This window comes from Rhamphochromis longiceps, linkage group LG2 (genome assembly GCF_057381845.1).
Source record: "Rhamphochromis longiceps isolate RC_006_pf linkage group LG2, R_longiceps_female_GT1.1, whole genome shotgun sequence".
Taxonomy (NCBI): Eukaryota; Metazoa; Chordata; class Actinopteri; order Cichliformes; family Cichlidae; genus Rhamphochromis; species Rhamphochromis longiceps.
Genome location: NC_140558.1, coordinates 38584036 through 38847344, shown reverse-complemented (window position 1 = coordinate 38847344; position 263309 = coordinate 38584036). Strand labels below are relative to the sequence as shown.

The following is a 263309-nucleotide window of genomic DNA, read 5'->3' as shown; positions in this document are numbered from 1 at the left end:
CAAAGCTGAAAAGCTAAAAAGCTCAGACTCCTTATATGTACAGAGAGAGTTTAGTAAGCCAGCAGAGAAAAAGGCAAAAGTTCAAGGTCTCAAACCTCGTGCTTGGACTTTTCAAGCATCAAGAAATTCAACATTTCATGAATAACAAAGAACCAGACAACCAGCCTGACCCACGTCAGGTTTTGTCGGGTGGAAGTGCCCTCCTTATTCTACAGTAGAACAATTGAATCCTGAGCAGACGCACCTGCAACGACCAATCAACACCCCTACATCCTTTTGCGTGACATTAATTGCATTTTGATGACAGTAAAAGCACTGAGAGGCACATCTATGACTCATATCATGGGTTTAGATGTGTTTGTAAGGACAAAAATGGCTCTGTCTGTCATCCAAATCTCAACTGGTTTAGTCTTTTTTGTAGGCAAAATTTAGAATTAGCGCTTGCAGATACAGAGCTGAAACTTAGGAAACAAAGTAGATTGCCACCCAGTTTTGTTGAGCTCTTGTGAAAGGGGACATAAAGGTTGCCAGGTAGGCCAAACAGAACCTGGCAACCCCGTCACACGGCACCAGTCAAACTGAAACCGAATAGTCATTTACACAGACTCTTGAATTCTCCACAACCTGAGCCACTCCATCCTAAACATGGCTTCATTTGCCTAATACTGATTATTTACACAATATAATAACACTTAAATATATGTAGAAATGCATTTTCATATAGAAACCAACAGCCAAAATTGTATACTACAAAAATAGTTGAAATGCATTTTGTCATATGTAGCAGCTAGTTTGACAGGATATTTAGATGGTGGTTAGTTGGAAAGAAGTGGAACTGATGATGAAGCACACAGAAGAATGAATCACAAAGCGGGAACTAAAGCTCAAGTTAAAACCGGATCATTGAAAGCCTGATTCCTAGTTTCAGTTTAGTAACAAACACCATGTCAAGAAGCTCAGAAGCAGCTAAAAATAAACTACTGGATTTCACCTCTGTCTTGTGACAGTCTGTTACAGGTATGGTTATTCAAACAGTTGGAGGAGTCGCCACAAATGACACTAAAACCGGACCCAGCTAGGACTCTTGTAAAGTACAATATTAGTAAACTTGTATTCTATATACAAATGCAAAAAAAAAGAAAAAAAAGGAAAACCTAAACCAACCGTGAGCTTCAAACAAGTGCAAAAAGTTTACTGAACATGTGGATCTACACATGGTTCGCCTTCAAATGCAACTGCTGTGCTGCTGAAGCCCTCTAGTGGCCAAAGAAGGAAAGGGGGGGAAAAAATCAAGGAGGGGGATGAAATGGCAAAAGCCCAGTCAAGTAATGTATTAACACAGCCAATCCCGAGGTTAGCAGGGACTGCTAACCTGTGCATGCAAGAAAAAAAAATTTGTTTTAAAAAATTAGAAAGGAGGGGAAAAAAATTGTAAGGCCATGTTGCTGCAAAAAGTAGACTGTCAAGTAAATTTAGATCAGTCACATGGAGAACCTGTGATGCCACCTCCACCAAACCCCAACAAAACAGAACGTATAACAATTTCTTCCATTAATTAAGAATAATTCACAAAATCTATTGTGCATGTGTCCTGGAATATTCTCACAAGAAGAAAAAAAGACTAAACATTTGATAACAATAATTACAATATCAAAGAAGCCAAAATTAATAAATTATAACAACGCACCCCTGACAAAAGCAAACACTTTAAAAAAAAAAAAATCATCAAAACTGAACAAAATTGAGAAAAAAAAAAAAATCTGGAGAACTAAAAACCACAAGAGGAAGAGGAAAAAGACCCAGGGTAAGCATGTGGAAAGAACAGACAGCATTTCCCTGAAGCACAATTATTAATATATACTTTCAATACATAGTTTCCTCATCATGTAGGGTGCAAACGTAGCACTTGGGTGGTCTTTCCACTTCACCTTGTGCTCCTCCCTCTGGAAAAGGAGGAGAAAGGGGAGAAAGCTGCTTGGAATTGACAGAATTTTTAAGGAGGTCAACTGGACAGGAACTTTAGGAGTGCAGCAATAAGAGGCTTCTCAGCGACGCCGCAGACGTCAAATCTCTGGAGGGACATAAAACACGAGAGTTCTTGTCAGTTGTTAAGTTAGACAATGGCAGCATCGGAGTCATCAGCGACTGACAGCTCACCTGGCAGGGCTTCTATGGGTTGACTGGAGGAATGCAGCGTGCTGATGGGGGTTTCATTGTCTTCAAAGGCTACTCTGGTTCCATCTGAGCTCCCGTCACAATTGATCAAGACATTGTTACAGTCCCCCGCCTCAAGGAGGGGTCGAGACTTGGAGTGGCCGTTAAGATCAATGAGCTCCTCAAAGCTCCATTGGTTGGATTTTCCATTGACTGTGGAGACCAACTTGGTAGAGTCTTGCTCATTCGTGAACTCAGAACCCTCGACAAGGCGACCCTCAGGTACTGGACTGAAGAAGGGGAACCAAGGGAGAGTAAGAGATTATTATAGGTGTTTGTATTTTAATAGAAATACATCTGAACTAAAATCTGATTCTTAAGAGAGAAAAAAGATCTGAAATGTAATGTATTTTATGTATTTCTCTGTAAAATGTTAGAAGCCAAACTGTAAAATATGAGATGGGAGTCTTTGGCTTCACTAACATACCAAAACAGTTTAATAATGTGAGAAAATCTTGTCCCACCTCTGACATGTTAGCTAACTTGTAATACCGAGGTATTTTGTGAGGAAGAAAAGTGCCAACTATTTGAGGCAGTTTTAGATGACTAAACGTAACTCAGTTTGTGGGTTTTGTTGGTTTCTCTACAGTTGTACCTTTCTGCCTGAGTCTCATCTGTGCTTGTGCCATTGTTATTCTCCTTGTCTGTCTCTGATGTCTCGTCTGTGTGGCCCAGAGGCTCTTCTCGCTCTGTTGCAGGCTCACCGGAGGACAGACAGCTCTCATCTTTGTCAATCTCTGTTACTGTATTAGGGCGACAATGAAAACACAGATTAGATATGTCACAAGTCGCATAGAAATATATGTAATTTTACTCAAGCAATATGTAAGTACATTGAAAGTAAGAAGATACATTCGCAGTTACAGACAAATAATGAAAGCTGCTCAGCATATTTAGATTCTTAGCTGAAAAAGACTGGAGAACTCTTACTTTTAGTTTCATAGTTTATCTGGTCCATTTCCTCATCTTCATTCTCCTGTGTGCATTTATCATCATCTCTCTACACAGGAGACAAATGTTAACAGACCTTGATTGTGAAGGAATTTTCCAAAAATCACAAATACGACCAAATGGGTTGACTGAATGTGAGCTCACCTTTAAATCATTTTGGTCCCCTTTTCTAGTTCTCTTCATTATTTCTTCAATTCTCTGTAACAGAAAGAAGTTAGGTTAGAAATTAATTTCTAGTAATTACTTTGCCAATGTGATCTGGACTCTTGGGTAAAGGAGAGACTGATGGTTAAAAAACTGACTCTCGATGTAACTTCTTGTCAAAACAAAATTATTTAATGACACGTCGATGAATCAAGGCCCAAAACAAAAATTTAAAAAGTTGATGCACCCATCATACCTTCTTCCTCTCCATACGCTCCTGTTGGTTCTGCTGCATAATGCGGTCTCTCTCCTGACGAACTCTTTCTGCCTCCTCCTGGGCTTTGGCCTCGGCCTCCTCGCGTTCCCTTTGGAGCTCAGCCTGCCTTTGTGCTTCCTCCTCTGCCAGCCTAATCCGTTCCTCCTCTGCTAGGCGAGCCTCTTCCTCTTCCCTAAGTTTTCTCTCCTCTGCAAGCTGCTTTTCCTCCTCCAGACGTTTCAATCGAGCCTCTTCTGCTAATCGTGCCTCTTCTTCTTTTCTCAACCTAAGATAGTCAAAAATGGCACCTCTTAATTTAACGTATCCTGACAAATGAAAATTATTCGTATTCATTACCAGTATGCCTCAGCCTGTTTCATTAGCTAAAACAATGCAAATCGCACATGTGGCTATAAAATACAAGCAGCTCCAAACTACTGTTGTTATTAAACAACTTTGTTGTCAATGGTATTACGCTGTGGTCATAAATGAGGTTACTCTGTCATATATAGACAAACAACACACAATAAAAACAATAATTTATGATGATAACTTGTGGAACAAACAAGAACACAGTTCCAGCAGCTCAAATAACCTTACCTCTCCTCTTCCTCCTTCTGTAGCCTAAGCTTCTCCTCTCTCTCTTTCTGCTCTCGCATCAGTCTACGGTTTTCTGCCAGGATCTTGGCAGCCTCAGCAGCAGAGTTGGTGCCTGACGTAGCCTTTGAGTCTGACAGGTGGAAAAGACAAATGCGGAGGTTGAGGACTTTCTGTCAGCTACTTTGTCAATGCTGTACGGGCCTGATTTACCTCAACTTTAACCTTTCTTCTCAAATCAAGCTCTGGCAGCACATCATCCCTACCATCACCGACCTTCATCAGCACATGGTAAAGTCCCATCCCCTCATCAGGTATACTTTTGCCCTCAAGTATCAGACCATGTCCATTATCATACCCCTGATTCATACTGGATGCCTTTTGAGGCCTGGACTACACTCTTGAATACTCTCTCAGCGAGGATTCGCACTGCTACTTCTATTGTGACTTCCAGACAGTCCTGAAAACCAGCAGCTCACAAAGCTCACAAAGAATTTGTCATCACAGAAAAGACAGAAGCAGAACAGTGAAGAAAGTGTCTTGATAAAGTTCAACTTGAATCCCAGAGTATCCCTTTGCTTTGAGTGAAGTACTCTCCTCAGGAATTCATACATGAGGTTAGACAACAAAGGTTAACACATCAAGCCATTTATCCATTTATGTTTTGGGTGTATTGGGTGTGTTAAGCCATAGTAAGCAATGTGACAAATCTATCAGCTGGACTGTTGAATAAACCCATCCTTCCATTTTCTTAACTGCTCATAAAACAGCCATTGGGGAGCCTATCTCAGCAGACACAGGGTAAACGCCGTTCATACACTCCTAAAAATAAATGTGCAACCTAAACTGGACCATGCTTTTAGAGCTTTTAACACACAGTGGATATCTGGTTGCATGTAAATCCATATGAAAACGATTTTCCCTGCCAGGAGGTGGCAGAAGAAACAGCAAATCCAAATGTCTAAAGCATGCGACTCCAGGTGATAAACGCTACCTTTTCTGCTTCACCGAGATTTATTGCAATATGTAAACACAATCCCAATAATGGTGTGTCTACTAAAATAAAATGACATGTTATAAAACCATGTTCAGTGATTGTGATTCCCTTGTGCTTAAAGCACAAATTCTGTTTGCAGTTTCCTCTGAATGCAGTCAATGAAGCATGTGCCAATAACTACGTGCAGGACAAACAGTCTTTTTGCAGAAGCAACATTTTTGAAAAAAAGGGATATGTCATTATGACCTGGAGGTAATCACCTGGAACTAGACGTGCTGCAGTACATTAGCCGAAAACACTTTAACTTAGTGACTTAAGACTTAGCTTGGTTTACAAAGATATCATCTTGTCCTGCTTTACTGGCTGAAATGAAATGTATGTCTGAATACAGTGAACAAACATCCTGGTTTGCAGGATAATGAACAGTCTTGGCAAATACTGCTACCGACTGCCAGGTGACAATAGCTGTTAAGTCACAGTACATAAAGCAATCTTTCTCTGTTAACTGCTCACCATCTTTGTCTTTGGTCTTGCTGGAATCAGAGGACTGTTGAGCCACAGCTTGAACAGGACATAGATCTTTGGACTTGGAGTTCCTCTTTCGTAAGGTTGGTGGTCCTGCTGGAGCGAGAGGCTTCTGGATGGGTGGGGGTTTGGTTGATGCAGGCTGAGGAGACGGTGGGCGTTGTTTCATTGCGCCTGGAGAGGCTGGGCGCATCTTAGGGCTTTGCCTGCAGAAGAAATTGTGTGTGCCATCTTATTTTCTGACTTAAAACCAAATGAAAATGCATGTGTTTCATAACAAATCCTGTGCAGGAGTCTTACTTGGGTGCTGAAGGCGAAGGAGTCCTCTTTGGACCTGGACTGGGGGCAGGCGATGGCGAACGGTGCCGACCTGGAGTGGATGGGGAGGCAGGACGTTGCCCCACAGGTGATGTTAACTTCTTATCTTTCTGTAATTTCACAAAAAAAAAGGACACAAGTGGAGACAGTATTAATGAAACCACTCTCAAATAGGGTTATTCCAAGAACGTAAAACCAATTCCCACAAAATCCTTTGTGTATTATGAAATATTTATAGAACATATTGAAAAACAAAGCACTTTAGTGATGAATTTAACTGATTCCCCCCCAAAAAAGCTTTTACTTTGTAACAAACTCCTCACCGTATTCTTTCACTACAAATCTTTGTAGATTACTTTTGCTGCAGGTCTTGAAAATTAACTTTAAAACAATTACTTGTTTGTATTGAGATGTAATACAAATAGAAGTCTTTGAATTCCAATTATCCACATTATCCATTCAGTACATCTTAAGGAGAGATGATAACATGATGGTGAGAAAAGTCAGAGGCTTCTGACATTGGGTCCCACGGTCTGGGTGGGGTCTGCTTTGCATGGCCTGATTTGTCCATAATCGGGCCACTATGAATCCCTTTGTTTCATACTATGACAATGAAGCCCTTCACAACCACAGCGAAGGCGGAAGAAAGCCAGGTTGAGAAAGAACCAGGCACGGCAGACCAACAAGTGAGACCATACAGATAAGACCCTCAAGCATCAGCAGTATGAAATTTTGCCCATGTTTAAATGAGTGACCAGCAAAGTCCAAAGAGCAGCTGCATGAGTAACATTTCCCTATGGTTAGCATCCTGCAGAAGTACTTTGACAGGCAAATGTAGCAGGATATATGCATATACAGTGACATGAAAAAGCATTTTTTGCATATTTGTCTTACTTAAATGTTTTAGATCAAACAAATTCTAATACTAGACAGAGATCACTGGTTAGTTATCCAAACCTAACTGGCTCTATGTGGAAAAAGTAACCCACCCTCCTTTAAATGATGAGATGACTGTAATTAATCACATTTATGGAAACCTGAGTTTATTTTCTCTAACTACACCCAGGCATGCTTAATGTCAGAGCTGCTGAACCAAGAAATCATTTAAATAGAAACTGTCTAACAAAATAAAGTGGGCTAATAAATTTCGAAAAGCAACACACAGTGCTGCGATCTAAGGAAACAGCCGAGAAAGAAAGTTATTGACAACTATCAGTCTGGAAAGGGTTGCAAAGTCATTTCTAAGGCTTTGGGACTCCGGTGAACCACAGCAAGAGCCATTATCCACAAATAAAGAAACCTCTACACCTTCCCAAGAGTGTGCGACCTATCACAAATACTCCAAATGTGCATTGACGACTCACTAATACATCAGGAAGGGGGCAATTTATTTCCCATGCCACTCTGTTTGTTGCACAAATTTTAATGTAGGAAAGTTTTCATTTTCTGTCAACTCCCTGCAGCTTCTGGATACAACATGAACAAATATGAACACCAAGCACAGCACAGACTACATAAAACCTACCACCACCACAGTAGAACAAACACTGACACTGCACACACAAATATCACACAGATTTATTAGTACACTAAACACACAGTCACTGTAGATAGCACTACTTGCTGTGCTCCCTCTTGCTACAATGCTACTAAAAAAAAGTAAGCTACTGAAACTTTTTCTGTCCATGATTTCCAAACAAAATTTAACAACTTTCCCACAGAAATAAAACCATAGCTTTGCTACACATGTTTTTTTTAATTATGTAATATAATCAAAACTCCATTAAATTATTTCAAGCACATCTTCTATGAGCAGAATAACATACTCTGTCGTTCTTATAGTCACAACCAAATGCGTAACCTAAATGTGTCTATGATCACTCGGAAATTTCGATATGGATTAGGAGATGCCAGCTAAAGCCCTACATCCAGGTTACTCCATCAGCAAATCCAAAGTGATACTAAACAAATTGAACATTATTTTTCAGTTTTCTGACATGAGAACATTTTTAAAATTGAGATCAACGATTAAAAGCTAAGTTCAGTTATTAAAACGAAGGTGTTCATACCATCGAAGGGTCCAGGGCTCCATCGGCTGACACAGATGTGGTCATGCTGCTCTTCTGTCGGTCGCTGCTGCGGCTGCGCACTGGACCACGGGGTGGGTGCAATGGGCTGGCAGAGGCTGAGCGAGGACACAGGTGACACTCTGGTAAAGGACACAGTCATCGCAGGACCATGGGAGCACAACCAATGGGAGGAGTGATAAGCGACCAAATTGGGCAGCAAAGCAGCAAAAAGCAAAAGGAGTGAATGATTAAGAAAAGAGGGGGAATACAGAGGTAAGGTTGGGGAAAGAAGGAATGAGGAAGGGAGAATGATGGATGGAAGAAATGAAAGGTTTTTGTAAGGAGAGAGAGCACAAAAAAAACAAAGCGACTTGTTAGATATAGCTCATTACGCAGGGAATAGCTTAATTTCTGAAACTCCGGACGGGCTGGAAATTACTGGAGACACATAACAAGCAGGGAGCAACAATGTGGCGAAAAACCCAAACACCCTGCAGCTTCTGGATACAACATGAACAAATCTAAACACCGGGCACCATAAGCACAGCACAACACACATTATGTAAAACCTACCACCACCAAAGTAGAACACACACTGACACTGCACACACACAAAAATCACACAGATTTATTAGTACGTTAAACACATAGTGAATGTAAATAGCACTGCTTGCTGTGTTCGAGTACAGTAACTAGAGTATGAGTAATGAGTAATATGTCTTTCTTTTGTCATGCTGTAACTGTTCCTAATCAGAGAGAGACCGACCTTTCAAGTTTCAGGACAGGACTGAGAAATAACTATAACACTGTAATGGCAAAGGCTCTAACACACTGTCTTTAGCAATTAGGTTTAGTCTAGCCTGCAGTTAGAAGAGGAAATGGTGCTGTGCACTAGCTTGCTGTGTCAGATTGAGGGATTAACCATCATAATCCCAAGACCCAAAGAACTCTCCCTGCCACAGCCTGTTCACTAAATTCATTCAGAGTTTATACTGCGCCGCAGCAATGACTATGAAACCTACCCTGTAATGAGCTGCTGCTAATGTGGATGAGTCATGCTTCTACTGGGGCTATACTTAGCAGAGGATCTATACCTTCTAACAGGTTTGTAATGGCCACTCAATACTCAATAAACGCCACAGCCTAAAACCAACACTAGAAATGCAGCTGCAGCTTTGAAGTGCTTTACAGTACACTCCCCTTCCTACCTATAAAAACACACAGTCAACCAGGGAAAAAGAGGTATTCATTACTGTGGTTGTATGTTAATCATTGCAGGCTGTCAACCACTATAGAGCAATTGATCATTACCACCACAGCAAAAAACTTATTCACATTAAGGCATGTCAGTCATCGAGGGCGACATAAAAACCCACACAGGATGCTTTAAAGCATCCACAATATCAACACATTATGCCTCACTATGAGAACTCATGGAAAGGCACAACAGACCTACTTTGATGTAACAAGAACCAATAGGTAAGCAGCTTAGAGTAAATCTCCTAGTGTGGACCCTGAAGCTACTCTGAGGCAGAGAAATGCTCCTGACCAAGACTGCCCTGCACAGCCCAGCTCAGCACACAACAACTGATTGTATCAGATTTGGAAATGCATGTAAACTAAACGTGTGTGTGAGTATGTCAGTTTATTTGTTAGAATGTAAATACACTTTCTCATGCTATTTATTATAATTAATTACTGTGCACACGTTAACATTTGATCACTACAACTGCAGTCAAAACTCTGAAGCGACCAATCACTTTGAAAAGTCCAAAAGTGCATCTGGGCAGTGGAATGAAATTATCTAGTTAACTGATAATGGGAATACCTAGGTTGACTTTTTACTGATGAAACGAGAGGGTAACCAGGTCTGTCCCTGGCCAACTTTCCTCTCTTTCAGGGTCTCCTAAGCGGAGGTTACCTGGGGCATCTGTTCCTTCAGCGGACAGGGCGGCAGCGCTCTTGCTCCTAGCTAGTGAGGCCTGGGTGGGTGTGAGCAGGCGACTAAGGACCCCTCCATCCACAGTAGTGGCCAGTGGCCTGCGAGCTACACGTCCGAAAAAAACAGATCACCGGAAAAAAGCAAGAGAATGTAAAGGCCAAGATAGAAAGAGTGGATGAGAATGGGGAATAAAAGTAAAGAAACAAAGTTCACCATGTGATTTAACAAGAGAATCAACATACAGAACCAAAGGTAATGGCTCTCGTCTTAGATAGGTTCCTTATAAACTGTCTTTATACTTTCATAAATATAGAGTTAAAGAAGGATACTCAATAAAAGACAGTACATAAGGTGACCGTGGAAAAGTACTGAGACTGATAAAAGAGTTTGCCTGGTAGGTGATTAGTGAAAAGCTCATCAAAGTAATGGTTCCTTAGGATTTGCTGAAGGGAAAAACAAATTATGAAATGACTTTAAAGCAATCAGAAGAATAATACTGGGTAAGAAGAAGAGAAGAATAAACAAAAGAACAGTGACCATGTCTATTACAGTGCTACATCTAATGCTGTGCAATGTTCTCTATTGTGGAAAGAGAAAAAACGGTCCAAATTATTCCTGCAAAGAAAGAGGATGACTACAGCCCTTCTAAAAGCACACTAGCTAAGACACTAAGAAAATTCCCCATTAAGGCTGCTGCTGATACTTTAAAAAAAAAAAAAAAAAATGCAACTGAGAAATATTTGGAGCTTATAATAGGTTGTTTCTGCTACATGTACCTAAATGTTAGCTCTTCAAAAGGAGATTCTAGATTCTCACTTCCTTTTATAGCCCCTTCCTGAGGAGACATGTGTTGTTGACAGACCTGATTTTTGTTAATCATTTAGTGGCTGCCCGTTGAGGCTGGCGACATGACTTCCTGCCGTTTCCTACTCTATATCCAGGTCATAATTTCTGTAGTTATTTTTGTAATAAGGGTAGAATTATGAAAAAAAACCTATTTAAACTCAAAAATGCTGATTCAGTATGGAAGACAGCTTATGTGTTGTGCTACTGCTCAGATTAAACACAGAACATACATGAATAGAGGACAAGAGCGTTTTTCTTTAGTTTCATACATACAAAGAGACTGGTTTGGCTACGGAACAAATAAAAGCACTGGTTGTTAATAGCAACACACAGAGTACAGTGATTTGCTTAGGTCATTTGTGTGCTCTGTGGCTGCTATGTTGGGATGGCACGGACACACACCGCAATGAAGCACGAGTGACTTAAATCCACCTATGACGTCATGTCGGAGGGAGAAAACAATCAACACTTTGTGACAACAAAACAATACACAGTGTTAGTCCAAGCAGAGCACACAACAGACACTTCCTTAGTGAACACTTGAAAAAATGAAAAGATAAAAAAATAAAATACAAAGGGGGTTAAAACAAGATTCACTTCCAGTGAGAAATGTGACGTAGAGCAGCATCAGCTAGGTCAAGACAGCAAAAAGGTTAAAGGACTGATGGAACAAGCATAACATTCCCAGAAAATCAAAGACAACTGGCAGTGTAGAGAAAACTGCATCTGACATGGGTGTAAATGAGCATTTAGGTAAATGAGAACATGAATGGAAAAAAAGGCCATATGCAGCAAGAAGATCCAGCATAAAAAAAAAAAACCTTGAACTTCATAAGTCTGAAAGGAGATAAATGAGATTTATTATCCCTAAAAGCTCTTAGCAGCAGTCAGCGTTGTTAAGGATTTAAAAATACAAGAGGATTCAGAATGATGAAGTAGCATCAGAGCCACATGCTTATTATTTAAAGAAAGATGCATGAGTGTTGCATGCTGATTGTTCATGCTAGCCACCTTGATCATCCGTTGTCCCCTTATCAGGCTTTGCAGGGGTCTGTGCTCTGCCCAGACTTACTCGCGTAAGGGAGGAACTTCTCTTCTTCACAGAACGGCCTGGGAACATGAGAGTGGAGTTATAGCCAAGCAGGCACTGGGGGAGTCAACAAGGAAACCCTTAAGAAAGTCTACAAGTCATGTGCACTTTGTTTTGCTTTATGTGAGTCACCGGGTTAAGGCTGACAGCAGCTGATGCCCCAGTTTAAGAGATGAAGCCTTGATACAAAGACGAGCTTCAACTTTTCCATCTGATCACACTAGCTCATTCTCCCTAAATCAGAGCTGACTATTGTAATACTACTTTTAGCCTCTTTAAGTGTTTCAACAAAATAACAAGCAATAAGCAAATCTTCAGTGTGCGTGTCATGCATAAGACACAGCTGAGTATTTAATAAATAATGCATTATTTCGACAAATTGTGTATTTAACACAATATTGGTTATTAAAGTATCATGCGAGATGAAGAGGGGATCTTTTGCACCTGTCTGTTCCACCTGAAGCTTTTTGTCGTCTTCCTTACTGGCCTGATCAGCATTGGCATTGCTAGGTAACCGGTTACAAGATGAACTCCTTGGCTTAACACCTGAGGGACAATGATGAAATAACCCAAAGGTGAAATAACGAGACTAGCTTGTAACTGGTACACAACATTTTGGAATTAATTCATATATTGTATTCAGAGTGGTGGCATAATTTATTATGAAACAAGCTGAGAAGTAAAGAGAAACCAGTTACGCTGAAAAGGAAAATAAAAATGACACTGTCAGCCTGAAGAGGCTGTGAAGAGATGTGATTCACCCATCTGCATTGATTGTTTCCTGTAGAAATCAAATACCCGTTTCATGATTTTTTTTTGTACACTTCTACTATATTCTATGTGAATCAAAACAGGATTGAGTATATTGTAACAGAAGAGTGACAGCTCTCTATAATACAAGAGAATATTCATGAACATCATCGTTTGGTGCTCAGCAGCCCTTAAAACTATTTACTGATTAATGAATCCGAAGAGATGCAGTGAATGTATGCAGAAGAACTGGGCAGTATCTGGAATCAGGAATGAGAAACAGATTAAAGCAGTTTTACCAATCCCTCTCTGCATCAGTGAGTCTGTTAAACCCTGGATATGAAAAAGGAGAGGGGTCAGAGTTCATTCAGTTTGTTCCATTTCAGAAATGGTACAATACCTGAAAAAGCTCATTCATAAATATTCTCACACACACACACAAAAACAAAACACTTTTGTTGGTTAAGTTGCAGCACTGGGTAGGATGGAAGCAGGGAGGAAGGAGGGGAGGGAGGGAGGCGAGGAGACTTACGTTTGTCAGGTGATTTGAGGAGGGTGGCAGATGAGGAGGATAGGCGTTTGCTCATGCCAGCCTCAGGCGGCTGTTTCAGGTTTGTGGTGGATGTGGAGCGCTTGTCCACTAAGAGGGAGGAGGAAAGACAGACAAGGGAGGCGGGATTTAAACCGGAGGCAAAAGGGAGGGAATTTAGGTTTACAAAAGGGAGTAAAATGATCTGCTGTATTTCAATACCTCCAACAGGCAAAGGGCTATAAGTTAATACACCTGAAATAAAAGGACACAAACTATATTTGTCTTTGGGGATGAATTTTCCTATTAACTTAATTGATCATGCTATCGTGCTACTAACAAAATGGGCATTCAGCAACACACCGAATCGACAACAGTACATGCCATAAGCATAAATATCAAAACACAGCCACTGTGATTTGAGAATCAGGCATTGCTGTTAGTTAGTAAACAAAAAATGTTTATGTTGAATCCCTCCAAGAGCAGAGCATAAACATATTGTCTGTGCCAGATACAATAGTGCTTTCTTGGAATACCATTCAAAGAGAAATTATTGCAAAGTCACCCATGTGATCTTGAAATGCACAACAATAGGAATGAGCAATTACAGCCAGAATTCAGGAATAAAATGGCTTTTACATTTAAAATCCTTAAATATTAAAAACGATTTGCATTCATGTCCTTACTTCAGGCTAGAGCTGGGCGATAGAACGATAACGATATGTATCGCGATATAACTTTTACTCGATAGAGAAATTAAGCTATCGCGATAGACCTCGCCGCTCTTGTCCTCTTAAAAAAAAAAAAAAAAAAAAAAAAAAAGGTCAGCCAATCCAAATTCAGTAGCGCAGAGCCGAACCAATCACAGCCGCAGCGTCACGTCGCGTGACTTGTTACATACAGCACAAGTGCCAAGCCGCACGTGTGTTTGTTTGGGAAGCAGCCAGCACGTAATGGAGGAAATGAGTGTGCCGACTAGAAAAATCAACCGAGCGTGACCGAAGAGAAAACAGATGATGGTTCCAATGCCGGAGAGATTGTCGAACGGAAGAGCCATAGAAGTTCCGTAGGGTGAAGGTATTTCGGCTATTTCAAGTCTGACAAAAAATAGAGTAGCCTCACTGTAAATGTGCCGAAAGCAAGTCTGGAAATACAATAAACTGGTGCATGCGTCACACTGTGCGCCACGTTATTGTTTCAGTGAAATGAATTTCTACAAGACTGTTACTGTTAATTCTACTCTCTGCAGTGTTTAAATGCTTACATATACACACAGTTACTGTCCCTCCACACATACGACTCTGTTCTGCTTCTATGCCCCAGCTTTGTTTACTTTTTCCCACCGAGGCTTCTAGACTTCTGATTGGCCAACATTTCTGCACGGTTAGGAATCTAGCGCCACCTGCTGCTTTGGCATGTTCATAGCAGCGTTTTCCTTCATTTCTGCCTTTATGTGTGTACAGGATTTTTTTTTAAAACGAAAACAGAAAATCTCCGTTTTCAAAAATACGTGTGGACGTAGCCTCAGTCTCTGACTGGAAGCGCTAATTCGTCATTCGGCTTTTGTCAGACTAAAGTAACTGTTAAAACTGTTTGAAAAGCTCAGCAAGGAGAGATTGAGAATTTCCTTTTAGTTCTCAGTTTATTTGATATTGACAAAAGTTAGTCAGTTTTGTCTGTTCTTCTGTAAAACAAACTAAGATTTATTTTTAGAATTAATATTTTGTTTCTAAGTGGAATTGACAATTTAGTCTGTTTCGTTTGTTCTATTTTGAAACTTAAACGCTTTAGCGGCTGCCTTTTGTGTAGTTTGCAATATTTGCCTTTATTTATCTGAAAAAGTCTCATGTTCCTTAAGTACATCTACCCTGTTGAACTTATTATGGGAAATAAATATTTAAATAAAAACAAGCTGCTGATTATTTCACATTTTACTTGTGAGCAACGGCACATTTAAATCTTACAAATATAGTTATTTGGCTTATATCGTGATAGATATCGTTATCGCCTGAAATGAAAAAAACATATCGTGATATGAAAAAATCTCATATCGCCCAGCTCTACTTCAGGCCTGTGGGTTTTTTTTAAAAATATAGATATTCTAGTTCTTATGATTATAAGCTGTGTCCTTAAGGCAGCTTCAGAGCATTAAGGATAGGTTGACTGCCTTTGCAAAAAATGTATTGGGTATATAAAAATTTGTTGATTAGTTACAATGTCAAAAACAACAATGGAAAAAGTGACCAGTAACCAAACCTATAGCTCAAAGGCTCTAAAGAAAAAAATATTAGTAAAATAACAAACAAAAAACTGCATGAGGTTGGTGGAAACAAAGGTGTTGGGAGGAAGCATTGCCAGTGCATTTGGAGAGCCAGTGACTACCCATGCTGTGAAGCTACACCAGTGAATTAAATATTAACAAACAAAACCTTGATGACTCCTTGGTGGCTTTTCTGGTGAGGGAGAGGAGATAACTATAGTTACTGGAGATGAGGCACTGGCATCAGAATCTCCTGTGGGAAAAGACAGCTCTCAGGAAAGAGCGATAAAACATATGACATCATGACATATCCTTCAAATAAGTGAAAGAGATGAAGGTTAGAAATGGCTGATAGTCATCATCCTTCACTTGACACCCACTGTTCAGATTATCATCTGAACACCAGACTATCATCACATACACCGGACTGGTTTGATTTTCTGGCGGACACGGTAAAATGAGGGCTGAGAGGCTGTCTGAGAGGGCTTTGATCAGACAACAAGCAAGAATGCTGTGATGTGGGTAAACTAACTGCCTACGACTCAACTGGTTTTATCTGTTGTTTGCATTAGCTGCTGGAAAAAAAATAAATAAATAAAACTGCAATGAACAGCTTTCAGATTTAGGCCAAATTTCATCCCAGCTGTGGTGTAGCACACAATACACTGTGAACTATCAAGGACGAACTAAAGTACCTGTTCGTCCATCTGAGTCTGTGGACAGTCCTCCCCAAGACCATCTTTTCTGCCTCTGCTCGACTTGCTGACTACGCTCCAACGTCCGCCTCATCACTGCCTCATAGTGCTCCTGAGGAGGGAAAAAATGCAAGTCATTTGCAGCTGACTAACATTTGAGCCTAAAACAAAACAAACAGAAGATGATCTGTAGCTTTCATAACTGTATTACAATTCATGGGCAACTGCGCGGTGATGGTCCTTTAAAAATATGAAGAAAAACAGTGTAAGCTGTGTTCTTATGTAAATTAGATTCTTTTAGTCACAAATGTCAGCTGAGCAGCAGTGAGCGCTGCTGAGTAGATCACATTACTCTGCTTCCACCCGTGTTGAAGCTACCTTTTCTTCTTCCTGTTTCTGCTTCCTCTTCTGCTCCACAGCCAATCTTTTCTGCTCCTCCTTCCTTCGCTGTTCCTCAACCTTTTTCTGACGCTCTTCCATCTGACGCTCCACTTGCAGCTTGGCCTTGCGCTCCCGCTCCATGATCTGAGATTCTCGTAAAGCTGGCAATATGAGCATGCAGTACAAAGAAATCACTCGTCAGTATGTTGTTGTTTTTTTGTTTGTTTGTTTTTTGTAGCTTGCCTCCACCAGTGTGTGAATGCGAGTGAATGAATAGTGGCATTGTAAAGCGCTTTGGGTGCCTTGAAAAGCGCTATATAAATCCAATCCATTATTATTATTATTATTTGTACTGAATTAACATATTAGTAAGACCAAACTAAGTAAATGAAAGATTTCTATTGGTGGGTTGCAGCTAACAGCTATATCCAATTGTTAGGTATTTTTGTTTAAAATGAATAAAACCATTGCTCATTTAATAAACTCAATATCAGATTATTTGAGTATTTACTATAGTTCTTTGGCTAAAATATCTTAATCCCAAAACTGGGGTTATCCTCTTACCCTGTTGTCTCTCTGCCTCCTCACGTCTCTCTTTTGCCACCCGCAGTCTGTCGTCTGTTCTAAGTGTGGCACCGTCAAGTACTGCAGGCACACGTGCATATGTGGTTTATAGGTAAAGCATGTGCATGAATACTTACACATATAACTTGATGGTGGATTACAATGCAGCATAGCGTAACAAAGGCTTTGTATCAGGCAGGCAGATGTGTGCATGTGACTCATTAATGAGCTTTGTCAACTGTTACGGTAATAAGGTGATGACTAAGATTTACCTGCATTAAGCCACACTGAGAGGATGGCAGAAAAGCATTGGGAGTTGCATCTAATGTTTCAGATTATGGACGACAATAACCTCACGAGAGGGTAATATCTGTAATAACCAGTTTGATTCTGTGTCAAGATGTAGTGTCATTTACCTGGCCTGCACCCCTGAGGTTTAGCTGGTGTGTTATTTGTAGGTCCTGGGCTGTTTCCCGCCAAGCTGCGCCTTTCCTCGGCTTGTGCCTGTGCAGCTGCAGCTGAATGAGAGAACAAACAAGTCCTTTTACACAGCTTGTTCAAGGCAGGAATAATGTGCCACTATTTTGCCTATTCTGCATAAAGTGTATGCAAGGCAGAAAGAGGTAGCAATGCAACACTGTTGCGCTTTTAAAGCCAACAGTAGACACAGTAACAGCACCAATCTGATGTCTGCATAAAAGGTAGACTCACAATGTCGTGCTATACTTCCACCATCTCTGATTCCACATTGAGAATTGTGGGAGAATTATGCTGGTGTGGTGAGATTTGGACCGAATAAGTGCATCGTTCACTACCATTTTAAAGATGGCCTTTTACAAAAGGGAGTGGCCACTTTTAATCTGTCAATTCCAGTTTGGATCATGGATATAAAAACTCCAGATTCAGAAATTCAAATGATTTGATTTGTATCAATTAGGGCTGCCACGATTAGTCGACTAGTCACGATTACATCGACTATCAAAATCGTCGACGACTAATTTAATAGTTGACGCGTTGTTTGAAGCTTTGTAAGATCATAAAAGACGCAGGAATAAGTAGTAGGATTTAACAGTGTAATAACGGACTGAAACAGAAGATGGCAGCACTGCATGTACAAGGATGCCAGCTGCTGTTAAACCCCAAAGAAGAAGAAGCTCTGTCCCAGAATTCATAGCGCAGCCCAGCTCAGTTTCCAACAATGGCGGCAGCTGGTTAGTTTTAATATTACTCTTATTATTCTTTCTGGGTCACAAAATAAACTTTTAACATATTTTCAGGCGAGAATGTAGCTGTGTAAACCTCAAATATCTGCTCAGTTTATCAAGACACCACATACTTTCAAAAGCGCGCCGACGTTTTCGGAGATGTCTGTTACCCACTAGCTCAATAGCTAGCTGGGGGCAAAGTCACTAGAGCCGTGAGAACACCGGACTCCCGGCAAATCGTTTTCAAACCCACCGCCGTCTTTCGCTACTCAGGTTAAATATATATAAGTCACTTAGATAACTTCAAAATGTCATTATTTGGCTTTTTTTAGTATTTTATTTGTTCCTGAGTAAATCGGTTTGGCTGAGATTAAAGTTATAGTTTTTGCACAGCTGAATAAACATCAAGAAGACAACTGGTTATCAGAAGTGTGAGATGCTCGAGAATATACTCCGGTGTCCTGTTATATTTTAGATAGCAAGGAGTTTATTAAACTTCACCGAAACAATCTGCAAATTTCATTAAAATGTAATAAACTATCATCTTGTCTTTATGTTTAGTTAGCACATACCTTAAACACTTAAAGCTGTAAGCTAATGATAGTTATATAAGAGCAGATGCTGCCGGTGCAATAAGCTGTACGTTTTACTCCAATGGATGATGATCTGATTAGTCGACTAATCGCAAAAATAATCGGTGACTAGTCGACTATCAAAATAATCGTTTGTGGCAGCCCAGTATCAATTAAAAGACAGTGTGATGAGGGACCAAAAGACTAATGTTATACAAATTGTATTTGTTTCCACGACACACACAAAGAAAACAAACAAACAAAAAAAAACCCACACTTGTATTCCTAATCACTTATCCAGCAACAGGAAACTCTGGACATGTCAGCAGTACCTTGCAGGGAATACGGCTTCCACTGGTAAACATCCAAATGTTTGTTAAATACCAGTTACGTTTTGGCTAAGATTTGGCACTTATCTCTCAAAAGATGTTCAAATAACAGAACAGTTTTTGGTTGCTTTGTCTTAGTCTGTTCGGAGGTCTATTTTAGATAGCAAAGGGTCCTTGGCCAAGACACTGATCTAAAAGTTGAGCTTGATGGCATGCAAGCACCTTACAAGGGGGCAATACTAAGGCCCAAAGCACAGCAAGTACAGTCTGTTTAAACCATTAGTTCAAACCAAAACAATTTGAATAAGTTGTTTTTTGTTCTGTTTTGTTTGCTTTCCATATGAATGGTAAATCTGGAGAGATCTAATAGATCTGAAGCTATACAACAATCCAGTTATTCAACCATGTTTGTGGTCAGCTGTGTAGTTATTCATACAGTGCTTTCTGTGACAAGCTTCAATGATAAAGTAGAATAAAGCCCTTGTTAGCTTCCTGGTATACAGCATGTGCGCCCACAGGTGTACAAAATTTCATAAGTATAAAAATATCCAGAAAACATAAAACCAACTGATGACTAATTTCCACATGTACCCAAAAACACAATCATTGCTTTAACAGTTGATGTGCGTGCAGTCTGTCCTATAAAAAGTCTAACTCCAAGAGAAGATCAGCTCTCCCATCAAACTATCGCAGGGTCAATAGTCCTTTCTTCAGCCAAAACTATTCATAAAAAATAAAAAAAAAGTATGGTTAAAGGACAGAAAGTCAGGAAGGAAGCACATGAAGGACATGATCAAGCTTTATGAGCTGTGGTATCAGTTACCAGTTTCTTCCCTTCTTGTTGGCATTATATAAATGCTGACAAAGAGCAAAATGATAGTCCTGTGACTGTGAAAGCATCTCACCGTCTCCATTGCAACTAAGCAATCCTATTGTTAATCTTAAAAATATATATTTTCTATTATGAAAACAACTTTTCATATGCTTTTTAAAAAAGATCCAGAAAAGACTCTCTCTCCAGGTTTTAACACAAGCAATTTATCTCATATGACTAATGTCATAATAAAGTTAAAATGCTGGAGATATTAGGAAAGCTCTGGAGATTTCTTGTTGCAAAGGAGCTCCTTAAGTACTAACAAACTGGGACCTTATAAAAATGATTGTCCAAGTGGTGCAATAGGATAAATAGAGCCAATAATTGTTTAAGGAAGCAACACTGTTGTCGCACAAAGGTATTCTAAGTGACTGAAGAAAAAATGTTCTTGATCTTGTTAGACTGCTCATGCGAAAAGCATAGTACTTTTTCTTTGAATTAAAAAAACAAAAAACAAAAAAACAATGATACCATCAAGCAAATCCAGTATTTATTTTCCCATGTTAACATGAATCATGTGTCCTTATTCTAAATCTATTTTCATTTAGTTGGTGGATAAAGCAAGATGCTGGTCTTTACCGTCTTCTATGTATTACAAATAGTAATTTAAAAGCACAATTTTTCAATTATTAACTGCCGGCTGCTACCCAGATGAATGCATGGGTTAAGGAACCCATTGTCAAGTTTAATGCTACTCAGATTGCTTCACACTCAAAACCTCCATGACTGAATCACTGGGATGTTTGTAAACAGCTGTTACAAGATGCACTGCCTGTCCTACACAGAGCTTTGCAAACCTACGTCTACATGCTGTAGCTATCATGTGGCGTACTGTCAAAATACTTGGAACAACCGGTAATGTGGGCTACTCTCAGTTGTCTTTGTGCTGTTGTTGGCCCTGTTGTTTAACCCTATGCTGCTGAGAAGACAGAAGTCATAAGATACAATGAACTATTTGGTACTGATACTGAAGTAAAACTGGTTGTTAAAAAAGAATGAAAACTGTCCCCTGCATGCATTATCTGTGCTGTCCATGTGTTCTTTTTTATCTTTGATGTGTTTTTGCTTTTCTTCCTCTTTGTGATCAACTCAGCTATTATTCTCTTTCCAGTTTTAGACAACTTTTGAACCAATCAGTATTTGAGCTATGCAAAGCATCATCATGACAGGCCACGCACCAGCACCTCAAACAGTCTATGCTCACTGAATTCTCACAACCCTCATAATCCCACATTATTTGCCACCAGGGTAACATATACTATAGACAGCTTTAAAAGAAGCAGCCCCAGAGAGATTGAATTTAAGAAAACAAAGCTTTTCACCAGGTTGCTATGAGCAAACCACTCACCCACCATAGACACTGAATGGTTTTCCGAGTGTAGCATGTTCTCCTTGTATAGAAATCAACTCTACAAGTATTACCTTACTCTGTAAGGCAGAGAAGACAATGGACCCTTCTTACACAATGCAACAGTGCCAAATTTAGCAGTAAGAACTGTTGACTTACTAGAAATTGTTTACCCCAGTGAAGCAAAGGAAATTAGACCTGTCAGGTTAACTATTCATGCACCAATTATCCAAACGGCAACCTCAATGCTCTCCAGTCAGAGACGTTTATGAAGGGTCGAAGTGTACAGCTGGATGTTTACAAGTCACTTCACTTTTGTACTCAGACTCTCCTCTTCATTCCATTTGGAGAAATCAATAAATGACGAAAGATTTGACTGCACTTTAAACAGTTTTGCTGTCACACAACACGTAGCAGATTACTCGTAAATAGACAGAGGATTCATAAATTACTTATCAGTCACTATTTTTTTGTCATTAGGCAACAAATACTTGGCAATCATACAATTCCACAAGGAATACAGTAATAGAAAATCTTTATTAAAGTTATAGGAGTTTACATTATATGTTTGGTTACTAGTGTCTAAAATATGGATGACTGGACACTGATGAAACCTCTATAACTCTACAATCAACATATTTTTCCCTATTAGAGTGAAAAATCAGAAAAAAACAATGGGGTACACCGTCACAAGATAAGATAGATATTAAGTTACAGACAGCAAGGACAGGTGAAGTGCTTCTCATTCATGCTTATGCCTGTATCAAGGATCGTACTGACTCAGAAATTAGATGAGTCATAGCTACAACAAAGAGAAACAAACCAAGCCTGAAGACTCACTCAGGACTCAGTGTCAAATCATATCAAATTTGTAATTTGCAATTTAAAGTGTTTTTATTAACAGTTAATGAAATGGTGGTGATATAACAAACTGCAGCAGAATAAGGATACGTTTATAAAGCGGGTGATGAAATGCTATATTTATATAAAATAATGTAAACAATTTAGCTGCTAATCCAAGCATGAAGTTTGACCTTGGTCATTCTGTAGTAGGTTTCATACTTCAAGATTGTAATTTCAGGAAACTGTACTGTCTGCAAAGAGGGAAGTATGACAGAAAGTGCAAACTGAGGAGGCAGCAGCTGTTAAGCTTAAAAAAAAAAAAAAAAAAAAAAAAAAAGAAGTCTACTAGTGTGCAGCATAATCACCTGTAAAATAAATTTTTACTGGGTTTTTGGCTTCCACAGTCACAGTAGTAGTGACTGTAGTTTTAAGGAATAAGCAAAATATATATAAATACATCCAAGCAAGAGATGCATCTTGGAATAAAATGAGACAAATCTCTGCTATCAGACACATTCATGTGTTGATTAAAGTGCTTTCATGAGATTGCGAGAAGAGACACTGTTTTCCCAACAGACCTCAAGAGAGCCAGGTGTGCTCATAGAAATGAAAAGAGCCAATCAGAGGCACTCACTCATCCCTCCATCACTATGGAGATTTGCACACATTAACATACATCATCCCTGCTACACCACGATTCAGCAAAACCTTAAAGACATGAGACGGAGCATGTTTTTTTTCCTCGCTCAGAATGTGAGGCAGTAAAAGCAGTCGCCCCGTGACGAGTCTGCATTGGGTTACAGAAATATTTGCATGATATTTCTGAACCCATCTAAATGGATGGCACATAAATCCTACATAACCAAGTAAGCTACTGGACTCATCTTTAGCATTCATTGTCAAAGTATAACTATCATCATTATTATCATTATTATTATCATCATTCTTATAATTGTAATACATGAGTATTGATGGCAATCAACAAACATGTAAACAACTTGATTAAAATATTTTTGGAGTCCTTCTTGTAAGTTTAAACTTTTCTAACAGTCACCGGGGAAGCATTTTAAACATATCGAATCTTGTGAGCCAGGGTTTAGAAGCTCATTTAGTCATAGATTCACTTACTTTAATGCAAAGTATATATATATATATATATATTTTATACACAATCCTCTTTACACTATCTGAAATGCTTTGTTGTAACTCTTTGAACTTTCAAATCTCCTTGCAATTTGAGAGTTCAAATGTTGATAATGTATCAGTGTTTTCTGGGATGACCATTATCAGGCCAAAACCAGAAGAATGCTGATGAGCTGTCTCAAACGGCACATGCAAGAGATAAAAGCTGTGGATGACTGCTTGTTCAAACTCTGTTTGATAGATTATATATTTTCAGAGTGATGTTTTCCTCAATTGTTTGGAGAGGAATTGATAACTGCAGATGTTCTGAGCAAGAATCACCGGTAGCTGAAAATGTGGGACAAAAAAACAAAACAAAACAAAAAAAACAACCAACAAGCAAAAAAACTGCAGATAATATTCAATCTCCAAAAACAGCAATCATAAAGTCTAAAGTTGTGAATTTTAGCTGGTAATTAATCTAACGCTTAACACTTAGGGGGTGGGGGGATAGAGCCTATCCCAGCTGTCAGAAGCAGGATATGCCCTGGATAGATCACCAATCTGTTGCCGGGTTAACACAGACAACCACTCACACTCACACCAGTTAACCGATCCCTATGCATGTCTTTAGGCTGTGGGAGAACATGCAAACTCCACACAGAAAGACAACATGCTGGCTTCAAACCTTGCTGTAACATAACACTACCAGCCACCACTCCACTGCACTGCCTACTCTGTAACATATTACAAACATTTAATATAAATCTGCACTTCTGTTGTGATGCTGAATCTCTAGCATTAGAAAGAGCAGATATACTTGTCGACTGAATATGATTTGCCTTCTTCTGATGGATTATTGTGGCATCAGTAAAGACCACCAGGGGGGCTGATAATGACCCAGCTCTGCAGCCCAAACAAAACATGAAACAGGAAACAGGCCAGTCAGCCTTGTATCATAACAGTCAGAGGCAAATGCTAGTTCTCTTAACAACAAGAATACTCATAAGACGTTTTTACAACTTCCATCACATATTAGTATAGTGGACACACAAGAGTCAGATCAGTGGATCAGGGTTTTCTTTCCATGGTTCCTTTCAAACTGCACTCTTTATTGTGCCCTGCAGCATGGTGCAACTAAATAGCTTGCTGCACAGGAAGTGCCTACGTTGCTAAATATAAGGGTGGATTAACATTTGATATTGACTACATGGCCTTGTAATTCCAATTGATCACTATCAGATGCAAATATGCAGGCAAACATGAACCTGAACCACTGATTACTTTATTTTTTTCAATTAATTTTATTTTTTCACAAATTCAGAAAATTATCATATTTGACTGAAAGGTTACCAATAGGGCTGAACGATTATGGAAAATAATCTAATTGCGATTTTTTGCCCCAATATTGCGATTGCGATGCGATATGCGATTATTTTTTAAGGTCTTTGTCTTCTGTATTATTAAACAAAGACAAGCAATACATCATATAGTATGGCCAATACTATATTACATTAATTTTAAACTGTTCTTTCCTGGAAGACAGACCTCTGTTATGATGACATGAGGTGATGCATGAATTGATGACTGACATTTTTATTTAACTTCTTCAATCACAACAGTATATTTGAACATACACAATAGTTTATTTTTAGCTTACAAACATCTGAGCATAAAGTGCTGACAAGGAACCCTGGTGTAAACATTAAAATGAAAGTCAGTACAATGTGCAGATTGCAGAAATATACATAAAAAAAATCAGTGGCTTTACCACACTCAGTTTTTCGACATCTGTGAACTACTAGACAGTCATTCAATTAAAAAATAATATTAAATAAATAAAACTAATAAATAAAAAATACACACATCTTACTGATCTCTGCAGTCAGTAACATTACACATAAAGTGCAAACATAATAGCAATTGTATAAACACACACACAAACACGCCTTTAAAGTTTAAAGGCGTGAAATTGGACGGTCTAGCCTTCTGATTAGCTAATCAGAAGGCTAGTTCTGATTAGCGTCACCGCTGTCTTGGTGGAGTTTAATAAACTCGGCCGTCTGCTTCTTGCTATCTAAAATATAACCAGACACTGGTGTAAATTCTCGACTGTCTCATACTTCTGTTTAATAAGTTTTCTGTTTGACGTTTAGTCAGCTGTGTGAAAACCAAGGAGGAACCCACCCGGGGGATTAATAAAGTTTTATTTTATCTAATCTAATAACTTTAATCTCAGCCAAACCGATTTACTCACGAACAAACAAAACACTGAAAAAAGCCCAACAATAACATTTTTAGGTTGTCTAAGTGACTTATATATTACGTTTAACCCGAGCAGCGAAACTCCGCGGTGATCTGAAAATGATGTGCCGGGAGTTGTGCCGTTCTCGGCCGCATCAGTAATCCTCGAGCTCCCGGCTAGCTGTCGAGCTGGTGGGTAGCAGACGCCTCTGAAAACGTCGAAGCACTTTTGCAAATATGGGATATCTTGATAAACCGAGCAGATATTTGATGTTTACACAACTACTTTCTCGCCTGAAAATATGTTAAAAGTTTATTTTGTGACCCAGAAAGATTAGTATGAGTAATTTTAAAACTTAGTAGCGGCCGCCATTGCTGGAAACTGGAGTTTGGCTGGGCCGCGCTATGAATTCTGGGATATGGTAGTAATTTGGACAGCCTTATAATCGCAGTATAATCGCAGCCTTTGCAGTTAGAAAATTGCACTTGATCATGTCGCGATATTATCGCAAATGCGATATATCGTTCAGCCCTAGTTACCAACACAATGAGCCAACCAACACAAAATTTCAGGATGGATGACACAGCTGATAGATGCCTAAGAAACACGCACGCACAAACACACTAAATCTTCTATGGGATTACCAAGACCTACTCATGTAAAGGTAAGCCCAGGCTATTTGTAGTACCAGCAGGATGATGATGACAACTTTCCAAGAGAGTCTCCTGCTCTAAGTGGACCATTTTGTCTTGCACAGAAAAAATAAACATCAACAAATGTAATCATTCTCACATCCACTATTTTTAATAATTATATACTGCTCATATCCTATAGTGTTGTGTTATTTTTCAGTCCTATAGGGTTAAGCTAAAAAAAAAAAAAAAAAAAGCAGAAAATATAAATATATACATTCTCTAGATTTCTAATTAAACCCCAAGAAGTACAGCCAAGTCGACCACACTTTAAACTATACAGTTTAGAAGACTTATTGAACCAAAACATTCTTGGTGCCAAGAGTGTGGAACTAATCTTCATGACTATTTGAGGAGTGACTATCCACATCCGCACCATTGATGTGCAGACATTGAAAGCAAAGAGCATGTGTTAGCTTTTTGAAGTCTATACATTTTGTTATTTTTCCTCCTTTGATAAGCAAAAATATGTTTATTATTAGATAAATTAATCCATGACTTTTTGTAATTTTTCTGTGGTGGAAGAGCCAAAATCCCTGAATATCTGACATTTACTTGTTGTGTAACATCTCTTGAACCCATTATTCATGCGTTTGGTCTTTGTTGCTGTGTGTAGGTCGAGAACCATGTTGAAATAAGCTCTGACATGTTGCCCAAAGACACAAAAACTTTCCATTCAAAGACTTTCAAGAGGGGACAATTTGGAAATTTGTCCGTAAGCTATCCCAGCTCACCAAAGCTGGTAGAGAATCTGTCTTTGTGGAGATGGAAATATTAGTGTTAGATAACATAAAATGAAGTACCAACGATATATAAACATACAAACTAACGCCTCATGAACTAAACTACCCTGGGGTTAGTCTAAGGTTAGTTATAGTCTACACAAATTAGCATGTTTTGCTATTCAAATCATTTGGTACGTGCATACATGAGTGTGGAAAATGTAACACATCCTCTCAATCATTTTAAGAGGTAAAAATCAAAAGATGGGGCACTTCTGCTACACAACCAGAGTTAAGTGTACAAATCCAAGAAGCTACACATCAAAATTGAGGGTGGTAAAAAAAAAAAAAAAAAAAAAAAAAAAAAAAAAAAAATTGAGGGTGGTTCATTTCCTCCTTTGGTTAAATCTAACCCAGTTCAGAAATACTTCTCATGCTTTTAATTCTGCTGCAGCATGTGTTAAGCCAGGATCCGGACAACCTTGCAGTGTTACTTGCAGCAGTGTGATCTCGCTTCATAATAGCAGGGTACTTTTCTCCTTTCTCACATTCTTGTGGAAATGACCATGTACATGAGCTAGATTCCTAGCATTATTTTATTATTGTCAGTCCTCCACTTTGACTGAAAGCTGAAGGACTTTTGCTGAAGACATGTTTTAACTCCTCATAAAGCCTAGGACACAAACGCATACCTCTAAACTTGGTAGAAATATTCATTAAAAGAAAAAAAAAAAACAACCAAAAAAACCCACCACAGAACTGAGGGCCAGACTGAAAACACTGAATGGAAAAATGAAAGAAAACAGGAAGAAGAACGGCACTAGAATGTGATCCATTTGTTGCCAGGAGTAAAACATGCCTACACCCAATCTGGGTATGTAGAAAATCCATTTTTACGCTAAAACAGTTTGGTTTTTTTTAAACAGGAAAAAAAAAAGGCTTGACTGCTCAGCCAGCCATAACAAACCATGCACTGATACAGGCAGATACAAACACAGTAAACATCCACGTCCAAATCTGGATGGCCCCACTGATAGACTTCAGCTTGTACATAGTGCAATCTCCAAAAGGCCAATGTGCATTTTGCTTAACAGAACAGTGGGCGACACATGGCTGCTGGTCCAACCAAAACTATAGTATCAGTGCATCTAAGCATTTAAGGAAAAACAGCTACACAGTCCTGAGAGAGCTCAGGGCTCAGCGTTTGACAGTGCAGCTTTATCTGAAATTCAGGTCAGACATTGTTATAGTTGCCCTCCCTGGAGCGCTAAGGGGGTTATGCCATATGTCAGCAAATAAGCATGAATGTGGGACAATGAATGTGGGAGAGGGAAGAGATCACTTAACATAAGATAAGATGAGTTTCAAGCAGGAAGCTACAAAACTGCTGATACACTATGAACCGCCTGATCCACGGGTGGAGAAAATAAATTGCCTGCTGGTTTCTGTACTGGGCATCAAATCAGCTCGCCGCTATTAGAAAATGCATGACCCGATCAGAAAAAGCTTCCTGACAAAGATCAACAGAAGACCACGTTTGACAGGATTCTCGGAGCGAAGAGCAACGACATCCAAACCAGTACTATTTTTACCAGTTACACAGAAGCTAGCTTAGTTTACAAAGAATTTAGAGGACGCCTATCTACTCCGATAAACTCACATAAAACCACTTTCCTGTACAACGTTATTAATTTGCGTGAAAGGTGACAATGCAGAAGTAGTGGCATATCAACCGGGTCTCAGGCTGCAAGACGTATAGTTGCAGCTTTAGCTGAACGTTAACTGCACGCATTTAACTTACAGCGAGTTAGAACAGTCCATTTGCTTCCCTTAAAAGTTATCAGCACAACCATCAGCCAACAAAATCAACCAAACGTGTAACTTTTAATGTGGGAAGAAGTTGCAGATATTTTCCGCGTCCATACTCGGCTCATAACCGGGCAGCGAGCTAACGTTACTAGCTAGAAAAGCTGACCGCTCAAACAACCCGGTCAGAGGCGGCAGTTGACTGCAAATGTTAGAAAGTGAGTGCAACACCTTAAGACACAAGCGGTTCACAAATAGACACAACTGCCAACATATTTCTTACCCATTTGGGCTCTCAAGCCCTTGAGAGTCGAAGCACCCTCCGCCATTTCTATGAAGTTTTCCTTCTGTCTGTTTTTTTTTTTTCTAAAGCAAAGGCGCGTAACCCAGCGCAGCCTGTAGGACTCGGACACCACGGGGACGTGGACATCAAAGATAGGGCGAACAAATCAGGATATCTCACTTTGAACAGAGTCGTAACAAAAAGTGACTTCCGATGTAGTCAGCGATATGCAAGTATCTTTACCACTCTACGTTATTCTACCTACAAGATAATGAATCTAGTCCTGTTGTCCACTTTGAATATCGTTATGGACCCTATAATATATTTGTTTTAACTCCAACTGCCCTCTTGGCCAAAAAAACCAAACTTTTTTTTTTAATGTCAATGAAACATTTTAGTGTCAGTGAGACGTTTTACCTGGATAAATGAAGGATATATAAAACTCACTTTGGCAAAAAAACTGATTACAGGTTCTACCCTGAGACAGGATTGTTGCTTGTGGTTCAGAATAACTTGATATAATTCATGACAGATAGTTTGGACATATCTTTCATAGATTATAGGCCAACACCTCATTTACAACCGTTTAAATACATACTCTAATGAATAATATCAAGTCAGTTTGAGTCAGAAACAACATTTCTGTTGCAAGATAAAAGCTGAAGTATACAGGTAAAAAGTCGCATTGAAGATAAAAAGGTATTTTTTAAGACAAATCCAGAGGACATCAGAGACTGCAACACATATAACATCACAGTTCTATCCACATCATTGAAATGGGGCAAACTGTTTACCAAACAAAGCTATTAGACGTATAAAGATAATTTAAAAAAAAACAGAGAGAGAAACATCGGAAATCACTTGTTGGCACAACAGAACCAACAAAAGAAGAAGGGACACGATATTAAAAATGCTCTGGTAAGGACAACCAATGAGATTGGACGGTAACTTTATAACGTTGATGGTTTTAGAGTTTATTTTAAAAAATAATATTTAGTGCCTCATCTTTTCACCAGACGATCGTGGTGTGGAGGCGGGGGCTGTGGGGCGCCAATACTTATAGATTACGTTTCCAATTACAGATGCGAGGACGTCACCTAGCGTTCGTATGGGTACTTGCTGCATGCTGATAAATGTAAAGTTTATCCACAAGAGCTGGTGAGAATTCCAAGGTATTCAGGTATTAGGTTTTAGAGGCAATAACTAAAATAGCGACCAATTGAATGAAAGAGAAAAAGTCCCCGTTAAGCATAGTTTGTTAATGATGTAGAATATTTTATCCAGATTTTGGAGTTTCTTGTTGTTTTCAGATTAGAAAAAAAAGACTTCAAACTTGACTGAAGTTGTGTTTACCATTTGCTTTTGAGATGGATTTGGAGAGTAGTGATGGAAAAGATTGAATACTCACCCAAACTAATGCTCCGAAGACTCTGAAGATCTAGAGATCTGGGAAGCTGGTAAGTTGGCAAACTTCTCCCAGTGAGCGAATAACACAATTTCTCAGGGCTCTCAGTTCTTTCACTTACCGTGAACACTGCATCCTCTGTCCTGGTCTGTCTCACATGCTTTAGCCAGAGGGCTGCTCATCATTTTACATGGTAAACAGGAAATAACACTGCACGTAGGGTGCCTTTGCAGTGACCTGGATATCTAACACTCAACTGAGAAATAAATACTTTTCTCACTGCGTTGTTACAGTACATGATCTATTAAATATATATATTCGACTGAAGACGAGAACCTCAGAAAAGTCGGTAATCTGGTATGATTTTATTCCCATTAATACATCAATGCATCATTTCACTCAAAAAATGTTCCTTTAATTAAATGTCATGCTTTTATGTCTCAATGGTAGGTGTTAGATTGACTGAATGATCTGGTGAGAGTCCTGCAAAAAAGAGCAGAAAGTCTCTACAACACTTGCCACCCTCTGGATCTTTAAGACATTATTGTTTTACCACAGCTCTGTGTATCCTCTTGACAACTTCAGAATTAGGCAAGAGTGCAGCAGCCTGGGCCAACTGGGGCAGCAATGTGTAGGTGGAGGTCCGCAGGTACTGAAAAAGTTCCTGGAAGCCTTGGATATGAGGGATGATCTGCGGTGGAACACCCAAAGACTGTGCCAATCTCCTTAGAGCTTTGATGTTGTCAGCAGAGTCAAGCAGGATAGACAAGTCCTGAACTGAGTCGTAGTCGAGCATCTCAATCCTCTGTCCTGCACAACATCAGCACAGTACAAGTAAAATCAGTGGCGTACCATACTGAACTCATCCTGTTAGAAAACTTTAAAAACTTTTTAAAAAGGACCCTTTTTCAAATACATATATACATCCCCCTCTTGACCCTGCAGCAGTCTTTAGCCTTCAAGCTCAGGTCCTGAGACCTGGGAGCTTGAGTGTCCTGTGCAGTATCTTTGCTGTTCCTAGGACTGTGTTCTTCTGGACAGAGATCTCAGTTGTTGTTCCCTGGATGTGCTAAAGCCACTTGCCTTGCTTGGGAGTCACTGCAACAAGTGCTCCGATTACCACTGGGGCCATTGTTGCCATCACCCTCCACATCTTCTCTGGATTGTCTCAGGGGTATCTTTACACAGCCTTCATCTGGAGTCTTGCCTGGTGTGATAGACCCTAGCCTTTTTGGATGTTTTGCTGAGAGCTTGTTCCTGTGCTGCCATGATTAGTGTCTCTATGCTGTCTTTCAGTCCAGCTTTGTCCAGTTACTGATACGATTTCTGGATGTCAGCCACTTCCTCTATCTGCCGGTGGTACGTACAGTGCAGGGCCCTGTCTTTCCACTATGGTTCTTCTCCTTTCTCTTCTGATTTCTCAGGTTTCTGCTGCCTGAGGTATTCACTAAGTATCCTGTTCGTTGTGGCCATCTTCCTGATGGACTCATGGATGTTTGTTGTCTGATCCTGGACAGTGGTTCTGACACTCACCAGTCCTCAGCAGCCTTCCTTTTGCTTAGAGACAATCCAGTACATAACAGCAGGGTGCAAGATGCTAACAGGCATGGCATTCATGGAACGCCATAACCAAGTGGCTGGCATAGTATACAGAAACATCTGTGCCGAGTATGGCCTTTAAGTCCCGAGGTCAAAATGGGACACACACCCTTGGGTGGTCACGAATGTCCAAGCTAAGATCCTGTGGGACTTCCAGATATAGATGGAGAAACTGGTGATGGCTAACTGTCCAGACACAGTAATGGTGGACAAACAGAGGAAGATGTCCACAGTAATAGATGTAGCTATACTGAATGATAGCAATATCAGGAAGAAGGAACACGAGAGGTTTAAAAAACCCTAAGAGCTGAGAGAAGAATTCAAGAAGATGTGGGGGGTGAAGTGGTAATCGGAGCACTCAGTGCAGTAACTGCTCCAGCAGATCCCAGGAACAACAGGGAATTAAAAAATAAACAAATAAAATAAAATATATAAAATATATATATGCAGCTGTAATGGCTGGTTTGGGACGTACATACCTTCAGCGATCTCCCATATGTCCTGCAATTGTCGTTCCATCTGATAGTGACATAATAAAAGCGACAGAGTAGAAAAGAAGTAATGTGATAGTCACCCAATTTATACATGTGTGAAATACATTGACATATAACTCTGTTTTATTACTGAAATGTTTTGAATGAATAAAAAAGGAGCATCAATCTTTGTTGTCATTATCAAGTAAGAAAAAAAATAAAGTGTTAGCCAGATGTTTGTGTTTTTCTGTTTTACATCATTATAAATTCAATCATTTGGATTGTGAGATTCTGAGTCAATATACTGAATTCAATCAAACTTTAATCTCAAAGTGATTAACTGACAGTGTCAGTCTTGATTACTGTATGTGTCATTATACTGTGTTTCTCTTGCATATATCATGCAGTGGTATTATACATACACAAAGCTGTGATTCTCTGTTAATGGGTCCTGATCTGCTCATTAACCTGCTATCATTACTATTTGGAATATTTTATTTTAAAGGCATTTTTTTTTTTAATCTTCTGGGAAATTGTTTGCAGTATCTTAGGCTTTGGTTCCAGAAAAGAAAAAAAGTCATTTCTGGTAAGTAATTTTCTGTGTCTTGTTCTTTATTTCTTGGAAGAAGAAAGAAGTCCCCGTGGCATAAATCTCAGTAAATCAGGAAACAAAACCAAAGTTTTCTTCATGGTTAGATAACACTTTGACTATCAAAAAACTAAACTAAACTAAACTAAACTAAACTAAAAAAAATGATTTTGTACATGAAATATACATAAAATATATAGTATATAACTTCCTACATTTCAAGTTCCTATAGTTTGGCATTGCTAAAGGTGGACTCTAGGTGTGATAGTGATGTAGCTATAGGTATAAACTGTACCTCCTGTGTGATGAGGCTTTGTTGTTCCTGTGTAATACTGTCTGTATTCTGACTGGAAGGCTTGATGTTGGTGGTGACATTAATCACAATAGAAGTAGGATGCACCCAATTCTCATGGCTCACGGAGTACAGACCTCTAGGTTTATAATAAACAATGACAACAATGATTATATCTGGACTGATACAGATAAATGAAAGGCATGGATGTTATAATATTCACAAAGCACCTTGTTGGATTTTCAGCTGAAACTATCTGTGAGGGCGCCTCTTCTGGCTGTGCTGCTCTGTCTGTATGGGTGAACAAAGGTGTGTGCTGAAGGTCGGCAGCAGATAATATTCCTTCAGGCTTGGAAGCGTATACAGGAACTTGCTCTAAAAATTGCAACAAGTGCATATGATCCCATGTTAGTTGAGTAAACAAGAGATAGGTGGGAGAAGTAGCAGAAACCCGAAACATGATCTGGCTTACTGAATTTTTCAGCAGTCAGGTGTAAACCCCAAAGAAGCAAAGCAAGAAGGAAAATCAAGGAAGCTGTTGCTGAAACAATCAGGACCACTGAAAACGTTTCTTCTTTGACTCCTTAGGGGGAAAAAAGGCAGTCAGGTAAAAGTGACTACAAGACTAATAAAAAAGTTATTCATGATATGAAGTAACTCACTCTTCTCTTCTGGGTCTCTGAAATGTTCTTTAGGTGAGTTGGTGGTGCTCTCTGTAAAAGAACCACAGATAACCTTTCCTTAACCATATCTCTGAACAATCACCACTCAACAAAACTGTTAACATATACTGCTATGCTGTCTGTTTCGGGACCTTACCTGCTTTAAAACCTTTCGATGTCAATAGCAAACACTCTGTATGGATTGTGTCATGACTATAACAAGGTAAGCACAGCAGCTCCACTTCCCCAGTCATGCTCCTGAGTTCATAATACCTGCACAAACAACCCAATGATATGCTTAACACAATATCTAATTTGACTTATGTTTATTTTGATACTGTGCGAATAATTCACCCCGGGAGGCAGTGTCCACACAGGCTGTCACTGGTAGGTGAGCATGCCGTCTCCTCAAGGCGGTTCAGCAGGCTGCACTGGGTGCATGTTCTGCAGGGAGTCACACCTGTTTCTGTACTGAACTTTCTTTCTTCACATGGAATACAGACGCCTTCCCCACCATCTCCAAAACCACAGTCCTGAAAATCACATGTGTTATAGACCTGGAGTGAAGTAGCACATCTAGAAAACAAGCAGTAGCTTAAACAGGAGTGTGTGTGCTACCTCTGAGAGCTCTTCTCCAGGCACACATGCAGGGCATGCAACACAAGTGCCGTTAGGGTGTAAGAACTCTGTCTGATCACAGATGGGCTCAGACTGCACGAGCCCACAGCAAACCTGAAGAAACACACATTTAAAATTGTGAGTAGTGAAAGAGCTTAGAGGCTTTACAAAAGTAACGGCATACTGTTAAAATACAGAAGGAAAATGTGAAGAAGTTAATATGTACTGTAAGCATTTTGCACTTGTTTTTCTATAAAACCTAGCACTTTCAGGACTAAATGACTCCACAGGTCCAGATGTCCCAATAAGCAAAAGAAATGGTCTTGAGAAACAAGTCTCCTTGTTTCTGGAGGACTTTTGGCAATAAGTGCTTTTCACTCATTTTGAGTCCAGCCCTTGTAGGATTTTGAGATTTTTTATAGGTTCATGGCTCCTTTTGGTTTTGATCATTGTTTCTCTTGAAACAATACAACAAAAGTCGTATTGTTTATATTTTTGTTGTTGCCAGTGAGTATCTTCTGTATCTGTTTGTATTTTGTCACATCCTATATCCAAGGTTTGGGTTGGGTCTCTTAAGCAGTATTTAGTCAATTCCCTTTTGTGTTTCCTCTCCTAGTCTAATCTGTTTTGTCCCTCAGTGTCTCATGTGTCAAGTATTAGTATTTTTGCACCAACCAGATGATTGCCAAAGAGCTGTTAATCAAAAACTTTGCAAATTTGAGGGACAGGACAAATGGAGGGCAAAAACAAAGAAGAAATGACAGGCCTTAAGAAAAACTACCTATAGAAACAATGTGGGATAATCTTGACAGAGAATGGAATAAAGATCAAGTACAATAAAAAGAGCTTCAAGCAGCCTGGAGAAGTATTCTTAAAGTCTACTAAAAGGGAATTACAAGAAAGCTTGAGAGTTCAGACTGTGCTGAAGAATAAAGCCAGTCATACAAAATATTGACTTTTAACCTCATTAGAATTCTATAAATTCGTTTCTTATCACAGAATATAGAAGGAGGATTAAAGTGTTAAAGTTGAGAAACCTCTTAAAGGAAAAATATCAGACTTACCAAGAGCAGAACAGCATAGAAACAAGCCTCAACCAGGCAAATGTCCATGATCTTCTCTGTTAAGCACCTTCCTGATACACAAAAATCTCAGCCATAAGAAGTATATGGTTTTCTGACTGTTAGAATCTAAAGTGCATAACTTACAATATAAGGACAATGTCACATGGTGATTTAAAAAACAGTCAACAATTATAAGATATAAAAACTTACTTCAAGTGATCAGTAAGGTTCAGGCTATATATCTCTGGTAGAATAATCACTTATTTAAAGATGGTATAAGCAAGGCTGTGGTCTGTCTCTCAGTAAGTTTCCCCTCAGCTCAGCATAGGATATGTTTGGAAAAGATGTTTGGGAATCCCCGTCATTTTACATCACTCGTGACGCAGGAGAGCTTCCAAACCTGACCAGTGAATAGAAGCCCCTCACCTGAACACCTGACGTCACATCTTGCCTTCTTAAATTCCCTCTGGGGAACCCACTTGGCTTGTCTGGAGGGTAAGAGGAGGGAGGGGAATTAAAATGAATGAATAAGACCTTTGTTAAGAGACATTTAAAAGAAAGGTATTGTTTTTGTTTGAAAGAGTTTCCAGGCTGGAATGAAATCTTGAATATTACTACCGCACCCATCGTGCAGAAGGTAAGACTTAGGTTGTGAATTATGCAAGGATTACTAATAAGTCATATCAAACTATGTAATAGTGATACAGTTTTTGACCACTTGGTGGCAGTATGAACACACACGCACACGCAATGCCATCAATTTAAAGTCCATTCTTGTTCAAGCAGTTTCACCGGCATGGCAGGATATTATGGAATAAAAAAAAATATGATCATTCATGGAAAAAAAGACAATATTGACATATACAGATTATTTAAATTGTTTAGGCTTAAAGGAAAGCTGTACTGTGAACTTCACGTGTGTCTGCCTGAGCACGTGTCACACAGAAAAGCTAATTAGGTTTGTTTGAAGAGTTATCACTAGAAGAGAATTGTAAAGTACACGTACAATAACATCAAACACGCATTTATGCACAGGCACACAGATACACACACGAACATACTCACATAATTAACCTGGAAATATTCTGGTTGTACAAGAAATTAAAAATGACAACAATATGTTTTGTGTCTATAAAACAAATCTCCTGCGTTAGAAACACAGTCTCCGTATCCATCAGAACAGTTCACAGAAATATTCACTCACATGTGGAAATCAGTTTATGAAGGAACCCTTAAAATAAAAGTATTATGTATTTAGACAGAAGGAATCTCCTCAGCACGTTCACACAAAACAAGAATGTTAAATGAAAACTGTTCCTGACTTTCTTTTTGACCTCTGAGTTTTGTCAGCATATCACTTAAACTCGGTGCTCATATCGAACAAAAGGGAAATAAATGTGCTTAGAAAAAACACTTATTTTGCACACGTTTCATGTGGGCATGGGTTTTAAATTGCTTTGTTTGGTAGTCATGTTTATTGCCTGCGATTAATGAGTAACTCGGCGAAATACGGGGAATTGGGTGTGGAGGTCTAATGGAGTCAAAAGTGACGTTGCCCAGCAGTCTGAGGGCTCTGCTTGCTTAAAACTAGTTCATCTTTAGGTTTCAACCACGTCAAGGAGCCCATGGTAAGTTTTCCGTCACACATGTATGTTTATTGGTAGGATTTGTTTTGTTTATTTTGGGAGGTTTTTTTTTTAAAGGTGAATGAATGAATGTTACTGTCGCCCTTCAGCAGATGACCACTTGACTCGCACAGAAACCGTTTTCGTCTGCTGCCATGAACTCAATCAAAAGTCTGTCTTCTCTGGCCATCTGTTTCTGTATATTTATGTCAGCTTGTCCTCTGGGTTCAAGTAAGAGAAAAAAAATATTCAAAATATTGTATATTGTGTCATAAAATAATATGTGTATAAACAAAATAATTAAAAAATGTATTTCGTCTTTTGGGAAAGTTGATATTTAAACTTAAATAAAAATGAACTGTGAGTGATTAGGGGGGGGGGGGGGGGGATTTAATTTACTATATATCTTCTGTATTCTGTCTTTTTATATTTTTTTTCCATCTCTGTAATTTCTTCCCATGTTTTAATCTCAGCAGCCTTTGCTAGTACCAGCCTGTGGGGTAAGAAGCTGGTGTTTCAAGTCCAACCGTGTTTGTGGCAGTTACACTCGGGGGTTCCGGTACCAGCCCTCAGGGAGCTCAGTGTGTGCATGAGTTTACGTCGCACCATTTCAGCAGACTGGACAGGTTTTGAATACAAAGCTCCAGGAAACAGAGAGACGGAGCTGGGTCTTGGAGGCAAAAATGGAAAACTATTCGTAAAGTTGTTCGGACATGAGTGGCAATATGAAAATAATCTTACAGTGAATGAGTGGCACTCTGTCTGTCTTACCTGGTCGGGGCAAGCTCAGCGACTAAGGATCTCCATCAACAGTACCTTTCTGATTGAAATATGTCTAACAACAAGCCAGCAACTGTCCAAAAACGGCACTCTCACTCTTGGTGTGTCTCATTATGTAAACGCAAATGGTGAAATCCAACCGGAGACTGGCACTAACTTGGTAGGTGAGATAGCTCTGTTTCGGATGTGGGCCAGAGAATGGAGCCTTGAAGAACTGAAAAACCTGAACTGTACAGATGGGGATTTGGTGAGCTGGGACCTAAAGCAGTGGACCTATAGCTGCCCCCCTGAGCCCAGCATCAACCTACACTGTGGTAAATACATTATGGGCTTTTATTTTTGCATTTCACAGTCATCTAGTTTGGACTATGCACAGTTTTCTAGCTAACAGGGAACTTCCCAGCAACATAAGCAAGCCTAAAATTCATATTCTGAAATATATTCTTATGAAACATGACTCACAAGTTTAAAGATAATGTTTTCTCAGTGTAACTTTCTTAAGATATTTTCAGTCTTCAGATGATAAAATATTTTTTGGGAAACTTTCCTCTGTGTGTTTTACATTATTTCATATGCAGCACTTTGAGCTGTTGTGTTGTGGAGATTTTGGAGCAAGACATTATGGGAAAATATATCAGTCTGCCCATCTGTAAACTCTTAGAGTGGTGTTCAGATAGCCTTGATGATGCATTCATGGTCCTCAGTCGGTTTTGGTGTCTTAGGCTGAAATGTCAAAGATGGCATTTATTTATTCTGGGACTTTTCACCTTACAAGATAAAAATTCCAGTTTTTCACCTGCTGGCCTGTTAAAGATTAGTCTCTGTGGAGTTTGTTTGTTTTCCTAAGCCTGCATGGGTTCTTTCCAGGTGCTCTGGCTTCCTCCCACATTCCAAAGACATGCATGTTGGGTTAATTTTAAAATGGCTATTGGTGAATGTGAGCTCAAATCTTTGTCCGTCGCTCTATGTTAGAGTTGTGATAGCATCGTGTGCAGGATGTACCTCCGCTCTCACTCAAAATCTGCTGGGCTAGGCTGGGTCCTTATAGCAAATATGAAAATGGGTGGATGATATTCCAAATGTTGGATATTTTAAATAAAGTTTAGTAAACAGAAAATTATCCACAAGGCATTGTGAGATTGCTCATGACAAAGTTAATAACAGTTTGAACTTATTAAAAATGTTTTTTCCTAAGATTCTGATATTGTTGAAATGTTTTGATAAGTCTTAAACTAACTTACATAACACTACATTAAAATTATGTATTATTTAAATGAGAGGGGGGATAATATTGCAGTTAGTAAACTATTTAAGATAATAACAGTTCATTTGTTCTTCTTTCTATATTTTTTTAGCATGGTCATTCTACACAGTCAAAATGGAGACGTGCATATTTAACACGTTAAACCCGGGAAATCTTTTGTTGTCACTGGAGGAAATCTCTAAAATCTGGGTAAGAAAAACTTGCCTGAATGCAAATACCCAGATTTGTCTATCACAGTAATTGACTGTCTCTGTCCTCTTTTACCAGTTGGAAAGCATTTTCCACAAAAACACATCTATCCATAGCATCTTAGTGTCATCCCCTTGGTAAGATGTTTTTTCAAAGCTAATCTTTCTCTCAGTACACCTAAAAACGCAGAACGCAAAACTACTAAATAAATAAATGACATACAAGTATCTCAAATTTGTGTTTGAGCATGGCCCTTTAGTTTAATAATAGAAATGCTTTCATTCTAAATGTTTGCTAATTATAACAGCTGTTCTTGACTCTCCTGTCTCTAATTTCTGTTCTCTCTGTTCCCATCCAGCAGTAGCTGCCCCATAGTTAATGATTCTGCTACTCTAGACAAAGACCAGGTACAATTTGATTTTCAGTGGAAAGAATCAGTAATGTTCTTCAAAAATAAACTAATTAATGAATAAATGAAAGTCTTTATTTTTCTAAGGAAGCAATCGTCCTACACAAACCCTGATATCTGTCATGAGACAAATAAGCAAATGAAACCACATAACTTTCCACTAAAGTTCTGAAAAATTTCTGTTATTTTCAGGAATTGGAACTGTTAATAAACACAATCTGTGACAGCTGGTAAGATTTAATAAAAACCTCGAAAAAACAAGAGAGAATCACAAATTACACGGCTGCAAACAAGCTCATGTATTTTGGATTTATTTCTAGCTTCAGCTGTGAAGTGCACATACATGTGAATCCTCCTGCTGATGTTGAAGTGGTTCAGACAGAGATTACAGCATTGCTTAGTTTGCGCTCCCCTTTAAACTTCCTTAATCTGTCAGTTCAGGGCAACGACATTGTTGTACTTCCTGTAGGTGAGTATACTCTGCATAGTTCGCTCACACACACATGCATGTAAAATAACCTTCTTTTGTACTTTAGTGCACTACTGGATTAGCCTAAAATATAATAATGTATGAACTTTCCACGTGTTTATATTTCACACCCACAGGCATAATTAGAACCAGTGCACATTCCTGCAATTCTAAATACATCTAATTGTACTTAAAGCTTTCTTTCTTTTTCCTTTCAGAGCAATTCTCCAATTCGACAGAACCTGCACCAACTGTCAGCTCCGGTATCGATACACCTGCCTGTAAAAATCTAACAATTAGAAGTGCATTGTCTAAATCGATTGCAGGAAATATGTTTTGTCATGTGAAGCAAAGTCTGCAAGACATTCCCCACAAGCTTTGTTATAAACATGTCACTTAAATTTGCAGAGACAACGCCAACTCTCAGTCCATCAGTTCATCCAACGACCAGAGAGCCTTTGCATGTCAATGACACTGCTGGTCAGTTCACTGCACGACTCACATAAATCACATTTATGAATTCGATTTGTTTCTTCAGTAAACAGGTTCAACTGTTTACTTTGTTATATCACAAAATGTCCATTCAAATAAATCACTGAATGAAATCAGATGATGGGCGATCTGCACAAGGACCCTGTTAAACAATAAAATGTTCACATCAATGTTCATGTAGATTCCCACAGATTAAATTCCTTTCTTTCAACAAAGTATTGAGAGAGTTTAAGAGGTGTTTTTTTAAAGTTTAGTTTCACAAGTAATCATAATAGTTACAGTTTTTCAAACACATTGTAGAATTAACTGTTTAACTGTTTTCCCTCCTGCTGTAGAACCAGATCAATTCTTTAGAGTTGATTTGTTCTTAAATATGACTGGAAACCCTTTGGATCCAAAGGATATCATTGAGAAATGGGTAAAACACTAATATAATTGCACTTGAAAGATACTTAGAAAAAAAAGCAAAACAGTTTAAACAAATTTCTTTTGTTTTTGGCAAAAGGTGAAAAAGCAGCTAGAGGTGAATAACACGATGAGTGTACTGAATCTTGACATAAAAGAGAATGCTGTCAGGTGGGTGGCAATAGAACTTCATTTTTATTGCACATTTTAGACCCTTTTAACATGTTTGCCATACAAATATGTCTGTCTAATATTTTATAGAAACATGGAGCATTATTTCAATTTAATGGTGAGTACGCGCTCAACTATAGAAGCAAGAGAGGGCCTATAAAGTAAAGTGGTGTATAATCCATTTTAATATTAGACAAGAACGACTCCATTTACGTTTAGCTGTCTCTGTTTCTTTCTTTAGATTTCTCAGGACCAACCAAAACAGTAAGTGACAATGAATATGGAAGAAAGAGATATATTTATGTCTGGTTTTCTGTAATACTGTAATTCAACTTCATTTATATTCAAATTCAGAAATACTTGTTAAAATCGGTGTCTCTAACTACTAACTGCATATTTCATTATCAGATATTACTGTGCCTTCCATGTTCAGGAATGCAACAAAAACACTGTGGCAGAAATTGAAATCCTAATTCAAGCTGCCTTGGTGTCAAAGTATCAAAATCACTCCATTATTATCCAAACTGTGGAAGTGATGATCAGACATATAGGTGAGCTATATTTCTGGTACAAACAAAAACCTAGGTAAGTTATGGAAGACTAACAGTATTTTTTTTTTCAGTGCCAAAAAACTGTTCAGAAGACACTAGCTTCACAATCTATGGAAAATACATATGGCCTGAAACATTTCCACAAAGAATCCAAGTAATGGGATGCATCACGCCAACATCAGAGAGAGCTTTCAGACTCTGGTAAGACATCATCATATTCCTAATCGGCAGATTTAATATTTGACCAGAGGCAATGACGCTTTAATAGCACTGTTTATCAGACTGTTAGACTGCTTTATTGCTATATAAGAGATTATTACACAATATCCCCCATATAATAACAAAGTAGGCTAATATTTGTTTATCAATGAGACAAGCTTTAGACAAGCTATGAAACATCAATTTATCTTGATAATGAAATATGGGGAAAAATAGGGTGTTATTTCTATTTTCTTTTAACTCGTTAAGATCTCTGTGATCTTTGTCAGAACTGCACACAGACAGTTCAGCAAGATGAGGAAAGCTTCTCATATAATGCCCTGTTCCAGCTACTCCACCCACACCATGTGCAATTCTGACCCCACAGACGTAAAACTGACGGATCCCTGCCAGCCCACAGCTCAATCTGAAAAAAAAAAATCAATTTCCTTTAAGTTGATTATTAGTGTAATGACAAACCTCAGTTTTTTATGCTTCAATGATTGCATTATCACGACACGGAAATGACTGTGTAATAGGGGTAATCAATTTTATGATCTCTTAGTGAAACATTAAGATTACGCTAACGTTTATTAAAATCATTATTGGCCCAGGACAGGGTTGTTTTTTCTTCTTCTTTCTTTTTTCTTCCAGAAGCCAAGATATAGATACAGTGCGACTTTGTGCAACAACTTCAATTAGATCAGACCATAAAGATGTTTGATGTTCTCTTTTTATTATTTCCTCCTCCCTTCAATTCTCTGGTCTGTTTAGTAAGTTAGACATTGAAACTGACACGACCAGATGGGCTGATCCTAACATGAAGAACTGCCACCAACATCTATCAATATCGGACCTTAACAATATCACTGTCACTCCTGGTAAGAGGATCGACGTGCAGTCTGTTTTTATTCCCATTTCTTCACAACTTCAACACAAGCCAAAAAACCCTCTGGTGTTAATGATTTCCAGGTAATGCGGCTGAGGTTGTGGTGGTGATTCAGGACCTTGTAGTTATTCAGTTAGGCAATAGCTCGGAGCTCTCGCCTTCTCACCTGGAATCTGTGGTGGAAAAGCTCAGTGAAGTAGTCGATGAAAGCATCGTTAACTCTGCGGTTGGATCCAACATCGTCACTATTGTTTCTGATATTCTGCTTTCCAACACTGATGTTACTCCGGTTTCAAACACGTAAGGAAAAATGAAAGTGTGACTCCTGCCCAAGTTTGATGAGCTGTGCATTTCTGAATCCAGTTCTTATTTACATGCTAATCTACATTTTTTTCTTCCTTGCAAAAAGTTTCCTCAATCTGACAGACAGGATGGCGGATAATATGATATTCCAAGGTGAATCTGCTAATTTAACCGCTCCCCCACTGGGATTTTCCATGATCAATGTGGATCCAGAGGAATTCAGTGGTCTCACCTTTGGTGCATCAATTGTTTCACCAACTAAGAGCCCTGAGGTGAGAGGTTGGAAATGCTCTAATGAAGAGGGAAGTGAATTTGACATATTAGAAATTTCCCTTAATTACAGAAGTTATAAAATATGTTAAAGTAAATGAAGTGCTATATTTGTATTAACTCAATGCGAAAAACAAAAACAGTTTCCACCTGACTGCTTATAGGATAGATTTAGTTGCAATAATGCCCTTGAAAACACAGGTGATTGTTCTGGCAAACAGATATTGTGGCCTCAAGCAGTCATGGCAGATTGGGTTTTAACAGGAAAAGCTCCATGATCCATACAGGCAGTTTTAAAGCAGTGTGCAGCAATGTGACCCTGTTTTATTTTTCTTTCTCAGATGTTTGTCGACCAGGGCTTTGTGAATAAACCACATCCCACAGCAAATGCAACAATCTCTTTGCCTTCTGCACTCAATGATTTTTTCCCTACTGGAGGGAGAAATACAACTCGTGTTCAGTTTCAGTTTTATGGAACACACGAGCTTTTTCAGGTACTGTATTCTTCCCGTGCTATTTGTTACATTGTTTGTTAATTGTTGTTCTTGTTATTCTTTCTTCCTCAAAAATCTACAGTTTATTAGGTGTAATATTTACAACTTCGACTTTGGAAAGGTTGCTTTGTTTTTGAAATCTCTATAAATCCATAAAGCTGGAGCGAGGAGAAAATAAACCTAGCGTTGCATAAAAACACATAACACAACCACTCACAACTGTAACTAACTAGAGAAAATCAAAAAAAATATATCTGGCTTACTGTAATAGGGTAAATTTGAGGTTTCACAGGGATATTAAGTGCCACATAACTTCTTGGCTGGATGCAGTGACCCCCTGTGGTGCCAGACAACCATTTTTTTCTTTACCATCACATAAGAGAGATAGCTAGATTCTGCTATCTTTGGATAGGGTCAGATTAGTTATTTCCCTTTTACACTTTTCATACTAACTTTATCCACGGGTTCTCGACTTGATGTTTACCCTACAAACACATTATCAGTTTAATCTACAGTATAGCTTATTTTGCAGGCTTAGCTTGATTCTACAGAACACTACCCCCCCCCCCCCCCCCCCCCCCTCCCACACACACACAAGTGGGAAGTGCAATCGGATGCAGTTTTACTGGTGCATGGTGGACCTGCATGGCTCTGTCATCCTGGGTAAAACTGGCATGATCTGGTTGGAACTGGAATCAAAATAACAGCAGTTCCTTTTACTGGACAGCAGGAAGGTGTTAAGTTGTGAAACCAGTTGAGTTCATACACATATTGTTAGAGTAAACCAGTTGAAAGCACATGATCTCAGTGGCAGAACTCTACATATTTCTATATTTACAAATTAAATTAAGAATTTAGTACATCTTCAATGGCCTTTACAAAACCATGGCCCCACTGTTGTTGCTTACTACGATTCATTAATCTGGTTGTTGATGTGCTGGCCATTTTATTTTAAATAGGACCTGGACATAAACAATGCGCAGAGCAACTGGACGTTGAACTCATATGTAGTATCTGCCAGCATCAATGACAGCAAAATCATGAACCTGGAAGATCGAGTAGTGGTGACCTTCAGTCATCAAATTCCTACAAAGGTGACAAACAAGTGCTGTTCAGTTTGTGAGTGATATGAAAGTGTATGGGACTCTAATATCATTCTACTTCTCGATATTTACAGCCACGGGACAAAGTACAATGCATGTTTTGGGATTTTTATAAGAATGGTGAGTCAAAAATTCTTTATTATTGGATTTAGTTGATTGACTGTAACTCCAAACCCCTAAATTTGATAAAGCTTTCAAAACTTTTGAAGCTGTGCATCTGTTGATAAAAAGATTTGTGTTTGTGTGCATGTGTGGGTGAATCTTTGCTGGTGTGTGTGTGTCAGGTGGGCGGGGTGGTTGGAACAGCAGCGGCTGTGAAACCGAGAGTATTTCTCCATATCAGACCAGTTGTCTCTGTGATCACCTCACACATTTTGCTGTGCTCCTGGTGAGTCATTGGTCTGTTTTTTGTTTTATAGATTTAACTAGAAAACAAACTCCTACAGGCGCCAACATACTGTGTGCAATCTGGTCAGTGCTGGCTGCATGGGTATTTTTCTGCCAGCAATGTGAGATAGTGGTATTAAAGTCACCATGTGTAAAAATAAAGTTGTTGTCATATTATTAGTTTTCCAATAGCTGTGAGAGGTAAAGCCCTGCTCTCCGTGCCTGTGTCTTCTTGATGCCACTGTAGGCGATGCCAGCGTTTAGGTTTTGTACTTTTTGTGTTTCAGAATGTCGAAAGAACTCCTTTCAGTAAGGTTAATGAACAGATTCTGACAGTGGTATCATATATTGGATGTGGTATATCCTCCATCTTTCTGGGCCTCACTCTACTCACCTACCTTATTTTTGAGTAAGTCACTGATACTGATGCTACAACTACTGACTTTGCATTGAAATAGATTTGAGCATATGAAAAGTCTATGGCCACCTACATTTGTGGTCAGAAGTTTCCATACACTGATCGTGGGCACAGATTTCATGGTATTTTGGGCCTTCTAATTATTTCTTTGAAGTGCTTTTTTTTCCAGGGTGAAATGATTGTACAGCGTACATCTTTGATGACTTTACAAAACAACACCAATGTGAGTGATTCTGAAGGTTCTACAATGTCAAATTCAAGACATATCAGCTTCTTGTTATTGATCATGATTGGCTGGTAGTTCTTAAACTTGTGGTGTACAGTCATTCCAAAGAAATCATTAAAAGCCCAGAAGTTACCCAAATTAACATAACAGTCGTGCTCATAATGAGTGTATGGAAATGTCTGTATATACTGAAATCATGTAGATAAGAAAATCTGTAGTACACAGTGATAATTTTGGAGTGACTTTTAAAGCATCAGTCTGCACTGTGGTCTCATTATCCATTTATTTACCACAGGAAGCTGCGACAAGATTACCCATCTAAGATACTCATCAACCTGTCATCTGCACTGCAGGGGCTGAGCATGCTCTTCCTTCTAAACACTTGGCTCTCATCTTTCTCCAATTATGCTCTTTGTATTGCTACTGCTGCAACGCTCCACTATTTCATGTTGGCCTCCTTCACGTGGATGGGCCTGGAAGCTGTGCACATGTATCTCGCATTGGTCAAAGTCTTCAACACATATATCCCCTCTTATATCCTCAAGTTCTGTATTATAGGATGGGGTAAGGAAACATTTCTATGTGCCCCTTTCTGTAGAAACAAAATTGCTCTGCCAGGTGGCTTTAACTGACACATTGGGTACATTAATGGATCGTGATTCTAATCTTAAATTAGATCAAAATAATAAAATGTGTTTATTGTGAAAGGAGTTACAGTTGTTGGAATTGTAGAGGACATATTAAAATAATTGGGATGGACAAACAGAATAAAGTTGAATTGTTTTCTCACAGGTATTCCTGCAGTAATAGTGAGCCTGGTGCTGGTCATAGATAAAGATGCCTACGGCAGTCTTGCTGATGAAGAAATTGAAATGGTCCTTGATTCCACTGAAGCATTGTAAATACTGCAGTTCCGCAATATTACTGATATGAATACTGGATTAGAAATGTAATTAGTCTAATAAACAAATCAAGAGAGTGCTAATTTGCACTGGTTAGTTTGTATGGATGAATGCAAAATATAAAAATAATGACGCTGCTGTGTCCAATTTATTATGTGCGTTTGAGTTGATGAACTAGTCGTCTCACAGTAGAAGCTTGGCTAAGTTAATGGCATTGATGGGATTGCTATAGCTCACTGTTTAAATTGCATTTTGACTTATCTAATTCTCCCTCTCTTCCTACAGCTGTTGGATACAGAATGACATTGTCTTCTTTGTGACAGTGGTGGCATTTATTGGTCTGACCTTGTTGTGCAACATGTCTGTCTTCATCATGGTTCTGATCCAAATTAAACGGATTGGGGCAAATAAGCTTGCCGCAAACAGCCAGGGCTCTGTGCTGGACTTGAAGGCGGTTGCCAGTCTCACGGTTCTGTTAGGCCTCACGTGGTCAATTGGCTTTTTTTCATTTGGGCCTGCCAGAGTAGTCCTGGTGTACCTGTTCGTTTTCCTCAACAGTTTGCAGGGTAAGACTGAGTTGTAGTTGCTATTAACTTGATACTAGCTGCACAAGTGTAACTAATTTCCATTGCTTCTGTAAGCATTTTTCCTAAATTCCAGTGATTTTATAATTTTGTTAGGGTTTTCTCATCTCACAAAGATTTTTCTTTTTAGAATTAGTACAAGTGTTAAGAAATCCTTAAGAGTGTTGTCAAGGCTAAGAGAAAAAGATGAACTAAAACACAAATTTATATCATTTTTAATGTCAAACTGAGTGCAATTGAACGTCACTGTTATTCTTCTTTTGTTTTGTTTTTTTCATCAAGGCTTCTTTGTGTTTTTGTTCCACTGCCTGATGAAGGAAAATGTGAGGAAACAGTGGAGAATCCACCTGTGCTGTGGACGTTTTAGACTCCGTGAATACTCAGGTAGCAGTTCATTTTGACATATAACAACACTGCAGCATAATAGCCACATGGTTGATAGGAAGCATTTTCAAGATGCAGTTTTTTGTATTTCTTGCCTTCCGTGTTCAGACTGGAGCCGCTCTGTGACAGTCGGTGACCGATGCAAAAAGAAGAATCTCGTTAACTCGGATTCGGTCACTTCTGGCAGCTCCCAGTAGGTTTCTGGCTCCTCAGCAGCAGCAGCAGTAAACCAACACCAGGGGGCATGAGTGGACATCTGGATGAATTCTTCAAAGTTTTCCGTTGTTGAATTACAAACAGAAAGCAAAAGGTTCAAAGACAAACTCCCCAGTGCAACTAATGTGCAGGGAAAGCTGAAATATGTCTCAGCTTCACGGAGAAAATGGGTCCAAAGCCATCACTTAAACTCGGTCATGAAAATTAAGCACTGCTTTGATGCAGAAAGTAAAAATCCATTAGAAATCAGTAAACGTGTAAAAGCCGTACAATTCATTTTAAAGGTTAAAATGATTCATTTTCACATCCATGCATTGTAGTGCTGTTTAAGAAATCTTTCTTTGTAACAAAGCAAAATGTAATGTTCTGCACACTCGATTATTATCCATTTAAATGTCATGCAAATATTGGAGCGTAAAAGTCGTTTTTAAGGTTAATTTCAATAGGATTGTAATGTAATAGGGATTTAGCTGACTTCTTAGAGTATATTTTCTGATATCCTATACAGGATTTGTCACGGCTTACCACTGTATAATGACAGTTTAGCTCTGTGCATGCAAGACGAGATTTAACCTATGACGTAATTTTATTCTTTAACTAAAATGAAATAAAACTGAGCACGTCTCCTTGTTTAAATAAATAGAAATGGCTATGATTTAGTTTAGCTTGTACACAGATTGTGTACATAGTTTAAACATTGCGTTCTGATGATAGTCTTGTGTTTCTCTGACAGTCGAAAATGCAGCACGAACTAAACTTACACAGATTTTGCTTTTATTTTTAGAGGGCAGAGAGCTCCATCTAAGTGATCTATGAAATTCACTGGTATGATTTGAAAAATGAATTAAAGTTAGATTTTTCTGCTGCCTGATGTGTTAACTGGGAAACCTAAAGCTCAGGTCACTTACAAGCTACAGTTAAACTCAAAACCCTTTTTGAAACTTGGACTGCATAATGTTTTAATAGCTTGTCGTTCAGGTTCTGAGGAAACCTGCTCGATAGCATTCTGTTCATAGCTCTGTGTGTTCATGAGTGCTCACACGCCCACCCAGGCTACCACATCCAGTAACTTTAGAGGCTCTGCGAGGGGAACGTTTTGTCTTAAGCAGAAAAGAAAAAGACCAAACGCCTGGCGTTGGTTCTTGGAATCAAATAGACAAAAGCCAAACGACATTTTTTTTTTTCCAATTGCTGCTCATCATTACTTTGATCAACCAGTCAATGCTAGGTTGCAGTCCTTGCTCACCTTTGGTCATCATCAGGTCAGGTAAGAGAAAGAAGTTACTAAAAATATAAGTGAAACGTTTTTATTAGTTCAGTCTTCTTACATGGAAGTTATTCTTCCTGTTCTCACAACAGGTTGAATGAGGTTTTTATACTGTATGTTTATCTCAATCTTTGATACTTTTAAGCTACACTGACTGACTTTTTTTTTTAACAACCCATATGCATTATTAAGCATTTCAGCCCCCTGATTTTGACATTTTTGATTGCACATGCTTAGTTTATATATTTCTTACTACCAAGTATCATATCAAGTGATATGTGTTTTTGTTTTAATTTTTATTATTATTATTGTCATTCAGTGCATTGATTTTGTTTTGGTGCATTACTTGTTATCATTTATGAACCCTAAATTTTAAATTTAGGTGTCCTTTACAATCTTGCTATTTGTGTTGAATGTTTTTACATGTTAATCATCATCACAGCAGTGCGTGGTGTGAGTCATAGGGCAGCAGGAGGACCTTTTGGCCTTTTTATTTCTGTAATCTTAATATTAAATAAGCGTGCTTGTGGTTTAAAAAAAATGAGCAGATAGGATGTAATATATCTGTCAGTGTTAAGTATATAATGTACGTGAATGTAATAAAATAAATAAAGTGAAAATAGGTTTTTAAGCTTTACAATGATACTAACATATATAAGCTTTTTCATTCTCTAAACGCTCATAAGGTTTTGAGTTCCTTTTGTTTGTAAATAAATCAAAATTATGTATTATCTGTTCACCAGTCACAGCTGACCCATGGAGAGCAGAACAGACAGTCCGATCGCTGTTAGCGTGGAGCAGCACTCCAACTTCGTCATCCTGACATACTTCCAGGGGGACATTAACAGCATGGTGGATGCTCACTTCAACCGTGCTCTCAAGAAAGATTACAGTGCTAAGGAATCAGCAATAAAGACAAAGAAACACTCTAAAACTATTAAACTGGGTGAGAGTATAAACTTAACACTACATGGCCTCACTCTAACAGCAGAGTCAGCCAGTTTTATCTTCATTCTTTGACTGTCTGTCTTTGTCCCTACAGAGGACACAGCAAGCGCTTGTCAGGGCATTGCTATTGACTCCTACTCAATGTCACAGGTCTCCCCTGCATCACGTCTGCTGACCATCACCACTCCAAACAATACTTCTAGCTCCTGGTCTACATTCCCTACCAGGGCAGGAGAGGGCCCAGGGTTGTCATCAATTGCATACTCCCTGTCCCCAGATGGGTTAAGTCTCACTGGTCAGCAGTATGCCTCATCCCTCCTCAATCTACTGCACAGCGACCGGGGTGAAATGGGACCAGTTGCCTCCAGTTCCAAGCCCGAGCTCCTTCCCAGCTGGACAATACCTCAAGGGTTTAGAGAGTCTGTGGACCCTGCTATAGGCTTTGAACCTGGTAATTCTGCAGCTGTAATACAGAATGTTTACAAAAGCTTCCACACAGGAAAATGATAGAAATCCTTCTTGGATAGAGAATTGTCTTAGAATAAGGTTAAAAAAAATCCCTAAGAGGTTCAAAAAAAAAATATAAGGAAGTATAAAAGTAAATTCAGAGAAAGACAGGTTGCAATAATAATTAGTTAGAGTAGCCAATTAAAAACTTAAAAATTACTGCACTCACAGGAGCAATTAAATACTTTGAATTGACATACTTAATGTTTTCTGATTAGAGGATTTAAGATTTTCACTTATTTAAGATGATTGTAATGGCTGTAAACTGTCTTCTGTGGTTCAGAAGGAGATTTCAAGTCTCTTTATGATCAGTGCAGTTTTGTGGCATCTTTGCATTATTTTCATGATCTATTCCAAATTGCACTGTTCCATTCTTTTTTAACAGGTTCCAGTATTTTGGATTTTGGCATGTATTCAGGAATATAAGTAAAAATACTTCATTTCACTAGTTTCCCCCAGTCCCTCAACTTAAAATGTAAAGCTTACATGCTTGAATGGCATTTGGGCTATTTTATAACCGAGAAAAAAGCGACAGCCAAAACAAAACAAGAAAAATGAAGTTAACACATTAAATCAGTATCATTAGTATTCTTAAATTATCTCTGATACAGTTGAATTCACAGGAAAGGAAGCATGCTTTATATTCCCATAACAGAACACCTGATCCACATTTAATATGAATTATTTATTAAGAAGGTGACTACTGTGGAGGTCTGCAGATGTGCCAGAGATTATTATAGAGGTTATTATACTACAAAAGTCTAATTGTTTTTGGAGTTTTTTAAACCCCAAAAAGCTGACACTTAATATTATAGCTTCCTTACTTGTAGCACTTAAGAGTTTTGTGCACTTTATTATAAAAATTGCTTCTCTGTTAAAAATAAAACACATATAAATTTATCACATTATATATTGCAGCAACATTTTACTGAACATGCACATCCTTTAGAACTAAGCATTTGTCCTCCGTTTTTCAGGACGGCATCTGGAAAAGAAGGACTTGCACTGGTACTGAAGGGAAAACAGCTTCATCTACTCTGTGAACCTGTGGCTCTGTAAAGCTACCTGTCTTTCTGTAGCCGTTTGTACTTGTTCGACGGGCCTGCAAGGCTCATCTGAGAACGAACTGAGAGGAAAAAGCTGTGCGAAATGACCTCAGTGCCTTAGCATGTAGTAACTGGAATAATCTTTCTAAAAAAGAACAGTCTCTGACAAACTGGTTCTTCAAGTCCGTCATTCCAGAGCACTGTATGTGCTGCTGCTCTGTTTGTGGTGGAGTTGAATGAAGGCTTTCTCTTTCATTTGTTTGCGGGCATACTTCAGTAAATAGGCCAGTATTAAGAATGAACATGTTGTAAATGTAAGATTTTGACATAACTTCTAATTAATCAATTAAAGTTTGTTTGGATTGGACCTTTAGTTGAAATGAAAATATTTTATGTACATAGGAACAGACGAATGAAGGATAATGTACTGTAATAATTACATATTTTCTGTAATACTGTCAAGGTAAGGTGTCTGATGGTGTAACAAGAAATCAGATTTACACAGTAGACAAATAAAACTCTCAGATATCATCCAATGTTAAACAGACATAATATTTTCATTCTGGTTTGAAAAATAACGATCATGCAACAGATAATCGTGTAAAATGAACAATGCTGACACCTTTTGGCATGTTTTATGGCTTTTGCAAGAGCATTTACCCAAATAATGAACTTAAACTTTGATTCTTTAAAGAACATTTGTTATTATATTTGTGTTGTTTTACTTAAATATAAGTTGTATGACTTTTAATTACAACTACTACAGCTACTTGTACTTTAATAAATGATGTGAATATTTCTTCAACTGCTGCTTCTGATTTACTTAAACATTAGTTCATATCACAAAAAGTATTATCCATCCATCCCCTTTATCCTTATGAGGGCTGTGGGGGGACTGGAGCCTATCCCAGCTGTCTCGGTGCGAGAGGCAGGGTGCACCCTGCACAGGTCACCAGTCTGTCGCAGGGCTAACACATAGACACAGACAACCATTCGCACTCACACCTATGGGCAATTTACAGTTTCCAGTTAACCTGTCCCCACTAACTGCATGTCTTTGGACTGTGGGAGGAAGCCAGAGTACCCAGAGATAACCCACACACACACAGGGTCACATGCAAACTCCACAGAAAAGACCCCGGCCTGATGGTGGAATTGAACTCAGGACCTTCTTGCTGTGAGGCAACAGTGCTAACCCCACGAGAAGTGCCACGAATATCAAAAATGAAACCAAAAGCATGGCTCAATAAATAAATGTAAAGACTTTTACTCAGAAAAACCAGGCAAATAAATTACAAACAGAAAAAATAAAAACATTTAGAGCAGGTCATGGCAAGACCTTTTTTTTTAGCATTTACAGATGGATGGAAATGTAAAATGAGGCCAAAGGCAAAAATATATCACCAGTGGGGTGCTATGTGTATGTTCCTCGAGGAAGGTGCATGTTTCTTTAGGGTCCCCAGTAGCCTGTCTGCCTAAAATTCAAAGTATAGTATACATATCTACATATAGTTCCAGGTATGCAGGCCAAGATTTTTGATTTTCTTAGATTTTTCTTTAATGTTTTAGAAATTATACATTTTTACATAAATTCCTTTTATTTATCAGTTTAGTGCAAGAACACCTCAGGTATGAAAAAATAACTGTGAGTGGAGAGCAGGGAAACTTATTTGAGCAGAAAAGGCCTGCAGGTCGGAGTGGCATGGTCTGACAAAACCAGAAGGAATGAAAGAAGGTCAGAAACCATTTACAGTCATTGTGCTTCTTAATAAATAAATAAGTGAGACAACAAAGGTTTCATTTCATACTGCCTTACATACAGTGAAAAGTCATTATGGATACCACAGAGATTTCATTATTAATAACAATGACATGAATAATTGTCATCCAAAGTTAAACCCACATTCAATACAAACGTAAATCTGCTGCTATTTTATTACTGAAGAGAGATCCACTCCTGTGTGAAGTCTGCAGAATAAGCGCCGAATTAGAGCTAAATCAGACTGCCTTTCACAATTCACTGTGTTCTTGAAATCATGTATCAGCAGAAAGTGTCAAAAAGAGATGAGTTTCACATTAATCTTCACAGCAGGGTAGTATGGCAGGAATCATCACATTTATAATAATGACATCTTTTTGTCACGGTGCACTGGAGTAGGATGGATGAGGATGTTTTAGTTTCTTACTTATTTTGTCATCCTATTGTGCGAATTTTGACTTTAAAAAAAGAACTTTTATATGCGTCATGTGTCATTTTCTGAGAGCTTTAATTTGACTTTTGACCATTTTCAGCGATAAGTTCAGCATTACTGCTGCCGTTTTACATCCGTTTCCATATAGACTAACTATGTTTCTTTGAAAACACTGTTATTTATATGCAGCACATGATAACTCTGAGTGGAATATGTTTAGTGTCAGCTCACCAACTGGTTTTTCTAATAGAGATGACAGTATATTTAACTGTTGACATTTTTCATGGTCACAGATGGAGGACGAGCTGTCTCCACATTATGAGGCTGGTCTAATGATGATGCTGAGTTATTATTAGTTTCTTTCCATCTGCTACTTCAATACAGCATGAATGGGTTACCAAATGGGCCTTCTGGGCACTGTTCCAACAGGCACAACCAGGTGCAGGTATTGGAGGATGAGGTAACTTTCAGGTGTCTGTACTCAGAGGTCTAACATCTTATAATTAAAGCTACTGGCCAACACCTTTATGTGACATTTAACATTCATAGAGCAGGAACATGTTGCAGCTATCACTAGAAAATAAGCACATAATAAACTTGTTTACGGCGGTTGAGCTGTAAAAGCAGCCTTACGGGGGTCTGTAGGCGAGCAAACCTGCCTGCTTATGGAAATTGATAGAATCACATTGGGTGGAAGCAAAGAATACTGTGTGAGCAGAACCAGCCGGTATCACAACTTCCACGCATACTACTTTCAGCTCCAGGCAAAGTTTGTAAACCACATAGTAAGTATAAAGTATTGCATAATGACGACTTTTTTATTTTCACACTGTGTAACACCATTATAATGCTAAGCTTCTGTCAGTTGATTTCGATGTGTTCACTATACAGTTTTTTTTTCTAAATTTCAATATGCAAATGAAATTGATTTTTGACTGCATGAAATTAAAAATGTTTGGATAAATCCCATCTAAGCTACCACAAGGTGCAGTTAACTCTAAATGTACTTGTCTCTCTATAAAACAGCTTCCAGACCTGTTAATTGGCTGTGCATTGAGAGATACAACACACATTTGAGATGTGATATACTCATATGGAGTTACCTTAAATATAGTGGGTAATATGTAACATTTAAGAAATCAGGTTAGATTACTGACAGTTATAAAGAACTTAAGGTTTTATAAGCTTTAGATTTATATAAGATTTATATTTGTTTTGCAATATAAAACAGATGGGAAAATGTTCTACTGTAAAGATGTTGTTTGCTCACAATGCAGTATGGGGTATTTAAAGAACATATAGTTCATGTGAAAATTAAAAATATTGGTCTCCAACACTGACAAAATTCTGCAGTGTTTCAAGTCAATTACAGTGAAGTGTGCAAAGAGAATTCTTAAATGCTCACTTTCTTTTAAGACTGACAGTCTCTTAAAAACAAGAAGCAGGTGTGAAAAGAACTATAGAGGTTCAGATTGGAAGGGCTTCTTGTTAACAATTTAAGGATCTTTCTGGTATCTTTAAAAACACTGCAGAAAGAAGATTGGCAGCAGGTGTGAAGGGGGAAGAGCAGACAATTTGCGCCTCACCAGGGGGTCGGCATGGATTCAGAAACCATGCAGGCTTGAAACCGTAATCCTCCTTTTTCTCTTGTGTCGAGCATAATCAGGCCAATCTAAGGCCTATGTTTGGGGGCCGGTGTTGGTAAGGCAATTGGCTCTGAAGTGATTACTGCCCACTGAGCTTTCGACAAGCCCGTGATGCTGATTGCAGAGTTGCAGAGAAGAGGGGCATAAGGAGTTTATGGTTGCTGCATGTGAGCTAATGGAACCAGTGACCTGCAGCATTTGAGATTTACCCTGCGTGATGGTGGCTGAATGATATGTATCAGTCAGATGTCAGTTGTGATTTCACTTAGGTGTGCTGTTTTTTTTTAACACTTGCAGCTCTCTTCTCAGCATGTAAACATGCACACTGTCACACACACACACACCAGGCAGCATCAGATAAAAATGTTAATCATTGTATTTAACGCATTATTTTAATGTGTTTTGTCTGTTTATTAAAAAACACAGCGTGATTTTAAAATGCATGTTTATATTCAGGATGATCAGAGAATATACACTTCTACCTGTAAACCCACTGTTCAAACTAGTCCAGTGCATTATTGCACATTTTGGTATCGATCCAATACCGGGTAAATACATCGCCAGTATTGTCGATACTAATAATAATACCGATACTTTTATCTTATAAAGGCAACTTATGTAGGGGAGAGTGGTGTGTCATGACTTCCGAGATTAATCATCAATTTTCAAATTCTTAACAGTTTAATGATGACTAAATCACTGTTAACACAACAAAACAACCCTTTTCGTGTATTTTGAAACTGGGGTTTTTCGAGACCTTGAATGGAAATGTGGCTGTCTCTACAGGATCATTGGATCATTTCTGTTGTTTAAATTTATACAGGGTATAATTAAAATAACCTTACAAGGAACAAACGACTCATAAGAAAGAGGGACCGGAGAAACGGACCTGCACGAAGGCCAAGTATTGCATAAATAAGGATGATTTTGAACTGTGAATCCAGCAGAGCTTGTTTTGTGTAACCTAATAATATGTGTAGCTAGAAAGAAGCACAGGAGGTTTTCTTTAAAAACCATATACTGATGTTTTTGCACATTTCAGACCCCAGAACATATATAGATAGAATGACATACCAGATGTTTTGTATTGTTTTAAGTTTATTTCTGTACTTAGGTACCGGCTTTTGCTCGTTACCAGTTATTTCCTCTATAGAAATTATACACGAAGGTTCGTTATGTGCTTCTGAATCTCTCTGAACTGTTAAAAACAGCAAGATGGAGACAGATAACTCTCAGATCTCTTACTTACTCTTGGCACACTTTAACGCAACACAAGTTCCTTGTTCGGACCCCATGTGACTTCCCTAACCAATCAGAAGGCAGGAAATCCTAGCCTGAGGGAAATGAGGGAAAATCAACTTGGTAGATTCAATACACAATTATTAGTGTTTTGAAAGTGCACAAGTAAAAGTACAAACATTAAATAAGTAAACATATGAATGAAATGTAAATATAATTTGCTTTGTAAACATCATTAACACATTTGTTTATCAATTGAAATATACATTTATTTCTACACTTTACAGAAATATATGTTTTTAGTCATGTGATGCTTTTGAAAGCATTAAAACCATTAGCAACAGATTGCAACAAAAGACCTTTAAAAGCACACTTTTAAAAGAAAAATTATATAGTTTCAGGTCGATAGTAAATTCAAAGGATACTGTGAGGCACGGGATTACAGAGAGTCGGTGAGAGCATTTGACATCGATTAATGGAATTTAAATGGGGTGCGCTAGGATGGTCAGAAGGTATTATTGAACTGGTAAAGGAAGGTGCAAAAAGAAAATGCTGAACAAGTGTGAAACTTTCTTTGTGGCGACTTTCTGTGTGCCCTACAGTTTGCAGAAGTCTGGCACAGGAAGCAACAATGAATACGAAACGCACAGCTTAGCAAAATCGTGCAACAAAGTCTGGTTTCCTGGAGCGGAACGCCAAAGCAATTTATTCCAAGCTGTCCATAAAATTAGAACGTTATTTTGGACAATCATTTATATCCGCCATGAAAAACGATCAAACCCAATGGAAATTACGCGAGTCTGAATCACGTTTCACAAGCTCAGCACAGCGTCCTAAAAGGCATTGTGATTGCGACTGGGGAGCTGTAACTTTGGGTGATTTATTCCATTTAAACAGGCAATGTTAACCAAAAGGGCTGATTATATTAAACTAGGGAGACTCTTAGAAAGAAAGAAAAAACAACAACAACAAACAGTCTGTGTGGCAGAGGGAGAGAATGGGGGTAGTTGCATATATTGGAGTGCAAGAATTGCACGTCTTGGGTCTCTTCACACTCTCATACTTGTGTTACACCAGCTCCCACTGCGCGTAAAGCTGCGGTCCACCGGGACTTTGTTATCTTGTGTGTGTCCAGCTGTTCGTCAGCCTTTATCTCCGGTGTCACTGCCATGGTCGTGTACGTACACGACTGGAATTTCAGTACCACTGACAGCTCCCTCTCCAGCTCCAGCATCAATACAGACAAAGCGCTTTGGGGCTCCACGGTGCCCCACAGCCCCGGTGGGCTGAGCCGGACCGGCCATACGGTGGTGGCAGTATGCCTCGGCTTTATTTTAGTGGCAGGAATCCTCAGCAACTTTCTCATTCTGCTCATTTTCGCAAAGTTTCGGTCCCTCTGGACGCCCATCAATCTCATCCTGTTGAACATCAGCCTAAGTGACATTCTCGTGTGCGTTTTCGGGACACCGTTCAGTTTTGCTGCCAGCCTGCACGGGAGGTGGCTAATTGGAGAGTACGGCTGTAAGTGGTATGGATTTGCCAATTCCCTCTTTGGTGAGTAACTGCATGAGGAGTAGTATTTTTCCCTGTTTACCCTTTAAACTCAAATAATTATGACCGCGGTGTCTCGTTTCAGAAGTAGTGGGAGAGCAGAGTAAATGATGTCATTTATTCTAGAAACATAAAAATGTAATAAACTTAAATTAGAAGCACTTCAAACCTCTGAGTTTTAAGGCTTTCAAACGAAATTAATAATTACAGGGGGAAACAGATCTTTGTTAATTAGCTTGACTTTAATTAAGTTAAAGAACTCTATAGGAAAATACAGGAACACCTGTGTCTTAAGAAATACTTTTCCCCCTTTGCTGCTGGGGTTGCATTTACTTTCTCCTTTTTAAGTATAATATAAAATATATAATCTTTTATACAGCTGCTTTACATAAAGCCAATAACCTACTTTTCTCCACAATTATGGACAGTACCATCATTATAGACTCTACAACATGCAAAATGTGGCTTTATGAAGGGATCGTAAAAGCTTTAACCAGCCTGAGGTGCTGCAAGGGCAAGTGGCCTCTGATGATTAAATCTAAAGTACTCTTTTCATTTCTCCACTCCTGCTTCAACAGGGATTGTGTCCCTTGTGTCCTTGTCTCTTCTATCGTATGAGCGCTACACCACCGTTCTCCATTCCTCTCAGGTTGATGTCTCAGACTTCAGAAAGGCCTGGCTGTTTGTTGGAGGCTCTTGGTTCTACTCTCTCTTTTGGACATTGCCTCCCCTCCTCGGTTGGAGCAGCTATGGACCAGAGGGTCCTGGTACCACTTGCTCCGTCCAGTGGCACCTCCGCTCACCCTCCAGCATCTTGTATGTGTTGTGTCTCTTCATCTTCTGTCTGCTGCTGCCCCTTCTGCTCATGCTATATTCTTATGGAAGAATCCTGATGGCCATTAGGAGGGTGAGTTCAGAGATACATGAAGAGTTTCACCACATCTTTTGGGACGATCACACAAGACAAAGAGAAAACCATGCAACCACGTACAGTGCTACCATGTCATTTTTAGTTGTTTATTTATGTGTAAGTAAATCATAAGTCATCTGTATATTCATCAGAATTTTATGATTTATAATAGTAAGATAACGAATCCGAAAGCAGATGGCAGAACAGAGTTCAAATTACATTCATCGAAATTTACACGAGTGTGAAATCTGCTTTTGCTTATGTCTACCACATTTTGTCTATTTTTTCACAGTAACTACCCTGAAGGACTAAGATCTTGAATACTGGAATTCTTGTGACATAAGGTCGGATTTTAGAGGTTAACAAGAGGCTGAGTTCTATTAAAATTTGATCATGAGTTTTTGAGGTAATTCCAAGGAAAATCAAGTTGGATAAGCTAGCAATTCATCAATGAGGAGAAAGAAGGGACCATGTATAAGGGGCAAGTGTTGGGTTGAATCTGTCTTTGTCTTTACTGTCTTAAGGACAGTAAAACCAAGCCCAGTTTATAGCGACCCATGCCTTTAGGTCACCGTATCACCATCTTTGTTATGGATACATATAGATAAATAACTGGTAATTAAGAGTTTCTTGTTAGTGTTGGGTTCTTCCCACTCCTTGCTTGTACTGCTTCTATCACCAAATGCTCTAGAAGGTTTTTGTAGATCATGGTACCAACTTGTTGCTATTGGATACCTGTCATTATATAAGCACTTCCGTTTTTTAAGCTTGATGCACCCAAGAGGCTGAGCAGAAAGCGGCTTTGCAGACTTGATCACTGTAGCAGCGAACTGGGGCTCAGCTGCATCAACTCAGAGCCCAACCATCAGCTATTTTTAGAGAGTTGGCAATCTGTCTGAGGAACCGTCTCCTGGCTTCTCAAAACTTGAACCAACAGATCAGAAAGAGAAGCGCCATATGCATCAGCACTGTCGGTGTGGGTCAAACCTGTGTCTTTTCTATATTCTTAACTAACAGCATCCCATTTAAAGAGCGAGAAGTCATGTTGCATCAACATATTTTATGTTGTAGTTCAGTCCCAAAGGAATGGAATTCAATTCATTTTTTTATATACAGAGACCAAGTTCATAACAATAGTTTCCTTATATATCAAGGTAAACAGAGTCATAGTGTCGGCATTAGAGGAAAAAACAACAACAATCTTCTGAGTATGAGCAAGCAAAAGTGACAAAGAAGAACTCAGGGTGAGATGATCATCTATTCCCACTGCATGAGAGGTAAGGGAAAGGAGAAGATAAAAGAGAAGCACATAGAGATACAAAGACAAATCAAACTGTGGCAGGCAGTAGGGAAAACCATTTCACCATCATAATCAGCAGGTAGCTCGATTTAGGAGAGAGAACGGAGAATAGAAGGTCAGTCATGCAGAAGTGACCACAGTTATTACATGAGGGAGGTTTGTTCAGACAGAGCAGTGAGGGCCATGATCTAATCCTATATAGCAAGAGGTGTAATTGAGTGTATGAGAGATAAGCAGTAATTTGACAGATGGGGTAGATTTTCTTCTCTGTGAGGCCTCTTTCACAAGCCAGACATGCTCATTTATTCATAAATCACCATGACAAGCATCACGGTGGTAATTACATACGGAGGTGGGCACATGAAATCAATACTGACCGGTGAGATGCTGCTGTAACCACTTGCTTTATGATTTATCTGAAAAACAAAACAAAACAAAAACAAATGTGATGAAACGTATCTGGGCATGTAATGTGGTCATACTGCTTCTGACCAAGATCTAAAAACATGGCATCTGTTTTTAGCCCCTTCTGATTATCACACATCGGACATATTCTGCTGATCCAGCAGTCATTCATAACAGGTTGTCATTATACCTAGAATCTGATTGATTTAGGATTTTTAAGACTAATACCTATACTGATATTTGGACATGTAACAATTTGGTATTCCAAAATTTCAGTCTTTTTTTTCTCTTTCAGACATACACAACACAAACAGGTTCCTCTAACATTTGCTGTATGTATTTATTTGCTCATTTATGCTTTGTCCACTATAGTGTTTGTGGCATTTTACACACACGTGCCAACAAGGAAGTTACAGAGCGCCCTGAGGTGGACAAACCATGCAACGTTAACACGCATAATGTGGTCAAAGCATCTCATAAAAAATATATTAAAAAGTTAAAAAATCATAGAAATTATAAATTTATATATTTATGATATCTCCCAAAACTATCTGTTGGGCTTCAACTATAGCTAAGGGTTAAATTGATACTATTTTTGAACAAATCAAACACATATAATTAATATTATATTATGATATTATGGGGATCATGGGATCCTCACTGATCCTCTTGAAGTCTGACCAATATACTGGAAACAAAGTATCCTTGATATCTTTTCATATGCATACTATTTTCTGAGTGTATTCATTTTGTTTTTATGAAATATCCTTTAAAATTGATATTTTAATTTTTGTGAGCAATACAACCATCACTTACAGCTCACTAACTTGCTGTGCGCTTTAAACTTCACTTCGCTGCTTTTAAGAAGTGGAGCTGGTTCAAGTAACGGTTCTTGTTGACTTGTTATTAATGTTTATATTATACCGTATATTTGGATTTTAAAAAAACACTTTCAGTGAAGATTTATTCTTCACTTGAGTAGGAAATCACCTGTGTACTGTCAACTCTTCATAATACCACATGAGGGCACCAAAGACACAGATTTTTAAATGCTACATACTGCAGCGCAAAGTGTGGATTTTAGTAATCAGTTGATAGATAGCTTATGTAAGCAAATTATTCACACAAAATAAAATGTGTTGGGACTGAAATAAAAGAGCATATGCAAGAGGCACGAAAAGCCTATTAGTGGACCTGAAAAAGCCTAAGATTCTTAGAGACACAAGCAAAACACATGAATTTTCTGGTGTCTTTACATCTATACCTCTTATTCTCCTTCTCTCTCACATCTCCAGGTGGGAAAGATCAATCTTCTGGCAGCTCAGCGCAGAGAACGCCACATTTCGCTGATGGTTTTCTCTATGGTGTCCTGCTACATGCTGTGCTGGATGCCCTATGGCATCGTGGCACTGATGGCCACCTTTGGTGGGTCGGGGCAGGTGACTCCCATCACTAGTGTGATTCCTTCCATCCTGGCCAAGTTCAGCACTGTTGTCAACCCTGTTATCTATGTTTTCTTCAACAAACAGGTGAGAGTGAGGACATAACTGATAGACTGATAGGACTGCTGAGAAATGTCTGTATTTCAAATATCACTGCATACAATATACTAAAAGTATCTTGTCTAGACCAGTTTGTTATAAAAATGGAGTGGCATTGTGTCACTGACAGAGTTGAACACAATAGTTTTAACTGCAGCTCAGTTTCTGCAGCACCCAAGATGATATATGTTTTCAGTGTTTCTAATGAGACTCCTGAAGAGAATCTTTTTAAGATATTAAATTCAGAACCATTAATTGAAAAGCATTTTCGTTACTACTTTTTTATTTCAATGCCATGATTCTGATTATCCCATAATAGATAACATAGATAATACAGGGGTGTCATTTATTGTAAAGTAGGTCGATCCTTTGTCAAACTGATTATATGACGATGTTGCACGAACTTACACAATACTTCATTTTAGGGTCTAGTTTTCAAGGGTTAAATGTAAACCGTGGTTAAATGTATCCTAAATATAATGAACTGAACTTTCCAGGGAGATTTACCAGTGTTAAACTGAGCGCTCGACATGTCCTTTGATCTGCAAATCACTACTTATTGCGACTGACCATTCTATTCCATTCTCCACTATACTTTTGCACAGTTTTATAGATGTGTTTTGGCCTTCATGAAGTGCAAAGGAGAACCTGAGATTGTACAAGGAGAAGAGCACCGAACTCCGAGGACACAGTTGTCAGAATATTTCCATGTCCATAGGAAAGCTTCCCTCAGCTCCCCACAAGTCCAGATCCCCAGCGGCCCCAGAAACACTGTGCTCTGCAGCCGACATGTAGTTTATGTTCACTACACTCCATAAAAAAGTTGTTTTTTTCAAATGACTGACTGAGAGTATTAAAATACCTTGTTGATATTAGAAGTCAGAGGAGAATGGTCAGACTGCTTTAAGGTGATAGGAAGGTACCAGTAACCATCATTACAACAAAAGAAAGTAGAAGAGCATCTGTAAATGCACAGCACATTGGACCTTACAGCAGATTGACTTCAGCAGTAGAAGATCACACAAGGTGCCACTGCTGTCATCTAAGAAGAGGAAACTAAGGCTACAGAACTGTACAACAGAAGATTGGAAAAATCTTGTCATCTGGTCTGATGAGTCTCGATTTCTGCTGCGACATTCAGTTGACGGAGTCATAATTTAGCAAAAACAGCAAACACATGGATCAATCCTGTGCTGGTGAAATAGTGATGTGGGAGATATTTTCTTGGCGTAATTCGGGATCAGCTGAGCAGGCTGCGCCTCAAATAACTGAAGCACTTCGATAGTAAAAGGAGGTCTAACCTGGTCCTAGCAGTGTATATGAGTGCATGAGTGAATGAATGTCTTTAAAATTTTACACAAAATAAAATCATATTCCAATTTTCTTCAGTTTTTCCTCCGGACCGTTGACACACAAAAAACATGTGAAGACTCTGTACTGACATCATTTTAAAGTTAAAAATATTTTTTGAACCACTAGAGGAGGCAGTGGGCCGTTGTAAAGGATTTCTAAAACATTGAACACATTTCTTGTTTAGACAGCTGCATAAAAATAATCGTAACACTTTGTAGATGGTATATTACTGTATATTATTATTATTATTATTTTAAGTTTTTTTTTTAAATTGCAGTCTTTTTATGAAATAAAGATCCAGCTTTTATCAAGAAACACTTGTACTGCGCACACTGGCAAATTTAACCTCCCCCTGATATTATTCACATTTATATGAGTCCAAAATGGAAAATAATTAGTGTGTATAAAACTGTGATAAAAGTCCCTGGGTAACTTTAACTCATATTAGGCTTTTAATCACGATCATTTATTGTAGTTGGTGTAAAAACTCTTTATTGTATATTTCCAGCCACTTGTTTTGGAGATGAAACATTCACTGTCTAATAGCGACTTACACAGGGACACGCTGCACTGTGCTGTATGCAGAACTCTGTAAGCAACTGTATGAACCCCACATTAAACAGTTTTCACTTTAGCTTAACCAACATGTGTGGGCTAAAAAAAAAAAAAAAAAAAAGAGTCAATGGTTGGTCTCATTCCAGACAAATCCGCTACCACAACTAAGCACATTTCACTTATCCTGCGGTCGTTAACAGTGTTGTATATCTAAATGGACACGCCATGGTGTGAACTGTAGCCAGTAAACTCTCAACAGATTAGACTAAGTTTGAGTTTGGTCTGTGCATTCAGTTCGTCAACATGAATTAAAGTTAGGTTGAAGTTAAAAATTAACCAAAATTAACCACGATGATCCTGTGGTTACACAGCTAACTTTAATCTTTACTCCGGTGAACAATAGCACTAGTCTTTTGAGGGAATAGCTCAGTATACATAATGCCTTAGATATAGTGTTACGTTTGTCTGCTTCTGACATTTAGGCTGACCAGATAATTTCCAGATATAGTCTGCGAGAAAGATGTGAAAATAAATGGTGTGAAAATACTACTGAACTCTTAATATAGATCTTTGTGTCTCTGTGTGACTATGTGTGTGTGCCATGTGATATACAAGTACTTTAAAATACCTTTTAATGTTATAACAGCTTATATACAAAATTGAAACAGTTTATGGGGATTTGGTTTTGTGGGCCAAAAAAGTGAAAGTAGTGCCAGCTAAGTGCACAGGTTCACATAACAATCACATTACAATGTGCAGCATTATAGACATGCTATAGCTGACACAAAGGAAAATGCAGTGAGGGTTTTTTTTTTTTAAACCAACATGCACACCACATGTATTCACCAAGTGACATTGCAAAGACATCTGCATGTCAAAGTACTGAGACCTTCCAGGAAGTAGTCAGACATAAACTCAGATGCTTGAGAGAGGAGCAGTTCAAAAGCGCATGGGATGTCACGGACGTCAGGCCTCTGCAGCTGTCACCGCTCCGCTCTATCATGATCAACACTTACCAGACCAGCCTGGCTCCACCACCGGTGCCTCCACGCAGCAGGTCCCAGCCGGTCCTCATCCCAGCTTCACTTCCATCGCAGGGCCACAACAAGGTTCTCGTCCGGTTCTTGGTTGGCGTAGTGGCGCTGCATTTATTGCTTTCACTTGCAGGATTCTTCTACCTGTACTACCATGAACATATGGTAAATCATTTTTTTTCTCATTCACTTTGGACCCATTGTATAAAACTGACAGCTTAAACAAAACCAAAATTAACAGTTAAACTCAAAATTCTGTTTTCTTCTTATTACATTTTAACATGACTATATACTAAAATAATTCAGCTTTATTTTAAAACAGGGAAGTTAAGTATGCAGAATTGGTTAGATCTTTTGGTTCACACATTTTTTATGCTGTGTGTAGTTTTACCTGGCTAATTTGACTGCATTTAAAAGATAGGAAATGCTGGCGAGGTGTGCTTATGAAAACCTCCCTTCAGTAAGTTCTTTTACCCATTTCTGATGTTCTACTTTTTTCTTCCCTACAGGAAAAACATTTCTCAGCAGAAGATAGAGGTATATTCAGTTCAATCAATAAATTTTATATATTAAATAGAAAATAAAAAGATGTAATGGCATTAATTTCTTTAAAAATTTGTTCTCTCTTTTTCTAAGATGGATTGCCCTCATCTCAAAAGCAGGAAATGGACAAACAGGACACCTTCTATAAAGCCTTAGCACGCATGGCAGTTAAGCGAGCTGAAGGAAAGAAAACACGTAAGAATATTACCCATTTTTTTCTTTCAAATAAAAAAATGCAGTGACAAGTTATCAAAAATCTATTAATGAGTGTTTAATTAAACTTCTTTATCTCTCCAGCGGGTTGTCTTCAGTGGGACACGATGCACTCTGTTCTTAGAGGCATCAACTATTATGAACAGATTTGGCTGACTATTCCAGAGACTGGTTTTTACTACGTCTACTCCAGAGTGACCTTCTCCAAGGGCGATTCTACGATCCCACTAGCCAGCAAGGTCAAGCTGAGGAAGAACGAGGCAGATGAAAGTGAGGATGTAATGAAGGCCTACTGCTACCTGGAGAGCACAAAGAATCCTCACATGTGCACAGCCGCTCAGGGAGATCTGATCCTACTGGAGAAAGGAAACCAACTGAGTCTCTGGGTACAAGACCTCTCACTGGTGGACTATGAAGAAGGCGCAACAAGCTTTGGGATATACAAACTATAAGACTCATACATGGACACATGAATAGAAAAAAGCTGAAGAATGGGATCTCGTGGATTTATCTACAAAAACACTTTTGAATTGGCTGGCTCAAACATCTTCGTGGATTAGTTTGGATTTGAGAGACATAATTTATTACACCAGATATTTTTTTTTAGTTATTTTTGTTTTTGTATTGATTAGTAAAATGTTGTATTTATTGATGTAAATAGATTGTGAAATGAAACTAATATTTAATCTGAAACATTTATACTCTTCTCAGTTTTTCTTGCATCAACCTCACATCAGGAACGAGTTACATTTAAAGGACACGCACACATTACACTGAAACATCCAGACTAATGAACCACAGGCTTAGTGGTTTAAAGATGAAGGTGCCGAGGTTCTACGTGTATGAGTTACATTATCCCACCATGAGGTATATTTTCAAAACATTTTAAGTGGTCATAAGGAAACACCTTCGGGAATAAGTCCTAAAAACTGAATTTCCTTAATGTAATGATGGTTACTTTAACAGGTGTAAAAACACCAAGATTCATCACCAGTAAAACCCCTGATGCTTATCATGTTCTAGGTTAGTGTGCACCACTATGGTTTTCAATTTCTAGGACACAAACAAACCACAAAGAGAAGCTGCAGTTTCTCACATCGCCAAATGGGACCACTTAAGGTACAGGCTACCCACCAATTTCAGTGGTAAGAGAGGAAGCAAAGGACCGGTGGTTTAAGCAGAATTTCCAGTCTGCTGCATATTTATCATTTAAATTACCCCCCATGCAGCCAGTAGTTATTTTGATAAATGGGGTATGAACCTTCAGACTCTCAAAACATGCGGTGTACAATTCAAAAATCCAAAGTTCCCCACTTCAGTTTGAAATACAGTAATTCTTAAGGAAAACCATTAAATATAAAATACAGTTCAGACCATCCAAAGACCATTTAGCTTTTAGAGTTCAAACCTGAAGACTATTGCTCTCCAGTTCCGGGTGATTTTACTCTAACCTGTCTGGTGACTACGTTTTTTTTTTTGTTTGTTTGGTTTTTTCAACTGTAACCTGTCTAGTGTAAGTTCTTTTTTTAATACTGTAAATGATGAGTAATATAAAATTCTACCAAACACCCTCAACACCTTAGACATAACAAAACCTACCACATTGTCACTGTCACAGTGGAGTACAAGAGCATGGAAAGTGTGAATCTCTATGGAGGTGTACAAAGTTGCAGAGGAGGTACATTCTTAGAGAATGTCATCTATTCTAGTCACTCATTCCATCCTGTTTCTCACTACCGCATCTGAGCAACATGCACACTCCTGAACCACACACATGATGAACACAGCATGGAAAAGCCTCTCTCTGTGGATTTCCAGTGTGAATGAAGGAACGCTGTTCGTGCCGTTAGTAGAAATCTTAAGGAGTTTTCCGTTACTCACTTGGATAAATCAATACCAAATGCTGAGCTCCACGTATTATATTAAAGTTTTAATAAAAGAATGATCATTCCAAACATAAAGTACAGGGTATCTAGAAAAAAAAAAGCATTACAATACTTGCAACAACAATAATTGCATAGAACAGTCTTTCAAAAACAAAAACACACAGTGGTCTGGAGAAAAGATTTCAGATAAACGGGTTAAAAATTGGATTTCAACCCCTTTCCACCAGTAAGTACTCACTGAGACTATTGGGAATTTGAAACTACAGTATGCGGTGCTTATGAGAGCAGTTTTTACAGAAAGAGCGGTAATGTTACTCTCAGCAGCGAACGTGACGAGACGGACTCACACATCTGTACAGGAAGCAGCAGTAATGCCGGATAAAATCTAGATGCTATCAGTGTCCCAATTCAAATAATACAGGTCAGCTTCAGCACCTGAGCAGGCATGACCCCGCAGCCATGCTCAAGCTAGACAGTGACCCTGTTACTGATGTACCAGTGCTGCCCTGTATCATACACAGTGCTTCAGTCTCTGTAAAGAGGCGCACGAGATCTATGCGAACAGCACTTCACATACAGTAATACGATAGGATACATTTTCATTTTTAATAAGTTTAAATTTGATCACCATCAAGAGACTTCATTAAATAAAGGAAAATGAAATATAATGAATACTTAACTTGAACTTTTTTTGGTCAATAAATTGTATTTTTTTATTGCAATTTCTGCAACTTGGGCCCACCATGCTGGGACCAACCCAGAGGGTCAGTTAGTAAAGCAGTCACTTATTGCATTTCAGAAGCATCTACTGCCTCTCTGCAGTGCAGTAAGATAAGGAAACAGTGTTGACGGTGCACACGCTAAAACCACATAAGGAAATGTACCGTTGAGAGTCCTCAAGAGGCTGTTTTCTTTTTAGACACACTAAGAGCTTGAGCCATTTATTACAGCACACCACCCATGATATTTCACTATGCAATATTTAGTTTATTCACCCCTTCAGGAGGCACTTAAAAAAACCCAAAAAAAAAACCAACAAATAGCTGAGCTTTACTCTACACCGACAAATCGTCTCCATTTCCTCTCTCCATCAGCTCAACAGGAACCCACAAGGATACCATAGAAGCTGCAAAACAAAAACATCTAAATTCTCAAGGCGTGCTCTTTTACGAAAGTAATCTTTCCTCCTATGTGATACAAAAAAAAAATTTATTTTCCATCAGCTTAAAGCCGGGGGATTTTTTTTTCCTGCCTGTACATATCAGTGTAGTTTATTCAAAGACAGACATAAAGGCAGCAGAACAATATCTAAAAAGCCAACACCACAATGAAATGCTTGGGTGAACAATAAATAGCTATGCAATTTATATGTTAAAAGGATTCTTGGATATATTTCAGTACGAAGAGTAAGGGTAACATCTTTGTTATTATTTGTGTACTCTTGTATAATAAAAGATACATAGTAAGATCTTTTCTATTTTAATATGCAGCTGCATCCCTGATAGCTTTGGACTATATATCTGAATTTCTCGATTATCACATTTGTGATGCAGAATTCACACTGATACATGTACATTCATGCAGTTTTTAAATAAACGATGACGGGCTCCGTTTTAAAACTAAGATTACGAAGATGAGCTAACCTGATTGTTTGCCTAAAAAGCAGCCTGGAAATGTGTAATGCGAATGTCTAGAATAATACACACACAAAAAACAAATCACACATACAAAAGAGAGATTCTCCCCCCCCCCCCCAAAAAAAACAAAAAAAAAAACAAAACTATTTTCCCCATAGGGACCCTTACGCCAAATAAAATACAACAATGACAAAGTGAAAAGAATAAAATCAGTCCCCGTGATAACAGAGGTGCATGCAAGAGAACACCCATTAAAATTAATGGCTTCACACTCCTTTTCCATTTCCAAATGAAGCAAAAGAAATGGTGGCAAACTCTCTCTGTCCTTGTCTGAAATTCTTCCATTTGCTGGGGAGTGTTCACAGTGCCAGTCACCAAGGGGGGGGGGGGGATTGCTTGTTTCATCTTGGTTCAGCTGAGCTGCTTCAGAAAGACGCACGTGTACAGTCTCGTCTAGGTCAGGAAGAAAGAAATCGAGCTCCAGAACCCCTGAGAGCAAGTCCAAGTCCTGCTCTGTGTGATTGAAATGTGATAACACAACATAGATACACAAATACACACTCGTGCACGCACGTGCACACACACACACACACACACGTCTGACGCTTTCTGCCCCCCCGCAAGCGTTGTTGCAGAAATGTTGACACATACATGCACAGCCACAAACGAATGCTGATGATTGGATGGTTGTGCTCAGTGGGCGCCGTCATCCCAGCCACAATCGTTCTTCTGCTTAGCCAGTTTACGTACAAGTCTCTCAAGCTCCTTGCGAGACTTCTGCTCCTCCTCCAGAAACTGCTTCATCCACTTATTCTCCTGCCACACATTGTGTAAAATAACAAAGTTAAGATATATCAGAGCCTTTCAAGCATGCGTTTCACAATTTTTGAGGACATTTCAATTCAGTTCACTTCTTACTCACTGCCAAACACCACACCAAAACACCAAACCTTTCAATATTTTATTGAGGATATACGTCTAAATAGCGAGCAGTCAATTTTTGAACATGAGAGTCTCCTTCGTGCTTGAGTGTTTGCACTCATTTCTTTCATCTCGTCTGCTCTCGGTTTCACCATGTATGCGTAAAAGCCCCACCTCCCCACACATGGAGCAGAACTTCAGTTGGAAAAAACGAAATGATTTCATTACCAGAATTAAACGCTGAAAGTGACTGATTATATATGTCCAAATGACCAAACAAACTCAATCTGATACACAAAAGAGAAAAGCAATCAGGAAAGGAAACAGAGTGACTGCTTCCCCTAGACAACCTACATTCTTGCATTAGTGATCTCCAATCTCACTCACCTTTTTAAGCTCATGAACCTCATCCTTTAAAGCGTACACGGCATCAACCAGACTCCTGAAAAAAAGGGTAGTATAGTGTTTGTGTCATACTTCAAGATATGATATGCACGCTTTAAACACCCTCTCCATCTCAAAGAAAGCTAATTATTTTGCACTTCAAACACATATCTATGTACATCTATACCCACACATATACGGTTGATAGACAGCATCTCAACAGGTTAAATGGGATTAACATCAAAACTCTGAATCTATCTGCAAAAAAAAGTACATCTGAATACACATAAAAAGAGTACTAAGTAATACTATTCTTACTTTTCCTCAATAACCGTCTGCCCGTTGCTCTTCATTTCCTCCACAATGATCTTCTCTTCCTCTGGCAGGAGCACCTGAGGAACACACTCTTTCCGTACCGCTGTATAAACACACACACACACACACACAAAATAATGATAAAGCTAAAATCATTAGAGCATAACTCTAAAAAGGCACTACAGACGCAACTCATCCACATCATTCTGCAAATACACACCCGTGGTGCTCTGATGCAGGCTGGCTCCCGTGCAATATGCCTCAATTACCCTCAGAATCTGAGCATCCTCCTCTAGAGCAACTGTACCTGTAAAAACCAGAGATTGCCATTATTACACAGCACTCTGCTGAAATGAATGCAAATGACATTAGAGGTGTAAGGTAAGAGGTTTGTTCTGTGTGTGCTCTTCTTCATTGTTCATTTTAAGATAAAGCAGCGCTGCAGAAGCCCCAAGTCTGCTCTAGTGATTTCTAAACCATATATGTTACATTATTTCTGAGCAACATCATTAAAAGAACATAACTTCTTGTTTAAAAGCTTGTTTTGAGCAATGCTTTACACCTCCCATTCCCTAATATAAAGCAAGACACTTACTTCTTCTCATGTGAATGTCATCATCAGAGGTCTTGCGCTCTTTCCTCCTATTTCCTGGCAAGAACCTCATAGGCCGTGGGCTCTTGCTGGTATCCTGGAGGTGGTCGACAATAAACTAAGTACATCTCTGTACACAAAATCCCTCCTCCTACACACACAGAGCAACACACTTCTGAAAGCCAGTGGTCCAAACCAACCAGAATGCAAGCTTAAAGGGATGTGCATCCCATGTGAATAAACATCAGTAAACACACATACACCACACACAGCAGCAAGCATGTAATGATGACCAAGACCAAATTAGCCAGTGATCTGTGTTAATATGTACCTTGCCTACCAGAGTTTTACAAAAAAAAAAAAAAATACTATGACTTATTTCATCACCTTTTTTTTAAATCTACATCTTTACCCACATCCCACTGCAGCAAAGGCAGAAGAAAAATACTTTCAATATAAAAGCTTTATCTGTGGTCTGCATCAATTAGAAAACCATGAGAAAGGATCTTATCTAAATGATTTAAACCATGTGGTTTTATGAGCTGCTGACTTTGGGGTCAAAATGATGGTTTCACTAAACACATGAAAAGTTGCGCTTTGATGACTAATTAACGTGTTAAAAACGATTCCTAAGTCACGGTGAGGGTGATGTACTTGTACCATTACATACAGGTGCTGCAAAATGACTTGAGAATATCTTATGATGTCATTTGCCCCGTGTCCTTGGCTGGAACTGAAAAGTTGGTCGAACACGCAACTGGAAACAGTTGATTCATGGGACATCCCTAAACTTCGCTGAAACGATTTTCTCATAAGAATCAGGAGGACGGAGTGACTCCTGATTGTCACCACCTGTCTTTTGAAACCACTGAAGAGGCCACAGGACTTACAATAATGCAGGTGCACGGTGTAAAGGTTGTTTCCCTATATTGGTTTTGTGTGCGGGGAAGTCATTTCCCAAAGTTGAAGGAAAGGTAGATTCAGGTGCTGTTCCATTAGCAACTCGGCAATTACTCAAGCGCAGAATGACCTCACACGTAAAAGGTTATGAAGTATATGTATAAGAAGCTATTTTGGCTAACGTGTTAAACAACTGCTTGATCTGACTGACTAAGCTGAGCTTTTCCGCTCATTTAGAAGTTGGTGTTTAAACTTGTGCACCTGTCTGGATCAAAAACAAAAAAACACTATATCATTATGCATGAAGAACATAGTTTCCTTCCACCAGGTTTTCCATTAAATGAAATTGAACTTCAATGAAGTGGGATGTCATCTAAGCCATAAAAGCATACTTAGTCTGCTGATAATTTAAATGTGGAAACATATTCATGGCTGAATGACTGTAGAACTCAATATGCTCTGTGCCTACAAGTCCAAAAATAGCTTCCCTAGTACAATTTTCTTCTATTGCTCTTTCAGAGAAGGATTTCAAAAGATAGCTGATGCCGTACATGACGACTAGAAGACAAATAGCAGGTTTGCGGCACCACAGAAACAGGAAACTAACAGATGATAGCAAGAGAGGGGTGATGCAGAGAGAGCAATGACATGCTAGCTCAACACTGGAGATAACACACACACACACACACACACACACACACACACACACACACACACACACACACACACACACACACACACACACACAGGCAACCCCATCCCACCTTTCTGAGCCCACATCCTCCCACACACAGAGAATAGAAACACAGTAGTGAGGTCTAACCTTACCTTCATGATATAAGACATCCTCTACAGAAGGCAGAATGGAGAAAGAGAGAAAGGGGAAAATGTGCATGAAAAATACAATGAGAGGAGGATGCGCTAGTGAGAGTTAACGATGAACATTTTTTAAAAACCCGTCTGCCATTCACCTATTCTTCGTCTGTGCAGAATAGGGTGATTTTGGTTTCGTATAAAGAGAGACGTATAAAGAAAAGAGAAAACTGACAGAAAGCCAGCAATGCATTCAGGACATGTGCATGCAATCTCTATAAGATAAATAGACCCAGATGGCTGCAAGCATGCTGCTTGCTCCCGTCTTCAAGTTTGTTGTCAAGAAGGCATAAACACATATTTAAAATACAAGCTATTAAACAAGACACATGTTAGTTTGCAGATATCACATGTGATACACTGATATCTATTCAACACATTACCAGAGTCAAGTCTAACTGAAACTTTTAAAACTGCTGACTTGATACTTTTGTGAAAAGCGTACACCACCCACATAAGACCACACCGTAAACATCACATCGCTCATAGACAAGTAGCTCATAACCACTGATGCAGTCATCATTCTTAAATGCCAGGCACCCTTGGTGACCTTGCTGCCATTACTGGAAAATATTTCCTCAGAACAACACCTTGACTGCCCATATTTCAGGAACAATTTCAGTAGTTTCAATTTTGTTCCCCTTCTTGCAACTAAAGCTGAAATGATGCTCGCTGCTTGCCTTTGAAAGGCCACTTTAGCTAACTCACACCCTGCACTGTTAATGTCACAGCCATTACCACATTTTCAGAGCCTGTGACCACATACCTTTAAGCTGTACGCTCCAAACCATATTTTGTTGCGCTGATGAACAGCATTAATGTGAGTTACTGCATAGCAATACCACAGTTCCTTCGATTAATGGTGTCAGTCTATAACCACTAAATGATTATTTAGAACAACATATTACCAAAATATAAGTTCACTATGTCTCACAAAAAGTAGTATTCAGATAAGACCGATCAACTACTTTATCCAATTGCAATAATCTTAGTAGGAGTCTCAATTCAGAAGAGAGTCCCACATCTCTTCTGGTCCATCAATTTTAAATTAATAATAAAAAAAATTAAAAAAAACAGAGCTAAATTCCCAAATAACAGATGTGTATATGTTAACTAGTTGAATGAGAACAAAGAAGCAGCTGTTTGGAACACTTTAGTATTGCAACACCTCAGTACTTCCTGTGTCCGGTGACATTTTCTGGCATCGTTGTATTTTTACTCAGTTGTATATAGCATTCGTATTCTATTTTTATCTTATTGTATATTTTTATTCTATTTTATTCTACTGTATATAGTATATTATTTTATTCTATTCTGTACAGCTGTGTACTGTATTTATTCTTATTGTATTCTAATTTTTGCGTCATAACTTTTGCACTGTCCACTTCCTGCTGTGACAAAACAAATTTCCCACGTGTGGGACTAATAAAGGTTATCTTATCTTATCTTATTTGAGCCATAATTAGTGCTGACACTAGAGTGGAGGACAGGATGCTTTGATTTAACCCATATGATGCTTTACTAGTAAAATAATAAATAAATGAATGAATCTATAACTCTAAGTCAAGATAATACTCTATGTCTTTTAAAACTAACTGAAGTGAACCCAGTGCCTCCAAAAACAGCATCCGGTGAAGTGCACAGTAAAGCGAGGATTTCACACATGTTTGTAATCTCAAACAATTTTCTCCGTCCTATTAATTGTAGGAATTTTTCATAAAATGAAAGTTAACTTACAAACATGGACCATAACTCATACACGCACACCTCTACTTTGTGCTTCAATTTTAGTTTGTACATCTGAAAAATGTAACATACCAGACAAAAATGGAGACTACTGAGCTCTCTCGTGTGTATAAGCCGAATGTTTATATTTAGTTTATTTAAAGTTCGTGTGCTTTATTTGTTTTTTAATATTTATTACGTGTCTAGTTTTTATGGCTCGAATTTCATTAGCATTTAGTGCGTGATGTAATGGAAGGCTTAAGCTAAAACACATCACTGTAAGACTTGACAAGTTACCAACAAACACGGATACAGCGGTGGGCAAGCAGAGGAAGGGGACTTCTGCTATTGGTACAGTTTTCTGGCAATGTATCGAATGACTGATACTAAGAGACTGGTGTGGGCTTGTTTGTGCAACTTTCTACCTCTTTGTAGCCCAGAGCAGCTGAAGGTTTGAGGGGAGGTGCGGGCCGCAGACAGCTGAGAGACCAGGGCTTGCTAATCTTTGGTGGTTCCAGGGGGCCACGACTGACGCTGCTGAAGCTGCCCTGGTGATGTGGGTGAGTGGTGGCGCTGATCATGCTCACTGGTTTACCATCTGCGTTCTGCATTGAACCAGACAAAAGGAAGCAAAGCAAATACTTGAGAATTACTGTGCATGTGTGGTGAAACATGAGTCTGCCGTTTGTCACTTTTTGGTTTTCACACCTGGGAACTGTGTAGGATTCACTTTTGGTACTGTTTTGAATTTATGTATACGTGTGTCTGTCTCTGTCCTAACCTTTGAAATGGTGCTGGCAGGGCTTCCGCCTTTGGTAAAAGGTTGAAGGTGCTCTAGCCATTCCTGTAACTCCTGGGCACTGCTGCAGAACACTGTAATGCGTTCAATCATGCTTCCTGCAGCAAATAAGACAACACGCAATAAATGAAGAGCTGCTTTCCATCACAGGTGTTACATACAGCGTTTACATAGACTCATGATGGGCATGAATGTCCTCAGAACAATGAGAAAGGTTAAGTGACTCAGTGAAGCTCTAAGGAGAACTGCTGATTTACAAAGTCGCCAAGGTCGGGAGAAAGACCCAGACTGTCAGTCTCAGGTGGGGTCTTCAGGAACAGCCCAGGAACCACCAATGCTCAGGCCTGCCATGAACAGGGAACTCTTTATATCGCCATGGACTGAAAGGGTGCCAACCTAGAAAAGAAACCGCTGCCTGGAAAAACCGACGTTTTTTCTGGGCAGCGACTACAATTTCCACTGCTACCCACATGAACAAGCCAAATGTCTTCTGGATCAAAGTTTTATGGTATGATGGGAAAACGATTGCATTATTCGGCCACAATGATAAGAGGTATGTACCAACTGTAGTTACCAACTGTCAAGCATGGTGGTGGTAGCATCAAGGTGCACTGAGAAACTTGGTAAAGGACATTTAACCAAATATTAGTAGGGGTGTATGTATATTTTTGCCCCTGTTCGGATTGGAGAAAATCTAAAATAAATTAAAAATTGTACAATTGTTCTTTCTTTTAAAGTAATTAAAGGTTTATGCTAAATAATCATTCCACCCAGGATAAAGAACAATTCACAGAAATCATCTAATGCCCCAAATTACCATGACATTCACGTCCATGATGAGTGTATGTAAACTTCTGACCACAACTGTACGATTCATGAGACCAACGTATGTCACAGCCAGAGCAGTACCACCCATACTTTATATTTTAGCAATAATCAAAGCATGTTTTGAAAAACCTTATGGTTCTAATATTGGAAGTCAAGCCACTGAAAATATGAGGTTTCACATTTACAAACAATCACATTTATAACATTTCACATCGTTATACAGAAAACAGCTTTCTTTAAAAAAGAAAAAGAAAAAGAAGAGTGGAATAATGGATGGATGGATGCATTCCAGCTTTGGATGTATGGCTTTTTTTTTTTAAAGGAGGCCAGACTGACTTCACCATTGGGCTAATTTTTTGTCACACGGACAAAAACCCTGCTTTGTACAAACACAATGAACTAATGAAAGCATGAATACTTTACAGAGGAAAAGTGTTTTCCTGAATCACTTCAAATGTTAAATGTTAAACAATTCAATGAATTGGTTGGTCAAATAGTTTATTATTATGTAAGAACAATATCACTGTCCTCTCAAATCTTTTTTTTCTCTTTATTTTTGTCCTAAAATTTGAGATTTCAAAACAGGATAAGTGGAAGGAAATGGAGGGATGGCTGGTTGGATTTTAGATGCAAACCTGTGATGTCAAAGGCAAAGTGGGAAATGTCTCCTTCTTCCGCGTGCCTCGTTACTGTGGTACCTGTTAGAGGCAGTCTTCCCTGAATGGAGGAAAACCAAAGAGAGAGGAACACTCAAGTGTAAACAAACTAAAAGATGCAGTACTGTGTATGTCGTGACCAGAAAAAAAAAAAAAGGTTAATCAAGGAAAATCAGGACTGGATAACATTAGGGACAACTGACGTTTAATGAAACACATATGTAACATGTATATATAAAGAAAATTTTGAAACTGAGCAACTTCAAATCTTTCTTCAATTTATTTTAAGATAGTATCTACTTCATGCTTTAGACAGTGTTTCCACAACTGATGGAATAGAATGAAAAAGGAAAACCGTGCATATTTAGGATTTATATTTAATACTCTATTTATTTATTGCATAGGCTGCTGTTTGCAGCTGACTGAATACATTAAGTTTGACTAAACACTAAATCAGCCACAAATTTGTGCGCGTTTTCAAAGCGTTTCTCTAGATGGGAGGTAAACGACATACCTGATAAATAAAGCCACTCATCCGGGGACTGGCAGACAGCATTACTAACACATTCGGGAAAAGCATAAGGTAACGCTCCTCTTTTTCCTAAAAGAGAGACACAGTAATTATTTTTGCAAACCTATTGTGAAGGTTGGAAAATGCATTTTCAACAACAACATTGATCGGTTATGTTTTTTTTGGTGTTCTTTTTCTTGAGTTATTCAAGGTAAACCAAAGTGATTCATTGCACTTCTTTGCAAGAAGCAAGCCGTTTCAGGTTTCCCTCCTAATGTGACAAAAAAAAGTGAGCATATTTTAGCTCTGGTTGCAGCAGGCCAGTTTGGGAAAACACTTGCTTGTTATATGAATGGAAATTCAAATGAGCTATGAAACAAATATGGTAATTGTTATGCTGGTTGGAAAGCGGTTGGCAGTGATTAAAAAAAAAAAAAAAAGAAGGGGGGGGTGAATCCAAATGTGTATCTTGGGCTTTCTTCCAACCACGGACTACGAATCGACCCCTACACAGAAACCACACATGAAAGAGGAGACGGCTTTTGGGTCTGCCTATGGCCTACTTAGGTTTCAGTTCTCATACTTGAGGGGGGTAATAATTTAGCAACAAAGGGGAACAGATTTCCGCACCTACAGTTCCTGAAAACTAGAAACTTAGTTTGTTTTAAAGATTGCTACACTGCTGGATCTCAACAGGAAAAGAGAAAAATGTACTACAGATAAATTATCTTTTAATTAACAACAACTATTTGTTGTTATGAGAGAGCTGTAAAGGAGCCAGGCAGCTTAATTAATTAACTGATATGATTTTTCTTAAATGCCACAACCAAACCTCTGATTGTACACATATTCTAAACTGACAAAAGGATATTTTGTATTTAGTATTATTGCAGCAGTTCCACTATAGTTTGGCTGAATGAGCTTTTTCTCATTTAGGAAAACCTCATATCTCTCACCTCACTGCAGCCATTTCTCACATGGACCAGGGACGTGTAGGCCACTTGACCAAGACTCTTCATGCTTTCTCCCTCCCAGCCCCGCACAGGTTCTGACAAGATCTGCAGCTCCAGGTTCTTGCGCTTCCGCAGATCCTGGCACTGTGTCTTAAGCACACAAGATTACAAAACTATGCAACATGCTGGTGAAAATAAATCTGATATTTTTCTGGACCCTTTTTTCTTGCCTTTTATTACTACTGAGTAACAAGCAACAGGATAATCTCTCCCCCCTGTGGATATGGCTTTGAAAATGTAACCATTGCCATGTACGCAAAAGGCATAAAAACTAGCATGCAACATAAAGTAGTACATTTTTCAGGTGCTGTGCAGGGGTTCTCCCTCTTCAAGCAGAAAAAAGTGACAATGCAACATTATCACTTTCCACTGCACGTCAATCAAAAATTAGGGTTTTTTTTGTTTGTTTTTTTAAAGAGCACTGTAAATTAGCATAGCATTTCTAAAGTACCAGAGATCCTAACCACACTCAAAACACACAAAGAAACGTCAGACTTGCAAATTACAACGGAGAGTGATAAGTGATGCCTTTTTTTGTTTCCCCAGTTTCCTGTGTAGAAGAAACGAGTGAGTCACTTTATCTGCTCTTATGAGGAAGTCAAAGCAATACCGGGGAATTTGTGTCTCAGGGTGGCGTTCGCTCAGGTATAGTGCGGTTGCTCGTTTCTAATCCAGCTCTTTTAAGATGGCATTTCAGTTCCCACCCACCTTAGGAACAATACGATCACTCAACTTAAAGCAGAAAAAAAGGATCACTGCATTGTTTCTGGTTTTTTCCCCCCTATCAGAGCTCTGTTTGATTATGAGGAATTGTGCTAAACTACACTGTTGAATGAAATGAAAACATGTAAACACGAAATTGAAAGCGTGATAACATTATTTACCAAGAGCGTCATTTCCACCATTAACTAGTTCCTTATTAGCGTGCGTATTAGCAGCACAATGGCTTTTATGCATCACCATTTTCTACAACTAGTAACCATTTTCCCTCAGTTACCATCCAAGTCCTGTTTAATAACAATATGTAAGGATAATAAGCTTTACTTTGTATAAGCCTCATTACAGAAGATTGCACTGTAACATAAGCAGTCACTCCCTATTATCTGCAGCTGATCTGTTTTTGTTCAAAAGAAACCACAAGTGTTAGTTTCCAAATAACTGTATCGAGCTTTTTTAACTCAGAATACAGTTTTCATTATTTTATAAAACTGCCTACTCTTTACACCAAGATCCGACGCTGAAGCACACAGCTACTGAAATGACTTCACCAATTATTCAGCTATTCTTAGTAAATGGATTACGCCTTGAAAAAACTGCAGATTTATGCATTTGTCATTAACTGCCTTAGCGAAACCTAAATTGGCGAATAACGTGCAGGCAAGACCTCACTATAATTACTACTGCTGGGCACTATTAACACTAGCACACTTAAGCAGTGGTCCCAACCCCTGGGCCACAGACTGGTAACGGTCCGTGAGTCGTTTGGTACCAGGTTGAGGCTCGGGTGTTAAATTTATGGTTTTCAGGGTTTTTTATCGTTTTTATCGTTAACTTGGTTTTCCTGGGTCTTTTCCCGTGTGTTATGAATAAAATAATTTTTTGCTACCGGTACTGGTTTTATTTTGTTGTATTTATCCGCGACACCTTAAAGGCCGGTCCGTGAAAATATTGTCAGACATAAACCGGTCCGTGGCGCAAAAAAGGTTGGGGACCGCCACACTAAAGGATTAATGAGTGCTTTATAATGACTAAAAAGGTTGAAAATGTACTCATAAATCCTACAGTACATTAATTTCACTAAAACATACTATGATTGACTTAAATAGTTGATGTGCAATGTATGTGCAATGTGCTGTTAAATGTTAAGTATTGATGTATTGATGACAATTAATTACTATTCAAGATTATTATTCTGGGAAAAAATGACATTTTAATAAATATAATCCATATTATTAATTTTATGCAAAATGTATTTTTTTGGATAGTAAGGGTGGTAAGGTAGCACGGTCCTGTAAGGAGGAAATCCAGGAGCTTCAAAGTCTGTCATGACATTATCCAGGCTTCCTCTGCAAGTTCACTTCGATCCTTCTGACTTACCAAAAGGCTCCTAAACGCCGCTGTTGCCTTTACAATGTCAGTGTAGTCAGGGTGGGCTTCCTGCGGTGCAAATGAACATTACAGGTTTAAACATAACAGTCTTTATCCTAAAGGAATACAAGAGCACATACAGGTATACTGTGCAACACAAAGGGAATTCAAAGACTGAAAAAAATCATTTAATGCAAGTTGTTTAATTTATGAAAATACATAGTGTAACTTTAATGGTAGTTTAGCTTCTGTAAGTAAAGCAAGTGAATAAAACAGTAAAAAAATATTGTATTTATACTTGTATATAATTTCAGTATGCTTTTTATATGTCTATGCTCCCTCCTTTACCTCCACATGTCTCTCTAGCTCCTGTAGCAGGGTAGGGTATTTTTCAAGCCTCATGAAGGGCTTACTGAGGCTGGTGGTCAGGGTCATGACTCCTCCAGTACTTGCTCCATGACTCTCCATGAACTTCTCAAGTTCCTCACTAAGAAAACACACACACACAATTTATAGGCAATATTTTATTTGGGGGGGGGGGAGTGTGTCCAGGGATGAAGTACGGGGGGGGGGGGGGAACGAAAAATCAAAGATTACGGGTAACAAGAAAAATCACAAGTTTTTGAGTCTAGATTGCATGCAAGCTGTAAGCCAGGTATTTATAAATTATTATATAAACCTTCATTTTTACTATATAATAAATTGTAAGATAGGCTTTAAAATTATAACATAACCATGTATTTCTTGCTGTGCTGAACTGCAAAACGTAGGAGTGAAATTTTGTATTTTTAATAACACAACGTTACCATATACAACACACATTAACCACATTATCAAAAGCTCTCACTTTCATAGAACTGTCCCACCAGTAAAATGAAACAAAGTGTGCAGAAAAGCTCAAAGAATTAGTCATTTTAACACAAATACATCCATGTTTCATTAAAGTGACAAATGACTCGACAGAGTTCAGAAATCTACACTAAACAGTGGAAACACTGCTGAGAAACAATAGGAGTATCCTCATAAAACAACACCATGTGATAAGCTTTGAGTATATTAATTGTCACGCTATTCGGTTGTTAACGAGATCAGCAACTCGATTGGAAATGCAAACGACAACCTCGGACAACAGCACCTCTTCCTGTTTCCTTAAATAGAGAAATAAAGAAATAAATATAAATAAAAGTTAAGCTATATTTTTGCCTGGTAACAGGTTTCTATATGCTACAATTTTTTGAGCTGTGGTAGTCATCATATATTTAGATTTTTTTTTTTAAATGTAATATTTGTATTATGTTCATGTTTTGTGATGGTATATTGATGAAATCAAAAGTAACAACATATTACCGCACACTGCCCTTTATTTGTTACAGCAAAGCGAGCCGATCGCACTGCAGAAAAACAGTAACCCAAGTGTATCACATTTGTGGTGCATGTGAGATTTTCACATGCACCATCTTTGATGGTCAAATATTTCACAGACAGTGCAAATCAGGTCAACATTGGTTTGGTGCAAATCTACGTCGTTAGCTGCAACATGATCGCTTCAAACGTGGTTTGAAGAGATCGTCATTCATGAGTTTCCACGATCCAAAACATAAATCTGCAGCAGCACTAACTGGTACAAAAGGGTAAATGAGAATGTGACAAAAAAGGCTCCTGCAACTGAAATGCAAATGTGCTTACTGTGAAAAGCGCTCTGTGCGCCTGTCCCCATAACCACAACGCTATACACAGTATCCTGTCAACAGTTGACTTCCTGTGTGTAATTCAACTTAATCTTCAGCTCGCAGTGCAGAAATAGACTAGACGCCTTAACATTACCCAAGGCGGTACTGTTTAAACTGCATCATGGAACTTTCATTATTATTACTATACACATAAGAGAAGCCCTTACTCAATAAGAATAATGAATTTTAGTAGCAACTGAACTCCCAGAAACATCAGGAGACAACACGCACGTTTGACACAAACACTTCTTTACCTTTACTGACACCTTGTGGCTCAAAGTAAAACAGCATGAGATCATTAAAATGGTGCGCAGTGCCCCCAGAAATTAAACATAAACAAACCACATATTATTTTCTCCCATATCATATTAACCCATATGGAAAAAAAGAGGTGAAGGAGCTTTACTGTATCAAACTTCAACTTTAGAGTGCACTTCAAAGGTCAGTTTAAGACAGCACAGCATTCATATCCAAACAATGACAGATTATATTAAACCTAGGATATTCCCTTCTTTGACTGCAAAAACTACATAATTTGCTGGGCCTTGGAGATGTCAAACTATGCAGTACTTAAAGAAAAAAGGCAAAAGAAATAAAAACAACTGTCACCTGCAGAAATTTGTTTAGTTTTCCCCAGGAAAGTATTTCATTCAGCTTTAGGTCAACTTTTGGCTTTTTAAAAGGGGTTTCATGGGATATATTATTGTCTAAGGAATGCCACTAACATTTATTAAAAATGCAAAACAATGTTTAGCTAAAATAATCAAAATTCAATCATTGGAGAGGATTGGTTACAAATCTTCACCACTGGTTTCTTTTCGCTTTGAAATTAAAAGGCGAGACTTCTCTCTGGCATGTCTCTACATGGCTGACTCTGGTGTTTTGTGTGCAGGGGGGCTGACCTGTGGTCGGTGAGGATGCAGACAGCTGAAGGGTGGCTGGAACAGTAAGCCAGGTACAAAGCCTTGATCTGACACATTAGGTTTAGATAGCAGGCCGCCACTCGCTGCTGTCCCTCTGGGACCCTGCAAAGTCAGAGAAACAGAGCCAAAGTCAGAGAGGTGAAAAGAGCGGGGGGGAAAGCAGGATCGTTGTTAAAGAAAAGAAAGACACAGAAACAAAAGATGGCACAATAAATAAAATAAAAGAAGCAAGCATCTGTTTTTTCCCTAATTTTGTTTAATTTTAGCGATAGCTCTCCAGGCTTTCAGAAATTATGTCAAAGTGTTTCTTTGGACACTGGCTGTTTTTTCACTCAGAGGCAACTAACTCAAGGACTGAACCAGCATCGTCTCTACGACACAGACAGGTTGCTAAATAACAAGTTAAAATGCTATTTTATCGACTAGCAGCCTGTCGCAAGCACACTTCACTTGTTCTAGTTTCTTGCTGAATCTATGAAAAATACCAAAGATGATGGAGTTGATACACATAAAATAGCATTTTTACAACAACAGGGCAATACCCAAAGAGCTACAGTATTAGCTGAAAACTTGGTATATCTCAGCATAGTGTACAGTGTGTCCTTATGAAATTAGAGGAAACTGTACTTTTGAATGACAAAAGTGTTTAAAAAAACAAACAAACAAAAACAAAAAAAACCACACACAAACATCTACAGAACATGAACTGAATCTGAAAACCATGTCCTTAAGAAACGGGAAAAAATCCGACAAAGACCTGACAACATCTGGGAGATACACCTGGACCTTCAGTTGAGAAGAGTGGCTATCAAGAAGCAATTTTTAAGAAAGGGAAACGAGCAGAAAAGTCTGAGGTATACCAAATTCCACAAGAACTGAACTGAAAATCAGTGACAACAGGTCTGAAGGAATCCAAATTTGAAATTTTTGGTTGAAATTGTCCTTATTTACAAAGGAAAGACACAACAGTGAGTGTCCAGAGCCATATGTAAATCATGGCGGACGCTCGGCCATGGTTTAGCTTCATTCCTTGAGCATTACCCCAAATGCATCGCCAGCTGTCATCTTTTCTGTCCTCTTTATAGAGCAACATCCAAAGAAGAGCCTCGAATCTCCTCCAAGAAGCCTGGAGAACTATTCCTAAAGACTACTTTCCACATTTCAGTGTATCACCACCTCTATCTTCCGTTTTCGCAGTAAATTATAAACAAATTAGAGGTGGTTTAAGTCTGTAAATATAAGATTAAAGCATTAAGCCCAACTTATTTCATTAGAAATATTTCAGAGGTGTTTGGACTGCACAATCTATGCGGCTCTAAAACTTCTTCACCACCAGTGCATAAACAAATCAAAAGGAATTTTTCAAATATGTGTGTGCAATAAGTAGCTGTGACCCATTTCAAACACTTTATCAGCTCAGTTTCAAGATGATATTTGTACCAGAAAGAAATAAATAGGAAGAGATGTCTTGGAGGAAGGAAGTGATTGCAAAAATATTATCAAGTATGTTTGTGCAGCGTAAGGAATGAGATGAAACTTTTAACTAGTAATGTTTTACAGATGTGTTTCGCTATGTTTTACAGAGCAATCACAGGAGTAGGGTCCATTGTGGTCCAAATGTTGCTCTTTACTAAGAGTGGTGTAAAAGTAGTTAAATGTAACCAATGAAAGACTTTTTCACACATCTGCATCCAGAATTACTTACTTAGTACATTCCTCCAAAGCCAAACAAAGTCCCTGCTGGAAGCTATTGATATCCTCCAGATTTCCACACAAGGTGGCACTGTCTGCACTGCTGAGCCTAAACACAGAAGTTATTTTAGAATTCACTGCAATTTCGACAAATTCAAAAATACTGGCACACATGTAAACATTTCTCACATTAAGCACAGTTGTAATACAGTGGGGCAAAAAAGTATTTAGTCAGCCACCGATTGTGAAAGTTCCCCCACTTAAAATGATGACAGAGGTCAGTAATTTGCACCAGAGGTACACTTCAACAGTGAGAGACAGAATGTGAAAAAAAAAATCCATGAATCCACATGGTAGGATTTGTAAAGAATTTATTCGTAAATTAGGGTGGAAAATAAGTATTTGGTCACCTCAAACAAGGAAAATCTCTGGCTCTCACAGACCTGTAACGTCTTCTGTAAGAAGCTTTTCTGTCCCCCACTCGTTACCTGTATGAATGGCACCTGTTTGAACTCATCATCTGTATAAAAGACACCTGTCCACAGCCTCAAACAGTCAGACTCCAAACTCCGCCATGGCCAAGACCAAAGAGCTTTCGAAGGACACCAGGAAAAGTATTGTAGACCTGCACCAGACTGGGAAGAGTGAATCTACAATAGGCAAGCAGCTTGGTGTGAAAAATCAACTGTGGGAGCAATCATCAGAAAATGGAAGACATACAAGACCACTGATAATCTCCCTCGATCTGGGGCTCCACACAAGATCTCATCCCGTGGGGTCAAAATGATCATGAGAACGGTGAGCAAAGATCCCAGAACCACACGGGGGGACCTGGTGAATGACCTGCAGAGAGCTGGGACCAAAGTAACAAAGGTCACCATCAGTAACACACTACAACGGCAGGGAATCAAATCCCGCAGTGCCAGACGTGTTCCGCTGCTGAAGCCAGTGCATGTCCAGGCCCGTCTGAAGTTTGCCAGAGAGCACATGGATGATACAGCAGAGGATTGGGAGAATGTCATGTGGTCAGATGAAACCAAAGTAGAACTTTTTGGTATAAACTCAACTCGTCGTGTTTGGAGGAAGAAGAATACTGAGTTGCATCCCAAGAACACCATACCTACTGTGAAGCATGGGGGTGGAAACATCATGCTATGGGGCTGTTTTTCTGCCAAGGGGACAGGACGACTGATCCGTGTTAAGGACAGAATGAATGGGGCCATGTATCGTGAGATTTTGAGCCAAAACCTCCTTCCATCAGTGAGAACTTTGAAGATGAAACGAGGCTGGGTCTTCCAACATGACAATGATCCAAAACACACCGCCCGGGCAACAAAGGAGTGGCTCCGTAAGAAGCATTTGAAAGTCCTGGAGTGGCCTAGCCAGTATCCAGACCTCAACCCCATAGAAAATCTGTGGCGGGAGTTGAAAGTCCGTGTTGCTCGGCGACAGCCCCAAAACATCACTGCTCTCGAGAAGATCTGCATGGAGGAATGGGCCAAAATACCAGCTACTGTGTGTGCAAACCTGGTAAAGACCTATAGTAAACGTTTGACCTCTGTTATTGCCAACAAAGGTTATGTTACAAAGTATTGAGTTGTATTTTTGTTATTGACCAAATACTTATTTTCCACCCTGATTCACGAATAAATTCTTTACAAATCCTACCATGTGGATTCATGGATTTTTTTTTTCACATTCTGTCTCTCACAGTTGAAGTGTACCTCTGGTGCAAATTACTGACCTCTGTCATCATTTTAAGTGGGGGAACTTGCACAATTGGTGGCTGACTAAATACTTTTTTGCCCCACTGTAAATGCATGCAGCTTTTTATCCTATCATGATCCTGTCACATCTGCTGTTTTATTGCCCTTACTTGTCACTGGATTGCAGGGGTCGTAGGTAACAGTTCAACACTGTTTGTAATTCTTTGAGAAACTCTCGCTCGTGTTCTAAGATGTCCTGTACCACCTGGAGAAGCAGCACAGTGAGCAGAATATTTAACATCTCACACACACACACAAACGAAATCAATGACACAAATATTAAAAAACTAAACAAACTAAAACCTAAAGAAAGTCTGACTGGCAGTATTCAAAAAAACGCACAAAGTTGAAGCTGAATCCCATAACCTTCCAGATCTTAATTTATTCTGGTGAAGTAAATCACTTTCGATCAATGATTAACATCCGTCAGCACCAAGAAAATGTACATTCTGACTTTAACTCCATTAAACATCTAAGATACAACATTTACCATTCCCAAATATTAAGATAAGCTCTGCATAAAATACCTTTTAACCAAAGTCTTACAAAGAAAACGAACTCATTGTCCTGCATAGCTCCTACTTACCACACTGTAGTAGTTCTTAGTCAGCTGAGTTCCTTTAGGTGACAATGGTTTTTCTATAGAGAGAAAAGCAATAAGGATTTTTAAGCTTCATAGAATTACTTGATTATAACCATCAAAAAAGATATTAAATGCATTTATATATTTTGAGGGGAAGAAGGGGGAAATAATTATATATGTCCTATTAAAAAAAAGAAGTTGCCATTAAATACTTAAATACATAAACTACAACCTCTTTGTCTAACTTCCAAGACAGATTTTTCCCCCTCGTATTTCCATATTTATTCTAAGATGTATAGTATAGTATAGTATTTATTTTATTGTCATTGTCAAGAACAATGAAATTGCGTTTGGGGCTTCCATACAACCCAAAAAAAGAAGAAAATAATAAATACCCCTTAAAACCCAAGTGTACATATTTAACCCAGTGTGACTCCAATGCAATAAGACAATCCTTAGCAATAATGTTCGTAGAAATTCAGACAAAGACCTGAGAAACATGACAAAATACAACAATGCAACCCATTCAATATTATTGTACTGTGAGATATGATATCAGATATGATAGTTATCTATTTAAGAAAGGGGGGGGGGGGGGGGGGGGCAGGAGGGGGAAGAGAATAAAGATATGATGCACCAATGCAGACCAGTTGCAAATCATATCAAATACTTTGTGGTATATATTGTCAGCTTTTGTGTAACTGCGCTATTCTATCACAGTGTTTCTGAAAAAAGAAAAATAACAATGCCAATACAATACCATCAGGACACTTTCAGATATGCCAAATATGGTCATAATCTCAACTTCTCTTCCTGCACTATAGTGCTGAATGGCCAGAAAAGTGCGTTTGCAGAAGAATATGGTGAAACGGTTGATCTTTTGGATATAACATTTCATTTCTCGTTATTATTTTAGCACAAGATATTTGTGTAAAATGTTCTGATAGTTAACATATGAATCAATTTATCTTGAGTCTAAGTAAATGTTAAGGCTAACTTTGAAAGAAAAAAAAAAAAAGTTTAGCAGAATGGGATGACTGGCAACGAAAAAGAAGGTGACAGCTGTCTACAGCAAGGAAGTGTAACACAGCACTAAATGCAAATTACAGAAACCAAGAAAAATTTCATTTTTGCATTTTGTCCCAAAATAACAAACTCATAACACCATTATACGGCTACATCTCTGGAAAAAGTAATTTCACGGTCCAGACAGAGCAGCGAAACTCACCACAGGGTTTGATCTCCCGGACGTAGTTACTTGGAAACCAGCCCGTTTTGCCGTTGAGCGTGCCCTCCCACCATCCTCCCTCCTCCTGGCGTGTCACAAGGATCACTTCACCTTTAGTGAATGACAGCTCATCCTCATTGTTCTGCTTGAAGTTGAAGCGAGCCTTTACCATCAGCTGCCCACCTCCACCGTTCTCAGACATTTCCTGTTGAGAAAGGTCGTCACAGCCCGAAAGCAAGACATCCAAATGCATCAGCAGGTTTCGATTATACGTTTCAGGTACCTGACAAATGGCTGGTTTGTTTTCAAACAATTCAGTTGTTATTTCAAAATTTGTCTTAAAAAATTTAATCAAGAAATCTACGGCTCTAATTTTATATTTCTGCGTTTTGTGATTATTGTTAAAATTGTACCATTAGCAGCCAAGGACCCAGCCACACAGCCACAGAATGAATCAAGTACATCTGCCAATACAATGATTCATCTACACTTCATGGTAGGCATTAATAAAAATATACACTCTGACTAAACTCATACGCCGATGTAGCGATGTTGCTTGCAGTTAGTTTAAACCAGTTACAAGCCTTCAAATACCTTTATGAGTGTGCCTGTCCCCACACCCCTCCTCTGCGACTGACTGGTCAAGATGCGCTTGATACATAACACGCTTGCTGACTGTGACTGTGTCTGGCAGGAGGTTATTTCGCCAGGAGGTAATAGTACAATCCAACCACAAATGTGGGCAGAGAAATGGACAATGAGAATACTACTAATACTTTTTAAAGTAACCACCTAACTAAATAATGCAAAACAAACGGACAATTAGCTACATGTAAAGTAAATGTATAATGAAATTTCCACACCATCTTTATTTTCTCGCTTTATGTAATTATTTCTTTAGTATGATGGGTGCAGTCATCTGTGCTAAACATCCACTATATGAGCTGCAAACAATATATTTGTATAAATAACAAAAAAAAAAAGTGAGACTGTACCACTAATTTGGATTGTCTCCGCAGAGAGCCTTTGGATTTGGCAGAAGACAGCGTGTGTGAAGACGCCTGACTAGGAGAGGGGGTACCGGACTGAGGACATCTCTCAGCAGCACAATCTACAAGCACACACACAGGAAATACAAAGCCTCATACGTCAGTTACCTTTATGTTTAAAATTATGACTCTCTCGTGCACACAGTTCATGCAGGTACACATACTTCCATGGGCTGTCAGCCTGATGATAATTCAAGAGCGTGGCCCATCGCTTTGTGCAGCCCCAGGACATTGAACGCACACGGTCCACAAATTTAGAGTTTCTCACAGAATAATGTGATTTAGCCAAAACTGACACACTGTTCCAAAAAAAGATCAAGCAGCTGAAAAATCACAAAGCAACTTAAAAAAAACCAAAAACAAATGTACGTATATCCAAGTGGGCATTCAGTCCAGCAAATATGTCTGCTTGAAGAGAAAATCAAGCTCAAGTTTATGTTGCTGACACCGAACCCCTCTAGGCTGTCATCGCTGAGCCACTGCAGCAGAGGAACTGTGATTTAGGGTCAGTAGCTGCCAGTTGTCCCACAGCATGACTGCAGCTCTAGAAATGGGCTGACCGAGGTATCAATTTTGTTGTCAGTATTGACTTGAAAAGTGACACATGGTGGTACTGCAAACCTCTTCTAAGCTAACAAGCAGAAACACTTACTGAAGACTGCCTATCAAATGCCAACTGGATGCTAGCCAAATCCACCATCTAATCCTTTAGGAAAAAAATCAGAGAAGAATGGAAAATAAAGTGAGGGGACTATTTAGCCTTTGTAACCTCAAATTCAGATCAAATAAAGAGTTCAGCTTTGAGGCTATAAAACTGGCGAGCGCTTAAGTGCACTTTCACTAGCAGGAAGAAAATGTGACGCTTTTTACGTAAACTGCATAACATCTTTTGAAGGGAAAAGGCTACCGATTCACTATTATTTTCCATATGCAAATATGTCCGGGTGCCACACACTAAAGCCTAAGAAATATGAGGAAAATGGCACTGAAGGCAGTGGCAGGTGGGGCTCATGGAGTCTGCATGCCACTCGTCACACACAGAGAAGCCTAACAAGCCCGTCTGTCAGCTAAGCTCTGTGGCTGCCACTGTTACTTCAATATGCATACAATATTCAAAGCAGTTAATCTAAACAAACACAAACTCTGGGCGCAGGAACACAAACGACAGGAGCTGACCTCAGAAGAGGACATAAAGCAATAATACAGAGGACCACTTGTATTCAATATCAACTAAATAATCAACTTCAAGTCAAGCTCAAATACAAGGATGGAAGAACAGCTGCTGGGCATTGCTAGCCTGTAAAACATTTGCATATCAATTACATCTGAGCACTGAGAGACGCTTCTGTTCCACATTTTACACAGTGGCATGCATCCTGCTTTTGTTTAAGTGCATTCAAGACTCTGGTCGTCCAAAAAGAAACTCCTTGAAAGTGTTAATATTCCACCAAAGGAAGGTAGGGGTTGGGGATGGTCACGAGAAATGAACAAAGCATCTGATTTTTCCAGGTGAACAATAATGTGATCAAGGCCAAAAGCCTAAAAGAGTCAGCCACACAAAAAAAGTTGTTCTTGACACAACAAGTACTGCTCAAGCTTCAACCTGTTCAGCATGTATGATCTTTTCTGCACCGCGGAAGTAGGTGAAGTTGGGCCAGGAGCCTCTGCTCTATTCCTAAAATATTCTGTAATTCTGAGACACCGGCATCGCTTCATCACTGGGAACAACGATGATGTCCAAGTAACATCTGCCTTAGGTGGTTATAATCCCCACATGACCACTTTTTGAACCTAATGTCAACTATGAAATCAAGGATCGCCTCAAAATTTGTATTTTTTTGCCAAAAGATACTTTGCAACAACTGATGTAAAATTACCTCGTCTGAAAGTATCAGAAAATAAATGATTTCAGAAAACCTTCATATCCTTAAACCACCTTGTTTTTGCAACATTCATGACTGCGTGGAACAGCGTTCTCGATGGACCACAGTGAAGCCACAATGAGTCCAAAACTTAACGGTAAAAAAAATGCATTTACATCACAGGGCAGCAAATTAGCAGCACAATGTACTGACTTTGTTCATGAACTAACTGACAAAATAATCGAGCTAGTGCAGGCTGAATGCCTCTGTCCTGAACAATCATCAAACTGTAGCTGAGAATAAGGTTGAGGGTCTTTGGGGACTGGAAAAAGCTGAATAGGACACAACATGTCCTCAAGCTGTTGGCGCTGAGAAGTAAAGGGAACGACTTAAGTAGAAAAACATCTTTGTAACACAATGGAGAAAAGAAAGTGGCTTTCTCGAGTGAACAATTTTTTCATCACTATGTATGTATGTATGTCCTCAAACCACTATGCTGAATAACTTGATATAACAAATTACAGACAGCAAATTCACATCAATTCACAGAGAACAAAATCAAATAAGCCAAATGAAGTTGAAGGAAATGGCCCAAAACTTGATGATGGTGCAGTTGTGTTAACTGTATTTAAGTGTATCAGTTCAGACGCATTACTATAAAAACAAAACAAAACAAAAAAAGACTGGACATTAACACATGCATGTTCTCAATGATATGTGTAACAAAGCATACAGAGGTGGCAGACTTGTTCTAAAAGTTGCTGACTGAATAATTCTAAGGTTCTCCGACAGCTGTTAGCCGGATACTGAAGCGAGATTGTTATTAACTCGTCAGTCGCCCCAAACAGGGACTCTTGAGTAAAGTAATTAGCCCCAAATTGCTGTAGGAATGCTGCAATGCGCACTACTTTGTGCTGTGTCCTTACTGAAGAAATGCATTTGAGGAAGGGATGCATGTGTGTCTGAAAGCAACACTACAGTACTCAGTTACATAAGAAAACAGAAAAAAAGAGAGCAGGGTGTTTTTTGGGGGGGTGTATTAGGCCAAGGATTCACATGAGTAAATATGGCACACAGCGTGACACAAACACAAACTGTCACGCCAGCTGCCCACCTATACTACAACCAATCATGATATCGAAGGGCTCCGTGGATACAACTGGTAAATTAAGGCAGAAGAACACCAGTCTCATCAGGACACATATACAAGACATGACATCTTACCGGACTACTTTTCACATAAAGCTACACGTGCTTTCGCTTCATTATCTCAGCTCCATTATTATAGGAATTATTTAAATCAAGTGACAATAGAGTGTACCGAAAAAGCATCCAATTCTTTCTTTTCATAACATTAGAAGAATTTATGTAGACTAATGGCCCTTTTCTGCTGTCAGTGAGGATGAAACATTAACAATCTCCAACATTCAAGATCAGAAAGAAGGTAAATTCTTACCTTGTGTTGCAAAGTTGACTGCCAGCAAAGTATTTAGGACCTTGCCAAAATTGTCACCAGTGTATAACCACTCTGGTTCAAACACCTGGATGGAAAATTTCAAAAGGTCAAAATTAGATCTTTTCTTCCCCTTCCCCCTCTGATTAAATAGATCTGAGTAGGAATGCTTTTTTAGTGCATACATCCACAGCTAGAGAGACAGAGACACTCACTCCAGGTTATTGCACAAACAATGGAAAGAGACACACATAATGAAATGCACACAGGGATTTGAATAAGCCTCTAACAAGACAGACAAAAACTGACATGTTGAGTATGACCCATATTCTGTGTCTTAGCGGTTTGTAATAAAACAGGCAGCGTTGCAGGCACACACAGATGCTCACTCGCACACTGCTGCTCGGTCAGTCTCAGGCAGCTATCTTCTTTCCTCCAGTGGATAAGGTTTCACATTTTAAATAAAACATCTTAAATATAGTGTTTGAGTAGTATAACCTGCATCATGAGTCGTGTACAACATCTTTAAGTGTGATCATTACATCGCTTAATGTGGGACGAGCCTTAGGGTCGATGTAACTAAATACTTTACAAATACTGGCTTTACATCACCAAAAGCAAAACAAACCGTTGGTCATCACGATAACTGTTGCCAGCATTCACAAAAGTTTTGGCAGGGGTCAGTAGTTTCAGTGAAAATGTATTTATGAGCGTAAAAATCAGAGCAAATAAATCTTCACGTAGAGTTAATAACACAGAACAAATATTGGAGAGCCCCAACAGTAATTGATGCTTCCTCTTTCTGCATCTCGGAGCAGAAGTGAAAGCAGAATTACTGCTTTCTCCAGTCACAGGACAAACAGGCATTATCAGCTATAGCAAAAAGGGATGAAAAGTCCTCTTAACATGATCACATCACTGACCAAAGGATGGGCGAGGTTTGCCATAATGCCACACAGACATCCCCTGGCTGCTACATTTAATAGCGCCTCTCCAAAAACTTCTGCCCATGAGCTACTGGCTGGCTGCAAAAGGTCTAATTATGGGCTAGGGCACAGTTGGTGGATAAAAGCAAAGGGGACCTCCCAGACATAACAAGCCAGCTGGGCAGACCTACTGAACCACTTGACTTTGCAGTCAGCCAGCCTTGCTGACTCAATTGGCCATTTTAAAGAAACCAAGCGTTGTAATTCAATACCAAAAAATATTATTTTTAAAGCTGGAAGAGACATTAACGTCCAGTGTGGTGGTAACAAACAGGCTGGTACAGAGACAGAGTAACCTCCCAACATCTGGAAAAGATACACCACTTTTCAATATTAGGGAATGCACTGAGCGAAACAGCACTGCTTTGGGGATTTTTGACCTGCAGCAAAACTAACCATTAAGTCACGAGTGCATGCAGGAGAAAATTTATTAACAAGGAAGTAAATGCTGTTCAAAACTAAGTTGTACCAGTTTGAAAACAGACAGTGAAGTCATGCGGGCCAGCACTTCACTTCCTGACTGATTAGTGGGAGTGAGTGACAGCATGTCTGTTTATATGTCTCACTCCACATGGACGTGAGGGGAAAGCATATGCCAGCAGGGTAAGCAGATCACAACACAAGCAAGAGTGTGTTCACATCTTGCAGTAGACAGGAGATAACGGCAGAGTGAGCTCAGTGTATTTCAACAAAACATGCCTCTGAATATAAAACTTGACAGACCACACATTGAGATAACTTACCTCCACTTTCAAGGACGAGCATCCTTTTAAAAACTCCTTGATGTTGGAAATGCAGTCTGCTTCAGTTCTCGGGTCCTGGCAATACTGAGTACACGAAATAAATATATAAACACATACCTCGGCTTAGTATGTCAAAGAGGCATCTGACACACTTATCAAACGCTCAAGGCCAAAGCTACAAATCACTTCGGTACACACTGAGCCCCGCAGTAAGTAAGAGAGATGCCGCAATCCGACTGTGGCAACCTAAAGTTAAGAAAATAACTGTAGATTCTTCCTGCGTCTCCTTCATGCATATATAACCATTACCACCACAAAACCGCCGTCAAAATAGCCTTACTCAAGCAACTTCCGCTCATTTTACAGTTTCAAAATAAAATCCCCACCGACGAAAAAAAAGCTGACGTTTGTATTTTTTTAAGCAAACTTCTAACAGTTCCCGTGAGACCAATGTAGTACTGCCACAGAGAATGTATGTAAAACTAGGGTGATCGGTCTGCCATACAAAGGAGAAGTTACTACTTCCGATTTTGTTTCGGGCTCGCGTTGTCGCCGCTTTGCGCTTTTTTTTCTTTTCTTTTTTTTTTTCTTCAAAGGGGAGGTCGCACCGGGAAGAGCAGCCGCTCAGGAGGAAGTGACGAACTGTCTTTGCAACTGTTATTTATCACTATCAACTTTGCCATCTATAACAGTGAACACAAGTTGTGATAAAATTTATCACCTTTAAAAAAGGACACAAACAGTGTGGAGAACCTCTCCGTTTGTTCTGGACAGTACGGCCTATGTGCAATGTTTAGCGCACACTTGCTACTCAATTTGCCCTGTTTTGGTGGGTGTCCACACTGACTCGCACCTCTCAAGAATGCGGAACATTTCTGTCGCTTCACAGGAAACCATATCGTGTATTCACAAGTCTGAAACTCTCTAACTGTTGTTGTCGTTTTTGAGGCGACACCTATCGCACAAAACGGTCACAGACGGCTGTTCAAACTTCATGGTTCGAGTTCAGTGAGCTACAAAATCGCAAAGGCCTGCTGGAGGGAGAAGTTCTCGTCGGTATCACTTTAATCAAACCCCTCCCTTCTTTTCACCGTCGACGGATCTTTTGGCATTTGTTGACTCGAGTTAGCTTAAATCAATAACTCACCTTGGGAGTGAAGCCAGGTACGAGGCGCTCCGAGAGCTTGCACAGGACGACTCCATCCTTGAGCGAGGTTTTCAAAAACTCCTCCGGATCCGCTATGTTCTTTTTAGGCGAGCTAAGCACTCCTAATGATATCAACCACGTTACAGTCTGCTCCTCTGGATTCATAGCTCCACGAAATGACCATTGCCTAAGCCTGCATTGCTTTTAATTTAAAAAAGAAAAAAGCTGGCGTCCTGTTCCGTATCAATATGCAACTCACATCCGCACTTCTGCTAGAAGTTAAAAAAAAAAAAAAAGAGGCGGAGGGGGAACGACGACGCTGTTTCTACACGCAAAACTGATGATCACCCCTACTGGCAAATAGGCACCTCAACAATAGTTTTTTTTTCCCGTCTTCCCCCTCTGCAAAGTAGCACATGCTAGTAGAGGGCAATCATATTACATACTGAAATGCTGCAAGGCTCAGAAAACCGATATATGCAAATTGCATACTGATAACTCAGAAGAGGCAACTATTTAAGTCTAATATAATAAAGAGTAATAACTTCAACATAATTGGGTCAAATTTTTTTCAAATATGGAAAATGGGTCATCTGCCACAGGAAGCCTTATATGGGGGAAAATGTGATATTTGCAGATAATGAGTGTCTTGGCTAAAAAAAAAAGAAAAAAAAAAGTTTAATCATGTCATGGCCAAAATCTTAAATTTCAGGACAACAAAACAGCAAACGGAAAACCTCTTCAAAGCTTTTATTGAAAACAGTACAAAGTTCATTTGATGGCTGTACATTTCTCCCACTTTCAATGCGTTGCTCAATACGAAGATTCAGCCCGACCTCTGAACAGAAAGCTGTGCCAGCATCTGAAAGACAGCAAAAGAAATAAAAAGTTAAATTTAACAACAATATCATTTGTCCAACAAACTTGGGAGTTTTTTGCATAATTTCAGATTATTTTTTACAAATTATACACACACAATAATATACACAGCAGCCATAACAGGACTTTCAGGAAGTAATCTAAAAAGAAAATAGTACAGAGTCACAACAGGACTCAACCAACTTAGTTTTGTTTGTTGCATTTAGTGGGCCAAACAGGAACTTCCTCATAGCACCGCATAAAAAAAGGTTCAAATGTTTTGTACAGAACTAAGTATATTTGATATCTCAAATTATTTTCCTCCTAGCATCTTAAAAACAAACTAAATTCTTTTGGCATATCAAACCATTTTCAAAAACACAGGTTGGTATCAAAGTGCCCTGCATAACTCTACTTTCTAGGATTCTCTAAATTCCCATTTTACATTAATAAGTTACAGAAAATAATGCAAGTAAAAGAAAACAAACATACCTAACATGCAGAAAATACAAAAAGGTATTAAAATAATCATAATGCCCACTGTAGTCAATTACTGAAGATTTTACTTTACATCATTAGTGATGCTGACAGGCTCACATGGATTTTAAAACACATTGTGTTCATCATTTGGGGCAAAATTGCTGTAAAATGTCTCAGCAGTAAAAGTTGTCCACCCCATCTTAATTGTGTACAGGTAGATAAAGACTTACTAGTCTGTTAGACATGGTTATGCGGATGCACTGTAGCTCAACTAGTCCAGGACTTGAAGACATTCAGATATGTTGAAAGGGCAATTGCCTTGAAGCAATGTTCATCCTGCAATGAGATTATCATATTAGTATGGGGCTTTTTTCTTAATTATGTATTATGAGGTAATTGAAAATGATATTGTTGTCCTTGGTCCAACTGTACATTCGTTTCATTGTTTTCCGGTTTGGCAGTTAGGATGATGGTGCTCTTCCAACGGTCTCCATTGTTTGAATTGGCATGCTCAAGGAAATGATTTTGATACCAAGTCTTTAAATTAAAGATTGCTTTGAGGTGTTTATAGAGGAAAAAAAAATACTAAATATTACCCCATGATGTAAAAATGCACGGTTGCCAATCATTTTACTGATGTCGGATGACTGGTTGGGCAAAAAGGAGCCTTGGGGCTCAGTTGGTAAAATGGGTGTTAAAAGCATTCACGGGTGAAAAGGGAAGAAACTTCTTGGCATGTTGCTGCACTTTTGACAATTTTGAGTGACGAAAATGGACTACAACGAAAAGGTTCATTTCAGTCGACTTCCTTTTTTCCTTTTGTCCCTTGAAGCCAAGTTTCCTTGAATATCGCCCTTTGACTGGAGAGTGCAATACAGGACAATGAGAAACTCATTTACAGATGAGAAACAAAGAGTTTTGCTTTGCTTACCAGCTGTTGACTATCAGTCGAGTTGCATTTGGTCGTTGCATGCCATCAAATGGCTCTAGGGTGATGAATCCATTTCCAAGGAACTACATTGGAACATTTTGACAGTAACATTTGCCTAACCGTGAAAACAGTAGCGTCCAGTTGGAAGTACATTTGTGGCAAGAATGAACGCATCTCACTCCAATATTTAGCAGACTCACCTAAGTTTTACAGAGGACCTTTTTAAGGAGATCATGTTGTTACGTAACATTTGTTACGGTCTGTTGTTGAAAAATCGAGAAAAAGTTATGGTACAACTAAAACCTTTATTAGATTAGGAAAGCCATACTTATAGGGCATTGCAGATTTCAACAGCACTGAAAGTACAAAAAACTAACACTCACTTGGTAACTGTACTGACATAAGCAAGAGAAAAAAACTTTTACACATAAAAGAAAAAAGAAAATTGGGAAAGTCAAGACACAGTTCAAAACTAAGCTTCAGATTCCACAAATTTAGACATGGCTAGTTTGTCCTTCCTCCAAAACACGTTTTAAGTGTGCATGGAGACTAACGTTTGGTTTAATGACATTTCCAAGTCCAGTTCAGTATCTGCTGCGAGCCATTCCTCTATCGACTCGACTGCCACCACGGCCACCACGTGGCCCTCCACGACTTGAGCTGTTGTACGAGTCACGAGGAGGGTAGCCTCTCTCGGCAGGGGGAGCTGGGCCCCTATCCTGTCTGCCCATTCGCTCACCACGGCTAGGTGGATATGGGTCACTCCGACTGTTGGGGTAACTGTCACGACTGCCATAGCCATCCCGGGAACTGCTGCCATAGTCATCATAACGACTGCTTCCACTGCTCCCACCATAGGATGGTGGGGGGCCCCTTGAAGGTGGGGCGCTGCGAGAGTTACCTGCAGGGTCAATGGTTCAGGTAATTGGCAAAGTTCAATTTATACATTTTTCTTTGCACGGTCAAGTGCTATTTTTTTTTGCCAATAGAATTCATTCTGTGACAAAAAATAAATAAAATTTAATGGATGGCATATTTAAAATGTTCCACCCTTTTAATACTTAACATGGATATTTTGTTGATATGCGCAGTAATATATCCAAGCACAGAACAAATAGGTAGTGGTACCCATTTCAGCATGCCTTTGATTTGAGTAGCCATTTTTCCATTTAGAGATCCAAGTGTAGGTTAGGGTGAGGTTTTCAGTTGTCTTGATGGTTTTTGAAGATTACTCCTTGAGGGAGTACTTTGCTGGACAACACATAACGGGCAACGGATGTTTCCAAGGATTTTTGAGGTTCCTTATGGTTGCAAAAACTTTGAGGTGCATCACATACACATGATATTGCCAAACTCATATTCTCCTGATGAATGCAGGGGTAATGCAGACTTTGGTATGTAGACACTTTTGTTTTTCAGTGGAGATGCCAATGGTAAAATATTGCTAGTAGTATGAAAATATACAACTTGGATTGTAGGTCAGGGAAAGAAAAAAATAAATTACCATGTGGTTTCCTCTGAGGATGCAAAAAAAAAACTGCAGTATCTTGTGATAGGACAAGGCAGGTTTGGTTGAATATTTGCGCACTTCTTCTTTGTGCCACAGCGATTACACATTGTCATTTCACTCATGGAGTTATGTCTTACCGTAACCATCATATGAGTCCCGGTAGGAGCCACCACTAGGACGGTCCATATAGCTTCTTGGCTCCCTGCCTCCTCCATAACCATCACGGTCACTGCAAAAAGCAATTGTCACTTAACAACCAAGGAAGATCTGACCTCAGGTTTTTACTTTTTGTATCAATCCAGGCTCATACCCGTATCCTCTTGACATTGAGCCGTAGTCATCGCGGGAAGTGGAATTAGAATATTCTCTATAGGAATAATCTCTGGAAGGTGGCCCATAGTCCCTAGAATCTCTGGAGTAATCCCGACTGGAGTAGCTGTGAAAGATTACAATACACCTCAATACTGTTTCCTGAGCATACATTTGTGTTAAATACGTGGACTTTTTAAACAGAAAATTCAAATATAAAAGATGACCACAATAGCTCTAAGTAACAGCAACTATCAGCATGTTACAGTATATCAATCTTGAGGTTTGCCATGTATGGTCACACTAGTGTGTATTACGAAAATACCAACCTGTCTTTTGAGTTGTAATGGTCATCTCTGGGTGATGGATAATCATCCCTTCTGGACATCATCGAGTCTCTGCGAGGTGGAGGTGGACCATAGGGATCTCTGTCCCTTGACATGGGAGCTGGAACACATAATGAGAAACTGAGAAGATTAATTACCAAATTAACATGAGACAGAAGTATCCCATCTAGTTATTTGCAAGAGAAACAGAAACTAGATACTAAATTAAATCTAGAGACTAAAATCTGTGCAATTAACTTTTTTTTTGGTAATTTCTTCCACATCACTTCCTGCATTTAAATATTGCAGAGTACAAGCACTTACGTCTGCTCATGGGACCAGATGGGGCAGACCTCTTGGGTGGGGGACCTCCATTTCGAATAGGGGGCCCTCGTTTCATTGGAGGGGGGCCTCTGGATGACATCCCTTTAAAGAAGGGTTCTACACTTCCTGAATCATAGTAGTCTTTTAAACAAACAAGAAATGCACATATTAATATACTACATTCAAAAGCTGCAACAAAAATCCATCCAGAGATTATTATATCATTACACAGATTCTTTCAATTTACAAACTGAGCAGACCCAAAAAAATAACTAAATAAATTACCTCTTGATGGGGGGCCTCTCATTCCACCAGGACCTCCCCTTGAACCACGTGGACCTCTGGGTGGCCCACGACTGCGAGAGTGCATGGGTGGAGGTCCGCGCCTGCCAGCACTCTCAAACTGAGGTTTTGTAGCTTGCTCAACCTTGATAGGCTTGCCATCAAGAGACTGGTAGAAGAGTTACAAGTATAAATCATATTTTTTAGCTGATTCTTTTTTATTTTTATTACAGCCAATTCGAGTCATCACTTACCTTTCCATTCATTTCGCGTGCTGCATCCTTTGCATCAGCAGGACTTTCAAAAGTTACAAATGCAAAGCCTCTTGATTTGTTTGTTTCACGATCCTTCATCAAAAGAACTGAAATAAAGGAATTGATGATCAGAAGTGAGCTTGTGTTTTTCAATTAGCCAAGTTAAATACAAAAGTGACTCATTTTAACAGTTTAAATTAGATAAAAGGCACACTTCTATGACACCCCATAATCGAAAGTGACTAATTTCGGTTTCTTTGTGTCCCTTTCATGGTTCATAGGTTTTTTTATTTCCCTCAGCAAGACTATACGGCCATTTACAGTAAATACAGTATTATACATTAGAGTTTGGAAGAACAGGCTTTCTTTTAAATGAAGTGGAAAAAATGTCACAAACTATGTGGATAACGTAGAAGATGGTAAAACTGCAAAGTTAGTGTATTAAAAAGGGGTTATTCAGATTTCCCTACGCTGTAACAGTAAATTTAAATATACACACAGATGAATAAAAATTTGTTCCATTATTTCGCTACCACCCATTTGCCAGAATAAAGGCGCCAAACAGCAAACACTGAGCAATTTTAGAAGTACTTTATCCAGGATATGCACTGAACATGATATGGCCAAAAGGGGTTCCATTCCCACCTTCCACAATCCTGCCATATTTGCTGAAGTACTGCTCCAAGGCCTTTTCGGTGGTCTCCGTATTCAGTCCGCCGATGAAGAGCTTCCCTGGTCGGTCGGCCTCCGCCATGCTCCGAAGTCTGCTACCTAAAAGGAAAGAAAGACCATACATTTAACTTAAAAATGAGCATCAACCCTGAAACAAAAAGGAACGCTGTATCCTGAAATAAACAGCCACACATTACTTTGGAATTACCTTTCTGCTGCCAAAAGTAGGGAGCTACTGAATGCGCAAAATGGCGATAAAAATGCTACCGATTTCAGCTGCTTCTTTAGCCCGTTAGCTAATAAGTATTTCGCTACTAACAAAAGACTCTGCTTCACGTCTACCAACAAGCTACTTTAAAAGCAAATATAAAAAAATTACAGCTTAAATTTTAGCATGCATACACACAACTAACTGCATTACCCCGCGACTTTATCAAAGCTACAGCGACGATAAAAATGGTTCCGCTCTCCGCCTTCTCACCCTTCTTCTTCATTTCCGTTTCCCGTAGACCAGTTGACCCCAATTGTGATGCTGCCGCCTAGAGTCCAGAAGCATTACTCCATATTCTACAATGCCATGTCATTCTACATGTTCAAAACTACTCGCACTTAAAAATATATATTGCATAATTTGAGCAGTTCAGTCAGAATTCGTCATAGTACATAAACCGTATTAGGTTACAAATGATCTTCTTATGGCCTCTGACACTAGACTAGTCTCTTTGCTTATCCTGCTAGAACTCAGTGCAATATTTGTAACTCTTGAATATAATATTTTACTACAGAGATTAGTCAGTGCTGTAGGTATTAAAGGAACTGCACTGAAGTGATTGTAATCATATCTATCTAATAGATCCCGATTTTTAAATGTAAATGTGGAATCTTCTTTGCACACTAAGGTTACATATGGACCAATTCTAATTACATTTCCTTGCTTTCCTTATTAGAATGCATTGCATACACTTTCACTGTAATGCAGTTTAATCTTCACTTTATTTATCCTTGAAGCCTGATGAACAGCAACAATTAGTTAAACTGCTGGAATGTCATAAAGACATAAAAGCTGGGATGACCACTAGTTTACTGCTTCTAAATTTAGATAAAACTGATGATTACACTATAGGCCATACAATTAGAAACATCCCGTCTCAGAGTGTTGCTGAAAAAATGGACATTTATCACTTCTAGGCTGGACAATTGTAATTTGTTATTATCAAGTCTAAAACCTCCCTAAAGAGCCTTCAGTTGATCAAGAATGCTGTAGCAACAGTGCTAATAGGCACTAGAAACAGAAACCATATTTATCCTATATGAGCTTCTCTTCACTGGCTCTGTTAAATCCAGAATCCAATTTGAAATCCTTCTCCTTACATACAAGGTCTTGACTCATCAGGCCCCATCTTATCTTAAAGACCTCATAGCACCATATTGTCCCTCTATTGCAGCACAACTAAGGGAGGATTCAGGGTCACCTGGTCCAGCCCTAACTATGTGCTTTAGCAAAAAGGAAAGTTTTAAGCCTAATCTTAAAAGTAGAGATAGTGTCTGTCTCCCGAATCCAAACTGGAAGCTAGTTCCACAGAAGAGGAGCCTGAAAACTGAAGGCTCTGCCTCCCATTCTACTTTTAAATACTCTAGGAACAACAAGTAGGCCTGCAGTGCGAGAGTGAAGTGCTCTAATAGGGTGATATGGTACTACAAGGTCATTAAGATAAGATGGGGCCTGATTATTTAATACCTTGTTTGTGAGGAGCAGGATTTGGAATTAAATTCTGGATTTAACAGGAAGCCAATGAAGGGAAGCCAATACTGGAGAAACATGCTCTCTCTTTCTACTTCCTGTCAGTACTCTTGCTACAGCATTTTGGATTAACTGAAGGCTTTTAACCATTAGTTATTTTTAAACTATGCACTGAATCATTAGTTTATTTTTAAAATATGACTCTCTTCCACTCTCTTCCACAACTGGTCACAGCATGTGGCTGCCCCTCCCTGGGCCTGGTTCTGCCAGAGCCTGGTTCTGCCTGGAGTTTCTTTCTGTTTCACCTTGTGGTGACTGTTGTGATTTGGCACTATTTAAATTTAAAAAAAAAATTAAAATATCATTATGAACACATGAGTTAATAGTTGGCAAGCAAATTTTATAATATAATGATAAGCTACATTTAAGGGTATTAGTAATTTTCTTAATCATTAGAAAGCCAGCTGGTTGAATTGATATATCTGTGTAGGTATAGAGATGTCTAAGAGAGAGAGCAGTGGATTTTTTTAATCATGGGATGCCTGAGGAATGGAGAAGTGTACAAATTTTCAATAACAATGTGTAAGGACTATCAGGAGGGGCAAAAACACATGTGACAGTGATACACAACATGTATGAGCACACCAAAACAGTGGTATATAATAGATAGGTCTTAAGAAACTATACAAACAATGAGTGCAAAACTGCATATGTTTATATGACCTGAATGATATAACAGTGGGTCATTTCACAGTGTTCATCAGAGTGACAGCCTGGGGAATAAACTGTTTCTGTGGTAGCTGGTTTTGGTAAACAACACTGTAGCGCCTGCCTGAAGGCAGCAGTTGAAAGAGTTTGTCTGGGAGTGTCCTGCTTCGTGGCTGAGTGGAACCAGACACACAGGACAGACTGATGATGGCTGTGTAGACAAAATAATTGTAGTTGTATTGTAATTGGCGACTATTCCCATTTTATAATGCACTAGGTTTTTCTTGAATATACTATCTTTTGTATGTAAAATTAAATTGTTAAAAAAAAGGATGTTGAATTAAAAGATGTTGTCTCATACAAGTTATTTAAATCAAATTGAATTACAAAACTGCAGATAATTCAGTCAGTCCCATATTAACTTATCCCTGTTTAGAATGTGCCAATTGGGAAGAACAGTCACCTCAAGGTGCTTTATACTTAAGGTTCCTTAAGATCCTACATTTTTTGAGAAAACCCCAACAATCCAATAACATACTATGAGCAAGCATATTTCAACAATCACAAGGACGAATTCCCTTTCAGCAGGAAAGCAGAACCAGCAGAACCAACAGAGCCAGTGGAACCAGCAGAGCCAGCTCAGGGAGGTGCAGCCATCTGCTGCAACCGATTGGCAAGAAAAACCATGAGTAACAATAAATGTTCATGTTTTTACACTGAAAAAAATATGTTGTTGGATTTACTTAATTCAATGGTGGACATTTGTTGCACACAGATGTTTTGCTTTGGCAGCAACTTAAACAATTGAGTTAAATTAACACAATTTATTCATGATCAATAAACCTGTGCAATTTGTGTTGATAAAATGTGACTTAAACATGTTTTGATGAAGTAATTTGAGCTCTTGAAATATTTTAATCCTTCACAATTTTCTCACTTTATCCCAACACCATTCAATAACTTTTACCCAATACTACTTGGTCACTTAAATGCTACATGTTATCTTCAAATTACATTTTGCTATTATATTCTAGTATCAAATACACAATTTTCAAATGGAGGCCTTATAACAGATTGTATTGTTCTCTTCCAAGATGGTTGCTGGCATCCACCAGTAACCTTTCAAAACAAAATGTCTAATTTCACTGCATTGACAGTAGGTAAAGAATTAAACTGACATTACTCCTCCACTGAATCTACATAAATCAACAGTTAAATAATGTCAGTTCTTCCGTGTTCTCTGGAATCAATCACAGCAAAGAAATTAGACTGTTTCTTTTGAAAAATGTTGGGAAAGAACAAATCAAAACATTCTATTTAAGGCCTCTGACGTCAAGATTCAGTTAAACAACAATTATAACTAAACAATTTGAGGTAATGTTAGTTTCCATTAACATTAAATTAGGTTACTGAATTGGCAAACACCTTCCTATTAACATTACCCATTTTACCATCAATAACTAAAGAAATTAGCACTTGCAGGTCAAAACCTTTATTCAAGAGATGCAAAAATAACATTGATACAGTGACTGTCAAAAATTACAGCACTGATCATACTGTGACATCTTGGTTCAAAACAGCACACTTAGAAATATTCAACGTTCTTTACTTCAACTGAATGAAGCTGAAAATACCATTTCACACGACCCATATGGGATATTTAGACTGCATAACTGTTCATGCTACATCTCTTCACTAGTAAAAGAAAGAAAAAATACAAAGAGAAATTTAAAAATGCTGCCAAAATGCTGTACAGAGCAAAAGGAAAAACAAACAACAACAAGAAAAACGGCTCGTCCTCATGGCAGTTGCAGAGTATATAAAAATGAACCCTGCGATCTGTTCCTGGAATTGAGCTTCAAAAATGCAGCAGAACAAGTGTGAGATTTAAATGTCCTCTCACCTAGAGCTGATCAGCTTGCATGCATAACAGTGAGCTTTCCTTGCAGGAGCAGTTTTGTCTTAGTTGTGAGTTTTTCTTGAGAGCTGAGTTGCATCCAACTCCATTACCACCCTTTGAATCACCTCAAAAGTGTAGCAGAGTTGTGATGGGTAACTCATATTGAAGGAATAAAAAAGGTCCAAACAGCATGGCTACTGCAAAGGTCACGTTATCCAGATCTTGAAGAACTACTATACCCTCGATGATGATGCCAACATCAGAAAAGTCATTGCCTGGTGCATCCTCTGGAGACAGATGTTCATTGTGGTTTTCTCAATCTGTGCAGTGGCCTCAGTCAAGTCCTGGTTAAACACAAAACATTTCTTTAAGATTCCTTTTTAAACTCATCTCTTTTGAATCTACCAGTTCTAATGTTAGAGTAATTTAAACCAATGCAAGCAACATAGTAAATAGCTATAGCCAAAGAGTTGCCTGCCATGCTGCCATTCATGGTCTAACAGAGTTTCTAAGACAGAGTGAAAAACATAATAATTTCAAATGCTTTACATTAGTTTTTGTTAGAAAGACACCGGCCCATCAGAAATCCAGGTTATGTCACTCAGAAGATGTTAGAATTTAGACTTTCAGCCCCACAATTTGGTTAGCTGTTGGTCTTTTTTTTTTTCAAACAAAACCTAATGTAAATATTGGTGGGATTTTCCTTTGTTCACTAGAATGACAAATTTAAAGTTTTTTCACACTGATGTGACCCCTAATATAAGGGGGTGGGGCCTCAAGGGGGGGCGGCCGAGTTCGCTACCAGGCCTCATGTGAACTTCAAATTATTAAAGAGGACTACTGGTCCTAACCAGTCCAATGAGGATCAAGTGGATAACTAAATGCATTTTTAAATGTTGCAAAGCCACAATCTACTCATAAAACACTCACCATGAACTCCTGCACCAAGATGTTGCAATTGTCTTTCACACAGATGCGGAGCACTTTGATGAGACTCCCTTCGAGCATTAATGTCATCCTAAAGTATTATAACAAAGAAAACAGAGATTTGTGAACTTTTCAGTAGCACAGAAGAAAATGATCCCAGACAAAAACTTAAACCAGTCAACATGCAACACCAGCATCTACAAAGAAATATCAAAAGTTCCTGTTTGACATCAACTTTATGGATATATAGTTTCCAGAACATTTATTTTTTTAAAAAGATAAATTTTTCTCAGTGGGCCAGTAAATGCATAACGAAAATTATGGCATCCTTTCGGTGGAATCAGTACTCACGGGTAATAGTTGACTGTTTCAATGGATGCAGCATAAAAATCTTTTACTGACCTAATGCAATACATATACACTTTGTAGTTAAAGAATTTTAAAGTTCTTACTGTCATCATGGCAGCTACATCCTTTAGCTTTGTGCCCTGTTCCCCCAAACACTTTCAGCAGACTGTCAGAGAGAAACTCAGCTCCGTCAGAAACCTTGACTGTAAAGGCAAGGTTGGGATGCACTGGAATGCTGCATTTCATCTAAAATGACATAAAATTATTTTGAAATAACAGCAGGCACTGTGCTTGGTTAATCAGTAATGTTTTGTTGAATAAAAACTGTGTTTCCAGATCTTATGGGATTAAAAAAATCCAAAGATGTTTGTTTCTGATTTGCAACCCAAGAACCCACAAGTTACAACCTCATTTTAGTTCAAGTGTGCATTAATGTGAGTCCAGTAATCACCTTTCTGACAATACATACAGGTTAAACCTATGGCAGATTTTGGATTTCTCAGTTGTATTAATAGGGTGGTCTATTTGAGTATGCATGCACCTAATAATTATAAAAAACCTATTATAATTAAGTTACAGAAACCTTAAGCGAAAATAGAATATACTTTCTTACCATAACACCTTGAACCCACAATCCATCAGCTGACTCCTGGTGAAATGCAGAATAGAGGTAATCTCTCAATGTGCAGCAAAAAAAAAACAAAAACAAAAGGACAGCAGGTGAGGGCAGGAAGGGTAGGGATGTAAGCTAGCATAATGCCACTGATGATATTAGCTAAAGCTGTTCAATGTCCAAAATCTCACTAACACCACGGTGCAGTAAATACACAATGTAACTGAAGAGTCAGTTGGCAAATCTATTCACACAGAAAACCAAATTATGTTGTGAGTGCCTCGTAATTAGGTTTAATGTGATATTACGGCTCTTGTGCCAAAGACAAATTCAAATGAAAAAGCGCCAATTCTTTGACAACAGATAAAACAGCAAATAAGCTAACGGCTCTTTTTTAGCATGTTACATGGCGGCACTCTAGACGTTTAACTACATTTGGCTGAAATATGGTAAACATTAATTCAAAAAATCAAGACATACCAAAAAACGTAGAGTTGGCTGCTCGACTTGACTGAGATGGATGCATTTTTTAAACCACGATCCAAAGCCCGCGAGATGAAATCACGCGTGGTTTCACGAGATTTAACGTTGCTATCTTATTGACTTACTTCACCTGAACATGATATGAACAATTTAATACACCCTTTCTGCATATCATGTAGTTTTTACACTATATAGTTACATTTATCTTTAAAACATGAGGCAATTGTGTTAAATACATGCAAGATGCTTACATAAATCCAAGAGATGGCCAGTCCCTTTTTTTCAGTGTATAGATGCTTGCTTGGTAGAAACATTAAAATTTTATGTGTTTAAAAAGCAAATGCTTCCATATTGTTTTCTAACTATAAAGAATGTTTATGTTCAATAAAGTTGCAGTTACAGTGCCCTTTTTAATAGGGGACTTGAACAGCATTAAGAGCTTAAAAAAGGAGGAATGTTTTAAGTTTGTTAAAATGTTTCACCTCTCATCCTAATGTTTCTTCAGTTCAGCTATGAACTGAATAGCGAAGCTTTCATAAAACCAATGCAGTACAGGGTGGGCCATTTATATGGATACACTGTAATAAAATGGGAATGGTTGGTGATATTAAAGTCCTGTTTGTGGCACATTAGTATATGTGAGGGGGCAAACTCCTCAAGATGGGTGGTGGCCATTTAGAAGTCGGCCATCTTGGATACAACTTTTGTTTTTTCAATAGGAAGAGGGCCATGTGACACATCAAACCTATTGGTAATGTCACAAGAAAAACAATGGTGTGCTTGGTTTCAACGTAACTTTATTCTTTCATGAGTTATTTACAAGTTTCTGACCACTTATAAAATGTGTTCAATGTGCTGCCCATTGTGTTGCATTGTCAATGCAACCCTCTTCTCCCACTCTTCACACACTGATAGCAACACCGCAGGAGAAATGCCAGCACAGGCATCCAGTATCCGTAGTTTCAGGTGCTGCACATCTCGTATCTTCACACCATAGACAATTGCCTTCAGATGACCCCAAAGATAAAAGTCTAAGGGGGTCAGATCGGGAGACCAATCCACTTTCCAGGAAACTGTTCATCTAGGAAAGCTCGGACCTGGCACCCATAATGTGGTGGTGCACCATCTTGCTGGAAAAACTCAGGGAACGTGCCAGCTTCAGTGCATAAAGCGGGAAACACATCATCATGTAGCAATTTCAGATATCCAGTGGCCTTGAGGTTTCCATTGATGAAGAATGGACCCACTATCGTTGTACCCCATATACCACACCAAACCGCTCACTTTTGTTGTTCCAACAGTCTTGGAGGGATCCATCCAATGTGGGTTAGTGTCAGACCAATAGCGGTGGTTTTGTTTGTTAACTTCACCATTCACATAAAAGTTTGCCTGATCACTGAACGAAATCTTCTGCGTGAACTGAGGGCCCTGTTCCAATTTGTTTTGTCCATTCTGCAAATTCTGTGCGCCGATCTGGGTCATCCTCGTTGAGATGCTGCAGTAGCTGGAGTTTGTAAGGGTGCCATTTGTGAGTAGCTAATATCTGCCGAAGGGATGTTCGACTAATGCCACTCTCCAGTGACATGCGGCGAGTGCTACACTGTGGGCTCTTGCTGAATGAAGCTAGGACAGCCACTGATGTTTCTTCATTAGTGACAGTTTTCTTGCGTCCACATTTTGGCAAATCCAACACTGAACCAGTTTCACGAAACTTAGCACGCAGTTTGCTAACTGTAGCATGGGAGATGGGTGGTCTTGTAGGGTGTCTTGCATTGAAATGACCCGGTTACTGCGTTCACCAGATATCAACACAATTTCGATCCGCTCCTCACGTGTTAACCTCTTCGACATGTCAATGGCTGTGAACAAAGATAAATTTGTAAATAACTCATGAAAGAATAAAGTTACATTGAAACTAAACACCATTGTTTTTCTTGTGACATTACCAATAAGTTTGATGTGTCACATGGCCCTCTTCCTACTGAAAAAACAAAAGTTGTATCCAAAATGGCCAACTTCTAAATGGCCACCACCCATCTTGAGGAGTTTGCCCCCTCACATATACTAATGTGCCACAAACAGGACTTTAATATCACCAACCATTCCCATTTTATTACGGTGTATATGTATGTATCCATATAAATGGCCCACCCTGTAGAATGCATTTGCCCGTTCCGGGTTTAGCTTGCAGTTATTTATACTTTACATTTAAAATGAACCTTTGCTTTCTCGGTATTGTTTCAAACGCATTTTCTCTTGCTGTTGGTTCTCTTATAGCTTACATTATGGATTATAGTATGTCATTTTCCAACTTTTACGAATGCTTGATTGAAAACAAGGACTGCTATGAGTTATCAATAAGCAACGTCAGTCTTAATTCCACGGTGTCATTGACTTCCGATTTTCTCCTGTTAAATTAAAAGCATAAAAAGCGCATTAACGTATGGAATTGTACTTTTAATTTGTTTTTATTCAAAATAAAGTAACCTAAAACATACCACTGGCATATATACACCAGTTATTAATTCTTTAAATCTTTAGAGGTAACAGCTTAATTATTATATACATTTATTTTGAGGGTAAAATATTTTAACATCCGGTATACGTCTTGTGACTTCCGCATAGCTTGACAGAGGTGGACGTCAGCGCCGTGCTGGTTGTTCCAGACCGTTCAGCTCAGTTGCTGTTTCTGCAAGCCAGGGACCTAGCATATAGCTCGTCGTTGCTAGCAGCCGTTACGTTTCTTTCGAAGAAGAAACCCCAAGTAGCAAACAAAATCTTCGAAGAACCGTGTCCGCAATAAAATGAGGATGCGGATACATTTTAGTTTTGCGCTTGTTTGTTTGTTAGCCCTATATATCCGTTCATTCTCGGCGTTCTATCTTCCGGGTTTAGCCCCAGTGAGTTTTTGTGATGAAGAATCCAAAGCTGGTGAAGACTGCCAGGTATGGTTGATTCCTACGACTCAAATTGTTATGTAACGTAGTAAATGTGATGATGAATTGGTATTTAGCGTTTTCTATATCAGTCTCCTAATCTTACCTACTCATGCTAGTTGGACAGCCCTCTCCTAGGCCTCGGCTATTGCCTGGAACAGGAGCGTAGGCAAATATTCTGGCGCATTGTTAATTGTTTTTTTTTTATTTGCGCTGACTGCTAGTGCCAACTAAATAAAATTCTTTCTGACTGGAATTACTGTTTTTACCAGTCTAGCATGAGACTTAGCACAATCGGGCTGGTTCAATTACTGAATGATAACCTGACGATGTCCAGTTGCGATGAAATAAAAGCCGTTATACACCTGAATTACAGGAAGTACCTGAACGTTTGACCCTCTTAGTCAGAGGGGGCTGGTGGCTCTGTTATGCATTTACAGGCATTTTACAAGCGCAATTTCGGGCAACTAGTGTGTTAAGGAAGGGTGAGTGTAAATCAATACATACATGTACATACATGTGGTTTGAACGCCTTCAACTTGTAGTTTTGTTAGAATAACAGTGCCAATATCCATAGGGATTACAAGGCTTCGGGTATTACTGAATGGAAAAACTTTATAGAAGATTGACGTCCTCCAGTAGAGTCCAGATTCTTTTACAATCAATAATAAGTGGCTTTTAACCTGTTCTGACACCCAGTATTGGTCCAACACATTACATTAAGACAGTTTTTTTTCTCCCACAAATGCTTTGTCATGTACCACAAATTGGTACATATTTATTAAAAACCATGCATGTATTAACTGCCTAACTATTCAGCACTCATAACAAGGACTTTGGTTGTTTTTTGCTCACAAATTGGCTTGTAAGGCAGCTTTGTTAAATTTAAATAAAGAAAAGGAATTAAAGAAGGGTGGCTATGGATTCCCCAGCTCCTCTACTCTGCATATCAGAGTATCCTTGGTCTAGAAACTGGACTCTGAGTTCTCCTCGATGCATCAGTTGGTGTGTGTGGCATAGGCATAGATTAAGTGCGTATGGTGCATGTGTATGATTGGATAAATGAGACTTGTTATAGAAAGCGCTTTGAGTGCTCAAATTCAGTAGAAAGGTGCTATAGAATTACCAATCCACAAGTGTTTATTTCTTTTTTTTAACAGACAGATATTCAGCTGTTTGTCAATCGCCTAGACTCAGTGGAATCAGTTCTGCCTTATGAGTATGACGTGTAAGTAGCATTTAATGTTTTTTTTTCTCATAATTGCATTTGACTGGCCTTTTTTGTCTCATTGTGATCCTTTCTATGTGTGTGACAATCTGAAACTTCGTTAAAGGTTTGACTTTTGCAAAGATGTCAAAGAATTAAGGCCTTCTGAGAACCTTGGACAGGTACTGTTTGGTGAACGAATTGAGTCTTCACCATACAAGGTGGGTGTTATCAGGAACAGTGTGAATTAACTCTTGTTTGTTTACTATATCCTGTTGATGTAACATGACCCTGATCTTCTTTTTTTTTTCCCCAGTTTAAATTTAATAAAGGTTTTAAATGCAAGCTGGTGTGCTCCACAAAAACCTACAAGCAAGGAAATAAGGATGATATAGCTAAACTGGACTTTATTAAAATGGGAATGCAGCTGAACTATCAGCACCACTGGTTAGTAGTAGTACCACACTGTAGTACCACGCTTTCTTTTTTGTGTATGCTTTGTGTTTTGCAGTACTTGCTTGTACAATGGATGAAAATGTTAATAAACTGTATGCATCAAGGTTGAAGTTAACCCCATTTTTTTCTTCTTTTTTCTTTCTTTCTTCTTTTTTCTTTTACAGGATCATTGACAACATGCCAGTTACTTGGTGCTATGATGTGGAAGATGGTCAGAAGTACTGCAATCCAGGTTTCCCCATTGGCTGCCTTGTTGCAGGAGATGGCAGGGCTAAGGATGCATGTGTGATCAATGTGAGTTTCTGGCTTTAAATAATTGTGATGTGGATACAGAACATATCACTGGACAAAAACAAGAAGGAATGTAAATTATGGTTATTATCAGTAAAGGAATGTAAGCAAAGGTGTGACAGAACATTTATAATGTAACACACACAACACCCAGTCTATCTTACCTTCTGTCAATCAGCCACTTCATTGATTTGAGCTTCACTCAGACTTACTGGCAACACGAATGGGCGGTAAGGTGCTCATTTTGACAGCAAGTGTTGATTTAGTTTTAGTCACAGACTTTTGACTAAAAATTTATTTTGTTTTTGTCATTCTTTTAGTTTGAGTCTAGTTTTAGTTGGTTAAATATCATAAGATTATAATAGACTAAATCTAAAATTTATTCATTTGGCTAAATAATAAAGTTTAAAAGTTTGTGTTTTTACTGGTGAGTTGCACCACATGGTTTACAAAATGTCTTGTTTTCCTTGACATTGAATGCAACATGTGTCCATATATCTACTCTTCTCCCAAGTGTTGCCATTTTGTTGCATTTTCATGAGAAACATTGAGCAGTTGTAGCAGTTGAGTAGTTGTACTACTACTATTTTGTTTTTGTGTCAATACATTTCAACATAGTTTTTGTCCTTGTGCATTAGTTTTTATTTAGTTATTGTGTTGTTTTAATCAGGAAACAAAAAAAAAGCCGCTGACAAAAGACAAAAGGGACTCAGATGCTGTTCTGGTTGACTGAATATTTAAGTAAGAAAAGACTTGTTTCACTCAGCACTTATCAGAGAAGTTGTCTTGACCTTTATTCACCTTCCACAAAAGAAGACTAACCAGCTCTGTTTGATTAGCAGGACTTGTAACAGAGAGAAAGAATGACATCCTATGAGTATTAGGTTAGGTATTGTTATTTGGCACCAGTTTACATGTCAAAGTATCCTTAGGCAAGATACTGAACCCTAAGTTGCTTGCGTCCATTGGAGTGTGTATGTGTGTAAATTAGTGCTGTCAGGGTTAATCTTGTTAAAATGACATTAATGCGGCAAATCTCCGTTAGCAAGTTACCGCGGATCACTCCAGGGTTCGTATGGGTGCTTGAAATACTTGAATTCTAATGTTGTCTTTTCAAGGTTTGAAAAGTGCTTGAATTTCAGATGTGGTGCTTAAAAGTACTTGAAAGTGTAACTGTACTTTTAAGCACCACAAACAACTATCTGATTGAATAGTTTTCTTATCAGATAGAGAAATGAAATGAGTCGCAAAATGTAAAAGCAAAATTTCCCCGCCTGGGCTGCCTTGCGCCTCTGTCTGTTTCAACGTGTAACCCCGCCCCTCCCTCGGCCAGTCGGGGATGAGTGCGCTAACATACTGTAGGTTGCTGTTTTAATGTGTTTGATGGAAAACGACAAGAGCGGAGTTTGCGCTCTCCAGTCGCATGATAGGTGAGTCCTATCAAACTCGCTGGAGAAATGATTTAAATATACTGAGTGTGATGCAGTATGGCAGCACTATTATATAAAATGCTGTGAACTTAGCTAACATTACTTAGCAGTGATATTAGTTAATTTACTCGAATGAAAGCTTTAAACATTAGCCTGATACATAACTAGCCAACTTAAGGCTTTCTGATTAACCCTCTGGGGTTGACGGACCCAGAGTCTCCATTTCAACTTGGGTCAAACATGCGGACTTCAAACTATATACCAGTTTTTAAATTGTGTTGATAGGCCACGTAAAACCGATGTTTTTTGTTTTTAATAAAACAGTGGCGTTTACTCTGGGAAGAAACGGTAAAAACTGTGTTTTCTAAGGAGAGCGCAAGCAAACACGCTTTGCTTGTGAGTGAGAAAAGAAAAAACACTCCTATTGGTGGAAAAATGTACCATGTCGACCAATCAAAAAAATTATATGGCAACATGTGGCATCTGGTTGTTTGGGAAGAGGGGGAAGTTTTAGGAGTGAGCGAAAGAGAGAGAGCGAGAGAGTTTTGATACATGAGAAATTTGTGACGTTTACAGTGTTTGGAGTCTCAAGTTAGTGTGTTGTCTTGTGTAGTTAGTGTGTAGTGTAGTCATTGTTTTGTGTGTCAGTTCTACTAGTGAATTTCACAGTTGCTGCAAAAAAGCCACCAAAGGCAGATTGCAGTGTAAACGCTGAGTGACACACCTGCTGTCAGACCTGCAGGTTTATCCCTGTGCTGTTCTCATCTGTGTTATAGTGACACAAACTTTTTTTGGAGCTGCATAAATAATTTTTGTGCCTTCTTATTTGATGCAGAACAACTGATTGTTCTGTAAATAGTTTTAAATGGTTATATAAAAAACGTCTGAGCCTTGGCTGCATTTTTAGGTAAATAGTACCATATAACTTTGTTGTTTGCAAAACTTGTGCGTATTTTTAAAAATGTACAATTTCTATTTGCATTTCAAGTTATGAAAATCATTCGTTAAACATGTGTGTGGTTTTTACAGTCAAAAATATCACTTTCTACTTGTATTTTAAATTTTGTCTGAATTTATATAAATTGTGCTGATGCAGTTTGTCAAAATGAGAAAATAACAGATTGGCAAGATAAACAGTTTTTAAAGGTGAAATATAGAGGCCAAATCAAAAGTAGTCAAAAACGGCCAATTATACCCTGGACACCAGCTTTTTTGAGTATTTGAAATAATGGTAAAATGAGGGACCGATCCATATGGTCACAAAGAATAGCCACTTGTTTCTGTGCTACCAAAGTTCCCCGGCTTTCATTCAAAATGTGTTTATCGTCAGCACCTACACATTAAACTACTTAAACATTATAAATGTCTTCAAGCTCACACTGAGGCCTGTGGGGCACAATCAGCCACTGAGACAGTACACACATTTATATGTGTATTTGCATACGAATATTTCATACTTTAAGGCTGCCTGTTTATTTAAGGGAGATACAAAATACATTGGGATTGTACATAATAATATCACAGATGATAAATTCAATAGATTTTAAGTAGATGCTTGTGCATTCTTAAAGTCTTATGTTGAATTGAACTATGTGATGTGCTGGAAAAGCTTGAAAAGGGACCTTGAAGGTTTATAAAAAGTGCTTGAATTTGACCCTGAAAAAGGTGTATGAACCCTGTCACTCCGTGCGTTCGTCTTTGTAATTGTTAATTTAAGAAAATTACATTTATATTTAATATTAATAAAAAATAATTAATTTGATACATTTGCAGTTATGATCATAATCATATTTATAATCCTATTTATTTCAGTCTGAGTTCAACAAGAAGAACACATTTTACGTCTTCAATCATGTGGACATCAAGATCAAGTACCACAGCGGCAAACAAGAGGGATGGACAGGAGCTCGACTGGTTGCTGCAACTCTGGAGCCAAAGAGGTAAAGCTGCGTTTGTAGTAGATGTGATAGCACCGAATTTTGAGCTAGTCTACATTGACGTTGCAGCTGAATGACAACAAAACCAACCACACTATGTCATGAATGACATTCAGTATTAATCTGACATGATGCTGTTTTGTTTTGTACACAACAGTATCAAACATACAGATGAGAAAAACCTAAATTGTGATGGAGGCAACCCAATGGAGGTCCCTGCAGAGTTTAATGGTGATGTGTCAATTATTTACACCTACGCTGTGACATTTGAGGTAGGCCTCCTAACTTTAATACTGATTACATGTAACTAATATATACAGATTTCTTTGCAACTATGAGTGGGGGGAAAAAAAGAAAACTAAAATTGTGATTTAATTTCCCCCCAACAGGAAGACAATACTATCAAATGGGCATCTAGGTGGGACTACATCCTGGTCTCCATGCCTCACACCAACATCCAGTGGTTTAGGTCTGAAGATGTGTTTTACATTGTTTACCCAAAAATATTTCTCTCAGACTCTCCTGCTCGTGATGCCTGTTTGCTAACGTGGGGTATATCTTGTTGTTTTTCCAGTATCATGAACTCCTTGGTCATTGTGCTGTTCCTGTCTGGAATGGTTGCCATGATCATGCTGAGAACTCTGCACAAGGACATTGCCAGATACAACCAGGTGGACCAGGTAAAGACACTAAAGTCTCTGTCTTATTGGTGCAGCATATATGTGAGCTGCAGTTGTTAGTATTAACCTCAAAGAGACCAGATGTTATTTTATTAGGTAATTTAACTATAATCAGTTCTTGTTTTAAAGTAAAAAGTAAACTATATTAAGTGAGAATGAAACTTTAGCAATATCAATGAAAACTTTGTCTTTCTAAGGCAACAGCCTGCTCTAAGGAGCAGCTTTGTTTCTATCTTGGTGTCTGTGCGCTGTTGTGTATATTCTACTCCACAATTTTATTAGCATTTATAAGGTTACTTAATGGTTGTGGTTCTAGTTCATAATGAAATATTTACATTTTATCTAAAACATTTAAGTGACGAGCATTAGACTCTGAAATCTTATGGCTAGTAGTAACACGGTGCCTACAAATCATCTTCATCAAAGTTATATGGCTAATAATTAATTCTGAAACGTAAGCTACCACTCAGTCTAATAAGATAAATCCAGAATTATAAATATTTTGTTACATTTCACAGGGAGACTTGATAAAGGTTCCATCGACCAAGGAAAAATCTACTCTATATGTAAGCTTGTCGAGATCTGTTTTAAACAAAACATTTAGGGTGCTGGGTGTGTGTCATTGCAGAAACATTCGACCAAAATATAAAATGTGGTGTGGGAACTGTACGTTAAAACTTCTATAAAATGCAGGTTTAAAGAAATAGGCAAATAATTTAGAATTTACTGCGCTTTTTTTCCTTCTACACCTCATTTTAAAGCTTTTGGTAAAAACCTTCTTAATCTTTACCTCTTTCACTTTTTTTTTCAGTATTTAGTAGTTGGTAAATCTTAAGCTTTTTATCATTTAAGTTCATTTAAATGAAGTATCAAATACCTAATTAATTGTATATTTTTGCATATTGACCTTCCCAGGAGGATGCACAGGAGGAATCTGGTTGGAAGCAGGTGCATGGGGATGTTTTCCGTCCCCCTAGGAAAGGGATGTTGCTGTCTGTTTTCCTTGGACAGGGAACGCAGATCTTCATCATGACTTTCATTACTCTCTGTAAGGACTATTTCACATTTCACCCTAAATATCCTTAACAAAGACCCCATCAACATATATTTACCTTTAAGCATCCAGCAATAATAATCATAACAAAGACTCTGTCAAGCCAAAGTTGGATTGTAGAGTCTAAAGTAATGGGGCAGCTGATAGAAGTGAAGTTTTCTGATACTTTTGCATTTCAATTACAATTGTGATTCTACGTATGGATGACTGCACTGATGAATGTTTGTTTACTGTAGTCCTCGCCTGTCTGGGTTTCCTGTCACCGGCCAACAGAGGGGCTCTCATGACTTGTGCAGTGGTACTCTGGGTTCTCCTGGGTACACCTGCTGGTTATGTGTCAGCACGTCTTTACAAAAGTAAGAGTCCAGTGATGACTTTCAATCATTAGAGTCCATATATACAGGATAACAAAACTTTGTGATTCTTACCATGAAATTCTCATTCTTTTTTCTTTTCTTTTCAGCTTTCGGAGGTGAAAAGTGGAAGACAAACGTATTGCTAACTGCACTCTTGTGCCCAGGGTATGTTTACTCTTATTTGTTTATCTGCTACTCATTAGTCTCAGTCGCACTTCAGCTCTGTCCTTGAGTGTTGCGGTTAATCTCCTTTTATTTACCTTGTGAACTGCTATTATTCCTCTCATGTGTATCTTTGTCCACTTCCCCTCCCTAGAATTGTATTTGCAGACTTCTTCTTGATGAATCTGATCCTATGGGGGGAGGGCTCCTCAGCTGCAATCCCCTTTGGTACTCTGGTTGCCATTTTGGCCCTGTGGTTTGGAATCTCTGTACCCCTCACCTTTGTTGGTGCCTACTTTGGATTCAAGAAACCAGTGAGTTAACCTGCTTAATTATTCTTATGCAATCAGTTAAAACTGATTGGTAACTAAATGTGTCAATTTGCTTCTGTGCAGGCAATTGAGCAACCAGTGCGAACAAACCAAATCCCCCGTCAAATACCTGAGCAGTCCTTCTTCACCAAACCCATCCCTGGTATAGTGATGGGTGGCATCCTCCCCTTTGGCTGCATCTTCATTCAGCTTTTCTTCATTCTCAACAGCATTTGGTACAAAAACAGGAATTCTCTCTCCGGATTTTGCTTTTGTGCCACAATTTTCCATATATTCATTAATATGTTGTGTTTGTTTCAGGTCTCATCAGATGTACTACATGTTTGGATTCCTGTTCCTGGTTTTCATCATTCTGCTCATCACCTGCTCTGAGGCAACAATTCTGCTCTGCTACTTCCACCTTTGTGCTGAGGTACCTGAATTTTGTGTGTCCCCCAGGTTCTGACTTTAGTTGACGTGTCATTATTACATTATTACTGAATTCTAACAAGTCATTCTTTGTCCTATGTGTTAAGGACTACCACTGGTGGTGGCGATCCTTCCTGACCAGCGGCTTTACAGCAGTCTATCTGTTTATCTATGCTGTACACTACTTCTTCTCAAAGCTGCAAATCATTGGAATGGCCAGTACTATACTCTACTTTGGATACACGATGATTATGGTCCTGATCTTCTTCCTCTTCACAGGTGTGGTCTTTACTTTTTGAAAATGAGCTCTTTTAGGAGCTACTGTTAGTATCTAGTTACCTTGGCATATAGATGATTTTAAAATAAAGGGCTCGCATAATGCTCCAAATACTATGGCCACTGAAGGGGAAAACAGTTGTTTACAATGTTTAACTGAGACTTGAAAAACGAACACAATATCTTGACTTGGTTCATTAGATTCCTCTATGTCAGTGGGTTAATTACTTTAAGCACTTGCACCCTGTTAAAATGCTTTAGCTTAACTTGCAGAAATACAGCCTTTTGTCATATCCAAATTGTCAGGAAAAACTACTACTGGCTGTAAAAGGCTGATAGGATATTGTTGTCATTTTCCCGGGTGGACAGTGTGGACACATGAATTTGTGAAGAGGATAACTCAGCTAGATGACATGGGATTTTATAATTCTATGGGTGCATCGACAATAAATCTTGGACTAATTTAAGTCTCAGTAACCTCAATACAAAGTCTTATCACACTGCAGCTTGTATTCAGGACTTAATTACAGAGAGAGTTTAGATACTGCTGCACATATGTTAATTGCACTGAACATCCTTTTTCTAAAAAAAAAAAAAAAAAAAGCTTATCTGATCTTTATTTCTGACGAATGAAAAAGCTCTGAGAGCTAATCGCACGTCTTTGGTGGAAAGAGGTGTGTCATTTATACATGCGAAGTTCAATGTTTGTTCTCTGGGTCAGAGATTACAATTTGCATCAGTCACCTGTAAAAGGAGGATTCAACATCCTGTTCATATAATATTTATTCCAGGCAGCTGTACTACTACTGTGCAACCTTGGTTTACTTGTCATATATTGAGTGTCGGCTTCTTTCCTTTTATTGTTACTGGCTGTAGAGAAGCACAGTGTTAAATCCTGTTAAATAACAGTTATTTGCAATGGCCCAATCAGAATAATTTTATTTTTAGTCTCTCTGAAGTGTAATGAAAATCAGAGACTGGGAGGAGTCCCTCTTGGTCAGATCTAGTTTTGCAGATTTATTTGGGTCAGTTTTTGTCTCTATGGTTTTCCAGTTTGACAAGATGGAGCCCACTTTTCTCAGGGGGTTTCTTTTATTTTTGTTCTTTTGTTATGCAGATCAAGACCACATTCATGCATTGTCATGGATTGTGATACATTTGTCCACACTCACTGACCTTCTTTGTTAATATAGTTTTCTCTACTCTGGGCTTGTCTAGTTCTATTTAGGGTTTACACAATTTATGTACCGAACCCATGATCACACTGCTAAGATAAATAGAACATTTTTAAGACTTCACATAAAGATTGACGTATGTTGATATAGTAGTAAGTCTTTGATGTCATCAAATTTTCTTGCGCTTTAACTGAAATCAAAGTAAGAGTGTGTGTAGAAAGAGGAACATATTAAATACTAGATAACCAGGAAATACACGCCTAGTCTGTTGGCTGCCTAAAGATATCCGGCTCGCCATGTGTCGAATGATGACATAGTTTTCTGGTGTTATACTGTCAGTCGGTCAGATAAAAGTAAGACTGCAGCTTTGCTTGTCACTGCAACACTGTTTGACAATGTTTTAAGGCAGAGCTGTAAGTCCCAAGGGGATAAGATGTCAAGATTATCACCAAGAAGTAATCCAAGGATTCAAGGGGAAAAACAGTTTCCCTCCTTACTTCCAGTTTTGATCCAAATAATGCTAATCCCTACTATATCCCTTTTTAAAAACTTTTTATTTTCTTGTCTGGCTTTCACCTCATCCCAACTTTGATCTCTGCTTAATTCGGGATTGGACTGCGTGGCCCTCATTGAGTAGTCAGATAGGACTTTTATACCCAGTTGATGTGGGATTTTTACCAGTCTGCCTTATCAGCATTTCAGAGCTCATGCAAATATGCTCTTTCGTTGACAAAATTAAGCACTGATGCTGGTTTTGCATTGGAAATTGCAGACCCAATACTGAAAATCTCTTATTTTCTACCTTTTAGTGGATGAAATTTGTTGGGCAGTGACACCAACTGGCTGTCTTGTATGCATTTTTGCATTTGCTAAAATCTTCTAAAAATATTGTTGTCTTTCACTGACTTTGTATTTTATTCATGATGAATGATGCAAGAATTGTAGTTATAGAGGCGGGTAACTATTTATTATTTATTATATTTAAGTTACTATTACAATTGCACCATTGTCTACAGATGGTCTCTGTATAACACTTTGTTCATTCTAACCTGTCTTTTATTCTCAGGTACAATTGGCTTCTTCGCCTGCTTCTGGTTTGTAAATAAGATCTACAGCGTGGTCAAAGTGGACTGACTGAAGAACTCTGTGAAAGGACTAACTCCTAGATGCGACAGCACTGGCCTCCCCAATGCTGGTTTTGTGACAAAGGCCTGAGGTCTGATTCGACCTGAACTGAAAAACCATCACTTATCATAGAAAACCCCCCTGATGAGCAGAGCCCGTCCTCTTTTTGTGCTTTAAACCTCTGTTGCTATTTTCTTTTTAAAAATATATATAATTTCGCATTTACTGTTGACTTGTAATAATTTGAATGGCGCCTTGAAAATCAGCCTGGGTTCCAATGATCTAGCTGTCATAGTGAGCAATGTGTGTGTGGGAATGTTTTTACTTTAATTTTCTAAGGAAGGTAAAATGTTATGTATTTATCTGTTCTATTCCCTTACGGCTAAAATTCTTTTTTTTTTTTTTCTTTACCTGTACTTTAATGATTAAAAAAATGTGTGTACATATACTGTATAGAGAGTGAGGGAGAGAATGCAAGTTAAAGATTGTCACCATTATGGAACCTTCTTTGGGAGTTATATTTTTCTTTTCTTTCTTTTCTCTGGTTTGTTTTAAAAGTAAAAATATCAGCCTGTATTGTAGTTTAGAAATTATATAAAACACTCACAGTGCTATGATACATGTTCATCTTCTTGGAGTTTGAGTTTGTATAAATCAGAGGGTACTCTTGGTTACGACGCACATCTGTATCATAGAGCTATGTGCTGCAGTGTGTTGCATATTAGGCTCCCGATTTGTTTCTCAACAGTAGACATGGTCACCTAGTTAATCATAAAGTAGTCCATGACTTTACTGGTCAGGTGCATTATGCACTTTCGAGATGTACCTCTTTAGATTTTAATAGGTGGTTTGCTGAACTGTTAACTACATAAAAACACTGCTGCTTTTTGCTTCAAGCAGTGTGGCACCATCACCCAAGGTGATAACATTTTACAAATAAACGCAGTGAATTCCAAACCAAGGTCACGCTTTTCTCTTTTAGCCTTTAGAACACCTAAAACAATTCCTACCACAAACAGTGTTTCTTACTATTTGTGTATTGATATAAGTCTAGTAATATTTATCGTTCAGCTGATTCGTTTTCTTGGCTGGAGCAAAATCAAAAGGCAAAATAATGTGCTTGGGGGAACGCTGTAAAAGAGATAATTATTGATGCAGTGCAATGTGCTACTCTTAGCCCTGCCCTAGCTCCTCAGTCACAGATAGTGATTGAATATTTTATAAAAAAAAAATCAAATCATAAATTTCTTATTTTAAAACAAAATATTGTGCAAAACATATAACCTCAAATTGTGAAACATGTAAGTAAGGGTTTAAAAATTGAACACTTCTTAAGTCCAACAAGGTTTGTAGATTTAGTCTTAAATTCTGTTATTAACCCACTCAAAAGTCAGCAGATTATAAAGAGATCCAGGAAGGAATGCAAATAGCTCAATGTGCATTTTAAGATCCTTCTCAAACCTAATGCCAGCCTGATACTCAAGCATTTTTTGGTATGTTGCATGTAAAGTCATGCTTTTGTACGCATTACATATAATGTACTTTTATTAAACAACAGACAATGTTTGATGTTAAATAATGAAAATGAAAATATTACAAAAGCACAATAGAAATCACAAAAATATGCACTTTTCAAAGGCTATTAAACATTTTATCTTATATTTTAGTATACTTAAACACACACTGTCCTTTACAGAGCCTCTAACAAACTCGTTACCCAAGTTTGATTGTCAACTTTTAATACTGTAGTTTGAATTTGCTCAGTAACCTGTTAAATAGTTCAAGGTGAAGTACATTACAGATCTCAGAAACTACGACAGTCTAGTGATAAGAATACACCAGGAGCACATTGTGCCAAATCTTTTTTTTCTTTTCATTTTCTGAGAAGGTACCTAGAAACTTGGCACTAGACACTTAAATAAATGCACATAATATGGTGATGGATCATAGCAAACTTCTAACTTAATGATTTACCTTTCTCTGAGAGGAGTCGTGGCAAGCATCCGTGGCTTTAGGCACACAGTTTCTTTTCCTTTAGAAATACTTTATCATGAGGTATCATCACAAGTCTACAAGTGCTCAATGGAATATAAGAAATCTGTTAAAGATCTTGCAACATGCATGTTTTTATCACACAAAAATACTCGCCCCTTTCCCCACGCCAACATTTGAAAGGCATCAAACACAGAGTCCAAATATTAAGTGGTATGAAATAAAAGGAAAATTTCCACATCAGTTACGCTGTAGATAAAAGAAACAAAGGACTAAGACAAACGTGAATGTGTGGCCATCCCATGAGAGAAAGGGAATCACCAACACTTGTAAGCTCTCACTGACAGGCACAATAAATCACTTTTCTAATTGTTTTTTCAAAAGGCGCTTTGCGACTAAGAGCAGTCACTGTGATAGGGACTTTAACACATATTCTCCCACCCGAGGTTCAAGGTGGGATCTATTCCTTTTTTTTTCCTACAAGCAATACCCTGAGTTGGAAAATTACAAGCAAAATTTGCTTGCAGACAAGGTCCGCTATCCTGCACCTCCAGCAGGACACAAAAAGTTTAAAGGAGACAATTGTGTGGATACAGCAGATTTACACGCCATCAGAGACATCTGATAATTAGAGTGGTCCGAACATAAGAGCAACTTCCTATTTTACACGTGCAGATTGAGAATAATTTGAATTTAGACTGATTTAAATGCCCATTTTAAATAACAGTAGTGAGTTCACTCTCGCAAGCATTATTATGTTTGCAAGAATGATGGATTGCACAAACTTTAACAGCTGCACACAGTCTTTATGTGGCACATGTGGTAACGCTTAAAAATGCATTTACATATGAAACACAATAACTCTTTCCTACAATTTGTTCTTTTACACATTAACACAACAACTACTGTGCCTAGGTTTTTCCCCAGTAGCAATAACTTAACAGAGATTTTAACAAAGTGGTAAAATATCATATGTTGGTGATAAATGATGATACTTCTGTTTGTAATTCCAGCGACCTGCTGAGAACTATGAACATGCTGCATGACAGCGTCCTAAAGTAAGAGCAACTATGGTCTGTCTGATGCATGGCAGTTTATGTGCTTTGTTTGCTGTTGACTGTAAGTTCCTTCTCAGAGCTGATACTGGTAGAGGTGGTCTCCTTACGACTGTCTCTCGACTTCCTCTCAAAAGTGGGAGAGGACGATGTTGTGCACTCTTCCCATGTCCGCAGGGGGACGATTCGAGCAGCCAAGCTGGGCAGGTGAGGGTGAGCGGTGGAGCGTCCCTCAGTCGTAGTGAAGCAGCTTTCCACAGCAGAGCTCTGGTTGGGACGGCCCTGCTTGCAGAACAACCCACAGAGTAAAGCCAGAAATTCCTTTCTTACACTACGGTGCATGTAGCCATAAATATAAGGATGTAGGCAGCACTGTAAAAAGAAGAGTACAAGGGCAAGGGAGGATAACCATGAGGGTATAGCTGCTCTGGTGAACATAGATATAGTATTCAGAATGGTGTAAGGACCCATGCTGAAGATGTATGAAGCCATGATCACAAAAACCACACGGGCTGCCTTGCAGTGGTAGTGAAAACGCCTGTGTCTAACTCGAACTGGGTATCTTCTGGCTGAGTAAGGTCCCTCCGGTGAACTGGGCTGCTGGGGCTGGCATCGCTGCTGTGGGCTGCTAGGTGCCTGGAAGTCCTGCGGGCAGGGTTGAGAGTAGGACTGTGTCTGTATGGGGTGTACAAGAGCGTTCTGCCTCCGGGCTGCCCTGAAAACCATCCAGTAACATCCGAGCATGATGAGCACAGGAAGCCAGAAAGAAAAGGTAGACACCACAGCAGAGTAGGACAGACTAGAAGACCACACCACTGAGCAGATATTGTGATGTTGGTCAAAGTCTATGGTCCCCCAGCCATAGAGAGGAGGTGTGCTCTGCAGGAAACTGAGCACCCAGGTGCAGATGATCAGGTTGGTGCCCAAGTGAGGGGTCATGCGAGTGGGATAAGAAAGAGGGTGAATAATTGCCAGGTAGCGATCCACAGACACAACTATAATGGTGTTAACCCCTGCAAATGCAAACAAGTGCATGAGCACCACCAGGGCCTGGCACAGCCGAGCATCCAGAGGCCACACACTTGGCATGGTAGCTGCAATAGCAAAGGGCATGACTAATATAGTCTGAAGTAGGTCTGCCAGGAGGAGGTTGAGGACAAAGCGGTTGGCCACATGAAGGAGCTGAGGCTTCCTTTGGAACACCAGCAGAACAATCACATTCCCAAACAAAGACACGCAGACAATCAGAGATATGAGCACCATCTTCACCACACTGTTAACAATGGAGGACCAGACCGGGCCCTGATTGGAGCTGGTGAAACCAAGCTGCCCAGGAACATCAGTGACATTTGTGCCCACATCAGGCTGCTGAGAACTTGACATTGTTCATGTGACGCCCAGCAGAGTGTTAACATAAAGTCAGGTTAGTCCCATCCTAAACAGGAGAGAAAAGCAGCTGTGGGGTGCTTTGATCTTTAGGGAGTGAGAACAATAAGCTGCTGTAGCAGGTAGTCTTAGTCAGTGATTTTCAGGTGCACACTGTCCTGAAATACATTTCATCTAACGTGACATATCATCCATAACATGTGAAAATAGTCCAGAAGACTCATCCACGAGTAGCTGGAAATGGTCAGCACTGATTTGCTTTTCATCATGATCAGTGATTAATCCCTCAACATTTCACCCATCGAACAGGCCATATTCCTCTTGCAGCGCACATCTGCAGAATGAAAAACAGAAGGGAAAAAAAGAGATAAATGCCACCGTTCAAACCCTTTGCATCGACGGCGAATTGTCCGGGTAGTGGCAAATATCGCGTTCTGCTAATCTGGAATTGATGTCTAATAACGTGAAATGATCAGTGATGCGATATTTTTGCTAGAGGATGCTCACTCCCCTGCGATCGGTCTTCATCGCTTTGCTCCCATTTCAGCCTGAGCTCCAGTCAATGGCAGCGAGCTTTCACGGCTCAGCTAACATACGCTGCGTGTCTTCACCCAGCGGGGGTCTCTCATCCAGACGAGCATATCTTTCCGTTGCTGCTCTTTTCGGATTTCATGGCAGATCAAACATTTATTATGTTATCAGCTTTGATTCTTCCTCAACAGTCTTAGGCTACTTACGGTCGAGTCCTGTCTCCGAGGTGTCAGAAAATACAAGGACACCTGCACAGAAATCTCCCCCCCTGCTGGAGCCTGTCACCGACCCCCTCCCATCCGTTTTCCCTCTTTTGTTATGAGGGTGCAAATGCGTTTCAGCATTCCCGTGCAACAGTTTTTAATACATGGTAGAATCGCAAATATTATCCTAGTTAAAAAAAACAAAACAAGTCTTCAGGATGTAAATGCACCCCCTCCGAAATGAAAAAAAAAATCAAATAAAAAAACAAAAACAAGAATAACTCGTGTATTTGTTGCTTTGTTCTGTTGCAAAAACTGGTTAATGAAAAATATGAATGGTGTAGTTACACGTTATCAAGGTCTCAGTCAGTCCTTCAGATCTCCTAGGTAACAAGTGATTCAATCAGATGGCTGCTTGTGTGAGCTTCACATGATAGGATAGCCTGTCCGAGGAGATAACAGAATAGGACCTCCGCTGCGGGCATTCCTCCAGAGCATTTGGAATTATACTTTTCAAGGGTGTCCATATTTTAACACTCTAGCTATGGCCTGTGGTGAAATACACACTAGGTAGGCTACACACTGTAATTCAGATTCATATTTTGTACCGTCTTTTGGTAATTACAGTGCTGAGTATGGTAAGCACTAGCTTACTTGTTATGCTTTTTGATTATATTACATTCTGCCCCATGACAGCTGTAATAGTCTCCAGCTTCCTGCAACCCTGAATTGGACAAGTGGAAGAAAATGGATGTCTGGCTGGCTGGATACATTGCAGTAAACTGAAGCATTGGCTGGCCCAGTCTGCATGGATAAGCAGACGTGAGACATATTAGTTTTAATTCAGAGCTCCTGTATTTCCTTTGTCTCATTTTAAATGCAGATCACTTGGAGGTTATTGTGGTACTTTCATTCATATAATTCCATCTTCATCTTTAGATAGCTTGACTTATATGCAGATTTCTCCCTGTACCACCTCAGATCAGCTCTCCCACCCATCTTACTTTATGGTTCATACAGTGTGAACTTTAAGACAGTTAAAAACAAAACAAAAACACATGTTTACTGGTTTATCTCATCTGCTGAAGCAGTTCAAAAAAAGAAGAAAAAAAGTCTAGAAATTAGTAAAATAGTTTGGTCTTCTAATGCCAAATTTCTATTCCAGATCTATTTTCTATTAATATTTATATAATAAAAAATGAAACAATAAACATTTTAAAGATTACTTGGTATAATGTATTTGAAAGATAAAATATTAATAGAACTATGTTTATAACTCATTCATGTTTTGCTAATCAATCTCTGACCAGATGAAGCCGAACATGACTAAACATTTAAGTAAAACTCAGCTCCACTGAAAAGACATGGGTTACTTAGCCTTAATGGAACTTCTGATGGTTCTTTTAACACAACAAAGCTTTCACATATGGTGTTAATAATTATGTGGGATAACCCAGTTCTGATCAAATTATCCACAACCTATGAGATGAAGTCTCTTTATATGACTGTTTGAATAATATGCACGTTTGTTAAAGCCGCCATTTTTATCTTTGGAAACACAAAAATTGCTTCTACATTTCAGCCTTTGTAAAGAGGTAAAAAAAAGACTTCATTAAGATGCACAGAAAACAAAAGCACTACTCCATTGTGCAATCCAATTAGTCTGTAGCTTACATGGCCCACTAATCAACACTCGTAATTAGCCATTTTATTTCAAGTCTTTGCTCTATCCTAGCTATCAAAAAGCCCTTTGATGTGACTCTCGAGCACCCTGTGTTTTAGATTTAGATTGCAAATGAAATGCTGGTGACCGCAAAGGGGTGGGGAGATGTTTCGGTGTTCTTGTGTTGAATGGACTATGGTTCAAAGGGAGACCCACAGGCCCTCTGCCTCGTGGGATTATTAGATGTGCAATACAGCCTGAATGCTCACACTGGCCTCAAGTAGTGATGTCTGCGTCTCTGTCATTCTGCTTCCCTCTCATTCGCTGTCACTCACTAACACCTACAGTAAAATCCAACAAAACTGGAAAGAAAAAAAGAAAGAAAGCAAGACACAGAATAGGCAATATGAAGCAGCCCTAAAACCGCACTAAAACTTTGTTGGCATGGCAGAATATGTACATTTAATTTAAATTACAAATTTATAAGCAGCATTGTATAAAGGATTGCAGAATCAAGTAATACATCACCTAATACACTAATACATGCATCAATTAACTGATAAATCAAGACACTAATTGGAGGCCTAACACAGTGGATTATTAAAAACAATCCAATATAACATTCTTCTCAAAATGCACCTTGCAAATTTTTTAATTAGCCTAATTTTATGCTTGCCCAGTAGGAGGCAGAAAAGAACAATACAAGCTGAAGACAGCCCTTAAAAAGGTGTTTTGTATTAAATGTGCAGTTTTTTTTATTGCATTGGTAAGAGTGTGCTGCAAGCTAGCTAAAGCTTTTTTTAAAATCTTATTCCTTATACCTGGCCTGAATTGTTATCAGTACAGCTATCCAAGGAACCACTTGTTATCAGCAAGTATCAGCAAGTATCACGATACAGTGTAAGCAAGCATTGTCCAGTTTCCCAAAATTTGCTGCTGGAGAATCATGTTTTCCTCTGTAGCCTGGCAGATACTCTTTCTTTCGTTCTCCTTTTCTTAACTGTTCACTCACTGCATGCCTGGAAGCTGCTCAGCTTCAAATGACAGACAAAACAGTGAAACAGTCAGGTATTTTTCTCTCTCAGAAATTGCCTAAAGAAAGAGTTAAAATTCCAAAAACTGTCCAGAAACACAGGAAGTGCAGAATAATGCTTTATATATGAAAGTGTGGGTAATTGTTCAGGCAGTCTGAATATTTTCATTTTATTGTTTTGGTAGCATAAGACCTACAAAACAGGGAATATTTGCACAGCCTTAGCATATTTTCTTATGAAGCTTTTATAGCTTTTTATAACTCATGTGCTTACAGACTATATGCAAATATGTATAGGCTATATATACAAGAATACACTGAATTTGCTTTTCCCTGTAAATTATTTATTGAACGTTGTGATGCAATAAAAATGTGTCTGTTGTTGTATTTTAACCCAGCAGGGAATAAATGCTCTCTTCAGAGCTCAGTATGACAGTGCTACATTTTCATTTTTAATATCATAGTTTAGATTTTCTTTGATTAATTCTTACTTCATTTTCAACATATTTAATTTTAGTTTATAAAAAAAAACCTAACTAGTAGCACGATTGTAGAATACTCAGATAAATTATAAGTAGCTCAAAGTGGTAATGCAGGACCAAGTAAAAGGACACTCCATGTCCACAAAAAGGAACGATATTTAAAAAAACACAAGGTTTTACATATTTCTTTTCTGCTGGCAGCCATTTGCTTTTACTTCTGGTTAGAAAAGTTTAAAAGTCTAACTCATATCTTATTCTAGTAAAACTGAAAGCTTTGCTTGCCTTTCCCCTCAGACCCCACACACGTGTGTCAAGCAGACAAGATGAGCTTATGGTGCAGCAGAGGTAAGTCGCAGGAGTCTTGCGAGAGTCTTGCGCTCTGGAATTTTCTTGTCTGCATTTATTATTAATCCGTGCACATAAAAAATGTATACAGTGTAAACTCAGTTTTGATATTTGATATTAAAGACGTTACAAAGAAAACTGGTGTCAGAGTGCCTTTCTTGCTTTTTCAGATTCAAATAATTTCATTTTAGCGTCTTAATCATAGTAATCTTGACTTAATTCTATCTAGTTTGTGAGAGCAACAACTAACAATTCATACTTGTAACTTATAAAGTCACAATTGATCAGTAAGTTCTCACCTCAGAGGAAACCCTGAGGAAAATTATGGCTAAACATCATTACACCTAATAACTGTACTAAATAAGGATCCACAAAAAGATGTTATCTCATTAGAAAGGCTCAGAAATAATTATAGCCTCTTATTAACAGCCTAAAGGATGAATACAGGTGTGGCTGAATGTAGGAGCTTAATTAAAATACTCTTTAGGAATGGAAGCTGTATTTGACTTGTTTAATTGTCTGAAACTAAGAAACTTATATAAACTTATATAATGTAAAGTGTCTTGTGAGTATGCATGGAGAATGTGGTTATGGTGTTTGTCCAGCACATAAACTAAACCACATGAAGACAAATGCATATAGGATAAAAAGGACGGTTGCAGTGAGGAAACTGAAAAGAAAAATGTCTGTAAACAAATAGATGACAAACATATTGAGATCGACCATCACAGCGCTGCTCTCTAAAGGGACCTTTTCATTTTATTGCACAATATCAGTTGTCTCTGAAGCCCAAACAGTTTAGAAGTAATTACTAGTGTTTTCCCCAGAAGGTGATTACTTTGCCACACTTGGCAGCCATTGTCACCAGCCACGCACCACACTCATCAACCCTACAAAGGGGAGAAGTGCTCGATTGATGATGAGCCCTCTGTGGCTAGGGGAGAATTTAAAAGTACTTGTATGAGGCTCTTTCAAGAGATTAACTTGCAATAAGGGCTACCTGCCATGGACACATTCCCTGTATTCATGGTGCCTGCACAAAGACTTTTTAAGAGGGGCACAGCTGCATGAAAGCAATTGGTGAATGGGGATAATAGTCACAAAAGACAACAAACCTCAAGTGTAAAGAAATAAAGTGTTTTTTAAGATTGGAGGCTTCTATTCAATGCGCCACCATTCCTTCTTTTGACCACTGAGGATCCGGCCACTCCATTACCCAAAGCCTCAATCTAATTATTTTAGGACAAGACATGTTATGGTGGAAAGTGGCAAAGAGAGAGCACTCCGGACCAAAGTGCACTTTAATTCAATCACTCTATTTGACAGATTCCTCCTTCAAATGGACGTCACACACCAGTTGACTGGCACAATTGGGAGGCTCCTGGCAATGTCCTGGGCCCTTTTTGGCTCTGGCCAATAACATAGAAATCGAACGCACTTGTGGACTAGTAAATGTAAAAGTAGATAGGTGTATATATCCTATTTACAAAAAGCAAACAAAACGACAACAACAAAAAACCCAAACCAAACAACTGTTCAGTGGTATGTAATTATTTATTTCTGTAAATTGTAGAAATCTTCAAAGGCAGATTAGACCGCAGCCACGGGGGCCCAGATCTGATTCCATTCATTAAGTGAGAGAGTGGAAGAGAGAGAGACTGCATGTGTCCTTGCTTACTTAAATGTGAAAATTGCTCATGCCATTATTTCAGATAAGAAAGTGGGAACTGAATAGATTTGCTTTAATATAACAGACATGGGATACCACATACAGAGAGACGGAGGGGGGGCCGGACTTCTTTGCTTTTGCTCACACAGTGGAAAGGCCCTGACAGGTGTGCTTTTGTATGCGCATGTCTATGTGAGGGTGAGGCAGATTGTGTGCGTGTGTGTTTGTGTGTGCGCACACGCACATGTGTCTGCACGTGCTTTGCCGATGTGAATAAACAGACATGAGGTGTGTGTGTGTGTGTGTGTTAAGCCTTTCCACGTTGCGCTGCCACTCCCTGTTGAAGAGAGGGGCCTTCTCACTTCATCTTGGTCTGGTCTTACAGCAGGCCAGAATTCAGTGCTGACCTCCAAGGCTCAGAATAACTGCTCCTGCAGTGGAGAAAAAGAAGTAAAGTGTGAACATGTGTGCTGGGAAAACCCGCTGTAGCTGATGGAGAAAATAATATTATTAAAGGAAGCACATTGGCTAATTAGAACTATTACTTTGGCGATCGTTTGTCCGGATTTGTTCCAAACTGCAAGGAAAGTCATCAAACCTGGCTTGGTCCTCGGCTGTTTGGTAAGAAAAATTTTCCTTTTTACTTTCATGTTTGGGATCGCTTAGGATTTTATGTCATTGTTTTTTTTTGACTGAGCAAACTGTAATAGAATTATAAGATAGATGTTTTTAAAATGTTGCGATGCCAAGCTTGCCCGCCACTCTGACCCTCGCCCATGTGCCAGCTCTTGCCTCCTTAAAACTTAGGTGTGAAAAATGGTCAGCTCCTCAACTTTGAGGTCAGTGACATGGCCAGTGAGGTGAATGACACTTAAAGGTCAGAGGTCATCTCAGCTAATTTAGCGATCAAGGATCAGCGATCAGAGAGCATTCCCAAAGTCAAATCTGGATAACACTTTTGTTGTAGGTAATTGTTGGGAATGTTGGGCAAAAGGAATATATTTTTTTGTAACATATTTTGATAATAAATTAAATTAAAGAAAAAAAAGTTTCTGCCTAAATCTAGTTCTTACTGCTGTTGGAAATTGGCAAAGTTTTATATTTGACCACTAGATGTCAGGATTTGACTAGTTACAGTGCACTTACCCCCCCCCCAACTCCCCTCCACCGGCACCTGAGGGGGAAACTTGTGAGTAGCCTACACATGGTGTGACAGCTTCCCCAGGAAGCTCGGGTGACATTTGCCTCACTTAATGACACAAGCTAATTAATCATTAGCTGTCCCAGAGGTATTGCTGTTAGAGAGGCTTTGTCGTGCCTCTCCCCAGTAGGGGGTCCCAGCCTCAACATGTTATGTATGCATAACTGCCTCATCCCACGCTACAACATCTTAATTCTCACCCGTTTAGCTAGTTTGACTGAACTACACTCGTTCTTTTTCAGCCCTTCATCTCAGCTATAGTATAATCTGCTGAGAGCTAGAACACCTTCATTTCCCTGAGTCGGTTTAATGTAAGATTGGGTTATGGGGCCTCTTTCCCTATGTAGGTTAGGGATTGGCTCGTGTTCTAATTGTCAGCAGTAGTGAAGAGGAGAGATTTTATTGATGGTTGATTGAGCAGACAAGGGGATGGGGGGGGGGGGGGGAGTCTAGATTTGCTGCATCAGTGGTTTTAACCACATCTCTTGATCAAGATCCAATGAACACTTTCACGTGTTCACAAATGAATCCAAGATTAGTGCAAGTACTATTGCCCTCGTTTAAATGATTGTCCTTCGTTGTCCTTGTTTTTTCTAAGCAGGTGATGGTAACATATTTGCTTTATTCTATGTTGCTGTCTGTCTGTAGTTAAAAATTAAATAGGGACGCTCACTCTATACCTCAGTGCAAACTTAAACGTATATATACCACTCTCACAGAGCCATGTGGGTCATGAGTAATTATATCTCACGGGGTGAAACCTTGTCTATATAGTCTGTGAGCCCAACAAGAATTTGAGAAAGGCTTTTGTGAAATATGGAGAAAATAAAATCTGCTCCCTGTACCTGTTAGTGCCCCCTGCATCATTACCACCCCCCCTACTGGGTCTCAGGCTTGTTTTGAGTAGGCCAAGCCTGTTCCGTCACGTAATGGGGGCTGCAGGTGATGCACTCAGGCCCCCCCTTCACCCACCAGAGAGGTAGTGCATATGTGCACAAGGCCATTGGGGGCACGCGCTGATGAGGGCCTGGGCTGCAGGAGGGCTTTGAAAAATGCTAGAGGTTTTGGGATGAGACTCAAGGTACCCTTGGGTTACCATGATCTTTGACATCTCCTTGCTGACCCTTGTGCTTTGTTCTATGACCTGAGAATGGTGCCTACATGTGAAGAGTTACAGGTTAGCTTCTAGCTAATCCAAAAGTTTGGACACGTATTTTAGTGATGAGTCACAAAAAGAGTGCTGCAAATTTTAGCATTTGCATGCAGCATTTGCCTTTGCTTGCCTGCAACTGTTTATTTACTATACAGATTGTTGACACTTTTTAAAACTTGAAGACGATGCCCTGTATTTAATTTATGCTGGCTTTGAAAAATGTTTGTTCTTTTAGTCCAGCACTTTAACATTTTTTTTAAATACTAATGTCAGTTTATTGATATGCAAAGAAGTATTGCATCGGGTTTTAATGCCCTTGCTCTTCTAGGAGGCATTTAATATTACTTGGTTATTCATAAGATACCTTATTTCCACACTAATCATGGGCAAGATTTCTTTCTGTCGTGAACAGCCATTGTAATTGGGCTGGTATAGAACCTGCACTGGCCCTTTTTACGGTAAGATATAAAGTAAACTTGAGCTCTGATCCATAACGTGACGAAAGAAGGCTGTCAAAGACTGAGCTAACTCATTTTATTAGTTAGGTTAGGTACATTTACATGCTATTATTGTCGTCACACCATGTCACCTTGATGAGACACTACTTGATTTAATTGTAGCTGTTAAATTTAAAATTTGTTTGTGCATGACATCTAAGCCTTGACCTTGTGGATACACACACCATAGTTTCTACATTCCTAGCAGGAGGCCTTTAGACTTCCCACATGAAGAGATAACAAAAAGTTACTGTTCTCTGGCTATAGAAGTATTTGTGAAACCTTTAAGATGCAAAGATGGATCTGCTTCATGTTTGCCTTCGTCTCTGTCTTGGAAAACACCGGGGCGTGTCCCTCCTGTGGGAATGGCATCTCAAGTCTAAAGTGACTGCACCACCCTTTCCTCCACACCCATCACTGTTCACTGTCAGCATCACACATGCACATACCCACCTGCACATAAGGAGCAGCCTGTGCAAATGTACCTGACAGTGGCAGCATTTTTGCCCGGGAACATATTTAACAATGCACACTCGACACCAGTCCCATCTCAGCAGGAGGCCACAGGAAACAGATGAGGACTAGTCAGGTTGATCTGGAAAACTACAGTCTACCTATATTTGCCACGCACTGTGCTCACACTGGCAACCTCTGGGCTTATTAACAATGAATCAACATAATTTTCTGTAGAAAGGAGTCAGGCAGACTTGAAAGAGCCTATACTACGAAGATGAGGGCAGAGTGAAAAAGGGGAGGGAACTCGCTTGTCACTCAGTGTAGTTTTCACCCCTCCCTATTTATAATGGGCTCAGCCCATCTTCCTGCATCTGTAAAGCTTGATGTGCACTGTTACTGTTTTCAAGACAGCAAATTCATCCTGAAACCTATAAAATAACTGTTAATTATTTATTGTGCACCAAAGTGAAACAAACTTTTCTGTTCGTGCAGCTGAAGCTTCTTAGCCACAGCTCTTTCATAAGTATCAGGGGTGGGGCTAAGAATTGCATGTGATTCTTTATCTCCAGGAACCCCGCAATTACATCTGGCACAACTCTGCATGAAGTAACGCTTTATAAGCCTTTGTGCATCGCGGCTTTGAAGCGCTCCGGCCTTCTATAAGTTTGCTTTTTGTGCCCCCTCTGTTGTACACCCCACCCCACAATCTCCCCATCCCCCAGCTTGGGACAGAAGACAGAATGTGATGTGTCGTCTCCCTCTCCACACAAAGCAACAGTGCATTGGACACACCTTGGACAGCACAAAGGATGAAAAGCACGACGAGGCTTGGACACGCAAGACTACGCTGCCAAGCCCGATAAAGACGCTTCAAAACTCGAGCAGCAAAGAGTGGCCTTCTTCTCTTCTGCTCTCTTCTTTTTTTCTTTCCAAGGCCTTGCAACGAGAGAAAAAAAATAAGCAACTGAAAGCGAGGCTGTCTGAGTAAAAATATATTTTGTCGGTGTTTTTACCTCCTTCTTACATGAGACCGAGGAATGTGATTTTGGGTAATGTTGTGTCTGCAGCAAAGTAGACAGCCCAAATTTGCATGTAAACTCCCAGATTAACATTTGTATGTCTGCTTTTGGTATGAGCATGGGATTAACCAAAAACATTCTGGCTTTGAAGCAGGCGGCCCATAAATAAACTGCGGCCCTATCTCCAATCCCCTTGTCTCATCAGCCATCCGCTCATAGCCTGGTGAAAATGAGGCCTGCCATTCAGACTCAAAATGGACTGATTACATTTGACCACTTTGCAGTTTTTGCACAAAGTTTGGTCACATGTAAATATTTTCTTGTGCCCACCCATTAATTTACATTATGGACTGAATTATATTTTTGTACATGGAAAGTCATTTCTGTGTTCGATTTAAGACGAAACAATGGACAGTGCAGCTTTATATTTTTATTCTATATGTTTTTGTCCCGTTGTTAGTACACAAAATTTTCGAGACATCACAAAACACGACTTTTCACCGGTAGCTCCCTCCTCCTTCGTCTTGCTTCAATCTCTCTCTCTCTCTCTCTCCTTCGTTGCCTCATTGAAACAGATGGCGTTTTATGCTGGGCACAATCAAGACTATTCAGCGTCAGGCTGGGCAGCCCTCCCCACCTGCGTTCAGCCCAATCACAACCTAATGAACACACTGGGAGCAGTCTGTTCCAAATTACTCCCAGTTGGAGCCAAGGCCACAGGTAATCCCCCCAACAATCACACTTTCCCCCTTCCTCTCGACCTCACCTCCTTTGCAACAGTTACCTTGCCCACCCGCCCGAACTGATATTGGTTCCAGCATTTAGACCCCAACTCTTACCTTTTAATCAAATCAAGATTCATATCTGTGGGCTGTCAGCATTCCAACACAGCTCAAAGGCTACGTATGTCGCAACAAGCATATAGGTTACATGTGGGGAGATGTAGATTGACAGCTAACGTGTTTATATGTTGGAGATGAATTGGTTCTATTTGATATATCTCTGAGAGCTGTTTTTCCAGATGTGTATAGTGATCTTTGCATCTACCATTAGCCTTCTCTCCCACCTGGGCATACGAGTACACGCATACACACTCTGCATATACACGTATAAAGAAGCATTCAAAGGCCTTTGTGAATGCTGTGGTGTTAACCACAATAGATCTAGATCAGCATATTTCTATCACTTCAAAGGGCCCAATTTATGCACTTTTTGGTTCAGATCACTTGGTCCGTTATTTCAATTCAAGCAGTGTTTGCAGTATTCATAGGCTATATATGCTAATGTTTTATTCATGTAATTGGGTTGAAGAAAAACAGAGAAAGTTACCATTATTTTTAAAAGGCATTGTATTTTTGTATGAAACAGCTACCTGAATTACTTGTTAATACATGTCAGGGTAAGTGTGGGGCATTGGTAGGCAGCTGACACCAAAAGTGTGCTGAAGCCAAGATCCTCTGACATTCTGATACACATTCCAACATCCCAAGGGACAAAGGAATGAAACCAGGAAGCCTGCCTCGTCATGTCCCATCAGTTGCTATAGGACCTCAGAAACCCCAGGCCAACTACCAGCTGCCATGTGGGTGTCCATCACTGAGCTTGACAGGAGTGCTGCCCTGCTGGCTGCCCTTCTTCACTGTCCCTCTGGTCAATCTACACCTCAATTGGCCCTGCACTGGTGGGTGAAGCCTGGTCCTTCTGCTGCATGTCAAAAAGAGCCAGGATCCACAGAGGAAGTGCAAAAATCCTCTAATGGCCTTGATCCAGATGGATGCATCCATGACAATAGGCCCCCGTGCCTGTGGTTTGGGTTTTTTTGTCAGTGAGCAACACAGAGGCCACCACAATAACACAGCAAAATTATGCATGCAAGCCAAGTACCATTGACATGTTAAAGAGTACTGGCAGTTGCTATGATAATTAAGTTACCTCATTCCAAGGCAGAGAGCTCTTTTCTCTTAACATGTCTTTAAAGGCATTTTGGGGACATTAGGCAGGCTTTAAGACAATACATACAGAATGAGAAATAATGGATTCAGTAGCTCACCATTTCTCAGCTCATTTGCCTAACACAGGGCTATACATCTCGAAGTGAATGCTGCTTGATGGGATTGCCTTCAGAGATGTGCTTTGTAGGTTTTCCATTCTATCACTCAAGAGACTGACATATTCTATGAAGTCCATATGGACATCTTAAGGATAGGCAGAGTATGAAATATTAAGATGGCTGATCTATTTCATGACAGCGACAAACAACGAATTCTCTTTGTTGGGACCTGTAGGCTTGAAGCATTGCTCACAAGTATGATATTACCGTCTGTAATGTCACACTTGCCATGAGTGAAGACTGACCCGTTTAAGCAAGCAATAACATCAATGGCAAACCCTCTGTTCACATTGCTTTTAACAGAGATGTTTGGTTACGTCAAGGGGTGTCTGATCTCCCTCTGCCTCCATAGGGTCTCACTGAGAGTGACCACTTTGTGTACAGCTGGGGTATGTTTGGCTAGTAAAGTAAAACCAGGAAGCCTTTGAAACTTAACCAAAGCCTCTTCAGGAAAAGGTTGGAAGTTCACTCTTATTTGGAGACTGCAAAGCTTTCTCCGTGGACACACTGAGCTGGGTCAGGAACATCAGAAGCCAGGTTTCTTCCTACATCAACGCAGCTGCACACTGCAACTTAAAGTCAGTGAAAATATCTGTGCCTAGATGTTACTTGACTGACTTGGACATGTTTCCTTTATTATATTTTAGCCAACACATCAAGAACAGGTCGTCACAATTATTTTTAATGTCTAGTTCAATTAAAGCAGATGTCTCGTGTGTAGGGCTTGCATGTACTGCCACGTTCTTTCTGTTTTTGCTAAATAGTGAAAATCTGACATTGCAGACAGGCGCTGAGTGAAAAGATTTCAAAATGCGACTCTAGCACTTTCAAGGCAGGTCCTCTGTGTTAACAAGATGGTAGTTAATGGTTCTGCTTTTATGGTGGTGGTCGCATGTATAATTAAGCTGCTGTTGTATTTGTCATAAAAATCACCGGGGTGCAGGAAATGTTGCAGGAGCCATTTTTACTTTGAGCAGTGGAAAATTAAAACCGTCAAACCCCACAATGTTGTTTTGACATCATTCCAATGTTTATGGATTTTCCTGTGTGTGGTTGAGGTTTTCGTATTAAAAACACTTTAGTGCCTCACCTTGTGTTTGTTGGGGGAACAAAGGTTGCAATGTTTGCACAATGCAGATTGTCCCTTCTGGGAGGTCTTGCCTCTGGTGCTACTTGTTGAGAAACATGTGGCATGTCTGCCATTAATGAATGTCTCACTGTTACCTGCTTTGTTCCTGAATCATACAGTTCATGCAACAATATTTTTATCCATTATGATGGCATAACTATTTAATACTCCATTGTAGTGGAGGATTTGTGCCACTCACGTGCCATGCGTGTAACACCAGGCCAGCTTTTCGAAACGAGAGGAAAATCCCGTTGAAACAGGTGTTGCCAAGCCACACTGATGACCTCTTAGCCTACATGTCACCATATCCCCAGAGCAGTTTGGTGTTTGCATACACGTAGAAATGGCATGAACAGTGATCTCTAAGTATTTTTTTTTCTGTAGAAGAAGCAGTTTCTGGAAGCAAACATTTTCCCAAAACAAACACACAGAAAGGGCAAATTTTCTAAGCCGTGCTTCATTTCTTCATTTTGTCGACAAGCGAAACAGTATTAAGAATTAGTTACTTACAAGGATTACTGAAATTTAAGGTGGCAGCTCGTTGGCAGATTTTCACGCACTACAGACGCCTAGATAAGCCTTATGTTTGATTAACCTGCATGGCCCCAGTGATATCTATGGAGATGAGTTTGGGTGTCATGGCCCTGATGTCACCTCCACAGCAAAAGCTCCCTGCCATGCTTATGACTCTGTATCTATGCTAATATGGGGATCAGCAGGGTAGAAAGCTCATCTGACTCGTGCTTTTGCCTTATCTTATCATCCTCCTTGCCCTGCTCCTTTCTGCACTGCTTCGCTACGTAAAAAAAGTTTAGCCTCTTCTTACTCATCTTTCTTCCTCGATCTCTCACGTTCACATCTTCTTGCCTTTTCCTCTCTTTTACATGTCTATTTCTCATCTTTGCTTTGGCCGTGTCAACTTCTGTAATGCTTTATTGAATTATCAACCAGTCATACCTAATGTTATGCACTGGACATGACACCAAATTTCTGAGTTACTCAGATCTATGTAGTTTATTTCAGATCAAACAGACTTTGTTAGCTCCTTGGCGAAAGCATAATTGGTATGAGTCATCGAATGAAATAGTCCAATTAAAAGAGCATCTAAAAAAGTTATCTCACGTAGGTTTGTGATCAAGAATGGGTCAGTCCAGACAACAAATCCTGTCTGACTGAACTAACACCCCCGCTTTGCCCCTCTTAGCCTCTTTGTCTCTATCACGCCCTGCCTCCCTGGCATGATTATTCCTTATCATGTATTTATTTGTTTAATCCACCCCTTCCCCCACAACACTTGGCGGCCCCATGCACGAGCTGCCTGTCTGGCAGCAAGGCCCCCACATCCCCCACCTCCTCCTACTTTTCCATATCCACTCCCCATGCCATCTCCACCCAGCCCCAGCCCAGCCACAATGGCTGGATGTTGCTTCCAGAGCCTCAGTGCTTCATTCAGGGGGAAGAGACCCCCACCTCCTCATTTCATCTTTACATCCCTCCCACTTGCATGTGGCCACCACTAGCCAGCCTCTATGCGCACTATAAATAATGGATGCATTAACATGCATGAATATCTTTTTAGAAGGGGGGTGGGAGTGCTTTAATTCATTATTAATCCCCTTCAAGACAAAATGGGCCGCAGCTCCAGTAGAACTAGGCCCCTGCTAAACCCTGCTTTTTGGGACTTCACTTGTCTATGCTGTATTCCCCTTTTTTTCCCGAATTGGTTACTAACTCCACCCACCCATGTCTACATAACCCCCTCTTTTTTAAAGCTCCTCCTTCTGTCCCCTCAATCTCTACTAAAACACATCTGGATAGTGGGTAATCTTTAATGCTTTTGTGGATTTGGGGAGGTTGGGGGGGGGGGTGTTAAATTGCGATCCTAGGCCGATCATCTCAAAACACAGCCTGGTTAAGTGTCACTTGGTTGATATGGGAAAAGTCAGACACCACTGCTATGCCAGATGGTCTATTTTTTTTTCATTTTCAAATATTCCATAGCAGGGAAAGGGGATGTAGGTAGTTCTGGCTTTGAAGTTACCACTCGTGCCATTTGGTTCAAGAGCAGATTTAGCAATGGGAGAACGGAAGTAAAAGCAGGGGGTGTAAGGTGGAGGGGATAGAAGGGAAGCATGGGCTGATAGAAAACACTGGTACAAACCTGGTTAGAGAGCGTTACGTTACATATGTGGGTGGTTGGTGGGGAATTATGTTATTTTAAAACTTGGAACACTACATTAGGTATTTGGGACATTAGATCAAATACATGGGTTAGAGTTTATCAGCATGTGTTTCAAGGAGATAAATTGCTATACAGTGAATTAACAAAGGCATGTTGGGTTGACTGTATGTGTTAGCACGCTCGTGTGGATTTATTAACAAGATAAATAATGTGCATATTTTTTAGTGTATCGGTGTGATTCATAGTGCACACCCCTCTTCCACCACACACCCCTCTTCCACCACTAGGTCGCACTGCCTGCTTCGCTGCCTCTTTCGTGCCTGCCACAGTCCTCTGACTGATCCAACCAATCGCACACAGACAACAGAACCACATGAGCACGTCATCCTATCGCAAAATACTACACTAAACACATGCATTTATATTTGGGCACAGGCTCAGTGCATTCACACAGTCCTACACATACTGGATATGTGCCCACCTTACTCACCACATTGATAAAATGTACGTAATCCTGTTTGTTTGAATTGCCATGGTATATAAATATAACAAATCCAAACAACAAAGTCAAACACATCTTCATTATTCCAGTATTTGTTATACATCAATATGTATTTTTTCCAGAATATTGGTACAGTAGCCTATAGAAAAATGGATTAAAATTTAAAAGAACATTCAATTTTTTAGGATTTTATAAAGGAGTTGGAGTGTGCCAGGACTTTTTGTCGGGCCAAAGTTAGAAAAGAGATATGGAGTTAAGCTGTAGTTGTGACTGAGACAGTAAAACCTCATGTTTAACAAATACTTGCCTGAGGGTTCAGGTTCTGAGATAGACACTGGTGTAAACATCCAGACAGACTACTTGTTGTTGAGTAAAATAAATAATAATTTTGGTTCTGGAAAGTTTCACTCACAGGCTGTTGGATCTGCTGTCGTTTGCTCGTCTTTGCTCCCGTCTCTCAGTCTGGATGGTGGCAGCAGGGGCTGTTTTGTTGACACATACAGGACCTGGTCTCAAGAATTTTCTCAGCTGAATGTTTGGATCTCAGGTTCTCGGCACGAGGCTGGGGACAGGTTGTGAGCTTTAGGCACCACGCTGTTACTCTGAACTTCGCTCAACCCCTTGAATTCCTTTTCCTGAGCAGGATATTGAAATACAGTGAAGTATTGGCACATCGATGCCCGTCTATCACTGGGGCCTACAAGGGGATTGGGGTAAAAGGAGACCCTGTGTAGATCAGAAATGGGCTGCCAGGCCTAGGTTCAAAGGTAAAGAAAAGAGACCTGGGTGTGGAAAGAACGAAGACCAGCTTCTGCCACATCACATTGACTAATCACAGACCAGTATAGGTACTTATATTAAATTGTGCAACCTCATTATTCTTCTTCCAAGCTGTCTTAAAGGATTGCTGGATTTAAATATTAAATATAGAAATGTGTAACAAAAGTCGTAGTTTGTCAGCTACCTCCTTTTAAGACAAACTAAAAAAGGTAAAACTGTATTTAGCTGTCTGAGCTTTGCTTTTTCAATTGGATGATATTATTTTATCAACAGGTGTCCCACAAATTGGTGCAATACTGTAGCTTTCGCAGTCCTGTATATCCTGAAACATTTTCTTACCAGCTGCGTTGTATAGCATTTGTGAAAGAGTGATGATGCCGCCTTCATTGCATAATCGTGGCCGTAAATGCGCACAGCGTACCAGGAAATGAACCTTGCCGGCGTATCGCAGGGGGGTAGGATGATGTGGATGTGGCTGGTTATGTAAAACTATAGGGCACAGTTCGAATGAGCCAGATGGGATGATAGTTGTCATTTTAAAGAGTAACGAGCTTGTTGTCGGCTTTGGGACATGTCGCTACTGCATGACCTTGTGAACTTGTCTGCTGCGTGACCTCAAAAAATGGCTCCCCGAGCACCCCTTCACATCCCTGGGTTTATTTGCACAGGCATTTGCCCAAGCAGGAAGTGACATCAACGGGTCCAAAGTAAAAATATGTCGCAGGACGGGCTGTCTAGGATGTCCAGGACCGGTGTTTGTAAGGGAGGATGCCTCGCACCGGCTCCACAGAGAGTGATGCTCACTGAGGGATGCAGGAGAGCGCCACACAGGCGAGACAGACACCGGAGGCTGAGTGAGTCGCCTGCTGACTGAGTGCTTTATGCCGTCACTTTCATTCATGCAAGTTCAGATATGGTGCCATACTTTGCCCCTGTCTAAAGCCGGTGACGCAGCGCATAACGGGCGATAAGTCTTCACTGTGTGTTGAATTAAGGGATTTTGTCGGTGTCGCTCCTTTGAGAGGAGGGTTGAGATGTGTACCGCGATAGAAGAGGAAAAAAAAAACCTGTTATGAATTCAAGTGGAGGAGAGCAGTGAAATCCGTGCGAGGCTTTCGGTGCGCTTTTGCACATTTTGATACACTAAACTGTGCAGATTGTTAAAAAAAACATGACTGACAGCGTTAAAAGTAATAAAAACAAACGGCACATATTAAGTTTAACAAGTTGGACGCGTAGCACATAGCTTTTCAAGCGGCTTCTCAACACATAAATGGCGTCTATTTTTATCCGTCCTGCGTGTGTGTGTATGTCGTCCTCACCAGGGAGGCTCTGACAGACCCTGCCGTGCGTCCAGACTGCAAGTACTGCAGTCACGTGGTGTCTGCTATTATCCAGCCTCGCGTCAGGTACAGCCTACCTACTGTTGTTTCGAAACCGTTTCCGGGATTATATCCCTCCAGTTGAAGATGGGGAAGATATGCTTGGAAGTTGAGAAAAGTAAATTGTAGGGGAAAATTAAAATAACTCATTATTTGTATATTCTCCCTTTCAGTTAGTAACAATTTAAAGCTTTAATATGTTAACATTTAATATTCCCAGGGAAAATCCAAATCCATTCTAACAAACAGACTAACAAATAAAAAATGAACACCAGAAAGCTCACATTACTACGCTTCATAACTTAGTTTTGATAAAATAAAGCCCATAAAGTGCACCTGTACAGATCTACAAGTGCCGATTATTTATTATGTTATGCAGACACAAATTTAAATGTAATAAATTTATTATTATTTCTTTTACTGCTCCTGCCAGGTAAAAGTTCATACTGCGAGATGTTATCTACATATTGTACATTTAAAAAAATGTACAATATGCATTATATATATAATTCATGCTTCAGCTGTATTAGTCTTATGATTAAGACACTAAATCAAAAATAGATCTTAACCACACTTGTGCATTTTAAAATAATTTATGAACTGCACAGTGGTGCTGCTATTTCATACATTGGGCACTTGTGTGCAGTAGCATCTGAGATTACTGGTGTATATAACTCACACTGCTTTTGCCTGCCTGTCTGGAATGATAGCTTCATTATTCATGGTTGCGTGTAGACAGCAGTGCTTAATCTCTGGCTTGAATGGGACAGCCTGTTACTCTGGAAATAAATGCCTTTGCGTGGTCAGCCTTATCTGGAACACGTTGAGGAATAGAGAGGCACCAAATAACAGGGAGGACTGCTGTGCTGAGCCTCAGGGTGGCAACAGCAGCTAAAAACCCTACCCTACTGTGGCATTTGGGGGCGATTTGAGGCCAGTGGTAATTAGCCAGGCTGGACCCAGGAGCACGGCCATATATTCTCAGTGGTGAAAAGGTCTGGGCAGGGGGTCTATTGGCGTTCGACAGGTGCAGCGGGAGGAAGGCGTCAGGAGTTTAGGCAATCAAAACCAGAGATGAGGCCAAATGACAGCATCATTTGGCTTCTAGGGTCACATGCTCTCACCAAGAGCCTCTTCCTTCCATGATACTGAATATTTGTAGATGTGTGTGCATTAGCGCATGCATGTGGTCAGACTGCATGTGTGTGTGCATGAGATGGTTACTGGTGTGCGACACTGGGGTGGGGAGGTCAGTGGGTCATGTTTTGAGTTGCAGTAATCATCTGTCTCACTTTATCTGGCTCACACTTTCACAAAAAAGATCACTTCTTGTCTAATCACATTTGTGTCCACTAGTATTATACAGCAGTCCCTGAGAAGGTTGGATTGTTTGGCTCTTATAATAGTGGTTTTAAAAAAACAAACAGTTTATGGCTGTTTTGTTATGTTTTGATGCCAAGAGGGTGACTAAGTTGAGGAATAATCTGGAATCCATCTCTACTGTTAGTGGGACACACAACTCATTGTACTGGCTGTTAGAGGGAGGAAAAGCAGTGGTGCTGACCATGCTATGTTTTTTCTTGCTTCCTGGCTGTTCTGCTTGAACTCAATAATCCTGGTTACAGCCATTACAAATCCTGCTGTCTTGACTTGAGACCCCAGACAGGAGACAGGCTCTGCAACTTGGTTTCATTTAGCATTCCTCTGGGCTTTACGGGCAGGTGTTTGACATTACTGGCAGGATATTTATTGGAAACTTTAAAGGCAACTTTTTTGCTTACCTCTCAATTAGGCACACACACACACACACACACACACACACACACACACACACACACACACACACACACACACACACACACACACACACACACACAATGTGTACTGTGGGTGCAAGCAAATAGACAAGGGCACTGACATGCTTTAACACATAAGGGGATGATCCATATAGAACATTCTGAGATTGGCAGTATGGATGATTTGCAGAACGTGTTATCACTTCTTTCTCCAGCTCTGTCAAACACTTTTTGGCTTTTAAAGCACACATCAACACCATGCAATCCACCCATGACCCATGACTATCCCTATCTCTCTACATGCAGCCCCTCTCCCCTTCACCCATTATGTCAGGTCAGTCTATTGAGTGGGGTAGAAATAGAGTTGGTGGGAAGATGGCATGTGTGGCCAATAATTACCGAAGCTTAGCAAGGCCAGTGGCTGTGATGTGCAATTCTCAAATCAAGGTGCAGCCTGAAGACTCAGCCGGTGCCGCTGCTGCCCTCTGCTACTTGATTGCTGGCAACTGGTTGAGCCATGTCAAGTGGCAGTCAGGGAAATGTGAAATCCCAGATAAAGCACAGAGCCCTAAAAAGCCATGAAGCTCAAGTAATGAGGAAAGTGATGGGGTTTGGGGTTTGGGCATGCTTAGCAGGCAGGCAGGAGCCAATGCTAACGCTTTCAACCTCTCCCTCTTCTTGGTATGTCTGTATGTGAGAAAAAGAGGAGGGGTGAAGGTGTTTGTATATTTGACTTTCCTAATCCTGGATTTAGGAGGATCCACCAAACTTCAACAATGCAGAACTGGTGGGTAGGTCAGCACAGTTCTAGATATACCCAACCTAAATCCTTCCAGGTCATCCTCAGCCATAAATCATGTACCTACAGTACATTCTGCCTATGCTTTCATTTTTCCCAGGGCCAGTTTCTTTAAAAATCAAGTTAAAAATCCCCGTAAAATCCCCCTCTCAAGATCTGCAGAATCATTTCTGATATTAATGGCAACCTGATTTGGAACAATTGTACCAGTTAAACGCATTCCTAGTTTTGTGGAGGCCATTATTCCTGGTTTTTAATCACCCCTTCAGTTTTTATAACCTCTCCAAGCCTTGTGCGGGGCTGAGGGGACCATATGTGGGCACAGAACAGGGGCCTGTATGTATGAAACAGATACAAATCAAATTTCACACTGAAGTGGAAGATAAAACTGAAATTCTAATTAAACCTACTTTTTTTAATATTAAAAATGCTTTCAATAAGGCTAAAGCACAGAAAACTCAAACAATCCTGCAAATGTCAATACTGCTGCTTATAGGATCACATTAGCTAAAGCTGTAGAGTTTTAGTGTGTCTAATTATATGCTTGTAATCATTTGTTTGTCTAATTTTACACATATTTCCCTCTTTTGTCAGCATTGTAAACAAACAAGAGGAATAAATGTGGTATTTGAAAACCATTGAAACCATTCTCTAAGCAACTTCATTTTATGCACTTAAAAGTTTAACAATAAATCCTCATTGTTTCTTTAATGGACTTGATTTACCAAAAAACATTTTGGAGGCAAATTTGGTTTCCGCTTGATTTAATTTGTCGATATTTTCTTATGTGTGTGCATGTGAGGGGGGAAATATTTATCCCTTTTAAAAGTGCAAACACTTGCATTTATTTGTCTTTTTTTAATTTATGCAGTGTTTCTGACACATTTCTATCTATTAACCTCCTAGAACATGGCGTCCACATATGTGGACATCATATTTTGGGTTATTTAGACCAAAATACTAAATCTTGCTGTACAGGGGCCTGATATCCACTTACGAGGACATTATACTGCCTCTGTTCTATTGAAATTTTAAATGAATATCCTCATATGTGGCTCTCATTTTTCTTAAAAACAAAAATCAGATTAAAAAAATCTGGTAATTCTTTGTTTTTACATTCATTGGGTCCCAATCATCCCAAATATCAAAGAGAAATTAAAAATGCATGCCACGAAAGAGTTTCGGGTCTTAGGAGGTTAAGATAATTACAGTTACAATTCTCAATAAAATATCGACAAATTAAATAAATTAGAAACCAAGTGTGTGTCTTGTGTTGTCGAATAATACACAATATTGAAGTAGTTGTTTTAGGCATATGTTATTTGGAAGTCCAGACGTGCAACACTGCTGCCAGTGTTCACTACAATGATGTAGCGTGAAACCCAATGCAGTGGCTCACTTTGAGCAACAATAGCTTCACAATGTTTGTTAGTATAGCAGAAATTTCATTTGGGGATTTAGGGTTGTTGACAAAACAAATAGCTGCAAGCGGCCGTGGCATAATTGCTGGAATATAGTGAACTCGGTGAGGTCAAGTGCTCGTTTTTTCACGTGCTTGTTCATAATGAGCACTTGACAACATACCACATGCATAAATTGTGGTAAAAAGTAAGACTTCCACCACCCGGGTGTATGAACTTTGGACCTTTGGATCCCCAGATGACTTCCTGACTGCCCCACTGGGGAAACATATCTTTTCCACCCACCATCTCAAATGTTGGGATGTTCTATAAAACTGGGATGTTTTTGGCCATATAAATAAATAATCCAGTCATTTTGCTGATTAAATTAGGTAAAACTGTTGTGGAAAAGTTATTTAAAATATCGAACATCTAGTCACCAAAATGTCTGTCAGTTTTAGTAGATTTGGATGAGGGCTTGTGGCGCAGTGTGCTAACTGATTTCACATATTTCTTTAAAATATAGAGTCAGATTTTTGAATAGACTGAAGATTGCAGTCTGTCAAACTCACAAATCAGATTTGCAGAATGTATGAGTGAGTTGTTTGATTTTTAAAGTGACATTTAGGGTTTTGGCTTTAGTTTAATATTGTACTAAGCTGTTTTAATCCATCACTGCCTCATGTTATGCATCAGTGGAATTTAGCAAATTGAATTTTGTCAGTATCCGTGGAGCCAGTTATGCAATGCAAACTTTTAAAGACTGTGGTGCCCTCTTGTGAAGTACAATGCACTTTGGTTAGTAAGCTCAGTGAGCCAGGCATTCTTAAATATGTGTTTTGATTTAGAAGTCCATATCTTAAAGCATTAATGATGTATTGTTAATTTTGGGAATTGATTTGTTTTTGACAAAAAAGGCAGAAGCTGAATGAAATGTTGAAATTTCCTAAATATATATAAAATCAAGATAGTAAGCGAATAGGCTGAAAAAAGAAAATATAAAATAGCTGCAACATTAATCACATTTAATGCAGAAGATGAAGACAAATTAATTAAGCCAATCAATTTTCAGCATCAGACTTTGGTTCAACTTAAACTCACACACACAGAAATTATATATGAAAAATCTAATGAAGCCCCGATGCAACAGAGGGCCAGAGAGGGACAAGACCTGAACTGAAATGTGGGACAGAATAGAGCTCGCTGTCTTCCTACTTATATTCATCCCTTCTCCCACCTGTTTCTAGGTCTGCACAGCTGGTGTAATTTGTTACTGAGTTATTGTTCTTTATGATTTCTAAGCTTAGCTTAATCTTTAGTTAATTTAATGCAGCTAGTCTTTAGCCTCTAGGTTTCACAGTATTTGATAAAATGTGTGAAGTCTTGTCTTGCTGATGGTTTACTTATAGTTCACCGAAACACCTGGCTGCTCAGACACCAAATAGACTCACTCCACGCTGTCACGCCTGGCTTGATGGCATAATTTACCCAAGTCACAGTCATGCATGCTGTTTAGCCAGGACGGCATGGAGTGGTTCATAGAGTCTTATTGCTTGTTTACCCTGCGCTTCATGGCCCCCCGCCAGCAGCTACAGCAATTATCACCTTGGAGGAATGTAGGACTCTCGTGTTAAATACTCTTTGACCCCCCTGTTGGAAGAGGGCAGGGGGTGGCTGCTCCTCCCAGTGGACATCAGGGGGTTGGTGATATAGTCAGTGGGTGCAGGTTTGAGTACATGTGTGTATATGTATTTGTAGCGGTGCAGGAGACACAAGAGGTCTCCTTCCTCAAACACATGTGCTTGCAACTCCCAATAGTGTAAACAAGATTTGGGTGGTGTGTTTACAAAGTAAATTAGTTTCTACAGATCTCTATTTCACTTAAAAAACATAGAAGGTGGTCTTGGAGCAGAGGGTTATCCAGGGGCAACTATTAGATTTCACCTTCAAGCTGAAGTCCATTATGTTAAAACAAATACTGCAACTTTTTGTCTCATGACTAGTAAATTAGCCCAACCACAATCACAATTTTACAAGCAACTGTAGTGCACTGTAAAAAGTGGCTTTTAATGCACATCTGTGTAAGAGAAAGTGCGAGGAAAAACTAGATCGCGGAGGGTGTCTAGACATGAGAGTTGTATTATATATGATGCTCTTTGCTCTAGAAGGCAATTCCATTTGAACATATGACATGTTTAGGGACAGGAATGTAGCCAGACACACATACCTTTCTTCCTCTTCCATCTTTCTGTGGCCCATATCAAATGACTTTATGAGTGCGAAGAAAATAGTATTGCATGTGCTGTAGGGAGTAAAGATACCATGGAAATCAATTGTGTATGGAATCACTATTTTCTGACCATGATTGATGCTTTGAGCTAATGCATTTTTATCTTCACTTTTACAGGCTCTGTATCATGGCTGTCTGTTTGAACAGATGCTGTCTGCTATCCAGTTATGGCTGAGGTAAGAAAACAACATATTGTGAGTATGCCTAGTGCTCTCTCTGCTTTAGATGACAGTGCTGACATAGTATCAGCATAGTTTCTTGTGTGATATATTGCTGAAGGTACAGTGTTGGTGTTGTAATTGCTTCAAAGTCAGCACAGTAAGTGAGCATCTTCTTGAAATAGCTCGCTAATTTTGACCTCAGTTACCCCGAGACCAGCAACTGTGCTCTGTCCTGTCTAGTCTGCGTTAAGCTGTGCATTGATTAACCCCTCCTTGAAGGCAGCCACCCTTAAAAAGCAAGGGCCTTTACACGTTGTGACAAACCAAAGTATCCCCGCAGTGTCATCAGATCACTTCGCCACTTTCAATTAGCGATCATCTTTTGCCACATACTGGTAGGGCAGAAGTGCTCTGTTGAGCCAGATGAGCAGCTCAGTCCTGTCCCAAAGGTCCAAAGCTCTTATAATTTATTCATGCATGCACAGGCAGACAAAACAAAACACACCCATCCTGTAGCAGGACAAACAGCTGCCAGCTAGAAGAGAGTGTAGCAGAGTTAGGGTGGTTTAAGGTGCAGAAAGCAGAGGCCATTGTAACTACACAAGGCACAATCAGCACATCATCTGCACTTACTTGTCAGGACTTAAACTTCTTCGTGTTGTCATGGCAACATACTTTACTCTGCCACAGGGGATGTTCTTCTCTATTTCAAATTGGACTGTAACGTTGGAGTTGGTTAAAGGGAAGCACTTCACTGTACTCAGACATAGATTTCTTTGAAGATGAGGACTATGGTGTACTTGATGAAATGTTTTGATCTTGATTTGTATGGTAATGAATCTGGTGTTATATATGCATGCTTTTTGCTTTGTTTTGTTTTTTTATGTGGAGCCTTTAACCTTCAGACATTATTGTGTTGTTCGTCTTAGCCTCATTTCAACAACAATTGCAGCAGTTGCAGGGTTTCTTTTTTTGTCTTATTTGTGCTGGGCCACCCTAATCAGTAGTGTGGTTGTAAGCAAGCTCCTCTCGCTTTGCAGACTTCTGCTTCCCTCAGCACGCTCACTGCTGCAGCACTCATCCACGAGCAACACACTCATTCACACGCGCTTTCGCATGACTACACTAATGCACAAACAGGACTTTGGCCTCGGTTGGCTCACGCACACTCAGTTACTCACTCAGGAATTATCGTCGTAGTAAAACCAGAGAAGAAGAGTGAGAGAGACATCAAGACAGAAAGCGGGACTGAGACCGGGGAAACGGAGGGAGGGAAAGGGACAGTGATTGCTCAAACAGAAGCATTTTATCCCCAAGCGGTTTTTAAATGCTGCCACGTCCGTGACCCCCAGTTCCCTCCAGTAGATGTTGTGGGCACAAACTTTTTTTACATGTATTTTTCCACCAACAAGAGTAACATTTGAGAATTGTTATTTGTGCTGCAGGTGTTCAGTGTCAGTGTTTTTGTCTTTAAGTGTCTGGTTAAAGGTTGTACTGCTCAGCAGCTTACTCATAGTGTGTTTTGAAGGATGTGACAGACGTGTTCTGGAGTGTGTTGTTCTGCTGTTCTCACATTTTTCTCTCTCTGTCAGTTCCTCACTTACTCTGGCTGTGTGTTTGTGTGTGTGTGTGTGTTCCTTCTCTGGTCCGCTGCTTTGGCACAAAAAGAAATACTGGGCCGCCCCATTCTTTGTTCTGCTTCCTGTAGGAAACTAGCAGCAAATTGTGGCTCAATGAGGCGTTGCTGTTTTGTGTGGTCTGATAAAGTGCAAACGAAACCGTCTGGGCTACACTGGCCTGCTGCAGTGCTTTCCATTGTAGATTGGACTATGAATGTAGGTCTGTGTGATGGTTGGTTAGTGTTGAACATTAGGTGATGTAGGGAAGGGGGGGGGGGGGGGGGGGGGTGCTGGGTCTAGGGTCCATTCACGCAGTTTTAAGATGTCACCCAGTGTTTGGAGCTGCTGTCCACTGTGTTTAATTGTGACGATGGGTCATTAGAACTCTGCTTAAGACTAGAAAGAGTCTGATGACTTGCTCGCTTTCAAGGGTTTCAAAATCCAAATACTGTAGAGTTCTCATATAAAGTCAGCATGACACACTTGTCAAAGTGATCAGAGCAGGGCATATGTGTGTGGGTGTGTTGATGTGAGGGTGGGAAGTATCCCAGTTTTTACTTCAATGCATTCATCCAACACCTGCAGTAAGTACTTAGCTTAGAAATGTAAGGGGTGACTCACAGAATATGAAATAATTTCATGAAGAGTTTGTAGTCCTAGATTTTGAGCAAAGTAAAGCTGGAAGCAAACAAACTACTTCAACATCATCTTAATAGTTTATTTGATCAACCATTTAAACGTTTCCAAGGAGTGAAGTACAGAAATATTTTTAAATATAGTGTACCTTTCAAAGAAAGGTTTTGTACATTGCAGAAGTGCGCAAGTCTACTTAATGTTTCTGTTATGATACTTATCACAGCAAAGGGTGAATTTCAGTCCACTGGAATAAAGTTAAGTGAAAATTTAATACATTTTTCCAGCAGTTTGAAAATCACACAGTTCATAGGGGTGCCAGATTTTACTTCTCAGGTTTGTTTCATGACTTCATGTAGCATACTTTATTCCAACACCACAAGGATGCACATGGGACAAAATACGGTTAGGATCCACAGATCAAGTTCTTTGAATCAAGTAAAACAAACACACGTCTTGGGAGACAGACAAAGAAGGAGGGTCTTGGGTGTGCCATGGCCCTTGTCTAAAGTGGTTATGGGGCCCACATGGGCATTCTGCTCTCCAGAGGCTGTTGGGGTAATTATCTGCCAGGGTGCACGTGTGGGAGTGTGTGTCAGATTGAAGGTGCACATGCAGTTGTTTGCAAGCATCCTGGTCTCATGTTTTGGTGCGTCTCCCTTAAATAGGATGAAATGCATCGACCCTACATACCTTTAACGCTTGTGCAATCTATTCACATATAGACCCTTTATGCTCTGCTCATCTTTTCCTTACCCCCGAGAATTCAGAAAGAGGATCTGGAAGTCTCAGAGGACGAGTGTGGCTGGGGTAAGAGGGTGAGGAGCCATCTTTGACAAGGGGCATGGGGCCCAACGGCACAAAGCCCCATTCCCTGCTCCTCCATGTGGAAAATGGCAGGAGAGCAAGAGGAGGAGGGGAAGGAGGCAAAAAAAAGTGGAGCAAAGAGGAGGAGGGAGGGACAATTAGTGAGATCTGTTAATCACCAGGGCAACACTCATTTAATTGACATGTGAAATTTGGATTCGTCTAACAAGTCGATGAGCAGTACAACAATGTACCGGTCGTCTGAGATCTGCTGGTGGAAGTCAGAGAGGGGAAGCAACTACTGAGACCTGAGGCCAAGGTCTTTGTTAGAAGTAGCAGTGTTGTTGGGTGGGAAGACTCTCCACAAGGAGATTATTACCCATTATGTGTTTGACCCCTTTAGATTTCTTCCCAGCTGCTCTTAGCTGGGACTAACACAGACCAGAGACACAGCAACACAGCAAAGGTTTTCTGTGTGTCTTTGTATGTTTTTGTCTTTAGCATAAATCTGAGTGTGTAAACAAAAACGTTTTTAATATCACAATAAACCTGACCTGGATCATTGTAATAACTTGGAACAGGGAAATCACAAAAGGAGGTGGGCAGAGGAAAAAAACATGAAGTCTTTACAGAGTTTATACAGAAATCAATAAGCTATTCAAGGTCATCAGAAAGAAGCACCACTGTCAAGCAGCTGCTACACTGAAAGCACACTAAGGGCCTTTCTCAAACCACCCCCCAATCCCTCTCCCCACACACTTCTATTCTGTTTCTACGTGGAGTGTGACATCCCAAACCAATTAGTCTTAAGTAGGAGTGGATAATCAAATCAAATCAACAAATCAGCATTGATGCTGAGTTGCCAATCATGTGCAGTGATTCATTTGTGTTTGCTATAGAAGCTCTGTAAGTTCTATGCACCTATTTTTTTGGGGGCAAAACGTTCAAACAAAGATATCTAATTATGCACACTTCAAGTTCTCTTGTCTAGAAAAAAGTGAGTGTAGTCCTTTGATTTGCAGAGATCTTTGCAAAAATATTAGGCATGTTCTATCCAAGTTAAAAATTAGTTAAAAATTTACTCATATTTTCAAGTAAAACTAAAAAAGCCAGACCTGCAGCCCTAGTTTATTTATGCCGTTTAGCCAGAAGCAGTACAAATATCACCGAGTTTCAGTGGACCATTTTTCTACAACCTGAAGCAATATGTACACATATTTTCTGCTGGATTTCTGTGAAATTTGGCAGTTGGGTCTAAATATTTAAAACTTTATTTACCTGCCAAACTTTTATTTAGTCAAAACTGTAATTTTATCATCTTATAATTTACAGTTGCACACCAACAGAAAGGTTTAAGTTTTAGTGTGAAGCTGGCCATTCCTTTTGGAGGTATTGTACATCATAAACTTTTTTCATAGTTCTGATAACTTTTGGAGGAAGTTCCACTTTCTCTTTTTTATGCGTCCACACTACAGGAACTGGAGAGTATTGTAGATCTTAGAACCTTGGTTTAGTTGTGTTTTTCTTTTTGGCTCCTGCTGTGGGGTGTGGTGTTGTCTCAGTACAGGAGGAACTTTGCAGTATACAATAGTTGGTTGAACACATCTCTGCAGCACCAGAAACTTCTCTAAGATGAAAAAAGGACTTCTTAAAATTGGGGAAAACAATAGGTTTGTATGCAGCAGCTCTTTAGGTTAGCTTTAAAAATGAAAAAACAAAAAACAAAAACACAAACAAAACTTTAACCAAACATGGTTGGAGTTTGTTGAGCTTATATGGGATGGGTTGAATATCATGTTCTTTTATCGAATCAAAGTAAACTAGAGATATTTTTAATAGCCTTTCTCATTTACTAGGCATCCAAAAGTGCAGAGTACAATACAGTGAAGAAATTGTAGTAGAATATAAAGAAAAAGACGGTAAAGAAAATAGTTTCCAACTGCAGACTGGCTTTTACATCACTTCAGAGTTCCTGTTGGCACTATGAATGACCTTTATGATGACCTGCTAAAGTATGTAATATGTAGTTAATAAATAGCAGTTAATCAATTAATCAACAAAAGCAATTTATCAGTTTTTTATTGATCCATCCATCCACTTATCTTCCACTTATTCAATTTAAAGTTGCAGGGGGTGCTGCAGTGTATCCCAGCTGTCAAAGGGCAAGAGGCAGGGCATGCCCCGGGCTAATACAGAGAGACAAATTTTTGCAAACTAAAAACGAAACTCCAGCTTTTTCTCATGAAGCATTTTGATGCCCCCTACAGCAGCTCTCACAAATGAGTTGGAAAGGACTTGGTCTGAGTTCACTCGTTCTACAACAGCGTGATTAAGTGTAGCATCAGGGTGACGTGGGAAGTCTAAACTCACGAGTGGAAAATGTTAGGAAAAAGCTAAACACTGTTTACACACTTTGACAAAATACATGACATGAAAAGAGGCTGAAGTGAAGTTTATTCAGATTAGAGATTGAGTGTTGAACAGCCTGATCTCACCTGTTTTGTATTAGTTGCAGCCATAAGACACTCAAGCTGCCATCAGATAGTTTAAAAAATACATAAAGCCAAAATTGAAATAAAATTGTGTCTGTTGTAAATTCCTGTTGTTTTGTGCTTAAGTGTAATAGATACTGCCTATGTCCAAAGTAGCTTTCCCAGTCTGGATAGAGCTGACTGACCTTTGCCGTCTGCATTAAACCACTGGTGCACTCATAACACTACACAAAACACAACATCTTAGAGAAATGATTCTCCTGACTCTCTTTTTCCTTCTTGTTTTTTAATTAATAGACCATTTTCAGATATTGTATTTGTTATATTGCTGACTTCAAATAACAACATTTTGTCATTCGGAATTTATTTATTCAAGATTTTAAAGCAATTAGAAAGACATGTCCTAAATATACTTATTGGACAGGCACTTTATTAAAGTTTCATGAACTAACTGGACACTTACCTCCTTCAGCTAATCTTGGCGAAGTGTAGATAAGTAGCATTTGCTGTTAGTCTAATCAGTTGTGTCTCAATGTCAGAGATTAAAAGTGAAATAGTGTCAGAAATGTATGCATCTCACTTACTTTAAAAATGCCCATGAATGCATTGTGCAGCTGGATGTTGTTAAAGGCATGTGATAAACTCTGAGGAAGGACTTACATGAATAGCTGGAAGCAACAAACACATGCCAGCTTCTGTTCAAGTTTTGTCAAAACACAGATTATAGTCACAGATGCTTGGTGTAAACACTTTATCATAAATGTGTCTTTTTTTGTAAACATTTCAATTTATAATGGATAGGGAATATTTGTGCAAAGTTAATGAGAAAACACTTGAAAGATGAAACCTGTTTGGTAGTTTTGGGGAGGTCTGTGTGGACCTTTAGCAATGTGAGAAAATACTTGACCTGTTCAATAGTGAAATGCCTCTTTAACGCATATAAAACTGTTTTTATGGATAAAGACATGGCTCTGAGCCTCTTATAGCCATGGGAATAATTGAGTAGTGGTAGACCATGAGACAGATCCTGAAAGAGGGTGTCCCATGTGCTTGGCAGCACTGTTTTTTCTCATGTTATTGCTGTTTCTCCAAAACAATTAGTGAACTGAACAACTCACAAAGACACACGAAAGATACGCTCAGTCATCTTGCAAACACTGATCCCTCAGTGTGATGGCATGCATTCAGACTTGTTCCATGCTGAAAGTGGTACAGATATGTGAGGAGTCGTGGCCGAGTAAGATTACCACTGTGACTTTAGAGAAGAAGTAATCAGGGTGCACATTCAGACAGAAGACTGACATGTTCAGGTACCGTCAGATTAATGGAAAGAAGTGCATGTCTAAAAGGGGCTTATGCAAGCAGATTCATTGTCCAGGGTGACTTTGTAGGAATGGCAGAGAGTCAAAAGAGACTCAGGATACTTCCAAGTCTTTCAGCCAGAGTGTAATCCTCTTCCTTTATCTCTCTGGCTGATCTGGGCCAAAGTGCTGTGTGTGAGAATGATTCAGTGACTGCCTGCTTTTCTGTAGCTCTGTCACGTTTCCTCTCACGCACTGTTCTCTAATTCTCACTTGTATGTCTGTTATTGTGTCACTCTCTTGCCCAGTGACCAGCACTTTTTCAGTGTTCACCTCATCTATGTTTTGTGTGTGCCACTGATGCTGCTCCCTTTTCATGTTAGAAGATTTTCTCTTACACACATCAATGCCACCTTGCTCTGCGCACCAGACAGGCAACTTGGATAACTTCCAGGAATCACAGCTGGATTGGTGTGTGTGTCCATTGTAGATATGTTTGTGGGTTTCTGGGGGGGGGGGGGGTCTGCATCTGGGACATCGGATTGGTGCACTGGCATGGGAGCCAGGCCGATTGGCTAGATGTACAGAGACTAACGTGCAGGTTTTTGTGTGTTGTGTAGCTTTGCCACCCAGAGTATTGGCCAATAGCTCTACATATTGGATGAATTACAGATTAGAGCCACTGCACGTAGACGTGTGTGTGTGTGTGTGTGTGTGTGTGTGTGTGTGTGTGTGTGTGTGTGTGTGTGTGTGTGTGTGTGTGTGTGTGAGTTTGTGCCTGCACTGTCTACACAGCTCATCTATGCAAGAGCACTTTTATCCTCTATGAAATGAACAAATCTGCACTGTCTCCACTCACTGAAGTGATCATAAAAAGCATTTTCCTCCCTGAGACTAATCATTAATTATTAATGGCAGATTTGGCTCAGCATCCCGGATCAATGCATTAGCCATCCATTGTTGAGGCTGCTTTGGCATTTATATTTTTGCTTTTACATTTTCAAACCATCAAAATTTGAGAGTTTATTGAGAATTGCTTATGATAATATAGTAGGCTGTTAGTATATACGTTGTTGTAGAGCTCAAACTGAACTGGGAAAAAGAGGAAAATAGTGCAATCAGGTGAGTAAAGATACTCTGAGGCCGTTTTTACTTTTAGTCAGCTTGGAATGTATGCAAGTTAATCTGGTCAGTCTGGCTTGAACCTATATTTTATGGTTGTGGTGGGCAGCAAGTTTGGGCTTTGAGGGAGGGGCCAAAGCCACAGCTGTAAGGCAAAGGTGCTGTGCTGGATTTATAACACAAGACAAAATGAGCACATCATTGCAAAACAGAATTATGCATAATAATTACTTTATCTTGATTAAAATAATATTTGATTAATTACTTTCACCAAATGAATTTTCATTTTATCTCCAGAGCCACCAAAGAAACTTAACATCAGTTTGAATTAGTGCCTTTTCACCTGCTATGTGGATGACTACATTGCTGCATAAAGATTAGTGGGAAACAAGTTTGTCTTTAACCTTGATATTGGGACAAAGACTTTTTTGGGTACAAAGAATATGTGGGAACAGCTTTGACAAACTCATCATCACCTTTCATAACCTTAAGAAAGGAAGAAAAATGGAAAAGTAAGAATAGAACACATAGAGGGAGAAAGAAAGGAGATTTGAAGAGTGCTGGAAACAGTAGCTTACTTGTCTCTGTGACAGTCTTGCCTATTAGAGGTCCTAACTCTGTCATTACCCCTGTCAGCGTCACTGTAATTGATGCAAGTGCTGTGCTACAACACTAAGGCTTACCACACATGAGTTATCCGCACATGCATTAAAAAAAATAAACAAAATGCCACCATACACGCACACATACTGCCCATACGGACACGCAGAAACAGAATAACAGACACACATACATATTCACACACAAAAAACAGTCGCACCATCAGCATGGCTGCACATGCCACGCAGTAGCTGCTTATTGAAAACATGGCAGCACTGTCAACCCCAGATGGCTCTCCTCTACCCACCTGTCAAAAAAATGACAGTAAAATTCACCTGGCTGGTATCTCAGTCTTCTTCAGCTTAGCTTAAACCAGCCATCTGGCTCAGCAGCTCTGCTTACCTCCCTCTCTCTCTCTTCACTAACTCTCACTCTCTCTTGGTCTTTTTAAAGCATGTCAGCAGTTACCCAGCACAGCGGTCTTAGTAAGGCTGCTAACGTAGCTAAGTGTCCCTCTGCCTCTTATTCACTTGGTGCTCTGTGTATGTGTGTGTATGTGTGTGTGTATGTGTGTGTGCTTCACAGATGGCAATGGGAGGGAGAATTGGAGGGGGTGATGGAGAGAGCTGTCTGAGGCTCCGGCAGCTCTCAGGCAAGGCGGTCTGTCTGCGGGCATCTGCACTGGCAACCCCCCATGCCTCCCCCATTTTCCCATCCACCGTCACCACGGCCACCTCACCATCCAGTGCCACAATTTGGCACCAACCCACGGTGGAGAGCAGTTGCTGAAGGATGATTCCCCTTGACCTCAGATGTGTTACTTCACCACAAAACTTCTCCGTTTGCCCCAGTGGACAATTATTTTGATAAATGATATGGCTGAATAATGTATTGTGGTTACATTGGGGGAAGAACATACTGTGGGGAGAGAGAGGCTAAAAGTTGCTTAGGCAGAGAGTGTGTGCGTGCGCGCGTGTGTGGGTGTGCACATCTGCATGCGTGTATGGATGCATAGATTTGTATGTGCTGTGCTGTATCTGTATTGTAGAGTTTAAATGCAGCAGTTGTAGCAGTGCATCACAATAAAGAATGGTTGACCTTTTCATCCAGAGGTCACATCTGCACACAAGGTAAAAACTCATATAATGCAGAGTGGAGTTGTTCATTTTCATTTTAGATTTCGAAGAAAGCAACTTTTGGTTCTGACAGGATTTCTGAATACATTAAAATATACTGAAGCCCACTAGCAAACATGCAGCCACAGATACAATATTTCCTGCAGAGATAGCCTTTGAAGAATTCAGTTTTGACTGGCTTAGACACTGCGACAGCACAGAGTAGGGGCTGACACATCTGTTCCTGAGAAATTCATGGAGGTTTGGGCACTGTAGGTGTTGGTATGCACTGATTAGCACAAGGCTGTCTTTACCCAACCACCGGGTTTCCTACTGGGCTTCCATAAACTGTTTACTAAGGAGTCTGTTGCCATGGTTTTCAGCCATGTTCCAATCAGTCTTTTTTGACCACTCAGCTTTATTTATTCCTCTAAAAATCCATGCCTTCTGTATCAACCAACTGTTGTAGCCTTCAAACCAATTGTTCTAAATTATGTATATACCGAATTTCATTTATCTGCAGAATAACAGGCTTGGATGATGATTTGAGCCTGATTGAGCGAGCAATGGAGAGAGAGCCTTTACAAGCTGACACCATTGGCTCAGGGGTGGTTTTGAAACAGAGGCTTTGATGAAAGAAAGATATAACTATGATAATAACCTAACAACAGAATGTCCTTAATGCTTGTGCGTGCTGGATTTCTAGTTAGAAACACATGCAAGCCATATTTTTTGATCTCCCTTGAACAGGAATTTTCAGTCATCTTACCCTAATGTCCCCCCTGGGCAATATGTGATAAAAGTGAGATAATATACCATTTTTTAAAAAACAACTAAAGTAGTATTTTTCCTGGCCCCGGGTGTGCTTTCTCTTTCATTCTTTTAGCCACTCAATCCACCCCCTTTTTGTGACTTTCTTCCTCCTTTCCCTGATTTAATAAACAGCAATACCCAGTAGAAAAAACTCTTTTATAGATCTGTCAAAGCTAAAGTATCATAAAGCAGCTCCTGTTACTCATGTCACACTTGAAAAGCTGAGAGATGCTTATTAAGATTAGAGGTTCGCCCTCCTATACGATATAGGCTGCATCTTCAGTGTTTAACATTCTTGTAATCTGTTTATTTAGACTCTTTGCACCTCTCGTGACAGGAAGCCACACCCCTTAATTGGATTACAGCTGATTAAATGTTACACACATGTAGGGTCAACAGACAATATAGCCTAGATGTCTCCCACAAGTAGCAAAGTTACAATTTGAGTTTATTTAATTTAAAACGTTTTAAACAAGCTATGATTATTCAAACCTTCACTCAAATTTTTGCTGTAATAGCCTCTGCCAACGAGGATAAATATGCATATCTCATGTTCTCTCTACCTTATGAACATATTCATATGAAGTGATCAGTTTAGTTTTCTTCTGGTGAACAACAGTCAGTGTGCAGGTTTATGTCATGTTAGACATCACTGTGTTACAGACTCAAGTAATTTTGCTCAAAGAATCCAGCAATCACTGCAGCTGGTTTACTGCCATCAAGAAATACTTACAGTAAGAACTTGTTTATAATGCCATAATTTAGTGTTTTTATATTTCTCTTTACATATGGATTGAAAAAAACTCCCCATAAGCAACTCAGTAATTTGTGAGCTTTAGAGATTGTTAGGCAAGTATGTAGCTCTATCTCCATAGTTGAAGTGCAGACATGAGTGTGACTTGGAATTTAATGGATTTAAAAAAACAACAACAACCTTTTTCACATAATTTCAGTCTTCTTGATCTCACCCCTGCCTCGCAGTTGCCAGTGTTGGGGTGACACAAGGTGACGTGTTACTGTTTGCAGAGTGTGAAGACTGGGCAATTAATTGACACCAAAAGGGAACCATTAGTGAAGTGCAAGCTTGAAATTCCAGCTTGGTGTTTGATGGCAGTTCAGAGGAGGAGAACTCAGAAGATAAACAAACTAGGAATTTAAATTGCATCATGTAAATGCAATGCATTAAGACATGATGTTCATTCGTCTCTGAGGAATGTTTATTTTGATGACTGTATTTATCTCCTGGATGAGAGCAGCTGTCGAAGGTTTCTTGTATATGCTGTGCCGCCAGCTGTTGGACTTCTTTGACCTACTGTTTGTGTTGCATTTGGGCCTTCAACATTTGTAAGGTTGAATGTGTGTTTAATTAATCCTGTAATGCAGGTTATAATGAAACGCAATTTATGCTTACATTCGACGTTTTCTTTCTACGGATGCATCTGCTCTCACTTGCTCTCTGTTGCTTTCAAATAATGCACAAGTGTCAGTTTTCAGTCTGTCAGTTAGTCAGCTAACTCATGTTTACTTCTTCTAATCTTACATCTTGTAGAAATAAAACTGAAAATTCACAGGAAAGATGTGTAACCTTGTAACAGACAGTTGCCACCTGTTAATTGCCAGCGGCATCAACTGATTGCTCTTTGTTCTCCAAAAGACCCATATAGGGTGTACTCTCAAGGGAATGACAGCAAACCCACCCAGAGCTCAGAGCTGAGACTGAACAACACTAAAAGAGCATTGAAGAGACAGAGGTGTCACACAAAACTAATGCCGAGTGGGTAGTGGACCATAGAGCAGACCACAACAATCTCCCAGGACAAGAACCAGTCAACATCACAAAGAAAGACATTTAATTTCAGTCTCATGAATGAAGAGCTGGACATGATCAGGAGCTGACTGATTCATGCCCACTGGCTGAAGAACCTAACAAAACGTCATGAGTACCTGGCACCACAAATACAGTGCCATGAAAGAATGTTTGCCCTTTTTTGATTTCTTAGGGGTTTTTTTGCAAATTTATCAGACTTATAAATTTCATATCACCAAACAAATTTTAGTATTCAATTTTAATATTAAATAAACATAAGATGATGATTTAATTTATTAAGGGGGAAAACAACTATCCAAACCTACCTGGCCCTGTCTCATTAAATTATGAATCAGCTGTGATTAACCACATTTTTTGGAAAGCTTCATTCAGTTTCACAAGCTACACCCAAGCATGATTATTTCCAGACATGTTGAACCAAGTAATCTCTTAAGAAGCTGTCTAACATCCTCTATTGTTGTTTTGATTGTGTCTCATACGAATGACTTTGGGAATTTCTGCCATGTTGCTATAAATACCCCAAGCACATTGAAGTGGTACTGAATTGTAATAGAAAACAATAGAGTTGAGTTGAATCAACTTGAGTTGGTACTAGTGGAAAAGACACTTTAGACATTCTAGCAACCAAGGTGAGTTGACACGTGAGTCAATGCATTAGCACTGCTCAAAACCGCATAGGAAATAACACCAGACGGTCAAAATACCAGCTACTCTTTGATAGAGCTTTACACCCCAGTGTAACACTAACACTAGACAGACCAACCTGACCACCACCTTGGTTGTTTACAAGAAAGCCAGTACCCCATACATGGATACTGGAGTGCTGAGCACTGTGGAAGAGTAATAGTGTGCTAATGACATTCATCAGGAAATCAGTGGGACTGTGGACACTGCACAATTGCACAAGTGACCATCATGTGCAGAATATACCAAGAGGATGCATTGTCCCTAGTGCTGCTCTGCATAGGCCTTAACCTCCTAAGCTAGACCACTGCAAAGTGTGGATAGGAATATAGATTCTAGAGTGGAGTAACAATTAGTCATCTCCTGTATGGTAACATAAAGCAAGACGTAGATGCTGGTGGTATATTGACCACCACAATCCAACTCACCAGCTTCTATATTGGGATGTAATTTGGACTGGATAAGTGTGGCCAAATGGTTGCAAGGAAAGATAATGCAGAATAGTCGATAAAGCCTATAATGCGGTCAAACAAATCTATTCTATCCTGGCAAAGAGAAACTGCCAGTTGTAGTCAATCATGATCACTAACAAGAAGCTATTAGGCCTTGGCCTAATCAAATTAAAAGATACTGTGGAACCTTCAGCACTATTATTAAAAGACTTATTTGAGCGTATGTATACTTTTAATCCTATGTGGATTAGAAAAAAAATCCAAAATGATTTCAAACTTGTGCATCCAGTTTTTTAAAGTCATTAAAGATGACTGTACAATCATCCTGCCCTGAAAAAAATGATTTCAAAGAAATCATTAAACTTCCCAAAATTTCCATGGCCTTCATGCCCATGATGAGTGTCTGTAAACTTTTGAACACAGCTGTACATATCTGCTCATGTGGTTTTCCAAACGTTTTAACACACATGTGTGTATATGTGTAAAAAGGTTTTCACACAAAGCCTTTGAAAGACTCAGGAGAGTTATTTTCTTTTATAAGTCTCTCGAGCTTTTTATTCCACAGCTTTTTCTGTATATTGTTCCTGTGTGTAATGACGCGTGTGTGCACTGCCTTACCTATCAGAGCTGAGGCTGAGATCCATCAAGGGAAATGTTATAATTAACAATGCTGAGACACCTATCTTTGGCAATATCTCCTCACCTTCCAGCATTTTCAACTCCAAAGAATTTACTCAACAGGGACAGCACATTACACACTTAGGGTTATGTCTGTTCACTGCTACAAGAAATATACTGAACAGTAATCTAGACAGGAGGCGTTTTGGTGCAAATAAGACAGCAAAGGGAGAGGAATGCAATAAGACAGGTTGCAACAAAGGGGAAATACTCAAAGCTGCTGATGATATCTTTTGCTCCCAGAGCTTAGTTTCACTGACTAAATTTTGAAGTTGTATGTATATGAAAAAAAATCTGACATTTAATGATTACAGTGTTTAAAAGATGATATTATTATAATATGTTCCTGTTAATTTAAATATCTATGGGTTTGGTATCATTGGTCAGTCAGTTTGAAATGGCCCATCTTTAAAATACATTTACCAGTGCTCTGTGAAACTGTAGTGGGACTTTTAAAAATTGGAAACTGATTAAATAAATAAATAGCTCTCAGTTTTTCAAGTGTAAAAATGTATGTAGAATGTTTTTCTTTTCAGTCCATCTCCCAAAAATGCATAGAGTACACACTTACAATAGCAAACAGATTTAGAAGAAATGCTGCCTCATATTTTTTGTCTGTCGGTTTACAACGTTTTGTGTGAATGTGTCTAAAACATTTTAACAACATGAATATAACTGCCTGTGTCAAGCAAAGTGCCATTAATAGCTTATATGGTTACCTTTAAGATTTTGAAGGTCGTTGTTAGGGTTTAGCAAAGATCATAGCCCTGGATGATTCCTGAAGAAGTGAACAGTAAATTGAAATGTGAGACAGGGCTCATTAATGTCATTTTACTTTGTAAATGTGACAAATATTTTCTGCCAATATTTTACTCCATAATCAAAGCAGCAAGTACATTTACTTAGTAATCTGAAAATATGATGCAACGATACAGTAAATATAACTTCAAGACATAATTGTCCCACGGCACAATCTCTATAATAGCTGAGCAAATTTCAGTGGAATGAATTTATTTTTAAAAAAGCTGCAGAGAAACTTTCCAGTTAAGGCATTTTCAAACACGCACTACAGCTCTTAATTTTTTTTGGACATTACAGAATTCACTCTCCCAATTTGGTGACCTATTTATGTCACTGCTGCTGCCCTGCTTCACACTCTGCAGTTTTATACCCTTCACCACCCTAACATCCACCTAGCTTGAGAGGCTGTTTAGTCAGCAGATGCCAAACACTTACTTCATTATGCTGCTGTAATAAATCACATAACTTTCACAAGTGTCCTGTTGTGCGCTGCATGTGTGGTAAGAGCAACATCCCTACCTGATTCTCCTGACATTGTTCAGAGTTCATGTGTGAAAATAGCTATTGTGAATATGCATTCTTTTAAAGATTCGTGCCAGTCGATCAACTGGCCATCTTGGTTTAAAGTTGCTGAATTTAGACAAAAACAGCATTTTCTGTTCAGCCACAGTGATCGTGTTGAGCATGTCACATGTGGACATCTTTAGATTGTCTGACATGAACATAAACATATTGAATACTGACCTAAACAGCAGTGCTCAACAGCTTCAATTAGACCAAGGTTGGTGGCAGCAGTTGGGCCCCTGCTTGTAGTGGCTGATGTTCTGTCAGTGTTGGGGGATGCCGGGCTGAATCCTGCTGGGTCTTTTGTCACACCTGCTAACTGAGTGATCCTAGTGACCTTGTCCTTGCTGCCTGGTAACAAGTCAGCAGGAGCTGGTGTTGGTGGCCTCCGCTTTAAGTCGTAACTTGGAGTCTGTCTCCATGATGGGTGGGGTATTGTGATGAAAATTATGATGAGATGAGTGGTGGATATATTGGGTATATCATAATTAGGATGCAAGTTCAATAGCAGTTTAGTGTCTTAGCACTGATGCTCTTAATGTTTTTGCCTTGTAAAGCTCAATGATTGAAATTGCTGCCTTTTATGAGTTACTCAATAAAAGCAACTATGTACTGGTGTGTGACTGTATGAAGATGTGGGTGGATATATGGGGAGAGATGGCAGGGAGAACTAAAAGGTTTAATGGACCTTCAGGATTTAATTTCTTTACTTTTTGCTTTTTTTTTTTTGGCTTCATATATAAGATGGAAGGACTGAGGGACAGTTAGACAGTTCTGAAATTAGTATGCTGCAAACATATGAGAATAACATTTGACAGATGCTCACAGGGTGACATCATGCCCCATCTTTTGATTTTTCATTAAGTATGCTATAACAGCTGCACTTGTACATTGCACTCATTGGCAACAGTCGAAGCATGCCAAGTCTTCAAAAAAAAGAAAAATCATCACTCATATTTCAATGCTTGCCTTTGGAATCTTTCAGTGAACATGTGACACTTTTCAGATAAGTGTTTTTGTGTTAACAAAATGGAAATCTTAATTTTGCTAAGTTAATTATAGCCTGTAGCCCGTTGCTAAGCAACCTAATGATAGGAGACAGCAGGGATTCAAGAATCTAACCTTTGGCTGGATCGAGCCAAGAGGTGACATTTGGATTTCCTTCATATCACCTTCCATTGATGCTCTGTGTTCTGACTGTGACTGAAATGCACTTTACCGTTTAAATGTTTTAAAGTGAGTGAAATTTGTTAATATAGTAAAATGGGAAAGTGTTTAAACTTCTCTGAGCAAATTTGAAGCATTCAATCAACGTCAGTCAGTCATCTTTAACAGCGCTTATGAAAATGACAGTCCCTGTATATGGAGGGTTATGAGTCATTTTGCACTATAATAATGTGTTTTGGCTTTATTATATCTCCTCACACTTTGTTCTTGTGAAATATGTCATGGTTATTCCCATGATGTCGAAATGAAAAGGACTAGTGTGTTTAGTTTTAGAGCCTGAGAGATGTCTGTTATTCTATTATGGCATGCTATTAAATGAAATTCACATGCTGTTCCATATGTTGTAGTAGGCACTGTGGGACATGATTTGCATGGATTGTGTGTTAGATTAAAAAAAACAACAACACCCTTTTAAAAATCCTTTCTTAAGAAGAACTGTATCTACAATGCACAGAATGAGCAAATATGGATGTTTGTTGTAGCTTCATACATATCACATTTAATCAGATTATGTCAGATTAAACAGTATATTGATGATGCGTGATGTAAGCCCATGCACAAGACCTGGATGCTGTAGAAATGTCTTTGTGGGTGTCTGATTTTTGTCGAGGGGGAGAATTGTTGGGGTGTTGGAGAAGGTGGGTGTGTGTGGGGGGGATCCATGGCTCAGCGCCAAAATAGTTTTGAAGTATCTGTGAAAAGACTCCTCTTAATCCGTTTTATTTGCTCTGCTACCTCCAAACCATTTGTCCTCGCAGAGCTCCAAACCTTCCACTCCACCCAGCCATCTCAGGGATTTAGTGTGGTAGAGCAGAGGTGCAAGAGCCCACAGACAGTTAAAAAAAAAAAAAAAAAAAAAAAAGCCATCTGGCTGGGGGGATGTTGCAATGTGGGGGTGCTGGGAGGTTTGGGGTAGAGGAGTCATGCTGGGCAATCAAAATGACGGACAGCAGTGAGAAGTGTTTTGCGGGCTCCCACATACATGCAAAGTAGCCGACTTGTGAGCATTCACAGCTCCCTCTGGTCTTCAGGTAAACATTGACCAGCCGAGGTATGCGTGGTCTTTCCACACCTCGGTGTGTGTGATTTTGTTTGTGTATGGTAATAATGTGTTTGTTGGCTTCCTTGTGAGAAGAAAGAGTGGACTCTCTTGTGTTTACATCCATGTCATCGGTTTGTGTATTTGTATGTTCTACAAAAATGACTGCTAGATTTATTTCTGTAGTTTTCCTTCTTTTTGGCCAGTAATAGTCTTTGCCAGTAGAAGGTGTCTGACCGCAGAAGGCAGGGTTGGCAGGTGAAATAAACAGCATCCATATTTCATGAAGCATCAAAAACCTCAGATTCGACACAGGCTCCGTTCTAAGGACACTGTGAAAGAGGCGCACAATTGTTCCTCTTCGCTCTGAGCAAATATTATAATCCTATTCTCTTGTGCTTTCCATCTTGCCCTCTCTCTCTAATGTTCACCCCAATCGCGGCCCCTTTCCGTGAGTGAAAACCCCTTCGAATGTGTGGAGGCTTCATTTTTCACTCTCCCTTTGGGGCTCTGTTGTCAGAGAGCAGCCCTTAGGAAGTCTTTATTTCTGCCAGGCAGGGCCTCTTGCGTTCCTCCACCCTCTCCCTCCGTTCTCATGGCTGTCCCCCCCACCTGCTGGGATCCTGATCCCAGCCGGGGCACGGCTTCAGCGGGGGACAATTACTGCTGCTCCCCAGCTTTGATCATCTGACCACATGGAAGCATAACAGCTGACCACATGTTTCAACAGACAAGAAGAAGAAGTAAAGGAAGAAAAGAGGAAGAGTTAGAATAGAGTGAGAAGAAGAAAAGAAATCCCCTTTTCATTTAGGTTGAGACCCAAACTTCTATTCCACTTTGGGAGCTTTACGGAGACTTAGCCAGAATGGTCAAATCTGTGTTTTAGACGGCTTCCTTTGATGGTGATTATTTATTTGGATCAGGGCAGCCATACTTATCACGGACTATGTCTGGCTACAGCCTCAAATAAAGTTCAGTTTCAATTTGCCACTCACTCTTTTGTGAGTGCCGCTGAGAGAGAAAGACAGAAGCAATTTGAGGCAGCCCTTGTAAAAAGTGAGTGCTAAGTCTGCTGGTATTGTCAGCCAGATTGTCAGGAGGCCAACTGGGCTGTGCTGTCGTGTTCTGGGCACTGTCTGGCTTTTTCTCAACCTAGGCCTCTGTTTCATTCAAACAGCTTCTCCAGTCAGAAGTTTTTCATGTGGGCCAACAGGGGTTACCGTGGTAAACTGGCCCAATCACAAAGTCACCTCCATATCCAGAACATAATAACACAGGGGAAATATCTGCTCAGATGGTAATGGGAGGTATAAAGGTTAGAGAAATATGTTGTCAGCAAGCCAAAAATGAATTCATCTGCATTCAAAATAACAGTTAATGCAGGCTGTTCTACCAGAAGGTATATACGTGATGCATGGTAATAGATGCATACATAAATGGGGTAATGTTAGATAGTAGTATGTGCACATAAATAAAAGCAGCTTTGTAACATTTATGGTAATACGATGATTATTAGTTTTTGCTCTATGTGCATCTACATCCCTCATGTTGTGGGATGTTTTCTTATAACATCCATGCCAAATGGGTTAGCTGCAAAGTGACAAGGCTGAGTGAAAGGGGAGGGAGTTTGCTTTGCTCTGGTTGTCAGGGATGGCCTCTTGGAGTGTCCCAATTGTGGAGGAGATCACTTTACCACATTAAGGGTGCCTCAAAAGAACCTCTTCAGCAGCACTTTGGCCCTGCCTGAAAGAACAAGACTTGTTTTGACTGGTCTGCCACCTATCATTGTCACTGCTCTGCAGACCAGCAGCTTGCTCCTGCTCTAGCTATGCTGGCGCTGCGGCTCTCTGAGATACACCCGCACTACTGTTCGTGCACACACGAGTTTACAAATATAAACGTGGAATATAAATGTGCACACATAAACATATATACATATTTCAACCACCACTTGTGGGAAGCAGCCACGAAAATCCAAGGGAACACTGGAGGGACTGGAAATAGTGTAATTGGCTTTGATCGTAGCATTAGTCAAATAAAGCATACAAGTATTAAAAATGCACTGGAGGGTGTGAGAGAGACGGAGAAGAAGCTGCGCTTCTGGGACTCATCTGGAAGTTCATATATTATCATATATGTATATAACCCTCAGGGCTGAGCTGATGTGTCAGCAAAATTACATTTTCAATATAATGTGGCCCAACACTTTCATATAAATGAGTACGTGCAATTTTAATGACTTGAAAATGGTCAGAGTTGTGAAAGCTGCTATTTCAAACCGTCTATGAATTCTGCACTTATGCAAGAAAAAAAATCAATAACAAGGAAGCCGGGCAACACACACACACACACACACACACACACACACACACACACACACACACACACACACACACACACACACACACACACACACACACACACTGATATATCTCTGAAAGTCGTTGTGTATGGCTGCATGAGAGAATCACTTAATTAAAAGCTCGTTCATTAAATTGAAAAGACAACCGGGATTAATGTCTTCCTTTAATTAATATAGCATGTCAGAAAAATACAGCTTGTGTGAACTGAATGTATTGCATGTGGTATCATAATTTAATATGCTCTTTTGAATTTTATGAGGGACCAATTTTTTATTTATGCAATTTTATTTTCATTTTATGTTCCGATAATAACAAACAGACGCGGAAATCAGTGGTGCCTTTTTGACTGCAAAACACATTTGCTTTACTTCATCTAATTAAAGAGCAAATCATGGCAAATTATTCATTGTTTGTGTTCAGTGTTATTTAATTGTTTTTAGATAGCTTAAGATGAATTTTATAAGTGGACACAATGGTCTGTTTTTCTGCTTGGTGCATGCTCACATTTCCCCTCTAAAACTAAGGTTAGTGTTTCTCCAGAGACAGGGAGCCGCTTTATGATGTGGCCTTAGCCATTTGTGTATCCTGCCTTACTTCATAATCATTTTTATCCGGCAGTTAAAAATAATTAACAAGTCATGCTCTTTTGTCGTCCACCATTTTAGGTCCTGGCTTTAGCATTGAAAGGCCTTTCTATCAACATGGTCACGTAATAGTGTCAGGATACATTTTAAAGTGCAGTAATTCAGTGGTTTACACGGCCTCATAAAATACAGACATGCCCTGATAATGAGAAGCATGAATGGAAACTTGGAGTTCCCTGTGGCCCCTGTGTGTACTTGAGTGAGTGGGGAGACGTAGCTCAAAGGAAGACAGGAAGCGAGCAAGAAAGAAAGAACAAGCGGGAAAAAAGAGAAAAGACACCAAGAAAAGGTATTTTCAGGCTGCATAGCTGCTTAAATGGATTCCTTCTTTGTAGCGCTAAAAAAAAACCCAGGGCGACTAATCAAATATACTCTTTGGGTAGATGCATGTGTTCCTAAAATGCAGATAATCTGAGAGCAGTATGCACTTTCAGAGTAGCAGGATTGAGACTGAAGCTTTCCATGGTTCCCTCCCTGCTGAGTGATATCATATGGACAGAGCAGCAAAGGTCACAGACTGCTCAGGCACATAACTCATCTTAACTTCATCTTTCAGCCTGCTCTGACACTCTTTATGGTGTCTTGACCTACTGACAGAAAGACTGTGTGCGCGCCGGTATGTGCGTATATGCACTGTACAAAACTGAAATGTAACCAAATCTGAGGATGTAAAAACGGAGCAGGAAAACTTACACATGTCTACATGTTTTCCTCCTGCATCTTGCTGAATGCATCTTAATCTTACAGTCTCAACATCTTGTTGTTGTGGAATAAATCATGATGTAGCGTGGAGGTGGTGGCAGGGAGCGTTGAGTCAGAGAAGCAGTCTGCTTGACTTCACACTCGCTGGGGATCTGGTAACTCAGCAGGTAGTCCGAGTACAGATTGAAACTAACTCTGCCTTTCCGTGCTCGAGACACCCTGAAAGCTCTATTCAGGAGCATGACTGTTCCTTTCTTGTAGAATAAAGTGCAGGAGTTCTCTCTTCTTCTTTTTTGTACTTTGTACAGATGGGATGGGCTCAGTTTGCTCATCTTTCAAGGTACACATTCTGGTAGAGATTTGATGTAAGTAAGATTGTACTGTTTTAATAACCTATTATTTTTAATAACCTGCGAGACTGCAGCGTTATGCTTAATTAATGTGTGCGTTCAAGTGATACTTGTTTGAAGAAATCAAGATGGAGAGCTGAGGTCATAGCTGGTCCAGTGATTTGTTAGTTTCAGATGGCCACCGAGCATTAGTGAGTTAAATCCTGGAATCAGTCTGTGACCTTTCAGTAAGGTTACCACCACAAGGACTGTTTTTCATCTCCCTGGTGTTTTTGTTAGCACTAACAAGATTGACTTATAGCAGATTTGCACTACTGTGCATGTTGTAACCACTGCCTAACTAGCAGTTATTCATCTGCCCAGCAGCATAGTACTGGCATGAATGGGAATGTCTGATTTGTATTAACAGCTCAGCAGTCACATCTGTGTTTTTCAGGCAACAGCTTTGAACATGACTCAGCCAATCAAAACTGTCTGTTTTCTAACATCTTCTATTACCGAGGTAGTGAGTAAATCAGTATTTCTGTATAGCAGGCAGTTGCTGGGTGCGGTGCCAATGCGTGTGTGAATTACACCCATGCATAAAGCTGTCCTTGTGTCCTGCTGGCCAAGAGCTGCAGGGAAACTGGAAATGATCGTAAATTAAGCAGCACTTGGCTGAAGAAATCATACAAAATCTGGGATTGAAAGGAACATTTGGAATTATTACTAGAGACCATAAAAGGAGTTCCCATGAAGCGAGGAAGGCCAACAAAAGCGGGGTACAGGATATACAGTAGAGCAGTGCTAGACTACATAACAGACTGGTGGAAGAGGCAGAGGAAAGGTCAGATTTGCGATATGTCTCTTCTAGTAACAGTAGTGGTCATAAACTGTTGTTCCAGCTGATGCCTGCCACTAGAGATGAATTATTCACTCACTTGTCAAATCAATAACGACCGGGTCTTTAGTGGCCTACTCTCCCCATGCCCTACTTATCGGTTTTGGGGGGAGAGGACACATCATTTGGAAAAAAAAAAGCTTGTGTAGAAAAGATTTTTTTAGTGGTTGGAATTCATTGAAGTGGACATATGGCCCCTCGCCGAGGGAAATTGGCTGTCAATTGTTGCCATTTTAAGGATTGTTTCTGGAAAATTGGGATTTTGAATGAAGAAGCACGAGTTACTAAAAAGTAAAGAAAAAAAAATCACCAAAGCTGGATTGAAATGAGCACACACGATTAATGTGGCAGTTTTGTTGAAATGCAATGTAGCAAATGGAGGTGGAGAGAAGGAGAGGAGGGGGGTTGCAGGATATGAAGTGAGTGGGTGGGTGGGGGGTTCTGGCAGGATCAGGGGATGTTGCCATGGCTTTAAGGGCATGGGCATGTTTAGATGGCACAGCCCACCCCCTGCACCTCTGCCTCTGTTCATGTGTCACTCACTGTCTTCCAGGCTGTAATTTTCCATCTACTGTAACAGTCTGGGCACATCGCCACCCAGGGAACTTTTAAAATAAATAAAGAATTCATTAAATAATTAGTATCCCCACAACAATCTCTTTTGTTCTGTCAATCTGAGTGCTCAAAAGTCACCCTGAGAGATGTAGAGAGAAAGAGGGTGAGCCAGCGAGAAAGAGAGGGGGAGCAAGAAATTAGTGGAAAAATCAATTTAAAAAAATTAAAAGCATTGAATTTTTTGAAATGCTTTTTACTTATCCGCCATTGATTACATCTAATTGGACCTCATTTCCTGAAAAACTAGTGTGTGTGCTTGCACGCAGATGCGCGTACTTGCATGTATGTGTGTGCATGTGTGTGTTTGTGACACTTGCTAATGGTTGGGTGCATAGATGATAACAACTTGGCTTAGAGACAGACAGATATGAAAGGCTGTCACTCTGAGCAGAGACAGCTATAATGGCCCCATGAATGTCTGTGTGTGCGTCTGCATATAAGTGAATGTGCATGTGTGTGTAATCATGAAAGGGTGATGATAGGGGCCACCACTTGGGGCCCAGCCATGCTTCCCAATCAAAAACTATCTGCTTGCTGGGTGCGCGTGCATTTGTGTGCTTGCTGTGTAGTGATTGCATAGGGTGAGACGGAGCAGAACTACCTCTTTGTCCCCTCCAAGATTTGACATTGTTGTCCCCCTTCCTTAGCCCAGCCCCTCCTGCCTCCTTGTTGTATGTGAGGTTAGCCGCCTGGAACATCATTGTATTTATGAACAGCTTGCAAAAGGACAAGACAAAATGTGAACCAGTTATTGACAAAAGATATAAACTCTTGAAGTAACTTAATCACAAAGACCCCTTCAAGGTGAGTCATAACGGGTAGATTTTTATTTATTTCATGAACATAATGTCGACTGCAAATAAAGTCTGGCTATTAGCGAGATTTCAAGCCAATAAAAGATAACTTAAAAACTTATGAAGGATGGTTTGGAGACAAACGGAGAAGTTAGTATTTGAAGCCTATAAAACGAACTACAAACGGCATTGAAAACTAAGTTTAGAGCTGATTTCAAACACTAACAAGAATTTCAGTAGCCTTTACTTTCAGTAAATGATAAATGAGGTATCTTTAAAATAATTGTACTTTTATTTCACAGCACAAAATATAATATACACACCTCTGCCTTACTGTGTGTTTTTATGTGCCTTTTTCTGAAAAATTGATTTAAATTTGAAGGTTGTTTCATTAAAATGAACTAAAAAGTCTACTAAAACACTAAAAGAACTTTTATAAAGTACGGCAGGCAAATTGTGCTCTGTGCGCATTGATATGACTTTTACAGACTGTAGTTTTAAGTGCTGGTTACACTGAAGGGATTGTTAAACATCACATTAAACTGTTTTTTCCCCTGTTTATGTAAAGTTTTGGAATGTCACCTTTCAGCACTTCTTGGGCAACCAGAGGCACTTGTCGCTTCTGTCACTCCCATCTTTTTCTTTTCTCTAAGGGACTACATTGAGTCGACATTTCGTTTTTTCTGAAATTAATGGGGAATTAATGATTCCGTTATTCCCCCGCTGTGCGAGGAAGGGGGGGCTGGGATTCTTTTTTTAATCGCCCAACCTCTAGAAACTGATTGGAGCAGAAAAAATACGCCCAGTCCCCTTCTGCCAGGCCTCACAATGGAGGCGCTGATTTTTTTTGATAGGGTTCTGTGCTGTCAGGGGGCCAGCTGGAATTAGAAGTGGATTAATAATTTTAAACAAGGCTAAACCGCTTGGACTGTCTGCTCTTTCCAATGCTTAGCCAATGGTCCGTCTGCTCCCTGACCACATCAAAACAATCTAAAAACACTATATCTTCCTAATGAAGAGGGGTGGGTTTAGTTTATGGGCTTGAGAGAACATGAAAACATGCTTATTTAGACAGATTTCATGAGGTTCTAAGTCTTAGAACAAGCTGGGATTATTGTGAACACTCTGACATCACCAGAACAACATCCTTAAAAAAGAAGCATTGCTCTAACATTATGAGTAAAGTCAGAATTCAGTAGCCTGAACAATCTCCAGTTTATCTTCTGCTTTTCTTCTTTTTGATTAAGCAAATAAGTTTTTTTTGTATTGAGAGTTTATATTAAATGTGTGATGAAACTACATAAACTCTGCAAGTTACCTCCTAATACCATATGAAATAACAGTTGCTGCTAGGAGTTGAGATCCAGTGGCCAGAAAGCTTAGACCACCAGAATGGTGACCTCGGTCCGAGGAAAGATTAGGTTTAGCACCTGTGGGAGTTTTAAATGGTGAGACGCAAGGATTTGGGGGGTATTTGGAATGATCTCAAAGCAGACGTATTACCAGCTGATTTTGGGTATAGCAAAGCCTGGCAAATCAGACCCTGTTGGTGACATCTCTGAACCATGTCTCAGTAATCCCCATGTAATTTATGTGTGTGCTCAAGTATAAGTTTGTGTGTCTGTGCATCTGTTTGAGGGACCAACAGGAAAGGTTTGGCTTTGGCCATGTATGTGGGACTGGGAGTATCTTCTGGTGGCATGATTGGGCAGAAAGGGCACTCAGTAATGATATTTTTCCTCCAACTGGTACTCCCCTCTCAAAGGAAGCTGAGAAAAAGGTATTCTAAGAGGCCCAGACAGGAGAAGACAGACTGCGGTGCACTGCACAAGTCGATTCCTTTTTACGGTTTTGGATCTAAATTAATTTACACTGCTTAATTTTAATAGGACAAATGCGCCTACGGAAAGATAAAGCACAGAGCAAAACAGGAATAAACTGGGCAAACTGAATATAGCATAAATCCATACTTTTTTCTTTTTAACTCGGTCATTATAAAAATGTTCTGTGAATGTAGCAGGAACATTAGCCCCCTTCTGAGCTATTATCTTGGCTGTCTGGTGTTGCAATTTTACACTCCACTGATTCTGACAAGCAGTACAGAGTCTGCCTGCCCCAGATTTCACCTTATTTAGGTAATACAGGAAAAAAATCATTCCCAAGACAAGGTAAATTAAACTGGGTATTCGACTGGCACACTGTTGCCAGTTTCAATTTAAAAAAAAATCTAAACAAAACACCATATAAAGTTTACTGTATATGCTTGAAACAAAATTAACCTTAACGCAGATTTTACTCTATTTCATAAAACTGCACATTTTGCATCAAACTCTTTCCTAAAAATGCCACTTATATATTCATAGGTCAGCTTTCCTAAAAAAATGTTTGAAGTTGAAAAAAAATGAAGTTTGCTCACTAATTTGTTCAGATTCTTTTCTGTTAAGATTTTATTTTTTAAACCTCTTTTCAAGGTGTGAACTTGGTCGTTGAAGTCTGAGTTAGTGTCACGTCTTATAATATCATCTTTTACAACAGCTTCCATCAGCCTTATTTCCAGTGTATGCACGGCTGCGCTGTAAGTGTAACTGACAGACAGGAGAGGTTCTTACATTATTTATGCTTCGGAAGAATGAAAACAAAACGCCTGCGTAGTAAGGTTTGGCAGTATTAAACTTCTTGCTGACCTGCGGCGCAGCTTGAGTTACAGCACCACACCCTTTTGTTTTATTCAGAGGAGAAATCTATCTAAATTACGTTAGCTTTATTTTACGCTTTAAAAAGAAAGAAAGAAAAGAAATAATCGCGTTTAAACAACGAATTACTGACGAAAAACACCACAAAGTACACCAATGGATTTAAAAAGTCTCGATTCGATTCTTGAAATGTTGTTGTTGTTTCTTTTTTCTTTTTTTTTTTTAAAATCGCGCCGTTTTAACCCTTTAACGACGAAATTTGTCTGTTATTTAAGTTTCAGTAGCGATTAATTAAAATGGAAAGAATTTTCTTGAAGTGTTCCCCTCTTCTGACTTTGACCCCGTTTTAAATGAACTCGGTTTCTCTGCCTTCATCGCTCCCAAATCTCTCAAGAACAAGACAAGTGGGTCGTTAATAATTTGACTGCGTACATTTTCTTTTTCTGTTATTTGGAGTTGCGCAATGGGGGAAGAGGAAGGTCACTGCAGCTGGAAAACACGGGCCTTGTAGTTTCTTTTGTTTTAAATGCGCTCAGTCCGACCGTTTAAGTTAGCAGAGAAACATATGATTTAAAATTATAATCAGCTCATAATAATATTGATATATTATTATTATTATTATTGTTATTATTATTAATAGTGATATTGATAATAATAACAGTAGTAGTAATCGGATAATGGACAAATTGCTGTTGTTTATGCTGTTGTTTGTATCATTAATAGAAGATGAATCTAATAATATTATATTAACACTGGCACAGTTGGCTTATTACTCTAATTAAAATATGTTGCATTGCTAAATAAATATATTTAGCTTCATGCATATTTATATACCTATGTTTTTGCAAGTTGGGCAGATGATAAAAATAACAAAATTGGGAAGAAATTGTTTATTTAGTATAACAAAGAAAGGAACAACTTAAAAAAGTACTGTTGTTGTTGGAGCAACAAGTCATTTTCCACTTGTTTAGGGCCTGTGCAGAAGAACTGTGGAGAAAAGTTCACTAAGCCTGCTAAGCCTCACTCTCTCCATTAGGAGACAAATGTCACAGAGATGGAGAGTTTATTTCAAAGATACTAATAAAATAGGTATTTACCGTTGTTATATTTGAGTATCTTGCAAGCTCTCATCGTTTATAGCAGATAATGCACAATATAGTTGACCTGTCACTCACATGACCACAAATCTCTCTGGGTCTTGAATTTTTTAATGATTTTTTAAAGCTGAAACTCAAAACCACTACCATACTGGTTTACATACAAGGATAAATTGGCCTGTTTAGAACTATAAGGTAACTACAAATGGCTCCAAGTGCAGTGCAGCACGCACTTTTGCAATGCTTGTGGAAAACAAAGTCCCCTCTCTTTTGTTACTGGTCTTCAGACAACAATTGAAACAGGAAAAGCAATTATTGAAGAGATTGTCCCACAGGCTCTGAAAAGCTATCAGCATGAGGGTTGGGATTGGCTTGGGGGACACCTATGGCCCCATGCATTATCCTGGCATGAGGTCGCTTTGGCAATCGCCTGCCAATTTCCACCAGCACCTGGCTTTCCCATCCCTCCCCCCTTCATCATGCCCTCCTACCTGGTTCCCTTTTCTCCTCCTACACCTCCTCCTCTCTCAAAAAAAACCAAAAAAAAAACCCCTGTGTGCCTGTTATTGTCCCAGGATGGAGACCATTAATAGAACAACAAAAAGAAGAATAAAATCTGTACTGTTCGCTGAGTATGCCACAAAGTTGAAGGCATGTAATCACACTGCATTGTTTCCCATCATGATGGAATTGATTGTTGATACTTCTTGGGGAGAAAATCTCTTTGACTCAGCTTTGATAGAGTAGTTAAACACAGAAATGTGAAAATACCTGCAAACCAAAAAACTGCAGAGTGTATATCTTATGTTGCGAAAATATGAGCCAGTGGTGTACTGTTTGGCCAAAAGGCACAGTTGGAAAGCAGAGCCTAGATTAGTGGAAAAGTGGGAAATAACTGGTGCTATGTCTAACACTTTTTATTATGGCTGTTGAAAACCTGTATAACACAGCTGTTGAATATAACTCTCTTTTAGCACCAGAATCCCCGCCACCCACACAAAAACCTGGTCTTTCTCTGTTAGCCAAACACATCTTATTACAATAAGATCACCTCTGATCATGGGCTTACAAGAGCTAACAAGGGCCAGGGCATTACATATGAAAATCCAGATTGCATTGTTGTTGCCTTATGCTTGCCATTGTGTGTCATGCTTCCTCTCTTTACTTATATTAATCATTACAGCAGTCTCTGCTGCTGGCATAGCACAGATGTTAGCGCATACTAAAACACCGGTTCCTATCCTTAACCCTCTTGAATGACTGCTGCAAATGCAAGAAATGACACCTATTGTTTCCTTCAAAATATAATATTTTTCATATTTTTTATGTTTTTCTTTCCTTGACTCTCACAGAACCTCAAACATATTTCGTGTATATATTTATGCTATATATACCTTGGTCCCTTTTCATTGTTATTCTCTTTGCAGGAATGTGACTGCAATTGTGTGTGCACATTTGGAAACCTGCTTTAAAAGATGCATGCGTGGAGGGTGAAGATTATTTTTGTTTCACAGAAGGCACATTATAGCACCATGGTAGTCATAACCACAACAGGTCTGTTCATCTCACGCAGTTAGGCCCAGTCTTTAAGGAAATAGACTCAATCAGTGTTTTTGGTTACTAGTAACTGGCAATGTTGACTGTCAGTCCTGATCATATTTGAAGCATATAACAAATATAAAAGAAAAAGTAAAGCAAAGTCAAGTTGGGTTAAAAAAAACACGTAAAATAATCCTAATATAAACCCTTTCACAAAAAGCAGAATTCCCCCCTGAACAACATATTGCCTACATCCTTCTTCAAATGCAATCAATTTGTCATCATGGTGACACTAGTTATCATGTTATGTTTCCTGAATTTAAATCACAAAGATTGTTTTCAGTCTTTAAAGGTGAATATACTCTATTTCTAAAAATAAAAAAGCAGGTCAACCCCCACCGCCTGCCTGAATGGGAAGTTGCGGGAAAAAAGTAGTTATCGTTCATTGTTTCTTCCTTTGTTTTTCTGATGCCAGAAATCATGTAAACACGTGCTGAGGCTGTGGCGGGATGTTGTTCATGGTGCTATCCCTGCCTCATGCATATCCATAACGGATTAAAGATTGCGCAGACATTATGCAACTAGATCTCCCCCCTTTATGCCTTGATTGGCATTTCTGGGACACAATTGGTATTGTTGTTTGTTTTTATTTACTTCTTCATCTATCTATCTATCTATCTATCTATCTATCTATCTATCTATCTATCTATCTATCTATCTATCTATCTATCTATCTATCTATCTATCTATCTATCTATCTATCTATCTATCTATCTATCTATCTATCTATCTATCTATCTACCAACCTTCAACATGTGGATGTTCACACTAAACCCATGTGCGCCCTCTGATTGCTCTGATGTTCCAGCAAACTTAAGAGCGTGCAGCCGCTCAGGGCATTGCGCACGCGCGAACAAAATCGCCGTGACAGGCAATGAACAAGCTCTTTAAATAATGGAAAGACGCTCTCCAATTCTAATTCATTGTCTTAAGAAGGGGGCTAAATTAACGACATTGTCATTTTTATTTGAAGAGAGCAATGAATATGTGAGCGCAGCTGTCCGTCCCCTCGGGGGAGAACCCGTCCTGTGAGCTTGAGTCTGTCTTGTGCTCTCAAGTTGAAAAACAAAAAAAAGTTTGTTGGAGATGCTGAATCACGCGTTTAATGCGATCTGAACTAATTGTAGCTTTTTGTTGACTCTGCAGGTGATGTAAAGGCCAAATATAATGGCCGCTTTGGCTGTAATTAACGGTTTAATTGCAGGTGGTGAGAGTTAAGGGCACACACTGTTTAACGGTTTAAGTGCACGTCAGCATTACACCTTTTTTCAATAATATGCATCTCAGCGATTCATAAAACTGCTTTCGCTTCCTCAAGGGAGAGCAGTTAGGGAGAGGCTTGTTATTGCTCCTGTTTGGGAGGAAGCATCACAACCGCAGCGTTCAGGGCAGAGCAACGGGTCATTAAATGGATGTCAATTGCTCATTTACCCATTTGCCACCTCTCAAAAGTGTTGAAAATATATCTGTCAAAAGACAAACGCAAGGCACAATTGCTGAACATCTGCTTTTCTGAATGAACGTTTGCCAGAGACCTTACTCCAGGGACCTATTAGCTTTGATTCCTGCGCCCGCTCTGATAAGGAATTCATCAAGTTTCTGACACCCTGCCAGATGTTGGGGAATTGCCGCTGTCTCCTGTTGGACATCCTGCTAATGGATTGTCTTTCAGCTCACAGCATAATAGAAATGTTTTTGAAAGAATGCTTTGTTTATCTTGGAGGGAGGTGGCTAAGAAGCCTCGAAGTAAATTTTATTTCGAATTATAATCCCCAGGTGCATTTTTTAGGCAATTTGTTGCTGCTGTCAAAGTGTGAGACGCTTTAGAAACTGAACTTGGTGAGTAACTTATTTTATTTTGCGATGTTTTGTTGTTCTTTTGTGGAAATGACAGGCCAACAACTTCCACTCATCACCTCGTGCGACACAGTGTTAGGGGCAAATAAATCGTCACGAAATGTGCATTAGGTGAGCGTCCAACCTAGCCTAGTGTGAGTGAGTTGAAGGATAATTGAAGGCAAACACAATGACATTGTGTTCAACAGTTTCCATCACAAAAGCCACAAAACACCTTAACATATAAAGAAACACGTGGACTAAGGCACCTTGCGGATGCATATTCAGCACCCTGCCGAAGGTGAAACAACCTTCGATTAACTTCAGCACAAAAGGAGGCTTTTAATTATCAGATGTATGCAACTGATTGTTTATGAAGCTATATGCAGCCGCGTGCTGTTACAAATCCGTTTCATTTCAATCTCTAATTGTCACGCTGAGTTTAGAGGCACTATTCTGGTTAACCGTGTAGTTTTAATGCCTTCATTAAAAATATATATAAATATCAGCAGTGTCAGATTTTTCGTTTCTGTATGCGGAGATGGAAACCCTCTTATTTCACTCACATTCATATCCTCACACAGAGAAACAGTACACACTCCCATGCTCGGTGCAGTTATTCCATGATGCTTCAGTTTTGGCAGCATCCCATTAATTAAGGAGTGATGGGATAAAACCTGAACGTGTATCAGCAAAGCGGTCATGTGCAGATGTGCAGGCGCTGTCTCCGATACAGAGTATCCCAACTGCCGTGCTGCTGTGCCTTTGAGCAAAATAGAATACACCCTAAGTTATTAAACAGCCTTGTGTCAGATAACCCCTTGCTTAAAGTGTCGAATAAAAGCTAATAATAGCCTTGCATCTCCAGCTCTATCTTTTAACCTACTAACCGAGTTACTTGTGAATTGATCGAAATTTATCTTTGCACTTTGTGTCCAATAATGACTTAATTTTCAGTTAGCGATGAATTAGCTGCTTTTTTTTTCTTTTCTTTTTTTCTTTTAAAGATCACAGCCTCCGTTGCGTGACAAAAGGCGTTTGGGACCTGCTTGTGTCAGTTTATCCTCTTAGAGCGAGCTCTCCCGCTTAGCCAGCGAATACTCTGCTACTGAGAAAACCGAGGAAGGTAAAGGGGTTGGGGTTGACCAATCAATCCGATATAAAACTTCAGCGGCGTGCGCAAGCGAGACGTACGTCTCAGTCCATTTTTTCCCCTGCAAAATGCACCCCCCCCCCCCTCTCTCCGCACCCAGCCCCCCCGCTCCCCTCCGCCTCCGATCCCTTCCTCCCCCACCACCACAAGAAGACTATATAAGCGGAGAGATTATAGGCTGCTGCACGCTGCCAACAGTCAGCTGCCATCCTCCGAGTGCACACACTGGAGCCCAGTACGGCAATCCATAAGATAACCCAAGATGAATGAGCAGGCTAATTGAGAGCCAGTTGTTGTCTGCTACAGTGGGACATTGTTGTTATACAGCCGCTTGTCTTTACACAACTGCATCCACGTGACCATCACTGCTTTCTAATCCATTGAGAACCCACTAGAAAAGAGCCTTTCATGTTTTTTCCTCCGTCTGGGTTGAATCATCGGTACCGAGTTCTCATATAGTGTGGAAATGATGGCTTGTTTTAGGAAACAGCTTGAATGCACCTTATTGGCAAGCTGCATTTTAATTGCAGAGTTAAACGCACCCCTACATTAATGACCCAAATTCACATGAATGTGCTTTTTAATGACACGTAAACTGAGGTGTGATTAACTCTTAAATGTAGGTATATTAGAGTTGTGTTTATTTCCTCGTAGTATGCTTTCTTTACTCTTATCACGGTCACCTGCTGCGGGTCAGAGCGCAGCCACGTCTGTGCTTAGGACATCTCAAATCCGCGCGTAAAAATGCAACCTTCGTGCGAGCCGCCGTGCTTCGGAGAAAGCCGGGTCTCGGTTATTTGACGTCACGGTGTGTGAGAGGAGCAACTTGAAATGTGCGACTAGACTAGCTGGGAAGGGAGGGAGGAAAAGGGTAGGAGGGGGAGGCAAGGAGGGAAGGGGTGAAAAGAAATGAAATCAAACCAAATGCGAAGGGTGCGCTTGCGCAAAAGTAGAACAAAACAGAATTAGAATCAGTTTTTCTCAATAACTGTTTATAGCTGAAGAATACTGTGTGGTGGGGGTTTAAAGTAACCCTCTGTGTCAGACTTACCGGGAAGTAAAGTCGTCAGATTACACCAGTCTCCCAGACAGAGCAATAGGAAATGTGCATTTGTTGTTGTTTCTTTTATTTTAAAGCACTGAATAAATTCCTATTTATTACACGGGGCTTTCCCGATGTGTGCATGTGCACTTGTTGTAATTCAGACAGATTTTTTTCGCCGTTTAAATGCTTATTATGGCGCCTATTGATGTGTGTTAACTCCTTTGGTTGTTTTTTATGTAGCTGTGCCTTGTTCGGGTAGTGGGAGACGCTGAGGCACTGCCACTTTTGGCAACGATTCCTGCTCCACTTTCACGGTCACACAGTGTCCTCAGTTGCCCGTCTTCCACTCTGCATGACAGGATTATTATATATTTTTTTCAATCACTGTAAGCAGTCATTGAAGAAGAAGAAAATAAACTTTACATTTGCAGCTTTCATAGTCATAAACAGATGCCTTACCGGCCTTTCTAAAGTCCCTACACACTGCCAAGAAGTGGTCCTTCAACTTCCTCCCCCTAGGATTTCCATTGAACACACACACACACACACACACACACACACACACACACACACACACACACACACACACACACACACACACACACACACACACACACACACACACACACAAGGCCAAGATACTAAGATGGCGCCTTAATCAGTGTCAAGTTCAAGTGACTCCTACTAAATAGCATGGCAAGCAGTGTCGGTTATATGCGTTAACATGCAGGGTGCAGAACAACATGCTGATAATAATCAACGGCGCAGTCTGACAGTCGCTTTTCATAATGTTTTGTTTAATTTCAGTCAAAATTTCCGTTCACATTTCTTCATAAATAGTTGATAAAATAAATCAACCAACATACAGTAGCCTAAAAAGTACAAGGAACGTTTGACTCTGGTAGCTATAGGCTAACGCATAGGCCTGCTGTTGTAACATGGTTTGCCTCGATGTGGCACAGTGACACAGTTCATCAGTAAAACATTTTTGTTCTTCAGGAATAACTTGGATTGTGACCCATTTCTCCCAGAAAGTGTTACAACATCACATTCTAGCTGTGTTTATACATCAGATATTATTCTCTGACCTCTGGACATGGGGCAGAAAGGTGGTGGGAATAAGAAAAAGTACTTCTTTTAAATTAAGGTATAGAAAATAGCATATAAAACATATATTCCTTAAATTATTTAAATAAACTTATTTCATATATCACTGTCAAGAGGTACCGTTTTTACATTTTATTTTAAAAGTAGTGCTGGTGGTCTGAAATTGTTCTCATATGAGTACAATATACTTTGTGTATGCATAATATTTAATTCTTGAGAATAGGTTACAATGCAATGCTGTAACTCTTTTTGCCACTGAACGTGTTCTCCCCAACCCACATAGATCTAGAATTCCTTCCACTAAATTTTGTTAAACACAAAAATGTCATCTTGACAAGTTATTCACACAAAACAAGCAAATGTGTAATCAAACTGCTCTATATGCAACACCACAACAAATAACACGCTTAGTTTCACAGAATTACATTTAAAACAATGCAAGCTGACAGACAAAAAAAACTTTTTTATTTTTGAAGATACTGTGTTGTGACAGTTCCATTGTTGCCGATGCACACATTTAAACATACTTGCACAAAGACACTTCTGGAACTAGAAAGGTTGCCATACTGGCGCATATAGTTCGGGTCTTGACCTCAATTTGAAATACTCAAAATGCTGTCACCTTGATTTGGAAATCATGACTTCGCACACTCTAAGACCTGTAGTATAGGAGTGCAATAGGCTGATGGGTTCATTCTTTTCTCTCTTTTTTTTCTTCTTCCCCCAATACTGAGTTTATGCTAAGATTGACATCTAGTTCTGATTCTATAAAAGTAAAATACACAAAAAGTTTAAATTTAACCAAAAATAAAGGTAACAACAGAACCGTTTTATAGCTTCTCAGCTCAACTGAACTCAGCTCTACAAAGTCAATGATTTTACATGTCAATGGTCTCATAAACAAAATAAAAGTGACGGAAATATCTGCATTATATATAGACAAATCCATAATATTCATATAAATGATTTAATTAATCCAAATAAGACACATGTAGGCCTATTGGTTAAAAAGGAAAAAATAAAACAACAACAAAAAACAGAAGGATACAATCGCGATGTTGGAGCTTTAGTTTATCATTTGTTCCATGTTAAGCTGGTTATGACCAAAACTGTACAGTTCTTGTTAGAAAACATTTCCATAAATATCATTTAAGTTTCAGAACTTATACCCATAATTAAATTACAAATTGATAAATATGGCATCATGGATATGTATTTACAACGGTATTAACAAAAGGCAACGTTATATTCAACGGTAACAATCGTAACCTAATACCACATTTCTCCACCTGAAAACGGACGTTGACAACAGATTCGACCCCATCAAACAAGGAAATACATTCACGAGATAATATTTAGTTATGATTTTTTTTTTCTGTGTTCAAGTTCATGACAAAGACTTTGGCACGTTTCTTAAGACTGTTTGAAGTTTCAACAATCAATTGAAGAGGCGACAATAGAGCGTCACCGTTATATAAAACAGCGTGAAATAATTTTCCTTTTTTATTCTTTTTTTTAAATAAAAATTTGAGAAAATACATAAAATGAAAAATAAAACATTTTTTTCTGAAAACTTTAACTAAAGGATAAAAAAACATTTATTTATATTGAGAAAGTATAGCGTTTATTTATTCGTGATTTATTTGATTTCCTCAAAACTGCGGAATAAAAGTCAAATTTCGTGATCCTGAGAACGGACGTGGCCTGCTTGGTGCTGGCTTTTGCTCTCATCTCCTGCTGTTGTTCTTGTTCCAATCCCATTCGCGTGTGTTTGCGTGTGTATCTGATGATGATGTGTGCGTGTATGTGTGTGTGTATGTGTGTGGAGTGAAAATGAATAGTTTTTTTTAATGTTTTTTTTCCTGCTCATCCTCTTGGTCCACATTGAGAGGGAATTTGTTCTTCTGACTTCAAACGTACCATTCATTAAAGTTGGGTGCCAGTCCTTCGCTGTGACCAGACGTGTTTTGTACGGCTGACGGCGGCGTTTTTGTCGGGTCCTCAGTGCTGGCTGAGACCAGGACTGGCGGTGTGGACGACTCGTATCCGGAGCTTGCTGCTGGAGACGATTCAGATCCTTGAGACTCATGAACCTGCAAAACATGGGGACACGAGCACTGAGTTACTGAGGCAGTCATTGTAAACGGTGACCTTTAAGTGTCTTTATGGAAGGAGGCTGAACTTAAATGCGGATTAGCTCTGAGTTTTATGGGGCAACTGTAATGGTAAACAGGCGAGCTTCTGGACTGCATAGAAATATCCGCATCAACACACTGTTAAAGTTTATATAAAAATAGGTTTTCTCAAAGTACTAGATGGTTAAAATATATTTAAAAAAATTGCTTATTGCTAGCGGATATTTATAGAAGACGGCTATTTTAAAGAAAAATACAAATCAAAATCCATCATCAGAGAACAACAACAAAGGGGGAGTTTTTTTTTAAACTATTAATCGTTTAATCTTTTAGCTATTTAAAATCAAGAGCCGCTAACACACTAATTGTGATTGCACACCATTTTTGTACCTTTTTTTGCAGTGTGACTGGGCTAGCCTATAACATCTTTAAAAAAAAGCCTAAAGTTGTGATGGTCTCTGTCTGTGGTAAAGGAGGTGGAGTGGCGTGTGTGTGAGTGTGTTAATGTGTTTAAGGAGTAATGAAGACGTTAATTACCTTCATGTGTTTCCTGAGAGAGCTAGGGTGTGTGTATGACTTGTCGCACACTTTGCAGATGTATGGCTTGTCTGATGTGTGCACATGCATGTGCTTTTTCCTGTCGCTGCTGTTGGCGAAGCGTCTGTCACAGCCATCAAATTCACACTTAAACGGCTTCTCACCTGGAGGATTAAATAAACATCGTGAATTACCCCTCAATGGCCCGCACAAACAAACCCCCATTGTAACACCGACTGTAAATCCGAAGACACAAGATGTAAATTGTCTGCAGCCTATTATATAACAGAGTAACCTACATTCTCGGGGCGACATGGATACTGCTCCACTACTACACACTGCTCTGTCAGGCTTTATTTATTCAAGAGGCCTGCTCCTTCATGCTACTACTGGCCTCCTCAGTGCGTGTGCTCTTGTATAGTAAATACTGAATCAACAGGGCATTCTGTACCGTGCACTGACTGAACTAGAGCGACAATTATGAACGCAGCCAGAAATTGCTTACTTGTAATGTGTTCAAAAAGCACACGAGCCCCGTGTCTGCCCTAAGCACCAATACAGCAAATGCACCGAAAGTTTGGCGTAAAGTAAATGAAGTATCTTTTGGACTGGCACAAAACTTCTCAGGACAAAAGCTGCAAGAATTAACGAGGCTGAACACTACAGCAAAGTTGCAGAGCAATGTGGTTTATACTCTACTGTGGAAACATTATCCAATCTGTATATTTTCATATAATTTCGAAAAAAGGAAACTGGGAGCTTATCGCCATTAGAAAAGTTGGTCCAATTTCTGAAAAGGACCTCGTAAACAATAACACAACAACATGCACGTTTATATCTGGAACACTGAAGCATGGGGTCTATTTAAAAATAGGCTCTCTTTCTATATTTTTTACATGATGCTAAGATGCTGTTGGTGCCTACCTGTATGTGTTCTTTTGTGTATTTTCAGGTTTTCCGATCTGGCGAATATTTTCCCACATCCGGGGAACGGGCATGGGAACGGTTTCTCGCCCGTGTGCACACGGATGTGATTGACGAGTTTGTACTTGGCCTTAAAAGATTTCCCTTCTCTCGGGCAGTCCTCCCAGTAGCAGACGTGGTTGCTCTGCTCGGGGCCGCCGACGTGCTCCATGGACACATGAGTGACCATCTCGTGCATGGTGCTGAAAGTCCTGTCGCAAGTCTTTTTGGGTCTGTTCATCTGGTTCTCGTCTATCCATTTGCATGATAATTCTTGCTTGATCGGTTGCCTCATGTATCTAAAGAAGGCTCCCGGACCGTGGTGTGTCGGCACATTCATCCCCATATTCATGTTGATGGGGTGGTTGTAGTTGTGGAGCTGAGCCCCGTAGTGGTCTGTCCGAGGGCTCGCTACAGGACGATACGGATCAGGTCTGCCGAAAATGTCCCCGCGCAAGCCAAGATGCATTTGGCTGTTAACAACATGTCCACTGGATGAAGTGTGGCTCACTCCCTGGTCATGAAGTCCTGGAAACAACAAATGTCCTGGGTTATCGGTGATCCCGGGCGGCCCGTGGAGGCTCCCCGCCGAAGCTGCAAAGATCCCATGCTGGGTGCTCGGAGCTGTGGACTCTCCAACGCTCCGGTTCCGGAAGAGAAAGTCTCGTGTTGAATTGAAAGCTCCCCCGCCGTACGAGCCCACCTGCCCGCCGTGAGAGTGTCCCAGTGCAGCTGCATATCCACTGGCTTGCGGTGTGAAAGCTGATGTCTGGCTGGAAGCGATATCGTGAGCCACGGGGCTGATTTTAAAAGCAGCGGAGTGGGAGGAATCACTGAAGGGATTCAGTCCCAGACTAGGGTCTCTGTTCCCGATTTCGTGGTGCCGCGGCGTCCCGAAGCCCCCCACTCCTAACGATGCAAACTGCGGACCGCTATCAAGAAGCATAGTCATGAGCTTGAAGCAAACTCAGGAGCTGGGAAGAAAAAAACTGAAAATAAAATTAAAATCCAGTTTAGCGGAGCGCGCAAGCTGCACACTGCGTCGAGATGTACCACGTTGCGCGGAAAAATCCAAAAACAACAAAAACAAACCAAGCCAAAATGGGGAAAAATCCTATGCAAAGAGTTGGGAGAAAAAACTCCCGTTGACTGCAATCCGTGAGAAAGAGGATCAAACTTCCCCCCCTTACCAGGCGGATGATGTCCTTGGACTGATAAAGTCAATCACTCACTCCCAGAACATAAATGAACTCGGGAGGCAGTGCTACGACGGCCAATCGGCGTTCTGCTACCCCTGTAACACGTGACTGCGACGAAGGGTGGTAATTGGCTTGATTTCTGGTGATTGGCACAGTTTGTTATTGAAGATGGCAGTTCGTCTCAATTGCTTTCATTTGATTGGTTGTTGCAGGCATTATTTTGCAGGTATAACAACGCTCTAGCGCAGATCCTGCATGTGTTATGTGGAGCGCATGTCAAATGCAGCCGTACACGAGTCGTACTCCTGATGAAACTCCCAAACAATTTTAAAGATTCAGAGAAATATATAATCTACAATCTGTAGAGGATATACTAGAAAGTTAACTTTTCGAGCAACCACTTATGGCACTTTTGAACTGAAATTTGTAGTATTGAACTTAGAAAAACTAAAATGTGTTGTAGGTTTTATATAGTATCCATCTATCTATCTATCTATCTATCTATCTATCTATCTATCTATCTATCTATCTATCTATCTATCTATCTATCTATCTATCTATCTATCTATCTATCTATCTATCTATCTATCTATCTATCTATCTATCTATCTATCTATCATTATCCTTTATTTTTTCTCTTTCATGTGACCAGTTTGGCTCTTATTAACTGAAAACTTGAATGTACTTGGCGCAGTTCCAAAATGTGGCTTTCTTGAAGCCGCTTGAAAGGGGAGGGGGTATTTTTTTTTTTTTTTTTTTGCAAAAGCTCTATAGGGTGTAAGACGGAGGAATAAAAGACAGAAAGAAAGATGGCAGTAATTGTAATATCCTGAGATTTTTTCGCTCAGCCAAAAAATTCGTGCCATTGAGCAAGTTTCACAGGGCTGCCGCTGACTCGCTGCAGGACACATAAAATCTGATCAAGTTCAGAGACGCGCTGAGTGCTTCAAGCGGCGCTTTTTAACTCCAAGCCTTTCACATCCTTCCCCCCTCAATCTGTCCCAGGAAGGAGCTCACATTCTTTATTTTAGGGGATCTGGGCTAAAAAAAAAAAAAAGCGAGAGAAAAAAGAGAGAAAAAAATCAAATCAGTCCTTCATTCTGTTCTCGCCCTCATCCTACCGCATTCACTCCCAGAACATTTCGTCGAGAAAGAGTTATAGATTGAAAAGGTGAGTTTTCCTACTTATCCGTCGTCTTTCTGTGCTAGAGAGAGAAGAAGAGGCCTGTGTGAACTGCATGCTGTGGAAGTGCTAAACTCTACACTTTATTTAGCCCGTGGAGGTTACACGGGATTTAGTTTTGTTGAAGTGAACCTCGGCTGCTTAGTGTTTAGGCCTGTTGCTCATATGTTGATTCAGTTGTTGCAAGAACCCGCAAACCTCTGTTTTTTCTTTTTCTTTTTCTAACCAGCTCGCATACTAATATAACATTTACGCTTTTTTTACATAACGACTCGACAACATAACTCAATAACTTATTTTGAAGGGGGGAGAGGGAAAAATGAGATTCACTTCATCGTTTTCCTCCATAAGCCGCTCTCTCTCCCTTTCCCTCTCCCTCTCTCTCGCTCAGCCTCTCTCCCTCCCTCTCTCTACTTTTCTTCATCTCTCTCCCTTTCTCTCTCTCTCTCACGACGAAGGGATAGCCTCTCACAGTTTACTCCCCCCTTCATTCTCACACACTCGTCTTCTCATACTGCAACACAGTAAGCGCGTACACACACACACACACACACACACACACACACACACACACACACACACACACACACACACACACACACACACACACACACACACAGTGTAAGACGAACACATACACACAGAGAAAAAAAAAACTCATCGGGATTTATTGCGACCTTTGTGAACTTTCGCAAGCGACAAGCAGCCTGTTAAGTTTTCCTAAACTCCCTCCATATTTTATTGGCTCGTTGAAACGTGAATGCTCCATACACCACTTAAGGTTATGTGCCGTGTATTCGCAAGCCATATTACCGCTATGAAATAATTAAGTGACATGGTTAAGATGAGTCACAAATGTTTGTGAGCCACAGAGCAGCAGCGTAGGCACCGAGCTCTTGCTGAGAAAAAGGGGGGGGGAGCTGTCATCAGCCAGGCCTAATGTAAAGCAACTGTTGCTTGAGAGTTAAATTTAAAACTACCGCTGATCTCTTCTTGTATCCTGGCATTTGTTGAATATTTTTTATTCAATTCACTGCACGAATGTGGAATTTGACAACTGGGGACATCAAACACTCATTTACTAATTATTCATGCTCTCATCAAAACAAACATAAAGAGAGTCAGGATTACAAGAGTATTAGGTAGCATTTTTATTTATTTTTTTATTTTAAAATTTCTGTTTTGTTCTGTATTTTATCCACGACTTCTTGCCAGGAAGGGGAGCATTTCCCGGGAACGTTAACATTATTATTATTATTATTATTTATTATTGAACAATAGAAAATGTGGGAACTTTCAAATAGTGGGGAAATAAACTTTCCAAAACTAACGTGACTGCGGTTTTGCGTATTGTTTGTCTCATGCACACCAGCTTTTTTTTTTACCCCAAAATATTTAACATCGAGCTCTGCGCTGAGTGGCGTTTTCCTCTCACGTTTGGACGTATCTATTTAATTTAATGTAGGTAAAGCTGCAAATCCATTTTACAATCATACTGATTTGTATATTTAATTTAATATTTTTATATGTTCTTTTTAATGGCCAATTGCATTAAATTCTTGCAGGAATATGCATATATATCATTACTTTGTATTTGGGTGTGTGTGTTTTTATTCATTCTGTAGCTAGACACATGTCATCTCTCCCCCCCCCCCCCCCCCCCCCCCCTTTTTAAGTATCCGTAATGAAACGTGCCAATTTATTGAAGGCTCTTCTGCAGGACTGCGGTATTTATAATTTGCTTATTTAGTTATCTTTCCTGGGATTACCTCACTGGGCGTTGGAATAGCCTATTGGTTATAACATAATCTTCTTCCAACTGAGCATGCGCGTTACCTAAAAAGTATCAGAATATTTTAGTGTGCATACCTCTGTGACAGTAGGCCCACTGCTGCTGGAAAAGAGCAGAACATAATCATCACCCTAAATGGTAAACATCTCACATTTATATGTTTATTCTAACTAGATGTGTTAGAGTCAGTAATTATAAAGGATTTTTCCATTGTGTAATTTCGTAAATGACCTAGATGCATGGTAATTCTATTCTTATATAAACCAGTAGACATATCACAGCCCAGTCTTTTTTCTCTCTCTGTGTATGTGCGTGTAGCAAAGTTGAGTGATTTTTTTTAGTCCATGATGTCTGGCCTGTGGCCCACACTATGTTTGGCCGGCTTAGGCCGCTAGTGCTATAGACAAGTTTGTGGACTTGAAATTAACTCAGTAGTGACCAGACAGAAGTATAACCTTAATCTCTCCTAAAATGGAAAAGCTGCAACCGAATGCCACTGTATGTGATCCTGTTTTCAGTATTTACATTTTAAAATGTAAAGTAAAGTGATCAATGTATCCCAGAGGCACAATTACATGGATGATTCTGTGATTCACTGTTTTGGATAAATAGACAATGTGAAGATTGAACTTCTACATTTTGCTGTGGTTTAAATGTGTCATGTCTGTTGCTTGATTTATTAAGAAAATGAATTGTGGTGCTTTGTGTGTTGAATAAGGGTGCATTCTCTATCACCTTTCCCACTTCTCTTATATTCGACGGAGCTTAAAACACTACAGTGGCTCAGGTTCGCATTCACTCGAACATCCAGTAAATTTAATAGAGTCTGAGAATAATAGAGGTTCTTTTATTTGTTCCAGCTCTGCTATTTGTCTTCATAACATGTGCATCCACTTATTTTCAGAATGCATAGTGCTTTCACAAAGCAAAAATTTACATTATGCTTTGTGTTTTCAAAACACATGGAGCTGCAACAAATGCTGTTTTAGTTTTTCCTGCACCTGTAGCAGCTGATAATGAGAAGGATTTTCTCATCATATTGCTTTACAATACAAACGGTAATTTAACTGTCTTGTAATATAGAATTTCACAGTGCCTGTATTACGTTGATACTAGGCATGTTTTTGTGCTATGCATGTGTTTAGTTTTTTTCAATTCTCATGTTTTTCAGTGGCGAAATGTTTCCGCAGTTCCATATTTTCGTCATTTATTTCATTACAGGCTCATAACTGTATGTAATACAATAATAACTGTGCAGATCGTTGTATGTGTTTCATAGATTATATGGTCAGTTGGGCCTTGACTGACTACAGCACATGGAGTTTGCCTGATGGAGAGGGCTAAATGACTTCTTGCTGTGATTTGCTCGAGCATCTGTCTCCAAATGGACTCATCCCAAACCTGTTAATTCATCTAAATTTCATAAAGTCATGGCAAGACTGTGCACTGCCATCCCTCATCAATTATAATATTTCAGCGCACTCCACACTAATGCATGCAGTTGTTTAAACAGCCACACAAACCCACATACACACGTTCTTATTACTACAAGAAAACACAAACACAGCTCACACAATCACAAATGAATATGGATACTTGAAATCATTTTGTTTTTGGTTTCCATTTGAAGTTTTTTATTATTATTATTATTATTATTATTATTATTTATATCTTGTGTTACATTACAGCATTCACCATGTGTAACGCTAGTGATTTGTATACGGATAGTGACTAGATTATTATAGAAAAGCAGCCATATTATTATAATATAGCCTACAACAGGCTACATTTCATTTTAATATGTGTGTGTTTATGTGTGTGTGTGTGTGTGTGTGGTGGTGCTTGTTTTTCCCTTTTGTGTGCAAATAGTTTTCCCCAAAAAGGGTCTTATTTAATAAAAAAAAAAATAGACTTCTTCTCATCACCATCCAAGGTTAAATTAACTGAACTTGCTGAATTTTCAGTCCAGTCTATAACATTGCTTCGTATTCAGTAAGCCTTGAATTTAAACTGGCATTTGACTTGTCTTCCATTTTTTCTCTGCATTGCGCCTTTATAATATATTTGATTCATATTGACTAAGAGCGTCTTGGAGCGACATGGACCTTGTGGCTGTAAAAACTATGCCCTGACATGAATGTTTTGATTGTTGCAAGTGATATTTCACATGCAGCAGTCACCAGAATTTCATCTGCCTTGTCAAACAGCCAGCATAAACCAGACTTATAAGGCTGCAGGGCTGGAGGAGATTTCAGATGTCAAAATGCTTACATTTCTTACAAAGTAGATATTTGACCTGAAGTTTTGTACATTGACGTGCAATTTTCAAATTAGTTGTTTGTCATAATAACATTGCATGTGCGTAAAGCAACATTGCAAACCCCTAACCAAATAAACACTGTTTACTGTTGTTGCCATTGCTTCCAATTTTATGATTTATTGTTTGAAGGTAACCTCTCACAATATTTATCTCATGAAATTAAAAAATTGTTACATTTATGTAATATTTAAAGCAGGTACACTAACTAACTGAAGAGCTCACATTTCCTTGCTATAGCACAAAAATGGGGCAAATATTAAAAAGGCCTATTAATTGTTAGATATGTGTAAGCCTTTGTCTCAAACTTAACTTGCTGAAAGGGTATACCTGAACAGCCTCAAAATCAGCATATGAATTTAAGTCCTTAAAGTGCAGCTACTCTAAACAGTTTTCCTTTGTTTCCTGTAAATGAGGAACAGGGGTTATTTGAGGTCTCTCAGGCTTTTATGCCATCTGAATATATGATTGGAAACTTTCAGTTTATTGGCCATTAAACCTCGATTTTTTTCGGAAATGCATCAGGTTAAAGGTTGATAAACATGAGCGTCCATTACAATCCTCACGGAATTAGGCCAGTTCTGGGAATGTCTACTATTTTCCAGCATTTAATGTCAAGTGGGCCCCTTGCTTTGTCTCTGCATAGGACCCACTGCAGGTGACGTCAGAAAGTTTTTTTTTCTTTTTGCACGTTGATTATACCACCAGCTCAAGTCTTTGGAAATAAGAGGGGTTTTCACCTTAAACCTGCAAGCTGCAGTTCGGATCTTACGCCGAGTTGTGTAGATTGAAATAAAAGTAACAGATAAAAGAATCAGGCTAAAGTGGTTAGGGTGGAAACCCCCCCCCCCCCCCCCCCCCCAAAAAAAGCTGCGTGTTTATCGAACCAGAGCCACGTCAAAGCTCGAAAACGTGCAGAAATATGTGTTGCAGTTCAGCAGCGTGGGGAGCTTGAAGCTCGCTGTCCTCACAGCACCCCAAAGTAAGAAAGTTTATCTGAGTTTCCTAGGAACAGTGGAGCCTATCCACTGCTGTTCGTCACGTTTCATAATCTGCATTTTACGTAACCATTTTCACATTTGTGCCAGCCTGCACGACGGTGCGTGATGAACTTTTGAAAATTATTAATTTATTTAGGCTTAATAAGAACAGCGTTATATACAGGCGTGATTTACAATAAGCACATGGATAAAATAGTACATCTTGTTCTGCTGTACTCCCCAGTGACACTACTAGAAATGTATGTTTGAAACAACTTTTATTTCCAACAAGATGATTATCGTGCCTCGTAGGACTACTTGTTGCTTTATCAAAGTTGTATTTTCCATACTACACGAGCCCAATAGATTACTGCGTCCGTACGGAAATGTACTCTAAAATAAAAATGTACCACAATGATCTTACCACGGAGAGAGAACAGTAGCCTTCTATTACTATTAGAAAAAATGTGGATCTAAACGTGGTGCTCATATAGGTTAATGAGTGCCGAAGCAATTATGTTTTTGTTTGTTTGTTTGTTTGTTTGTTTGTTTGTTTGTTTGTTTGTTTGAATCAAACAACTGCTGCATTTGTGAGGAATAATATTCTGTAACTCTGACTATTTTCAAACGAGGTGCTCTACTCAAAATGAAAGTCTTGACAATAATTGGCCTGGACAAGCAAGGACCAGTCTCTCTATTATACTTGCCAGGCAGGAGCAGGACATTTGCTGAAATAAAAGGCATGAAGGCTGGGAACTGATTGTGTTGTGTTTTTGCTCACATCGGTTTTTAATCACTCGATTTCTACTAGAAGATTAGTATTATGCATTAACCTGTGCGTTTTTCCTACGCAGAGATTTAGAGAAGGGGAATTATAAGACGTCGCCTGAAGTTAAAGAGGCTGCAATATTTGGGAGTATCGCGGCACATTTCAAAGCATTTTCTCTGCGATATTTGAAAACGGAGTCGTGCAGTGAACGCCTGCGTGTCCCTTTTAAAACAAACCCAGCGCCTGTCAATCACAGCGCATTCCAACCAATCCCAAAGCTCCCTTTTTAAAAGCAGGTTGGCCTGCTGTGCTTTTATATTGCACCATGGCCTGTTTCGAAGCATTTTTACTACCACGGTTATTGCCACAAATCAAGAGGGCAAAGTGAACGGCATGGGACTCACACCAACTTTAACGAAATTGAGTCTGGTTCCTACTTCTGCGAAGTTCACGGCCAAGAATTTCACATGCAGATGATATACAACAAGGAAAATGGAAACAGAATTTCTAGGTGTATCCTGAGTGCTGAATTGGTTGATTTTGCAAACTCATAGCCAAACTCACAACAAAACATGACAAGCCTTTCGAGGTTTAGTGGCTGCCCTCTCTCTTGCGTCAACCCCGGGGAGAGCAATACTGAACCCAGCGTGGTGCTGCCACCTTTGGCAGGAGAGCACATGGGACACCCCACTGGCAGTTCCTTAAAACTCTGCCCCTCGCACAATTTGCGAGACTACCCAGAGACGAGGTCCAGTGCATATGTTGACCATTCGGTTCCCAATTTTTCAGACTCTGGATACCCCAGTCACCGGTTAGAGCACAGCCCTAGGGGCATTATCATTGGAGCCAATCTTTCTGGAGCCGGCATGCCACCCGTCACTGATCAACTGGCATCAAGACCTAACCAACATGGAGGGATTGGACGCTATCGTGACTTTCATGGCTACAGAGACAACAGAAACCATACTTTTTTCACAAGTTATCAGGAGCAGGCCCATGCGTCCTCCGACGCATCTCGAGATCTCGGCAGCCAGATGATGCTGGGTCTGCCTGGCGACCTCCTCACCCGGACTCACCCGTACGGCCAAACTATCAGCCCCAAGGGAAACAGCCAGCAACTTGTCACTCAGTTCCTGGGTCTGTACAAACCCCTGAACATGGCAATTCAGCGTGGAGGAGGAGACGCTTTCCTCAGGTGCTCAAAACAAACAGTAAAGCATGAGCTGGTGTGCAAGTGGAGTGACGGCCAAGAGGGGGCTGGAAAGCTGCCTTGCTCCAGAGCCTTCGGGACCATGTATGAACTTGTCACCCATGTGACAGTGGAGCATGTCGGAGGACCTGAGCACTCTGAATATGTGTGTCACTGGGAGAATTGTGTGAGAGACAGGAAGCCTTTCAAAGCCAAATACAAGCTGGTGAACCACGTCAGAGTCCACACAGGGGAAAAGCCATTTCCCTGCCCATTTCACGGCTGTGAGAAAGTTTTTGCAAGATCAGAAAATCTAAAGATCCACAAGAGGACTCACACAGGTCAGTTAATGATAAGACAACAACACAAATAGTGATAATGATAATAATAATAATATTAATAACGTTTTAGTAGTTTTCATTTTTTACCAATGTGAACATATTTTTCATGTTTTCAATATTCAGTTTTTTTTCTTAAAAACATTTATTATTATTATTATTATTATTGTTATTATTATTACTACTACTACTACTACTACTACTACTATTATTATTATTATTATTATTATTATTATTATTATTATTATTATTATTATTATTATTATTATTATTATTATATCTGCACAGCACAATGTAAAGTGTTATTGAAATGTTACGCAAAGCTTTTTGTGACACTTGTCGCCTTCTCCGTTACTGCCTGACAGAGAAGTAGTAAGACAGTTGCAAACTATGTGTAGTATAGGCAGCAGGCCTAGTGGTTTGGGTGCCTCTCCCACTTCATTCAGTGAAATGCTTAAATAAATCCCGGGACACCGGAGAGTCGTGACGTAGCCGTTACGCTGCCTCTGCCTCCCAGGGACTCATCTCCTGTACTCAGGAACACTAACAGAGCACATCACACTGTGATGTAGCAGTAGTTGGTAAGTACAGAGATGACCTCATTCAGTGTAAACAAAATGAGTTATATTTGAATGATTTCCTTATGCCCTGTTGACTCTAATAGACATCTTACTTGAGGCAGTGTGAACCTTTTATAAAAAGAAAACTCACATCACTCTACAGACTAACTTTTGCCCTTTTTTCTGCACAACTAACATAAGCACAGAATTATATATATATAATATTTCTGCTTGTGTTGTATATAAAATATTTCAAAATTTGCGGAACAAGATTTAATTACAATGAAATACAGCCAAATTGTACTGAATAGCCTCTTTAGGACCGAAAGGCGTTTATTAAGCAGCCCTTTTTCTTGTGCTGTAAATTATTTTACTAATGAAAGCAAAGAGACAGAGGCAGAACAGAGAGGCTTAATGGCATTTAAGCTATTACACAACTGCACACTCTGTTCAGCTTATCAATTTATGTAAAAATATATATTGAGATATTAGCTTTTTCTTTTTAATTCTGTTTTTAAATTTAGATAAATATGCACACGCAAGGATTACGATTCAGACTCTTTTCTTTTCTTTTTTTCCCTTCAGTCCGGCAGGAGGACGAGGGCTAGCAGCTATAGGCAGCTTTGTGCTAGAAGAACAATTAGTATCCTGATGGCCATAATTCACTCTAAGCATGGTAACTGAATTTAAACAAATCAACTGCGGTCGCAGGTTAATCTAATGCATGTTTAACTAGGCCCTGGAGCCTTTTTGATTTAGTCTGCAGATACACTGCCTCATTTGTTGCAATTAGCACCGCACCAAAGTTTCAGCAACTATTATTTGTAAATTGTTAGCAATTTACCTTTTAAGTGTCACATTCTTAAAGAATTCTAACCGATGCCTATGGGCGACTCTGTGTTTTGCTGAGCGAGTGATTAAAAGTAATTTCACACTGTTGGGCGAAACATGGCTGTGCACTTTTTAAAAAAAACCAAACTTTTAGATTCCCATTTCATATGACATGGCCCACCCACTGACCCAGCCCACATAAACATTAGTTTACATGGTCAGGCAGAACATGCGGAGACCTGCAAACCTTTTCGTAACTCGCCGTCACTTTTCTCTTTGCACGTTTAGGTGAAAAACCTTTTAAATGTGAGTTCGAGGGCTGCAACCGGAGGTTTGCGAACAGCAGCGACAGAAAGAAGCATTCACATGTGCACTCCAGTGATAAACCCTACATGTGCAAGGTCAGAGGCTGCGACAAGTGTTACACCCACCCAAGCTCCCTGCGAAAACATATGAAACTCCACTGCAACAAGACCCAAGTCGCCAAAGACGGCGACGCGCGTCCTGGTGGTGGGGGTCACATTGCGGAGGGCAGGTCAAGCCGAGTCTCGGATGGAACCCAGATCAGCCCCACTCATCCACCCACCTCATCTCAAGATGTCCCCTTGTCCCCAGAGAGTCGAGACGAGCCGACCCCGAGGTCACGTTTCCATCACACATTTGACAGCAGTTTGGACTACTCAACACACAGGTCACAGCCCCTCTTGGACCCTTTGTTGTTACAGAGAGGCAGCTACAGGCCTCAGTCCTCCCAGTACCCCTGCAGCCAGACAGGTCACGCTTTTGCCCAGAGCTCAAGGACTTTCTCCCCTGCTTCTTCCTTTCAGAAAAGTATTGTTAATGGATGGTACACATGCCACAGCGGCGTGGACTCTTTCCCACCAAAGCAATGCAATAACATCCCGTCTCTCTGAGGTGTTGTTGGGACACACACAGGCGGCTTAATATGTTGGGCCTATTTTTTCATGTGGTAGCTCAAACCTACAGCTGTTGTTCTCTGTACTTTCGTAAATGTTGTATTACATATTTTGCGTGACGTCCTCAGTTATCCTATTGAGTATTCAATGGAAATGTGGCAAGCTTTATTTGTTGTCGTGAGGTCTGTTCGGTTGGGTTTGGTTTAAAGCCCATACATCTCCCAAAAGTGGATTATAGGAACCGTTATGTGTATTTCTAGTTTTCGTTGTGTTGCATAAGTATTGAAGATATCTATCTTTAAGTGGGGAAAAAATGACTAAGGATTTAATGGAAATCTGCGTGTTGATTAGTCTATTCTGAACTTTGAATCTTTTAAGTAAAAGGAAGTGTCTTGCTGAATGTAGCCCTGACTGTAGGGGTCTTTCTTGAATGTAAACTAGTCTAATGTATGTCTGGATGAATAGAAATATTATTCATGACTTATGTACGTCGCAAGATAAAATAAATATCTAATTTTTTTTCGCCCCCCTCAAGTTAAATGTTGAGGTTTAACAACCCTGCGTGACGGGCCTGGAGCATGAGCTGTAATTAAAATACCGCAAGGCTCACTAGTTTTTTTTCCTGCCCTTGATTATGTTTCACTTTTTGCCCCATTTTTTTTTATTTTTTTTATTACACACTGTGTATTATATGTATATTTCACATTTCTGTGCAGAGTAAGAGTGTGAGTATAAACCAGTGGTCGTGTTACTATTCAAACGTTTAATTAGCATACAGTTCAAAAGTACATAAGCTCACTGTATAATAATTATCCTATATTTTATTAAAGTGTCTATATTCTCTTTGATCAGGAGTGTGTGGTTAAACCCAATCAATGCATGATGCCAAACCTTGTTCTTCCCCTTAAAACACATCCAGTGCTATTCGCCATATTTGCAAGTTTGCATTCTTGTGCAAGCCAGACCTACCGATGAGTCTGCATAATCTATATGTACATACATGCAGAGTCTATATTCTAGACTAGATGTGGAAGTGATTTGATTGAGGTAAAATCAAAGGTAACTGTAACGTGGTAAGATAAACTCTTCTTAATACAAAAAGGAAATTGCAGTCTACTCAACGAATTTAATTTTCTTAACTGCGCAATGATTTTTTTGTTGTTGTTGTTTTTTTTTTTTGGAGAGGCTGGAGATGTGTTTTTGTTGCGGGGTTTCGCGCGTGTTTTCATTTAGTGATATCAAATCTGATTTTTCTTCATGTTTAAATCAGTTTATAAATTTTATCTCCTTATATTATTTCTGTGTCTTATTTAGACGCACATATACACCATGGAGCGTTTTATTTTGAAGGTGAACAAGCTGTAAAGATAAAAAAGAAAAGACCCAGATTATAAGTTAAACATACTTTAAAGATATTTACATTCTAAGAATTTTGACACTTTTTACATTCTAAACTGTTTTGCTAGACATATGTGCCGTTCTGTTTGATTTGGGTATTGGTATAAGTTAGAAAGTTTTTTTGTTTGTTTGGTTTTTGTGGGGAAAAAAAGCTCAAAATGATTCACTTGATTGCTCTTTATGGATGCACATATTATTAATAGTTAAATGTTTTACTTCGCCTATAGCACATTTTGGGAGAAACATATGATCACATTTATTTGTTTTTTGTTCCTTCAAATACAACCCTTCAATTAAAACTCTCTTTAAAATAAAAAACGTGGTATTGGGATTTCAGTTTGAAGCCTGTATTTGTCTGTACAGAGCTTTTAGTCCGTTTTGCTACTAATCCTGGTGCAGACAATAGCTCATTTTTAGTGAACTATTGTTCCTATCCAGTCTATTCTGAGATAACACTTCCTGTTTCCTGTCCAAGAAGCAACACCCCCTCTCTAACAATACCAAAAGAAAAAGTAACTGGAAATTAAGTGATCAGGTTCAGGTATGTTCTGTAGCTAAAGACTATGTACACAAGTATGTATGGTATAGCAAATACTGTATGTCCTTGTCCTGCTCAGGAAAGTATAGTGCTTGGTCATTGTGAAGGTGGCAATAATCACAAATAAAGTAAAAGAAAAAGAAATTCCACTCTACTACTATTAGAAAATGTTATTCATTGCACCTGTATGGATGTCAGCATATTCTACCATTAAACACGTCAATGACTAGTGCCATCTAACCTCATATACCAGTTTGTGTAATCAGGTCTCATGTGCACCAATTTTATGTTTCCTTGGAATATTTTATTATGTTGATCTGACAGGCTTTGATATATATATATTGTTCTTTATTGCAGTGAAATAATTTTACTTATAGGTGAGTTTGCTCTGATCATAGAATATATGGGAAAAATAGGCTGAAACTACATCTGATTATGCACCCCTTACACATGTTACTTTATACACATTCTGTGATGTTACATAAGAGTTTGCAATTTTAGTTACATTTGCTTTTATTTTTACGTTATTTGTAAAACAATTTCAAGCGACATAAGTTTACTTCTACGCTTATAAAACTGTGGAAAAAAATCCAAAAAACATCTTCTTTAATCTTCTCATCTTTTTTGACTAAAACACACATTCTTCATGTATTTCCACAATGTAATTGTTATCGAGATGGTGATACTTGCAATCTGTGATGCACTTGTTTATGCATTCTGGTTCTAGTGTTCGTTGCTCATGATGCTCATGGGAATAGATCTTTTGGGAGAGTCAGATATTTTTGATGATGCACTTTACAAATCCCTCTTGAATCTGACCGCAGCTAATTTTTGTTTTTAACTTTTCAGTGTGAGACTTTGTGAGAAGCGTCAACATGTTTTATTTCTATTTCAATAAGAGAAAAAACAGTTTTAACCTGTGTTAATGATTTCATTGTTGACTTTAGCGAATTGGTGCCGCTGCATCAGTACTGTTTAGGTTGATAACAATAACATTCATAGGGTTGAAGTTCTGTGTGGTAAGTACTGTGATATGGCCTAACATGAAGATTTCAAGTGGCTGATATTGTAAAATATTTATATTGTGAAGTGTTTCCTTTTTGAGGAAATTTAAGCCAACCTAGTGTGCTTTGATCAGTATGCTTTAATGATGAGATGACTGAAATTATGAGGCCACTTTGTCCTGAAATGCAACAATATCAATACCTTTCATCAAATGCTTTATGTACTACAGTTATCTTTAAAAAAATCTTGAGATATTCTGTAACTCATTCTTCTTCTACTGAACCCCAAACTGTCGCATTCTGCCCTTTTCTGCTCTGTTTCTAAAAATAATACATCTCTCCACAGAAAGCATAATAGAGGTGATCAAAAATAATTTTGAGCTCAAAGAAGCCTCTGTGTTTGTATAAGCAAAATAGTTCTTCTGTAGTGTTAGGAGTCAAAAGGTAACAAGCTAAACACTGATATTCTCAGCCTCCAGCACGTAACCCTTTCTTCATATATTCTGACCATGCTATGGTCTGAACCTTGCCACACCCTTCCCCCAAGTAATCACAACTGATTAGACCTCCACTTCTCAGTTTGCCACTTGTCTGCCGCCATCTTTACTTTTGTACTCTCTGCCTAGCAACAAGCATAGGCGCCATTTTGGACAAGGTATACATCATTTTAATGTAAATAAATCTATTTCACCCTGGGATCTGGTAAATTACTATCTTACCCCCTGGGCTGCTGTTGTGCCATACTTAGGTTGAGCGCCAACTGTGTAACGTGGTCTTTGGTTTTATGCATTATCATAACCACATATGGCATCTAGCACAACTTACACTGTGTAGCTGGCGTACTTTTCTGGGTGCGGCTTAGGGACTGAGCTTGGTCTGAAGAGGCAGGAGAATCTGTGTCAATGTTCATTCTGACTGACCAAATGTGTTTTTAATTGGATCTCTGGCTCCTCCCCCCCTCCTTCCTAGGTCAAGCCAGTGGTTCTTTTGCTTCCCATCTTGGTTTCTTTTCATCCACCCCTCTGTGACCCTTCCCATTTTAAATTTTTTTCCCAGATCCTCTTGTTCCTCTGCCTCATCTATGTCTATCCCTGCAGCTCCTGCCCATCTTCACCTTCCATGACTTCTTCGCGATGGCACCCTAATCTCTGCCAGAGTGGTCTGATGGTAAGTAGGTATCCTCTGCTAGATCCCCCCCCCCCCCCCGACATGCATGGAACTTGACTCACATATCTGCTTTTTCTTTACACTGCCACTCCATGGAAAATTGCAACACCACATGGAAAAATGAATGCAGCTGCACTGACTGCTGCTTTATTTTCTTTTGCTTGCCCTTTCCAGCTAAAGAATGGTTGCCACAGAGGGGTGATGTCAACACTGTATAATAAGGACAGTTAAAAAAAATGAACAAATTTTAACTCTGAAGTAAATTACTGGACAATATACTGTACAACTATTAAAAAAGACCGAATAGAAGAGTGAAATTTATGGGTCACTTGTTTCTATCTGAGAACATTTGTAAGGCAATCTGTTTCATGTCTAAGCATGTGCAGGTTGACAATTAATAAGCTCATAAAACACTCAGAAACTGTGCTCTTATGGTCGATATTGCAATCATCGCACTTACATGCACATGTTTTGTGTGGTTACGAGCCATGAAATGGTGAATAGCAATGCCGAATCCCAGTGCTATGCTCTTATGATTTAACCAAACTGATCCTTTAGTTTTCTCTCTCATCTTCATCTGCACTGTAGTTTTCTGATTTCAGTGGTGCCAACCCCCTGTGTAGTCCAGCGTGTACCAGGTCTTATTAAACTAGGCTCGTGTCACTCTTCCCTATGGCTGCTGTACTGTCAGCTTAATCCCAAGTCCCTGAAATACTCAGCTTTCTGACTGTTGTTAGAGAATTTACGAATAATTAGTGTCACTAAATAGAGCATCACTTAATAGCCAATATATAGCAGCATAGCGAGAAAGGTCCCGTCTATCCTTATATTTGCTGCATATTTGTCTTTTGATGCATTGCAATTTACCCCTGTGGTTGGTTCTTAAAAGATGCCCCTTTTTCCTTTTTCATTTATTATCTATGCCTTACATAACTGAGATTTTGACAGTTTTTGATGAGCCAGTTTTTGAGATTTCATGGTCTCTGGGTAAGCTGGGAAGCTCAGGAGGTAATCATATGACTGACAATGATCATTTCACATGGAGAATAAACAACAACCTAAAAGCAAAAGTTTTTTTTTTTTTCAGATGTGGCCTGCAGCACTTGTTGTGGCCTGTTGCAATGCAAAAGGAAAATAAATAATATTTTAGAAGTCCACATCTCTCAAAATTCATGCTTTCAAGGTTTTTATTTTTTTTTTAATATATTTTTTTATTTTGGGGGAGTTAGAGTAGGTTGTGTTGGGTGAGCCGACCTTTGAAGATCTTTCAACTCCTGCAAGCTCCAGGCCTATGAGATGCACTGCCATCCTTTTAAGGGAATGACCATAACTTTGGTCCCCTTGCTTCTAATCCCTCCTCCAGACCCTTGTCATCACAGATCAACCAGTCTGAGCCTTAATGTCCTCCACTTGCTGGCAAGGGCAGCTGGTAGCTTTCATGTATGCGAAGAGTCACATCAATATGCTTCAATCTGCACTTGGACCAGAAATTGATGCCTTTATCTTCATCTGTCTTTCTGAACAGTATATGATCTTTGACATACATCTTAGAGCTTCTGCATAATGATTCACGTTTTACAGAATGCATTTGAAGCATTGTTAGAAAATCGCTTTGATTTGGACTCCTAAAGAGCACATTGCCTTAGATTTTACAAAAACAATGCAAAGAGATCCTAAATGGCTGTTGTCTTTGCTGTCTCTCAAAACTGTCACCTTTCATTAGAAACAGTTCAGTTCTGTTGCGAGATACAGACTTTTTGTACGATTTCTCAAATCTCTGCTGTTTGAGGTTGAACTTAAAAAAGAAATTACATTGATCACGGTCCAGGGTGTTTCAAAGTGGTGAGTAATCGTCAGTGTTTAATTTTATCTGTTGCAGTATGCATTGCAAGGCAGCTGCATGATCAAGCCTGTGAACTCTACATCTGAAGGAAGGATTCTGTTTCTGATCATATCCCTATTGAAGTCCATCCATTTGTCGAACATGGAGGTGTTGACGCACTCGCGCTTGCACTCACTGGTATGTGGTGGTTACATTTCTATGTACTGGACGTGACTGTGTGCCGATATTTAGTGTTTGTAGCAGTAGTGGGAGCGCATTTTAGAACGCTGTAAGGGAGGATGCATGGCAATCTCGCTGTTAACCTTCAGCCTTACGAGTTCACCCCAGGGCCTAAATCTACAATGATGGATATAAGGTGACGGGGAATAGGGGGTCTTCACACAACCTAGGAATTTCCCCTGATGTTTTTTACTTACATTTAGACCAAGATTTGCACTGCGATGATATTTTATATTAGGGGTGTATCATTAATGGAGGGGACAAATGTGATTTGTTGACCCTAAAGTGGATGGCACAGACAAAAACAGAGTAATGGCATTGAGGCAACAAGAGGGAATGCAAGGTAACCGGTTGATGATATATGTATTTACACTCATCAACAATATAATGTCCCCAGGGGACCAAGGTTTCATTTATATCCCTTTGAAATTAAAGCCCTAATGATGGAAATTATTAGCCACTTGCTAAAGAGAGCACAGGGGCATGCGAGAGAGTAATTAGTGACCAGTGAAGCTTTGAGGAGATGAAGTAATGTATTTAAAGGCAAAAATAATCATCAGTAAGGAAGCCTGGCCTTCTATTAGGTGCAGTCTATGATATGGTAATTTGATATGCATCGAGTGAGGATTCGTGCATACAGCATCACATTAAATCAAAAACAGCTGCATTAATTTTTGTCTTACGATCAGTGGCATACCACCTTCACTGCTGACTCAGACCTGTGACGTGTTCACCTTTTCATGGATGACTTTCAAAAAGAACAAGGAAGAACTGATGGTATTTATTTCAGTCAGCAGGGAATAATCCTAGTTTTAAGATATCTGAAAGAGAAGAGGGATCAAAACTCCATCTCTTATGTAACAGGAGAGTGTGTCACATTGTTTTTTTTAGGTAATTAGCAATTTTCCTCAGCTCAACTCCAGTACCTTATGTTATCTGTTTGGTTGCTGTTGTGAATGCCATAGCATTCCTTTCAGTTATGTAAGTGACGAAATTATGCAATCTCTATAAGTATGTTTCAGAAAAAATAATCTGCAACAAAAAGGAAAATATACTTATGGAAATGCTATGCCTACAGTATAACAAATACAAAATCCCCACCGTTTTGACATGCATCAGGTCAGTAATACCCAAACAAAAGCTGAGTGTGCAACAGAAGAAAGAAGAGAGGGAGTTTGTTTACTGTAGAAACAATGATATTTGTATTTAAAAGTGTACGCTTCTTGACTTTCAAGACCAAAGAAACAGCTACAAATGAATCAGTAAAGCTATGTGTGTAATATATTTGACTCGTAATATCACTTCCTGTTTGAAAACATCATTAACTTTGCTATATGCATTAATTTCATTCAAAATATCCCACAAAAGGGACCATGAATAATTCCAAGGAACCAATGGAAGAGAGGGAAAAAAAGATACAGCCATCACTCATATCACGCAGCTTCAGTATAAGTACCCTTTTCTGCCTGTGTTTTAAAATGGTGTAAATGTCCTTGTATTGATCAACACATTACGGTAATGTGCCAAACAGGTACAGTGGAAACAGCTTAGAAGTCAGCATGCGCTGTTGATAATATAAATTGTAACATGTGAACAAGAGATTATTGCAAAATGGCTGACTTGACTGCCTACACATCTTTTTTTTACTGATCTCTAATATAAAACAGCTTTTACTGTTGTTGCATGTTGCATGTAAATCCATACGTATAATATCATAACAATATCAATTTATGTTTTTTCCATTTTAGTTTAATTTGGGGATCCCAAGTAAGAAGATAATTTCTTTTTCTTTTTTACTGTCTGCTAAGAAAGACAGATTGTGCGACTGGAAGGTGGTGTGTGTGTGTGTGTGTGTCTGCGTATGTGTGTGGGCATGTGTGCATTATGCGTGTGTTAAACGGGACCTAGGCCACAGCAGCGTGGAGGACTGAAGTCTCCGTGTATTCTAGCTCAGAGATCACAGAACTTATGAAAGACTGCTCTTTGATCATTTCCATTTCTAAAATAATTTGCTTTGAACATTTCAAGTCACTTGTGCTTTTATTTATGGAGCCTGTAGACAATCAAGGAGTTGAAAATAATTAGGCTCACGCGCACATGAGTGTGGACACGTATTCCCTTTCGATCAGTTAAAACCAGCTCTGTTAATTAAAGTTCTAAGCTGTGACTCTGCCCAAATAATTTTCTTGTAAGCTACTGCATTCCTCAGATCTGTTGTCAGTAGTGCATATTTTCTTTTGGTTGTTCCTTTCTATGTTTTTTTCTTACAGAAATCCCACTGACCCATATGGTAAAATGGTAAATGGCCTGTATTTGTATAGCGCTTTTCTAGTCCCTAAGGACCCCAAAGCGCTTTACACAACTTGTCATCCACCCATTCACACACTGGTGATGGAAAGCTACAATGTAGCCACAGCCACCCTGGGGCGCACTGACAGAGGCGAGGCTGCCGGACACTGGCGCCACCGGGCCCTCTGACCACCACCAGTAGGCAACGGGTGAAGTGTCTTGCCCAAGGACACAACGACCGAGACTGTCCAAGCCGGGGCTCGAACCGGCAACCTTCCGATTACAAGGCGAACTCCCAACTCTTGAGCCACGATCGCCCAAGAATGAGAATGAGAATGAGATCATATAGTTGATCTCATTCTTGAAGCATATAATATAGATTCCAAGTTAAGAGAATAGGGGCTCTATTATTAGTCCCATTTGAGGTGCGCAGCCTCCATCTAGGTACTGCTGTGTATTTCTGAATTCCCTGAGTGAAGGCATTACCATCTCATTTGGGTTAGGGTGAGATTACCTCATGCAACCGAGCTGTTTTATCACAGAATATCTAGGGGAGCTGAGCTGTAGCTGCTGACTGTTTATTCAGGCAGCTGAAGGAAGAGACATTCCAGACACATTTCACAAATATCACACATGACAACTTGTGATGCCACCTTACTGATGTTTCCCATGAAAGGTCTCTCACTAACAACAACATCCTATTGATCTTCAGCACCATTTTAACAACCTCCTCTCACCCTCTCACACATACACACCTGAGTGGGTATGGATTGAAAATGTTAGCGGTTAGCGGCTAACTTTGCCAACACATCCTTTGGTACGTCTGTCAATTAAGCCCAGTCATTGTAGGAGTGGCACAAGAGCAGATCTGGGCAGAGAGAGAGTGATGATAATCAAAGGTGTAAATAACGGCTCATTTCGTGGTGCAGAATTAATATGCAGGACTAACATTTTTGTCCTTATTAAAAGGATGAGAACTCAAAACAAGAAATAAACTTCTTGGATTAAAATTTTGTGTTTAATTGGATAGATGAAAGGAGCAATTAGTTGCAGTTGAGTTAAGTTCTTTTTTTTCCCCAAGTCAGCTCATCTTAATTTATTTAAAACAAAAAAGGGAAATAGTAATAATGCATTCATTCACTTCTTTCATATTTATTTCACATTTTTATAGAACGCCACTGCAATTCATTCAACAGTTCGGCTATCGAATATCTTTCATTTTTCTATTACGTTTGAGATCATAGTTCAAACGAACTATATTCTCTTACTATGTTTTCCTTTTTTTCTATTCACACCTGTCTGGCCTTTTAAACAAAACAATAGCTAACATATTTGCCACAAACTTTATAACAGTTTTTACTGAGTTGCTTTAAATTTTAGTTATATTTCATAAACTGCATGCATTTCAGTTTTTTTTTTTACATGAAGATTTATGGTACTACTGTTGCTTTATACTGAGCGTTTTTTTTATCTACTGAAATGTGATGAGCAAAATACACTTTCAGTGTAATGCAGTACAGCTCAAATGCACATAAGACTACAGCCTGCTAAGCTGCTGTTAATACTCATGCCGTTTAAAAGAAATTAAAACAACATTAGTATCAAAACACTGAATTATATCCTTGCTGCCAGTAGATTTAAATTCAAGGCCATTGTATTAGCCTACAATATAGTTAGGTAGTTAATAGTATAGTATTTTATCCCAGTGTAAACAATAAACTCCTAAATAAGTAGGCCAACATTGTTTGAGTTTATTTTGCTTCTCTGAAATATTACAAAAAAAAGCCCAGACTACAGGTTAATGAGAAGTTCTAATTTCCCAAAGATCATAGGAGAGATAAACGCCCACCTTTTTAGTTCCTCTCTGGTTATTTCCTCTTTGCTGGCTCTACATTTGTAGGCATGAGATGCTCGTTTTGTAGATATACAATTTAAACCGAGTGATGCTGGTGCTGTTGTAACGTTAAAGGATATGTTTCTTGTTGTGGAAAATGGGTGAGATGACTGGTAGTGTCGTTCCGTTATTGCACCGACCTTACTCATCAGTCAGAAATCAAAGCTTTGACAGTTGCCAACATTAAAGGGCTGCTTCTGGCACGTCTTGTGCCAAGAGGCTTCTTTATGCTGAGCATATTAATATACTGTAGGTCATGAGCAGGCTCATCTGCTGATCATGTATGAGAAGATGGATACTCTCGAGCCACACCAGGCACAGATCCAGCCAATATTCTTGCTGGAATATAAACTCATCCACTACAAGTGCACTAGCTGGCTACTGAAATGACTGAAGTATTATGACACAGTTTTTTAATCAACCAGGAATTTAAAGTAGAGCTCCTGAAAAGTAAAAAGCAAACCTGAGTTTAACTGAAAGATCCATTGCTGCAAAAAAATAAATACAATCACTTCTTCCTGGTGTCACATCTGTTTGTAGAAAAGAAAGTGATTCGACAGTACAAGCTAATCTTATTGTTAGTTGCATGTTGTGTACAGGCCATAAGCTCATATTGTTATTACAGGCTACTTTTGGGTTTTGATTTCAGACATTAAAAAATAATAATTCAAATGTAAACGCTTCGAGTTTCAGACCTTGTCACAAAATAACCTTTCATTTTTAGTCCATGTATCCACATTGAGGTATTTTGTCGCTACGTTTTTTCTCCACGCGGTTTGGAATTTTGACTTGGGCAAGCTATCTGTTTATCTGCACACGCAACAGAACTTGAACCGACTCTTTTTAGCATTAAAATAGTGTCTTAAAATCTCAAGGAAGTCAGAGTTAGCAGCGAAGCTAACAGCTGTAACTCTTTGATTTGCCGCTTCAGCCACACATTTATGATCATTAAGGCAAATGTAACTTGTGCCCACTTATTACCTGTAATTAATTCTTGCTGACTCTCAAGTAACTACTCATCATTTTTAATTTTAGTCCAGTTTGGAGTAAGTTTAGACATTAGATGTAAAAATGTTGAATTCTTAGATTTTTGCAGATAATTTGGCCTGTTTTGAGATTTAAAGTGTGTATTATTAGAATTTATATTGACACATTTTTACTTCTACAATGAGCCTGTCTGTCTAGGCGAACAGAAAAAGCAAAGCCCATTCATCCTTCTGAAACCGCGTGCACAACTTCTACCGCTGACTGCTGCTTCACAAAATCACCAGCGACGAGTGCTGTTTTGCAAGGGGCGGTGTCTCTCAAAATTGAGATGGATGGTTTACAAAAAATATGTGAAACATAACATGCATGTTTCATGATGTCAGTGACAAGACATGGCACCATGTCTCCTGCAATGTAGTTTGTGCCTTTACCAGAGTATCTTAATTCCTGTGCAGAGACTGTGATTTAGTCTTTTTTGTGTGTACCGGGACATGTTTATGGGCTAATAGGCCTTTGTTAGTAGTACTCTATTTATTTAATACAATTGTAGTGTGAACAGGAGGAATAATAAACAGGCTGACTAAACATACGATTCTTCTTTTGGGCTGAGAAAACCCTGTGTAAGGACACAAAAGGGGGACGTTTCCACAGCGGAAAGTAAATTCTTTTGAAGTGGAACTAATCATCTGAGGGATGGTTTTCGTTGTCCTAACAACGCAGCTGAATTGGAATGAGCCTTCTTTTTTGTGGAAGATATGTTTTCTTTTTTTCATTCAGAACTGATGATGATAGCAGTTTCACGCCCTGTCCACCCACATTGTCCGTCCAAACTTCTTTGCAGATAAGTCTTTACTCGGAGACGCCGAACACACGGCGGGTGACTCTTGGACTGTGACGTCAGCCTCACTCTTGTGTCTCCCAGTCTTTCTCTTTTTTAAATACCATTAGAATGAAAGGGGAATCTCACAGCAAATCCTTGTCAATAACAATTCTTTCATAGTGCGAATGGATCAAGACTTAAAAAATACCCCATATCATAATATATCATCTTTTATATTATGATATGGATAATATGATGCATTCCTCTTTAGGTTAAGGTTATTTAAGTCAGGTTTTATCAAAATAAACATTTATGTTTTATAGAAATTAAAAAATATGAAGGTAAAAAAATTAACTAAAGTTACATTTCCTTCTTATGTTTTTTTCTTGTTTTGCAGTATTGAAGGCTCTTTTCAAGATGAGAAAAAATACTTCAGGCATCTTGTTGAAGTTTTGTGTGTGAACATCTTGAATGCTGTCATAAAAGCTTCAATTAAAGATCTTTACTCAGACGTTTTGTCTTTATTTACATTTCTGTTGTGACAACAAAGTCTGAAACAGTGGATTGCACATGAAATAATAGTTGAAAAAGATTTTGATTATTTATTGTTGTTGTTTATTTTATGAGCTAAACTTGGCCTAAAGTAAAATAAAAAAAATTTCCTATATCACTATGATGAAAAAACAAGAAAGGAGAGTAGAGAAACTTAAATCATCGACCTGGTAACATTTGCATGCTTTGAAAGTCAGTCAAATGATAAAGGTCTTAATTAAATCTATACAGAGAAAATTAAATGTCTCTTTACAAAGGCTTTGATAGACAATTATGATAAATACTGTGAACTGTTATTCCTATAATTGTCCATGCTACTCATTCTATTAGGTAGTAAAAGGTTGGATTAAAGTGGACTGTTCTTTCTAAAGATAGCACTTGTTCTTTACAAACTAAGTAAGCAATTATTGACTGGAAAGATGAGATCTGGCAATGATTCACTGTGATATAATCTTTTGTCTAAAGCTGGAGGGGTGTAGCTGTATGTTTCAGCTTGTGTCCAGCGTCTTCTCATTTGCGATCCAGGAACTGAAAAGGGTAACTTTGGCCTTATGACCTCAGCCTGAGAACTGTAAATCTTTCTTCTTCACACAAGCTGTATTGCTTTGCCTCTCCTGAGTTGTAAACTACTGGCCTTTCTGCTAGTCCTATAGCCATCCAGCCGTTTTATTGTCTCAGTAGGGATAGTGAGTTCAGGCAGTAGTCATCGACCAAAACAGAGGTGAACTGTTTGGGGAAGCCTCTCGGTGCTGTGCTAACTTTTCAGTCAGACCTGTCGAGTTTGAGGGGAACAAAGCAAATGCAGACTTGTAGATTTGAGTATATATTAGGCAAAGCAATAAACAGAAGCTCCCGTTATGTTTGTTGCATATTAAAAAATAGTGAATTTTATGTGAAATGTGCACGATTAAAGATTTTGACTGAATTAAAACATCAATTATCTGTAAAATGTGAATGGACCACAAATTAGGATTTAACAGTCATCAGATGTCTTTGCTGGACTCCAAAACTTATGAATCTTATTTTTAACATTTAGACTTTTTCAAACCCTCCCTACTGTGTTTTTTTTTTCATGTTGATTATATGCAAACTTTTGATGGTGATTTAAATCTACATTATTTAAAACTTTCCCCATGGATGATTTATTGATTGCAATGTTGCACTTTACAAAGAGGAACATCCAAAGAACAACTGGAGCCTGATTTAAGTCACAGTATGTTGTAAAATTGTTAAAAATGTAATAAATCAAACTGCTTTTCATTACTCCAAAAAAGCAGCCTGTTGGCGGTAAAGCCATGAATGTAGCCACAGATTTGGCAAACAAATTAAACCCTGTGTGAGTATGTGTTGATAACTGCAGTGAAGTATTTGTATTAGTGAGAAGCAGGTGGCAGCCAAATGAGCAAAGTTGTTCTCAGTCAAAAACTATTTCAAGCTCAGCACAGATTTGTACTGAGAAATCATAAATCTACATGATGTTCAGTTAATGCCAGCTAGTCACACACCAATTAATGCGAATTTAGGTGGCTTTTACAAGATTTGGCAGCGATGTGATGTCACACAGGGGTGGATCCCTGGTTGCAGTGACAAGAGAAGACAACTCTTTCTTCCATAGGAACACAGAAACAGCAGGATGAGTCATGATTCTTTTTTGTAAGCGGTACAACAAATTTTCAGAAGATGAATCATTTTTGTCTCCACACTGTTTGCCTGCTGTATGCTGCATATTCTCTGCTAAAGCCTCACCAGCACACTCTAGTACTGACTGGAGCAGGTTAAGGCAGGACACAGTAGATAAGCACGTGACACACTTGAATGTAGGCCACTTTTAGTTCTTGTTGGGTAGAAGAGAAATTCAGCTCTTTAGAGGATACAAACTTAGAATCCTCAAGGAGCCTCATTTCTCCTTCCAGCTCGAAATTGGCTCTTTTTAATGCAACTGAAAGCTCGCTGTTTTACAGGCACGAATAAAGAAGCAGATGTCCTAGAAATTCAAATGTTGTTTGCAATGGCCGTGCCCAGGAATACATTTTCTTGTCAGAGTGATTGATCAGCTATATTATAGTATCTTCGCATCCTCCAACTGTCCATTGGCTTGCTGGTATTTTTGTCATTTTTACATGCCATGCGGTAACTGGTTGCCATTGTCATCACGGCAGACTGGGAGCCGGGGAGAGGACGCCAGTGCTGTGCCAGTTGGCGCAAGTAGTGAAAACACAAGGCAGACACAGCACAATTCTAATTTTCATCGTTCCAGACACGAAGGTCACTGCTTTGGCACCTGTAGTTTTTACATGTTTGGCTAGTTATTGACTGAGTCCATGTACTTTGGATGTATGTGTAAATTGAACTGATTTATTCCTGTATAAATTATGAAAGTGTTGATTTTCTTCTCATTAAAAAAAAAAAAAAAAAAAAAAAAAAGAGGTCAGGTTATCCATGCACAGTTATGTAACACAGGGTGATTTAGGGCCACTCTAGTGATCAACTACAATAGTACAAGTCTATTAATAGGACACACTAGTAAATAGATAATTACAAATCTTGTGATATACATTTATTTTTCTGAATTATATAACACCGTGTGTAAAGAAAGAAAAATTGTTTGTTCACAAGAGGCTCATCGTGATTGTTATTTAATGAGTTAGCTCTTATGCCCCAGTTCTGTTAAAGAAAAAAAAAAATCAAAGAAATGCAGCTTTCTTCTTTGCTATGCTGCACACACAACACAGGAAAATGTGTGTACCTTAGGTTATTGTATGGCTTTATCAGTTTTCTTGTAGCTCTTAAGCCTGTAGATATATTCTCCTGGTGGTGCTTTGCTTAGCACACAATAGTTCTGCAAATATCAGGGGCCAAGTCATTATCTTCTGCTCAGCAGGTCACATTATTGGAGTGTTGAACTAATGATATGTAATGAGCTCTCTGTGACACATGTCTAGCCACCCTTACTATCGTGGGGCCCATTAATAGATAACAGCATCATAATTAGCTTCGTTGGGAAGCCAAACCTAAGCTTATAAATATATCAAACAACAGTTAAGTTGCGTAACTGCAATGTATGCAGTTCTTATATTTTGTTTTCTTGTGTGTATGGTATTTTGATGAAAGTATTGTGTTCATCGGCACAGCTAAAAATTGCTAAGTACTATGACAGGCACTGATACCGTGTACTGTATAGTATACACAATACCGACAAGAGCGTTTTCAAAGTGTGGACATGTATAATTGTCTACAACTACTTTTTCTTTTTAAACAAACAATAATCTATGGCTAACAGAGCGTCTAATCATTATTGTCAGTGTTTTCACTGTGCTCAGTAAATTGAAAGCCACAAATACATGGCTGTCTTAAAAATTTATATTGGAAATGGTTTTGATGTTGTACCCCACTGCAAACACTTTCAGCCTTCTGCAGGTCTCCTAGCAACAGCAAACAAAGGCAGGACCCATCTCAAGTTTCCCGTGGAGCGGCCAGTCCGGCGTGCCTTTGATCTTGACTGGGAAAATAGCTGAGTGGGCACTACTCGCATTTGTCTTTCATTTACTCCAGCACCCCCACCCCCTCCCAAAATGTTCACTCAAACAGCCAAATCTTTATCTGTCCGCAGCAACCAATACCCCTCTTGGATAATCAACCATAGCAAGAGAAGTCATTGATGCACTGTTTAATCAAAATTGGACGTTTTTGTTTTGGAGCACAGCTGCTGCAGCTATCATTTGTGGTTCCATTGCAAGAAAACAAAAGTGTAAACCCAGATAGTTTAATCCAAGACGGTTTAACCCTTGTTTCCATTGTGTCAAAAGTGTCAAAAAAGACTTACCTCAAAATTTATGAACCTATGCCTTGGTACTTTTGAATGAAGCCGTTTATCTTCCATTGCAAGAAAATACAAGTGAAACCCAAGATTGCTTAAACCAAGATAGTTTAGCTGTTTTTGCAGCGTGTAAAAAAGGACTCACCTCAGAATTTATCTGTCCATGTCCTTGGACTTTGGGACAAGGAACACATGAAGCATCTAAAACATTTTCATTCTTTTCAACTTTATAAACTCAAAGCACTTGTCTCAATGCCAAAAGGATACTAAGCAACCAGCGTGGATTTTGCAAGTCTCTGGGCTGACACAGTACAGGAGAGTGCTCCCATTTAAATTCAACATTACAAGTCTAGGCTGCACATGGGGAAAAAATATTTAGGAAGTTTAATAATGCTTTCGAAGTAAGTCTTTGGAATCAAAAATACATAACTCATGACCAAGTAAATGCAACACATCTTAAGGCTATTTAATGTTATCTTACTCTGCTCTGCTTTCATCCAAAACAGCTCAGACAGCTCGAGAGACAAATTGAAGTGTTACACACTGTTTTGGTGTAATTTACTGTAATTGATGTTTCTATCTAGTGCTGAGGCCTTCTGAAGCAATTGCTTGTGTTTGTAGGAAGGCATACAACCCAGTGGGATGTATTGACTGAGGCTGTTGACTAATACTGCTATATTGGCATGTTTTAATGCTCTCCCATTGTTTGACTAACAGACTCCGCTCTAAAGTTAAAGCACACCTTGCACACTGCAGAAAAAAAAAAAAAAGGATATCAGTGTGTGTTTTATCACTTTTCTTTATCAGAGATGACATAGAAACAAATTTCTTTTTCGTTTGGTATCTTAATAGGTTAGCATCTAGCTATAATATATGCTATAATAACCTAGCTATAATATATGTTTGGGGTGTATCTTAGAGTCAGAATACTAACATTTTTTGTTATAAAAGTGCTGAAAGAGGTTTTGTTAAAAAAAACAAAAACAATATTTGCTCACATACCTTTTGTGATTTCATCCTTCTGTGATGGATACCCCATGGTGCTCCCATTGCCATATTTGCCACATTTTCGAGTGTTATCTTCAGGTATAGTTACACTAACATTGTCTGTACGAACAAAAAGGCTTCTGGTCTTATTTTTTGATGTAGTTTTCTTCCTCTGGAGCAATTTCCACAACCAAACTTCTGTTTCCTGTTTGAACATCCACACGTCTTCGCACAATACGGACAGAGATCACTCCTGAAACTGTGGTAACACTGTCCTTGTATGGACAGAAATTGTTTCAGTATTAAAACACAGTTTTAAAATGAAAGCATATTACTGTAAATATAGCCTTCCGGTGCTTAGAACGTTTTTTTACTTTTAACCCACAAACTCCTGTGTTCTTGATTATGTGATTGTTGCTTATCAGAATCAGAATACTTTTCTAATCCCTAAGAAAATTATGCATGTTATCCTTGAAATGCAATAATGTGCAAGAACAATGTGTCCACATCTCCAGTTATACCACATTGTGTTGCATATGTGGTCCATAAATGTACCACAAACTAACACCCAACAACAAGCAAGTGATCAAAATTGGGACTTGATGAAGAACACAGTAGAGATCACGAATGAAGCTATACAGCTATAAGATACATTATCGTACTGTTACAGAACTGTAACTCCACATCATAGTTTTCCCCAGGACTGCTGAGTTTGGTAAATAACCACGTGTTTACTGACATATTAGCTAATGTGAGTGATATGCTTTGAAAAAAGTAAAAATGAATACATTTGCAATTTAAATTCATACATTTAATACAACTGTAACAAGACGTGCAACAAAACTTGCTTAATGTACCGAAAGTGAAAGTGCAGAAATGGTTATATATGATGTTAACTGATCATATAGTGATGTATTAATCGATACAACAGCTTGAATGTTGTAGATTTTTGGATATGATTTGGATCAGATAGGTGATTAGTTCAAGAACATCACATGTTTTATTTGTAAAACTTAATTTGTTAAGTAACAACAAACCATAGATTAAAAAAAATGCAATGTAATAAAAATACAATTTTAAATTGAAACGTGATGGAGTAAATATCAATAAAGAGAAATAAAAGTACCTGAAAATTGTCTAAGGAGAAACAAATTAAATGTAGAGTCATGCAATATAAGGCTTATCTTCAGAAATGGTGATTACATTATGTGGTGAAATAGGGAAATAGTTTTGATTGACAGTGCAGATGCCTTTGTAATTTCAAGACTAAAAGCAAACATGAGAACTTTGATTTAAGTATATTTGGTAAATATACTGATGCCAATAGTTTCACACTCAAAAGTCTAAACAAACACTGCAGGTTGTTTGGATTTATTATTCCATTTAGACATTATCACAACAATGTCAGCTCAAATTTTGTAGATATAGTTCTTCTCATAGTGCAAAGGTGCACTATTTCCAATTAACCTAAAAATGGGAAATAAATATTTTACCTAGTACTGTTTTGTTAGTTGTATTATCTGTCATTCCTGTTGGTGAGTTTTTCAGTGTCTTTAGCAACTGAAAAAAAACTCCCAACAAAAAACCATTTCATCTGTTATAGATGGTTGTTTTCAGGGAATACTTGTTCTAGCTGGTTCCTATTTTGAGTCGTCAAAGCAAAGGTTCTGTAGGAGTGCAGTTTTTTTTTTTCATTCCTTCAAGATCCTATTATGGAAGCATGGAAGTTTTTTTTTTATATCTTGGAATTGTAGGGAAAAAAATGCCCCACCCTTGCCTTCAGCTGCCTGTATTCTTCTCTACAAACATGTTACACACTGAGAAAGAAGTCACAATATTTAATATATAGTCACATTTTTTTCCAGGTTGAATAACAAAACAACAACAACAAAAGAGGTTGTGATCTAATACAGAAAATTTGAAGTGCTCAGACAAGGAGACCTTTACCTTTCAAGCTACCTTCTGACCTGGAAAAGCCAGAGTAACGTTTCGTTTTGCATCTCACCTTCAAGAACTCTTTACTAGCTAAAATAGTTCTTCTGGGAAGAAAAGGAAAACATTTGAAGTAGATCTCTCTTCTCCCTCTTTCTCTTCCCCCAAAACCCATTTGAAGCCATTTTAGCATTTATATATAGTATATTTATGATTCAGAATCCTGTGCAAAAAGACTGTTATGGCATCAAGTATCATCACATTACCACTGACAAAAAATAAAGCATGTCTTCATGCTTGTCTGCACCAAACCCCACTTGGAGTACCCTTCTGATGACTGCTTGTGCCAACTGACAACAATGTTGGGGTGGAAAGAATGTATTAATATCCTCTTGAGCCCTAAGCATGAACATTTACTGTCACCGTTATTTATCCACTTATATGCTTACCAAATATAGGTGTCCTAAGAAGTAGTTTAGTTACTGGAAGCATTTCAGTATTTTTACCTTAATGTAGCAACGAGGTGGGACTCTCTCTGTAAAAAAAGAATCATTTCTGTTTTCATTTAATAAAATTATCAGTTGAATTGCTTTTTTATTAACAGCAGCTTAGGGTGCAAGTTCATTGTGCTGGAGGACATTAATGTATGAAAATAAGTTGCGATGTCTTTAAATGTAAAAACACACACTCTTATACACACCATCCTCAAAATTGCTTTCTTAGAAGCTGCAACTCACTTTTTGTGCACTTAACTTTTCAGATTTGAATCCAGATAAATTCTTAAACTAGTTTTTGGTACTTTTTATTATTTTCTTTTTGTATTACAGTTTTAAGCATTTCTTGAGGACACGTGTTAATTGTTAACCTGCTTTAGATGACAGTGTTGGTTGTCTAGCTGGATTTCTGTTATCTACTTTACTACAACAAAAGGTAGATATGTTTTCCACCACACTGTTAAAATTGCCAACTTCAGTTGTACATCTGTCAGTAGAAACAGGATGGTGTTGTTTATGGTTCATCAGCTGATTGGATCTTGGGTCTTTCTGGCTTAAAGGATAGTATTTCTCCTATCCTTTTCAGGATTTCAAGTGCCATGTCTTTCTTAAATAGTCAGAGTTATTGCTCCCCCTCTGCCAGTCATGAATACTCTACTTGCCTGCTACCTAATAGCCTACTCCACCACCCTGTGCCCAGGAGATTTCATATGTTTTGTGGTTTCACACAATCTAACAAGTGCCCCATCTTGCCTGATCCTTGTTAATATAACACATGGCAGAATACAGTGAAATTCGCATGTGAAGAAAATTAATGAATCTTCTCAACAAACCAGTTTTGATCTTTCAAACCCAACTAGAGCCAAAACAGAAGCCCTCTTACTCTCAGAGGCCCAACGTGATGCTTTCAGTCCCTGTGGAATTTAAAAAGGGAATGGAAGCTGGCAAAGAAATTTCTCAGCAAAGTTGTCTTCTTCTCTCTCCTAAATTTGCCAGTTTTCAAGAGCTCATCAGTGTGGGCAACAGGCTTGGGAAATAGAACCCTTAGATACAGATTAATTTCATCCTATAGTTCCCCCACAACCTGTCTCCTTACAAAATATGATGATGGACAGACCTAGAGAAGGTCTTTGCAGCCAGCCACCTTACTTGATGTATTCTCCATGGCAATCCTTAACCCCCCCCCAAAATGACAAAGGGATGAATGGTCTAATGATAAGTGCAGAAAAAGGCATGTAAAACCTTTCTCAACATACTGCTCTACTGGCTGCAACAGTGGAAGCCTCCAGTTTGGTTAACAAATACTGACTCAGCTTAGTATGGAAAACAAAACCTGGAGAGTTTTGTTCAAATGCTTAATCACTGACTTCAGTCAAATAGAGGTATTTAACAAGTTAAATTTGAAATATTTGAAATATTTCTAATATCTCCACTTCATCTAATTGCCCATAGAGAGTGATGTGTGTTACTTTACATAAAAGTGCAGGAACACAACAATATGCTTTCTGACCTGTTTTGGCTTACAGCCTTCAATCCCTGGCTTCTCCAGTCTACATCTCACATATCCTTGGGCGAGATACTAACCCCCATCGGATTACGGATGTGTGTCGTGTTAGATAGAAAGCTCTTACGTAGAAAAAGAAGAGAAAAAAGTGCTTGTGTGAATGGGTAAATAAGGCAAGTTGTATAAAGTGCTTTGAGTGCTCAGGTAGAGTAGAAAACCACTATATAAGAACCAGTCCATTTACCATAACTATCTTTCCAACCTCCATATTTTCTGTAAATAGCATAAAGGCATCTATAAAATATGATTGTTATGATCTTGGCTCACAGGTCTTTGTCTCGTGAAAGAAAAAAAAGAGCAAAAAAAGAAAAAAAACCCAAAGAAAAACATAAGTGAGCAAATATGGAACATAGAGATCGAGACCTAGAATCATTAGTGGTAAGCATGATATTGCTTTTCTGGCCCAATTTGTAATCTTAAGACATTAGCTTGTGAACACCTAATTTATAATTATCTGGAAAGTAAATGTCTTTTCAAATAATTCCTTTTAGAAGGGACAGCTATTCAAGATTCTCAGTGTCAAGAGCAGGGACAAAGCACCTGTCAGGGCACAAGGGTAGAGTGTAGAGAAGGGAAGGTTAAGGGCTGGGTGTATTTCTTTCAAGCCCTTTACTTGAACCCATGCTTTAATTTCAATCAGCAGTAGATTCTAAAAACTTCATATATAAAATCATGAATAAAACCTGCCAAAGAAGCTCAAATTTTGCTGACTTTCTCCATAACCTCCATAAGTTTTTTTTTCTCTTTCCCCTAGAAGTTGTACTTCTACCACCATCTTTGCTCTTGGGGAATTTTTCTACAGACTCCAACTTAGGTTTCTTTCAGTGTCATGTCTGTTCCTTAAGATTTCTTTGGTTGGTGTACTTGTACCTTGTCTGGAAGCAGATCACACACTGTGTTGCCGCCACTTTGCATACTTACTCATGAAATAAAGCGGGAACCTTAAAGAAGAGTGCAATGTTTAAGTTAAGAGAACAAAATCATTTTTACACTTAATTAACTTTTGTTTTCTGTAGATAGGATCCAGATTAACACTCAAAAGACCCTCATAAGATTAGTGGATGTATTAATCATGTAAGCTGAAGTTATGTACTTTTAATGTATTATTACTGTTTAAGGCATACATGGTAATAGTTGTCGTTAGTATATAAATTATTAAATGGTTCTTGGATACAGGCTTGGGAAATAGAACCCTTAGACACAGATTAATTTCATCCTATAGTTCCCCCACAACCTGTCTCCTTACGAAATATGATGATGGACAGACCTAGAGAAGGTCTTTGCAGCCAGCCACCTTACTTGATGTATTCTCCATGGCAGGAAGGCAATCCTTAAACACCCCCCCCCAAAAAAAAAAAAATGACAAAGGGATGAATGGTCTAATGATAAGTGCAGAAAAAGGCATGTAAAACCTTTCTCAACATACCGCTCTACTGGCTGCAACAGTGGAAGCCTCCAGTTTGGTTAACAAATACTGACTCAGCTTAGTACTTTTAATGTATTATTACTGTTTAAGGCATACATGGTAATAGTTGTCGTAGTATATAAATTATTAAATGGTTCTTGGATACTTCAGATATACATGTTGATAAATGTTATAGATACATAAATGATTAAACGGATTCTTGTTTTTCAGCGTACACACTACCTCAGATGCTATGGTCCAGGCATCCTTAAATTTACCTATAATAAGCCCCTAATAATCTAATTTACTTTAAATATCAAGTTCAGAGCAAACAGTATTTTTACATGATATTAAATGTTTTATTTTGTGTTATATGGTAAACAACTTATTGGAGGTGAGTGGCCAACCACAGATGGTCACATTCCCACTCAATCATTGTACCTGCATAATGTACCACTGTTGAGAGCTAAGGGTGTCGGAGTGGGAAAGGGTGATTCAAACCATTGTAAAGCAAGAGTGAGTTGGTGTCAATCATTTGAAAACTAAAGAAATTTAATAAATGTAATCAATACAAGTGCATTTATTAATTTTTTCTTATTAATATTTCTAAAATAGCACAGTGGCTATAAGGGACATTTTATACCTATTTTAAATGCAGGTACACCAATAGAATCAAGGTGTTACAAACAGGAAAATCTGGCAAAAATGTAAGGGTTGAACATTTGTAAATATATGTTTATTGAAAATATTATTGAATAAGTGGATCGGTGTACATAGACCCTCTAAGGTAAATACTTTGTTACCTTACCACATCACTCTAAAATGTCGAACTTGCTTTTGACCTCAAAAAAACAACAAGTTTTACTAAGGTACTTTAAGGTATTTTCACTATGTGTGGCAGAATGTTATTAGGAAAAATAAAAAGTATTTAAAAATCTTACTACTGAAAATTCTTGGGCCCTCTTTTGAAATAGATTGACTGGACTAAAAGGCCCCCCTACTGGGTATATAAAGAACGCTTAAAGCTTTCGTGCCTATTTAGAGTAATGCGCAGACATTTTACACCATCTCAATCTGTCATCCTATATGTTGTGTACACATGGAAGAAATCAGTGTCTGTTTGTGCCATATAGAATCTATAATATATGACATTTCTAGAGAGGGAAAAAAAACCCAACAACAACAATCATGGCACAGACGGAGTGGGGGTGGGGTGGCTCTCATTGGGGTTCAAAAGTAGAATGTAAGATGTCTGTCTTTGTCTAATCCAACACATTTTATTTTTATAACTGAGAAATCTGTTCAGGGACCCCAACATTTTTTTTTCCAACTGTCAGGGTGTCATTTGTCAGAAAAAAACAAAAAACAAAAACGTGAAACTGTATTCCCACCCCCATTCCTTCTGTATGTTATGAGGTTTTAGCTCTTTCAAAAATGCAAGGTGGGTGTTTGTATCAGATGGACACGTAGACACAGCGACCTTCCACGTACTCTCCACACTCTGCGTGGAGAGTACAGACGATCTCCTGATTTCCTCTTTTTTTAACGGTGTTATGCACTTTAGCTTCATCCTCAGTCAGTAAAATATGCCTTTAAGATGACGAAGCATTTGGACTATAGTGAGCATTGTCCCTCATGATTGAGATGTTAACCTTCAGGGCAACCCTTGCTCTTCAGTACCTCATTTTTTCCTTCCCTCTTTTCTCTGTTCTCCTCCTCCTGCGTCTTCTTCGTTCCCCTTTACCCTGGTTTCTCTTCTCTAGCAGCCTGCACAGTGATGCTCTAAAGCCATTAGTGAGTCCTAGCTCCGATAATGAAGCCACAGAGGTGGTCTGAGCCAGTATGGAATTGGCGCTGGAACACGGGAGGAGGGTAGATTAGGATAATTACCTAGCCATGGTGGAGCAATGGAAAAAAAAATCTCTGACTTCCTGCAGGCCTTGAACAGCAAAGGAACACAGTTCAATCAGGTGCGACACCAATTGCTCAAAAAAGAAAGAATAAAGCAAATTGAAAAATTAGTTCCAAGTATTTTTAGTGAACATCGTGTGTATATTAGACTTTTTAAAATTTTCATTTTTTGTTTTTGCAGGTGTTCTCCTCATCCCGCTCTTATGTATATATGTGTTTATTTGTTGTTTGCGAGGCTGTGATTTAGGTCTGTCACACATACTGTAAGGACATCCTAAATATCCACGCTCACAGAGACTTTGAAGAGCCTATGAGGTCAGGTTTTAAATTATGGTCTGAACCCACACCAAGCTTTCTCCCTCCACTCCTGTAAATCCATTTTCCACACAATGCATTTCAAATCAAAGCGACGTCACCATAACATGCCTTAGGAAACATTAAGCCATAGTGCGTTACTTTCATGTATGATAGCACAGCCCCTGTATGCTTTGATGTGCTCGCGTTTTTTTTTTAATGCTTTATTAATAATAACACATTGGCTCCTTCTCACACCACCATCAGCTTCTGATGCACCTTTCTCTCCTCCTGAACAACATCCCTCACTCTTTCCATGCCTCAGCTGCGTCATCCCTCCCCAGCCCCTGAGCCGTGTCTCAGGATTGGCCCGTTTGTGTTTGGGAAGGAGATTAGAAGGAATGACATGGGCCTTGAGATGAAGAGAGTTACAAAGACCTATCAGAGGGCAGAGAGTACAGAGAGCAGAAACACCATTGGCTACTGAGGAAATCAGACATGTCTTCATTTCTCCCAGCCATCCTCGCTGAGTGTCATTTCCTCACCCGAGGAGGGAAGCATAGGGGGGTGGGTGAGGATCAGGATTTGAGTTTCTGTTTGTGAGTGTAAGTGTGCGTGGAAATGTGTGTTTGCTTGCGTGTTGTGTGCAGTAAACATAGAAATACAGAGGGATGAGCATGTAGATACTGATAGCACTCACCTCCTCCAAAGCTGGCCAAAATACAAAGCAGCCTGCGCATTCCTAGTGTTGTCCTAGCTGAACACTATGAATGGGATGCCTGATTCATAGACATGCAAGCTTATCTCCTAATAAACTGCTGCAGCTTTATCACTGGATGTTTTACATCTGTGTTTTAATGGCAAAAGTATCCCAAATCACACAACTGCTGTTGAGTATTTGCTGATATTTTCCTTCTGGCAAATTCAATATAATGCCTGCAGTTTACTGGATCACTTAGCAGTTTGTCACAATAACATGTGTACTCCTGCACACAAACACAAACACAAACACAAATTTAATTTTCTTCTTTTGTGATATTGTTGTGTTTGTATACCTCTTTGATCATGCTCCAATCTTCCTGTTATGTAGTATGATTGAATCTTGTGTATTTTATTTTCTGATTTTGATTGATCCTTTCTTCCCTACACCTTCTAGAGTACATTTTTTTCCCCAGCTCATTCATCTCTGTTTATATTCAGTGAAAAATAAATAAATATGTATTAACATGCTGAAATAACTCGTTGCTTTCAACATTTACTCTGTCATTTCCAAAAGCTTTCTGCTGATCTACATTTATTCCATTTATCAGGTGTGCACACGTGCCAATTGTGCAGCGTTTTACATACTGATTTGACAGAATTTCACAGTGGAAAATCTTCCTAAAACACACAGTTTTGATGATGATACGAGACGTTACTCAGTATGTTTCTGCTTGTTAGGATGCAGTTGCTTGACTCTGGCTGTCTTCACAGTGATATGACTGGGAGCAATGGGGCTGAGCCCCAGCCTAATCTCTCCGCCTCGACCATAATAGATCTGTGTGGTCTAAAGGCCCTCTGGGGGCACCTGGCTCCCCTCCCTGCCATCTCTGGCTGAATCGAGTGTTGAGGCCATCCCAGCGCAGAGACCAAGGGTCAGCTTCAAAGGCCTCCTGCCCCCTTCCTGCCACCTGGTGTTCCATTTCGGTCGAAGGGTGCATTTCCTTTCCAGTCCCTCCACCCTCTGTTGCCCTTCTCAGAACAGGTTAAGGACATCGAGCTGGTACAGCTCCTCCCTGTGATCTCCTTCAGCCTCCTCCCTAGCCGCCCACATGCGGAGACAGGGTGAGAGATCAGTCCCACCCAAACATCACAGAGACACCATCATTTGAAATATAAGTCTGCTTTTGATTTAATCGAAGCCCAACAATATATATGTCTATACATTGAAGTAATTTGGTAGTATATAGTGAAGGATCTGCTACATTTTTATGAACTTGAAGGTGTGTAAGGAACTTCAAATCTGTAATCCACAGTTTGATTGTGTAAAGTGCATCATTAAAAAGTCCTGAGTTTAGTCATAGAGAAAATAATTACTTCCACACAAAGAATGAATATTTATAGCATACCTTTTAATCATATTATAACACAATATGTGTACATTGTTCCAACAGTTTTTTCAAAGGCAAGAGCTTGTTTATAAAGGAGCATTAAATAAGTAAACTTTTTGGCGGTCACTTGAAACACATTTTATTATTAACTGAGCACCATATCATCTATGGTATGAATAACTCTCTCTCTTTCCCTGTTGGTCAAGTAAAAAATGGCAGGACTATAAAACACACATTTTTATCTTCGTCAGGGCTGCTGGACAATAAGCTCCAAGAATACATATTAATCAATTGAGATTTTGAATCTTTTTATAATGCTGGACCATTTTTTCCCTCCAATACATTAGCAGATCTCAGTATGTCCGCTACTCTTGTGAACAGGGATGAGAAGGAGAAAGAGGGAGAGGAAATAAAGGTCTGATGAGTTTGGCAAAGAGAAGATGGAGGCTGAGACAGATGGCATGAAGTCTGCAGCACTCTGGCGTGGCTCGCCTGGTGCTAAAATCCTCCTCTCTCACATTCCAACAAATCCTACCAGGAGGCTGGGGAGTCTGTCACACCACTCCAAGTATCCACACAGCTCGCTTCACCCTCCTCCCCCACCCACTGTTGCCCCCCTCGTGCAGCCGAGCCTCTGGCCACTCTGTATCACATTTCTACTATTTTATTCTCACGTACGTATAGATTCACATATTTGCATATTTGCGGTAGGTCATGTGGACCTTTACAGACCTGGTAAGATAAGCAGCTCCAGGGGTGCAGATAAGAAGAGAGGCCAAGTGCATAATGAAGAGATGCGGCCTTGCTGTCACTGCAGTATAAAAACCTTATTCTGTAAACACTGGTGCAAATCATAAGGGAAAGACTGTACCATCCATTTATATCAGAGGAGACTTAAGAAGCTTTTTGATTAGTTTCACCGCAGTCAGCATCAACCAGTGGTCTTGAAGAACAGCTGTGTTACCCAATCTCAGTCCGAACATGCTCCTCAGACCCTTATTTTAAGGCTTCCCTTGGGCCTTACAGTCCAAAATGGACAGTAGTTTGACTGATTACACATAGCACAAACTAACAACTGGATCACGGGCTCCACATGACATCTTCATCTCCAAATACAGTACTATTGGATTGCCTTTGAATTTCTGAAGCATGCTTTCTTTCACCATCTCAAAGTGGTTCATCTAACAAGAACAGTCTAATTTATTTTACACTATGCTCGCTCCCCATGTCTCTTCCTCGCTGTCTTTCTGCCTGCCTTCTGTTTGTTCTAATGAATGACTTCTGAAATGAGGTGCTGCTGTGAGGAGGTCACAGAGGGCTTCAAAATCACATTACTGTTAATGATAATAAAAAGAACAATCTGTGTTAAACCTCTTGGATGTTTTCTTTTCTCTCTCCATATGGAGAGAATGTTTCATCTGCTACTATTTTGAACATCGTCATGTTTGGAAGTCTCTGCAATTAAAATGCACACTAAATATTTTCATTTTCATTTTTGTTTTTTTTGGTGTTTTTATGCAAATGTTGTCTCTTTGCAGAAGAGTGTGTTCTGATAAAAAGGTATGCAGTGGTGCGCCATCTGGATTACAAAGTACATCACCAAGCACAAAAACATAGTGCGGCATAAAAGGTTTACCAACAACACCTAAATTTCAAATGCGACTGTACCGTTTTATAAACAAATGCAATAAAAGTAAAGTAAAGGTGACTTTACCTCTTTGTGTGTACAGACGCTACACTGCAGATCTAACAACTACGACTGATTTGCATCTTATCATATGTATAGTTGTAATTTGTATAATAGCAGTCAAATAATAACAATAATAACAATTTGAACAGCTTCTGAATAAGTTTTAAGATAAAACTCACAACTTCAGGCAGATTCAAATAAGTTTTATCTTTCATGTAGGTTTTCAACACTAATGCATCATATGAGAATCTGACACCAACGTGTTTGCTGGGGTTGTTTACGTGGATGTCATCTTCACAAACAGATCACCATCACCACAGAGACAGAGTTTCTGGCTGTCCTTCCTACGTGGCAGGGCAGCATGGCGTCCCCAGGCTCATTGGCACTGCAGCTGTCACCCACAGGATGGAAAAGTGGCGGGGTCGATGACTGCACGGCGTGGCTTCTGGCAGCATCCCTCCCTTCCTGGCCCGGTGAAAGGGCAAGGATAGGGAGCCCAGTCTCTCAGTGCATTGATCGAGGGCCAGCCCTCCATTAGCCAACGTTAGAGCTAAAGGTCAGCTAAGGCCAACGGATGGGTCCTGCATCCGCATCCTATGGAGTGACTCATTCTCACATCCAGGGATTGAGTCCTTGTCACTTTGGTCTGCATTACCCCCTACTTCTGGTGGCCACATGAGGATGCCCATTCCTCTCAGAATAGCCCCCTCCCCGATGAGCGGATGCACCCTACTCAGTGACATTTTTTTTTGGGTTTGGTGTCAACCACATTCTCCATTATTTTTGCTTTTACAGATATTACTATCTCCTGCCAAATTAAAACAGCCTTCCATCTCATTTTCTCCAGCAGAAATTGCTTATTAAATGAGCAGGGCCTGATTTGCACTGATGATCACAGAGCAACACAATTGCATCAAATTGCTCACCCAGAGATGGTGCACCACATCGTGCTGATCACTGAGTGGCAACTACTGCCTGGTGTGGTTTACATTAATGCCGCCAGGCTGTGAAAGGGGATAATTGTGGTGCTAAATGCTGTAGAGGCTGACAGGATCCATTTCTTGACTTGTCAAGGGCAACAGCAAAAGAGTGGGTCATGCCGGGGTCTATCCACACAGAGGAAGATGAACTTGTTCGCACAAACATGCATGCACACACGTGGGCACATGGACACACACATAGCCAGACAAAATCAGCCGCACTCCACATAGAGATGATTGTCTCTTTCTCCTGTCAGGTTGGGCTTTTTTCCTAGCCATAGAGACCTCATCCTGGGAAATTGAGCAATTTCTGATTGAAAATAGTGCCGGTAATTAGAGCACTCACTATTTGTAACCACTTGGCAATACATTAGTATGCAAAGCTGGCAGCCAGCTTATCTTGGGGAAAACGTTTGTTTCCTTAATTGCCCTCTTAGGACAAAAGTGAACGGGGTGGGTGGGGAGGGAAGAGAGTAAAATGTTAACGTGCTGCAAGCTCAGAATAAGAATGGAGCCTGTGTGTTGAGGGGATGTGACTCCCTGAACACAGGGGTTAAACTCCACTAATAGGCTGCATACAGCACACATGGGTGCACACACACAGATACAGAGTAGTGGAGCATGCATACACTCACATATGGGCACACACTGACACTGGCACACAGGCACATGGAGGCACAGACAACAAGACAACTATGATGAGCCCATACATTCCAGAACACACACAATTAGGCACAATTAGCTCCACAGACATACTGTATTGTGTAAAATTAGACACGTGAATACAAGTGTTCAGCACGCCAGTGAATTAAATGGGTCTGTCTTTAAATCCATTAAGATGTGAAACACAGAATGGCTTTAGTTCCCTCATTTAGTTTGATAACTCTTTCTCAAACACTCACTTCTCAGTCTGGAACACTCATCTTTATCAGGAGACCTGATATAAAATTGTGCTCATACTTGTCATCTAAAAAGTGTCAAGGTTTGACTGCAATCTATGTGATATATTACAGTTAAACATATGGAATTTCTTAATAGTTAAGTCCTATAATGCCTCAGTTATTATTCGCACCGCACTTCTTTAAGGACTCTTTTACATTGGAAGCAGAGGTGAGTCTAACATGTGAAATTCTCCATTATTTTTCTTGCCATTTTAGGCACAGTAAGCTGGACCCTAATATCTATATATTTGCACACAGAAAAAAAGTTTCGTTTTTAATTAGAAAATGTGATGCAAATTAATTCTTTCTTTGCTTAGTGACTCCAGAGGCATTTTACTTTGAAGTAGTTGCTGAATTACTGTGATTTCCCCTGATTGTTGGACAAGAGTATCTATAACTTAGAGGACCAGACACATTCTACATTTTCTAAAAACACAGACCAAATAAAACTTTGTACCTCATGGAAAAACAAGGTAGAATTATTAAATAACCCTTTGCTCATAGATTAAATTGGTTTCCATGATACATGCGACAACTGTATGACTGAAGGCCTACGTTTAACTAATAAATATCCAGGCATAGATATTGATATCCAGAAAACGTGATTTTAAAAGTAATGGATCTTGTTCCTACATATAAACAGGCTAACCTCAATCATAAAACTTTATTCCTTCTGATACACTAATGGCGCAGTCAGACCTCAGATGTGGTTTGTATATGTGTATCCTGAAGACTATTAGCCCTTAACTCAGTTCAAATCTTGTAAGCTGGCGCTTGATATTTTTTGGGCCCTTTAAAAAACACATGAATGAAGTAAATGAAATATAAGAAACTGCGATGACCCGCTGTACTGTTCTCCTCTTTGAAGAGGTTATCAGCACATGTTGAAACTCATCTTTCCAAGTCTAATCCGCTTACTCACAAGCAAGCACAAAGACGCAAAATCATTTCATATTAAGCACAATCAAAGTCAGTCAGCGCGGGCTTCTAAATTGCAATAGAAAACGTACTTTTTTCAAACAGCTACATTTGAGTGATGAAAAATCAAAACCACTGCAAGCGCCAATAATGGAAAATGTTTTTTTTTTTTTTTTATGACAAATAGACTGTGGGTCGAATATCAGTAGCTTACTCCGTAATACCCTCTGCTGTAAAAAAAAAAGAAAGAAAGAAAAGAAAAAGAAAAAAAAGAAAAGAGACGATTTTCTATAAATTAAAATACAACAAACATAGCTTTGGTTAAGTTTAGATTTCATTTACATTAACTTTTTTTTCGTCGGTTTTATCGGTCCTCAGCCAAACTAAAAAGCACAGTAATGCATAAAATTAAATATTTAAGAAGCTGAGTGTCAAAATTAGTACTCTGAAAGCACTTTTTTTGTCCTCGTTTTAAAGTTTTTAATCTATTCTCCAACAGCACGGCTTTAATGACTTTCACCAAATACCAGCACAAAAAAACAACAAACTCAAATGATGGGAGTAGAGTAGTTTGCGAAAACAATCATTATTAATTTCAAAATCAACAGAAGCCTTGAAGCTACAGGTGGATGAATACTGATGAAAACGTCACGCAGAGAGGGGGCCTATACGGGCCTTCTGATGTACTCTTATTACAAAATCCGCATTAAAACTGTTTTCCAATTAGTTTTTCTTTGGCCACTAAAATCATGAATCGTAAAGAGGCCATGGCGTTGCATATCGGCCAGTTTGACTTTTATCGGTATCCCATTAAATTTCCCTCTTTTGTCTCCGACATCTGTTGCATTTCATATTTTTAGTGAGGACACATGAAACGAGGTGGACTAAGCAAAAGTTTATGGGAGCAGAACAGATCGGAAAAAAACAAACTATGTTTCTATTCAAACGGCAAAGATTACGAAAAAATAAAAGCACGGACTCTAAAATATCATCTAAGTCACATCTGTTGGATCGCACCTGACAGACGTGAGGGACGAAACCCGCTCGCAACGATTTTGAAAATATTTGGAAGAAATCGTGGTAGGACAGCTGATATGAAGACAAATTGGTTCTGGGGGATGTATAAATTGGGCGGCGTTAATAAACCAGTCCTTAAATTGTTTGTCTTAATTGTTCAAAAACTGGAAATATGAAGAAATACGTGCAAATGTTTATTTACACCTCAAAATCACGTGCACGCGCGGCGGGTGGTCGATGAGACTGTATGGGTGGGTGTTCCACATGCTCCAATTTCATGTCACCAATAATATCAGTCAATCAAAACTAATAATTATAGATTCGATAGGTCTAATTAAAGGTATTTATCTCTGCCTGTGTTCACTGGGTTATTACTCGAATTCGGGGCTTCGTTTGACGAGTTTAAGACACCAACAGGATGTTTTCCATTCGTCTTTGCAGGCTAAACTATAATGGAGGCTCCGACTGAATTCAATGTTTTTGCATTTTGCCAAACAAAACCTGAACCAACACAATAATGAATGCCGTGTTGCTTCAAAAGGAATCCCCCATTTAGACCATCTCCTAAGAATGTAAGGCTTCCTTAAAGTTGTGAGGGCCAAAATGGCTTTTGGAGAGCTGAATCAGTGTCCGTGTGTACACACCATGTCCAACAAAAGCAGGGGCTAATCCACCTAATTCACACAATGCACAGGGCCCTGTTTACATGGGATATACTCACACAGGGGCCCTCTGTCTCGTCTTCTCTGTAGAACAGACCGAACAAGGTATCCTACAGATGTTTTCGTCTCTCTCATGTGATGAAAGGCAATATGAAAGATCACCGACAGAATCTGCGTCAAATCCAAATCAGAGAATGTGACGCTAAGCGGAGAGCATAAATATGACTCCGTCCCCATCTTTCATCTTATTTTTTAGTCTGTCTGCATTCCTTTCATACTTTCATAGGAACCATTCCACTTTATTTAAGCATTTATTTTGCAGTGAAGGAAAATATTACTCAACAAAATGTGTAAAGTTATCATATCAAAGAGCTAAATGTATTTATATTTGAACATGAAGGCCTTTTGTTTGTATATTTGGTCATAACTGGTCAGTGAAATAAATCATAAAAACAGACAACACCTAATTGTATTCAGGCCTTTTTTCTTTCTTTCATTCATTTTTTAACTAAAGCAAATGAGCTGGCGCAGTTCTCCATACAGCACCTAAACACATCACACAGATGAATAAAAGCTTTAATCTGAAGAAGCTTGCACCTAGGGACTCCACTAATTACATTTGAGCGCAACAAACTTAAGTCAACATGTTATGAGTCAAAAAAGAATAAATTACAAAAAACATCACATTCCGTCTATTTTGTAGCAGGACGGTAAACGTACAAATAATTCAACTTTAGCTTACAGCAACAACCTCAGTTTAATGTATTGTAATATTAAAATTATGATTTCAAATTCGGCCTTTAAGTTTAAAAATGTCTTTTACAGGATATAACAAATATTAAAGTTTAACATCTATATTTTCCTTTGCGATTTTCTTACACGCATACACTGAAACTACACCAGGTTTCCCACAATTATAATTTTCTATCCAATATGAATATTTCCTTTTATACTCAGTGAAATTTCCAAATGATATCTCGCCTCTATATCTATTTAACCTCATAATGTTAAAAAATGTTTTAAACAAAATAATATTAATAATAATAATAATAATAATAATAATAATAATAATAATAATAATAATAATAATAATAATAATAATAATAATAATAATAAAATAGCGTTTCCGTTTTAAGGAGTCTTCGACAGACTATGCTCCCAGTCCAGACTGAAAAATGATGTTATAATAATGTTCCAGAACATAAAGGGTTAACACAATATGCTACCTAACGAACAGGACTAACACCGAATGGCACGTTGTTTTATTTTACACTATTAACTATTTATTATATAATGAAGAGATTTGGCAACCGACACGGGTTTTTTAATTACTTTCATTAACGTCCCAGATTTCCTCTTTATTCGACTTAGAGCCATTCACGTCGTTCCCGTCTGTAGGTGTGTTTCACTGTTTCCATAACTGCATTTTTTCCAGAAGGGGTAGGTAATTACTTTGGCACAGCCAGGTAAATTCCGGCGCTAAATTGAAATATTCTGCTTTAATCCTCACTAAATCCCCATTCTCAGGACACGGTGATGTGAGCAGCAGAGGAGTCATGTGGTGCTCCGGTAGCTTCTTCAGGTGAGCGTCGCGTCGCAGGGGGGCGGAGGATCTTCTCTCGACGCCATAAGCATAAAACAAGATTACTAGATCTTTATCGTCGTTTCAGCGTTTCTACCCCCCCTCGCAGAGCTGCTACTTCACAGTCTCAGGTTCAGACGGGGGAACGTTGCATAATGTGCAGGAAATGAATTGTAAGTTGTTTGGGAGAGGGGTATTTTAAACTTAAATTAATAAGTCATAAATAAACTTCCCTGCGTGTTTTCCAGGGTGTTTATAAGCAGGTGAGCTTGTTTATGTAAATTAATCTGGAGATGCATTACAAAAACAGGGCTTGATAGCTTTGCTTTTCTTGCCATTTGAAGCAGGAGAAGCTCTTCACGATCACTAGACATTAAAAATAACATTTTTGTCGTCTTATAAACAAAACGGGGAAAAAAACATCTACGACTGAGCCAGACTATATTTCAGGTTTTTAGGTATAGTGTCTCTCGCAGGAGTAAATACTGGCAGAAGTTTGTACCTTCTGCTTGTCATGGTGCTGCCTGAATTTACCTTCCCCATATCTTTAATTTGTAGTCACCAGGAATAAAAGGCTGAATCTCAGCTCTGGCAGCTCCCACGTCAGTCTTTGCAGGAGTGGGTGACAGAGAACAGCAGAGGCAGATAGCATGCTAAAATCGCATCACTAGAGACCCCACATCAAAGTAGACCAAACCTCATATTGAGTGAACTTTTAAGCCAGAAAGACTGTGTGACATCAGAGCACCTAAAATGTGACTGTCATGTTTTTCAAACTTCGCTGAACACAAGCTCAAAGACTTGAGAAGTATTCAATGGCAAGCGCCGTTCAAACGCTCACACTAAGATTAGCAGTCTTTGTCTTACAGGAACCTCAAAGACCAATTAGATTGAGAGATGTGTGTGACGAATTTGTCAAAAATAAGATGATAGATACCACTTTGACAGTGAGAAAACATGGCTGGGGATTTCAGTCAAGCTCATTCATTGACAAGACACTGTCAGACAGTATGTCAACTTCAGGAGACCTGCCAGTTGAGAAAGATACAGCTTGGAATTGAGACTGATCAATTCCCAAACTGCCAACAAGACGTGGCTATGATAGCTGCACTTTATTTTGTGAAGTAAAAAAGTAAGGATTGCTTGGATATATTGTCAAGTTTTTATGCATCTTAAGCCTTCACCATCCCAAGATACAGAAGACAGAAAAAAAGCCTAGTGCATAATATTTATCTGCAGTTTCAAAACTTTAACACCAGAGTTTTAACCTTTCCGTATTTCTTTTTGGACACACGGAAGTGGCATATAGTGTACGTGGTTTTGTTGTTTAATGTACACCAATTCAACATGTCTGGTAGCTGAGCTTGTCTTTGGCCACTATTTCTGAAGTGAAATCCAATACTCAAAGCATTTTCCTCTTCAAAGTAGTCTCCTGTTGTGCTTTGTGACCACAATAGTGTCAATCTCATACTTTCAAAGCCTCATCTTTGTGTCAGCTTTGAGTAGCTGTCTATACATGCCTCCGAATAGACTTGAGGCTTTGATGGCTGGTTTGAAAACAGTTTGCAACAAATTCTAAATTGGAAAAAATAAATAAATCATTGATTTGGCTGTGCATTTAATTTGATCCATAAGCACAAACTATATTTCTACCTCAACTTTGTAATAAATGTTAGTAAGCTTAGATATAGCCAGCCGCAGAAAGAAACATCCAAGTCAGCTGTAAATTGCAATCCAGCACTAGAACTCCAGCAGTAGTATGTGGTGATGATTAAAAAATCTATCAGCACAAGACAGGAAGAAAAAAATCAGTTTCAAAATGGACATTACCCCTTTTAGACCATTGTGTTTATAATAAATGTACCAATACTTTATTAATCCAAGAGGAAATTATGTGAGAATTTCCATTCATTTTATCACATAAGATGAATGTTAGTCAATAGTTCCAGCCCTAGCGTTACATTTGTACAAGCACAAATGATCTTGTTTTTACTGGTTTAGTAGTTAACAATGTAAGGTTGGTGGGCATGAAAACTTATCCCAAACAATTGCCGTTTGAAAGGCTGCATTTAAAGGCATGCTAAGTGATTGGGATGATCAAATGACAATCAGAAGAAAAGAGAGGCAATCTCAATAAACTTTGTCATTCATCCATTCAAGGTTCAATCATATCACAGGCGTTTTGCATAACTATGAGACACTGGTTCTAATCCTCAAAGGGTTTTGGGGCTACTTGGCTTTGCACTGTAGTCATTCAAGGTCGCAACCCGGTAGGAAATATGGGCTGCCATAGCAACACAAAGATGGCCTCTAAAGGCTTAGCATAATTCTTCCCTAATAGAAAAATAACAGCGGCAAATCCCATCCTTAGTGAACTACCTCATTTGACAGAGGCAGACTCCCACCTGTGAAGCACATAGTCACCACACCAATGCTCTAAGACTACGATAAGATGAAAAAAAGCCCATCTCTGGATGGGGAAGGGTGCCCTAAGCTCAAGCTAAATTCTTTCTCTTCTCTGAAGCTGAAAACGGCCCACAGTGTGTCTTTGGCTAGCTTTAGGTTTTTGAAGCTGGACAATACAAGCTGCCAAATGAATCGTGCTCTCTATATAGTAGCCTACATAACTTTGAAGTGCTTAAGCCAGACTCTGAGAAAAACTTCTGGCATCAGAAGATGGCTTATATGTGCTCAAATCTGGGAACTGTTCTTTACCTTTGCTCTTGAAAATATTTAAACTCAGTCAGACCTGTTGAACGAGTGATCATGTCTATGATAAATCAGACCAGTTTTACTCTTCACAAGGTGTTCTAGTGGGAGTTTTATGACACTGGGACGTTTTAAACCTTCCTAGTAACTGTCCCCACGCCTCTGATTGTGATCACAAAATATGTGATCCCCCTCCTTTGTCGTCCCCCCCCCCCCTCCGGTTTGTTGCCAGGTACTACGAGATGGATTCTTGTCACTGTGTGAGTTGCATCAGGATGATGAGCACTGGGGAGAGAATAAATTACCGCCACACTTTAGAGTGGGAGGCATGTAAGTATCAGCAGCTACAACAGAGCATCACTCTCTGCTTATGGAATCGCTAATGAGGTGAGGTATCCAGCAATGTTGCAGCCATTGTGATTGAGCTAAAATCAAAGGCTTTATGAAATCATTACTGTCAAAGCTAGCTATGAAAATCAATGATTGCCCAACATGGTTTCCTGTAAGAAGTATATGGTGCTGTTTTGTCGTATGCAAAAGGGAGAGGGAGAGATTATAGCAGGAGATGTGATGCTATCTCTACTGTGTGTCTGAGTCAGCCATTTTTAGTTCAACTGGATTTCTGTTTATTCGCTATGTGCAACAGCTAGAGGCTCATTGTCTGGCTCATGCATTGCATCTTCTCTGTCAGTGTGCTTCTATAGATGCTTGCCTTATTCAGCTGGGTTTAAAAGAGTTTTTTTCCCCCAGCCCATCTGGATGAGTCTCGCTACCTCACACTGGACTGTGTAATCACATCATTGTCAGTGATGTTTCTGTTCAATAGTGTGCAGCCAAGATGACAGAGCAGAAAAGAGAGGAAGATTATCATTTTATCAAAATATCCTTAGAGCTCAGCAAAAAGCTACATGGTTTGGGCCTTACTAGAACACCAATATTGAAATAATTAAATCATAAATGATTCTCCAGCCTAATATCTTCATTTCACTGAGGTAGATTTGCTCTATCTTAACATCTGGTACTTGTGGTTCCAACAGTCACGAGGGTACTCTAAAGGGACTTTTTTATCATGCAAATTAGAGTTCAACAGCTTTCTTGTCTTATCAATTCATCTTTTTGCTGTCAGGCAAATATGCAAAATTCATGTATTAATATTCTATTTCTCCCATTATTTTAAGGCATTCACTGTGACACAGTATTGTATTTAAAACAATATACTTTTCTTTGCTGTTCTTATCTTTATTTAAACTCCTTTGGCTTGCCTAGATTATGGAGCGATTGATAGTGGTGTCTTCACATTAAATGGACAGTGACATTCGTAATGGCCATTTGCCGGACGGAATTTCATTCCTGTGCCTCAAGTGCTTGGATGGATAGCAGAATAGACTAATTAAATCAACGCTCCACGAATGTCCAACGAGAGCCCAGATTCTCCTCCCTGAAGGGGAATCCCACTGAATACCGGCCTGTAAGCCTCCTGTTTCAGAGTCTTACACTGAGCACCGTTCTACATCAAAGCTTTCTCAGCACCATGTCTCAAAGATTCACATCTCCAGGAAAGAATGGCTTCTGCTGAGATATGGACACCTCTGGTCTCATTTAATGTGCAAGGTCCCCTCCCCCTCTCCAGGCCTGAATCCGAGGATAGAGTGGCTATCTGACGAGATCACACAGAGAGGTGCGGGAACTTAAAGGCAAAGAGTTACTGAGCATCCTACCAGGACTCTCAAAAGGGTTCTATTAAAGCATGTTCAATATGCCGGTCAGGGCTTTCAAAGTGCTGCACACCCTCTAGCCCCGGCAAACTCAAAGGGCATCAGTGCACATTCAGTAAGAGGAATCTGGCCCCCATTAATTTAATGAGTCCAGGGTATTAGTATGCCATAGCCAGCTATGAAGTCTCCTTTTTTCATCTCTAGTGGAGTTTTAAGGAAAGATCCCCCAACTTGGGAGTGACAAAGAAGAGCAGGGAACAAGGTGCAATCATCTAATCTGAGATAAATTTTTAGCTGTCAGTCCTCAGAGGGCAATTTCCAGTGGTTAAGATGTCTTGTGCAAGCTGGAAATCCACATAAAGAATGCAGAGTGGCACTTTTACTGTCACCAGGAGAACTTCGCTATCTCTTTGTCATGATTGCATCCTCGGAAACCAGACACGAAACTTGTAAAAAATAATGGGCAGGAATTGGCACTTGGAGACGTATTTGCATAACATATTTGGAAACATGCTGTGGTCATTACAGCAGCGCGAGCACTTCTTTTTCTTTTTTACTACTCTTGTCTACTGTCACTTCACGGTTAATTAGACTTAAAGGAGAACACACATCCCAGCAACTATACAACATCTGACACGTAACTGACAGTCACCTGTAAGAGATTACAGAGACAGTGGAGTTTGCCAGGGCCTGTCAACCAGGAAGTAGCAGCTGCTGGAGCTAATTAAAGGCATAGTAACATGGTAACACATCCCAGCTAAGGGACACATCAAACACTCCTCTTCATGCAAGTGTGGAGTCTCATCTCTGGGATGTTGAGGCCTTCTGTGACCTGTGCTGGGAACCTGCTGGGCCCAAGGCTTGACCTGAGAGCTGCGGGGTGAACCAGAGTGGGTCAGGATCACTGTGGGGTGCACCTGGACCAGACTTACCTGTGTCTGTGTATCTGCATACCAAAACGTGGCCATGTGGCTGTGTTGGCGCGAGTACATGGACTCTGACCTGAACAACAAAGAAAAGGAGAGAGCTTGGGTGAGAGGTCACAGAGGCAGAGGAGGATTAGGAAAAACACACATAAGACACACTGACTACATATGATCAGACAGTCACATATGGCTAAAAAGAGGTAGAACCAGACACCTCAGATGTGGTGATGAAATCCAAACCTATTGTAAACAAGTCCTTTTACAATGGATTGTGCTAAATTATGCATAAATACTGCATAAACATCGACTTAAAGTCAACATCGCTGTGTACATTTAGTTATGTCCAGATTTAAAAGAAAATACATTTGCCCTGTAGCAAATTGAGAAGCCGTTTCAGATTTCTGTCTTTCAAAATAACACTGAGCTCAGTCATAATGAGCACTCGCGCTGAACAATAGTACCTGAAGCCCACTGAGGAAAGGTTGTTCCAGCCAATATTTATAGACATTTGATAAAAGGAAAAAGATAAAAGAACACATAGTTGACTCTCTCTCCGGTCCGTCTGTTCTTTTCTCTCTGAATCTGTACGTCAGTTTTAGAGCCTGTGTGTAACTAACCAGAGAAATCGATCCAAACAAATCTCTCATGAAACTTTTTCTCAGATGCAGTTACACTGATAACATGCTTAATATAACTGTGGAAATATTTGCCTATTACTTAGTGCGCAACTTAATTAATTCCGATCTGAATGTTTATGCATAAATAAGAAATGCATTTAGATTTTCATCAATTTCTGAACCAAATGTTTTCCTGTTTGCTTACATCAAAGTCACCCTGACAATACGTTACTGCATGACAGGTCTGATGAACAAATCACACAGGTTATAGCTCCTGGTGATTCAATATTGACTCTAAAAGGAGCATAACAGAAGGATGTAGACGTCACTTGTGTGGAGTGATTTGGCCCTGTTGGGTGAAAGGCTGTGAATGCTGTGATATAGCTCTCAAGCCGGTCTTGCTGCCACATGTAGGAAGACATCTGCAGTACGTCACCATGGCACTTCTCTCTGGGGAGCCATGCTGCAGCACATGGGCCACCTGAAGCAGGTCTATGTCTCCACCTGCCACATAGAGCGCTGACATGTGCTCATGCAGGGATGCATGTTGGTGGACCTGTCTACAGGCATGTAACTGTCAGCGCCGACAGACACCAATTTGCCACCATCTTGGGAAGGTGAACATGGCACATGTGATGCATGCAGAGAGCAAGTTCAAGAGAGGACTGTAAAATAGAGATTTTTTGACATTTTATTTATTTATTTATTTTTACTAATACTCCACAACAGCAGTGAAAAAACTCAGTCTAGCCTGTGCCGGGTATTTTCTGTGCCTGCCAAGTAGCAGACCTAAACAAAATGAGAAAGCCCTTGACTCAATTTTGGCGGCCTAATATTATTCTGCCACCCTAGGAAGCCAGGGTTCTCTTGTTGTGTAAAATAGAGGGAAGGCAACTTTCCCCCTCACATCTTTATGGCTTCATGCTCGGAGTTACTGGCTGTGAGGGCCTGAGTGCTGTGTGCTTTTAAGCAGTTGTCGTGTGGTCTCAATCTCTTTACACTTTTCTCTGCCAGTCTCCTCTCTACCAGGCCTCCCCAAACTGTGTAATCAGCAGATGTCTTTACAGAACAGCCGTTTGCCACGTGCACACCGTGCATTCTTTTCCAGTTTCATTTTGGAAATATATAATTTCTTCATTTAGATTATTATTATTCTTTCAAGCCCAGGAGCCATGTTGATTTGGTTCTTAATGTGGCCAGAGGCTGAAAATACCGCTTCACTCAGCAGTTCAGATTCAAATCAGAATCAGAATCAGAATACTTTATTGATCCCTGGGGGAAATGCTTCAATGATATATCTTAAGTCTACTTACGTTAGTCCATTCTATTATACTGCAGACCTGCTGAGTTAAACAAACCTGCACAGACTAATTCATCAGAACCCTTTGGCCTTCATCAAGACAAAGTCAAACTACTTGACACCAGAAAAGAGACCAAGAACTCTGTTCTCACGCTAACATTTCAGGGACAAATTTCTCAAATTTCTTAAAAAAAAAAAAGCATCATAAACAGCGAACTCTGTCACATTTTTTAGAATAAACACCGGAAGCTATATATTTTTGAAAATGACTAATACACGCTTCACGTATCTTATATTAGTCTTCGTTGCATCACACTGCCTCAAAACTATGAAAGACTTACAACAATCTGAAGTTTTATAATGAAGAAATGTGTGGCATTGCCCTGAAATACATAAATGCTTATATTAAATTGACAGATCTAAGACGATATCGACTGGAATACCCGGTTGTAATGCTTACTTTCACCGACATGAAATAGACATCATGATCGCAGACAAACATGTTATGAAATATAAGTTGCAATATCATTACAGTAATTACGTCAGTAACTCAACTTGCGTATTTCCATGCCATATTACTATACTTCAGCCATGCATTTCAAATGGAAACATTTTGTGGCACGTGGCTGCTTACAGTGTAAGTATTTTACACGTCTCACCCAGAAGGATTAAGTTAAATTTAGCTCTGTATAACATTAAATGCTGCTTAAGTGTTACTAGTAATAATGAGCTGATAGGATAGTAGGTATAGCAATGCAAGCAAGCAAAATGTACACATGTATTCCTACTTTTTCTGCTATTACTATTAGTACTTTCACTTGAAAAATAAGTAATGCCCATATGAAAGTCAAGAACTGTTGATAAAACTAACTTTTTATGGATTAAAGCTAGCAGACGTCCACCCATTATGGGCATGTGGCAACAAGCATTTTCAGAGCACCACTTGGGCACCATCAGGGCACCACCATGCCAGTGTTTCTTGTCTGTCACCAACTTCAATATTGCTGCAGAAGGTGGCAGACTCGTGAAGGGCTGGGTATCCATGAATTGAGCTGTCAAAATTAGAAAAAGGCAAAGTGGGTCATGCACTGAGGCAACAACTAAGACCCTAGGGGGATGCCATAATATCCCTCGCTAAAAAGTGATTCATTACTGTAAGTTAGCACATCAACAAAATATTTTCAAATGTTTCCTCATTACCATCTAAAATAACCCAACAGTTACAGGGGCTAATTATTTCACATAATTGTGTCATATTAAGTCACATAATAGTGTTGATACTTCTGTCACTTACTTAATGCCTAACCTGACCTTCGATAGCGATTGTGTTAATGATAACTCCACGAATTCACTTTTTTCTATTAATTGCCGATTTTGCTTGTATAATGACATGAAGATAGGGAGGTGTATGAGTGTTGTGTGTGTGGGAGTGTGTGTCTCATAAGTGGTAATGTTAGACTTGTGCACTTGGCAAGCATTTTTTTCGCTCCATTTGGTGACAGATTGGGTTTAAATAACATTATATCTTCACAGTTGTGACTCACAAGCCTCAGTGTTACAAAGTCAGGGTGAGGTTTAGCACTTCAGATGAGGATGAAGGAGGATCGGGTCGCCTCACTTCGTCTTTTAGTTTGTCACTTTATGCTGGGCCTAATCTGGGACTTTATGAATAACCTTTTACTGTTTTACTGACACAATCAATCCACTTTTCCCCCAACTAAACCCATGGTTTTTTCTTCATAGCTAGCATTCCCAGTGGTAAAATGGGCAGAAACACGAACTAAGAACGACTGAAACTGCTTGTAAACCTCTGCTTGAGACATTTTACGAAAATGTTCTAAATTCGTTCAACAGATAAATGTAATCAAGTGGCCTATATTTCATTGGAAAAAAAGCATTTGGAAAAGTTGTGACATAAATTCAATAACACCAGTGTCCAGTAGTTTAAAGAAAAAGATGCAACTTTACATTGATTGTGACACGTTGCATGGCGGGGTGCTAAGCATTGCTGAATACTTCCTAGTCAACACAGCACTACATTTTTCGACATGACTTTGAATATTTAAGCAGAGGTCATAGCAGGGTGCATCTCCTCTTGCCTCTCTGAGCCCCAGGTAGAAGGGCATGAAGAGGGGTCTTAATATTGATGCTCCGGGCCCAGAGTGCTCCACAAACGTTAATGTTGCACTGACTCTCTGAACCAGTATACATTACTGTCGGCCCTGACCCCCTCATCAGCCATGTTTGTTTTTGGTGGTGTTATGATATCAAAGACTAACTGCTTTACAGCACCTCCTGGTGCTCCCCGGGAGAAAACTTCTCCTTTTGGAATGAAGAATTCACTCTACAGATTTAAAGGTAGTAACATCGCCTGTTTCGCCATGTGTGAATTTGATATTATTTTGGTCTTTCATAATTTAACAAAATGTTGTAAACTTGTAGTGACTTTATTGAAGGGAGTCGGTATCCATGTTATTATGAAGACTTTAAGCCAACACGTGCGGATTTGGGCTGATGGATTCTTTTTTGTGCTGTTTGTTCAAAGATTGACTTCAGACGCTCCACAGGTAACTTTCTGTTTTAACTTTTTTAACTTTCTTTTAAAGTGAATCCTGGCTGTGTGGCAGATGAAGCATAAACTGTGATGTCTTTTTCAAGAAGTGAGTGTGGTTTATTTGTTGTCTCTGAAAGACACACAGGAGTGTGGCCTCATGCTTTAGAGCTTTGTTTACGTGCTGCTTTGGCCCGCTTGTTCTGTCCTGAGCTGCCTGTCCCTCAAATCCAAGGCTTACTATGAGGTGGAGCACAGAGGAGGGATAAGGGCTGTCCCTGCTGCTACTAGGGAGTGCACGCCAGCAGTGCATAGAAACTAATAAAGATGCACACTGGCAGAACCCATTGACCAAGCAATGAGATGTCACCATAAACAAGCGGCAGGACGTTGGCAGTTAAACGGCTGGTTTCATAACACTAGATGAATTTTAATTTTTAATTAAAAGACATGCCTGTTATTTAAGATCTCAGAATATACATACTACTAATATGACTAATATCAGTTTGTTTGGAAGTGTTATTTTGCAATTTTTCCATTCACTTTTGACTAGACGTGGCTATTGCTGTTTTTAAATACTAGCTATATGTTAGTAAATCTCCTCAGTTCAAACTTGCACATCAGAGTCCTTAAAACGGGCATCAGCTCTGGCAGTAACATCTGCACAGGACACATCTCATGTATGTCATTTTTGCAAATACAAAATAACATCCTTGAATCAAAAGTGATGTCTGGCAGTGCTCAGACGACTCTTCAGATTTATCATGTAGTCATGAAACTTTTAAGACCATAATAATACATTTGTTATAGAGCCTTAGAAGGTGCAGAAAACTCAAGGCCCAACTCCCAATTCCCTGATCTCCAATTAAAAATGTTGATTAAATTTCTGATTATTAGTCTTAAATGATTTATTAACAGTTAATTATGTATTTGCCTTAACAAAACAAGAACGCCACAATATATCAGATTTCCTAAATTATATCTTTGGAAAAGAAAAAGCCTAAAGTCCAGAGAGCAGGAATAGCACTTGTGGGCCTAAAATATGAGTGCTTTAATTTGATTGTGTTAAATTGAAGCTTCTTTGAAGAACACCCACAACTCTCTTTAGCTATTTATTTCTCATCAGTGGTTTGACTCTGACATGTCTCTTTTGTACACCTGAATTATGGTAGGGCTAATTTAAAGTACATGATGCATTTAAAGAAATATTTGACCACAACCTTCAGGCGAATCAATTTAACCTGAAGAAATGAAAATGAGGCTGATGTGGCATGAGCAGGCCACCTACCTGAATGCATTCTGTTCAGAGATAATGATGGGGTGTTTACTTTATTTTTGTCGTTATTATTGTGATTATCATTTTTGTTTCACACGATACACAGCATACTCATATCACAAGATAATAAAGAAATACAAATAAAGATGCTCTTTTTAGAAAACCTATTAGCGGTACACTCTAACTGTTGATTAATCTAATTCCAAGACTGTGTTTTCTGTTGACGGAAATGTTCCTTTTGCTAAAGGAACAGTGATTTGAATTTTTCTGTCCCCGTGAAATTTTCAAATTCCTGGCATTTCACTAGTGCTGAAAAACACTAAAGTAATATCAATAAAAAGAAGAACTTCAAAAATTTGCACATTATACAGCATTGGTAAAATGTTGTTCAATGTTAATATTCAGTCGCGGATTTTCGCTGAGTGAAATTAAATTAGGACAAATAAATTTTATTTGAAATTACTGTTGCGATTTAAAGTTAAGGGTGGAGAGCATGCCTTTTTAAAAATAAAAAAAAATGTTTAATGAAAAAAATGAAATAAATCAAAATAATAATGCGCAAAAATGTATTCACAGAGACATTAAGAACAAAAACCCATCAAGAACTATTTTAAGGTTAATTGAAAAAACGTATTTTCGGTGTTTTGTTCTGATTTAAAAAAAAAAAAATGTGTAAAATCGACATAAAGCATAAGGAGGCAATGCACATTTTTGAAAAGGTAATTAAAACAAAAATAACTTTTTTCATTACATATATAAGAGCTTTGTTTTGTCCTTTCATACACATCCGAATACTCTCTGTAAAAAGAAAAAGCTTTAACAAACTCTATGAGTTTCATTGTAATTTCAGCAGATGGAGATATCAAAGTTCGCAAGAATTAATAAAAAAGTTTTCCTGCTAATGTCAGACAGAGAACAATCAGAAAGTAATTATGCATACATTTTGTTAGTTTAGCTGCTTGTTGAAAAAGCCATCTGTTTATAAGATTCTTTGTAATTCTTTTCCATTGTTTTTTTACATCTGCAAAACTTATTGTGCAGCATCAAAAGACAATGAAATTCATTAACTCTCCGTGTCTAATTGGCAAGATTCTCTTATTTCAAGTCTTTTTATTTCTTCAAGGGACATTGTCTTGAATGGGAGGCTCTCATCTCAATCAAATAATATGCAATGATAAACAAGAACTAGAGTTTTTGATCAAAAAGTGCAACTCAAATCAGATGCTTCTGCTGGACTGAAATGTGAAACTTCTCCCAGTTTGTAAAAGGAAAGACGCCATCTGTTTTTTTATGATTGTCTGTAAAGAGGACATTAAACTGTCAGTGGTGTTCCTTGTATTTTTGCAGACAGTGACGTATATCCCACAAATCATCAGTTCTTTACCAATCTTACTACATTGTATTTAAACCAGTAGGTCAATTGTAGTTAAAGTACAGACAATAACTATTTGCTTTTCATAGCAGTTCTTTTATTTAGGTTAGTGTAATGGCATTGTAAAATCAGTTAATTTAGATAACGCCTGATTAATTTGATAGATTACCATGATTTTAACAGATAAAATTCCCAGTTTAATTTTTCATTATAGTTTCAAAGACTTTGTTCTTTCTTTCTTTTATCTGTTTGTCTGTCTAAGAAACATTGAAAACGATGGCAAAAACTGTAAAACCCAATTTTTCTCCTCCACATTCTAAACTTGAAAAGCCGTGATCAGTGTGAAACTATAGTTGAGGAAAAACTTAGCAGTCTTATCCTTTAGATTTCAAGAAAACTATCTCTCCCATGATTCCTCAAAGTTTTAAATGCATAGGGAGAAAAAAAGGGGGGAAAAAACTGAAGGCTTTCATTCTGTCATACAATGAAGGCTTTCAACTGTTTATGCGCTCACTCAATCCAATATTCAAGTTTGTTAAAAAAGAATAGTTATTTTGTTTACTAAATTTTTGTCGACGTCTTATTAATTGTAAGTAATCCAACGCCAAGCAAACTAAACTGCACGTGTGTTGAGTCAGTGTGAAGCTGTGGTGTAACGAAACCTTTGGCAAAGTGATTCGCTTGTGTAATGCAATAATACTGTATATTTGAAATAAAAGGTATTACAGCGATATCTAGCTTATAAAACAAACTTGACAAATGTAGCATTTTACACTCCAGAGTCCTCGTAATGTCGCTATTTGCAGAAGTCAACCATCTAGTCGCTGATTTCATGTAGAAGCATAAGCATCAGCTCCATCTTCTTCCTCCCCAGTTAGCTTATCAGCAGCGGCCATTTTGTCTGATTTTGCATTGGTCTAAATGTGTATTGAAGGTCACGAGAAATTTCTGGCAATTTCTGCTAAGGAGATGGTAACACCAGCTTCTTGAAAAATTTTTACAGAACAGGTTCTCTTACTTTGAGCCATCAACTAAGATGGCGAGCAGAAAATGCGAATTATATCAGGCATGCACTGAGCATGTTCCAAGAAATAATGCTTTCATTTCCTGTTCACTGTTCATTATTAACCACATGGCTGTCAAATGTACATGCATACAAGACATTCATGTGCAGGCACATCAAATACTAGTGTGCGCGCACACCCACACCAACACACACACACGCATAAAATAAGATGAGCTGATCCCATTCTTAGAGACTGCGTCAACCACCCGCTGATTTCACTGCCACACCATGTAGACAACCAACCACAGGATGTATACACCCAGCTGTCCAGAGGTCACCTTGGCTTGTTTACTTGACTGGAGTGGATGCACAGTGGCAGAGTGGACCACCGCTATCCACAATGAACTGGTCTGCATTGGTGCATCATATCTTTATTCTCTTCCCCCTCCTGCCCCCCCCTCTTTCTTAAATAGATAACTATCATATCTGATATCATATCTCACAGTACAATAATATTGAATGGGTTGCATTGTTGTATTTTGTCATGTTTCTCAGGTCTTTGTCTGAATTTCTACGAACATTATTGCTAAGGATTGTCTTATTGCATTGGAGTCACACTGGGTTAAATATGTACACTTGGGTTTTAAGGGGTATTTATTATTTTCTTCTTTTTTTTGGGTTGTATGGAAGCCCCAAACGCAATTTCATTGTTCTTGACAATGACAATAAATAAATAAATACTAAATACTAAATACTAACAGCTCATCTAACAACATGTGTTCATGCTCTCACCTCTTTAAGGAACCTGCGTCATCTTCGGGGTAAGTAGCACAATCTGTACTTTACCCAAGTCCGCTGCACCAAGGAGTAAAAACTGTGATGGACAGACCTACTTTACGACTGCTCTTTCTTTATGTGTTTAACTCTTTGAAAGTCTGTCATTTACACTCACGTCATCAATTAGTTATTATTCTACCAATTACTATCTTCCTTTTTAACTTTGACAGAATATTTTACTTGAAATTAATACATTTTTAATCTAGTTTTTCAAAGTAGCAGTGGGCTACTGGGAGATTACTGTAAAACACTTTCCTCTAACACTTTTCTGAGCCTGAAGTAGTAGTGAGCATACTGTATATCATTGCAATGGAAAATTACACTGCACCATTATGACACAGGAGCAGCAGCCATGCAATTGCACAAAGATCAATAAATGCATTTTTACAACAGCAACAAAAAAAATCATGGTTAAGTGTAATCGGTCTGTGCGTTTCAGCGTTGGCCCATTGTCACTTCACAGGCCAAATTACCAAATCTTAGTGCTATGATACATTTGTAAATAGTACGTACTAAATACACAAACACTCACCTCTGCACTGCTTAAACACCCCACTTTGGAAACACTGGAGCTCCAAAATCTCCATGTTATTGGCACAGAGGGGTAAAACGACTGTGCGGGAGTGAGGCCCGGAGACTGGGCTTTCTGTGTTTCCAGAGAGCTGCCCTGACCACCCTGGTAAATATAGGAGAGCAAATCCTTTTCAGGTTGAGAGTATGACACGGGACTACCACATAAATCAGTGTAGGCCCAGCCCGGCACAGGCTGGGAACGCCATGGGAGTGGTAGGCGGCTCTACGGTGAGGTTTTTGGGGAAGGATTATGGATTGAGACGTACAGCTGGGAGGCTAAAGTTACACTTTTCATTACCACTTCGAGGGGGTCTTGGCTGCCTGGAAGCCAGTCAGATTTGTGAAGACCTCTTTCTCCCCCTGGAATGGTTGTAATTCTGCAGGCACATTCTTCACCTGAGGATAATTGTTTTTGATATGGCAAGAACAATTTGGCCAAATGCGATGGGAAGTGCTGTTTTTCTTTTCTTTTTTCCTTTTTTTTTTTTTTGCAGTGGAAGAAATAAAAAAAGAAAAAGGAGAGGGTATTGTGAAATGTCCTCATTCACCAAAAGACCAGAGTAAAGAGAGAGCAGTATGCCCCCTTCTGGCTCTTTTCTTCTCTCCCTCTTTTCTTCTTCTTTTTTCCCTGGCGTCTGGAGATGTGAAGAAATGTCTTTTGATCAGCTCTGACAGAGCCTGGGCCATGTGAAGAGGGTGGCTAGCAGGACTCTGCCAATCCATGCAAGGCAAAAATGTTCCTAATAAGAGAGTAATAAGCTAACGAGTGCTGGGTGTCTGTCTGATCCACATTCTGGTTACCGTTTGTGCCAGCACACCCAGTGGCTTCTGACGTGTACCCGACTCTCATCAGTCTTTGGACTATTTGCCAGGTCACTGCGTTTCACCTGCCCAGTCCCATATGCTCTCAGCAATGGTGCAATAGTCTGAAATTTAGGGACCTTGTGGGCACAACTAAATTGAAATTGGGAGCATTCTATTTCAAATTTTTACACACAGCGTTTGGAATTGACAACATGTGTTACGTTTGCTGTGCTGGAAATATACAGGGGCAGAAAAATAAAGTACGGGGTTGATTCTGAGCAAAGAAAATTTGTCTCACCTTGCCCACACAACATCAACTTAGGCTATTTCCACAACTGACTGCTTCCATTGTATTTGTGGGTTTGAAGTGGTCACATATCAAAGGGCTCTGTCTCTGCAGGGTGGATTCTCTGGTACTCTGTACAGCACAACAAGGAGATAGTTACCTCTCACAGCTTCTCACTGCAGCCCAAATAAACACATCACCTCCACTGCAGGGGGAGGAGGACAACAGCACAGCTGCCAACTCTCCCTCTCCCTCTCTCTTTATCCTACCCTAGCAGCAGCACCAGCCAAGTCCACAGTGCTGCGGGGCATCTCAGGCATGAACAGGTGCACTGTTGGTGGACTTGGGCCTCTCTTAGGCCTGTCTCTGGGCTGGTGCTAAGTGCTGGATGTGTGAGGACTGGTGAAGACAGGCTGGCCAGACTTTAATGGTGTGGTGGTGAGTCCTGGGCTCAGCGCTGGTAATTATGGTGGGGAGAAGGTGATTAAGGAGCGTTGAGCAGCCCAGCGAGGGGGACGGGCCCACGCCCAGCAGGGAGGGGAGTTCTGCCACAGGAGGGACCAATCAAGTGTGAAGCAGAGCACAGACCTTGGGCCTTGGTTCAGTGGGAAAAGGCTTGGCCACTGGTTCAGAGCGCCGCAACTTTCACGGATTAGTAGAGACACTATTCTGAAGACTGAAAAGGGGAACACAGCACGGAGGCAGCATCAATGCAAGTGTGCGTGCACACAAACACACAGTCTCTCTCTTTCTTTTACCCTCTCACACACAAAACCCACCAACAGCTGGGAGGAGGGCTACAGCCATCGCCATATTACCATAGCAACGGCATATCTCACATTTGAGCCCAAATGAAGACACTTTGGATTGAAACCGGGATATTTATTCTTCCAGTTAATGGAAGTATTTTAATAGTTTCTCTCAGAGCTTGTAGAACGTTTCCCCCTGACTGAGTTAATGAGTTGCAATTGAAGGTGCTTACTGCATCAGACAAGCATTTTGTCATTTTGCAAATTACAGGAGATCAACACTGCAAAATTTAACTTCTGTATTTATGTGGCAATGGGTCTTCCATATCTACTGTGAAGACTTTCAAATTTTTGTTAATCACCGCTAGGTCCTTTGGTCCACTGTGGAATTCCATGCAAACAAATGGATCACATTTCGAAAAAGCAGCTCTTTTAAGTAAAGTGATTGCAGTTTGCCAAAATTAAACAATTTTCACTGTTCAATGCCTTTGGCAGGTCCAGCTTTGAAGAATAATCTTTTACTATGCTGTGCATGCATCAGACCCTTTTATTCATTTGGTTTTAAATGCAATTCTTGAAAAGCAGATAAGAAAATGAAAAACTATTAAATAGTGGGGTTTGGTTCTCTGTAGGAAAATGGTCCGAGTCATGATTTAAAGGACTAAAAATGACAAATTACTTAAAGAGGTTTTATTAAATCTTTTTGGTCATGAAAAGTTTTAAAATGGTGCAAGCTGAAGCACACACGCCACTTTGAAATACAGTGTCAGAATACTTTAGCTCCTTCTGTTTATATTGTCTATACAAAACTGATATAAAGCAGACATTTTAAATCACAGGGCTAGCAGAATGATCTAAAGTTACACTGTTATATACATGCTGCAGCCTGTCCTCCCTAAAGCATGACTCTATTTGTGGCATGTGAAAGGAGCTCGCTATGAACAAGCAGCAAACTCCAGGGCTAAAATAACAGGCAGTGGGAAAACTGCAGTGCCTAGAATGGCCACTTAAGGCTGGCACCAAAAGTGAGTCGGTCCCCACCGAAGTTATTACAGTTCTGCATTTTTTTTTTTAATTTATTCATTTCATTTTGAGTGTTTCTCTTCATTTTTAGCTTAGTTTCAGCTACAACCGGACAGTTTCTAGGTTAGAATTACTGGTTTCAGCTGGTTTTTATTGTTTGGCAATGTTGAGTTTTTATTAGTTTCAGTGTTAGTTTAAATGTGGTTGCTATTTGTCAGGAGCACATTTAAGAAGTTTAAAAGGGGCCTGCAATTTGTGGAGAGTGTTAACTCACAGACACAAAAACACCAGAGCCCATGCTGCTATTGTTGACAAATCTGACCACACAGAAATGAGCCATACCTCATTTCAGTTAGTTTTTTTGTTATTGTTCTTGTTACAGATAACCCAAATCTTTATTACATAAAGTTTTGTTTTTAACTACAATTCCTTGGTTTCCCATGCAAAATGCTCATATTTGCAGCAGAAATAAACACATTAAAAGCCAAAAAGTGTCTCTATAGCTAGTTTCCTACCTTCATAACAACTGTGAGTGTACATGTGGGGTTGATGGATTGGGTAAAATTCAAGTTTTTAAAAAAAAATTGTTTGTATATTACTTGGCACAAACTACCACGCATCTGTGCTCTGCACATTTTATGGAAGCCATATGCCTAACAAGCTTGCTGGTGTAAGCTTATAAATGAGCATTTCACCCTCCTGTTCCAGTATAGTCACTGTTGTCTCCAAAAGAAAAACAAATGGCTGCATTAAAAATGAAGACTTTAAAACTGGATTTTCCAAACCGATGCGTAAGGTCACAGTGTCTACCACCATCCTTAATTTGCAGTCTCTGATTACAGTCTGTTGTTATACTTTGTAACAAACTATATTATTCATTAGATAAAAATCTTAAGTTGACTGGTACTTATATTTGTACTTTATATGAGCACTCTTACTACAGACCTCATTCAACAACAAATTCATAAAAGCACTTTACATCTAAGGTTCACAGACTCAGACAGATGCATCATGAACAACCCAGGCTTGAGTATTTTGCTCAAACATACCTTCACACACAGACTACAGGAACCAGAGGATCAAATCACTGACCTTCCAAATAGTAGATAAACATGCTTTGCCTCCTGAGCCACAGCTGCCCTGCAAAGCAAGTAGTATTTAGTAAATAGAAAGAAGCCAGTAAGAGAATGAGAGTAGCATACAAATCCATACATAGAGGTCACTGGGATGGATTGATGGGTTGTCAGCACATTATATTTGAAACAATCCTTTATTTTCCTCTTCAAACCAGTACCTTTATTTTTCTAGTGGATGTTTAATATTTTAGCACAACCAAGTAACCACAATATAATTCATAATTAAGTTATTAAACCGAAGAAAAAACTTGCCTAAACCTAACGAAACAATAAATATTACACTGTCAGATTACAAAAAAGTTCAGTCATGATTGAAAAGTGACTCTGTGAGTTGTATTAAAGACTGGGGGTGTTTTAGCGTTAAGGTTATTTAGGAATTGTTGGTATACTGAGCTTGTTTAGTGAGTATATTTGCAGAGAAAGCACAAGGTGTAACTATCGCAACACACACCTGGCTTTGGCTCCTGTTGTTGAAAGATAAATTGAAAGTCTTCATCAGGCATGACAATGCTTCAGCTTTCTCAGCATGCATATTTTCAGTGACTGTTTGGGTTCAGTTTTGTCCTCATTTTGGAAAGAGTAAACACGTAAATGGTGACGCTGATTTGTTTCTATATGGGGTTAGGGAATGAAAACTCAAGTCCTATTGTATTCTCTTTAATGGCGTCTCTTCCCCAACAGTGTGTGTGTGTGTGTGTGTATGTGTGTTTGTATGATTTAGGATTCTTTGAGATGAGGAGAGCACGTCTGTATCCAGGGGCCTCCCCCGCCTCAATCCCCCATCCCGTGCTTGCATTGGGCACAATCATCCTGCAAAGCTTTCTCTCTCTCTCTCTTTGACACATATATACACACACTTCCTGTCTCTCTCTTGGTTTCTCTCTCTCTGCATTGCTCATCATGCTTCGACTTTGAAGTCACAGCTTTCTCTTTCCCTTTTTTTTTGTCTCTGTGTGGCTTTGATGCACTAACATTCTGTGAATAGTTCCTCTAATGTCTGGATCCTTGTGCCTTATTCTTCCTACTCTGCCACTGTAGAAATGGTGAGTGTCTTGCCTTTGAAACGACGTCCATAAATTACAACTTGTCAAGTGTCATTTTCCTTGTTTACAGCCATTTTGGGCTCCCACTCCCCCATGTTCCTCTCTTGTGTTTCACATTAAACTGCACCAATAATGTTGGTGGTGCTCACCAGGTCTGCACATGCAGCTTGTTGCCACTAAGGGGGTGCGGAAACTATTAAAATATTTTCTAGTCTTTACGAGTTTTATGTGTGTAATTTGTGTGGATATATCCCACTGTGTTACCGCCAACTAGGAAAACAGAATGAGTTTGTGCTTTGGCCTGTGTTACGACAGTGACATGGAGTCAGAGAGACTGAAGGAAAGGGCTGAAGGGTAAGAGGAGTAGTAAGAAAAGAGGGGGGTGGGCAGAAAGAGAGAGTCAAGTCTGTACAGGAAATCTGCTCTAAGTGTTCCTAAAGAGCTCATGTTTTTCCTCCCCTGCACAAACAGCTTAATTTATTGCATGTCTGTTGAAGTCAACAGCCCTTTATAACCCCACAATAATTTCCCATATGTTCCATATATCACCACAGAGAGGGTGGTGCACAGGGGGAGGGATGAGATGGGGGGGAAAAAAAGGACTGAAGCAGCAAATATGTTCAACACCCTACACACACATGCATGTATACACATACACCTACACACACACACACACACACACACATAGAAGACCTGGCCAACTGCGACAATAACCTCATCTTAATCAGCCTTGCATTGGTGTGGATGTATGTGTTATTCCCTGCACAGAGCTACACCTGTGGGTCGGCTATGAAATATTAAACACTCTTGTTCATGTTGTTTACTTTCATCATTAGGGGAGAATCCTTGATAATGGAAAATTTCTCTCCTCTGAATCTTCAGCAGGGAGTACCTTGTAAGGGTCTGGCACAACCTCCACTTCTCCAGCAGGACCAGTTTGTTCTTGTCAAAACCCATGTGCCACAACGCAGGCTGATGAGGTGTAGGAGTTCTAAAATAAGAGGGATTTGAGTCAGCAGGCTTCCAAATCTCCTTCTTAGTTTAAGTGTTAGTAGCAAACAGGGATGAGCAACGTTTTAACTGGGCCCTCATGTGATTCTCACTTTATATTTCACCACGAGAGGCTCAATGAGCACGCTCTAACTCTACAGTTCTGTAAATATTATTTTATCTGTTATCTTATTGGACAATACATAAATGAGAAGTTCCTACTTGATATTGCCCATCCATAAAACATATATATATATATATACAAATAAAAATGTAATGTTTTACATGTTCTATGCAGATTCTTGACATTTTGAAGTGTGGTGTAAAGTAAATGAAACAAGATTTTAAAATGTCGCCACCTCCCTCTAGGTAAGGCAAACACAGTTAGTGTTTATATGCAGCTAAATGGGGAAGGAAATGATAAATTGCACAATAAAGAAATAAAAAGATCGAAGGATAACACTTGTTTTAACTGACAAAAAAAATTGTTTAACATACAGTATAGTACAGTCAAAAAATGTCTAAAAGTCTTAAATCCACTTGCACGCCATTGCACGTGCATGATGTTTAGTATGCACATACAGCAGTTGTAAGAGGTTCTGTATCACTTGTGAATTTTGTTCCAACTTATGCTATTAGTGTCCTCTTGCGCAGCTATGATGTTGCATTAATGTGAACTTCTCTCTCACCAGAGAAGTGAAGAAACAGGCAGCCCCCTGTTGGTCTGCTTGATACAGCCAGGGACAGGCTGGGATTCTGAAAGTGGGGGCCAGTTGGTGTTGGTTGTTGGGGTGCCAGAGAACTGATCGATCCCCAGCTGCAGGTGGCCTAGTTGGAAAATAGTGTAGAATACTCCAAAACCTGTCCTGACTACCAAGCAAACCACATATACAGACACATACACACAAACAAAACAGCATATGTGGCGGGACTGTACACTCCAGCAATCATCAGATAAGACAGATGTACTGACTTGAGAAAATTGCTTGGAGTATGAGAGAATCAGATGGACTCAATACTTCATCATGTTCTCTGCACTGAATGCTTTATAATTTGATGACGTCTAACAAGATATAAACAGCTCTGAGGAAAAAAATTGCGATGATAATATACAGTAGTTCAACTTATGGCATTTCGCTGAGAATCATCCTTACAGTACTCTAAATAATTTTGCAAACATTTTGAAATTTTACACGACGAGAGTCAGAGATGATGTTTACCTTAACCTGTGATTCATGGTGAATAATAAAGCTGTATTCTATTTCTTGTTCTGTGATTAAAGGCTCAGAGAAGCTCACAGTGTTTCGAGATTTAGCTTTCTATTTTACATGGGACAGTATAACACCATCATCACGAATAAAAAAACAACAACAAACATTGTGCTTGATCATACACATGAAATAAATATTCGAGTAATAAAGCTGTGAAAGCAGCTTCTTTCCACAAACGAGTGAATCATCAGGTTGTACTGTGAGAGGAGCCCCATCCCCTGCAACTGCTTATTCATAAAGAAATAGGTTAAGCCTTGATGTTGAAATCACAGGCAGAGTGTAAATCTCCTAAAATCCTTTCATGCTTGTTAAGACAAAAGGGTCTTGTTTGGGAACATATATTTGAGATCATAATTTACAATTGCAAAAGCAAATTGTGAATCTTTGCAGATATATTGGTGTAAGAAATATGTGCAAACACGAACACAGAGCGCGGGAGAAAGAGAAAGCGAGATAGGAGGAATGAACATTTTACTTTAAAGTTTGTCTTCCCTGAGAGCGCTCACTGGTGTGTAGACATTCAACTTACCTTAAAATGACAGAATGATTTCAGCGCTTGGGTCTCTGGGGATAGAAACTGTCTGGACATGGTGTGTACTCAATAGCAGATCAATATCGCTACAATATCAACCAGATCCAAACTGGCTCTCTCCTCCTAGTATCTGAAGAACAAACAACATGATATGAAATATCATTTGATGTTACTGTATTGGCAAATGATTGAAGGTTGCCTGAGGCTAAAGGAGATTTCGTAGGAAAAGAAAACTTAAACCGTGGCTGACTAACTGTAGCCACGGTTACTGCAGTAAAAAGCCCAGCTGAGTTTATCACAAGTGTTGCCATGCCTAAGTTCAGGTCTATGGTTGTTCAGCCTCAGCACCATATATTACCTTGTTATTGTATGCCTAAGCACTGAAGGCCAGGAGGCAAAGAGGGGGGTTTACTGCCTCTCTATCATTGAAGAAAACAGGGTTTCTTTCTTTTTTTCCTTTCAAACATCACACGGGGAAATTATTATCCCTGACGTACTGCTGTAAAAAAACTGACATTTAAGCAGTGATGAATCCAGCATGGTACAGCTGAGGCCACCACTTTGCTTGTAAGAAGAGAGAGAAAAGAAAATTGGGTCCTGCTTGAAACCCTGGCCACTCACTTGATACTTGATGAAAGCCATTTCCTTGGAAATTTATATTAATGCCCCCAAAGACTGTATGAAGATGAGGGAAAAATATGTCACAGTGGCAGGAAATGGTTCTCAGACTGTAACTGCCAACTGCAACGTAAAAAACATTTTCTTTGTCACTTCTGCTTAGGATAGATTCCTGTAACAAACAAAGAGGGAGAAAAAGATGGAAATCGTATTGATTAGAGAAAATAAGTGAAATGTCAAGGACTTTTCTTTATTGCCAGAAAGCTCTTCTCTAAACTCCTCCTGCTGGATGAGCTTTTGTGAATGGGCTGTAGCTTTCATCCACTATCCTATGCAAACAAGTTGTCCAAGTACCACATTGTTTCAAAAGACCTTGTGACACACAAAAAAGCGGGCAATGTCTTGGACACACATGCGAGCCCAGACTCTTTCACACCCATGCTAAACGTTTAGCCACCCTGGCTAATTAACTGCTGTGAAAGAGTATGCATCAAAGGGAGGCGGAATTTGAAGTCTCTCTGACCAACCCTCAGGTCCAGAGGTCAGCCCTCTGCAAGACAGAAGTTAGGACGTCCTGGCCCTGGACCTCTGGACGCTAACCCTTAACCCCTGCTGGAGCATATCAAAGCCTCGGCAGCAGAGGGTTGCACAGACGTCCCCCAACAATAACAGGGAGACATCAAAGAGCTAGTTGGAAAAAGACGTGAGGAAAAAAAATAAAAGGGAGCCAATATCAAATTCCCTCTTATTCTACAGATATTCCAAAAGATGAATATAATTAATCTCTCCAAGTTGTCATGGGTCTAAAGGGCCCTTGCTGTGCTGCAGCCTCCTTGGGGCACTTGAGGAGAATTATGTGATTAAACAGACCTGTGAATTCTGGACACAGGCGGAGAGAAGAAAGCTTCAGTCCTCTTCATAATGCCCCTAATGAAGTGGCTGGTGGCTCCGTCATCCCTGGCTGGGCCTTGTGCAGCCTGTTCACAATCTGTCTAATGACAGAGCGGGGGCTGCAGAGTGCACCAGTGCTTCCCAATGAGCCACAAAGGGAGATCACAGGCTCCATTGTGACTATGCACAGGAGCTTAGCACTCATCAGACCCAATAAACCTGTCTCTAGTCAGTATAGGACACACCCCTCCGCTGCCAGCCAACAGCCCCTCTCAGCACACTCCTTCAGTTGTCAGTCGTGCAGTCTATCATTATGACATCGTCATGTCATGGCCTCATCACCTACTGAAATGCAACTTGCACTCTTTGCCACTACTGTTTATATTTACTTGTTGACATTGGAATAACAGGCCTTTTTTTCTCTCTTGGCCAGTGGCAGTTTGTGCACTGTAGTCCAGATAATGTATGGGTATGTATCTGCATACACTGAGTGTTTACTTGCCTGCCCTTTTGCCTCCATTTTAAACGGGGCCGCTCCTCTTGGCCTGTGCTGCCTCCTGGAGCTCCTGCCAAACGTATGCAAATGAGCATGTCCACAATGGTGCCCACAGCTGCATGCAGTCAGCCAAAGACAGAGGACAAGGCAGCCATCCCTTTCATCCGTAACCCCTGATCCCATCTCAGTGATACGTCATTTTCACCCCAATATTGTTCCCCTCCAAAGAACCTTGTCGCCTCACAGCCCAGATACCCACTCCCTACAGCTTTTCTGTATACACACTGACGAGCCTTTGGCCTGGTTCTTAGGAACACGGGACAAAGTGTCTAGAATCTGCTCAGACATTCTGCATCCTGATTCACATACCTCCACCCCGTCAA

The 263309-nt window shown here is 39.3% G+C and overlaps 12 protein-coding genes, 3 long non-coding RNA genes and 1 pseudogene across 34 annotated transcripts; 7 read left to right on the top strand and 9 right to left on the bottom strand.

Moving 5' to 3' along the window:
* Window positions 1-511: 511 nt before the first annotated feature.
* map7d3 (MAP7 domain containing 3) lies at window positions 512-29307 on the bottom strand. Of its 10 annotated transcripts, none has more exons than XM_085427914.1 (20): window positions 29170-29307; window positions 17545-17646; window positions 17129-17209; window positions 16562-16725; window positions 16184-16295; window positions 15658-15741; window positions 13232-13339; window positions 12394-12495; window positions 11871-11969; window positions 9993-10118; window positions 8072-8211; window positions 5985-6112; window positions 5673-5890; window positions 4166-4295; window positions 3566-3851; window positions 3310-3363; window positions 3145-3214; window positions 2810-2957; window positions 2158-2444; window positions 512-2071 (listed from the first exon to the last, which is right to left on the bottom strand). In XM_085427914.1, exons 1-20 carry the CDS (start codon window positions 29213-29215, stop codon window positions 2064-2066), a joined length of 2493 nt encoding a protein of 830 aa, XP_085284040.1. In that variant the 5' UTR covers window positions 29216-29307; the 3' UTR covers window positions 512-2063. The 10 variants fall into 10 exon arrangements, with proteins under 10 accessions (XP_085284040.1, XP_085284049.1, XP_085284066.1 ...); XM_085427923.1 differs by having other exon boundaries at window positions 8072-8187; XM_085427940.1 differs by lacking the exon at window positions 9993-10118.
* Window positions 29308-31115: 1808 nt separating this feature from the next.
* LOC146677912 (tumor necrosis factor receptor superfamily member EDAR-like) lies at window positions 31116-35919 on the bottom strand (annotated as a pseudogene).
* A 1442-nt stretch (window positions 35920-37361) lies between these two features.
* On the top strand, window positions 37362-49421 carry adgrg4a (adhesion G protein-coupled receptor G4a). Of its 4 annotated transcripts, none has more exons than XM_085427889.1 (29): window positions 37362-37499; window positions 37607-37727; window positions 37973-38590; window positions 39632-39729; window positions 39808-39866; window positions 40088-40136; window positions 40331-40368; window positions 40459-40607; window positions 40826-40870; window positions 41016-41087; window positions 41435-41517; window positions 41605-41675; window positions 41766-41793; window positions 41917-41939; window positions 42084-42226; window positions 42298-42427; window positions 43199-43305; window positions 43397-43613; window positions 43723-43888; window positions 44228-44380; window positions 45340-45474; window positions 45558-45603; window positions 45768-45871; window positions 46158-46279; window positions 46810-47078; window positions 47307-47412; window positions 47702-47982; window positions 48283-48384; window positions 48493-49421. In XM_085427889.1, the coding sequence occupies exons 2-29, from the start codon at window positions 37652-37654 to the stop codon at window positions 48579-48581; spliced, it is 3579 nt and encodes a 1192-aa protein (XP_085284015.1). In that variant the 5' UTR covers window positions 37362-37499; window positions 37607-37651; the 3' UTR covers window positions 48582-49421. The 4 variants fall into 4 exon arrangements, with proteins under 4 accessions (XP_085284015.1, XP_085284001.1, XP_085283992.1 ...); XM_085427875.1 differs by having other exon boundaries at window positions 37363-37499; window positions 37610-37727; window positions 37970-38590; XM_085427866.1 differs by having other exon boundaries at window positions 37363-37499; window positions 37970-38590.
* A 259-nt stretch (window positions 49422-49680) lies between these two features.
* On the top strand, window positions 49681-53173 carry vgll1l (vestigial like family member 1-like). Its single transcript, XM_085427902.1, has 4 exons — window positions 49681-49867; window positions 50611-50813; window positions 50910-51266; window positions 52300-53173. The coding sequence occupies exons 2-4, from the start codon at window positions 50624-50626 to the stop codon at window positions 52335-52337; spliced, it is 585 nt and encodes a 194-aa protein (XP_085284028.1). The 5' UTR covers window positions 49681-49867; window positions 50611-50623; the 3' UTR covers window positions 52338-53173.
* A 5441-nt stretch (window positions 53174-58614) lies between these two features.
* On the top strand, window positions 58615-63991 carry tmtops3a (teleost multiple tissue opsin 3a). Its single transcript, XM_085427853.1, has 4 exons — window positions 58615-58999; window positions 59575-59903; window positions 62907-63140; window positions 63758-63991. Exons 1-4 carry the CDS (start codon window positions 58615-58617, stop codon window positions 63968-63970), a joined length of 1161 nt encoding a protein of 386 aa, XP_085283979.1. The 3' UTR covers window positions 63971-63991.
* Window positions 63992-65999: 2008 nt separating this feature from the next.
* On the top strand, window positions 66000-67432 carry cd40lg (CD40 ligand). The gene is made up of 4 exons (XM_085382914.1): window positions 66000-66259; window positions 66604-66631; window positions 66731-66832; window positions 66935-67432. The coding sequence occupies exons 1-4, from the start codon at window positions 66062-66064 to the stop codon at window positions 67300-67302; spliced, it is 696 nt and encodes a 231-aa protein (XP_085239040.1). The 5' UTR covers window positions 66000-66061; the 3' UTR covers window positions 67303-67432.
* Window positions 67433-68765: 1333 nt separating this feature from the next.
* arhgef6 (Rac/Cdc42 guanine nucleotide exchange factor (GEF) 6) lies at window positions 68766-97487 on the bottom strand. Of its 3 annotated transcripts, XM_085427802.1 has the most exons (22): window positions 97141-97487; window positions 95994-96077; window positions 94268-94352; window positions 90896-91011; window positions 89901-90105; window positions 88676-88728; window positions 88200-88294; window positions 86337-86432; window positions 84611-84733; window positions 82327-82465; window positions 81988-82047; window positions 79834-79980; window positions 78881-78967; window positions 78346-78427; window positions 76865-76980; window positions 76509-76688; window positions 74314-74334; window positions 72589-72682; window positions 72214-72300; window positions 71997-72096; window positions 71682-71736; window positions 68766-71189 (listed from the first exon to the last, which is right to left on the bottom strand). In XM_085427802.1, exons 1-22 carry the CDS (start codon window positions 97303-97305, stop codon window positions 71067-71069), a joined length of 2313 nt encoding a protein of 770 aa, XP_085283928.1. In that variant the 5' UTR covers window positions 97306-97487; the 3' UTR covers window positions 68766-71066. The 3 variants fall into 3 exon arrangements, with proteins under 3 accessions (XP_085283928.1, XP_085283939.1, XP_085283947.1); XM_085427813.1 differs by lacking the exon at window positions 74314-74334 and having other exon boundaries at window positions 97141-97486; XM_085427821.1 differs by lacking the exons at window positions 68766-71189; window positions 71682-71736; window positions 71997-72096; ... (1 more) ...; window positions 72589-72682; window positions 74314-74334 and adding an exon at window positions 72689-72736.
* A 2207-nt stretch (window positions 97488-99694) lies between these two features.
* On the bottom strand, window positions 99695-103576 carry rbmx (RNA binding motif protein X-linked). 2 transcript variants are annotated; one of them, XM_085427838.1, is made up of 9 exons: window positions 103508-103576; window positions 103060-103185; window positions 102415-102521; window positions 102164-102329; window positions 101879-102019; window positions 101558-101675; window positions 101230-101355; window positions 101057-101148; window positions 99695-100310 (listed from the first exon to the last, which is right to left on the bottom strand). In XM_085427838.1, the coding sequence occupies exons 2-9, from the start codon at window positions 103166-103168 to the stop codon at window positions 99994-99996; spliced, it is 1176 nt and encodes a 391-aa protein (XP_085283964.1). In that variant the 5' UTR covers window positions 103169-103185; window positions 103508-103576; the 3' UTR covers window positions 99695-99993. The 2 variants fall into 2 exon arrangements, with proteins under 2 accessions (XP_085283964.1, XP_085283957.1); XM_085427831.1 differs by having other exon boundaries at window positions 103295-103573.
* Window positions 103577-107024: 3448 nt separating this feature from the next.
* On the bottom strand, window positions 107025-110079 carry LOC146677905 (uncharacterized). Its single transcript, XR_014907673.1, has 4 exons — window positions 109324-110079; window positions 108815-108956; window positions 108366-108453; window positions 107025-107779 (listed from the first exon to the last, which is right to left on the bottom strand). It is a non-coding gene; the product is annotated as an uncharacterized LOC146677905 (long non-coding RNA).
* A 2353-nt stretch (window positions 110080-112432) lies between these two features.
* Window positions 112433-124588, top strand: tm9sf5 (transmembrane 9 superfamily protein member 5). 2 transcript variants are annotated; one of them, XM_085427765.1, is made up of 18 exons: window positions 112433-112751; window positions 113903-113970; window positions 114077-114170; window positions 114266-114396; window positions 114570-114699; window positions 117939-118066; window positions 118221-118335; window positions 118453-118532; window positions 118638-118743; window positions 119262-119309; window positions 119659-119791; window positions 120034-120153; window positions 120261-120318; window positions 120470-120629; window positions 120711-120862; window positions 120948-121059; window positions 121163-121334; window positions 123573-124588. In XM_085427765.1, the coding sequence occupies exons 1-18, from the start codon at window positions 112611-112613 to the stop codon at window positions 123638-123640; spliced, it is 2016 nt and encodes a 671-aa protein (XP_085283891.1). In that variant the 5' UTR covers window positions 112433-112610; the 3' UTR covers window positions 123641-124588. The 2 variants fall into 2 exon arrangements, with proteins under 2 accessions (XP_085283891.1, XP_085283900.1); XM_085427774.1 differs by lacking the exon at window positions 119262-119309.
* Window positions 124589-124732: 144 nt separating this feature from the next.
* On the bottom strand, window positions 124733-128807 carry gpr101 (G protein-coupled receptor 101). Its single transcript, XM_085427786.1, has one exon. It carries the CDS (start codon window positions 128059-128061, stop codon window positions 126718-126720), a length of 1344 nt encoding a protein of 447 aa, XP_085283912.1. The 5' UTR covers window positions 128062-128807; the 3' UTR covers window positions 124733-126717.
* A 5543-nt stretch (window positions 128808-134350) lies between these two features.
* LOC146677900 (uncharacterized) lies at window positions 134351-215874 on the top strand. 4 transcript variants are annotated; one of them, XM_085382888.1, is made up of 5 exons: window positions 134351-134611; window positions 152804-152862; window positions 207248-207317; window positions 209197-209337; window positions 215767-215874. In XM_085382888.1, the coding sequence occupies exons 1-5, from the start codon at window positions 134483-134485 to the stop codon at window positions 215770-215772; spliced, it is 405 nt and encodes a 134-aa protein (XP_085239014.1). In that variant the 5' UTR covers window positions 134351-134482; the 3' UTR covers window positions 215773-215874. The 4 variants fall into 4 exon arrangements, 2 of the variants coding, with proteins under 2 accessions (XP_085239014.1, XP_085239009.1); XM_085382883.1 differs by lacking the exon at window positions 215767-215874 and having other exon boundaries at window positions 209197-210848; XR_014907670.1 differs by lacking the exons at window positions 207248-207317; window positions 209197-209337; window positions 215767-215874 and adding exons at window positions 138892-139036; window positions 162007-162644 and having other exon boundaries at window positions 134353-134611.
* On the bottom strand, window positions 187175-192369 carry zic3 (zic family member 3 heterotaxy 1 (odd-paired homolog, Drosophila)). Its single transcript, XM_085427754.1, has 3 exons — window positions 191097-192369; window positions 190173-190336; window positions 187175-189593 (listed from the first exon to the last, which is right to left on the bottom strand). The coding sequence occupies exons 1-3, from the start codon at window positions 192085-192087 to the stop codon at window positions 189411-189413; spliced, it is 1338 nt and encodes a 445-aa protein (XP_085283880.1). The 5' UTR covers window positions 192088-192369; the 3' UTR covers window positions 187175-189410.
* zic6 (zic family member 6) lies at window positions 198984-205835 on the top strand. The gene is made up of 2 exons (XM_085427740.1): window positions 198984-200905; window positions 202582-205835. The coding sequence occupies exons 1-2, from the start codon at window positions 199948-199950 to the stop codon at window positions 203205-203207; spliced, it is 1584 nt and encodes a 527-aa protein (XP_085283866.1). The 5' UTR covers window positions 198984-199947; the 3' UTR covers window positions 203208-205835.
* A 13826-nt stretch (window positions 215875-229700) lies between the features above and the next one.
* Window positions 229701-253129, bottom strand: LOC146677899 (uncharacterized). Its single transcript, XR_014907664.1, has 3 exons — window positions 253047-253129; window positions 243562-243631; window positions 229701-230124 (listed from the first exon to the last, which is right to left on the bottom strand). It is a non-coding gene; the product is annotated as an uncharacterized LOC146677899 (long non-coding RNA).
* Window positions 253130-259874: 6745 nt separating this feature from the next.
* Window positions 259875-261688, bottom strand: LOC146677898 (uncharacterized). The gene is made up of 3 exons (XR_014907663.1): window positions 261543-261688; window positions 260919-261051; window positions 259875-259946 (listed from the first exon to the last, which is right to left on the bottom strand). It is a non-coding gene; the product is annotated as an uncharacterized LOC146677898 (long non-coding RNA).
* Between the last annotated feature and the right edge of the window lie 1621 nt (window positions 261689-263309).

Coding starts and splice junctions, on each gene's coding strand:
- map7d3 (XM_085427914.1), bottom strand. CDS start 29,215: ATGGCGGAGGGTGCTTCGACTCTCAAGGGCTTGAGAGCCCAAATGG. Junction 15,742..16,183: donor AGACTCAGATGGACGAACAG/GTACTTTAGTTC, acceptor CTTTTCCCACAG/GAGATTCTGATGCCAGTGCC. Junction 13,340..15,657: donor GCCACCAAGGAGTCATCAAG/GTTTTGTTTGTT, acceptor CCTCCCTCTTAG/TGGACAAGCGCTCCACATCC.
- adgrg4a (XM_085427875.1), top strand. CDS start 37,652: ATGAACTCAATCAAAAGTCTGTCTTCTCTGGCCATCTGTTTCTGTATA. Junction 37,728..37,969: donor AGCTTGTCCTCTGGGTTCAA/GTAAGAGAAAAA, acceptor TTTTAATCTCAG/CAGCCTTTGCTAGTACCAGC. Junction 40,608..40,825: donor CATTGTTGTACTTCCTGTAG/GTGAGTATACTC, acceptor TTTTCCTTTCAG/AGCAATTCTCCAATTCGACA.
- vgll1l (XM_085427902.1), top strand. CDS start 50,624: ATGGAGAGCAGAACAGACAGTCCGATCGCTGTTAGCGTGGAGCAGCAC. Junction 50,814..50,909: donor CTCTAAAACTATTAAACTGG/GTGAGAGTATAA, acceptor TTGTCCCTACAG/AGGACACAGCAAGCGCTTGT. Junction 51,267..52,299: donor TGCTATAGGCTTTGAACCTG/GTAATTCTGCAG, acceptor TCCGTTTTTCAG/GACGGCATCTGGAAAAGAAG.
- tmtops3a (XM_085427853.1), top strand. CDS start 58,615: ATGGTCGTGTACGTACACGACTGGAATTTCAGTACCACTGACAGCTCC. Junction 59,000..59,574: donor ATTTGCCAATTCCCTCTTTG/GTGAGTAACTGC, acceptor CTGCTTCAACAG/GGATTGTGTCCCTTGTGTCC. Junction 63,141..63,757: donor ATGTTTTCTTCAACAAACAG/GTGAGAGTGAGG, acceptor ACTTTTGCACAG/TTTTATAGATGTGTTTTGGC.
- cd40lg (XM_085382914.1), top strand. CDS start 66,062: ATGATCAACACTTACCAGACCAGCCTGGCTCCACCACCGGTGCCTCCA. Junction 66,632..66,730: donor TTTCTCAGCAGAAGATAGAG/GTATATTCAGTT, acceptor TCTTTTTCTAAG/ATGGATTGCCCTCATCTCAA. Junction 66,833..66,934: donor AGCTGAAGGAAAGAAAACAC/GTAAGAATATTA, acceptor TTATCTCTCCAG/CGGGTTGTCTTCAGTGGGAC.
- arhgef6 (XM_085427802.1), bottom strand. CDS start 97,305: ATGAATCCAGAGGAGCAGACTGTAACGTGGTTGATATCATTAGGAGTG. Junction 84,734..86,336: donor GCTTTGGAGGAATGTACTAA/GTAAGTAATTCT, acceptor CTGACTTTGCAG/GGTCCCAGAGGGACAGCAGC. Junction 76,981..78,345: donor CTTTGCCTTTGACATCACAG/GTTTGCATCTAA, acceptor TATTTGCTGCAG/GAAGCATGATTGAACGCATT.
- rbmx (XM_085427838.1), bottom strand. CDS start 103,168: ATGGCGGAGGCCGACCGACCAGGGAAGCTCTTCATCGGCGGACTGAAT. Junction 102,522..103,059: donor ATATGGCAGGATTGTGGAAG/GTGGGAATGGAA, acceptor CCTTTATTTCAG/TTCTTTTGATGAAGGATCGT. Junction 102,020..102,163: donor GAGAGGCCCCCCATCAAGAG/GTAATTTATTTA, acceptor TTTGTTTAAAAG/ACTACTATGATTCAGGAAGT.
- tm9sf5 (XM_085427765.1), top strand. CDS start 112,611: ATGAGGATGCGGATACATTTTAGTTTTGCGCTTGTTTGTTTGTTAGCC. Junction 119,310..119,658: donor AGGAAAAATCTACTCTATAT/GTAAGCTTGTCG, acceptor TGACCTTCCCAG/GAGGATGCACAGGAGGAATC. Junction 120,319..120,469: donor ACTGCACTCTTGTGCCCAGG/GTATGTTTACTC, acceptor TCCCCTCCCTAG/AATTGTATTTGCAGACTTCT.
- gpr101 (XM_085427786.1), bottom strand. CDS start 128,061: ATGTCAAGTTCTCAGCAGCCTGATGTGGGCACAAATGTCACTGATGTT.
- LOC146677900 (XM_085382883.1), top strand. CDS start 134,483: ATGGAGAAAATAATATTATTAAAGGAAGCACATTGGCTAATTAGAACT. Junction 134,612..152,803: donor GCTTGGTCCTCGGCTGTTTG/GTAAGAAAAATT, acceptor TCACTTTTACAG/GCTCTGTATCATGGCTGTCT. Junction 152,863..207,247: donor GCTATCCAGTTATGGCTGAG/GTAAGAAAACAA, acceptor CTATCCCTGCAG/CTCCTGCCCATCTTCACCTT.
- zic3 (XM_085427754.1), bottom strand. CDS start 192,087: ATGACTATGCTTCTTGATAGCGGTCCGCAGTTTGCATCGTTAGGAGTG. Junction 190,337..191,096: donor ACACAAAAGAACACATACAG/GTAGGCACCAAC, acceptor TTAATCCTCCAG/GTGAGAAGCCGTTTAAGTGT. Junction 189,594..190,172: donor CTCTCAGGAAACACATGAAG/GTAATTAACGTC, acceptor CATGTTTTGCAG/GTTCATGAGTCTCAAGGATC.
- zic6 (XM_085427740.1), top strand. CDS start 199,948: ATGACAAGCCTTTCGAGGTTTAGTGGCTGCCCTCTCTCTTGCGTCAAC. Junction 200,906..202,581: donor CCACAAGAGGACTCACACAG/GTCAGTTAATGA, acceptor TTGCACGTTTAG/GTGAAAAACCTTTTAAATGT.